Source organism: Podarcis bocagei (assembly GCF_964188305.1).
Source record: "Podarcis bocagei genome assembly, chromosome: 1".
Lineage (NCBI taxonomy): Eukaryota > Metazoa > Chordata > Lepidosauria > Squamata > Lacertidae > Podarcis > Podarcis bocagei.
The window spans coordinates 76,574,167-76,862,524 of record NC_138125.1 but is presented as its reverse complement, the minus strand read 5'-3'; the positions used below and the strand labels follow the sequence as shown (position 1 = coordinate 76,862,524).

The 288,358-nt window shown below is 44.0% G+C and overlaps 5 protein-coding genes across 13 annotated transcripts; 3 read left to right on the top strand and 2 right to left on the bottom strand.

Annotated features, from left to right (window-relative positions):
• Positions 1 to 102,026: 102,026 nt before the first annotated feature.
• ASCL2 (achaete-scute family bHLH transcription factor 2) lies at positions 102,027 to 107,469 on the bottom strand. The gene is made up of 2 exons (XM_081201992.1): positions 104,580 to 107,469; positions 102,027 to 102,949 (listed from the first exon to the last, which is right to left on the bottom strand). Exon 1 carries the CDS (start codon positions 105,354 to 105,356, stop codon positions 104,625 to 104,627), a length of 732 nt encoding a protein of 243 aa, XP_081058118.1. The 5' UTR covers positions 105,357 to 107,469; the 3' UTR covers positions 102,027 to 102,949; positions 104,580 to 104,624.
• Positions 107,470 to 108,954: 1,485 nt separating this feature from the next.
• Positions 108,955 to 145,853, top strand: TSPAN32 (tetraspanin 32). 2 transcript variants are annotated; one of them, XM_081205718.1, is made up of 9 exons: positions 108,955 to 109,211; positions 115,864 to 115,963; positions 117,861 to 117,981; positions 119,284 to 119,381; positions 124,350 to 124,424; positions 137,587 to 137,688; positions 141,274 to 141,363; positions 142,209 to 142,292; positions 144,665 to 145,853. In XM_081205718.1, exons 2-9 carry the CDS (start codon positions 115,898 to 115,900, stop codon positions 144,758 to 144,760), a joined length of 732 nt encoding a protein of 243 aa, XP_081061844.1. In that variant the 5' UTR covers positions 108,955 to 109,211; positions 115,864 to 115,897; the 3' UTR covers positions 144,761 to 145,853. The 2 variants fall into 2 exon arrangements, with proteins under 2 accessions (XP_081061844.1, XP_081061843.1); XM_081205717.1 differs by lacking the exon at positions 108,955 to 109,211 and adding an exon at positions 112,942 to 113,104.
• A 20,241-nt stretch (positions 145,854 to 166,094) lies between these two features.
• On the top strand, positions 166,095 to 224,642 carry CD81 (CD81 molecule). Its single transcript, XM_081205749.1, has 8 exons — positions 166,095 to 166,347; positions 191,683 to 191,797; positions 205,404 to 205,501; positions 208,094 to 208,168; positions 215,729 to 215,839; positions 216,499 to 216,591; positions 219,048 to 219,137; positions 220,104 to 224,642. Exons 1-8 carry the CDS (start codon positions 166,282 to 166,284, stop codon positions 220,164 to 220,166), a joined length of 711 nt encoding a protein of 236 aa, XP_081061875.1. The 5' UTR covers positions 166,095 to 166,281; the 3' UTR covers positions 220,167 to 224,642.
• A 5,131-nt stretch (positions 224,643 to 229,773) lies between these two features.
• On the top strand, positions 229,774 to 235,773 carry TSSC4 (tumor suppressing subtransferable candidate 4). Of its 8 annotated transcripts, none has more exons than XM_081205373.1 (4): positions 229,775 to 229,872; positions 231,807 to 231,917; positions 232,425 to 232,495; positions 233,716 to 235,773. In XM_081205373.1, the coding sequence occupies exon 4, from the start codon at positions 233,802 to 233,804 to the stop codon at positions 234,834 to 234,836; it is 1,035 nt and encodes a 344-aa protein (XP_081061499.1). In that variant the 5' UTR covers positions 229,775 to 229,872; positions 231,807 to 231,917; positions 232,425 to 232,495; positions 233,716 to 233,801; the 3' UTR covers positions 234,837 to 235,773. The 8 variants fall into 8 exon arrangements, with proteins under 8 accessions (XP_081061502.1, XP_081061499.1, XP_081061495.1 ...); XM_081205369.1 differs by having other exon boundaries at positions 229,779 to 229,937; XM_081205372.1 differs by having other exon boundaries at positions 229,786 to 229,888.
• A 609-nt stretch (positions 235,774 to 236,382) lies between these two features.
• Positions 236,383 to 288,157, bottom strand: TRPM5 (transient receptor potential cation channel subfamily M member 5). The gene is made up of 26 exons (XM_081205090.1): positions 288,073 to 288,157; positions 272,561 to 272,631; positions 272,107 to 272,260; positions 271,029 to 271,209; positions 270,222 to 270,388; positions 269,072 to 269,252; positions 268,298 to 268,362; positions 266,307 to 266,498; positions 264,897 to 264,999; positions 264,115 to 264,233; positions 261,951 to 262,301; positions 260,042 to 260,173; positions 256,864 to 256,987; positions 252,836 to 252,981; positions 252,370 to 252,482; positions 249,742 to 249,837; positions 247,938 to 248,196; positions 247,431 to 247,549; positions 247,176 to 247,308; positions 246,436 to 246,610; positions 245,198 to 245,366; positions 243,527 to 243,705; positions 242,718 to 242,850; positions 241,283 to 241,355; positions 240,422 to 240,512; positions 236,383 to 238,826 (listed from the first exon to the last, which is right to left on the bottom strand). Exons 1-26 carry the CDS (start codon positions 288,097 to 288,099, stop codon positions 238,723 to 238,725), a joined length of 3,657 nt encoding a protein of 1,218 aa, XP_081061216.1. The 5' UTR covers positions 288,100 to 288,157; the 3' UTR covers positions 236,383 to 238,722.
• Positions 288,158 to 288,358: the final 201 nt, after the last annotated feature.

Sequence of the window (288,358 nt, the reverse complement as noted above, 5' to 3'; positions counted from 1 at the left end):
TAGGGGAGGAAATTGTCCAACATTTTCAAGGTTATATCACACCTTCAGTGTAGAGCAGCCTTCCCCAACCTAGAAAGTTAAAATGTTTTGGACTGCATGAAAGAAGTCCAAACCCCACTAGAAGCAGCCAGCCCATCCATGAAGCAGTATGAAGGGAGCTGATTCAGGGTGGCATCCCTTGAAGAGTGGCAACTTGAGAGAAGCCACCACCCAAAGTGGTGAGATGAGCAAGAGGCTGAATAGGGGGTTGTACTTCCCACCACCATCACCACCACTCTCCGTACCATCATGCCTCCCCCTCCCACAAGAGGCAAAACCAGCACCCCTTCTATTGCCTCCTTTTCCTCACTGCCACCAGGTGGGTGCCTGGCAGTGGGTGCCCAGCACTCAGCACTCGCCACTGGCAGGCTCTCACTGCTGCCAGGTGCTTGCTGCCTCCTGCTCCAGGACTTCAGCGGTCACATGGGTGACTGCATGCTCCTCTTCTTGCCCCTGGGCTACTGCCTTCCTCCTGCTCGCTGTCTTCAAGGCAGCCTAGGAGCAAGTACAGGTGTGTGCTACTGTTGTCAGGATCAAGGAACAGGAGGTGGCAAACATCAGCAGCAGTGAGCACCTGGCAGTGGTGGGCACCAGGTGGCAGCAAGGGGCAGAAGATGGGGGGACTGTGCTGGTTGTTTTGTCCCTAGTTGTGAAGCATTTGGGGCCAGCCCTGCTTCTGGATCAGAACAAAAATCCATCTAGTTCTGTATCCTATTCTCCCAGTGGCCACCACCTACTGTTCATATCAGCTCCAGCCAGCATGCCCAGTTTTCAAGGATGATGGGAGTTGTAGTCCAAAACCACACCAGTTTGGAGAAGGCGGGTGAAGGATCCATGTTGCTATTTGACTTCTATTCTCAGCAAGGCCGTCTTTAGCATTGCGCTGCTGGGGTGCAAAGATCCGCCCAGCACCCCCAAATTTAGTGCTGCCCATGTCTACACCCAAGGCGAGGCCATGGCGGCAGTGGCGGTGGCGTCCTGCTCTTCTGAGTCTCGCTGCCGTCCCCTCAAGAACCGGACACCGCCGCTCTGCAAAGGCGTGTGGCTTCACATCCAGGCGCTCCCCAGGAGGAAGAAGGAGAAGAAGAGGGATGCAGCAGCCTTGCCGACAGTGGTCGAGAGAGCAATTCCTCTTCATGCAGTGCAGGACTCCAGGGAGGAGAAAGCGGCCAGGGTGCGGGGGGCAGCGGCAGCCAGCTTTGAATGTCAGCTTGATCAAAATTATTTATTATTTCATAACAGGTAGATAGTTAAGAGCTTAGGCAGCTTCAGCACCCCCCAAAATTCGGCCCCCAGGTGCCCCGCACCCCTTGAACCCCCGGATAAAGACGGCCCTGATTCTCAGTGTTGTGGCCTTGCTGACAATTTGCATAATTGTACTGGGGGGGATGTAAAGTTATGCCCCAGAGTTGTGGCTACGAATAGCACCAATAGCTGGGCATGTATCATAAACATATGTTTACAGCCTACTGTTGAACATATTAGTAACCTTTCCACAAGCAACATGACCTCTCTCTAGCTGCAGCTGCAAATGAAAAATGGCAGGGTCAGAAGAGGACATGTTTGCCCTGCCTCTAATCTCTTGCATATAGTCTCTTTGTCAGTGTTTGCTGCATGATGTCCTTCCTCAATAACGTATCATTATGTTCTTGATACCGGTACACCCCCAACCTCTTGGCTCCTTTTCTCTTCCTTTGGGCAGTGGTTTCAAGGCAGGCAAGTAAACAACAGATACAGCAACACTATCGCCCAAGGCGTTTTGCTGCCTGAGACAGCAAAGTGAAAAGGAAGAAGGAATGGACGGTAAAGCGATCTTTCTGAATGTGTCCCCTCCCATGCCACTGGAAGAGCTGCCCCAGGAAGCTTTTTTAAGGAGCAATGGGATGCCATCCTCCGTTGCACCTTAGACAGCAAGCCATGTGGCGGGGAGTGAGGGGTGGGCAGAGTAGGACACGCAGGGCACACAGCAATCTCTTGCCAACAGAGGGACTTAGGAGGAACAGCCTTCAAGCTTTTGTACCTATCCCCAACATCTGCCGCCTGATGCAGTTGTCTCCTAATGGAGCAGCCAGCCATGTTTGTCACAACCCTTCTGGAGAGTTTAAGGTTGAAAGTAGCCTACCTGTTACAATGCAAGAACAATGGAATTTTAATCTCAAGTGTCTGAAGGGCTGATTCCTGACATATTAGGGTTTATCTCCCTACCCAGATCCAAACAGGACCCTTGTAATTCTGATCCTGCCACAGCTCTGTATGCCTTCAGGAGACTCCATTGTTGGGGTCATATCTGACTCATTTCCTTGCCGCTTGTTAGGGCCCTTGTGTTTTGTTTTCCCCATCTTTGTCTTTCCCCACTCCCTCCTGGGGATGTGAAGTTTGGGGGCCAGGAAGGTCAAGAGGGTCCACACAAGTGACTTATGATAATTGCAGACTCTCAACTGCTCAGCGACTCTAAATTCCTCCCTGACATTTCCAGTCTAAGGCTCCCACTGACTCAGCTGCTGGTGGTGATATTTAAACAGGGATTATCTCGTTTGTGATTCTTTTTCTTTGATAATAGGGCAAGGGAAAGTAATTTTAACACTTTCGTGCTGCCTTCCTACGGTGCTGGAAGACATACCTGCCAAACCTCCAGCTCCTTCGGCGCTAAATGGAAGAAGGCATCCCATCAGAAAAGATGGCTCACAGCACCATGACAAACTTCCCAGTGCTTTGTTTCTAATGGAGCTTTTGCTGTTAGTTCTGTAAATACTTAATGCATTTCCATATTAGAACTTGGCTCAGTCTGTTTTCAAGCATGTCCAGAACATGGGGAGATGATTCTTGGCACAAATCAGTGCATTCACCAAAACTGAAAATCGTGTCCTAGCCAATCCTAGCAAGGTTTTGAAAGGTCTGGGATATTATGATTATTACCCCACCCAAAGTACAATCAACTAGAAATCCAGTTCAAGCACAATTGAATGGCTGCTTGGTTCCCTTATATCCTATACTGAATCCTTACCATTCTGAAGACAAAATACCTTTAAAATACAAATGCTTATTTTTACAATGGAGTAATCAATACTGTGGGACACAGGTGGCACTGTGGTCTAAACCACAGAGCCGAGGGTTGCCAATCAGAATGTCAGCGGTTCGAGGACTTCCGGGTTGGCGCCATCGCCGAATGGCGGACTCCCTCCGAGCTCCGGAGGGAGTCTGCTCGGCAGGGGCTGGGTCCTACCGCGCCGGCGACGCGGGGACCCTCAAAAACCACGGGCACGGAGCCCGTGGACATGGGGACTCGGCTGGTACCGTCAGCGCCCTCCCGACTCGTGAAGGAGCCTTTTTAAAGGCTACGGATCGGGTGCCGGGGAGCGGCGTGGTACTGTGAGTCTATCGCTTCCCCTGCCGAGCGCAGCCGCATGCCATTCGTCGGAGAGCGCTGGCTTCTTCCATTGGAAATTTGGACATTTAACAACAACCCGTGAGTAATTGGGTAACTGGGTACAAAAGGAGAAAAAAAGGAATTTTTTTCGGATTCGGCACGAGCGGGGGGGATCTAAAAAGGAAGTCAGTCCCCTCCCTGATTGTAAACATGCTAAAACAAGGACTGAGAAACCAAGATCGATTCAGAAGTTTATTGCTGACAAAAAATATCAATTCCACGATGGGATACTACAAGAATTGTGCTGGAGGAGAAAAGTCGAGGGTGAGAGGGAAAAGGCAACCCCCCCCCCCGGGAACCGGGGCGATTCGGAGAACCTGGCGGAGAGAGATGGAGAGTTTGACAGCTGTCAAAGTAGCTGTCAAATCTTGAGAATACAAAGAGGACTTTGTTACAAGCATTTTGCTGGTTAATTTTGATACAATTGGATATAAATATGGATATAAAATGTCGGGGGGGGGAAGAAACAACAACTTGACTTTTGGATTAGAGGACATAAAGTTACTGCAACCCCCCTAGAGGGGCTTTGAGACATTACAAGTGGCGTATGTGGAAAACTACTCTGGGATGTGTACTGGTCTTAGCTCCTGGGAAAGTAGCAAAACTGAAATATTGTTTTGTCTACAGAGGTGACAACACAATAGAATCTTTCTATTGAAGTAAGGTAGGAACTGGACGTAAGTTTTTGTTCCTGAATAACAAACCTCTGTAGAGATACTAGATTTCAGAATAAGAATGGTTTTGCAGCTGAACAAGACAGAAACCTGAGAAAGTAAGAAACAAAAGAGCAAAGGACCAACTACGCCACGGAAAGAACAATGGGAGGAACAACAATGACCAAGGGAAATTAAAGGCCTCTATTAGACTGGATTTTTGAAATTAAACATTATCAAAACAAGCAAATTCAAAGAATACCGGCAAGATGGATTGAGGAAAATTTGGCTGTGGACTTGAGACCTCCAGGCCGACAACATACAGACTGATGGACATGGGGAATCCAAACCGGGGAAGGGAGGGGGAATTCTAGAATCCAAAGGCTATGTAACCAACTTTTGGAATCTTCTTCTATCTTCTATCTTTCTATATAACTTTGGTATTTTGATTTAACATGTTTTGGAAAAAAAAGGGGGAATTCGTGGAAGGAAACGGGGCTGATCTTGGGGGGAAAATCTTTGTTCTATTTTGTTAAAGATGAGGAGTGTTGTTAAGATTGTAATTTAAATTGGCTAATAGGTACAACATATTAGGTTTAAATTGGGAATGAGAACTTGTGGAATCAACTTAGGGAAAGGGGAATACAGTCGGGAGGGGAAGGAGGGAGTCCCAGAAAGAAGGTTATGAAAATAAGGGTTTAAAATTGGTCTTTCTTTTTCTTTCTTTTCTTTATCTTCTCTATTTTTTCTATTCTGTTTTTATTGGAAATTTTAATAAATATGATTATAAAAAAAACAGAATGTCAGCGGTTCGAATCCCCGCAACGGGGTGAGCTCCCGTTGCTCGGTCCCTGCTCTTGCCAACCTAGCAGTTCGAAAGCACGTCAAAGTGCAAGTAGATAAATAGGTACCGCTCCGGCGGGAAGGTAAACGGCATTTCCGTGCACTGCTCTGGTTCGCCAGAAGTGGCTTAGTCATGCTGGCCACATGACCTGGAAGCTCCCTCAGCCAGTAAAGCAAGATGAGCGCCGCAACCCCCAAGTCGTCCGCAACTGAACCTAATGGTCAGGGGTCCCTTTACCTTTTAATCAATACTGTATCTCACATTTAGATCCATCTTTCAAAGTGAGCATGTCAGGCATGATTCCTCACAAGGACTTCTGCTCTTTTCTCTTTCTTTCTCTGTTTTTTGTTTTTATTTAGATTAGCTTCTTGTATTGTATTGTATTGTATTGTATTGTATTGTATTGTATTATGAAAAAGCTTTATTCAAATCTTTTAAAAAAGGAGGGAAAGTGAAATTTATTTTTGCTTGTGTTTTAATGAGAAACTACCAAATTTGAACTTCCCTAACCAATATGTGAACCAAAACACAGCTGTCCTTTGAAATTCGCACTTCACCAAATTTTGCCATAAAATTCTGCAACCGAACAATATGTGCAACGGTGTAAATATATCACCAAAAAATGCATTACATTTGGGAAATTTCCTTGCAAAAATGCATGCACCTGTCAAATCTTCATGCAAATGTGCTTACTGGAGAAATCCACACTAAAATGATGGTGAATTTTCATGAGGATTTTAAAATTAAAAAGCACACAAAAAATTGCTGTAGAAATATCGAGAACTGAATGTAAGAACAATGAAAAGTTGGAGAACAGACACTGACCTATTCATATTTGAACAAAAGTTGATATATTTTAGCTGATCCTCGTTTATCCATTTTTATAATGGTAATTCTGTAAGATCCTTAAACTTCTAAAGTATTCTTGTACCAGAGACCTTATTTAAAAGTATTCAACCCAACTAGGATTTCTACCTTTGAACTTTATTTTTACTTCCAGATAATCAAGTATAGAACCCTCTTTTATATGATCAGTATAACTAAATAAATTATTTTTTCCACATTACCAATCCCTTCTCACGGTCGCTTTTTAATTTATTCACTAGAGACTTGGGTGGGGATAGATATGGATGCAATAATATGTCATGCTGATTGCAAATCTTTAGAAGATCTCGAATCAAAAACCATATTTTTAATGAATTCTGATATATTATCTATTAATAGTTTTTATTGTCCCTGAGTAATTCCTGAAATCCTTATGATAGTCTATTCAAACACTGAGATATTCGAATATGGCTCTGTGACCCAGTTTGTTAACCAGTTTGTAACATATAATAATTTCAAGTTCAGAAATTGAAGTCCTCTTTCCTTCTTATCATACAAGGTTTTTGTTTTCAACCCTGATCTTTTATTATTCCATATAAATTTCGCTATGCTTTGTTGCCATATCTTCAGTTGGTTTGTTCATATTTTAATTGGTACACATTGGGAATGTTTGCCATCATTATCATTTTAACCACAGCTATCCAGAGAAAGATAATGATAATTTCTAACCCTGTCATAAGTAATTAGCAATCCTTAAATAATGGCTCATACAGATCTTGTCTGAAAATATCACAGCGCTAGGATCAAGTCCTTCAACCTTGCTATGAAACTTGTCCCAATTCTGAAGCTGCATTGTCTAGGGCTTCAATATATCCAGAATTTCTGAAAGACGGCGCTTTGTCCTGAATCTTAGGCAAGTCAATCGAAAAATTGCTTTTTTGTGTTTTTTGGCGTGTGGTTTTTACTTTTTGAAATATGGCAACCCTAGCATTGTCTCCTCCCTCACTACTGAAACCTGAAATGGCATTGTGTTTAAGCTTTTGGGCATCTCCCTTAGAAACATACTATAATGGGAAGCTTAGATGACACAACAGCCAGGATGCTAGTCAATATTATATTGTCTTTCTCCATTAAGTACAGAACGGTAATAGGAAACTTCTGACCTCACCCAGATGCAACTAAGTCCAGCACCACCTAGTGACAGAACTGTATAATGACACATTCCACATTCATGTCAACTTCATTTGACATTGTTCTTGCAGCTTGGGCATATTTATTCCTTTACCCTCATGGTGCTTTTCAGCATCCATTTTTAGGGTCAGCTACAAACATTGCAAATAAAAAGAGAACACTACATTAAATGAAATCATCACCATAAAACCAAGCAACAAACCTCCAATTAAACACAGCATTAAAAAAAAAAACCCCGCTCTGGCCATTTTAAACACCTGTGGGAATAAAATGGTGTGGTGGTGCCATGCAAGCAGCAGGTTTCCAATTCCATAGAGGGAACTCACCCTCAGCTGGTGTAATGAGATGTGTAACTTCTCCAGATAGGTTGGTCTGCTCCAGGTGAGGCCCTAGACCACTGACGGTGTGTGTTTTGGCTGTTATTGCTTTTATGAAAAGAACAATGGTATTACCGTAAAAAGAAAATGGGTATTTTTTTTAATCCTTAAGAGAGCTAGCAGGGCACGAGGATTACGTGAGGCTAGCAAAAGGTTTAGTAGAATATTATTGTTTCTAAGTTGCTCTAAAAACATGGCAAATGTCACTTTCAGCCAGATCCTAAATATCACTAAAAACTAATATAAATCTGAAGAAGTGGAGAAAGGGGCTGTATTGGTAAGAAGGCAAAGAAAAAGCTATATGAAATCATGTAGACCAGCTGCACTTTTGGGAACGAGAGACTGAGAGTTGTATTTTGGGGCTCTGTCTGTTGTGTTTCGGAGCAGTGACTGCCTTTCTCTGGAGATCTGATGTGGGGCAGTTGATTTGTTAACTGTTGGAGTATTTATGCTGCACTTGCACCTATACTTGACCCACGTGTTTGTAAATAATCTTGAATATTACTACAGTATCTCAAAAGCTTCTAGGGACCTCCCTCAAAAGAAACCAAATCTAGGTGAGCACTGCTTCGAGATGTGGGGTGAGCATAACAATATAATAAAAAATAGAGTATTTTGAGGACATTCATTGAACAACCACATTTGCTGGAGAAGTAAGATTTGCACAGATTTTTTATTAAAAAAAACTATTACCCATATACTGGCACCCTTTTGTCCAGGCTTCTATAACCTCCTCATCAGCTTCTGCCAATATTATTTTTTCTCTTCTCACTATGAGCAAAACATCTCACTCCTGATATCCCAACTCTAGCTTTCTGTCCTGTTGTACCCACCTCTGGTTTCTAGTCCTCTTCACTCTGCCTCCCCTATTACACTCTATTCCAATCCTGACTGCCTCCCAGTCTGAAAACGCTGATTTACCATTGCTGCTGTTTTCTATTCCCATCTCTGTGACTTCTCTTTATGATTGAAACCAAGGCTGGACCTAGACATGTCAAAGAAGCGATTCAGTTAAATGCATTGCAAACTCATACAGGGAAATCCGGTAGGGAAAGACGGGACTCCACAGCGCCATCCAGTGTCACAGTGTTATATTGCATATACAACGCATATAAAACGCTTTTTCTTTACCAATCTAGCTGAGTCACAACTTCCCCTCAGAGGAAAAAGGACTGCACAGGGTGACTAGATTCATGTGCCATGCTGGGAGTCTGGCCAGTCAGGGTGCAAAACAGTGAGTTGCTTTGGATTCCCACCGCACAGTAAAAGTTTTCAAGTCAGTGTTTAGTAAGTAGCTATTTGTGCTGCATAACATGCAGCTACAACACGCTCCACATTGCTTCTTCCTTGGTGTAGTAAATTATCATTAGAAGTAGCAACTGAGAACCATATATTTCTGAAATTGGCCAAGAAATAGATGTGCAGCATCTGGGGAGGAATGAAATCATGGCAAGAGCTCAGTTTAATTTGTTGTGACAGCAATATACTGGTAACTTGTGCATCCGGTACCTAGTTTTGTTTTTGTTTTGCTGATTACCAAATGCAATCCAACCATTCCCATTTTATATTTCCAAAGGAAATCAAAGGATTGAGATGCACGAAGGGGGTCCTTCAATTTCTTTGACGGAGGCAAACAGTCAGGAATGGCTAAGCAGGTAGCTCTCAAACTGGGTGAGAATTGAATTTCAAAGTGAATTTCAGGGGGGTGAGTTTTGGCCCATAAGTTAGATTTCTAAAGGAAAAATAATAGCATATTTCATACTGATACCTTCCCCTTAACCATGTTTTCTCTGAAATAAGTCCTATTGATTGTGATGGCATTTTCAAGGCTGCTGCTCTATTTGAATTTCAAGTTTATGATTCTAATTTTCAGGTACTGGCAGAAGTGCATTTTTATGATTGGAGAATACCAATGAAACTATTTAATTTCGCATGGGGGTTGATCAGCAGGGGATGGCAGGGTGAGCTGCTTTTCTCGGGGGTATTTGCCTCCTCTGGCACTCCCTATGGGATAGAACTAAAACACAAGCAGCAGGAGGGGTAGCAGCAGCACCCCCACCCCATAGTTACACCCTTCTGTTGGAAGACAGAGCCCTGTGTGTAAGCCCTGTGGGCCCAGCCTGCTGTGATAGAGAACACTATCCCTTTGGCAGAACTGAAATAAGACTCAACTACCAGCCTCGTCAGTTTCTGTGCATGGAATTGGGACCACCATCTTGTCCTTTGCTTCAGGCAGCAAAATGACATGGGCCAAGTCCAATCAGGATGGGAGCCAAGCAGTTCCTGGGCGGGAATTTGATAAGTGTAACAGTGGGGTTGTGGTTACAGGGACACTTTGCTTTCCACAGGCCGTCCTCGTGAAAAGATCAGCATTCATTAGGCCAAGCACTCTGAGAGAAGACTCACACGATCACTAATAAAAGCTGCGCAGCTGGGGTCCTTAGCAAAAGGAGATGTTTGCTACTAAATCCACAGGAATGGGGGTAAAGAGAGAATTTTGCAGCCCACTCCTAATTTGCAAGATAAAAAAATGCCCTGCTTCGGCTGACTGGCTTGTTTTCCCGGAACCTCAAGGAGTGCTCAAATAAGTAACCTGAAGACTGCAGCCTTAACGTAATGTGTTTAAAGCTGGAAAATAAATAAAAGCCATCATAGAAATCCAGGCTAGATCCTGTGTATGGCAAGGGCATCAGCAGCAACGCACGTCACCGCATGTATAAAAGGAAGCGGAAGAAGGTACCAGGCATCTCACAGCAGCTCCTATCGCATTGCCACATTCAGGCTAAGCAAACACAGCCCTCAATGAAGAAGCTAGAGCTGGCATGTTGATAACAAGCTTAGGGCAAAGGCAGGGAGGGCTGGCAGTTGCTTCCTGCCACCCTTGACGCAGCTCCTGTTTTCAGCAAAGGGCATCAAGTGGTGAAGGTGTCTATTAAGCCCCTGTTTGATCAGAATCACTGCGAATTTCAACTACAATAGGGGCAAAACGGAAGGGTCCAGGAGAGGTCACCAGAGATTTATAAGTGTCATGTCGCCATTCTGGTTTGGTCCTCTCCCACTTTCTATTTACCTCTTCTCCCTTTGCTCTAGTCACACATGCACTCTATGTGGGGTCACACAGGCAGGAGGAGATGACAGATCTACCAGGATGTGTAGAGGTTCGAAGAATGACCAGTGAGAAGTCCATGGAGAATTTACACATCTCCATTCACGGTTTAGCAAATTTGATCACAGTTCGAATTCTGGTGCAAGAGGCAGTACTAAAGTTTCCCCCAAAAAACCTTAGGGTTGTTTGTTTTAGAAGAATCAGTTACAGTATTGCACTAAGGCCACTGATTGATCAATTGATTTTGTACATTTGTGTATCACCTTTCAGGATTGTTGGCAGCAAAATACAATTTTTTATAAAAAAAAATCAGTCCAATAATTTCAGCTCACCCCTCCCAAGAGGTGGGCGGGGTTTGTGACACCACGCAGGCTTACCTGGCCAGGTGCCACCCACCTTGCTACAGGGGGGGTCGTCGCCCCACCCCCATCTCAGCAGGACAATGGGCTGCCAACTGGGGGTAGGGCGAGGGCCAGGAAAAAGGCTGATGCCCTTTGGCCCAGACTCACTTGGTTTCCTTCCAGATTCACCCACCCAACCCTCCCTAAAATATAACATGGTATTCTTTTGCAGGCTAACCTCCTGCTTTCTAGGTCAGAGGGCGCTGCTATGGTCATAAGATGGTTGCTGTATTCAGAACCGGGAAGGAATTTCCCTGCATTGGCAGGTTTTGCCTTCCCCGTAGCAATTCATCATGACTCTGGTGGTTTTTAGGCCTTGGTTGGTATCCTATAGTCTATCTTCAAGATGGGGGGTGACATCATCATGCACCCCCACACGGCGGCATTGCAGGGCCCGTTAAAGGGTGGATTGGAGGAGTCACTGGCCCTAGAGTGGCAGCATATTGGTCAAACTCCCAACTTTGGAGAAGTGGGAGGGCATGTTGTGTAGGTTCACACTTTACAGTCCCCTCCCACTGCATCCTCAGCCCCTGTTGGGTTGAGAGGGATACCTTCCAAGGCCTAAGCCAAGGTTCCTACACCTGAAATTCCGTAAAGTTGTGGCCTAATTTAAACCCATACATTGTTGTCATGTCTCATTTCTGGGGAGGGGGTAGGCTCCAGGGACAGGGCTTAGTGCGTGGGCTCACAAAGCAAACAAAGCAAAGCACAATTACTGTTAGTATTAATCATCATAAATGAGTTCCATAAATGGGTCTGAAAAGGCTCTTCGGTCCTCACTTGCTTCACCTCATCTGGGAGGGAACAACCAACACAGGGGCAATTTGACATGGGAACAAATGTTTTCACATGGAGTCCAAACACATGATGGACCATCACAGGAATGAACTGGGGGTTATTAAATAGAGGTAAACAAAGAACTCAAAAATCACTTGAAATAGTTTACCAATATAATACTGTATAACAAAGCGTTAAATCCTCCTCTGCCTACTCTTCTCAGTCCAACACAACAGATACTTGCTTCCCTTCTGTTAGGTGCAAGTGGGGAAAGGGAAAGGGAATTTTCAGGCATGAATAAGGATGTGAGGGTCTGCCAGTTTGGGTTATCTCAGTTTCCCTATCTTAAATTCAGTTCTCCACATTTTGCAGTAATCTGAATTTAAAATAAAAATCTCTTCCTGAAAATTCTTCAGTATTAGTGCAATTTCTTTCTTAATAAACACATAGGTGTATGCAGTTCTGACTAATGTGCACATTTTTGCATGCGATTTCCCCTAATATAATGTATTTTGTATGTTGTTTTTGCTAGGATCTTAATTTTTATGCCCTACTTCATCCACTCCCGCTCTGTCATGGTCCTGGTTTTGATGAGGAAGTGTCTCCAGTTGATTGGCTGTTGTTGTTGTTTAAATCGCATTATAGATTTAAACAGGAGTTGGAGAGACCACAAAGGGCATCTAGTCCAATCTCCTGCAATGCAGGAATCTTCTGCCGAACGTGGGACTCAGAGTCATGACCTTGACTGGTTAGTTGTTGTTGTTTTTTTATTTTATTAAAATCACATTAAATGAACTAACTCATCTCATGTACCATTTCATTAGTCCTCCACTTCACAGAAAGCTGCAACCATTCTTGGTTCTCTGATCAGAGGACCCGATAGATGAGTTTGTTTTATTCACACTTTTAACAGTGCACTTAACTCGTTGGTGTACCCCTGTAAAATGCAATATGTATGTGAAGTGGTTCTGGACTAGATTGGCTAAAAACAAAATGACTGGTCAACCACACTGTTCTTTTTTGTGGGGGGGGGGTTAACCCAACAACAATACCATCACAATTTTAAAAGCCTCTTTCTCTATAATAATGCCTTTTGCATTTGTGTTTCTGAATGACAATAATATTGATGCCAATAATTTTTAAAAGATTGCCTTGAAAATGTCAACAGAGGAAAACATGCCCATAATTTGCAGCCGGTCAATAGATTCACCCCCCCCCCCACCGCCGCCAAGTTTTCTGTCACTTTTTGATCAAAGGAAACATTGGAGCTGTTGCTGATGACACAACACCTGTCTTTCTCCTCTCTTCTTCTGTTTTTTTGTTTTGATTTGTGTTTTTTTTAATTGGCATTAGTCACTAGGCTTGTAATGGATCAACATCATCATGCCAATTATGGCTCTCCACAAATGTGTTCTCGCTGAGCGGACCTCTGCAATTTCCAGCCCTCTCACACATCTATTATTTCCGTGGCATAAAATGCTTGATGATCATCTATACAAAATGTCTGCACTGACAGGTGGCCAGAAAAGAGCAAGTGAAAAAATGGGATGTGTGGTAAATCCCCTTGACTTCAAATCATGGCATCTACGATTCTGGAGCCACCTTCCCCAACCTAGTGCCCTCTGACTGTTTTGGACTATAACTCCCACTATCCCTGGTCATTGACTATGCTAGCAGGGACTGATGGGAGTTGTAGTCCAAAACCACTGAAGGACACCAGATTTGGGGGAAATAGTCAAATAGATGGCAAAGGACCTGATCTGGCACCACAACAGCTTCCCATCTGGGCCCCACGACTGCTCCTGATCTTAAGCATCTCCCACGTTTTCCAGCACATCTCATTATTTTACCAAGAGCTGAGCTACAGTCAAAGGACTCTATAACCATTTGTGCCATGAAGAACAACAGAGGCTTTGTCAGAAGCTTTTGCAAACTTGGCCAAAAAAAACCCCTTTCACACATCTTGGAATGCCAGTTGTAAGGAAAGTGATTCAAAGATTCATAGAATTGTAGCACTGGAAGGGACCAGGAAGGTAACCAGTCCAACCCCCTGAAATACAGGAATCTTTTTGCCCAATGTAGGCTTGAACCCACAAGGCTGAGATTAAGACTCTCATGAATGTTAGCGAGGTTGTGGGCAAGGAAAGAGTTAAGTAACAAAGATACGAAGTGCTTCTCCTCTTGGAATTACACACAGACGCACATCAGCAGTCTTGTGTTTGTGGCCAAAAGTGTAGCTCCAGCATCAAATATATGCACCTGTTCCTGCTGCATTCCAAATTTGTATCTAATAATATCTTGTAAATGAGCCAACTTTGTCAGAAGAATGTCGACTTTCTTGCTTTAGTATTGGATCCAAAAGCTGAAATTCTGAAAGTCATTCTAACAGCTTTTGTGTAAAACACACTGAAAATATACTGGTGACTTAAATGTAAACACATACATCTTCTAAAGTGTGTGCGAGGAGGGGCTAAGCTGTCACCCCGACTAGGCTGGCTGGCTGTAGCTGTTGGATGCTGAAGTCCAACAACATCTAGAATGCCACAGGTTCCTCACCCCTCTTCTGAAGGAAAGAGGAATGAAGAAGAAGAAGAAGAAGAAGAAGAAGAAGAAGAAGAAGAAGAAGAAGAAGAAGAAGAAGAGGAGGAGGAGGAGGAGGAGGAGGACAAAAGTTTTCTAGATCGTACTGATGTTACATGCCAGTCACTGAGTATATCTGAAGAGTCATAGCCACTCTCCAAGGCTTGAGCGAACGGCCACTCTCAAATAACGTGCAAAAAATGTGCCAATCTTATCATCCGAAAAATGTCAGAGGCGATGTGATTCTCAGAACACGGCTTCCCGGAGGAATAAGGGACTGGAGCAGGTTCTTTCAGTAAATGCTAATTTGCTTAATGGGTTGGGAAAGTGTGTAGCCTTTTCTAAGCCTGCATCATTTGCCCAATACAATTACGTGGAACCGAGTGTGTGAAGTATAACCGGGAGGCGAGAGAAACCAAGCCTAGGGAGGCCCCCGATGCCCCTTTTCTGCTAATGACGATATCGTCTCTCTTTCCATTTAATCTAGATCCTGTTTGGGCCTGAGGCTGTTTCATATAAACCCAACCGACGCGAGGACCTGCCTCTCTGTATCCACTTCTGCCTCGTCCACCTGCAGCCCTGGAATATGTCACAGGGAGCGACGTGGACGTGGAGCTCCGACGTGCTCAGTCTCCCTGCTGCACCTCTTTGGGGAGCAGCAGGGGCATCGCAGGGCCTGGCTGCAGGCACTCCCCACTCCATTCACTCCCCCCCCCTCCAATCACCCCTTATCAGGTTTTCCAGCGCAGCTGACACAGCCCCTGGTGGAGCGGCAAGGGCTGTTTTGTCAGCAGCGCTGCCCATTCTTCATAAGCTGTCCCCTCAGGGCCTGGTATTTTCTGCACTTCTGGCCTTTGCAACCCAAGTGTGTGCGTAGGGATAATGTGCACCAGCTCTGCTTCCAGCCCCCCTTCTGCTCTTTGGCAAACCACAGCTTGTTTGCAGGTCAGGGAGTGTGGGTGGAAAATGAACCCCATCTTTTTCACTGTGGACTTGCAAATTTGGGGTGGGTGTGTAGACCTCTGCTTAGACTTAGAAGGAGTAAGCAAGCTGAAGACAAACAGGGCAGAAAACGGCTCCCCCACCCCCTTCATGTCATTGCTTGTGAAGAGTTTGCATTCCTCAAATATGGGGATGTGGAGGATGAGAAAGTCATTAGTGTTTCATTTCTGAACAGAATCACAGAATCATAGAAATGTATAGCTAGAAGGGAGTACGAGGGACATGTAGTCCAACCCTCTGTAATGTAATGCAGGAATCCTTTTGCCCAACATGGGGCTTAAATCCACAGCCTTGAGTTTAAGAGTCTCATGCTCTATCAACTGAGCTATAGTCAACATGAGAAATATTCCCCCTTATTATAACTTTGCTTTCCTTCAGTTTTACCATGAATTATCAGGACTGTACTAACATGAGTTTGACCAAACTGCAGGAGGCAGTGGAAGACAGGAGTGCCTGGCATGCTCTGGTCCATGGGGTCACGAATAGCCAGACACAACTAAACGACTAAAGAACAACAACAACAACAACCTTTTTGTATTGCAATATATAGACTGGAAAGTAGATATGCATTTGAATAATTGAACTCTGAAGGCCACAAAAACTCATGCCATAAAGGGATCAAAAGACTCTGAATTGCCGGAATTGACCCTTCAGGTGTGGCTGGACTCTGAATTCCATCAACACCAGCCAGCACAGCCAATGGTCAGGGATGGGGGGAACGGGAATCCCACAACTGCTATAGGGCTGCAGGTTCCCCATTCTGGCTCTATTATATGAACCTACTGTAGCCTAGAGCCCCTGAGGGCCTCCACAAACACAACCTGTGCATAGGTGCCCATATCCAGGATAAAACACACATCATAAGACCGTGGTGGCCATATCTCATTTCTCTTCTTCTGTAACCTGTACAACCTCATGCTGGGATGTCACAATGTGATACATTTCGTGTGGAGCTTGCACAGGTAAACACAAAGTGTTGGGAGAACCTGAGTAAATGGTACTACCCATTACAGAGGGAAAATGATGTTATTTCTTACAACTTGTCATTCCAACCAAATATATTTATATGAAGTGTGACTGTGATGAAGGCATGCCCTGCACACATTTATTCACCAGGAAGCCATGACTGGCTACAGGACTATGTTGAGCATAAGTTTATTGCCAGATGTAGGCTTGTTGCATGTAGGCTTGTTGCATGGGAAATGAACCTGTCTCTGACATTGATTCCACATGTATAAATTCAGGTAAAGGTAAAGGGACCCCTGACCATTAGGTCCAGTCATGACCGACTCTGGGGTTGAGGCGCTCATCTTGCTTTACTGGCTGAGGGAGCTGGCGTACAGCTTCCGGGTCATGTGGCCAGCATGACTAAGCCGCTTCTCACAAACCAAAGCAGCACATGGAAACGCCATTTACCTTCCCGCCGGAGCAGTACCTATTTATCTACTTGCACTTTGACGTGCTTTCGAACTGCTAGGTTGGCAGGAGCAGGGACCGAACAACGGGAGCTCACCCCCTCACAGGGATTCGAACCACCGACCTTCTGATCAGCAAGTCCTAGGCTCTGTGGTTTAACCCACACACCACCTGCTTTAGGTATAAATTTATACAGGCAAGCTTTCTCTTTAGGAATCCCTGTTTATGCCATTCTCTGCATATAACTCATGCATGAAACCTTTTTGTACTTTTAAGTACTATTCTTGCTCAGTACAGTGGTACCTCAGGTTACAGACGCTTCAGGTTACAGACGCTTCAGGTTACAGACTCCACTAACCCAGAAATAGTACCTCGGGTTAAGAAATTTGCTTCAGGATGAGAACAGAAATCGTGTGAGGGCAGCACGGTGGCAGCAGGAGGCCCCATTAGCTAAAGTGGTACCTCAGGTTAAGAACAGTTTCAGGTTAAGACCAGACCTCCAGAATGAATTAAGTTCTTAACCCGAGGTACCACTGTAATGCTATTGGAGAATTATCATTCTTATGTGCTGGAGTTTGTAAATTTTATTTTTTATGCATGAAGTGTAAAATGTAAGTCCCTTAAACAAACAAACAAGGAAGAAGTAACATTTTGGTGAATGCACTTTGTAATGAGTGTATTATTCAGAGGGTGTTGAGAGATCATTCCAGAACTTCCCCATGTACTGGATACCATTTTTGGTTGTTGCCTGAGCCTTGCTCTTTCAAAAAAAAACCTATGTTTTGGTGCAGTGTTCCTTTAATGACAGTGCACAGCAATAGCTAGTTAATAGAAGCATTCTGATTCCAAGAGGTCAGTAAAGCAGTCACACTTTTTATATCTATAATCTTGTGTTATTCACCCATCCAATTACAAAAAGTGAAGAGAATTTAACTTAGGAAATTGCCAGCAAGGAAGCAACTGTAATTGAGCCTCCAGACAGTGCTTCAATAGGTTATGCATCTGCTGTGGAAGCCCGGCAAGTGTATTGATTTGTTTTTTCCAAGTGGTCTAGAACTCCTATTACCTGTTTGATGGGCATTTATATCTGCTGCATTGAAGGACTATGGATTCTTGGCTTCTTGTTGGCATTCTAATGATGTAGGGTGCTTCCTGAATCATTCGAGCCTCCAAATAAAGAGGAAGGTGGTGCTGTCTCTGCTCTTCTCAAAAGGAAAGTTTAGAATGGTGTGTGGTGTTTTGCTTACATGTCATAGGTATAGCCTCCCCTGAGTTGTGAAAACCACCTGGAATCCACACACATTCACAATGTTCACTTGAGCATGCCAGTGCAAGCAAAAATTAAAAAGATAGGAAGGAGAATTCCCTGGATGCCATGATCCATGTTTGGGGCAAGTATTTTTTAGTGACAAGTGTATTGAAACTGGGGAGGGCGGGGAACCTGTAGTCCTCTATCAGCGAGTCATTTACCACAAACAAAATATGTGATTCTACATCCTGATATAGATCATTTCAGATTTATTTTCTGTGCCAACATACACACCTTGAGAAAAATGATTCCACAGGCCATCTAATGTAGCCCTGGGATCTATGGGTATAAGGCAGTACAGTGGTACTTTGGTTCTCAAATTTAATCCACTCCGGAAGTCCGTTCCAAAACCACTGTGCGCTTTTCCATAGAAAGTAATGCAAAAATGGATTAATCCGTTCCAGACTTTTAAAAACAACCCCTAAAACAGCAATTTAACATGAATTTTACTATCTAATGAGTCCATTGGTCCATAAAATGAAAGCAATAAAATGTACTGCAGTCACACAATCAATCAGTAGCTGAACTGGGTTCCACACAGTCACAAAAACAAAACAAAAAGAGCCACAAAAACACAGAATAAATAGCAAAAACAGAAAGACCTCAGCATAACACTCAAAATGGAAGTGTGAGACTCAAATCGGAAGTGCAACACTCAAAACAGAGTACATTCAGCTTCCGAAAAAAGTTCGCAAACCAGAACACTTACTTCCGAGTTTGCAGTGTTTGCGTTCCAAGTTGTTTGAGTACCAAGGCGTTTGAGAACCAAGGTACCACTGTATACAAATCTATCTATCTATCTATCTGATAATATCATGTCCCATATTTACCACTTGAGGTGAAACAGTAAAATGCTGCCCCGCCCTGCTGCTGCCCCCCCCTGCTGCCCCTAATGAAGCCTTCCTTACCCACAAAACAGTAGTGATGACAAGATCTCACGGACACAAATGAGAACTTGTGAGCTTTCTGTGAGATCTCACGAGATTTCAGTGAGATTTTGTGAGATCTCACTGGAAACCACTGCCACTGTCAGTGACCGCAGGGTAGTTGGGGCACCTGCAAGGTTGGGGCGCTGCTTCGTGGGCTTCTGCCGCCTGAGGTGGCTACCTGAGTTCACCTCATGGCCAGGCCAGCCCTGAAGATTGTCCAGGTTCTGTCTAGCGCATTTATTTTCTTATGAGCTTCTGAAACATTTCTCACCCCGATTCTACAAGAGATACCCATTCACACATCTGGTTCAAGTGCCCACTGAAATTGATTGATGCATCTGCTACAAATGGAAATGAACGATATTAGTCACATGCAAAAGCTATTTGTAACTGGGGAAGCATTGCTAAAGAGCTGTCTGGAGGAGATGTAGAGGCAGTTGGAAGAGAAATGTTTTTCTCTATCAATGCTTTGTGGAACTGTGGGATTCATTGTGCCCATTACACTGCCATTCCTCCTGTGTATGTGGTAAATCCAGAAGCACGTGTAGAAAGGAACTCAGCATACTTGAGGCTTTTAAGGAAGCCAATAAATGATCACATATTTCCCAGTTCCAAAAAATAGCAATGGGTGGTAACAATATCCTAGGCTCAGTCACACACAAACACATGAGATGGCAGGCACTCCTGCAGTAGTTCATTATGGGCATTTATAGTCTGGTCAACTCACCAGTTTTACTATATCATTACAAAAATGGCACACATTTGTATGCAACAACTGCAGCCCATGTTTTGTAAACCCCAAAGTGGAAAGTGAGCAAAGAAGATTGGCAACTTAAGTTGACAGAATATGCACAACGTGTAGACTTAATATAGAACAAGAGAGCAGAAGAACATATATGGGAAATAACTGTCTACAGCTGAAAATGCAACAGAATAAATAATCTTAGATGGATGCAACAGTGGAATAGTTTGTGTAAAATATGCAGGGATGTAAGGTATGCAAAATGAACCATGGAAAAAGAAGAATGGAAGTCATCAATATTTTAAAGTATGCAAAATGTTTATTTGAAATTGTAAAACAGAAAATTTAATAAAAATTATATATATATATATATAAACAAAATGGCATACCCAGCAACAGCACAAAATACAAAATGTGTCTGGCCTCTGATGGTCACATTGATTTCCTTATTACAAATTGCCAGAAAAGAATGAAACAAATGGATTTAAAATACACTGATTTTTGCCATTTAATTTCGACTATACCTAGGAATGGGCCTTAATTCCTTGCTATGAATCTTCCTCCTCTCATAAACTGAAATCTCTTTGCTTTCCACTCCCCTGGCACTTAGAATCATAGAATCATAGAATCATAGAATCATAGAGTTGGAAGAGACCACAAGGGCCATCGAGTCCAACCCCCTGCCAAGCAGGAAACACCATCAGAGCACTCCTGACATATGGTTGTCAAGCCTCTGCTTAAAGACCTCCAAAGTAGGAGACTCCACCACACTCCTTGGCAGCAAATTCCACTGTCGAACAGCTCTTACTGTCAGGAAGTTCTTCCTAATGTTTAGGTGGAATCTTCTTTCTTGTAGTTTGGATCCATTGCTCCGTGTTCGCTTCTCTGGAGCAGCAGAAAACAACCTTTCTCCCTCCTCTATGTGACATCCTTTTATATATTTGAACATGGCTATCATATCACCCCTTAACCTCCTCTTCTCCAGGCTAAACATGCCCAGCTCCCTTAGCCGTTCCTCATAAGGCATCGTTTCCAGGCCTTTGACCATTTTGGTTGCCCTCCTCTGGACACGTTCCAGTTTGTCAGTGTCCTTCTTGAATTGTGGTGCCCAGAACTGGACACAGTACTCCAGGTGTGGTCTGACCAGAGCAGAATACAGTGGCACTATTACTTCCCTTGATCTAGATGCTATACTCCTATTGATGCAGCCCAGAATTGCATTGGCTTTTTTAGCTGCCGCGTCACACTGTTGGCTCATGTCAAGTTTGTGGTCAACCAAGACTCCTAGATCCTTTTCACATGTACTGCTCTCAAGCCAGGTGTCACCCATCTTGTATTTGTGCCTCTCATTTTTTTTGCCCAAGTGCAATACTTTACATTTCTCCCTGTTAAAATTCATTTTGTTTGTTTTTGCCCAAACAAAAACTTTAGGGCCTAGTCTAGATTGACAGAAGCATAATGAATCCCCACAGGCAATCACAGGGTGCCAACATGCACCTTTATGAGCTGGCACACAAGGGACACCTCCAAAATCTTAGCATCATTGGAGTAAGCACATTCCTCTCTGGTGCCTGTGAAAATTTAACCCTGAGGAGGTACTGAGGAGCATCATACACAAAAGGAGTGAAGTAAGGACAACTGGTATTGTTCCAGTTGCAGAAGTCTTGAAAAGCCTCCTTCCTCTCTGTTGTGTCAGCTCCCCCTTGTGTGTGGATTTAATCACTACACCTACATTGTCTTGAGAAAATTCACACTGAGACCTAGCTATAAATCTCACAGCCGCATAACTATATATGAAGCACAGAATCTCAAGTCAGACTTTTTTTTGAAAAAAGGACCTGCATTGCCATGGCAGACTATTAAAATGTTTATAAGGACTGAGGGCCCACTGGAGGTCACCTGCCTGTAAATAATACTGTTATTGAAATATTATGGAAAGCTTTTGAGATGTGCATTTATTGTTTCAGTCAACAGCATCATCTCATCTCATTTGGACTTCCCAGTCACAGGAATTGGCACAGTGCGGAGTCGGATATTGCAAAGAAGCCCAAACAAGAGCACACTGGAAGCAATACACAAGGCTGACCACAAGATGGGGTCATGAGAACAGCATTTCAAAAAAATAATGCTTAGAAGAGCAGGAGTCAACAAGGAAGATTCTCAAAATATTGAGAGGCTGGAACTGAGGAAAGCAATTCAGCCCTTGAGAAAGCAGCTAGCCAGGACTCTCTGTAAATTCCTTTCAGTTATCTGGCTGAGGTAGGAAAGCTGTCTGAAGTCATTGTTATGAGTTTTGGGGTGGGTAGGTTGTATGCTGAGACCCTTCTAATTCCTGGATCCAGTCAGTGTTAAACTATAAGAAATAACTCAAATTCCTGGAATAGCCAGGCTAGCTTCCTGGTGAGGTGATAGCCTAGCTAATGGAACATTAAAGGAACAAAGGAAGTGGCTCTGTGCCAGGCTGTAAATGGGTGGGGCCTCCTCCCTCAACTTGCTGTTAAAGGTAAAGGGACCCCTGACCATTAGGTCCAGTCGTGACCGACTCTGGGGTTGCAGCCTCATCTTGCTTTATTGGCCGAGGGAGCTGGCGTACAGCTTCCGGGTCATGTGGCCAGCATGACTAAACCGCTTCTGGCGAACCAGAGCAGCGCATGGAAACGCCGTTTACCTTCCCACCGGAGCGGTACCTATTTATCTACTTGCACTTTGACGTGCTTTCGAACTGCTAGGTTGGCAGGAGCAGGGACCGAGCAACGGGAGCTCACTCCGTCATGGGGATCCGAACCACTGACCTTCTGATCAGCAAGTCCTAGGCTCTGTGGTTTAACCCACAGCACCACCCATGTCCCTTGCTGGTAGTTAGTTGGGAAAGACAAGGCCAGAGCTGACTTGTGTGTGTGAAAGATGGAAGAAGAAGCAGGCTGAACCCTGTGAGGAGGAGACATGCCTGATTTCTGCTTGCATCCAAGTCTGTGGCTAGGGGTGAAGCAAGACCCTCTTGTGGTGTGAATACTGTGAACCCCTCCCATCATAGGTTCAGGTGGCATATATTTGTAATTAAACCATATATCGTAAAGACACAGCAATCTCCGCTGTACCTCATTCCAAAGGAAACACCTTGGGTAAGCGCCTGGAACCCCTGGAATCTTGCACTGCTCAGAGATTAGAGTGACATGCGACAATACTATTCCTCATGTTTACAAGTGCCTGATAAATTATTTAGAAGCAGCAATTGGCTTGAGCCTATACGGTGAAGTTTGGGAAAAGAATGGGGATCTGAAAGTCCACATTGTCACTCAACACTCTGTTCATTGCACCACATGTGAGACAAACATAAATGCGTCATTTCACAAATTCTCCTGGATTTATCATGGAGCTTTGCAATTGTGAGAAATTAACACTTGGTGCCTTGCTGTTGCACAGCCTACTATCATACTGAGGGGGCCAGTAAATATTGAGGCTTTGTGGTATTGACTGAGCCATCTTATGTCCATAGCCTTAGTAATCCACCATTTCTCTGGAACTCCCTGCCTATTGATACTCTTACTGTATTATTTTAGATGCCTGCTGAAACTTTCGGCAAGCCTATCCAGACTCACGGTTTAGTTATATTTCTTTGTTTTAAAGGTTTTTATTGATTTTATCTTCATTTCTCACCACACTGATTTTATGTAGATTTAATTTTAGTTTTGTGGATTTCAAAACCACTAGAATGCCTATATTACGCAAATCCACTCGAAAAGACACGTAAACGTAATAGGCTATATAATAACAACTGTAAAGTTATTTACTAGAAACTACTTCTCAAAATTAGCTACAGCTTTTCATAATGTCAAAATCAACATCGTGACATAACATATTAAAATGTAGCTTTTTCAGTTAACCACCAAGTCCAGTATGTACAAAATGTGTTTCCTAAGGAATACATAAGATAGAAAAATACAAGAGAAGATGAAGAAATTAGAAATGAATATACTACGGGACTGACAAAATAGGAATCACATTTTGTACATACTGGACTTGGTGGTAAACTGAATAAGCTACATTTTAATATGTTATGTCACGATGTTGATTTTGACATTATGAGAAGCTGTATCTAATTTTGAGAATTAGTTTCTAGTAAATAACTTTACAATTGTTATTCTACAGCCTATTACTTTTACGTGTCTTTTCAAGTAGTTTGTGGATTTCAGCAAAGTTCTAGTTATAATTATTTTTATTTTTACACTGCTTGGAGAACTTTTTGATGAGGCAATGTGTTTTGTTTTTTTAATAAACAAAGATAATGACAGCCCTGGGCTGTGTGTGTACAGGGCAAGAAAACTGGGGTGAGGGGGAGATTCATTGCAACGTGAGTTGTTAGGAGACCCTTATTCCCCTCACAGAGCTGTGTTTTTCAGAGAGGGTAAACAGTCCGACCTTCTTCCCAGGGAACTTGAGGAATTGCAGCTTTCTGAGAACAGAGATCTACTAAGAACGCCCTCCGACATTTAACAAACTACAGAGCCCAGGATTCTTGAGGGAAGCCATGACTGTTTAAAGTGGCATGATACTGTTTTCAATATTCATCATGCAGATGGGGCTTCGTATGCTCCTTAAGGCTTTGAGTCTCTTGTGATTCAATGATGGTGGCAATGCTGCTGTTGGCTCAATGTACCTTGGAGCAGGTGAGGGAGATCCAGCCCAGCCCAGCAAACTGTGCAACATTTGCCTTGCCTGGTATGGCTCTTCACTGTGTCTCAGTTTTTCACCATGCTGTGGCATTCTGTGTCCTGATGGCCTCCCAGCATGTTCAGAGCTGGGTCTCTGTGGACTCTATAATTCACTCAGGAGTCTTTAATGGTGTCAAATACATTCATTCCACCATCCAAAAACATTTCAGAACTCATGTAGGGTGTGGTGGCAGGACATGTGTAGATGGCTCCATTTTTCACATCTGTGAAATAGAGATAATGGAAATACAGTGGTACCTCGGGTTACATACGCTTCAGATTACACACTCCGCTAACCCAGAAATAGTGCTTCAGGTTAAGAACTTTGCTTCAGGATAAGAACAGAAATCGGGCTCTGGTGGCGCGGCAGCAGCAGGAGGCCCCATTAGCTAAAGTGGTGCTTCAGGTTAAGAACGGACCTCCGGAACGAATTAAGTACTTAACCCGAGGTACCACTATAGTCCACCTTTCTAAGGCACAGTAAGATATATTGATGGCAATGTTCTATAGTTCACTATAGCCACATTTTCCACTCCCACTAGCTATAAGGTTTTTTATAGTTCCGTGCATGTAAATTGACAAACATTAAAAATAAAATAGGTTCTAGAATACTGTGTTTTCGACCTCAATAAAGCTTTATGGAACAGACAAGACATTTAATAGCAATGATGGATTATTTGTTACTGGCTAGGGACAAGTCCTTTCTGGGTTTTGTTTTGTTTTGTTTTTAAGTTTACAGTCTGGGTAATCCAAAGAGTCCTTTGAACTTTGATTACTTGAGGCATTTGCATGAAAATTGATCTTTATTGCCATGGTTGGTGTTAGTGTAGAGACAAAAAGAATGTAAAAGGATACCTTTTGCTGGACCAGTTCTGCTATTGAAAGAAGATGAAAGCTTACATGCCTTGAGAGGTTCTTAGGTGCAAAAAACAACAACCCACAAAAGAACCACCTGAGTTGAGTACAGTCACACAATTAGGCTGAGTACAGTCACACAGTTAAAAATGTATATTGCAAAATATACACTGGTGTATAAACCTAAAGCAAAGTTTAGGTTGCTAGATTGGCAACTGAAAGCCAGGAATTTCAAAGTAGCTTTCTCTGAAATGCTACCTGTTCCAGATGCAGGGCCGGCTAGACAGGTGTCGTTGAATGGTTTCATTGCATGGATGAGACAGTGGAGCTGGAAAAAGGGGCTAGATTTGTTAGGCACTGGAAACACTTTAGGGCAAGCAGTCTGTCTCAGTTTAGGCATACTATGGATACACAAACACAGATAACAACAACAACAACAACACCACACACATATGAATGAATGAAACTACAGTGGTACCACAGGTTACATACGCTTCAGGTTACAGACGCTTCAGGTTACAGACTCTGCTAACCCAGAAACAGTGCTTCAGGTTAAGAACTTTGCTCCAGGATGAGAACAGAAATCGTGCTCCAGCGGCGCGGCGGCAGCAGGAGGCCCCATTAGCTAAAGTGGTGCTTCAGGTTAAGAACAGTTTCAGGTTAAGTACGGACCTCCGGAATGAATTACCATAAGTACTTAACCTGAGGTACCACTGTATTTAATTGGGACAGTTCTTGTTGCTCACAAAGATAGGAATGTATATATGTCTCAGACCTGGCAGAAGTAACTCTGGGTATTGTTAAACTTCCCTGTGACCATTTTTTGTGAAGGCCAATATATAAATCTCTCAATAAATGCAATAAAGAAAATAAATGTTGGTGGCTTGGCTGCTGTTATGATTCTAAACTTATTTAGCAAGCAAGCAAGCAACATTTTGTGCCACTGGATGTTAATCAAACCTCTAAGCAATTTATCAGAAATTTACCAGTTTATCAGAAAATTACCAGGGAAAAACAGTTAAAAACCATTTACGGAGGTGCTGCTCTGCATGGTTACCTGTTTGTATTAATATGTGCTCACATGAAGTGCTAAAAGCACTTGTGGAAAGTGCTTAAAAATTAGGGATTTCCTAACCCAAATGGCATGTTCACTGTTCAAACAAACATGTAACAATGTGTAGAGGTGACCATGAGATTAAGGATCCTAACAGTTGCTACCTCAACGGACGGCAAGACATGCAAACTGGGCCTTAGTCAGGTAGCTGTTGAGCTACACCAGGATTGGAGAACCTTTTCCACCACAAGGACCGCCGTCCCTCAGCGTCTTCCTTCTGGAAGCTGCGTGCTAGTGGCAAGCAAGGACAGAGGCTAACATGGGCCTGGCCAGACATAAAAGTGGGTGGGCCGTTTACCTTCCCACCGCAGCCGTACCTATTTATCTACTTGCACTGATGTGCTTTCAAATTGCTAGGTTGGCAGAAGCTGGGACAGAGCAACAGGTGGGACAGTGAGTTTACAATCTTAACGGGAAAGGGCAAAAGGAAAGGAAACCATTTATAAGCATGCCATTCCAACTCTGCATAAGGGAAGGTGTCCTCTGGTGTTTTCGCAGACTGCGTCTCCGCACAGAGATCACTGCGCAAACTGAAGCACACACCCCAGTCCAAGAAGTAGTATTCCGGAAAAAGCTGTTCCAGGAAACCGGCTGCTGCATTTGTTGACCTCCCATTATGCAAAAGCACCCAGAGACTTGAAAGGGAAGCGGAATGGTGTACAAGTGTCTCTTGAGTCACCGGGAGAGTCTTGGTCCCATTCCTGAAGATTTATCAGACGTACATTGTCAGGGTCTTTAACTTCCCCTCCGCCTCCTCTTCCACCCACCCCTGCCCCCACTCTCTGACCCCTAAATTAGCGTTGAAAAGAAAGATGTTCTTTTCATCGCTCCCACAGAGGCTGCTTCCCTGTCCTCCCTCGTTCCCCAGTGGTCTTTCAGGAGCTACTCAAAGACGGTGGCAGCCTGACAGCCAACAGATGGTCTCCCAGCAGGGGAACAAGCATTAAACAGAGGAGGAGGAGGAGGAGAAAGAGGAAGCATCAGCACGCCCATTCTGTCTCGCCTTGGGATCTGCAGGGCCATTCTTGAGAGCTGGGGCCGGACAGAGTCTACCACTCTTCTGTTGTCCTTTCAGTGCCTTCTAACCACAGTCACCTAATGCTTACAGCAAACCCACCTTGCATTGTTTTTCTTGTAGGGTGGTAGGGCGTATTCTGACATCAGCAGGTTGGGCAAGAAGCACTGGATTTCTGCATGTTAAATATGCAGGAGGCTTAGTTAGGAGGAGAAACAATCATATCCCTTTTGCCTATCAAGAGTGGGAAACTCTTCCTCTTTTTGGTCCAAAACAGTATTCCATTGGCCCACTAATAACTGCACCAGCCCTCAGCAGAAGCACCTGAGATTGCAGGTGACTTAACACTACTCTGAGGTTGGCTGACATTAGATACAGTGGAACCTTGGTTCTCGAACAGCTTGGCTCCCGAACAAATTGGCTCCCGAATGCCGCAAACCCGGAAGTAAGTCTTTCAGTTTGCGAACGTTTTTCAGAAGCCGAACATCTGACACGACTTCCACTTGAGTGCAGGAAGCTCCTGCAGCCAATCAGAAGTCGCGCCTTGGTTTTTGAACAGTTTCAGGAGTCGAACAGACTCCCGGAGCGGATTAAGTTTGAGAACCAAGGTACCGCTGTACAACCTAAAGAGCCTACATGCAATCAACCCCACATTCTCTACATATAGGTGACAGGCGCAAGGTCTTGGTCTCAGCCTAGGCTTAGCCTATCCCCCCCCCCCGCTACGTTACTTTTCTGTGTGTAGGACTCTTTTCTCCACAGAGTAGCATTCCATCACCATGTGAGCTTCTACCTGTGGTCTAAAGTGCTGCAGTCAAGACACCTGTTTTCTGCCTTCTTTACAGTTTGGAAGAACTAGGCCCAGAGAGGACCATTACTCTAGACCTCCCTGTTCATTTCAGGGCTTTTGCTTCAACTTTTTGAAAAGTGCCACTCTGAGGGATCATTCCCACATCACCAACCCCTGGAACCAATGGGTTTGTTTAAGCTGGTATCAAACGGGAGGGGGAGGGAGGGGTCTCTTGTGTGTCTTGCTGAGCCCCATCCTTCTTTTGACGGCAAGACAAAGCTGCAGCTGCTTACACCATGCTGAAGTTCTACTCTTTACAGTCTTTCACTCGCATTCAAACGGAACTCATTATCCCAAGCAGCTTCATCACGGGAAGTGGTCTGACTGGCTGCCTGCCTGCCTGCCTGCCAGGCTCACATGCTGGTGGATGGGCTAAGGATTAAAGCTTTAGGCCAGTGCTTTTCCCGAATGGTGGGTCAGGAGGACTCAGGATCCTTGTGGGTGGGTCATTAAACTGACAATGGTAAGTATCAGGGACAACACCGCACAAAGGTTCTGATGAGGCTCCTAAGTGAGGAGTTGGGGCTGAGAGGTGGGGTCCCGCTGTGAAAGATTAGGAACCACTTTGCCTCCATTCTCCACTGGGGCAGGTAATCTCACAGCATTTTCCCTCAACAACATTGAGATTGTGAGGGGGGGTGTATAATTAAGAAGGTTGTGAATGATTGAACTGCACCAAAAGTGAGAGAGGAGGAGGACATTAGTTACTACCAGGTGTTTTTGGCACCCCAAAAGTCTGACACCATTTTTTTGTTTGGGTTTTTTACTACTTTTAATGTATTTTCATTTTGCAGACAACAATATATACCATTAACAGGTGATTGTGAGTCAAAGGAAGGCAAAACCTTTGTTTAGGAGTATATGCAAGCTGCATGTTGTATGAAAATAATCAGAGTTTCATAAAAAGTTTACAGATGTGTGTCGAGTCCTCCTGTCTCTTAACTGCCATGTCAATTTTTCCATGACAGCAAGCTGCCCTGCTTCTTCATGCCAATCCTTCAACACATCTGCATCCAAGGATCTTCAACATTTCACGATAGTGTACTTGTATTGTAATTATATGTAGTGAGCCAGCCTGAGATCTATGGATGTCCGGCGGTATACAAATTTAATTTTATTTAATTATTTTGCAACTCCTGGTAAAAATGAAATTAAATTCTTGTACTTTAGTGTACTAATTATCATTATTATTATTATTATTATTATTATTATTATTACATAATTTTTACTAAAGATTTTCCACGTATACAAAAACACATGTATTGTCTCTTTCTTCAGATTGTGTTTTCTACAGATCACTTACATTTGTTGTGAGAGATTGGCATTAGAGGCCGTATAGGGTTGGGAAGGAAAGAGGGGGGTTGGGAGACAGTGGATGGGGTGGTAAAGCTTATGTTCTTTTACTAAGTGCATGTGTGGGGCTTTTGTGTCAGCGTTACTTGGGTAGATTCTCTTTCTATTCGCTTGTTATGTTTCCTTGGTGGTGGGAGAGGTTGGGGTGGCCTTGGGTGTGGCTGCAATACATATATCTCAATGCTCATTTCAAGAGTAACCAAGAAGTACCGTATTTTTCGCCCCATAGGACGCACCGGCCCATAGGACACACCTAGATTTTGGGGGGGGGAAATAAAGGAAAAAAATTATTTCCCCCCCCCCCGGCGTTTGTGGGGCCGACAGCGGGGAGAAGCGCTCTTCTCCCCGCCGCCCGCCTGCAGACCAGGTCTGGGGACAGCGGGAAGACGCGCTGCGCCTCCCAGCTGTCCCCAGAGTTTGCAGGGCAGGCAGCGGGGAGAAGCACTCTTCTCCCCGCCGGCCGCCAGCAAACCAGGTCCGGGGACAGCGGGAAGACACGCTGCGCCTCCCAGCTGTCCCCGGAGCTTGCGGGGCTGGCGGCGGGGAGAAGCACGCGTCTCCCCGCCGTCAGCCTCCAAACCACATCGGGAGACAGTGGGATGGCGGCGTTCCACCTCCCCACTCTCCCCCGACCTTGTGGGGCTGGCGCTGCGGCTCTCCTGAAGCCTGGAGAGCGAGAGGGGTCGGTGCACACCGACCCCTCTCGCTTTCCAGGCTTCAGCGAAAGCCTGCATTCGCCCCATAGGACGCACACACATTTCCCCTTCATTTCCGGACGGAAAAAAGTGCGTCCTATAGGGCGAAAAATACGGTATTTAAGATTTCAGCTATGCTTTACAAGTTATTTTAATCAAAATGAGCTGTGATCAAAGATATTAAAAACAAAACAACAAAATACTTGAGTTTGATCATATGACATTGTAAGATAATTTTCTACAACAATGAAATCTGGGGCAAGCAAATAGCAAGCATAAATTCTGCTTTCTGATTCTTCAGATCAGGAAAACCCCTAGCTCCCCATATATTGTTGGACTTTATTTATTTGACTACTTACTTGCCAATTTACATTGTGTAGATTGTGGTGATGATGAGAATGATATTGAGATGTACATTTTCAGGATCCACCCTGGAACCTTAGGCTGAAGGGTGGGTAATTAACAACAACAACAATGTAACAGGATGGGTTACAACAATACAATTCTCAAACAAATGCAACAAGTACAAACATAAAACAAGAAAAGTATAAAAACTGTTCTATGCATAAAACAACTCCTATCAGCTCCAGACAGCATGGCCAATAGCCATTTCAAACTTTTCTCTAAGGAAGCCTTCCTCAGTTTGTTGCCTTCCCAACACCTGTGACCATTGGCCTTGCTGGTTAGGGCTCATAGGCACTAAACCCAAAACTTGTGGAGATTCAAAACATCTCTCGGGAGACAATGGAGGAATGTGCCTTTGGGGGTGAAGTCAAACCATTGGAGAGTTACAGTGCCTGCTGTGGCTGTAGAGACCGATCAAAGGAAAGACATGTTTTGTTGCAGCTGGGGCAGGTGAAGGCATCTGGTTGTGCAGATGCAGATGCACCAGGGCATCCGAATCAAAGTCATGAGAACTGGAAACATTATGTTTCTAAATGAAGTCAAAGGTTGGAATCCTAAATACACTTTTTTTAGCCTCTTGGAAATCGTTGTTGTTGTTGTTTAGTCGTTTAGTCGTGACCCCATGGACCAGAGCACGCCAGGCACTCCTGTCTTCCACTGCCTCCTGCAGTTTGGTCAAACTCATGCTGGTAGCTTCAAAAACACTATCCAACCATCTCGTCCTCTGTCGCCCCCTTCTCCTTGTGCCCTCCATCTTTCCCAACATCAGGGTCTTTTCCAGGGAGTCTTCTCTTCTCATGAGGTGGCCAAAGTATTGGAGCCTCAGCTTCACGATCTGTCCTTCTGGTGAGCGCTCAGGGCTGATTTCCTTTGATCTTCTTGCAGCCTTGAAAATTAGTGGTATTTTTTTGTGTGCATGTTTGCTTAGGATCATATTGCATGTTTCTACTGATTTAAGCAGCTGCAGACTGAAAAATAAAATAAAGATAGTGAAAATCAAAAAGTTCACAAACACCCCTCCCCACCCCACCCCACATCTCTTTCTGTTGGCCTTTGTGTTTCTGCAATGTTGTACACATTTAAAATTAGGTCCTTAGAAGACTTCTCTAGGCCCAAAGGCTGCATATTGTTCTTTTCCTAAAGAGATAAACTTTATAAATGTGAGGCATGAAAAGAAGGCTGAAATTGAATCCAACAATGAATAGGGCACAGGCACCATCACCACCAACAAAGCCACAACCAATGGAACAAAGGGGTGTGAAAGTGAAAGGGGGAGGAGACCAAAGCAGGGGAAAGTACTTAAAGTTCCCTATGAATGCAACAGTGTCATGGTTTTTTTGCAGACCAAAGACCCTTCAAGGGAAGCATGCAGCTCCATTATCCCACACTGAGAAGGAGTGATAAATGGTCACCGCTAACATTGACTCTGGCTGATAAACGTTCTGTTCCTTGGGGAGGCAGAGGCAGGGGTCCACGCTGCACCATAACCATTTGGGTCACCGACAATAAAAGGAAATTAAAATGCATCTGCTCTGACAGTGTCCGGGGAAGGGCTGGGGTAAGGAGGCCTGTAGATGACATCGCCACCGCCACCGCCACCTCCTCCTCCTCCTCCTTTCCTTCCTCTTTCAATTCAGCCAGCCCCTTATCTGTATAGATGATGAAGTTCTTGCTGCGATTTCATGCCTGCCACATCCAGCTGCTCCTGCGCTGAGAATGATGCACACCCATTCCCCCATTCCTCGCCCGCCCTCATGCACATCTCATTCTTTCACGCATCAGGCCACAACTCATGGCAGAACAAAGAATTCAGCTGATACAAACAATCACTGTGGGCTGGGTCTGACGGAGACACGACAGAAGTCTGCATGGAAAGAAAGGATTTCTGCTCAGTGCTGCGGAGCTAAGGGTTTGTCTCTAGAACAAATTGCAATTTCCATAGTTCCACTGCTGTTTTTTTGTCAATCTCCAGAAAGCCTAAATATTCAAAAAGTCACAAGTTCAGGGTCTCCAAATCATTAATGTGACTTTAAAACCATGTGCTTATTTTCAGCTCATCTTCTGAGTTCTGCTTTCCAATGCATTCTTCAAGCTAAGTAATTCACACAATACATTTTTCTGTTGGTGCAAACAGTCCCAGACCGTCCTTGGGTACAAATGCATATTGTCAAATATAGTGTGTGATTCAAGCAAGCAGCAACTCAAGTTTTCAGATGGGGGGTGGGGATGCCACTGCAATCACACGCATTATAAATCATTAATTGTTCTACACATCCTGGCTTTTCTACATAGGTGTGGCTGGAGGAAAGATTGAAAGGGCTTGACACCTCAATGGTTAAGAAATGTGTGAAGTGCCTTTTTATGTTTCATGGATTCTCTTCCTTGAAGGAGCAAAGATCAGACACACCCATGGCCGGTGCTTTCCTGTAACAGTTGAAGCAGGGGGAGGGAACCTGTCACCCTCCAGATGTTACCAAACTACAACTCCCATCATTCCAAACTATTGGCAGTGTTGGCTGGGGGTGATGGGAATATCTGAGAAGTAGCATTAAATATTTGACCTGTTCCATAAATGCTGTGTAAGAAAGAGCATATGCTTCCTTGCAACATCTCAGTAATTAAGGTTAAATCAAGGTTTCTGTGGTTATGATAAGTACAGTATTTTGTGTTTTCGTTTTGTATTTTTATGCTGTGAACTTCCCTGTGGCCTTTAGCTGAAAGGCGGTATATAAATTTAATAACAGTTTAAAAAAGAAAAGAAAAGCCATCCTTTAAAATGAGCATTGGTTACGTGGACCACTCGGCTTTGACATACAACTCTTTGAAAGATTTTCCACCACATGCACCACTCTATTCTTGTTTATGTTGAATCGCCTTTGCCATTCCGCTGCTAATTCACACATTTTGGAGAGGTCCTTTTCGGAGCTCCTCTCAATCTCTTTTCTTTCAACGACCCTGAACAATTAATTTTCATCAGCAAACTTGGCCATCTCACCGCTCAACCCTAACTCTAGATAGCCAATGAACAAGTTTAAAAGCATGGGTCTCCATACTGGTCCAGGGCAGGCCAGCAGGGGGCTTTCCCTTTTCACATCTCTCCATTAGGAGAACATACTCTTGGAACCTTAGTTGAAATTGCCGTCACCATCACTGGGGCCTCTCTGTGGTGTCTAGGACTGCATATCAAACACACCAGTCTATGCAGAAACACCACTCTGTCTAAAGACAGCCTTCTGGTTCCAGAGCTCTTCTGCCTCTCCCCCCCCCCCCCATGCACATTTCAAACTCAACACTCCCATCTGTTCAGCTCAGTGACAGCTCCCCAGTTTAGCCGTATTTTCTGTACTAGACTAGTAATGTTAAACCTGGGGGCGCTGTCACTGAACTGAACAGATGTGAATTTTGAGTCTGACATACTTGCGGGAGGTGGTTTGCATGCGACCACAAGCCAAACTGGAATTAGATCAAGTTGCCTTTCTGAATGAAATGAATCTGGGATCAGTATTCATGCCAATGTTGGTGGGAGCAGGGAAAGTTCTACTGGAATAAATCCCAATGTATAGCAAGGGGACATTGAACTACATGCAAATTTGAATGCTCAGATCAAATCTTTCTACTTATAATAATGAAATAAACCCCAACCCTGAAATGAGCCCAAGATTCATCCTATCTCACACCACACCGCCCATTTTATCCTCACAAGAACCCTCTGAGGTCTGTTACGCTGCAGGGTAACTGGTCTGGGGTCACTCTGAAATCTTCTGAGCTGAACAGCAGTTTTAATCCAGGTCTAACACCAACACTCTTGTCTATTACAGTACAATAGCTTTTACTTTTTGTCGTAACTCTACTCTGGCCTTCCCCCTCCTTGCAAGTCACTCTTCATATTTCTCTTTGTAGGATGAGAAGAAATAGAGAAGGAAAGAGGATTTTAAAAATTGATACAGAATCCTCAAAAAGCCACTCTTCACAGCTTTGAGCCTTGGACGAAGTCAAGGGAAGTCTCTATTGCAGATCCCACTCTTGCCCTTCCCGTCAGCCTCCTCTATAAGGGAGGAGTTGAAAGGTAAACTTAGTGACCTTTAAGGATCAATGGCAAGCTTGCCTTAAATGACAGGCCCTAACAGCCCATACAAAGTCTTGCCCTTGATCTATTGTGCAACTTCCAGACTCTCCATGAGCCTTGGATTTGCTTAGCAACCAACAAATAGGGAACAGAAGGACTGGTCTTGCTCCTACCAGCAGGAGAGCATAATTTGGCCAACCTGCTCCATGTATCACAATACATATTCCAGCACTTTCCGTTGGAAAAGTCTCTGAGTGCTTCCCTCACAACATTAGCTAAGACAAGCTCCTCTGAAGCGACCATATCAAGAAAGGGATGACAACTGACAATATTTGTTAGCTTGTTTACTTACTTATTATAGCTATTTTTCTCAGAACGCTTACCTCACAACATTTGCTGAAGTACAGTATCAAATAAGGAACGGCAATTTTAATTAGTGTATTTCTGACTTATTACAGGCCTTTTTCTGCCACTCCTCGGTCATGTTCCCAGGGTGGCTGACTTTATCTGTATTGTTTCATATATAAATATATAGCTATTATCTTAACATATCATAAAATTTAAGTCTTGTCACGCTGTAGTTCTCTTGGCAACAGACAGGTGGCACTGCTACCAGCAGCATGATGAGAGGCAGCGAATGGGCGGCCAAGGTGACCCATGGAGGAACAGCCAGAATAGGTTGCAGCAGCCCCTCAGAAGGCAGCTTGCTCCGTTGCCAGTCCTGGTCTCCTTCCCTTGGGATCCAGAACCCCATGCTGGCTGGTGCTGCTACTGACCAACTTCCTCTGCCCTGAGCAGCTTGGGGAATCTACTGCCATTGCCAAATACAAGTATGGTTTGGAGCAACTCTGGGTCCAACTCTTCATTCAGCTTGGCTGTAGTGGAAGGGGGAAGATCTTAGTAGTGTGGCTTGCTCAAGGAGAGAATGGAGGTCCCATTGAATAGAAACCTCTTCTCCCTCCAGGTCTGCCCTTGGAAGCCACCCCACACAGCTCCTTTCCAATGCTGACATATGATGTGCCTAGAGCATGGGTAGGCAAACTAAGGCCTGGGGGCCGGATCCGGCCCACTCGCCTTCTCAATCTGGACGGTCCAGGAATCAGCATGTTTTTACATGAGTAGAATGTGTCCTTTTATTTAAAATGCATCTCTGGGTTATTTGTGGGGCATAGGAATTCATTCATATATTTTTTCAAAATATAGTCCGGCCCCCCACAAGGTCTGAGGGACAGTGGACTGGTGCCCTGCTGAAAAAAGTTTGCTGACCCCTGGCCTAGAGGATGCAGAGCTTCCCTGCTCCTCTCCTTTCCACCTCTGACACCAGAGGGACAAAGTAGTACTTGAGAGGACCACACAGCCCTTTCTGCTTCTTCCCCCTTCAACCTCCAAGGTTGGGGGAGCCTCACCCACCTGTCAAAGTTATCCCCACCTCCTGTCTCAGGGGCTGGGGGCTGGCAAGGCTAATAGCAGCTTAGGGGGGAACATTGGGGATGTTGTTGGGGGTGGAGGAAGTTTGGTAAGGGAGATAGGCAGGGTTGTTGAACAATATGAGTGGAAGTGCAGTCGTGTGTGTGGGTGTGTTATAAGTGATGAGATACCAGTTTCAAAATTCAGAGTGGTCCTTAGGGATGAGAAATGTCAAATATTCAAAAAACTAATTTCTAGAGCTGAAACGAATTTGGCGAGTTTTTCCAGTTTTGTCGTTGAAATCCTGGAATGAGAGGGGAATTTTGAAGCAAAATTTGAATTAGCCACAAAAAAGAAATGTTTGCCCCAGGGTTCAGAATCGGAATGCTTTAAAATTGTTGGCATCTCTTGATAACTTTGGCTTGGCAGGATTCAAATTTAAAAATCTTATAAACTTGTCATAATCTAAACACCATGCTAGATTTTTTTTAAAAAAAATTATCTACATCTCACCTAAATACCCTCTCATACACAGGGCTATCCAATGTGTATCTAATGTTAGAGCAATACAATGGCATGGCATCCATCAAACCATCATTCAGTCCACACAAGTGTTCAGTCACAGAATGCTTAAACCCTAAGAGTTCTACCGGTCCATTTTTTCTCCTGCAAATTACAAAATGCACACAACGTAAGATTGAGAAAAATGACAGCTTCAGACTGCAGGGCTTCCTAAAATAAAATAAAAATTGAACCCCAAAACGTAGACTTCAGAGTACTCTCCTCAAATGAAAACCTGCAGCTCTCTCTCTCGCTCTGTGTGTGTGTGTGTGTGTGTGTGTGTGTGTGTGTGTCTGTGTCTGTGTCTGTGTCTGTGTGCCTGTGTGTATGTTTTGCCCATCCTCCACCTTCTTCACCCCCTTCCCCTTCCTCTGAATGTCATCTGTGTTTGAAAGGCTGTTCCTGCAGGGTCCGAAGCTATCTCCTGCGACTGGTGCCCTCTTAAATACCAGAGGGGGAGCTGGAGACTGGGCAGTTTTCTGACTATGCTTTGAAATGACACTTGAAAGAGGAAGAAAGAGCATAAATGTCACTGTGTCACCCCTGATGAGCTTGAGGGCCCTTCACGCTCCCAGAACCTAATCTGAAGGCACAGCTCACTCCTCCAGGGAACAACGCAGAGGCACAGAGACAAACCAAAGGTGTAGCTATCCCTTGCCTTGCTCTTTTTATTTCAGAAGCAACGTTTTTAAAAAAATAAATCCCAAAGGCTTATTAATTCAAATTGCTCTTGGAAGGGATTCTCAGGCACAGCACAGGCTGCACGTTTTTGTTCTTTCCTAGGAGGGGTGTCTGTTCTGACATTTTTAAATCTAGCACCCTGAAACTCTTGTGTAATTTATAGAAGGGGAAAAGCTCTCCCTGGCCCTCACCTCTCCCTTGCCCTGGAGACCTCCTCTGAGTCTGCGCCCCACCTGAATTTAGGCAGGTGGTGAGTAGAGTTGGGGGGTTTCTTATTTGTGGCACTGTATATATGAAGCGGCACCCCCAACCTTGATGTCTTTCCAGCTTCACTTTAGCTGTTGGTGGGAACAGAAGATATCGAGGATGAGAGCATGGAATGGGCAAAGTGATGAGTTTCCCCCCACAAATCTGATTTTTCAAAGCCCTTTTTCAAAGAGGGTCATTTCACATCAATGATCTTCAACTTTTTTATGTGAACTTAAGTCCTGTCGATTGGGATAGAGTGTTAACTTTCAAGTGCGAGGTTAAAGACTGCATTCTGATTCCTATTTCCAGGGTTCTGTGTGATGGGGAGACTTCTAAGCATGTTTTGCTGAACAGACATCCCAGTGGTCAGGGATGATGGGAGTTATAGTCCAACTACAGCTGGAGACCCAAGTAAGAGAAACACTGCTGAAATGAGGCTGTTTCCAGTGTGTAGTTGACAGTGGCGTAGCGTGGGGGGTGCAGGGGGGGCCGGACGCACCGGGCGCAACATCTGGGGTTAGGGTTAGGGGGCGCAAATCCACGGGTTAGGGGGCGCAAATCCACGGGTTAGGGGGCGCAAATCCACGGGTTAGGGGGCGCAAATTATTTGCCTTGCCCCAGGTGCTGACAACCCACGCTACGCCACTGGTAGTTGATGTTGCTACAATCTGTGAAGCAATAGAAGGCTGTTTAGCCCATGTAAAAGGTAAAGGGACCCCTGACCATTAGGTCCAGTCGTGGCCGACTCTGGGGTTGTGGCGCTCATCTCGCTTTATTGGCCGAGGGAGCCGTCGTACAGCTTCCGGGTCATGTGGCCAGCATGACTAAGCTGCTTCTGGCAAACCAGAGCAGCGCATGGAAACACGTTTACCTTCCCGCCGGAGCGGTACCTATTTATCTACTTGCACTTCGTGCTTTCGAACTGCTAGGTTGGCAGGAGCAGGGACCGAGCAACGGGAGCTCACCCTGTTGCAGGGATTCGAACCACTGACCTTCTGATCGGCAAGTCCTAGGCTCAGTGGTTTAACCCACAGCGCCACCCGCATCCCTTAGCCCATGTACATTTCCCCATATCGGGAAAGTAAGGGGTAGATATTCTGTGGCCATGGCTATATATGTGCTCTGCGCCAACCAGAATGGAAATGAAGGAAGTTTGGGACTCTTGCTTTAAGGTATACTGTAGGTTACCCCTGGTGGCTGCAAAAACCCAGTCAGATGGGCAGGGTAAGTAAAAAATGATGATGATGATGATTCTCCTCTACTTACCTGCGTAGAGTCACTTGTCCTTGCATCCCATTTGCACCACTGGAGTTAGGATTCTTGGTGAATGTTTGTATCTTGAATTCTGAAATGGAATGCCTGTAAAGGTTCTATAGAAAACTAACATTTGGTTAACTTGACTATTTGTGCCAAGTGTCCTTTCACCTGTTCCTAGTTGTGTGCCCAAATTCTCATGATGCAAGGACAGTGTGATGTCCTTTAATGCTACATGTTTTGCTAAGTGAGAGCATAGGTCCCTGACCAGTCCTTAGGCATTGCTGATGTGCCAAAACTGGCTGCACAGTTAACCTGTCTGCAATGCTAACTTCTGAGGGTGGATAAGGAGATTAAGTCATCTCTGACTATCTACGGAATTCATTGGGAATGTTTTCACTTATGCCACGTTTTCACAGTTGGGAAAGATGCAAGGCTCATTTCCTTGAGCAGAAATGGCAGGTTTATTTACCCTGTGCAAATTCTCTGAAGACCACCCCTTTCCATTCCTTCTAGGTAGCTTGTTTTGTAATGAGAAAGAAAAAAACTGCTGTAATACTTCAGGCTAGAATAGCTACTGGAAAGACTAAGAAAATTTAAAATAGCAAGCAGCCACCTATGTTTTCATTGAATTCATGCAGCAAAGCTTCACCTCCTAATATCCTTACTGACGGGACAAAAGTGTTTTTATTAATAGTTTAGCTTGTGAGACAGGCAATTTCCATATTGGTCATCATACATGGCATCATGTGCTATGCTGATTCTCCAAACAGAAAACTTTGGTGCATGGTTTTGGCATTGCACAGTACTCTCTACAAATCTATGATTCTGTTATTCTAAGGGTTCTAACAGGCAGCAGTTATTTCTCTGAATAGCTTCCAGTCTATAATTGTGAATGGCGTTTGCAGACCTTCCAAGTGTCCCTAGGGACGTCAATGATTTAGAGAAGTTTCTGATTTGATCCCGGAATGTCCCACTTTTCCTTTGCATGTCCCTATTTTCATTGGAGAAATGTTGGAGGGTATGGGTTTTTCCAACCCCTGAGCTGTCTGAAGGCAATCCTGTTTAGGGAAGTGTTTTTTTAATGTTTAATGTTTTATTATGTTTTTATGTATGTTGGAAGCTGCCCAGATTGCTGGGGCAACCCAATAAGATGTGTATAAATAGTAAAAAATATCATTATGGAATGGGACGTCCCTATTTTCATCGGAAAAGTGTCGGAGGGTATGTGCTTGAATTCTTCACATTGAGCTGTAGGGTCACAATCTGGAGATGGTGCATGTACCTTTTAAACTCCCGCCATGACTTGAGAAATGAGGAAACGGAAGCTTCTCCCACCTGTTGGTCCTCCCTCTCCTTTCACCTGTCCTTCTCCCCAAAACATACAAGGGCAAACACAGAGTCCTCTTTGTAGGGAGAGAGGAGGGCCTTTGGAAACACGAGGAGCAAGGAGGCCTGAGCAGGAAAAGTCACATTTGTCTTGTCTCCTGTGTCATCAGGGTGTTTAAAGGCACATGCTAATTCTCCTGGCTTCTACCTGACAACCACAACTGCACATGTGGCATCACGGTTTATGCATTTTCACATAACATCATGTGTACTCAGCTTAAATCACCTGCGATGAGAGTGCACTGGAGCTAGAGTAAATGGCCATGTGTACACAGCCTCAGAAACTACCGTGAAGGCTTACATGGTTTTCAATGTGCCCCTTAATTTCCTTGTCCTTGACAGGCTACATTTTCCTGCATATCGAAAAATATTGTTATGGGCAGTAGTCAGCTTTCAGGGGAAATGTGGGGGAGAAGCCCAAACTGCCCCAAGCTGAAGGAATGAAGGGTGGGACTTGAAATTAGCATATCTCTGCGGGTGGTTTTGTTTGCTCCAGAAGACTAGGTGTGGACTCAACCTCGTGCCAGCTCAGATGCCCGGAAAGGGGCATATGTCCAAACTTGCTCCTGATTAGCGCAATTAAGAGAGAGGGAGATAGTAAATTGTCAAGCTGCCAACTGGGGAAACAACCCTTCTCTGTCTGGAACATTTCATACAAAGAGACTATAAACTTTACTAGATCACTAAGAACACCAAGCTCAAGGTTTACGCACACAACTGCATGCAACACACATCTCAAGGTGTTTCTACCACAGCCACTTCACCGCACAAGCAGCCAGCAAGACCCTCCTTCCACCAACTCATAAGCATCCCCCCACTGAAAGAGAGGAGGAAAAATGAGAATGAATAGAGAAAGAGAAAGACAGGAAGTAAAAAAAGGCAATGTCAGAACACAGGAAACTAGCTGCCTTATAGCAACTCAGATAATTATTGCCCGCCACCCGACCTCCTCAGCATTCTTTGATCTATGGAATGGGTCGGCAAACTAAGGCCCACGGGCTGAATCCGGCCCAATCGCCTTCTAAATCCGGCCCACGGATGATCTGGGAATCAGCATGTTCTACATGAGTAGAATGTGTCCTTTTATTTAAAATGCATGTCTGGGTTATTTGTGGGGCATAGGAATTCATTCATTCCCCCCCCCAAAAAAAATAGAGTCCGCCCCCCCACACAAGGTCTGAGGGACAGTGGGCTGGCCCCCTGCTGAAAAATTATGCTGACCCCTGATCTATGGATTACAAACAGGGATCTTTTGCAGGCCTACCTGGAGGCACCAAAAGTTGATCCTAGGACCATTTGCACGCAAGGCACGTGCTCCGCCAGAAAGCTACAGCCCTAAGGAAAGGACAAAAGTAGAGGTAGTTTGCAAGGAATAAAAAAGAAAGCTAAAGCGCTAGAAAGAGTAAGAGAAAGCAGTGAAAGAAAGCATTATTTGTCTGTATTATCTGTTTCTTTGCATCTTCTTTCTTCCCTTCAGTTTATTTCTAAGAAACAGCCTGGTTCCTCATTAAATGCACCCAGCTGCACGCACAAAATAGCTCCCACAGCACCATTTTTCTCCACTGCGCAAAATGTGTCTTAACCACATGTTAAAACAAACTCTGACATGCAAGCATGTGTACACAGCAAGCAATTGCTATATGGTAGTCTGGAGGAGTATAAAAGCAGCTCTTACTTCATTATCAGATTATTGTTATTTATGTTTGTATGGAATGTATTAGGTAGGGCACGAGGCTTTTCCTGGTAAACACTGCGCCTCCTGCGTGATGCAAGTCTTTGCAAGAAAGAGCACCTCAACGGCACACCATTTTCCCTCGGCTTCCTATTAATTTCTGAGATAGAATAACAAATGCCCCCCCTTTGCCTTGGAGTGCTGCAGCAGCCAATCCCTTCCCTTCCAGGCCAACCTTATTCCCATCTCTTGATCTAGCTTAACTCTGTGGGAGTCCAGGCTCTTGAGGCACACCTTGGTGAGGCCATTTTGGGAGGCAGGTCTCCAGATCTGCTCCTCGATTACAAGTTGCTACAACTCACACTCTCAACCTGGCCCAGAGAGGTCCTCAGTTCAATCTATAAGCAGTTGAATGTGATCCAGCAAAATCATGGAGCATATCTGTAACTTAACGATTCCCACGCTGAAGGCAATGTGAAATTCCCAGACTTAAAAGTCTTGGTCATTAAACATCTTGTTGTGGAGCAGAGTGCTTAAAACCATTAAAGTCTGACCCCAAAGTACAATGTGGGCAGCTTATACAGTGGCACCTCGGGTTACGAACTTAATTCGCTCCGGAGGTCCATTCTTAACCTGAAATCATTCTTAACCTGAGGTACCACTTTAGCTAATGGGGCCTCCCACTGCCGTCATGCCATCGGCGCATGATTTCTGTTCTCATCCTGGGGCAAAGTTCTTAACCCGAGGTACTATTCCCGTGTTAGCGGAGTCTGTAACCTTAAGTGTTTGTAGCCTGAGGTGTTTGTAACCAGAGGTACCACTGTACTTGATTGTGACTCACACAGCCATCCAGGCAATAACATCCAAATCCATGAAATAAAAAAAATATGTGCTTTTGAGTAGCATCCAACTAAGTCATAGCCAGAACAGACCTACTAAAATCATCTCCTCAGAGTATGACTTAGATCAATACAACCCTTTGAAGTTAACATTTTCAAATTACTTTGTTGTATCATGCTCAGGACCAGCCCACCCATGAGGCAAGGTGAGGCAACTTCCTCAGGCAGCAGGATCCACCAGGGCAGTAGGTCCTGGTGTTGATCTTTTTTTCAACTCTTGTTTGTGATGTAGATCTTCCCTCACTCCTTCTTCCCTGCTGTCAAGTGGAGCTTGGAGATAACTCAGTCAGTAGAGCATGAGTCTCTTAACCTCAGGGTTGTGGGTTTGAGCCCCATGTTGGGCAAACGATTCCTGCATTGCAGGGGGTTGGACTAGATGACCCTGTGGTCCCTTCCAACTCTACTTTGGGGTCCGCCAGGTGCCCAGATGTCTTGGGCCAGCTCTGATCATGCTAGTCACTAGCCTTCACAATATGGGCTTTCAACCCACACTTTCTGTATTTCCAGTTTCAGAAAACATCCCAGGAGCAGAATCTGCAGGGGCAAATATTATGGAATAAGGGAATGCTAGACTTTTGCTTGGCCTTTGCTCTGTTATGGTAGTGTTAGGGATATGACTCTGTCTTTGTAATGACAACCTATTCCCTCACCAGTCCCTGCACTGCAAAAGCCTCAGAGTCTTGTCAGAGTGGCTTAGCCTCTGCTTCTTCCCTAAGCAAATCAAGACTCAAACTGAGTTTTATGCTGCTCTTCTTGCTTGATTACAAAGACGTATATGCAAGTTTATAATACATCAGCAGGATGTGTGTGCATTTGTCCACATGGAAGACAGTGATTGGAGAATAGCTCTTAATGAATTATTATGAAACATTTAGGCTACAAGCCAGAAACTTATTAGGAGGCGAAAACTATCAAACTCAGTTGGGCTTACTCCCCAGTTAACATCTAAGGATTGGACTGTAGGGTCCTTACATTTCAAAAGGACTTAAAGAAACCACATTATCAGGTAGCTGCTAATTCCCACCTACTGTGCATGGTTTTTTTAATTAAAAAATAATAATAATAAACACCTCTTTCACACTCTGAGCAGCATCAGGCCACTAGTTTTGTATGCTGCACCAGAGGCATAGTGGGAAATTAAAATGTTGGCTGGATCCAGCAGCACATACCTTCCAACATTTCTCCAATGAAAACAGAGACATCCTAAGGAAAAGTGGGACATTCCAGGATCAAATCAGAATCCAGGACAGCTTCTCTAAATCAGGGACATCCCTGGAAAATAGGGGCACTTGAAGGCTCTGGGAGCATGGTGATGTTCAGAGTGCTGCCCACCTCTGCCTGGAAGGCCCTCTCAAACGTGGAGCCAGCCCTGATAGTGCTGAGGGCTTCTAAACCATTTTCTAACTAACTTTCCTCTTTCCTTTTCCCTTTTTCTGCCCCAAACCAGCAAATGTAGCCTGCAGCACCAACCATGTGTGCGCTCCCAGACCCCCACTCTCACAACATAGCCTGAGATATTAGCCCAAGCACAGAGAGAAATGGAAGCGAGTTACAGAACTGAGGTTCTCTGTCACCTCCCCCAACTTATTTCTTTCCTTTTCTCCTTCTTCTTTTCACATCTTCAGTGCCGAGGCTTTGAGAGAATAAAGCACAGTCCACAAATGCAGTGTGAGATCAAGTAAATTGATTAGCTGAGGCTATGGACTACAGCCAAAGTATATTTGTTACTCAATTAACACTACTTAATTAATGCTAGGAACATTAATTCATACCCCCCAGCTGTACCTCCTTCACAGATGCAGTAACTGTTTTTCTCACTAGGGCTGCAATCCTTAGACACTTGCATGGGAGTAAGTTCCATTGATTTCAATGAGGCTTACCTCTTGAGTAAACACATATAGGCATGCACTGTAACTGTTCCAGGTACTGATTTGTATTTCCAAACACAGCTGTTTGACTGTGAGAACATCATGTGTATCATCAACAGTGGTGTACTTGTCCATTCATTTCAGGGGGGCTGGAGAAATTTCCCATTAATTATGTCCCATTTTCCCTATTCTTGAGCTGGATCAGATAATTTTACTGGTATATGAAACTTTGTTTGTTTTAGAAATTGCACTGGGGATGGGGCATATCTCAGTGGTAGAGCATCTCCAAGGAAATACCCTTTAACAATAACAGCAATCTCTGAACATTTCAGGTGTGATTCTAATCCTTGTTTCATTTCACTTTTATAATTTTGTGGCTTTTAGCTTACTTTGATTTTATTTGCATTTCCCCCATTGTTTTATTAGTCTTGTAATACCCTGTCATACCTTGTATACCCTGGGGATATGATTGGTATAAAAATAATGCAAAGAAATAAAATACGTGGCCATCTCTTTAACTGCTACCTTATAAAGTGGTTTCTTCTCAGAGTAGGGGGAAACCATTTAACCTCATTTTCCTTGTGTTGGCTTTTGTGCAAATCAGTAGCTGAGCTTGAAAGAACGGCTGAAGCCCCTTAGCAGGGACCAAGCAGGGACCACCAATAGCAGCATCAGGGGACTAGATGTGGAATATATGGCTGAGGATTACCCAGAGAAGCTTCTTCTTTAAAAGTGGCAGACATATGGTTTATTCATCCAAGGAGAAAGCTGAATCTGAGGAACTTGGAGAGTTTGATTGGCAGGGGATGCTGGCATGTGTAGCCTTTGTGTTCTGCCTAATGTCAGCAGCACCAACTGCCCACAGGGCATACCTTTATGTTACTCAAACCACAAACTCTTAGAAGCTTACTCTGTGCTGTTTTACAAGAAAAGGGACTAGCGTAGGTAACCATTTACAGTACTGACTTTCATAACAAGGGATTGCAGGAAATACCTCAAATAGACTTTATTTTATGATGCCTGCCATTAATTTGATACATTGCTGAATGGAGAGATAAAGATAAACATTAAAGGGGGTTCCATGCCACTTGTAGCATGAAGGGTGTGTGTGTGTGTGTGTGTGTGTGTGTGTGTGTGTGTGTTTAGTAACACTTTCCAAACTTCTAAATCCTTCAAAGGTATCAACTTGCTCTCACAACTTCCGCTTGGAGATAGCAAAAGAAGCCGTCAGCTTTCCAAGTTCCTCCTTCCTCCCAGGCACTCAGTTCTCCCACCTGGCCGTGAATGTGGCCCTTCAGTGTCTGCCTTTCTCTCACATAGCTGGGGCCATGGCTGGCACAACAGGACAATGAATGTAGATCAAGTTTACAAGAAGGTTTCTGCCTGACATAAAGGCCAATGATTGAGATAGTCCCACAAAACATGATTGGTAATATTAGCTGCATAGTAACCTGTTTGGGGGGACGCGGGTGATGCTGTGGTCTAAACCACTGAGCCTTGGGCTTGCCGATTGGAAGGTCGGTGGTTTGGAGATTCAAGGAAAAATAGTTCAGAAACCAGAAGAAATAAGAAAGTGCTTCCACAGATATTTCAAAGAGCTTTATGCACAGGGGCCTCAGAAAGAATCGGAAATAGACCAATTTTTGAGGACAAATGGACTATCTAAAATAAGTCAAGACAAAAGATCAATTCTTAACAGCAAAATAACTCAACAGGAAATTGAAGGTGCCATCCAAAATATGCAACTTGGCAAATCTCCAGGCCCGGATGGACTCACCTCCAAATATTATAAGACTTTGAAGGACTTTCTGATACAACCGTTGTTGGAGGTTTGTAACCAGATCATGGAGGGGAGGAAGGCACCGGAAACGTGGAAAGAAGCATTCATCACATTGATACCCAAGTCAGAAAGGGAAAAGACCCAGCTTAAGAACTACCGTCCCATCTCACTCCTGAATGTGGATTACAAAATATTTGCAGACATTTTAGCGAATAGACTTAAAAATGTACTAAATGAAGTAATTCACAAGGACCAAGCAGGCTTTCTCCCTGGTAGACACATGTCTGACAACACCAGGAACATTATTGATATATTGGAGCTGTTGCGAATCAGAAATACAAGGGCGGCTTTAATCTTTATTGATGCGGAGAAAGCATTTGACAACATTTCTTGGATGTTTATGAAGAAAAACTTGAAAGGGATGGGAGTGGGACGGGGGTTTGAAAATGGATTAGAAGCAATCTATTCAGAACAAAAAGCTAAACTGATAGTGAACAATGTGGTATCGGAGGAACTCCAAATTGAAAAAGGGACACGACAGGGGTGCCCTCTATCCCCTCTGTTATTTATTTCTGTTCTGGAGGTATTGCTGAACATGATCAGGGAGGACCAGTTGGTGCAGGGTATAGTGGTCGGAGCGAAACAATACAAACTGAAAGCTTTTGCAGATGACCTAGTCTTGACAGTACAGGAGCCAGAATCTAGCACAAAAAGAGTTCTTGAACTTATCCTGGAGTTTGGTCGGGTGGCGGGATTCAAGCTAAACAAACAAAAAACTAAGGTCTTGGCCAAAAATTTGACGCCTACAGAGATAGAGGGGTACCAGAAAGAGACAGAGCTAAGTGTGGTTAAAAAAGTGAAATACCTGGGGGTATCTTTGTCCACCAAAAACTTAAATCTATTCAAAGATAATTATGAAAAATGTTGGTTGGAAATTAAAAAAGACTTGGATATTTGGTCAAGATTGAAACTTACCTTGTCAGGCCGAATCGCAGCTATAAAGATGTGTGTTTTGCCAAAAATGTTATTTTTATTTCAAACCCTTCAGGTCGTGGACAGAATGGAATGTTTTGGAAAATGGCAGAAGGATATTTCTAAGTTTGTCTGGCAGGGCAAAAAGCCCCGAATAAAATTCAAAATACTAACTGACTCAAAAGAAAGAGGGGGGTTTGCCCTGCCGGATTTAAGGTTATACTACGAAGCTGCAGCCTTCTGCTGGCTGAAGGACTGGTTCCTGTTGGAAAACACCGATGTCCTAGATCTGGAAGGGTTTGACAATGTTTATGGTTGGCATGCATACTTGTGGTATGACAAGGCGAAGGTTCACAAACTGTTTAAAAACCATATTGTCAGAAAATCAATTTTTGCCGTCTGGATGAAGTATAAGGACTTACTAGAAAGTAAGACCCCGAGGTGGTTATCACCAGTGGAAGCCAAGATTTCAAAAAAAAGGCCCAATATGGAGGCCTACTGGCCAAAATATTGGGAATTAATTGAAAGAGTCGGAGATAATTGGAAGCTCCAAAGCCAGGACAAATTAAAAAGTAAGGTGCGAGATTGGTTACATTACGCTCAAATTCAAGAGGTATTTAAAATGGATAAAAAAGTGGGTTTTCAGACGGAGAAATCGAAACTGGAGACGGAGTTACTAGAACCAAGGACTAAGGTACTTTCGAGAATGTATGACTTGCTGCTTAAATGGAATACACAGGATGAGACAGTTAAATCTGCTATGATAAAATGGGCACAGGATGTAGGACACAATATTATGTCTGAGGACTGGGAAAGGTTATGGAACACCGGTATGAAATTCACGGCATGTAGTGCCTTGAAAGAGAACATTATGAAAATGGTATACCGGTGGTACATGACCCCAGTCAAGTTGGCTAAAATATATCATCTGTCTGATAATAAGTGTTGGAAATGCAAGGAGGCAGAAGGGACATTCTTTCACCTCTGGTGGACCTGCCCGAAAGTAAAGGCCTTCTGGGAAATGATATATAATGAGTTGAAAAAGGTATTTAAATATACCTTTTCTAAGAAACCAGAGGCCTTTCTCCTGGGCATGGTGGACCGGAAGGTGCCAAAGAAGGACAGAACCTTGTTTATGTATGCAACCACAGCAGCAAGGATTCTTATTGCAAAGTTCTGGAAGACACCAGATTTACCCACACTGGAGGATTGGCAGACGCAGCTGATGGACTATATGGAGTTGGCAGAAATGACTGGCAGAATTCGAGATCTGAGCGAAGAAACAATGGAGGAGGACTGGAAAAAATTTAAGGACTATTTGCAAAAATACTATAAGTTGTTTGAATGTTAAGATTGTGCACGATTAAGAAACGTTATGCTTCTGCAATTTATCTAAGTAAATGATAAAGTAAGTATTGATGAAAAAACGAGATAAATTAGAAACAAAATATTATGTTTATTAAGAGTGTTAAAACTAAATTACAAATTTCCGAAATTGGTAACATAATAAACTCAAAGGTATATTAAGATGTGAAACAAGATAACAAATTGCTGAACTGGCTAGAATAATGAATGCAATGCTGAGAGGATGTGAGGAGGTCCAAAAAGAAAGCGAATTGTTGAAGGACGTTGTGAAAGTTACTTAACTTTTTCTTCTTTTTTTTATTTTTCTTCATATATAAAAAAAATGTTTCTTGCATGTTGCTTTGTAAACTAATTTGTTAACCTATGGAAAGAAACGCAATAAAAAAATTTTATAAAAAAAAAATAAAGATACCCGGTTCCCTCAAAAAAAAAAAAAAAAAAAAGGAAGGTCGGTGGTTTGAATCCCCATGATGGGGTGAGCTTCCATTGCTCAGTCCCTTCTCCTGCCAACCTAGCAGTTCGAAAGTATGTCAAAGTGCAAGTAGATAAATAGGTACCGCTCTGGCGGGAAGGAAACCGGCGTTTCCGTGCACTGCTCTGGTTTTCCAGAAGCGGCTTAGTCATGCTGGCCACATGACCCGGAAGTTGTCTGTGGACAAACGCCGGCTCCCTTGGCCTTTAGAGCGAGATGAGCTTGCAACCCCAGAGTTGTTCGCAACTGGACTTAACTGTCAGGGTTCCTTTACCTTTACCTTTTTAACTTGTTTGGGACAGAGAAGGATTTGAATCTTTCCACTGCAACATGCTTGTCCAAATATCACTTTTTACTAGGACGGAGGACAAAGCTGGCACCAGAAGATATATTGAGGAAAGGGTGCAGAGAGGACTCTCTCTCTCTCTCTCTCTCTCTCTCTCTCTTTATATATATATATATATATATATCCATGTTGTCTTGAGAGCCAGTTTGGTGTAGTGGTTAAAGTGTTGGGCTAAGACCTGGGTGACTTGGGCCTGTCACTGTCTCTCAGCCTAATCTACCTCACAGGGTTGTTGTGAGGATAAAATGGGGAGAGGGAGAACCATGTATGCCTCCTTGTGCTCCTTGGACAAAAAGGCACAATATAAATAAAATAAGTAAATAGCAAATCCTAAACACAATTATTTGCTTAAGGCCCACTGCTTTTGATGGAGTTAACTTTCAAGTGAACCATGCTTAACATTGCAATCTTATTTTAATTTTCTGCTTATGATTCAGTCATAATTTGTATGTGATGCCTGTCCTTTAAGTAATAATCAGAGATGGAAATCTGGGGGTGATGGTGGTGACTTCCCCCTCCTCTGGCACTGCCAGTACCCAAAGACCTGGTGCCACCTCCAATCTCTTCATCATAAAGACTACAATTTCACTAGCATTTTTCTGGAGGGAAGGCAATTTTAATGACTACACCTGGAAGGCTGTTGGTCACTTGACTGGACGTGGAATGTTGACAGATGAGTCTAAGGGCCTGAGGGGAAAGGTGTAGAATGATAACAGAGGAGGTGGAAGGAAGGAAGGAAGAGAAGGAGCCCTTAACAATGGTTAGGGGAGCTAGAGGGATGAATGAAGCTGGGGAGAATAAGACATGGTCATGGAGAAGGACAAGGCTGGAGGACAGAAAACTGAGTGCACTCCTGTGCATTCTGCCTTGGCCTCTTAGCGGTGAAGGGTGTTTAAAGAAGATCCAGCTGCAGTTCTAGTAAGCTTCTATATGTGGAATAAAAGTGGAGGCAGTACCATCTTGTCTTTTGCCTCAGACAGTCTCCATAATGTATCCGTAATGCTGAATCTATATAGGACTCTATTAAAAAAGCTGGTGAACAGATAAATGTCAGTTCTGGAGTTACTCTCTGATCCTAGCATTAAAAACAAAACAAAACAAAACCACAGTTCTACTGATGGTACACCGGCTGTAGTTACAGCTAACATTTTTGAAAGCTGGCATTTGATGGTAGAAATTGTTAGGTTTGTTTATGTCTTTTTGTTTCCCATCTGTTTTTGTTTTAAAGTAGCAGCCAAAGGATGGTTGGCAATGACATTGGAAAGGGGAAATATACCCCTCCCTCTCCATAATAACCTTCCCCCCAAAAAAATTGTTATTTGCTTTGTAGCAGGAAAGATACAAGAATCTTTATGGTACCGGAATATTTTACCTCAGGGGACAAATAGAAGCTTGAAGGGATTTTCAATCAGAAAATATGGCGCAGAGGAAGAATTAAACCCACTCCTGCAGTTCTCTGATCAGATTTGAAGCCCCCACAACTGCTTGTTAACTGTCCTACAAATGAACAAATAGGTGACCCTGGTCATGGGTCTCTCATGCCACCTCCCACTTGGCCCTGAGTTTCGTAATGCCCTCTGAGACAAAGCGCAGGGCAAATGAAGCTAGTTGGCATCCCATCTCCTCCCATGGCATTTGTAGGCTGATAGTATGAAACCTGGCACCATTGTGAGGATTTCAGTGACCTCAAACCTGAGACCACAAATCCCCTTAAACCTTAGTTTTTCTTTAAAAAAAAAAATCCAGCCAGGATCATTCAAATTGTAGTATGCAAGAAACATAGCCAGGGGCAATGAGATTTCAGAAGGCGATCTGGGTACCGGTGACTGTTAATAAACGAGCCTTCTGGCTGCCAAAATCCAAAAATTGTGCTCCATTTGAAGAGAGCAAAGCTGGTTCATGGAGGCAGCTGTTTACTTTCCCAGATCCTGGGGTGGGGAAAATCTTCCTTTATTAATTTGCAAGGATGCATATTTTTGCTCTGGGTATAGATTGCCCCTGCATTCACCTTTTCTGTGCAAGGATCTCTCTCTCTCTCTCCTCCTTCTCCACCACCACCACTCCTCCCTTTCTTCCCATCCTCCTCCTGGTTTTGAATCTTTAATGTCATCATAACATGTTTGTCCTGTTTGTAAAAGGGCAGGGCAAGGCTGGGGAGTTGACAGACCTAGAGTAAGCTAAGCCTCCAGCTAACCACCTTCTTTATGGCACAGTGGAAGGAGATAAAAGCCTTAAAGCCTAATATTTTTGTCTTTCATTCCCTTTAAAAAGGAGTCTGTGAGTAAAAAAAAATGACTTCATAAATGTACTATGGATTACAGATTTATTATTTTTAGGGGGGAAATAATCTCATGTTAGTATACAAAGATCTAAATTTATCTCATATTGAAAGTCATTTGTGTACAGGGCAAGTGCATTGGATAACTACAGCAATAATTAAGAATAACAACCCAGTTCTTGTTCTCTCATCTTTCACACAGCAGTGTCTGCTGCCTCAAATAAAGGATGTGAAAAAGGGTAGATTGATTTATAGCAAGGTGGTTGAAATAACTGCTTTAAATAATGGCATTACTCAGCATAGCAGGCAGGGAGAGAGACAGTTGCGATCAAATTTCCTATTCTGAAATTAATTTACTTTTTGCACAAACCTGCATATTTCCTTGTGCCTCTAATAATGAAAACTTTTTGCTGTGCAACTAAACAAAGCCTCTCTTCAGAAGTTTATCATTAGGGGAATGAGTTTGTGAGACCCTTCAGTTTACATACTGCCTACCTGCCCAATCCTCTGACATGTTTTTTTGCTTCTGACTTAATTAATTGCAGGCTAGCATTAAATCTGAACATTAAACTGTGGTTAATCTTAACTATGGTTTGTTGAAACAAGCCAGATTCATAACTTACATGTTGAAGTTGACTTGTTTCAAAACAAACCATATTAAAATTTCTTTGTAAGAATCAGATGAAGTGACAAGCATTTAATCAAAAAATAAAAGGAAAAATTCCTCTTCCTTGTGGCCATGCCAGAGGAGGAGAGATTGGCGGGGAGCGGGGGCAGGAAATGCATTAGCCCAAGAAAGGCTCATTTAGACCCATTCCTGTCATGATAAACCATAGTTCACTGTGAAGTCCAAATGCAGCCATTTGGGCAACAGCCAAAAACCTTTCATCTTGCAGTTGGTGCATCTTTTGGAATTGAGAATTATATATGCTAAAAGACAGAATTATGTTTGGCTGTCTCTATAAGCTCACTTTTTGAAGGCCAAGGCTACAATCCTTTGCATAGTTATTGGGAGCCACTGTAAAAAGTGGTATTTGAGTTTGAAATGTTCGGGCGGTAAATAACCAGAACTTTCCAGAAGCAAGAACTGATGGTTACTAAATAAAATTGAATTTCTCAATGAGATGGAAAGTATATAACCATGCTGTTGGGTTGAGAGGGTCACAAATATTCATTCCAGGGCATTATAGAAATGTAAAACAAAGACTCTCGCCTACTGTAGCTGCTGCCACATGAGAGTAGGGTAGAGTGATTCAGGTGGGGGCAGACAGAACTTTGCCAAAGGCCTCTTCAACCCTGGAGTGTTAAGTGCCTGGGATAAGTAAGAGCTAAGAAGCGCCTGGCTGTATCAGGCCAAAAGCACATCTACAGTCCAGCATCCTGCTCTCCTAGTGGTCAACAAGATCCCAATGGGAAGTCCACAAGCAAGACCTGAGTACAGCTGTAACCCCCCATCCCAAAACTTGTGATTCACAGCAAGTGGTACTCTGACAGCAGAAGTAGAAGAGCATAGCTCTCCTGGCCAGGTAGCAGAAAGCAGGGACTGTCCTGGGTAAAAGGGGACAATTGGAGGAAGAGTGAAATGCCTTGAGGAAAGAATGTGCAAAGAAGAAGCAGAGATTGCTGACACGTGCCCAGATCTGGCTTCGCGCCTTCTGTTTACAGTACTGACAGAGTGCCGCCACTTTTCGACAGGAAACGTGTGCAATCATGAAATCATAAAGGAGAGGCGGTCTGTGTTTTATCCCCCCCTTTTATGATAAAAATGATAAATTCACTTTGAAACTCGCTCTCCTCCTTTTCGGGTGGAGGCACTTAAAACAAACTGGTTTATGACCCAACTGATATCTCTGATTGCAGGTGGCAAAGGCAGGCCAAGTCTGATAAGATGACTGATACAGCACAAATGGCTGTTCTGAGTAAATGTGCTTGTTAAGCAGGAATCTTAAGATGTTAGGACATTGGCTTGTGTTCCTCATTGGCCCTCTCTCACTGACCACTCACTCAGGTGTCAGACAAAACCTGATGAGATGCAAACTGTATCTCTCTGACCATACAGGAGAGCACAGAAAATCTACTCAAAATACCACACCATCAGCACAGTCTTGAAGCTTGACGGAAGATGGTAGCAAAATTAAAATGCACAAGGACAGACTTCTTAATAATGTGGAGAAGGCATTAATTTACAATAGACATATAAAAAAATGCAGAGAGACGGGATCTTTGTTTTTGTTTTTTTGTTTTTTATTGTTTTAAGCATCTATCTTAAAAAAAAGTCAGTGTCTTCTAACCACCTTCTAAATTAAGCATTAAGACCTGCTAAAGCATACCTTGACTCTCTGTGTAATGGATGCGTGATAATAAAAAGAGGAGATGTGGAGGGAAATCTTTGAAAACACAGCAAAGGGGGAAGCTAATGTAAAATGGACTTACATGAACAACAGAAACAGAAAGCGGCTCATGGGGAAAGAATTCACAGAATTAGAAATTTTATTTTCTGAGGGAGGGAAGGAGGCAGCCACAAATTGATGAAAAAAGCTAATGGCAACATTCGAGCTTGGGCCCTAACTTATCTGGTATATCAGTTTGGTACTGAAGCTGAGACTCCAATATTTTGGCCAACTCATGAGAAGAGAAGACTCCCTGGAAAAGACCCTGATATTGGGTAAGATTGAGGGCACAAGAAGAAGGGGACGACAGAGGACGAGATGGTTGGACAGTGTTCTCGAAGCTACCAGCATGAGTTTGACCAAACTGCGGAAGTCAGTGGAAGGCAGGAGTGCCTGGCGTGCTCTTGTCCATGGGGTCACGAAGAGTCGGACACAACTAAACAACAACAACTCAGACTTGGAAAGTAATTCATGCTTGTTGAGAAGACACCTCTGAAAGTGGCAGGCCTTGACATTTTCGCAACCTCCAAGTTGTAATATTTCATGTGCTTACTGATTATATGGCCTACAGCAGGTTGAGTCCCATTCTTCACATCTCTGCCCATGGCCACCATGAAAATGGAGCAGTGGTTTGCAGATCCTCCACATGGTGGGAACAATCTGTGGCAGCAACCCATGTGGGAGTGAAGTTCTCACACTGGAGATGCCACTTTTGGTATCATTCCCATAGAATCATAGGGTGGTATTCAACCAATGCATCCTGCCAGCACAAGACTGTCCATTTGTGCAACTGGGCTTTCCCCACTTCCTGCACACCCTTTACCTTCCCTTCCCCAAATCTTCAAATGGGAGAACTCCTAGAACAGTTTTGGGGAGTGTAGGGGAAGGCCATTCTGTTACACAAGCATAAATACTTGCACCGATAAAATGTTCGTGTTGTGTTATGTTGGATTCCACCCTAAAACTTCAGAGTCAGAAAGGACTTTAGATGTCATCAGTGCAACCCCTTGCCCAGTGCAGGAATTTTGCAACTTTAGCATCTCTGACTATCCAGTCCCTGTTTCAACACCTCCAGTGAAGGACAGCCCACCACCTCCCGAGGCAGCCTGATTCAGTGACAATACAGCCCTTACTGTTAGGACACATCTCCTACTGTAGCTAAAATCTGCTTCCCTGCAGTTTCTGCCCTTTGGTTCTAGTCCTGCCTGCCCTCTGGAGGAACAGGGAACAAATTTATGTGACTGATAGCCCCTGATAAGCATCACATCTGGTTTGCAGAGCCCACCTTGTCATTAGGGCAGAGTGAGCTGCCTTCCTCAGGCATCTTGATGTGGGGTGTCATAAAAGGGCAGTAGCAATGACTATTTATAATTTATCATTGTTGCATTTTTACTGCCAGGTAGAAGCATTTGTGGGATTTTCTGCCTTAAGTGACAAAATAACTTGGTTGGTGTTTGATATTATCACCCTGATGAGTGTGTACACGTGTGCAGTGCTATTATCTGCTTCACCTCGGGCGGCAAACTGCCTTGGGTTGACTCTGCTGGGATGGCTCTTGTGGTCACTACACAGATAAGAATCCATACTTCAGCCACATGACTCTATGGAAAACATGAGGAAATTCACCATTTTACAACTAGCCCCTGACTGTCAGTCAACCAGAGGGTTCGGTTTAGGGATTAGCCAAAATGGCATTTTGAGCAACCGATTTACAGGATGCAGTTGGGGGAGTCCAGACCCTCCAAGTGTCCCTATTTTCTAGGGATGTCCCTGATTTAGAGAAGCCATCCCGGTTTCTGATTTGATCCTTGAATCCTTTTCCTATTTTCATTGGAGAAATATTGGAGGGTATGGAGTTATCCAACCCCCGAAGGCATCTGAAGGCATTCCTGTAAAGGGAAGGGTTTTTTAATGTTTAATGTGTTATTATGTTTTTTATATATTTTGGAAGCTGCCCAGAGAGGCCGGGGCAACCCAGTAAGGTGTGTGGGGTATAAATAGTAACATTATTATTATGGAATGGGACATCCCTATTTTTATTGAAGAAATGTTGGAGGTTATAGGAGTCAGTGCAGCTTTTTTCCATGGAGGGAAGTGAGCAAACTTGCCCCTGGTAGTAGCAACACCTCTCCTTCTAGCAGGTAGCAGAAAGTAGCTAGCATCCCTCCCTCCACACCCAAGCCCCTCAGAGCATACGTGCCAACTCTCTGGGGCCCTGGGTGCCTGATTACCCACAAAATTCCCCATTAATGGTCAGGGCACCCACAAATTTCAGTGCCAGGGCCACACACACTGCATGGCACCCACGGCCCTGGGCACCCACAGCCGCAGGGCCAAGTTGACACTCCTGCAAGAATCATTCCCCTCACTTCAACTGGCTACAAAACACCTTTCTGAAGCCAGAGCAAAGGAAACGCTTCCTCCTTGTACTCTTACAGGATTTTGGTGAGGGTGGTGATGAGAAGTGTGGCAGCCACAAACACACACAAACAGCTGGCAGCTACGGTCCTGCAACAGCACAAAAAGAGGCAAGGATCAAGCAAGTCCTTCAAGACAGAATTGTCATATATTGCTACAAAATTCTGAAATAAACCCCATCAAAGCCACTGCAGCAAGCAACTGCAGGAGCTCAAGAGGCCCCCAAAGCACTAACATTTAGATGGCATCATCTAGCATACTGTGCCCTCTCCTCCCAAAAACTTGGGGCTCAAACTTGGGGCTAAACATTTCCCAAGAAGAGCATTTGACTCTGAATTGTCATGTGAAGCAACTAATGAGCATTCAACAATCTTGAGCTGGTCCACCTCTTCAGTTCTGGAGGCTCCTCTGCCCTCAGACAGAGACCTGGGAATAAGAAGTGTGAAATGGCTTTCATGACAAATTTCCCATGACAGGGTTTTCTAGTCATGAAGCATATGCATTCAAACACAGCATATTAATAAACGTGTTAGTCTTTAAGGTGTTAGACGACTCCGTTGTTTTTGCTGTAAGAGGCGAACATGGCTACCCCTCTGGAGAGATGAAAATCCATATGTATATATGACATGCAGGTTACATAGAAAAAGAACAATGTGGCTTTCTTAAAGTGTGAAGAATGCCTGTTTCCAAAAGCCTGGAGAGTTGGTGGGATTCTCTTTTCCTTGATAAGGGAAGTTGAGGAGGGATTTTTAACCAGACCTTGATTAAAATATGAGAGGACCACTCATATTTTATGGAGGGGAGGCACAAATAAAAATGCCTCAAGTGTTGGATCCAGCCCAGAAGCCTTCCCTAGTCTGAATATGCCATGCCCTCAGGAACAAGACTAAAAGAGAGCTTTAAAAAGAAGATTCCCCCATTTCCGCTGCAGAGCAGGGACTGTGCCAAACTGAAAGGGAATGGCTTGTGGTGATGCAAGTCAGACAATCAGCTATATAGACATCACAAATAAAAGAGTAAGGAAGTGCTGGCTGGCTGCAAATCTGGTTAACAATCCTTTTTGTGCCTCGCAAGAGAAACTAACTCATCTGACATTCCAGAAATAGCACAGCTACATCCCAGAGTGAGTAAGTCACTGGGCTGTGTATTCAAGCTGCAACATGCCGGATGCTGGCATCTCCTCTACTACAATTGCATTCAGTGGCTCTGCAGAGAAAGCTCCAGTGCCAGCTCCTCCCAGCATCTAGCCTCCCCCCCCCCCACTCCCTGGCAATAAAGAAAGACGCCCTAAATTACTAAGAGCAAAAGGGGAGCCTCGCTCCAGGCCAAGCATTTGGATGGGTCCGCCGGGTCCGTGAAAAGCAGCCGGCATGAGGGGACATGACACAACCTGCCGTAGGAATTGTACTGAAACTCTGAGCGTGTCAGAGCAGGAGAGCATCAGAGCAGTGACTGATGAAAATTAGTCTAGATAGGGAGGAGGAATGGTATGTCAGAGAGGGAGCGGGGGGGGGGGGCAGCAATCTGGCTCAGGGGAAGGAAGGGTAGGGTGCAGCCAGTGGTTCAGCTTGGTGCCTTGCCAAAGTACATATATGTTAATTGAGCAATCCTGTTTCACTGCTTTCTGAAGCAGGTAACAAAAGGCCAGAGTGCGCATAGCTGGACTGGCGGCAAGGCAGGGGTGGGTGGGTGGGGAAGAGAGAGGGGAATTAGCATGCACCACTGGCCGTGTGGAACTATCTTCAGAAACAGCATTGCCTCATGAAATGCCTGGCTGGTCTGGAATATTCCAGGACTGGACACCAGGCCATCTGAAAAGATAAACAAGCTCACTTTGCAATGTCCTGTTTTAGGCCACTTTTAAAAATGACACTGATGGGAAATAACATGTTAAGTATTCGTTTGACACTTGGTATGTCTCATGTGCTTTCAAATCTTAATTGCATTCAACATCTTCCCATCAGGTACGACGCAATTGTCGTTCTGCAGAAGGGGATGAGCCAGCATTTCAGACAGGAGACAGGAGCATTTCTAAGCCCTGACTGGTAACACCTGGGATTGAAACTGAGACCTTTGGCATACAAACATGGGCTCCGCCACTGACCAGGCACACTAGCCAGGTATGCACGCAAAATGCTCTGCTTAAATCGTCTCGGTAATCCTTCTGACAACTCTGCAAGAGACCACATATCATTGAATTGTTAGTAAGGGAGAGACTGTCTGAATGGTTTTTAAATGGTTCTATGCTGCCCTTCCATAGCTCAAGGTTGCTTATAAAAAAAGGGTTACAATTTAAACAATTAAGGTCACAGCATGAAACCACAAATAAAAATTCAGTACAGCATAACACAGCTTCTGTCTGACACAGCCGCAAACCGTCCTAAATTGAAACAACAAATTGGAGGGACACAAAGGGGAACACATGCATTGCATGCAGAAGGTTCCAGGTTTAATCCCTGTTATCTTCCACTAAAAGGATCAAGCAGCAACAGGGGCAGAGGAAGGGGGTGTGGTGGGTGCGAACCGCCCCAGGTGTCCCCACTGAAGGGGGTGACAAAATGGTGGATGACACTCACCGCAGGGCCTGCAGCGCACCCGAGCCACACGTCTCTCCTGGGAGAGATGCGGTGGCTTGGGCGCGTGCAGGCTCCATGCTGCCCAAATGGTCCACCCACTGCCTCCCCCCCCCCCATTTGTAGGGAGGCTGAGTGGGAGGAGGCAGGCAGACTCCTTGGAAGCCCCACGGTGCACCCCGCCCCTATGGGCGGCTCGCCCACCCCTGGTGCGCAAGCGGCTTTCTCCACCGCTGAGTGGCAAGTGAAGTGAGAGCCCTCTAGCTAAGACCCTCAAGAGCCACTGTCAGTCACAGTAGTATGCAACTCTAGGCTAGATTGAGAACTAGTCTTACCTAGTATAAGATGTTACAGATAGGTAGCCGTGTTGGTCTGCCATAGTCAAAATAAAAAAAATTCCTTCCTGTAGCACCTTAAAGACCAACTAAGTTAGTTCTTGGTATAAGCTTTCGTGTGCATGCACACTTCTTCAGATACACATATATAGTCACTTTCTGCACTACCTGAACCTGCCTAGACATCTTCATGTGCTGCCCCACATACAAGGCTGGATATAAACTAAGTTAGAGCAGAGCATCTAAAACTATTAAAAGAATGTGGAATACAATGAGGGAAACAGGACAGACATTGACTGATGCTGCCTACAAGACAACAGAGTTGGAGTCAGGAGAACGTAGGGAGGGGGAGAGAGAGAGGGAGAGTTGGCGCACCACCAGAGAAAAGGCCTTTTCTCCAGCAGCTGTCCACTTTACCTCAGGAGCCCCAGATATGTGAAGAAGGTTCCTCAGTGAAGCTGTCAGGCAGGTTCATGTAGGAAGAAGGTAGATCTTTAGATACCTCACTAATAATGTTATAATGGTTGTCAGTGTTGATATTTTATTCTTCTTAGCTGCTGAACCCAATCACTGTTTTATTGTTAGGTTGTCCTTTCTTCTACTCAGTGTCATTTTGGCCTAGCTATGCATGTGTTATAAAACTTACAGCCACAGCTACTACAACGGTTCATGGGCGTAGGTGTCAGTTACTAGTACAGGCCAAAGTCTGAACTCTCACAACTGCCATGCACACCGAAGATGTATTTCACAATAAAGGAATTTGTTTTGTCTTCTGAAATGTGTGCGCAAAGGACATTCTAAATCAGTTTTGCCTGGCTCTGATTTTTATTGTTTCTATATAATAAATATACGAGAACATGTGTGCGTCAGTTCATCCAGTAAGGTTTTAGCTGCTGAGCAGAAAGCAGTTCAGGACATGCACAAAAGGGAATAATCCTTCCAACTGAAACTGTAAGGTGAAACTAATTGAAATGCCTGTTTGTCTAGGGCTATGTATGCATATGAAAAATGCCCAGAAGCAGCATCTCTAAAGGCACAAGGATGTTGGTTCAGCACTGACTCAGAGAACAGTGATTTGAACTGAATCACAGGCAGGCAGAGCACCTCCTTCCCGCTTGGTAGAAAGTGATTTTGCAGTGCAGGCCCTGGCTAATGAGAGGCACAAAGCAAGCAAGGCAATGCATTTGTTGATTCTGCCAAATTTGCCAGTTGGGACTGGGACAGCTTTCAACTTCTTCATGCCCCAGACAAGAGCTTTGTGAAACTCAAAAGCTTGTACATTTTCATCAGTTAATGAATGGCATCCAGTTCTAACTGTGCTCCGTCTGCTTTCCTTGGCAAACAAGAAGTTGCCCATTGAAGTTGGACTGCATTGTGGTTTGAACCAAATCAAACATGGTGAGGACCAGATGATGAAGTCATCAAAAGAAACTTATCCAGAGTTCAAAAAGTGGCCAGTTGACTAGTGGGGATGGTGTGGCAATGGATGTACCTACGATTGAGGTTGACTCAGGAAAGCTTTGGCTAAAGAAATGGGACTTCGCCTAGCCCACCAATATATAGATCCATTAAAAGAAATGCTCACCTCAAGAATGATAACTGCAAAGGACCCTTTGTCTTTCTCAACTCTTTTTCTCACCGTGTTGTGGGCTCTGCAGGAGGGGACCAAGCTGATGTGATGGCTGTTAACACCAGAGAGGCTGCCACTGTGACAAAACACAGAACTGCACACTAAGTGTTAGTAAAGGTAAAGGGACCCCTGACCATTAGGTCCAGTCGTGGCAGACTCTCGGGTTGCGGCGCTCATCTCACTTTATTGTCCAAAGGTGCCGGCATACAGCTTCCGGGTCATGTGGCCAGCATGACTAAGCCGCTTCTGGTGAACCAGAACAGCGCACAGAAACACCGTTTACTTTCCTATCTACTTGCACTTTGACGGGCTTTTGAACTGCTAGGTTGGCAGGAGCAGGGACCGAGCAATGGGAGCTCACCCTGTCATGGGGATTCGAACCGCCAACCTTCTGATCGGCAAGTCCTAGGCTCTGTGGTTTAACCCACAGCACCACCTGCACACTAAGTGTTATCTGTTATCTACTATTAAATGTGCAAGGGCCAATTATTGCACCCCTGCTACTGCTCACTGTAGCATCATTGCAGTGCCATGAGGACTATTATTCTTATGATTAGCAGTGGTAATGTGCAAAGTGCTTTCAAGCCTGCATCTTGCTTGCTTGCTTCCCAACAACAGCCTTGTGAATAAACTTTAAGAAGCAGAAATTGAGGTCATCAGGCTAACATGGGATTTGAACCTTGGTCTTCCCAATCAGGGGTAGTCATCATGTCTACTCAGACTACAACTCCCATCACCCCTGACCGTTGGCCATGCTAGCTGGGTCTGAGGAGAGTTGGAGCCCAGTAACATCTGGAGGGGAGCACATTGACTGCTCCTGCCCCAGATGGATGTACTTTATGGTATCCACAGATCACTCTCCCGGGCTTCCCCTGCACTGAGTATTTTGCACATACTACATAAAAAGATTATTTGTGCTGTCAGCCCTGCCCAATGTGTTGATCACCTGCATTTTTCTTTTTGGTGTGTGTAGTATGGTATTGAATGCAGAAGCCATTTAAATTTAAAGGAGCAACCAGCACTGTCAGAACTGATAGCCCCAGAAATCTGTTCAGCAGCAGCAGAGCAAGAGACATCCACAGCCCACTGTGCATGAGAGAATCTTGGATCAGGCCCAGGCAGCTCAAATGCTGTGCAAGTTTGCTCATGTCCCACTGAATTCAATGAGACATTTCCATACAGCAGGGTATTGGAGCAGTGCAGCCTGATCCTATGCATGTCAACTCAGCAAGAAATCCCACTGTGTTCACTGTGGCTTACTTCCAAGTACATCTGCACAGCCCTCATTTCAAAGCAACCTACCAAGTCATGTATTTGTACACATATTGCATGGATTTGGTTCTATTATTTTGCTTTGCATGCAAAGCGAACTACTTCCTGGTTTGGGTTTTTTCAATTCATATGACTGATGATGACGATGACCAATACTTCAAAGTCTTTGAATTAGGCTGCAATCCTGTACTCAACTGGACTTATTTCTGATTAGGCAGCTATAGGATTACTTTGTTGGGCAAGGCACTACACATTAGGATCCATGTCTCTTGCCATCCTCTCCCCCATTTTCAAAACACCTTTCATCACCTCTCATTAATAGAACATACATTTGAGGAGCCAGACCTTTCACTAAGTAGCAACAGATGCCTCATTTCTGCCTGTCTTCCTGGCTTCACTTATTTGCTGAAGTCACTGGAATGCAAGGGTTACTGACCCCCACATGAGCCCACACCTACATTCCAGCACACAGAGTGTGCCCTCCAGCAAGCTGCACAGAAGAAACTCCTTGCAATTGGGCGTATCCATTCTACCAAATGTTTGGATACATAGCCGGAGGCTTCATTTTAAAAAAGGAAAACAGCAAAGAAAGAAAAAAAAGAAAGTACACACACACACTGATGACACCACTTTAGTTCTTCTAAGTCATTGTGAAATATTTAACCCCTCCAAGACACAAGCACACTGGTCAGAAGAACAGAGGTATTAATTTTCTGTGGTATTTTCAATCATCCCACAATGATTGATCCACCCCGACAGAAAATACAGCACTCCAGGCAATCATTTTACCTGGGGGCGGGGCATTATTTCTATTAATGTAATTCAAGTTAAAAAGCAATTATTTGTATTAGTGGCCATATGGTGGATTAGAAATATCTGTGGATTACTGGAATTAAGAAATTAGCCTATATATGTTTACCCAGAAGAAAGTCCCCACTGTGCTCAGTGGGTTTTACTCCCAGGAAATGTGTGTCTGGGACTACAGAATTAAGCACACCCTGTTCACTAAATCCAGCCTTGGTGGCACAGCCTCATTCCTTAAACAGGCACGATATGGTGCCCTTTTATTCTGTGTCTTCACAATCCCCAGCTCCACAGACCCCACATTTATCCAACATTTTTGCATCCTTTGTTTTATATTATGCTATTCTCCTTACACTGCTGATTATTAAAAGGTTTCACAGCTCAATCCTATACATACCTACTCAGACGTAAGACCAATTTTGCTGCATAGGGCTTACTCTCAGGTCAGTAGGTATAGGATTGCAGCCCTAGCCTTCCTTCTATTTCTTCTTTCTTTCTTTTTTTCTTTCTTCTGCATCTGACAACATGTGTAACTGTGGCAGCTCTACTCCAGACAGGAATTAGATGGAAAAGGATCAGTGCAGTTAACTGTACAGTGCTTCTATATTATTAAAGGCAGTATGAAGCAACAAGTATGTATGAGAGAGGCAGGCAGGCAGGCAGTGATTCTGTGGCTTTTGTCCTATAAACAACTACCTGGTAGCAATCCCTTTTGAACTCAATGAGCTTTACTTCTGAGTAGACAAGCCCCATGAAACTATGTTTAGGTTGGGGTGGGCACACATATTCAATTCCTTGTGAATGCTACTTCTACTAGAACCATACTCAGCACCTCCCTTTGGAGACTGTGGATTAAATAGCAGATTAGCCTCGGTCATTTTGCATTTGAAATGGAAAATCAAAATGTTGCATAGTAAGTACACACCTCACTCTGAGATTCCTTTCTTTAAAAAAATTAATAAATGCATAGATATGGAAATTGAAGACATGCTTTTCACAATTTGCCACCCAGACTCCTTTACGCCATTCATAGAAAGGCTAGGCCTAGGAGCAGAATCTCTGATCAAGTCACTGAACCACATGCCATTTTACTACTCATCTAATTTGCTCTGGGTGATTCAAAATAGAGATGTCTTCACATCTGCTCCAACAGCTGTAGCGTGTGGGCAATCTACTCTGTACTGGTTCTCTATGAGCCATAAATGCAGAGCTACTTTTACAGCATTTTAGGCAAACATTTATATAGAACATACACCCCAGCGAAACCATTCCCCATTGCCTATTGTTGACAGTGAAGATTTGCACAGATTTAATTAATTCCCCAACATGCCTAGATAACACTGGCCCGAATGGACAAATAGTCTGACCTAGTATATAAGGCAGCTCCTTACGGTCCTATACAAAAAGGAAGAGCAGAAGGGGAAGTGGATGTGGGCCACTTTCCTCCTTAGCTGCTTGCCAGGAAACGGCAACCATGTAGACTACACAACTCATATGGACTGAGCTGCATGCAACCGTTTTTATCTGTGTGGACTGGCAGAGAAGTAGCACAGGCCAAAGCATCTTTGCATGTACTGAGAGGTGGTTGAATGCATTGGAACAGAGTCTGACCTCCTCAGTGAGTGCTATGTGGAAATTATTCTATGAGTTCAGTGGTGTTTCTGGGCATTCAGTTTCTTATTATTATTATTATTCTTTCCAAAGATGGAGGAATATCTTCCCAACCATCCCACTCCACAGAGAAAAAGACTGCAAAGTTGACTCGTTTCATAAGCTGGTCGATTTGCATGTCAAGACTTTAGTACACACAAGATCACTTTATCTCCTGTCCCAGCACCTTCTGTTAGACCACAATTGTCAGTTAAGGTCAACAATGGCCGCCTGTCGTAAACCTGCATGAAGCACATTGAGGAGGAGTGTGTATGTTTGTTTGAACAGGATTAAGAATGTGAGTACAATTTTTATAGCACCAAAGACAAAGCTACATTTTACTGACAACTTGAATGAACATCCTGAGCTTGCTCATTCTGAACTACACAGCCTTCAGCCGGTGAAACCGATTCTGTCCCAATAATCTGGGCTTTTATCAAACTGATAAAAGATTGTATCCAGGAAGAATGGCATTTATATGGATTAGAGAGGAAGGCCCATTTTTTAAAAAGCTGATGCAGGGAAACAGTTGCTTTGGTTGTGAGCTGAACAGAATTGCAGAAAGGCGACTCTTGATTGCTCAGCTCTTCAATAAATTCTTCCTGATGCCAATCTGTTATCAGATAACATGCAAAGCAAGGAAACTGGGAGATGGTAATGAAAATGAGAGAAGACACAATGGCTATTCTCCAGAAGCCATGTGATGAGAAAATCATACAACAAATACAATGTGATGATGCACCAGTCAAATTAGCAGACACTAGATAGGACATATATTAACTCTTTCATGCTGTTGCTCAGAATGACAACTCTGGAGTTGTCCTGTACTCTTTTTGCTATACCAGCCAACAACTTTTCAAAGAAAACATACCATGTGCATTATGTTGCTTGAACCAAGAACCAATCCATGAAGTCAAGCCCATCAGAGCCAGGAGGATCTTGTTTCTCAGGCAAAGTCCAAACCCAGTGAGGAAGCCTTTAATAGCCTTCCTTCTCCAGGAGGGCCCAATGGCCAGTCCAAAACCTGCGAGCACTTCACTGCAGGGGTGATGTTCCAAGGTATAGTTCTGGTGGCTGGCCACATGCAACAGCTGCACATGAAAGCTGAGCTTCCTGGTTCTAACTCTGGTTCCAGTGCTGCCAAGTTCCTTACACTCAGAAGCTGCTGCTGCTGCTGCTACCATTGTGAGGGAAATGTCTGAGCCTTTGTGGTCATGATAGTGATTTGATATTTATATAGCAAACAAGGGGTTTTATAATGAGAAAATAAGTGCTATAAAAACTATGTAGGACACCCACCTTTGAAATGACAATTGACTTGCGTTATCTATGACTGTTCTCAACTAATTTGTATTCATTTCTTCTGGTGATTCACAGAAGCACTTCTGTTCCCGACATTTCTCAGGGAAATGTGCTAGTTTAGGTGGAGGAATGTTCAATGACACTGATACACACACATGCACCTGCAGTCTGAAGACTTCTGCAATCTGCAGACCTGCAGCCTGAGGCTTGCCACATCATCTTCATTGCAAGAACTAGGAACACAATCCAACCCCACAATCTTCCACAATGGATGGGGAATGGATGGGGCAGAGATCTCCCTCTGTCCAATCCAGATCATCTCTGCTTGCAGAGTGAAGCTAATGTCACTGGCTTCCCCCCCCCCCCCATCACTGGCCCATGGTTACTTTGCAAATTGCCCACCTTCTCTGCAAGTCTCAGAGTGGCCCTCCATGGAGAGACCCACTGTATGCCATCAGTTTGCTGGCCTCGTGAGATACTGGGGGGAGGCTTCTCACAAAGGGAAAGGGGGTTTCAACAGCAACGGGTATGAAGAAAAACCCTTCCCAGTGTGGGGTGGATGGGAGTTCTGGCCTTAGAAATATTGAGGCAGCTGCTCCTTTATGGGGGAAAGGGAGGGATTTGGAGGAAAAGGTTGGTCCAAAGAGCAGCATTCCTTTAAACTGGAGACAGCTGAAAGGGGAAAGGAGGCACAGACTGGCCCAACAATAGGAAGGTCAGAGCTAATGAGTTAAAAATATACATGCACTCTCTCCAGTTTGATTTTGTTTCCTGGAAGAAGTTTTATTTTATTGCCGCTGAAAGGCTGAAAACTCTATGAAGCCTTTGCCAGCTGGAATAGCCTCTTTGCACCTGTCTTTTTGTTTACACAAATCCCTTCTCTAATAGAGCTAATCACTGAGCTTTGATAAATTTGCCAGAGCCCCTGATAGGAGCGCCATTCTAGTTCCTCTGTGCTAAACAAACAGACCATTGTCTCCATCAGGCTGGCCAGCTTGTTAATAGTTAAACTGGGAATAGTGGGAGAGGGAATGGGTGAAGGGGGGGGCACCCCACCCGGAGTTGAAGCATCAGAGAATCAGACTGTGAACAGTCAACTTGTTTATGCAATTTTATTATAATACACCCGAATGTGGATATTTTGTGCATCTGCTTTCCTGGTGCACAGAGCAGAATCTGGTGCAAACTTTGGCTTCCTGTGAATCTGATTGTTCCTTTTAAAAGTGTGTGTGTGAGAGAGAGAGACAAGATTCTTACCCTTCTGTCTGCCAATGGGAAATGTAGAAATGTTTAGGCAATGTCTGCTGAGGTCTCGAGAGCAAAAGACAAAGGTTCCAGTGTGAGGGGGCAGAGCTTTTGCTACCCTACGCAGCTGCCCCTGGCTCAGGGCCCGGTCCGTGCCTCCTCTCCTCATTGCCTTGGAGCACCCCAGCCCCTGAGCAAAAGATTCTGATTCCTCCGAGAATGCAACCCAAACAGTACAGTTTGATAGAACTGGTGTAATTTACACAGTTCCTCCTTTCCGAAAGATGCTGGGGGACAGTTTCAGGATACGGTGGTGGCAAGGATTGTCAGCAAAGCTTAAAGGCAAGCTCTTTCCCTGCCCTCTGTAATTTTAAGGCTTGACCTCAGCACCTTGGCCAGCTACCAGGATCCCAAGACCCTGCCAGAGCCCAACTTCTGATGCCTCTATGCCTGTCTTGGGGTAGGATTTAAATCAGAAAAATGGCATGGGGGTAGTGTTAACCCTTCCCCTGCCCAGTGCAGTGGCTCCTGTTCAACTTCCTCCCCGCAACCCTTTTGAAAAGGAAGGGTGGGGTTTCCAGTCATGGATCACATCTAGGTCTGGATCACATGATTATTATGGAAACAAATCCAATGGAATGCCTCAGATAAATACGTACATATATTAAATAACAAGGAGGTCATTGAACAGGCATTTTTACTCCTTTCTGAGGTGGAAAGGAGGAATTTCTCTTCCAAGGTAATGTCTGTCACGTGAAGATATTATAGTAAAGTACTTGTATTATACTTTTTAAAATAAGAATTGATATGCTGCCCAGTTAATCAAGGAGGAGCCTTTTAAAATTGCTTAAAAGGTACTGAATTGATCAACAAAATCCACTGATGGACTAACTTGCAGTCCCATCCATTGTGTCACAGTTGTATGCAGGTGCTGTATACAGATCATGCACGGGATCAATGTAGGAAGCCACCAAACTGTGGCAAGCAGGGGAGGCCATTCCTATGCTGTCGCTTGCCAGAGATGTTCATTGCTTTGAGCCCTCTGGGGTCTGAATCTTCGTGTGAAGAAATGTGGATGCTCTTGCCCCTCCCAGAGACAAGAGTTTACAGATAATTGGTGCCTAAGGTGATGATTGCAGCAAATGGAGTCTCTTTCCTTCTCCGCCCCTGGCATGTAATAATTTGTACCTTCTCCCATCTCATAAAAAAAACAAAACTTTGGAGATGAAGACAACAGATCAGGTATTTCTTTCTGTTCCTTACACATCCCACCTGGACTTTAAAAAATGTCCAGAACAGTTTACAATAATATTAAAAGAGCAATGAAGCATCGCAGGACAATTAAAATGGTAAAATAGATGTAGTAAGAAAATAACCAAATAAATGATAGCAGAAGCAATAAAACCAGGAAGAAGCAGGAGCAATCAACGCTTCAGATATCTCAACAATGCATCTTTTTAGGGGTGCATCCAGACTGTTCCTGGGAGGGATTCAGGTGGGTATCACCTGTGGGTTTGCACAACTAAAGTGGATTAAAGCACTCTGTTGCCCTGATGCACCAAATCCACACTAAGGGATCACAGCTGAACATTTAAAGAGCCACAGGTTCTCCATGCCTGCAATTTTGCATAGTCTAAGGTGTTGAAGAGTGTGGAATGGGTTGTGTGTACCATCTATCATGTTATGATATAATGTTATTTGACTTTTAGAAATATTTTTACTACAACCAATAAAAAATTTAATAGGAAAAAAAGTTCTGATAGTCCTGGCTAGAATTTCAAGACAAAGTAAGTTGACATTCCTTGTCAATTTCCTTCCCCCAATCTCCTTCCTTCCCTCCCTCCCCGCTCTCTGTCTTTCAGCCAGGACTCCCTATGGCAGACTTCACTAACCTGGTGCCCTCCTGGTGTTTTAGAGTACTTCTTGCTACAGAGCCAGTCAGCACGGCCATTGAAAGCCAAAACACCTCTAGGACACCAGCTTGGCAAAGACTGTCCTACAGTTTCCACTCCAGGAACTCTGTGGCAGAGGGAAGATCTTGTAGGGCAGGCAGTGTTTAAGAGAAGTCATGGAGAGAAGTGGGGTTACATACTGTCAACCAGCACATCACACACACACCCCAAAAAAAGGAAAAGGAAAAGGAAATGCAACAGTTTGGATATTTAGGAAGAAATGAGTAAGAATGATCCAACCACTAGCCAAAAAGTAGACAAAAAAACAGAGTTTCCCTAATTTAACTGAAATGCCAAAAAGAAGGGCTAGACAATGGGATTTTTCATTTTTTGATAGGTTGCACATGGATACCAAATTATCAGCAATGGACTTTCCTTAGTGTGTATTGAGGGTGGGGGGATAATAGCCACAACTGGATCTGATAGTGCACCAAAATTCAGTGATAAAATACTAGTGTGCCAAAATTCAGTGATAAAATACTGCTTACGTGTTATGGAGCATACAACACATACTTTTGCTCTCTGGTTACAGAATCTGAGGTTTTATCATGCCTAGAATATCTTTGTGTAGCATACATCCTTTTCACCAGATGGACTTCTAAGGCAACTTATATTGCAAAGCAAAGCCATACACGCACCTAGATCTATTTCATACACTTGGCAGAGTTGTTTTGTGTGGCGGAAAAGCAATGTGAACAGACAGTTGTGTGGAGATTCCGTTTGCATTTTTCTTCCCCCTCCAAAAAAGATGAGGAAAGATTGCGAGTGATTACAGCTCCCATCCTCCCTGGCTGCTGGCCTTGCCAGCTGGGGCTGATGGGAGTTGGAGTCCAACAACCTCTGGAGGGCCACAGCTTCCCCTTCCCTGGCCTAGAGTGCTCCTACTCAGAAACTCCTGAAGCCAAGGCAGCAGACAAACCAAGTGAAACACACACCAGCCTCCTTCTAAGACTTCTACGATGCTGCAGCCAATATCATTATTCCTTCACTGCTTCTGCCTCCCTGTCAAACCCACCGCCCCTCTCCAGACAATTAATATCAATGCGGAGCGGCAGGTGCTCCTGGCAGGGAGCCATTTTGTTTTGTTTTATTTACAGAGCACTCCTTGAAGATCATTTGTGTCGAAATCTCTTTTGGCTTTCTCTCTCTCTCTTCCCCCGATCTTATTAACATTCTTTGAGCCAGTTTTAGTACCCTGAGGGCTCTTTCTCTGTGACAAGCCCGACTTGCACAGTCTGCAAAGTGAACCGGAGCCTGAGCCGGGGACCTTCCCCTCCCCACAGGAGCCGGGGGGTGAACAAGAGCAGCACACAGCCAACCTTGCCGTGAAGAATGGGGACTCTTCCAGCAAACATCTTCTCTCTCTCACTCCTTTTGTCACTTGCCTCAGAGCAGAGAGCTCAGTGCACCATTGTCCAAAGGCGGTGTCGGCCCTACGCCCCTGACCCCATCATTTCCATTTGAAAAGCAGCATTAATGCAGAAGAAACTCTCAGAGTCATGTTTAACTCTTCATCTTCATAACTCATGTCCTTCTGCAACGTTTCGTGCTATCTTTTCTCTTCCCATTATTTTCTCCCCCGACACTGAAACGGTACCTTTTTTCTCCTCTCTCCCTCGCCAAATTTGACATTTCCCTCTTTCTGCACCTAAATTACCCTCTTTTTCAGGTTACTCCATTCATGCTGGGCTTACTTTGGAGTTCAGCTAGGTCTATTGAGCTCTGCCTTAATGTGGTGCCTTTGTAGCAATTTTGTCCATACAGGGCATATTCTAAACAGCTCCGCCCCTTGTGGGTCAGTAGTTTCTGCCTAGCAACCTGAAACCCATTGTTCTTCTTTCAAAGAGAGTTTAAAGGATACACAGCAAAAGCAGACACAACGAGCTGCTCTAGCTTCATCTCTATGCTCCAGGAGGACTAAAAGTGGAGCTTGGATAGCCAGACTTCTCTGGAAATCATTTGGTATTCCATGCTGGGTTAATGATGTGCTGATTGCTAAAATGTAAATACCTATTAAGTAGCTGCATCAACTATGGGTGTGGGGTGGATCCATTCAGAAACAGAAAGGGTGGAATTCAATGTCACACTAAGGTGACCATTCCGCCAGTGTGGCCATTTCTGTTTGTCAGATAAAATGGCCTCCACTCTCCTCTCCCTGTGCACTTCTGACCCCCCTCCTGAGCTGATTTGGGGGGCATGGGGGCATGTGAGTGAAGGAGAGGAGGGAAGCCTCAGTGCTCCAGCAGGACTCATTGCACTGGTTTCCACTAGTGCAGTGATTTAGTTGAATCCAGCCTGATTTTTTTTATTTTAAAAAACTGTCTAAACCAATGCCAAGTCTGGGAACACATTAGACTAAATCACACGTTCTAGCAGGCCAAGTATTTCCAACCTTTCTGAACCTAGAAGTATATTTGAAAATCTAAGAAACTGTTGTTAGCACCACAAAATACTTTTTTTACCAACACAAAAGTGGCAATGCTCAACCACCACCACTGCCCACCCCTTCCCCCCAAAAAACTCAACAACCCAGCAATCACAATGGTGCTGAATAAGACACTTCCCCTCCTATTTGCATGCCACTATTGCTAGCAGATTAGAGCAGGCATAGGCAAACTCGACCCTCCAGATGTTTTGGAGCTACAACTCCCATCATCCCTGACCACTGGTCCTGTTAGCTAGGGATGATGGGAGTTGTAGTCCCAAAACATCTGGAGAGCCGAGTTTGCCTATGCCTGGATTAGAGTGTTGCTAGAGAACTCCAGCAAAGAGCAAAATGGAAGAGAGAGACACAGTGTTCAACACCATTATCAGCAGAGGAGTAGGACAGGTGATGCTGGACCAGAAGGAGTAGAAGGTATCTTCCCATCATGCCATCAGCCTATGAGGAAAGTTTACTCTCCACCTAGTCCAGCACAACAATGATAGGGAAATCAACTTCTCTGCTCTTCAGAGATGGATCTGAAAAGAAGCAAGAGCAATTTTGCTCCTCATTTGCTCCTCATTTGCCTGAACTCCCAGTCCCCTCTCAATTCATAAATTTCTATAACCTACCCAGTCCTCATTCTCCTTCCTTTTCCTTCCCACATACCTGTCAGTAGTAACTGAGAAGTCCCAGTGGAGGTTCCCTGATAAGTTTTAATTTCTCCTTAGCACCTTAATACTGAAATGTCAGCATCTCAGGTAGCAAGAACCCTGAGAAATGCAGTCTTTCAGGCCAATGGATTCCTTGCTGTGAATGTCAGGTGCCCTGGAAACTGCATGTCTCAGGAACCCTTGCTCCTCGGATGTCCTCATCAGTAAGTTCAGCAATGTCCTGGCTCTAAGGTAGAAGAACCTCTGGGACTTGTAGTTTTTAGGGTGCTTTACATCCATAATAAAGACTCAGAAGCCCTGGAAAATTCCATTTCCTAGGAACCCCAGGCCCTGGGATGCTGTCATTGCAACATTCAACAGGTCAGGGTCAGAGGAACTTGCCTGAGTTAAATTCTAAGCTGGGAAAAGGCTTTCAAGTGACATTCCACTCTCTTTGCAGATATTATGAGCTAGACTAGGTCATATTCTGAGCCAGGTAATTATGAGTTTTGGTAACATTGCTAAGCATTTTTTTTTTTTTTTTATTAAAGACATGGAGCCTTGTCTTCTCCAAGTTCTACTTTCAACTTTTCCTTCTTTCCTTCTTCTTATTCTTCTTTTTTGCACTGCTCCACATTTGTCCTTCAGGAATTAGGTGGGGCTGTCCTTGCAGCATTCCACAGTGGTAGAAAAATTAGAGAAGACTAATAATACTTAATATGTCACTGAATGACATTGTTGATGTTAATCTTCATTATAGACCTGAAAGAAACATAATTGAAAATAATGTTTTATGCCACAGTCTTATGTTCAAGAACTCCTGATTCATCATTTAGAAATGTTTCGGGTTGTCAGGGTGTCACATGTTCACGAAACAATAATCAAAATAATAGAGGTTTCATTTGAAAGCTGTCTGTGTATCTTTTTCCATCTAGTCTGCTTCATGAGCCTAAAGTAAGGAAGAGAGTTTTCATATACGACAGTAACCCAGTTGCAATTATAAGGACACACACATAAAGAGCAGTTCAAACCCCTGAGCCACTATGCTAGATAGAGCTGAATGTGTTGAAGGTCTTCTTCTGCCTGGCTCTAACAAGCTCGTCCAGATGTTGGATTAGGGATATAAGAAGACATCTCTTTCCATTCTGCCCTGTGTTCACCTCATGCAGCACTGTTTCCTGTCTGCTGAAGTTCATCTTTCACCCAAAACGTGATTCGTCTCATCGTCTGCTGTGGTGAAATTACGTAACTTACGTTGTCATTACACTATTCCATCATCAACTCATTTCAATGCAAAGTAAATGTTATTCAAAGGGTGTGGGGAATAATCAGTTACAAATTTGTTGTGGACTGAAAACAAGAACGGCAAAGAATACTGGTTGCATTTGCTGGATTGATTTCTGCTCTGGACATGGGACGAATAAGTGAATTTCAGCCATTTCTGCTCCCATTTTTGTTTTCACCAGAGTTTTCTGACATTCCTGTTCTAGACACACGTTTCTTGTACCCCCAACAGTAGGAACCAGCAGAACTCCTCCGCTACCACTAAAATGGGCAATTCTGAGATGTGGAGGAGTGGATGATACTGGAAAGTAGAGAGGTTTTTGGCATAGCAATGTAAACAAATAGATTAGATCTGTGAGCACAGATGGTTCAATCTCCTTATTTTGTACCATGGTGGGGCTAGCTATTCAAGCAGGTTGCATAAACAAGTACACCTAATTTCACCCAACAAATTCTAAGAGGCACTTGAATGAGAAGAACTGAAAGGAACCCTTGTTTGAGATCCTGGAGAACCTAACTTCTACTCCAAGTCACGGTTGATGGTTCTGGACTTCATGGTCCATTGGTCTTAGTAAGAATGTGTCTCCTTAACTCATTGAGATGGTTTCTTTTGCAGAAAAGAGGCTTAAATAATACCCTCTCCTTTTCCAGCATTGTAAGGTGAGCATGCAGGAGAAATTGTAGATGCGCGCACACACTCACACGCGTGAATAATAAAGACCAAATACCTCTGAGCAAACAATAGAGTTTTCAGGACAATGGAGCCGAGCATTTCTAAGCAGAGAAAGGCAGCTTTCCAAAGCACTTTGTAACTTGCATAGCCCTAATCCTTCTATGGAGCAGGCTGCCAGGCTTGTCACAACCTGTTTCAGGTGTATAAGCGATGCCCTGCCTTATGCCTTTCACAGCTCAAAGCTTGAGGCCTAAGGGCAAGTGAAGAGGAGGGGCGGAGGGAGGGAGAGGATAGCATGCTCGAAATAAATGGAGCAGAAAGAGAAATCTGGAATCCACACTGCCTCCAGGGCCCCAATGCCAAACAGGTTCAGCCTGATACTAGGAGAGCAAATATATGGAGAGAATTCAGACAGATCCCCCCCCCCCAGCCTGTATCTGAGCTGTGGTGTTAAACAAGGCAGCAGCCCTAGCCCAGTTTTGAAGGCAAGTGTTTAAGCTGAGAGGAGATTTGGGGAAAGGGGGAGTCTCCTGAAGCCACACAGTTTCTTCAACCCCTGAGTCATTCGGAATGAGGGGAAAGGAGGTGGCTTTGTCATGTGTCCTCCACTGACCCTTTCGGCTCGCCTTGTGCTTTTTTATTTTACCTGTTGAAAAAGAAGCTCCATAAGCCTCCACGCCCAGCAATACTGTGGCTCATGAAAGTCATGGAACAGAAGGGGTCAAGGCCTGACTAGGTTCATCAGCACTGAAATAATTAGGGCCCTAAACTGAGTGTGACAAAAACAGTGGGGGAGCAGAGTGGGGAATGGATTTCTTTCCAAATCCGACATAGGGAACTCTGTGTTTTTCCATAGAAGCAGCCTCCATTGACAGCTTATGCATCAATCCAAAAAGTGGATTAAAGAGGGTACAGATATGCATAACAAGTGGATATGCTTATTTTATGCATAGGTGATAATTTTGAGGCAATTACTATGGATTAGAAATACAATACTGTACAGCTCAGCGTAATGGAGAAGATTGTGGCCAGGGGATCTGCATGCTTGTTCAGTCTGCTGAGGGACCTTGGGCCTGTCACTGCCTCTCAGCCTAACCCAGGCATAGGCAAACTTGGCCCTCCAGATGTTTTGGGACTACAACTCCCATCATCCCTAACTAACAGGACCAGTGGTCAGGGATGATGGGAGTTGTAGTCCCAAAACATCTGGAGGACCAAGTTTGCCTATGCCTGGCCTAAACTACCTCACAGGCTTTTTGTGGGGATTAAATGAGGAGGTGGAGAACCATATAGGCCATCTTGAGCTCAGGTTGTCTTGTAACAACATCATGGGCCCTGGTCAAAGTAGGAAGGAGAAAGAGAAACCTTTTGGTGGCATAGGAGCTTATCACAGTTACATTCAGAGGAAGGGGAAGGTGTTCTATTTAGGGCCCCTCTGGGCTGTTGGGGTTTTGGGGGCGGGGAGTGGATTCTGACACAATAATAGGACATTCACATTCAATTTAAAACCTGGGCAATTATGGTGTGAAAAGTGGCCGGGATTTTATCAGGAAGTTACAGAACATGCACTGACCCAAAATTGCCCCCAAACTTTTGCAGGCAAAAAATATGGAATGTGGGATCACATATAATCACTTGCTGTAGCATCCTGAACCCAACTCATCATGAACACACACAACGAACTGAATGTCTAGAGAAGCCCTTGCACTACAGTATCCCAGGTGAGCTGTGTGGAAGTGAGGCCAACATTGTGCTTTCAACATGCCAGATTTTTTATGCTTGGCAGAAATGTGATGCCTTCAGAGCCAGTTGTGTGCTGGACCCCCTTTTATATGTGTATTATTGTTGTAAAAATGTGTTGTGTAGTGGGAGGGGGGAGATGGTTGTCTGAGAGAATATTATTCACACCTGAGCAAAATTTGGGAATCTCTATTCCCTCTATTCATCTTCCAAATCAACCTGCATAGGAGATGAAAGAGGATCACATAAAGCCTGTGAGAGCACCTGTTGTGGCTCCCTGCCAAAAGGTGCTACAGTCAGAGAACTGTTAAGTTACTGCAACAGGCCTACATAGGCTTGTAGGATACTTCCTGAAGTGATCCAAGGGGCAGGATGTTGTAAGTTAGTTAGTTTAACCAAGAAACAGGCCCAGGATAGACAAAGTGGGCAATACCAGTAAATACCATTGATTAAGTAGTCGGTTTGGTGACCACAGGAATCTCTTGGTTAAAAAAAACAAAATAGTGACCATCTGGAGGCACCCCTTACTTTTTCATCACTATATCAGTCAGATATTTCAAAGCTTAAACTCTCAACCCCAGACTCTTACTGAAAACTCACCCTTCCATGACATAAGGGACCTAGGAAGCTGCCTTATACTGAGTCAGACCTTTGGTTCACCTAGCTTCATAGTGTCTACACTGACTGTCAGCAGCTCTCCAGGACTTTAGGTAAAAGTCTGAATTCAAAGCAGATGCTCCACTATTGAAGTGTAGCACCTTCTTTTTACCAGCTTGAAAACTTCTGCCAATCTTTCTTTCTTTCTTTCTTTCTTTCTTTCTTTCTTTCTTTCTTTCTTTCTTTCTAGATCATCCCTACTCCATCCACATGACCTGGAAGCTGTACGCCGGCTCCCTCGGCCAATAAAGCGAGATGAGCGCCGCAACCCCAGAGTCGGCCACGACTGGACCTAATGGTCAGGGGTCCCTTTACCTTTACTCCATCCAGAGGACTCTATGTGACTTCTTTTCTAAAGACAAAGAAGGGTGTGGATCTCTAGTTGGCATAAGCCATCAGGGTGGAATCCACAATATGGGGTCATTGACTCTGGGTGTTTCAAGCAACTGTGTTGGCCCAACTAATTTATGTTCCTTACTAAACTCAAAGCTGATCTTTATTGATTTCATGATGTACAGAAGTGTTTGCTCTTTGCTAAACGTAGAGCAGCAACTATTGCAATGCCTTCAACAGTAAAAAGGGGGGGGGGAGTCCTGAGTTCAAATCAATTCAAAGCCCTGAATTTAACTGAGTGACCTTGTGGAAATCATCATCACTCAGCCTTGTCATTTCCAAAATGGGGAGTATTAGTGACCCATACCTGGCAAGGTTCTGTCCCAGGCCAGAGAACCAGCAAAGAGTACCATGCTTTCAGGGGCTTCCCACTCTCCTTTTGACATGAAAGTAAACAAGATAAATTTGGGGCAGCACTTGGGACAATAACTCAATAATATTAATATCCATCTATATAGCTATCTAATAGCCATCTCTTAACAATCTGTTTCTGCCCATCTGTGCAATGTCATGCTCAGAGGATATGATAAATACATTTGGGAGAGATGCGGGGGGGGGGGATAAACTGGGGGTGCTGAGTGGTGAATGGGAGGGTCTGATGCAAAGGAGAGAGTGGAATACAAGAAGGGGAATGGGAGAGAACAGAACCTCTCCCTTCAACACTTCCGCACTTGGCCTGTACGGAAGTGGCTTTTAATTCATGGCCTTTAATTAATGACAAATTATACTCATCCAATCCAGTACCTGCTCTACATGTTAAGAAGTAAGCATATATTACAAAGTCAGCTTAGATGCCTTGGTTGTCCCTCTAATTTTCTGCTGCTTGTTAAACCTATCAGTCTCTGACCTTGAAACACGCAACATTTGACCAATGTGGAAGAGAAACAGTGCGGCCTCAAGACCTTTTGCTGCCAAATGTCCCCCCCTCCAATACCCACTAGGGCCATCACGTTAAAATCTCTTCCCATACCATTCACATGCATTGAGGCAGAGGCTTAATACTATAAACAGGTTATTCAAATATCACAAACTGGTTGCTGGCAACAGGGTTGATTTTAAACGTTTTGGGTTTTATTCCAAATTAAATTGGGGGGGGGGGTCGGGAGATATATGTGCGGGAGATTTTGATGCCAGCAATTTTGTGTGGCTGCTGGGGAAAAATATGCATGAATGAGGATCTCCCATCCTACAATAAGCACCTATCTGGAAGGACCCACCAACACCTGCCTTTATTTATCCCCCTCAGCCCCACTTGAAGCAGGCATGCCTTCTTGCTGTATGGCAGAGATGGCTCAAGAAGCAAAACTGTGTGAACAGTCAAGTATTACAGATCCACACACATTCAGGGGACACAGTTTGGGCACTTAAACAGCCTTCACCAACCTGGTGCCCTCCAGATATTTTGGACTACAACTCCCATCAGCCCCAGCCAGCAGAATAATGGATTTGTGACTTTCTTCTCCATCTAAAGAAATCTAAAGGAATGCAACTGCTCCATGTGGAGACCCATTTATGACACACAAAAGTGATTTTGGCATATGCTTAACACACCCATTGAAATCTGTGTGACTTAAGAATCTTTAACTTTGACTGCATTCTTCACTAGGATTCTCTTAGAATCCATGCTTAAGCTCAGTATCCCATTAGTATTTGTATTTGAATAGCAATAGCATTTTAGAATCATAGTCATGGACTGGGGCTCCATTGTGAAAGACCCTGCATATCAGTAGAAGATGCTCCCTGCTACAAAGAGTTTACAGTTCATATTAATGGGAGAAAACAAGATGGACGCTTGTGAAAACACTGCAACGGTATTTGACCAGCGTGCTTCAATGGGCAACTGTTTGTAATCCATATAGAGTAGAATGTAGAGAATGTAATTGGAAGAAGAGAATGAAATTAAAAGAAGTCAGTGCAGCAGATGTTTGGAGCGTGCTTCAGTTATGAAAGACAACACATGAGAATTCACCAGAGGGGCTTGTGGGAAAATGGTGAGGAGTAGCACCAGTGGCAAAGCTGAGGGAGGAATCAGCATTGCTGTAGATGCCGCAGTGACTGGGAGGGCATTCTAGGCAATGAGCAGTAAGTCAGACATCTCTCCCAATATGATTAAAAGCTCAGACCTGTCACATAGCTCCATGCCCTCTAGTAACTGTGATGCACAGGTTTGGGAACAGCATTCTGAGCCAAAAGCTGAGCAGTTAATCAGTGTGGCTTGTATTTGACTCTCATATAAAAGATTAACACTTATCTATGTGGTTGTCAAGACTTGCAGCCACAAATGTGACACTTAATTAACTTGCATTGTGCTGCCTTTTCTTGGAAACAGAATGCTTGCATTCATTGCTTCCTGCAACCTCCCCATAACATGTCTTGAATCCTGCATTCACTTAGCTGCATGTCAACAACATTGTTCCCTTTCAGAGGAAGTGTACACTGCTCTGCTATGCAGCATTGGCCAGATGAAGAAAGTTCAGCTTTCCCTTAGTTGCTTAAGGATGTGCCAGTCTTGTTAACAACTCCTAGTCTATTTCTCATATACATAAAGGCTCAGGGCTTGAGCTTTGTTGCTTAGGTAGATAGGTCTGAAATGAAAGGTTTCTCCCTAGCCTCTTGCACTGAAGGATGGGCGTTCAGTTTCTGCTCCAGTCTCTATAGCTTTGAAGAAGTGCCTCTGTAATCTTTACAAGGCCTTGGCAAGATGGGTGCTTCAGATACACAAGGCGCAGCTAACCGTCTGATCTGATTGCAATATTCACCCCTGCCAAGTCCCCACCTTTCCTATCTTACCATACCAAGGCAAGTTAATAAATCTACTTCACAGGTTCACAGAGCTGTACACATTTGGAAACTGTAGCATCCCCTCCAACATTTCTCTGATGCAAATAGGGGCATCCTATTCCATAATGATAATTTTACTATTTATACCCCACACATCTTACTGGGTTGCCCCAGCGCCACTCAGGGCAGCTTCAGACATATATAAAAATATAATAAAACATTAAACATTCAAAAAGCTTCTTACAAGATTGCCTTCAGACGGCTCGGGGGTCGGAAAACTCCATACCCTCCAACATTTCTCCAATGAAAAAAGGGACATCCTAAGGAAAAGTGGGACATTCTGGGATCAAATCAGAAACCGGGATGGCTTCTCTAAATCAGGGAGGTTCCTGGAAAACAGGAGCACTTGGAGGGTCTGTTGTAACCAGCCAGATGAACTCTATGCCATCTGGTAGCTCTGTAAATTCTACGTCAACTTTAGGCAAACTCAACATTTGTGGATCTTTCCAAGATAATACAGTCCACTGGTGCTATAGTAGTATTTCTCAGCTCAGAAACAGGGAACTTGTTCTCCAGATGTTGCTGGACTCAAGCTCCCATCAGCCCCAGACAACATGGTCGGGAGTAAGAAATGATGGGAGCTGTAGTCCCTGCCCCCAGGGCCCAGGTCTTGTACCTGAAAACCATCACAGTAGCATGCTGCTTCAAATGGCAAACACTCAAAAGCATCAGTCCTAGCTGTCTATAGGCCCATAATACAAAACAGAGCTCTGAATACCAGGCACTGGGTAACAGCAGCAGGAGAAGTCTGTTGCCATCATTGTAGGTGGGGTTGCTAGAGACAGGAGGCTGGATTTGATGAACCATTGGTTCACAGGTCTGGAGTTGCTCAAGATTGCCAAGGAAGGGTGTGCTTGAGTGCAAAAAATGCACCTCAGTGTGCTTAGTAGCAGAGCAATACCTCTAACCTCTGAACTCGTATCCCATTTCACGAACGCTTTGTCACTTTCTGTATCCCTATGGGGGATTTACTCTCACGCTTTGGTTTCTGCTGGCCCCTGAAAAGGTTTGTGCGTATATTTCGCGAGCAAATAAAGAATGATAACTGAGGTGCAAAAGTCCCATCTGATGATTAATTCTGTTCCTGTACAAAGAAGCTCTGTGGTAGAAGCTGGAGCCAGGATTAATGGCATACCTTGAAGTGGAGTGGTTTATGTAAGGAAATAGAGCTGGCAGCCTGCCCAACCCAAGGCTGTATTTAGCACCTGATGGAGTCCCCCACCTGTTGCACTGCAGTAGCAGCTTATCCTTTAATATTATATAAAGGGTAATTTCAAAACTTGGATTCTCCACTTGCTTTCCACTCTAGCCAAGCGCATGGGGTTTGGGTCACTCCCCCCACCCTAGTTTATATGGAGATTCCTGTACAAGTGTCTGTGTGATGAGTCAGCCTTATGGCCAAATTGCACATTTACCCATGGGCGTGTTTATCTCTTCCCCAATAATTTAACCTGAAAGCAGACTCAGAGACTGCATGTTTCCAGTGCAAAGGGAGGAGGAGGTGCAGGTGCTTAACCCTTTCCCTCCTATTCATTTCCCCACTCTTCACTCCTCCTCCAAGCTCCTATTCAGACAGTGGGAAATATATAGATCCTCATATATTTTCTGCTAATATGTTTCTGTGTCAGGTGGGGGGGATGGCTGGTAGGGAAAGGGTTAAGCAGCGATCCTTCTGCTGTTTATCCATTGAAACGTGTCACCTCAGAAGCTGCTTTTGGGGTGGGTGTTTTTAAATGATGCATCTGGAGTAGTGGGCTGTGTCCTACAATAAATCTGTAAATCTTTTAGGCTCTGAGAAACAGATGCCCATATCAAGATTTGTAAATAGGACTAACTCATTTCCCTTGAACAATCCCAAATTTACACCAAGGGTGGGAAAGTCTGACAAAGACTGCAGTGCCTGAAAGCACTACTTGCCCCCTTATATTTTCCCCCAGAGTGGACCTAGATGGGCGATGTCTTCAACCAGGTCCTCCCTAAAGCCCCATCCCAGTGTGAGGTCTCATTGGTTCCTGAATTCTCATGGGGTCTTCCTGACCCCCAGGATGGCCACAGGAAGTAGGAGACTGTACTGCCCAGAGCACTGGAGCCAGAAACTGCTGGGAGCCACCCACCACCAAGGCACCTGGCCTCAAACACTGCTCCGGGTAAGTGGGGGAACAGGGATTTCCATCCAGAAGCTCCCAGGTCCAATTCCCAGCATCTTCAGGTAAGGCTGGGAATGTTGGAGAACCACTGCCAGTCAGCGAAGACAATACTGAGCTAGTTGGAGCAATGGCCTGCCTCAGCATAAGGCAGCTTCCTTCTGTTCTGAGGAGAAACCATATAATGTGGGAATTCCTATACAGTGGTGCCCCGCAAGACGAATGCCTCGCAAGACGGAAAACTTGCTAGACGAAAGGGTTTTTCGGTTTTGCGTTGCTTCGCTAGACGAATTTCCCTATGGGCTTGCTTCGCAAGACGAAAACGTCTTGCACTTTTTTCTTAAAGCCGCTTGAAGAGGCGCAGTTGCGACGGACCGAGCTTCGCAAGACGAAAAACATCGCAAGACAAAAAGACTCGCGGAACGAATTATTTTCGACTTGCGAGGCACCACTGTACATCCGTGTTCTCCTCAGTAGTGTTTCGGTTGTGCCTCTGCCTGCTGTTCCCTGACAGGACTTCCACACACAATGGATGAATGCAAAACCACACCTTTGAAAACCTCAGGTAAAATTTCCTCGTTTAACTGCACGACTAAGTTCCTGGCCCTTTATCTTTATTGCGCCAGACAGTCCGGGGTGACTTGCGGCAGACTCATTGACCTGACTCCTGAAAGTATTGCGCTCGAAGGGGTGTTGTAGTTGAGAGTAAATATATAATTATAGTCCGCAGGCAGTCTGAGAAAGCAAAATAAGAACTGCTGAGTTTATTAAGAGCCAAAGATGAAAGCTTTCAGAGCTAAATTGAAGCTGTGTGAGCAATACAAAAGCTATCTCGGGTTCCGTGTGGTTCCTCAAGACATCAAACCTCTCAAAGGGGTGATGACAATACCTCACGATCAAACAATGGCAAAGGATAACCTGAGGCATCTGTCTTAGGACAGAAGCAGTTCTTATTTTCTACAAGGACTAGTTCCTCCCCCTCCCCCACCCGGCTGCCATGCAGAATCCTACCACCTTTTCCCTTTGAAATTATGCATGGAAGGAAAATACATTTCTGTCACTTACACAGAATAGAAAACTTGCAGCTATGACTTCAATATGACATCAGCCAGCCAAACCAATTGCAAGGCACAAGTTTGAGGAAGGCTGTTCTACTACGCGAATGGCATCACTGCCTGTTTAAGAGCCTAAAATGTATCCCTGATTGTGTGTGAATCTGGTAATACTTGACAGTTCACACAGATTTACTTCTTGAGACATTTCTCAAGGCAAGAAGTTCAAGAAGGCATACCAGATTCTTTTTCTGGACAGCAGGTGAATGCTCAGTTTGCTATTCCAGAGTCAGATTTTTCCTTGATATCTCCCCCACCCAGTGCACTCTTAAAAAATAGTTTCTTTTATTTGTGAGTCATATTTAAAAGACTCTAATATTATTGTTCTTAGCACTAAAGCAGGGATGGGGAATCTGTAGCCCTCCAGATGTTGTTGGGCACCATGTCCCATCAGCCCCAGTAAACACGGCCAATGCTAAGGGGTGGTGGGAATTGTAGTCTTGAGGACTACAAGGGCTCCATTCCTACATTAGGGGAAAAGGTAAAGGGACCCCTGACCATTAGGTCCAGTCATGACCGACTCTGGGGTTGCGGGACTCATCTCACTTTATTGGCCGAGGGAGCCGGCATACAGCTTCCGGGTCATGTGGCCAGCATGACTAAACTGCTTCTGGTGAACCAGAGCAGTGCACGGAAATCTGTTTACCTTCCCGCCGGAGTGGTACCTATTTATCTATTTACACTTTGACGTGCTTTTGAACTACTAGGTTGGCAGGAGCAGGGACCGAGCAACGGGAGCTCACCCTGTCACGGGGATTTGAACCGCTGACCTTCTGATCGGCAAGTCCTCGCCTCTGTGATTTAACCCACAGTGCCACCCGTGTCCCTTATTCCTACATTAAGCTGTTTCTATTTTTTCCCCTAGAGTTCAGGTATGCAGAGTGCCATCACCTAATCTTGTCACATTGACAGTCAAATGATATTGGGCAAAGCAACTGGAAATTGAAGCAACTAAATGCACAAATTGTCATCTCGTCTGTCCTCCCAGTTGAACGACGTGGCCCAGGGAGAGAGGGGAAAATAGTGGAAGTGAACAGCTGGCTTCGCAAATGGTGTAAACAGGAACGGTTTGGATTCTTAGATCACGGACTGCAGTTTCTTGAAGATGGACTTCTGGCAAGTGATGGGCTGCACCTCACAACGGTTGGGAGGAATGTTTTTGCCAAAAATCTCAGAAACCTCATCAGGAGGGCTTTAAACTGACTAATGTGGGGGAGGGAGACAGTGCTCCTGAAGGTAGGAGTCTATCAATTAATGAAGATGATCATCCAAATGTCATAGACCAAATGGAGCAAACAGCACGCGGACCTAGTGGTGGGAGGAAAAAATCCTTAAATAAGAGACACGGGGGAATGATTAATGGACTTCAATGTCTGTACACTAATGCGCAAAGCATGGGAAATAAACAAGATGAGCTTGAGCTCTTGGTACAGCAAACTAAATATGACATAATAGGCATCACTGAAACCTGGTGGGATAAGTCCCACGATTGGAATGTAATAATGGGGGGATACAATCTATTTCAGAGAAACAGACCAGACAAGAAAGGAGGAGGAGTGGCGTTATATGTCAGGGATGTGTATACCTGTGAAGAGATCCAAGATTTAGAACCTCAAAGCCAATGTGAGAGCATTTGGGTCAAAATTAAGGGAGAGAAGAATAACAGAGACCTCATTGTGGGAGTTTACTATAGATCCCCAAGCCAAACGGAGGACATAGATGATGCCTTCCTGGAACAGATGGCCAAGCATGCAAAAGGAAGGGAGATAGTAGTAATGGGGGACTTCAATTACCCGGATATTTGTTGGACGTCAAACTCAGCCAAGAGCATAAGGTCAAACAGATTCCTCACTGGCCTTGCAGACAACTTCATTGTCCAGAAAGTGGGAGAAGCAACAAGAGGAACAGCCATTTTAGATCTGGTCCTAACCAATGTTGATGACCTGGTTAGTGGGGTAGAAGTGGAAGGATCATTAGGCGCGAGTGATCATGCTCTTCTGAAGTTTACTATACAGCGGAAAGGAGCAGCCAAGCATACTAGGACTCAGTTTCTTGACTTTAAGAAAGCCGACTTCATAAAACTTAGGGAAGTGCTGGGTGAGATCCCATGGACAGTAATACTAAAAGGAAAGGGAGTTCATGATGGCTGGGAGTTTGTTAAGAGGGAGATAGTAAAAGCACAACGTCAGGCAATACCAATGAGACGGAAACATGGAAGGTGCCTAAAGAAGCCAGGGTGGCTATCTAAAGAACTTTTAACTGAATTAAGATTAAAAAAGGATGTGTACAAAAAATGGAAAAGGGGGGAAACCACCAAAGAGGAATTCAAACAAATAGCCAGCACGTGTAGACACAAAGTCAGAAAAGCTAAAGCACAGAATGAACTCAGGCTCGCTAGAGAGGTTAAAAGCAACAAAAAAGGCTTTTATGGGTATGTTCGTAGCAAAAGGAAGAACAAAGAAACAGTGGGGTCACTCAGAGGAGAAGATGGTGAAATGCAAACAGGGGACACAGAAAGGGCTGAACTCCTCAATGCCTTCTTTGCCTCAGTCTTCTCCGATAAAGAAAACAATGCCCGACCTGAAGAATTTGGAGCAAATGATTCAGCAAAGGAAACACAGCCCAGAATAACTAAGGAGACAGTACAAGAATATTTGACTAGTTTAGATGTATTCAAGTCTCCAGGGCCAGATGAACTGCATCCAAGAGTATTAAAAGAACTGGCAGATGTGATCTCAGAACCACTGGCAGTCATCTTCGAGAAATCCTGGAGAACAGGCGAAGTCCCGGCAGACTGGAGGAGGGCAAATGTTGTCCCTATTTTCAAAAAGGGGAAAAGAGAGGACCCAAATAATTACCGCCCAGTCAGTCTGACATCAATAGCAGGGAAGATTCTGGAGCAGATCATTAAGCAAACAGTCTGTGAGCACCTAGAAAGGAATGCTGTGATCACCAATAGTCAGCATGGATTTCTGAAAAATAAGTCATGTCAGACTAACCTGATCTCATTTTTTGACAGAATTACAAGCCTGGTAGATGAAGGGAACTCAGTGGATATAGCCTACCTTGATTTCAGTAAGGCATTTGACAAGGTGCCCCATGATATTCTTGTAAAGAAGCTGGTAAAATGCGGTCTTGACTCTGCTACCACTCAGTGGATTTGTAACTGGCTGACTGACCGAACCCAAAGGGTGCTCATCAATGGTTCCTCTTCATCCTGGAGAAGAGTGACTAGTGGGGTGCCACAGGGTTCTGTCTTGGGCCCGGTCTTATTTAACATCTTTATCAACGACTTGGATGATGGACTCAAGGGCATCCTGATCAAATTTGCAGATGACACCAAACTGGGAGGGGTGGCTAGCACCCCAGAGGACAGGATCACACTTCAAAACGACCTTGACAGATTAGAGAACTGGGCAAAAACAAACAAAATGAATTTTAACAGGGAGAAATGTAAAGTATTGCACTTGGGCAAAAAAAATGAGAGGCACAAATACAAGATGGGTGACACCTGGCTTGAGAGCAGTACATGTGAAAAGGATCTAGGAGTCTTGGTTGACCACAAACTTGACATGAGCCAACAGTGTGACGCGGCAGCTAAAAAAGCCAATGCAATTCTGGGCTGCATCAATAGGAGTATAGCATCTAGATCAAGGGAAGTAATAGTGCCACTGTATTCTGCTCTGGTCAGACCACACCTGGAGTACTGTGTCCAGTTCTGGGCACCACAATTCAAGAAGGACACTGACAAACTGGAACGTGTCCAGAGGAGGGCAACCAAAATGGTCAAAGGCCTGGAAACGATGCCTTATGAGGAACGGCTAAGGGAGCTGGGCATGTTTAGCCTGGAGAAGAGGAGGTTAAGGGGTGATATGATAGCCATGTTCAAATATATAAAAGGATGTCACATAGAGGAGGGAGAAAGGTTGTTTTCTGCTGCTCCAGAGAAGCGGACACGGAGCAATGGATCCAAACTACAAGAAAGAAGATTCCACCTAAACATTAGGAAGAACTTCCTGACAGTAAGAGCTGTTCGACAGTGGAATTTGCTGCCAAGGAGTGTGGTGGAGTCTCCTACTTTGGAGGTCTTTAAGCAGAGGCTTGACAACCATATGTCAGGAGTGCTCTGATGGTGTTTCCTGCTTGGCAGGGGGTTGGACTCGATGGCCCTTGTGGTCTCTTCCAACTCTATGATTCTATGATTCTATGATTCTATGATTCTATCTGTTGGGCCAAAACACACCCTTCTCTTTCTAGGCTGGTGGGAGAACCATCTGAGCATATGAAGTTGATTCTTCAGAGCACTTTTTTGCACATGGGTTAACAGTTTCAAGTCTACCCAACACCCTATGGTCCCTCCTTGGGCACTGGGTGCTATTCCTGGATCTATTGCTGGCCTGGTGTGTGACTGTTATATCATCCCCCTTGCACTTCTGTTTCCCCTTCCACCTATCCTGTCTGGTCTGATTAAAGTAGAATTCTGTGCTTAGCAAGGATTATCCATCTAGTGAGATAAAATGCATCATCCAGTTAAGATCAACTTGCTTCAGAGTAATTCCTTGAGGTACAATAGCAAACACATATTTATCAAGCTTATTGGAACAGTGTCACCAAACTGTCTTCATGCATTTTCTGGGAACCTGTGATATGAGGAGCAGGTACTGTATTAGGAACGCAGGAAGCTGCCTTATGCTGAGTAAGACCAATAGTCCTTGTTGCTCACTATTGTCTCTGCAGAGTTTTCAGATAGGAAGTCTTTCCCAGCCTTACCTGGGTTTGAACTTGGGACCTTCTACTTGCAGAGCAAATTCTCTACCACTGAGCTACGGCCCATGCCATAATATGTGTCCTTCACAATTCATATAGTAGTGGTGTACATCATATGGCCAAACCCATCTGTTCCCTATGTTATCCAAGTGTGACACAACTTCCCTCACCACACACATACAAATATACACACCTTTCAGTAGAAGCTATCAACATTCATGTTAATTTTCTTCTTTTTCTTCCTTCTTAATTTAAATATTTTGTCCCACTGCTATGGACCATCCTGTGGGTGGGCCATCCATTGCTGGTGGAAGGACCTTCACTGGGCTCCTACAAGCCAGCACCAGGTTTTTGTTGTTGTTTTTAGATTTGGGATATTTCATGGGAAATGTTATTCAGTCTTACCCAAAGCAGGGGTGAGGGGGATAAGGAAAAATAGCATTAAAAAGTAGGGGGGAAATAGGCTGACAGTTCCAAAATGGAGAAGATGGGCCAAATCATTCCCTCCCAGGTGTTATATCAATATTCTGGGGTAAAGAAGCAGTGGTTGCTCCCCATTTCTGACAGTCTGAGTTATAACTAGGGGTGGGCAATTGTATCCATTTTAGTTTCTCTCATTTTTCCAGTCCTTTGTTCAGTTCTCCACATCCATTTGCTTTCTATTTATCTTTTAAAATAGTCCTCAGGAAACTTCGTCAACATTTTAGTGTGAATTTCTCCTAGTATGCACATTTTTTGCAAAGCAATTTCCACAAATATATTGCATTTACCTAGTGGTTGGAAGATATGCAACCCTCAACATGCAAAGTCCATTTAAAAGCCTGATCCTCTTGCCTGTTGAAGAGTTCTATAGCAGGGATGTGGGTGGCACTGTGGTCTAAACCACTGAGCCTCTTGGGCTTGCCAATCGGAAGGTCGGTGGTTCGAATCTGCACAATGGGGTAAGCTCCCATTGCTGTGTCCCAGCTTCTGCCAACCTAGAAGTTTGAAAGCACACCAGTGCGAGTAGATAAATAGGTACCGCTGTGGTGGGAAGATAAATGGCCTTTCTGTGCTCTCTGGCTTCCACCACCGTGTTCCGTTGCACCAAAAGTGGTTTAGTCATACTGGCCACATGACCCGGAAAGCTGTCTGCGGACAAATACTGGCTCCCTCAGTCTGAAAGCCAGATAAGTGCCACACCCCATAGTCACCTTTGATTGAACTTAACCGTCCAGAGGTCATTTACCTTTACCTTATAGAACTTTACTACAGTGTTTTGACATTTTCAATGAAGGAATTGACCAGCTGTTGATTTGGGAGTAGTTTTTTTCTCCTTATAGACCATGTTCAATATAACAAGTTATGCAATGATTATTATCAGATGTTATGGTACTGTAAAATTAACCTAAGAGGATGTGTCCCCACCAAAACAGACCTTTATACAGTAAAGAGCACGCATGGTACAGTTAACCCTCCTCTTAAAATCAACGGTGCACAAAAGACATTCAAATGAGATACAAATATTTGAGAGTGATAAAAAGACCACTCACAAAATGAAAGTCTGTTTGCAGGCATTGGGGTGGTGCATTGAGGTGATTTGAATATTAATTGGATTTTGTTTGATCATTTGCATGCTTATCAGTTGAGGTAAAAGACTCTGAAGCACTCAAGCAGCTCACAGGCACGCAACTCAAACCTGTAAAACTTTGTTCTCACTGTGAAATAAAACATTCTAGGACTAGGTGATTACAGGCAAATGAAAGGCAGAGGAGCGGTGTAGGTCTAATGGTTGCTTGAGATACAGTATAAAATGGCCTTTTGCACTCTAAATTTTTATATATAATACCCATCCCCACCATTACCTAGTATTGATTTTATTTCTGAAACAATCCTGACATCAGTGAATACTGTAAACTCTTGCAAACTTTCACAAGCTGCTCTTCTATTCTGATTGGACAGAATGAGCATTCAAGTTCTTCTGTCCTCACTGCATCATGAGTCATGTCAATGTCATTTTCCCCTTCAAATAGGAGGGGGGGGCACAAAATACGCATATAACCTTTTTAAAAAAAATGAAACCTATATTTGAGATCACAGAAGTATGTTAACACTTCTAAGTATAAAATGCTGAGACTTTTTAATTGGATTCACTTGCAATGCATACAGGGCTATCCAGAAAAAATCCAGATGTTTCCTCTTGGTAGGTTCTAAGAAATATTGCTGGGGCCCACTGTGATCTGTGTGCATAGTGTGCACCACTACAATACCCCTTTCCTCCAAGAAAACTGTCCGTACATTTGTACATAGCTGCTTTCTTGCTTAAAGCTACATTCCATGACATTTAAAAGCTGGCGCAGAGTGCCAAGAAGTCCCCAGAACTGAGAATTGGAGGCTACAAAGCAGTTATATGGGATGCACGTGGCGCTGTGGTCTAAACCACAGAGCCTAGGGCTTGCCGATCAGAAGGTGGGCGGTTTGAATTCCCACGACGGGGTGAGCTCCCGTTGCCCGGTCCTAGCTCCTGCCAACCTAGCAGTTCGAAAGCACGTCAAAGTGCAATTAGATAAATAGGTACTGCTCAGGCGGGAAGGTAAACGGCGTTTCCATGCGCTGCTCTGGTTTCGCCAGAAGCAGCTTAGTCATGCTGACCACATGACCCGGAAGCTGTATGCTGGCTCCCTCAGCCAGTAAAGTGAGATGAGCGCCGCAACCCCAGAGTCGTCCGTGACTGGATCCCATCCACAGTAGGCCAGCGCCCCAATTTCTGACCTGCCCTACTGTCACTTGTGTGTGTGTGTGTGTGTGTGTGTGTGTGTGTGTGTGTGTGTTATAGCGCTTCATACTATTCTGGGCAGTACAGACAGACTGCTAGGGAATAGTGTAGTTTTATGCATAGGCAGAAATGCTTCATACACACTCTGAGCACTAGAGCAGAGGCAAAATGGTATTACTCTTTAGCAGGGTGACTGCATTGTAGTGAGTTGGCTGAGTCAATCTAATTAAACCCAAGTTGGCTCAGACATATTGAATCTGCAATGAGAGTACAGCAGGCAGACCCAAATATCACAAAGAGGATCTTGTTGTCTGGGGCCTTCAGCAATATTGCACAGATAATAATTATTGAAATAAAACTCTGAGCCCTTTAATAGTCGTCTGCAGTGATTCAAGAATAAGCAGCCTATTGCAGGCAGAGGGCCTTCCAACAGGTTAACAAGTTCTTCACCAACAGAACAATCCACTTTTGCCCCATTGGCTTAGTGGTTCTTTCTTCCAACAGTATCTCAGCGAGAATATCTCTCTCCCGTGGAACACACTTCAAAGAAGCTTTTGATACAGCTCCATTTCAATATGAAAAGGACAGGAGACCTGTTCTCTGGAGACCCTGAATGGGCCCTGGTTTATTTCATGTGATAATCTCAGCATGGGGCTTAAAAGGGGAAAGGGGGAGGGTTTTTTAAAGGTTAATCACAAACTGACTGTTGCATTCACTGCAGGAATGGCAGATTGATGGTCACCATTAATCACTGACCACAGGGGTAGAGGTAACGTGGAAACGCAGGAGGGGGGCCTGGGTGAGGTTGAAGAATGCAGGGCAAGGGTGCCTAGGCGCGAGCCAGGGTCCAATCAGCAAAGAACCTGAGCTGTAGCTGATGGTGAGACACGTGGCCTCCACACCTGCTCTCTGCTGGAAGCTCTGGGACTTTGGAGCAACATATTTTTCATCGGTGGGGAGGGGGATCTGCGTACGTCAGCAATATGAAGTCGTATCTACACAGCCATGAAAAGAAAGGCAGAAAGAAAGTTTACACGAAGTTCTTTCTGTGTGCACACACATTTATTTGCATTATGACTATACAGGGACAAATCTTAGAGCCATAGGCTTCAGTTTGGGAGGCAGGCTTTACTCAGCAAATGCAGGGCTTTGCTAGAAGAAAAGGCAGAGGGGTGATAAAAGAAAGAACGTCATATATGGAAATCTTAATACATGGAGAATGAAAGCACTTGATTGGGAATAGCAGTTTTATTGTATTTGTTGGCCTTTGGGACATTTCTCATCATTGAATTAAACCCTGTTGGAACTGTGTTTGTGTGGAAACAGTAAAAGCAATAAAAGCCCACCCAAGTTAGGTCGGTGTAGGCCGCTGATTCAACATTTTCCAATCAGCTAATAACAGATTTTCTATGCTTCTGACCCAGATTAATATTTGGTGTAATGGAGAGTGAAATATCCTGCCAACATGACAGATAGAAACACACACACACACACACACACACACACACACACACACATCCTAGTACAACACTAGGTGGTCAGATCCAGACAGGCTTCCCACATTTAGTATGTATGAGGTTGCCAGACTCACTGAAGAACTAGCCTATGGTCTATCATCAATTGCAGACCAAATCATTTCATCTTTTATTTCGTCCCCATGTAAAAGCACATCACTTCATTTACAGCTTATATTTTCCTGAATTTTGACTATTAGATATCCAAGAACTTGCAGAATGATGTATTTAGAGAAAAACTCTTGGTTGCTTTATGAGCCTTTATGTGCATTAAATGCACATACAGTGGTACCTCTGGATGTGAATGGGATCCGTTCCAGAGCCCCATTCGCATCCTGAGTAGAGCGTAACCCATGTCTGCGCGTGCAGCGATTCGCCACTTCTGTGCATGCGCGTGACGTCATTTTGAGCGTCTGTGCATGCGCGAGCGACGAAACCCGGAAGTAACGCACTCTGTTACTTCCGGGTCACCATGGAGCGCAACTCGAAAATACTTAAGCTGAAGCTACTTCAACCCGAGGTATGACTATGTATATATATGCAAATAGGACATGTTACAGTTTTTCCCTTAGAAAGAAACCCAGCTTGCACCCTCTATTCACAAAACGTTTGACAGATATACTTATCACGATTCAAATACTGATTGCAGTCATCTATCTTGCTGTATTGTTAAAGAGCTACATACAGGTTTGCAATGTTCCAGCCAATCAGCTTCAGCTTATTTCTTCTGATCTTGAGCAGGGAATTGTACATCTATAGAAAATATGGCTAATAGTATTCCTGCACAGCATCCTGACTGTTCGAGCTATTTACTTCTGTGTGCACCCTTACATTCCGAAGGTTTTCCTTTACATTATGAAATGAGATGAAAGCCCTATTCAGGCAGTCACGAATATGGTACCCATGGAGAGGTCACGGGTCTGCAAGCACTGTCCCCCACCCCTTTCTTCCCCAATCCTTCCACACTGAGCAGGAACGTCCCAAGAGGGTTTGTAGGCACATTTGGCTGGAAACAGTTACGGTAAATACCTCCCCATGATTACAAAGCCTGCATGATCAGAGCTCCTAATCATGGGGAGGACCATAACAAATTCAGGTGGATGTACTACAACTTCCTTCTCACCTTCCCACTCAATCCAGGTAGGACGCGATGGAGGAGATGCTGAACATGGCCCCACAGATCCAGTTAACAAACATGAATGGGGCTTGTGGTGTTTCCTTAGCAGCAACAATGATAGGTTCTGAGCCAAAGGTAATGGCCAAAGGTGAAACTCTGGAGGTGGGAGATTGCATCTATTTCCTCTTGCTGAAGTAACTGCAGTACTTGTTAAAGCTGTGGATATTTCATAAAGCTGTCAGTTTATATACAGACAAAGCACAATCCCCCCCAAGTGATAACAGCACAAGACGGTTCCTTTTCCCTGTTCCTTAACTCATTTGTATGATTCGTTATAGACTCAAATAATTGCAAGTTGCCTTCAAAATCCTTGTGACTTGCAAAGACCAGCTATAGAGCAGGAGTTTGGATCACTCTCTGTGCCTGACTGTAACTCCCCTCTGAAGAACTGTATGTTCACTATAAAAATTCCAGCATAGTGGATACAGCAAAAGAAATAAATTAAAATTAAAAACACAACCAACCATAATAGAAAACACATTAATGAGCAGCATATTGCTTAAAGCTAGATATTGGAAATCAGCAAATGCTTGATTGAATAAATAACTCTTCAATTAGCACTGAAACATACCTAGGGTTGGCACCCAAGGCACTTTAAGGAGTTCCAAAGGCTGGGTGCTTTAATGGAAAGGACCCTTCCCAGGAAAGCCTGCTCTGTAAATTTCAGTGGCTGAGGAGGTCTCTGTGAAGAAGGTGTTCTTTTTGGTAACTGGTTCCCAAGTTGTTTAGGGCCTTATATGTCAGGATCCTCACCTTGAACGTGTTCTCAGATTGATTTAACCTGTCCTTCTTCCCAGAGAACTCTGGGCAACGTTGCTCTTTAAAAAGTTGTCTCCTAACAACTCTCAGCACCCTTATCAAAACTGCAGTACACGGGATTCTTTGGGGCAAATCATGCTTGTTTAAAGTTGTGGGATACTGCTTTAAAAGTGTAGTGCAGGTGAGCCCTTACTTACATTTACAGCAAGCATGCAGTGCAACCAATGCAACAATATTCCTTCTCTTGAGGGAATTGCTTCATATTTCTGGTTTCCTGCTGAAGGTCTGAACTGGGAGCTCTGGCACAGAGATGCCCCCATCCTTGTTTGCTTTGTTTTGCAGGGTGATAGTCCCACTGATATTTACACAGGGGTTCCAAAGGAGAACTAGTATTTTATCTATTTACAGCATGACATTAAATGTCATGATCATGGGTATTGCTGGTATTGTTTAGAAAACTTTACTACTCTATGCATGCCTCTACTCTATGCATGCCTTGATTGTAACATTAATAATTTTTTGGCATTGGTTGTATACAGAATAGATAAAAATCCACATTCACATGCAAATGGGAGAAATTCAAAAGCCAGCTAAGAATAAAAGCCAGGGTTATTGTGTAACCAGAAGTGTCTGGAGATTGGGAATTTTGTGTGCCTAAATTCAAACTCCTAATTTGTAGGTTCTCGTTGTGTATCCCTTCAGAACCCCAAATGTAAATTGCATGAGTCATGCTTTGTTTTTGTGCCATTCTCAACATGACTAATCCTGTATGCTCAATGAAGAAATCAGGGTGCATTGATATAATTCTTCGGGTGTGCCATACTTTCAAGTCCTTATGTCATTCATTATGACAATAAGGTTATCAGATAGGCAAGGGTTGGATCCATTTTAGTGAGATAAAACACAATCTAGGTAGAATGTGGAAAGTTGCAGCTTTCCCCCAGTCCTACCTGTGGGTCTCTCACTTCTAGGCAGGGGTTGCTGCATCACCTGCTAACTGTTCCTTTTATCTGACGGTACCAGGGATTGAATACAGGACCTTCTGTGTGCAAAGCATGGGCTTTGCCACTGTGTGGTGGTCCTTCCCCTCCCTAATAGTTACATATGAGTCCATGGCTGACTCCAGTCTCCAGGAAACAACAGCCACTTGATCTTCAGTCGCTTATCATAATGCAGTCATGAGTGAAACTTGCAGTGTCTAATGCATGAATAGGCAATGTGACGCTGTCCATATGTTGTTATACTACAGTGTTCAGGAATGATGGGAACTGAAGTCTAGTAACCTCTGGAGTAACCGCCACTTTTGTTACCCCTGGTCAAATGGCTACATGAGTATAGAAAATGAAACTATACTCTTGCTACCAGCTGGAATTGCAAGAACATCAGAGATTCTAATTTTCTTCTTTTAATATGGCTTTTCAATAAACTACTGGCAGACCCACCAGAAATCTGATCAGATACTTGAACATTTAAGCGGCTCTTTATTTGCTTGCTCTGTGTCACTCAGGGTGTCCCCTCCCAGAGCTAGCTTCCTTTTCCCCTTCAAATCAAATAGCTGGGAGGTCAAATGATGACCCAGAGCAAACTGCATGAACTGCCATGCTCCCCGCTGATACTAGAGTTGCCAACAGCACCACAGTTGTTTTCCCAATAATGATCTTGATAACGTGTCCCCCAATTATTTCTGCCTATGTGCCCTTTCATCCTATGCCATGTGCAACTTTCTCTCGCTATTGCAGCTCAGATTGGCCAAATGACAGGTGAACCTCAACACCCTCTGCTCTTCACACACACACAATCTCTCCGCCCATTGCCATTCTCCCAGTCTTCTCACTATAGAGTTTATTTACAAGGAGTGGGACAGGATAATGGGGGCACACAATGAAGATAATGAGGTGCAAAAGGCCTCCGCAGTGGCCTCCACAAAAGGCCGCATTGTGCCATGCTCTGGAGAAGAGGGGGCCGAGAAAGGGGTGGCGGTGGGGGGAGAGTAAGGGTACCACTTTGATCCATTTGGAGAAGGAGAGACCGAGGGGAGGGGGGGAGGAGCAAACAGGGAGGAGGGGCCCGACAACAAAACAACAAAACAACACAAAAACTCTCCCAGCTGGGACACAAGTCAGAACCTTCCCTTTATTTAGATGGATAGAGTCAGCCACAATGCGCACACTGACCTGCTCTCATTGTCCCAGAAGCTGCTCTGAACTCTTTCAAACCTTCCTCCCCTCGGAGCGATCTCCCTCCCACTCGCTTCGCTTCTGCTCCCGTCTTCTTTCTGCGTTCCCAGTTTGTGAAAAGGGAAAGAAAGAAAGAAAGAAAGAAAGAAAGAAAGAAAGAAAGAAAGAAAGAAGTGATATATGATGTATTTTGGCGTATGAAGGAGAGATGGAAAGATCTGGTGATTTCAGGGGAAGTTGAGAACCAATCAAGACAAGGAAAGCCTTCATGAACTAGCCAGAAGCCTTTCTGGAAAAGGAGAGGATTTGACTGTAAGGGTGAAGGCATGACTTTTAAGACATACACCTGATGCCAATTGCGCTAATTTGTTGATGGGGTAGCTGAATCTATCAATCTAAGTTTCTTCCGACTTTTCATTTTGCAATTATTAATTTCAGTTCTCCACATTTCTGCATCAGTTTGCATTTTTATTTTTTTTTAAGGAAGGACTCATGAAAATTTGTCAGTATTTTAACTGATAGCATTTTAACCTTGGGGTCCCTTCCAACTCTACAGTTCTATGATTCTGTAATGTATATTTGACTCTAATATATGTTTAAGCAATTTCCCCTAATATAATGTATTTTTAACATTTTCACTAATATATGCATGTTTATGTACACTTCCCCCTAATATACACATATTTGGACCCGTTTCTTGATTGGTGAACTGCCTTGCAAAATTCAAAGAAATGAGAATCTTCAAGGCTAGCTGTGTTTTGACCTCAGATACTGTACCCGCATCCTGTAACAACACAGTGAGATATGTAGCCGTCTTTTAAAAGTTTATTTGAAAGTATCAAAGGGATATTCATCACAGTACTTGCTTCAACTTTTCCCCCTGAAGGATGGGGTGGCTCAAGAAACTGGCACCATATAAAACATTGCCCAACCTATAATCCTCTTTCTGTTGGCTAAAGGCAGAAGGGAGGCAACAGAGGCATTTTCTCAGCCGATCTCTCTCCTGGCAGTTATAATGAAGAAAGTAACAACAGTGTTTATGAGTTTTGGCTGTTTGCTCTCAGCGAAGGCTGTGATTGCGAGACAACTTCCGGCAATAAGGCATTAGTAACTTTAAAGGCACCCTCTTGGAGGTTCCTTCCTTACTGCCCATGCTTCTGCGTATGACTTGTTGCCTGTTCCCTTCCTTGTGTTGCGTAGAGCTGCAGCAAGGCTGTTAACAGTGGGAGGGAACAGTGGTAGCAAACTGGGGGCTGGCAGGTTCTCAGTTCCACAGCGCAACTAAAATTACCAACAAAAGCAATGTGTTGGTCCTTGCCCATACATCTTTTTCTAACTAAACAACTGTTTTGAGATAGATTGTGGCTGTGAACACACAATGCACTCAAAACACATTTTTCCTCCAAAGAATCCTAATTCACCCCTCACAGAACCACAATTCCCAGCATTCTTAAACTACAATTCCCAGGATTGTATGGGGGGAGCGCTTTAAATGTCTACTGTGTTCCAACCCCTCCAAAAAAATAATAATCACAGATGCTGATGATAAAATCGGAGTTTCCACAGAAATCAGGACATTTTGATTACACAAGTGGAACCAAAAAGGAGAAGAAGCATGGAGTGAAGAAGGACAAGGGAGGGCAAGGAAATGGGTCACCTCCAAATTCCGTATTTTGTGGGAGGGATTCAGTTGCATCCTGAAATTTAAGTTTGTGCAATTTAAGTTGATTAAAGCACTCTGGTACAACCATTCCACCTTTAAAAAAAGACTTTTTGCAGTTAGGAAAGTGATGAGGAAATAAAAAGTGTGAGAAAAATGACTGATTAACTCGTAGGAACAAGCAAATCCAGATGAAATCTGGATGGTTGCTCATTGTCATATAATCTCCTTGCAGACAAATAAGAATGAATGATTAATTCAGACTCGGCATTGCTTGATCTCCTCAAGAGCTTTGTGCAACGAAATCAGGATGAATGCTCATTAAATAGGTCATCTGAAAGAGTCTCAAACGTTGAAAACGTTGAAAACCCCAAACCTTGACCATTGCAACCCTGTTCCAGGGCCCGATAAGCAAAATAGTTTCAAATTTTTGATCTGCAAATCATGAGGGCTAGGAATTTGTCTTTAACATTCCCAGTTTAAAATTGGGACTTTAAAAGTCCCAACAGCCACACGTAGATGATGGAGCAAGCCCCATGGCTTCTTTCCTATTGGAGCCAGCTTGCAGCACTGGGTCATCTGCAAATGACTACTCCAGTTCTGGCATTGGGAATGAGACATGGCAGTAGGAGTTGGGATGGCGGTGCTCACCTGGCCTCTGGCCGGTTGCGTTGCTGCTGCTTATCAGGAGGGGGAGGAGGAAAGGCAAGGCAGCAGGGAGGTTGGTACACTGCAAACGCATCAGCAGATTGGCTCTGCCAGTGTGTTTGCCCTGCACCCACCTCACTGCTGCCCCTCCCCTCCACCTGCCAGGGAGCAGCAGAATGACTGACCAGAGGTCAGGTGAGAGCCACAGACCCACCATGTCTGCTACTAGGGCTGGTTAGTAGCAAAACAGAGGAGATCCATAGTTTCCATTTCACAATCTGCAGGCAAGGATACCGGATGAGGGATTTGAAGAAATTGTTTTCCAGGGGAAAGGACTGATGAGCCTTGTCCAAGGGTCAAGACATAATGGCCTGGTTCTCTAACAAACCTTGGCTACAGCTGGTGGTTGGTGAGGAGAGAACTAAAGCACAGATCCTGGTTCAGAGGTCACACTAAGCCAACTTTGTGGTTCATTCACCATGGCATAGGAGTAGAAAGAACCAGGGAGAACCCATGCAGCTGTGAGCTTCTCTTAAGAAGCATATGTGTTCACACTGTCCCAGTCAGTAAGCCATAGTTTGACTTACCATGCTGTTGCCAACCAGGCCAGAGACTGTGAAACAAGGAAACAAAAAATGTGTATATGTGTATTTACAGTGGTACCTCACGTTAAGTACTTAATTCATTCCAGAGGTCCATTCTTAACCTGAAACTGTTCTTAACCTGAAGCACCACTTTAGCTAATGGGGCCTCCCGCTGCCGCCGCGCCGCTGGAGCACGATTTCTGTTCTCATCCTGAAGCAAAGTTCTTAACCTGAAGCACTATTTCTGGGTTAGCGGAGTCTGTAACCTGAAGCGTATGTAACCTGAAGCGTATGTAACCCGAGGTACCACTGTATTTTAGTTAATATCCTCATCCTTGTTAAAAGTATTAGATTATTAGTTTAATCTCTATTTTCCCCAAGATGGTCCCCAGTTGGGACCACTGTTCTTTCCACCGTCCTAGATCCACCGAGTTCAACTTTGCAACTAACTGGTTAGCTCCAGCAAACCAACAAACCTGCAGACTTCCAAGACGGGACTGACCTGAAGCCTACAGGCCATTTCCAGGACCCCTTTGAAGTCTTCACTTTGCAGATTGCAGCCTGGATTATCAAAATACTGTTGACTTAGAGAGAAAAGGGGAAGCCTGGACTGCAGCTAGCCTCTTATTGAGCTTCTGGCAAGTACTCACTTCCTCCTCTTACTTTAACTGGAACAGTATAGCTAAGGAAGAAGAAAGGAAAAAGCAGAATTTACCAATGGCCAGCCTGAGAATGGTGTTATAGTTTAATGTTGTGAAGTCTGTATTGGTATCGGCTTGGCTTGTGTTTTTGAGTTTCTGCAGAACCATTAAACACAAGAACATTTAGAGAATTGTTTTTTATTGCCAGTGTGTGCCTCACACTTGCGCTCTCCTCTTTCCTCTCAGGATTTTTTGGTTACGGCAATTGTACACACCGAAACATGCCCTCTGATGAAGCCAGAGGCAAGACAAGTCTTACACAAGGTATCCTGACAAAGCTTTGATGCTTATTCACTTGAAAGGCTCCTAAATAACCTCTGGGTGTAAATGAAATTGTCTACTCATCAGCCCTATATGCTTATTTCCAGTTAACTAAGAGCCAGGTTCTGACACCAATTTAAATGGAACTGAACAGGAGTAAAAGCACAACATAGGAAAATAAAGACCTTGTCCCAGGCTCCACTTCACTAACAACTATTATCTTGGTTTTATTTTATATTTCTCTGCCTTATAATCAAGTGCAATGAAATATGTCCAATCATGATCTTGATTCTGAAGGCTGAAAGTTTGCAAAAGAAATTAGACCCAAAGCTACTCTTCAATGGGCCAGTATTCCTATAAAATAGTTCTTGGACTTGCAATTTCTGGCTCAATAGCATAATTAGTAATTAAGGTGACATACAGTGGCTGTTTTTCTTGTGTAGTCTCACAAAAATGTTTCCCTTTTCCATTGAATAAAGGAAATATAGAGTACTGGTAAATGCCATCCATAATAATTGAGGTCTTTGTTGTAAATTTTTCATCAGAAGTGGTATGAGGTGTATACATCTAAGCACTTGAACACAAAAATGCTGTCCCGCTCAACAAAGCTTAAATATATGCTATAATGCTTTGCCATGCAAATATTAAAAGCACTAGTTAATAAAGTAATTGTGCTATGTATCTGGTCTTTATCTCTGATGGGGACCCAAGTGAGAGACTGATGCCAGAAACTGAAAGCAGGAGCAGCAGGTACGTTCTACACCCATTTTCTCAGTGTAAAAGGTGCGCAGTTTTCTATCACACAAGTATTTTACCTTTACAAATACTGCAAACTTCTTTTTTTTTTTTACTCCAAGAAAAGTTGGGTAAAAATGAACACTGAATTACTTACTTTGGTAAATTTGGTGTCTCTGAATAGGAGACGTTAGGAGCCTAAAATCCCTTCTAATGCTGTGTAGGTGCAACAGGGAGAACTTACAAACCACTTACGAGCATTAAGGCTACATATAGCAATGTTAAGTAATCCATGACCAGATTTGAGCATCATACTAAACTAAGAGTGGAGAACCTGAGCCCCTCTATATGCTAATGAACTAAAACTCCCATCCTCTCTGACCATTGGCCATGCTCACTAGGGCCGGTGGGAGTTGGAATCCAACAATATCTGGTGGGCCACAGATTCTCCACCCTCGGTTTAGCATGACATGATTGAGCATAGCCTCCCCCAGGTCTCCAGGTTCAGAATCTTCCACTTCCACATTTAGTTAATCACGGCTTCCTGGGTTGCCTGAACCAGAAACTCTGGCTAACACTAACTATGGGTGATTTCAAGAAGCCAGCACCTAAAACCACAATTTTAAGTTTCCCTCTGGCAATTAACTGTAGTTAAGTGTTGATGAGTTTTGACACACTGGACAACACAACAAACTGTGGTTAAGGGAAAGCTTTCCACACCCTGGTTGCATAGGAAAGGAGGGAAGTATACAAGCAGAGGCTAGGCTCATTAAGTGACACTGAACCATGGTTCAGTGTGACATCTGAACCCAGATTATGAATATGAATCTAAACAAAGGTAAAAACAGTATTAATCTGCTTCTGTAGCTTTCCCTTTCCCACATCCAGGAGAACATAATAAGACAGCTATGATAACAAAGGGTATTTATAAATAGATTTTATTTATAAAGTTGATTTACATAAAATAGGATACTCTTTAAAAACTGCATATATACATCTCAACATATCCTAACAAGTGCATACAAAAATACCTTCAATACATTAAAAATAAAACTTCAGGGTTGTTGTTTTTCTCCAGAGAATTGAACCTTCACACCAGACCCAAAAACAAAATACAAACAAAGTCTTGGGACATCATATTCAACACAAACAGTTTTACACTCCTTTAGTATAAAATGTTAGGAAACTTTATCTAAGTTGTGTAAGGTCTCAAAACGTCCTAGCTGGCAGTGTTAAGAAGTCAAGGGTGCAACAGACTTCTACAAATATTTCCTCTCCAATTGCAATTTCTAGAGATTTTTTGTACAAAAATAAGTCTTCATATCAACAGTGTTCACACAGGCAGTTCAAGTTACACGTATAAAGTTAATTTCTGACATGGCAATAGTCCCCTTCCCATTCAGAAAAAAGGAAGCATCAAGTTTTAATTATTTCACCCCTTCCCATATAAAAAGTATACACGTATTAAGTGTGGAAGCCCAGTAATCTCCATCTGCCACTGGAATCAGAAATAAGCTTTTTCATTGGTAATTCAAGAACTCAAGAGGGGGCACCATATACTACTGTACAACAGTAGGTATAATCTTTGGCCCCTATTACCTATTTACATAATTGCACTTTTTTAAAAAGAAAGAAAGAAAGATCACAAGCCACTAGTCTTTTGTTTCATGAAAGAACAATGTCAGATGTCACAAGGATCTGAGCGTTCGATATCCTTTGCAATGAGGCTCACGGGAAGTAGGAAGCATGTTAAATTAAGGGTCCTTGTTGCTCTTCTGCTGCATCTTAACGGGTGCCTGGGACAATGAGGTACTGAAGTTCTACACAGCGTTCCTTTCAGTCTTGCTACAAAAGAAAACAGAAAGGCCATTAGGAGCACATAACTGACAGATCCAGCGGGGCTGAGGGGAGCCATCCAAGGCTTTCTCCCCTGGTCACATAGCTAGACTAATCTGTGCAGTGTAGACCTCTTCTACAAGTTCCCTTAAAGCAATTCAGGGCGCAGTAAGTCCCATTGAGCTTAGTGTGGCTTACTTTTGAATACACGTATATAGGATTGCACAGTTGCTGTCTCTTCTCCAAGCAAAATGTGGTACACATATATAGCATTTCTCAACACACTCACCTCTATTTTGTCAGGAAAACGGGTGTCTTCTAAATCTAGCCTTTTCCTGCTTTCCTTAAGAAAATATAACTGGGCTTGTAAACGGCAGGATTCTGACCAACAATTTCTTGCATGTCAGCACCAGTATGTTAACGTACCTGTACGCAAATTTCACTGAAATTGATAGGACCTACAAAACTATTTAGAACTGGAGGGATTCGACTGCAATCCTATATCCACACCCAAGAGATTGGAGTAAGCCACACTGAACTCTGTGGGCCTTACTTCGGAGTTGTACAGTGCTGCACTCTTAAGTTATCCTGCAAGGCAAACTCACCCCAAAACATTTTTAACCTATATCTTTCTTCTTTCCAAATGAGAAACACAGGTAAGCGGCAGATACAATGCCCTTGCCAACTCAAACAAAACTCAGGATGAGAAACCACTCAACTGCAAGCGGTATCCATCCTGAAATCTGAATGTTTATAAGTTATGTAAAACTATTGGCACAAACCTTTGAAGTGAAGTTGATTTGGGTGGCCCTCCCCATGAAGAGAACCATCTTCAATAGTGCATTAAGACCACCGAGAACACCAACACTAAGCCCATTTTCATGGTAGCCCCATTCATTTCAGTGGAACTTTAGCACCACTGAATTGCTTCTGCATTACCAGCTTCAGTCAATTTATTTCAGCCTTCACTGGAAAGTTTTGCATGCAAGCAATATTAAAACATCTGAGTCATTCACATGAATGTCTTGACTTGCAGCGGCCGGTTTCAGTTATTTGGTGCTAACTTCCAGCTACACCGGTCAGTGATGGGCCAGTTGTGTGCACGCTGCCCCTGCCACCCTGGCCAGATCAGCTTCAGATCACCTGTCTGATCATGTGCCAAAATCCCAATCCAGGTTGACAGGAGCGTGCTGCTGCAGCATGGGCATAACTGTCTAACCCTGGCTGACACAGCAATGGAGCAGGGGATTGTTTAAAAACACAGGTTATGTGTGCCATGTGAAGAGAGTTTTACCCTGAAATGACTCAATGAAAAGACTACCACTAAGAATCATAGAACTGTAGAGTTGGAAGGGACCCTGGGGATCATCTAGTCCAACCCCCAGCAAACCGGGAATATGGGGATCAAACCTGCAACCTTGGCATTAAGAACTTCCTGACAGTTAGGAGCTGTTCAAACTGAGAAGGTGGTGAGCTCCTTCCTTGGAGGTTTTAAAGCAGAAGTCGGATAGCCTTGGGGATACCTTCCAACCCTACAAGTCTACGAAGAAACAGTGGCGCGCTTACGACCTCCTCCCATGCAGCTATACTGCGAAGCATGTCCCGCTGTGTCCCACGGGGCCCCCTCTCTGCCACTTACCGGAGAGCGAGCTCCCTCGACGGAGTCGGCGGTGGCGGCTGGGGGTCAGTAGCTGCCGAACCAGCTGGTGAAGTCGAGCAGCTCCTGCTCCTCGGGGCTGAGCGCCCCCTCGTAGCCGCTTTCGTCTGAGGAGTACGCCGAGCGCGGCGAGCCGGGAACCGAGCTGCCGTCGCGGCCGTCGAAGGAGGGCGAGGCGGAGGAATACGAGCTGCCGCTGCAGCCTCCTCCGCCCGCGCAGGCGGCGGCGGCGATGCGACCGGGCTGCAGGAGCCTGTCCTGGAAGGCGGCGCTGACGGCGTCGTGCTCGTCGAGGAGCTGCTGCAGAGCCCGGATGTACTCGACGGCCGAGCGCAGCGTCTCCACCTTGCTCATCTTCTTGGCGGCGGCGCCGTTGGGCACGTGCTGGCGCAGCGTCTGGAAGCCCAGGTTGACCAGCTTGACGCGGTTCCTCTCGCGTTCGTTGCGCCGCGCCACCGCCGCGGCCCCGCCGACGCCCGCCTGGCCGGCCAGGCCCGGGAACGCCAAGCGCCGCTTGCAGCGCAGCAGCTCCGGCGAACTGGAGCGCCGCTTGGCGCTCTTGCAGCGCGACGAGGACTGCGCGGCCGGGCCGGGGCCGCCTTTAGCAGCGCCCCACTGCGGAGGCTGCCCCGACGGAGAGGGTCCCGCCTGCAGCCGGAGAGCCAACGAGGAGCCCGGGTGGGCGCCGCTGCAGCCGCCCAAAGGGAAACTCTCGCCAGGCGCCTGGTGCGTGGCCGTCGCGATCGCCCCGCCGTTCATCTTGGGGCATCGATGTTCCCGGCTCTCGGCCTCGGCGCCTTCGCTAAGATCCGGAGTTTGGCGCGCAAAATCGAAGCGGCGGCGGCAGGCTGGAGTTGGCGTTCCCTTGGGATGCAAAGGTGAAGGCCGGCTGCGCTGGGAAGGCGCTGGACCCGGGCGCGCTTCGTCCCCGCTTGCTTTCCTTCCTTTCTCGCTTCGTGCCTCCCTCCCTCCCTCTTGCTCCTCGCGCGCTGCCCAGGCACCTCTGCAGCCAGCGCCTCGTCGCTCTGCCCCTTATCAACACGCGCTGCTGCCGCCGCTCGCGGGCCCCCGGCAGCAGCAGCACGCGACGCGGCGCGCGCCGCACACCCCGCGCGCAACCCCCCGCCGCCCACTTGGCTCCGGAGCCTCCTCCCACCCAATGGGAAGCTCGCTTGGCAACTTCGCGCGCCCGGCGCGTGGCTCCCGGCCCAGGTTCCATAAACAAGCCCTCCTCCTCCTACTCGCCAGGCGCACGCGCTGCGCCTCATTTGCATCCCAAAGCGGCCCGGCCGGGGGCTGCGCGAGCGCTTCGCCCAGCACCTGAGCGAGCAGCGCCTGGTCGGCAAGCTCTGTCCCCACACACGACTTAAGGAACTTGGGAGTTCAGCTGCTAACATAAGTAGCGTCTGTATTGGGAGTCTACATATTGAGCCAGACCCAAGGTGCATGCTCTGCACTGTGTCCACCTGGACAGACAGCTAGGTCCTAGGATTTCAGGGCCTGCTGTGCAGGTGCTACAATGCACTTGGGGCGAAGTGTGCCCCAGTCTTCAGGGTTTCAGTTGCATAGCTGCGTAAAAGCATAAGATGCTGCCTTAAGCTGAATTAGACCTTTGATCCATGTTGGCTCAGTATTGTTTGCACTGACTGGCAGCAGCTCTGCAGGGTTTCAGACAGGTTGCTCTCCTGGCCCTACCTGGAGATGCTACCTGGAGATTGAGCTGGAGACCCTCTGCATGCAAAGTGGATTCTCTGCTACTGACCCCTTCTCCATAGACTGGGCACATACAACTTCAAATGTTTGAGGTTGTTTTCATTACTTTGGGCACCCCAGAAGCCCAGATGGGGTGGGGAAATTTCATAGGTACAGCTGTTTGTCTCGAAAGGGCGTGATCCCATATTTCCATTCCATATGCTGATTACCATTTTGTCTTTTCGGGGGTGGGGAGATGCAGAGCGCCAAAGCATTTACATAACATTGATGTCACCCACACAGCCCTAAGTGTCTTTTCCTCTCTTGTTCAGGTTCAAATGAATGGAAGAATTAACCTGTCCTTTCAGGATCACTTTGTTTAATGTAAATGGAAAAACTTTATCTGGCTGTATGTTCTCTGGCTAAAAGTGATACACAACGATAATAAAAACATTGCCTTCCTGGTCCCCTTTGCAAACTCAGTTCTGTACAGTTGTTTATACAACAACAAGCCCTCTATGCAACACTTATTTAATTGCCACATACAAGTCTTTCATCAGCTGTAGTTTTGAAAGAGGGATTTTTTAAAAGACGATTTGTTGCCAAAATATACTGCATCGCTCTTTTAATCTGGATTGGAACAATCTGGTTCTTTCCCCCTTCTGGCACGAGATAGCAGCGTTAGCAAATCTTGCATTGGATTCAGCACTTGTACTGTGTGGATTGAGAACAATCTAGTGCTTACCCAGAAGTTGGAACCTGTCAGTGTGAAGACCATGAAACATAAGAGGGCGGCAGATTGCAACACTGGGAATGTTTCTCATTCTGGCCATGGTGGTCTTCAAATGCAGCAGCAGTAAGAAGGTTATTCACCCCCGGTCTCTTACCTGGAGAATTTAACAGAAGACTTTCTTCTGAGCATCATCTCTGCCCCAGAACTGGTTTAGCATGGGTTGACGATATCCAGCCTCTTTCTCACAGATGGTTGAAAAGTTTCTTCATGAAAATTTTGTTTGGCTGTGTTTAAACACTAAACAAGGTGTAGAACAGGGGTAGGCAACCTGAGGCGCATGGGCCGGAAGCAGCCCACAGAGGCCGTTTAACCAGCCCATGAGTTGCCTCCGAACCGAGTTGTCCGCTGTGCGAGTCCCCACGCATTGCGCTAAACGGGCATGGCATGGCATGAGGACTATCTTCCGTGGCTCTGGAAATCAGTTCTGTGCATGTGCAGATGCCGGAAATCGCGTCTGCCCATGTCCGTGGTGCTGGAAATCGCTTCTGTGCATGCCCAGATGCCAGAAATCGCTTCTGCGCAGGTGCAATTTTCGGCATCTGGGCATGTGCAGAAGCAATTTCCGGCGCCAAGGACATGCACAGACGCAATTTCTGGCATCACGCTGCGCCTGTCTGGCCCGCAGAGGATCTCCACAGGAGTGATCCGGCCCATGCACGGTAAGCTTTGCCGACCCCTGGTGTAGAAAATTCACTTTACAACAATTAAAGAGTGGGAAATCAACTTCAGCTTGATTGTTTCACCAAAAGCTCTCCAGGAGGCATCATGTTGAAGAATAAAGTAGCCTATTGGATTTCTGCAGGGAACTAAACTGAAGGCTGTAGACAGAAAGACCACTGATGGCTAGTTCAAAATTGTAGGCTTTTAACAGAGGCAGATTTGACCACTGCTGCCTTAGCATATTGGGGAGAGTGGTACCAATTGAATTCCTATAACATGCAGCTTTTATTGTTGTTGTTATTAATTGCATTTGTATCCCACCTTTTTCTCTAAGGACTTCATGTCTCCCGCCTCAATTACCGTATTTTTCGCTCTATAGGATGCACTTTTTCCCCTTCAAAAATGAAGGGGAAATGTGTGTGTGTCCTATGGAGCAAAGACGCCATAGCCCCGCAACCCTCTCCCGGCTGGAGAGGTGACGCGCGGCTATGGCAGGAGCCTCTCCGCTGCGCCTTTCCACTGCTCCCTGACCTGCTCTTTGGGGCTGGTGGTGGGCTTCCCCCCGCCAGCCCCAAAGAGCAGGTCGAAAGGAACCTGAAGCCTGGAGAGCGAGAGGGGTCAGTGCACACCGACCCCTCTCGCTCTCCAGGCTTCCAAGGTAGCCGCCTGAATGCACCTTAAACGGCACCTTGTTTTAGAGCGGGAAAACAAGAGGGGGAAAGTTCTCCCCCTATCTGCGCAGCGCCTCCTGCCACTTCGCTGAAGGGGCGCTGGGCAGAGAGGGGGAGATATTTTTTTTCTTGTTCTCCCCCCTCTAAAACAAAGTGCGTCCTATTGTCTGGTGCGTCCTATGGTGCGAAAAATACGGTAATCCCCACAAAAACCCAGTAAGGTAGGTTAGGCTGAGAGGCAACGACTGGCCCAGTGTCACCCACTGAACCTCATGGCTGTGTGGGTTATTGCTGGAGCTTTCAGATGAATCTTTGGGGCCGGGCAGAAGCAGAGCTACCTTTTTGCCAGGAGTACCTATCCTAGAAATCCCAGCCCCACCCCTTGTGGGGGAATCCACACCCATATGTCAAAAAACACAAGTGAGTGTAATTTATTTTGCTTCTTTGAAGTCAAAATTGAGGTTTGCCGGTGTCTTGGCCTATCTGCGTACCAACTGTTGAAAAGTACACAGTGTTACCGTTTACACAACAAGTTAAGGTATTTTTGCCTTGCCTAGAAACATTTCAATTATACATGTGCTTATTCATTTATTTTCATGCATATTTATTTTTGCATTTATAGCCCTCTTTTCTTCAAATGAGCTCAAGGAGGCCTCCCACCATCATTTTATCGTCACAGTGAAGCAGCTTTGACAGGAATATCCAGACTGGCCCAAGTTCACCAAGTAAGCTTCAGGACTGAGGATATGGAGCTGGGTCTTCCCAGTCCCACTGCAACCCAGGAGTCTGGAATCTCAGGTGGGGAAGAGCACATGGCCCACTTTGGAACCTGCCTTGTACCAGGTCAACCTAATTGGCCCAACTAACTCAGCATAGTCTACACTGACTGGCAGCAGCTCTCCAGGTTTTCAGCCAAGGTCCTCTCCCAGCCTTACCTGGAGATGCCGCCAGGGATTGAACCAGGGACCCTCTGCTTTCAAGGCAGGAGCTCTACTGCTGGGCTGTGGCCCTTGACCTCTAGGCCTCTGTCCAGGTGTCAAGACTATCCCGGGTCACACCCCTCCCTGGCCTTGCTCTGTGCCCTCCTCAAGTGCTTTTGCCTGGCCGGAACATGAAATGTGAGCATGCCTGGATGGAGGTAGGTGTGTGTGACTTACACATGGCTGGAATGTAGCCACCGCTGCTAAGGCAAGAGTTGTTATCTGTTGCCCCACTCACTTTTATCGCTAGCATCTGCCCTCTGGAAGGTCATGAACCAGGGAATGTGGCCCTCAGGCTATCAAAGGTCTCCTATCCCTGGGCTACATCTACCAAGTATCAGACTTCTAGGACTAGGTCATGGGGAGATAACAGTAATCATTTCAGCATGTGTGTGTGTGTGTGTTTTAATTGTACAAGCCTGCCCGTCCATCTGCCTGCTCGTCCATCTACCTTACAAAGTCACTGGGGCAGCTTTACATTTCCTGGCTTTTATGGTGTTTCGCATGACCTTAAATGTTCCTTCACATACTTCAGTTGTCCTCTCTCTGCATGTGCTGAAATTGCATGCACATCCTTTAATGGGCGTGAGAGAAAGAGAATACTTTCTCCCTCTTTGTGCTCTGTTCACATGTACCGTTTTCTAAAGGTGGGCGAGCTTTTCCTCACCATTTCCCTCAGCATCCTATTCATTTAAATTCATTTGAAAATGCCTGGGCCTCTGTTTGGGTTTCTAAGGCACATTTTGAAAACTTTTTTTTTTTTTTTTACAAAAACCTCCCCCACACCCACCCGCCCTGTTACTGAGGGGGTTGTGTTTTTGTGTGTGTGGTAGTGGGGGGTGTTTTGTGGGGGGTTTCTCTTGGTTTGGTTTCTTTTAAGCCAGCTACAGTCAAACTTTGTTTCCATTCACTACCGCCGTCGCGTCATGAATGTTAAGCCTGGCAGACCCAACCGCTCTCCCCGCCTTGCCTCGGCAACCCCTTCCGCTCCTTCCTTTCTTGAAAAGGAGACAGGCCTGGGTTTAAAAGTTTATTTTAGCTTTGATTGTGCATAGCTGCTAATGCATGTTAATCAGCTCTCACAATGCATCCTTGTGAGGCACCAGAGAATGCAGGCTTGGGCTGTGGGGGCTTTTTGTTCCCAGGTAATTGTGATGGTGAAGGGGAGCTTGCTCTAATTAATTTAGTTAGTGTATGTTTTGGTGTGAGGGTAAAGGGGCTCGGTGATTTATAGGGCACCGCTTTTCTTCTCTTTAACAGGCAAACTCCAAAGTGCACATAACCATATTATAGCCAGTAGGTGAAAGACTCTGAATGCACGGAGGCAGCGCCAACACCCCCTGTAATTTTCTGTTCTCTGCGGAGACCGGTTTCTACAGGAAGAGAGGTGCATTTTCAATGCTCGGCTTCTTTGGCCGTCTGCAATCTCACGCGCAAAAGAAGATCTGAATGGCCTTGAGACTATTTTTCTCCTTGCTTGCTTTGAACCCGTTCTCAAAAGAATGCCCCAAAGATTCAAATCCTTGGTGGTGGTGTCACACCAGATCTAAAATACAGAAGGGTGAAAAGGAAAGTTCTTATCAGGGAAAGAGTGGTGGGATTTAGTCTTTGAGCTGCTAGTGAGCCAGAGGGTCAGACTGAATTCAACTGTACCCAAGACTCAAATGAACCACCTATTGCTTCTTAGCTTGATTGTGTACTAAAACTTCATTCTGTAAATAGTTGTTGATGCCCCAGCACAATAGAAGGCATACAGTCTGTGTCAGAGGTTCCCATTTGGTGGTCCGTGGTACTCTTCACATAACAAAATATACCATAGAGAAATCAAAAATTTCAAAAGTAGGGGGTCTATGGCTTGGTTATTGAAAAACAGGGTCTGCTAATTTGCAGCCAAAATATATTAACTCCTCTGTCTTTTCAGGCAATTTCTAATTCAACTGTGAGCCAAAGCATCTTCCAAGAACACTCCAAAGATAGTTTTGGCTGCTTCTAGATGCCCTGCGGATCCAGCAGCCATCTGATTTGCTTGCACAAATTGGAAAACACCTTTCCAAGTTTGAGCTCCTCTAGTGTAAAGGTCCCTCTCATTCCTACCTTTCTGCTGCTGGCTTCACATATCACAAAGGGAGGCAAAGAGGGTAAGGTAACAACAGCACAGCCAGAAGGCAGGGTTACTTGCTGGTAAAGATGTTATCATCCCAAGAAACCTCCCACTTCATTCCCACAAGGCTTTTTCTCAAAGACCTGCTGCTGCTGCTGTAGGTTTCCCATTCTCTCGAAGTCATGTACAAGATTTTACACTAGATCAGTTAATCCAAGCTAACTGATGCAGCAGCTTCCCACCCAACTTGATATTCAGTATGGCTTTAAAGCTATACACTCAGAAGTGTGGTGGAGTAGAAGACAAGAAATAGCCACTTTTCAGCTGGTTACAAAAGAGGCGCTGAAGATGCTGCAGCATTTTGTCAGTGCTCACCTTAAACATGAGACAAGCAATATGGCAGACACGCACACCCCAGTTCTTCTCTTGCTTTGATTCTAAAGCAAGATAGAGGAGAATTTCTCCCACCATCTTACCTGGCTTGTTGACCTGCTTTCCAGGCTGCTATTAGGGCATCAAGTGCTATTATGGCTAAAGGACTGAGCATGTCTCTTTTTCTGCCCTTTTCTTTCTCTTCCCTCCTTTCCCCTTGCTATTACCTGGAGCCCTGAAGAAATGTAATTTCCCCAGTGTATCTGATAGTGGCAGGTGTTCACAGGAAAAATCACATTTCCCAGAGTTCCAACTGTTGGGGACAGAAAGAGGAGGAGAGAGCCTCCTAACATCTCTTCTGCCATCATAGCCACAGCATTTTCCATGGCAGGAGAAAATAAAGCACTTTCCCACTTTGTCACCAGCAGATCAGGAACATTATGAAATGACTGGAGTCTTACAAGGGAGTGAATTTGGAGGCTCATGAGAGTGACAGGTGTGACCAAATTCAGAACATTTCCCAGACCTTGGCTACTTTTGTTTTCAATTGCTAGTCCTAATCCAAAATGAGCCTAGGGGAGCTTCCCCATCTCTATTGAAATGTGTTCAGGAATAACTTGGGTTGCAATCGTAACCCCGAGTACCTGGGAGTATGCTCCACAGAATGGAGTAGGACTTTCTTCTGAGTAGACACAGACCTGCACTGTAAATGGTAAGATTTGGTCATGGTGAGCAATCATATGACTGCTTTGATATGCATCCAATTGCACGTGCTGAGATGGGGGTCTGAGCAAATGTATATGAATGCTGTATCTAGACACACAAATGTGTTCATGTGAATGAGGTTCAGCATACAGAAGAAAGTTTGGAGTGGGGTGCAGTGAGACAGAATTTCAAAAATGGAACAGGAAAGGAGGGAAAGAAGAACATATTGGCACCCTTCTGTCTCAGGAGACAATGGAAGAATGCACCTTCAGGGTAAAGTCAAACAGCTGGAGAGTTACAGTGCCCGCTGTGGCTGTGATGACAGGTGCCATGTGATCCTGACTAAGGATATATTCTCAAATATCTCAAGGGCTGTCACTTGGAAGAGAGAATGCACTTGTTTTCTCCTGTTCTGGAGGGTAGGACCTGAACCAACAGATTCAAGTGACAAGAAAGGAGACTCCAACTTAAACATCAGGAAGAACTTTCTGACAGAAAGAGCTGTCCGACAGTGGAACAGACTTCCAAGAGAGGTGATGGATTCTTCTTCCTTGGACGTTTTTAAGCAATATGCCACCTGTCATGCCTGATTAAGTTGAGATTCCTGCACTGCAGGGGGTTGGACTAGATGACCCTTGGTATCCCTTCCAACTCTATGGTTCTATGATTCTATGAGAATTCCTGAAAAAAATCAGCAGAGGCCCTTTCCAATTCATCACGTGCTGCAAGTGTGGCAGCAAAACTGGAGAGGGGACATGTTTCTTCAGCCAGTTACAGTGCTCCACCCTTTTATATCTCTTTGCCCCCTGTACTTTCTTTGTAATGTCTGTGTAAATGCAACATATGATAGGATGTCATCACACTGTATGCTCCTCCCACCCCGGACCAATACCGGATGTTGTGAGGTGAGGCAGGCAACAAACCATAATGAAGTGACAGTACACATTTAGTTGCCTAGACATGGCAGGAAAGGAGGAGAGAGGCATGGCGTCGTTGCGTGACAAGCTGCATCTGCTGAAAATCCTGCCCTCTTCCGCATCCAGCCACCCTAAAACAGATTTATTCATCTCTGGGTTTTTTAAATCATAATAATACTTGTACATATTTTGGAAGGTGCCGTTGTTTAAATCCCTGAAGCATAATATGATTACAAGCTGCACCTGCTGAATTTCCCCCAGTTGTGAACACCAGTATTGACAATACAGAAGCCCAAATGTTGAAATGTGGCCGTCACCAGCACAAATCATACGAGGACCGCAAACTCGCCATGCATGACATTTCCCTGTTCCATGTAGATAATGCAGCTTAAGGTCCTGTTCGGAGAGCTACCACTGCAGTTGAACAGAGGAAACAAAAATGCTTCTTTTAGTCTCTGAGGTCCTCTAGTGGACAAAGTGAATTGACTCCCACATTTCCTTTATGGTCTAAAACAGGGGTGCCCAAACTTTTTTCAAAGAGGGCCAGATTTGATGAAGTAAACATGTGCTTCAGGATGAGAACAGAAATTGTGTGGCGGCGGCACCTCAGGTTAAGAACAGTTTCAGGTTAAGAACGGACCTCCGGAACGAATTAAGTTCTTAACCAGAGCTACCACTACTACCATGGGGGCCGGATTAAATCGACCGGAGGTCCGGATTAGGCCCCCGAAATGGACTTTGGACATGCCTGGTCTAAAAGTTTAGGTTTTGTTGTTCTTTAGTCGTTTAGTCATGTCCGACTCTTCGTGACCCCATGGACCAGAGCACGCCAGGCACTCCTGACTTCCACTTCCTCCCGCAGTTTGGTCAAACTCATGTTCGTATCTTCAAGAACACTGCCCAACCATCTCGTCCTCTGTCGTCCCCTTCTCCTTGTGCCCCCCATCTTTCCCAACATCAGGGTTTTTTCCAGGAAGTCCCCTCTTCTCATGAGGTGGCCAAAGTATTGGAGCCTCAGCTTCACGATCTGTCCTTCCAGTGAGCACTCAGGGCTGATTTCCTTAAGAATGGATAGGTTTGATCTTCTTGCAGTCCATGGGACTCTCAAGAGTCTCCTCCAGCACCATAATTCAAAAGCATCAATTCTTCAGCGATCAGCCTTCTTTACGGTCCAGCTCTCACTTCCCACTTTAGGTTACGGAGAGGAAATGGAGGGAAGACAAAGGTGATGTTACATATTTAAAGTGAAGGGGTTTGTGTGTAATCTTCTAAGCTTTTGTTGTAACCAAAATCTATTTCGCATATGAGTAATGAGACTCTCCAACAGCACTGTTCCTGTTCACTGTTCCCACCCAGGTCCACCAAGAAAAAGGGCCCCCAGCTTCCAAACTGTGTTGCAGCCGCCAGTGTTTGTGCCATGCATAGTGGGACTCTCTGAAATATCAAAACAACCTCCTCTTGGAAGGTGGTGTAAGATGACACTATAGAGAGAAGGAGGAAAATAAATTTTAAGTCAAGAAAATATATGGTAATCCAAAAACACAAACCACTCTCTTATCTGCCTTTGTGTAGCCCCTGCCTCACCCTTTAAAACCTTGTGCCTCTACTTCTTCCCATGTTCTCTGTGTTACTTCTGACATCATCTTGTTTCTGAGCCTAGCGTGCAGAGTACCCTTCCTGTCCAACTGCCTGTTTCTTTTTTCCTGTGGATGAACTTCCTAGATAAGATTTTGAGTTAGCTCTCAGACTCTGGCAAATGTCCTGCACTGTATCTATCATGACTTCCTTCCTCCAGAATGGTACCATCCTGCCAATTCATATAGTGCTCCCAGACATTGCAGTGCTTGGTATCTGCATAGGCATGGTCCTGTGAGGTTCCATTTTTAAACTAGGCTTGATTCGTGTATTTGTTTATTGTATTTCTATCCCACCTTTTCCTCCAAGGAGCTCAAGGTGGTATATACATGGTTCACCTCTTCTCATTTAATCTGTGAGGTGGGTTAGTCTGAGAGGCAGTCAGTGGCCCAAGATCACCTTGTGATCTTCATGGCCAAGCGGGGATCGGAACCCTGGTCTCCCAGCTCCTAGTCCAGCACTCGAACCACTACACCACAGTGGGTGAAAATGCAGACATACATGGCTCTCTGTATGTATAAATAGCATTGGGGGAAAAGTTCACGGGGAAACTTTTTACATTTTGTGAGTTATTAAAATGAAACTCTTGGAGAAGCACAAAGTCAGTGCAATCATGTGTAACTGTATTAGGGGATAGTTGGTAAGTACTAGCACTACATTTCCCAAGATGCAGTGGGGCAAGCACCTCCTGTAAGTCAAACCTTCTTTCTAAACAGACTCTTTTGCAACTTCTCCAACAGAAAGATTGCCAGTAAGTGGTGAGAAGAGGAAGGCATGGGGCAGAGATACCGGGTCCGAGCTGTGAAGTGTCAGCTGCTGGTGGCCAGCTTCTTTGTGATGGTAAGAGATTGTGCAGGAATAAAACACCAATTTGTTATTAGATGTGGGAATTTAATTTCATAAAGAAAACAATGGAATGTAATTTTTAAAATAGATACTGGGAGAGTGTAGTTAAACTGCAGGACTTAACAATGTGTCTCGAGGGTCTTATCAATCCTTTACAGCACTGCCGGCTCTTATCCGTAGGTTTGTGGTTTCTCCATTTGTCTTTCTAAATGTGGTGAGAAAAGCCCTTGAGAAATGTCACACCAGCAGATGTTGCAGCCTTAACACAGTTGCTAAGAAAGAAAAGCTAATTTAGTATGGTGAATATGCAGTTAAATTATTTATCTTTTTTAATATATATATATATTGTGAAAGGATAGGATATAAACCATTTCAGAAGTAAGCCTCGTTTCAGATATCTTGGGAGATAAAGCTCTGGAAAGGCATTTATTTTGGACAGAGAGTACTTCTTGAAAACCTGGCCTTCTGCCTTCTTCTTTTAGATATTATATTTCATATCATTAGTGGACGTGTTTGAGAATTTGTCACTGGTGCAATAAAAATCACCCTGCAGGGCTGCAGCTTGGACTGGGAGTGAGCACACCTCTCCACAAAGCCTTCTGCTGTGAGTTGTGTTGGGGACTAAGAGTTAAGGAGCTGCAAGGGGTTGAGGTCCTATTTCACCTCAAGGGCTCACCTTCCTTCTGTCGACTGGGGTGGGTCCCATTAGTTGCCTCTGTTGTCCTAGCTTACTTTGGCGTCAGCGTGATGATTCACAGGCCTGCAGCTGCAACTGAAATTGTGCAAGGCAGCCGATCGGAGCTACTTCCCATTCTCTCCTTATTCAACTGGTCAGCGTGCTTCCCTTGTTGCCCTCTACCTTCACTTGCTGTAGTACTGCGATAGCAAGCCAGAAAAGAGCCCCAGCTTTGACTACTGTGAAGTCAGACCCCATCTCTTTACCTGACGCCTCAGGCGACGCAATTGAAGGTTCCATTTCATTTGCTCTGCAATTTTCTTTTTACCTCAAGTCAAGACATTGCTGGCTGTTGAAGTAAATCAATTTTGATCTGGGACGCTGCTGTGTTTTTATATGCTGTTTGATCAATTGTGTTCTGATTGTACGAAGGAAACTATATAATGTGGATGAGGACGATTAAATATTTGTATCCACTCTTCTGCTCACAGGCCACCCAGAGCAGCTTACAATGTAGACAAATTAGCAACAACATCAGGGCAGCAACAACAACAATAACAACAACAACAACACTAATATAATCTAAAAGCAGCAATCACAACACACATAAGTTTCAAACCGAAATCGAGCATTAAAAGCTCATTGAATTAAAAAAAACATCTTTTCAGGTGCTTTTAGATTTCATTATTGGATTCTTTCCCCTTGGAGTTTAGTAATTGGCAGTGGCTAAACTAGGGGCCTCAAGCTTTTGGGGCCTGGGGACACATTTGGAAATCGAATAAACTAGCACAAGCACCACAACTAGCACAAGCACCATTTGACAGAAGAAAAACGAGGTTCTCAGAGCACCATCACCACCACCCACAACCAGACAGAACACCCACACAGACCCAGAAATGAATGAATGAATGAATGACTAAATAAATGTCAACCCATGCCCTGCAAAGCAGGCACTCCTCCCTAAAAAAAATCTCATTTTAATTTTTTTTCTTTTTGAAAGGAGGAACAAGGAACCGTAGCAGGCACCAAAAGTGTGTCTGAGAGCACCACACACCCCAGGGCTAAACTATATACACTAGAGTGGCTTTAGAGCCTATTTTAAAACCTTGTACATAAAGAATAATATAAAATGTGCCAAAAGGTCATAGCTGTTGCCCGATTTGTGTGCTTTCCCTTCTGTTCCGCACCCCCCCTTGACTTCCTCTCTTTTTTCAGGTGCTTGGGGTCTCCCTCACCATACTGACCATTATCACCTACTATGGGAAGCACTTCACCGTCATCAGTGATGTCTCTTTGGAGACGAACCTCTACAAAAGAACTTTGCTTCACCGTGGAGGCAAGTTCTAGGCACTGGATTCAATATTTCTGTTTCTTGTTGTAAGAAACAGTTAAAACTGGCCAGTTTAGCTGCTTAAGTGGGGGTTTGTTTGGGTTCATATTTCCTTGCCCTTCCTCCCCCCCCCCCACGTTATTAAGGTTATTACATAACTTTAATGGAATCGTTGGCATGGAACTCAAGGTAGCACCAAGGCAATGGTTCTGTTAGCACAAGCAGTTCTGTTTGCCTCATGGGAAGACCCCCTTCTCCATACCCTGCAAGTCGTTCTGAGGGTTCCCCTGACCCTCCAGAGCAAATTTGGGGAAGTGAGTAGAGGGGGAGAGCGGGGGAAGCCCCATGGTACTAGTAGGAATTCTTGTGCTAGTTTCCACCAGCAGAATGGCTTTATTTTCCTGATGTGGATGGAATTCTAGATCCTATATTTTTTGCCTCAGCCATTTTTATAGTTGCAAGTTTGTTATTTGTGATATAGGCCATAACATTGAAATGGCTGCATAGGAGAAGGGTTAACCTAAAACAAGCAGTTCAGAATGATTATTAAGAGAAAGAAAAGAATAACTTAAAAGGGGAGTAATGTGGGAAATGCAGTATAAAAAACTGAAATTAAAGAAGCAACCACAAAAGGGGGGGGGGGAGTCAAATGTATAACTGTATTGGATTATTTGTGAGTTCTGTGTTTGGTATTTGTATGCTTATAAACTTTGGAAAAAACAAAAAACCCAACTTTAACAGTCCCGAGGACTCTAAAATGAAAGAAAGCCACGTGTGGTGAGAATTAGACATGGGGTATGAGGTGTCTTGTACACAGAAAATTGGGGATGGTAGCGCCTATAATCTCTGGAGTTTCCACTTTCATATATCATGTCTGAGCATCAGTGTTCCTCTGCTCAAGACCATAGGATGGTGACAACTAAATTTCCATCTCTTCACTGGAAGATTGATAATTGCACTGGCAACCTCTTGGCTTACCTGCCTCACGTAAAGATTATTGTAATCAGCCCTGAGAGTTTGTTTCTTACACACAAAGGCGGGGCAACATTGTTTTCAAGGGAAAAATACCAAATAGTCCCTTCATACAACTGCTAGAATCCAGCTGCTTCAGAAAATACTGCTTCGGAAAACTCCTTGGCTGCAGAACAGCCTTGCTTACAAGACGTTGGTTGAAGGAAAGTCTTGCTGTAATGTAGATTTCAACTTTGGGAAGGTTCCTGCCTACAACTGGATAGTCAGAATTGAGCGGAGAACTTCTTACATTGACGATATTTTGGCCTACTCACTTGTACATCTCCCTTTCCTCAGTTTTTTTTGCTGGGATATGCCTGAGCATCCTTCTGATCGTTGCTGCCCTACTGAGTGTTGTTGCCACGGTGAGAGAACTGGAGAGTGCCATGGCAGCGGTAAGTAGGGGCACAGCATGGGTCTGAACTGGGGACTGGGTCCCCGGATGCTGTTGGAAATAGAGGGGTGGACTAGTCAGGCCTTAGGTCTGTTTCGACAGGCCTCTTCTTGTGCTCTTATGGAGTAAGAGATGCTGCAAGCTGCTTACCCTACAACTCATTGAAAGTGTTGCGTGCACCCCAGACTCTGAACACCAAGAGATTCCAGTGCTTACCCAGGGTTTAGTTTGCTTGGAATGAAAGGTCAGTGGAGACTGTGGTGTCCTTAGGATTTATGGTTTTATTTACACATATATACAACCTGGGTGTAGGATGAAAAGGCACACAATATTAACATCCCAACAGCTCTTCCTTCTCCATTAGTCACGGCTTTGGATGCAAAGACCATAGCATTGACCCAGTCTTTCCCTGGTTGTGGGGTCTATCATTGTTCTCTTAAGTTTGTTTAAAAGAGTAAGAAAGAGAGATACCTCTACGTGATCTGTTCTGGGGTGCCATTCACACCCTGAAAGGTCCGTGCGCATGACGCGTAACGTGATAGAGTGATCTGTGTATGCGCAAAGCACGCAGATTGCTAAGCAGCAAACCCGGAAGTAAACACTTCCAAGTTTGCTGCATTCATAACATGAAAAAACTCAACATGAAGCAAACGCAACTCGAGGTATGATTGTATAAGGATTTAAAATTGTGCACAGGAGACATAGCAAACGATGCAGCCTGTAATTTTTTACATTGTCTTTATCAGCACAAATGTGTTGCACCAGATAGGAGTGTTATCAATGAAACTGGACAATTGGAGATAGGCATACTATCCATTTTCACATACCCTAAGACAATCTGATATCAGGAATGGCCCAGTGCAGCCTCTGACGTACATAACAGAGCAAGATACAGAGGCCATCTCATGCAAAGAGATGCTTCTGGCCTGATACGCTGTGCTGCTGTTTCTCACATCTAGCACCTCCAAAGCATCACACGAGTGGAACTTCCATCTCACAACCCGATAGGCATGTATGTAGCACTTTCAAGCATGTATAGCGCAGCAGGGGGAGGGTACCCAGAGACTGAGATTGGGGTGGAATTAACCTAAGCAGGGCCAGCCTGCCCATGAGGCAGGGTGAGGCAACCGTATCACATGGGAGAAGCCCAAGAAGCGGTGCCCTGCCGCTTCCGGCTTCTGGCAAGATCTCGTGAGATCTTGCCAAACTCTCAAGTGATCTTGCAGAGTGGAACACGCTGACACCACCGCTACATCCCCTTGTGATTCCCGGCAACTGGCATTCAGAGGCATTCCGCCTCTGGCATTAGAGGAAGAACAAAGCCATTGCAGTAGAATTCCTGTCCCCCACCCCTGCATACTGTACCTGCCCGTTCCTGTCCACTTCCTCTGTAAAGGAAAAACATTATATATAGAAATCTGCCCTCAGATGATGGCAAGCAACCAGTAGTAAAGCAGGCCTAATATAATTAGATTTTCAGAAAGTGTTGGTGCCTGCTGTCTGAGTGGAGAAAGCATTTGTCTTTTGCTTTTCTCAGAGCGTGAAGTCAGGGAAAGCCCTGAATGTTATTGATTCCATTGGTTTTTTTTCGCTGCAGTGGAATATCCAAATGCACCTGAAATGTTAGTTAATTGGAGCATGTTCACTTCTTTCATTCAGCATTAGGACTGCGTTAGTAAATATAATTCTGGCTTGCAGAGATAGGAATGACTAAGACTGTTGATGTCTTGGCCTCAGGTTACTTGAGCCGGGGGGGGGGGGGTGGAAATAGAAACCTTATTGCATTGCTTCCAGATTGCCTGTTTGCTGAGCATTCATTCTACTTTGTTTGAAGGAAGGTTATACCATGTCACATCAATCAATTGCTACTGCACCCTCCCCAGTGCATTCCCCAATCACTTTCCTTACTGCCAAAGATTTGAGGTTGCTTTTTTTAAAGCATGCTTGCTGCACAAGGGCACTAAAGCCACCTTGTGTAGCCTAAATGTCCTGGCATGTGTCTGAAGAATATGCTAGTGTCAGGGCTGCCTCAGGTCCCAGCTCACAAAGGACCAACGCCAGGTTCACTTTATATACAAAGTTGTTTATTGCAGTTCATTTTCCGCTCCACAGCCGAGGCGCGCAGCCCCACGTCTGTTATGCTTAGACCGTTGAAGTCCCCACTGAGTCAGTCCCTCCCCTGCACCAGTTTAAGAAGCTTGCGCTGCTCCACCTCTTCCTTTCTCTCCTTTTCCGCAGGGTCTTCCTGCCCGCTGGGGTTTCGCCCCTCCTGGATTCCCCTGACGCTGAATCCCCAGACTGCTCTCCCTCCCTCCTGCGGGCTTTGGGACCTGGCTCCTCCTCCGGGCTCTCTGTTCTTCCGCGCGCCTGCACATTTGAACTTGGCGCGCGCGCCCAACTTCTAACCTTTCTCTTGACAGTTACACTACTCCCTTCACTACTCCCCCCCCCCTTCCGGGAGGATGGCTTGCTCTGACCTCCCCTCCTTTTCTGCTGCCGGAGCTGCTTCCCCTGACACACTGGAACCTTCCCCCCCTTCGCTGCGCTCTGGTGGGGAAGCTGGTCCTGACTCCCAGCTGCCACTTTGGGACCCCCTGCTGGCCCCTTGCCCTTGATGCGTCCCCCCTGGGACTCCCCTTGTCTTGACCACAGGCGCCCCCTCCTGGGAATCCTCTGATTCGCTGGAAAGACTCATGGAATCCCTTGAGTCATTGTCATCCTCCTCCTCACTGTCCTCGGACTCTTGCCCATCGTTGTCCATCTCCTGCCTGCTCTGTGCCTCTCTCCCTGAACCCCTGACAGCTAGCATCCTCTTTGCAGCCACAGGAGAGCTCAGTTAATACCACCCAGATGTTGCCCAGATGTTGTCACTGTAATATATGGGCAGAGTGAGGGGATCAGTGTCATAGAGGGCCCTTCTATTTCCACAGTCATAGTGAGTTGGATGCATCTAACCAGGTAGCTGATTTTTTTTCAAGGTATGCTTCACACTCACTAACCCACCTTGGTTATCACTAGTATAAATACACCACAGACTCTTAATAGCTAGAACATTCTCCTCAAACACCAACATGATGTCACCTTTCTCTGTTCCCAAATCAAAACCTACTTCAGGCATAGGCAAACTCTGCCCTCCAGATGTTTTGGGACTACAACTCCAATGATCCCTAGCTAACAGGACCAGTGGTCAGGGATGGTGGGAATTGTAGTCCCAAAACATCTGGAGAGCTGAGTTTGCCTATGCCTGACCTAAGTCTTCCAGTAAAACGTTCACTTAAACTGGGAATGGGGAACATGTGTCCCTCCAGATGCCATTGGACTACAACTCCCATCATCCTTGACTGTTTTCCTTGCTGTCTGGGACTTATGGGAGTTGGAGCCCAGCAACATCTAGAGAGCCATGGGTTCCCCATTCATTAACTTAAACCCTTAGTCCTCCTCTTCAACAGGCTGCTGTCTCTGTGTGTGCCTGCATATTCATCACCTGTTTTATATTCCTCTCTCCTTCCCTTCTTTCTGTTTATGTTACTCTGCACAGCACGATTTTCACTGATGGTGCTGTATAAACAGATGATCCCAAATAATATATGTGGAAAAAGGGAAATCAGGCCCATATTGCTAGACATGATATTCGCTGTTGTACCACTAGAGGGCACATAGTTCCTTTCAATTAAAACACACTCCTCAGTCTAACTACATTTTCCTGCACTGAATGGTGTTCACCGTTTCGACTTGTAGAGTCAATTAGTTTAAATATGTTGCATTTTGCCGATCTGGTAAACAATGTTCTCTTGAGTCCTGTGCAGTGAAGCCTTCCGGACGCAGCACATGCATGAGGGAAGAGGCAGGGTGCTGGATGGGATTATATGTGAGGGGGAAAGAGGACAGGGGCTGAACAGGGTTGTGCTTGGCAATGATGAGAGAGAGAGAGAGAGAGAGAGAGAGAGAGAGAGAGAGAGAGAGAAGGTGGAGGGACAGAAAGAAGTGGCATGAGAAAGGTGGGAAAGAGGAGGTAGGGGTGTGATGGGGTAGCATAGAAAGTCAGGGAACAAAAACAGGAAAAGGTGGAATGGGTGATACCCTTTGTGGAGCAGATTGCCAAGGTGGTGCCTTCCCATTTGCCCCAGGCAGCATGACTAATAGTCAGGGAAGATGGGGGATGTAGCCCAAAACATCTGGAGCACACCACATTGGCATCTCCTGTTGTAGAGCATGCAGCAGGCATGGGGAAGGCCACCTTCCCCATGGGGAAGGGCAAGGTAGATGAGCAAGATCGCTGCTTCATATGTGTGTTGGGATTTACTAGCTGGCAGGCCTCATATATTTTGATCTTGCTTCATTTGTGCAGCTGTCAGTAGGCATCGCAGCTGCTCTTTATAGCAGTGGTTTGTATTCTGTCGAGCCAGCAGAGATGCTATGAGCACCAAACCTCCGGCTTCATAGATCCTACTGCCTCAGTAGGGATAGCTGTGTGAAACTGCAGTAGTGGAAACCTCAGTCGCAGCACTATAGCTCAGTTGGTTAGGTAAAGGTAAAAGGACCCCTGACCATTAGGTCCAGTCGTGACCGACTCTGGGGTTGCGGCGCTCACCTTTCTTTACTGGCCGAGGGAGCCAGCATACAGCTTCTGGGTCATGTGGCCAACATGACTAAGCCGCTTCTGGTGAACCAGAGCAGCACATGGAAACGCCGTTTACCTTCCCGCCAGAGCGGTACCTATTTATCTACTTGCACTTTGACGTGCTTTTGAACTGCTAGATTGGCAGGAACTGCCAACTGCTAGGTGCTTTCAAACTGCTTTCGAATTGCTAGGTTCTCAGTTGGTTAGAGCTATGTTAATAACACCAAGGTCCCAGGTTCATTCTCCACAACTACATATTCGTGCCTTGCAGGGGTTTGGCCTAGATGATCCTCAGAGTCCCTCTTCCAACTGTATGGTCTATTCTAATTGCCTTCTGTTTCTCTTTAGGTTTTTTTCTGTTTTGGAGTGGTTTTCTGTGCGTCGGTAAAGGCCACGTATTGGTCAATTACTAACGGTATTGTGGTAAGTACAGCTTCGTGATGAAACAGCAGGGAAAGTGCTACATGGTTGAAACACAGCAATATTGGTTGTCTCAAAATGGTGGTGAAAGATGATGGGGGTTGTAATCCTGCAGCACCTGGAGAGCCAACCCAGGATTAGGAGGTGCCTGGAGGAGAGAAGGTATGTCAGCTACAATACCACTTGGGCAGCCTAAAATAGAGGCCCATATCCAGCGGTCCTCATTGTCCACCAACCCCTGAGTATCAGAATCAGTGACCAATTGAAAGGGTGGAGGGGAACTAAAAAATGTTTATCTTCCATTGGTGAATTTTAGCCTGTACATCTCAAGATCAGAGCTATGTTTTTCTTTTCTCAAAGATGCTTGATGCGTGGAAAGCACTGAATCCAAAAAGGTTAAATATGCTTGCTTCAGCTGCTTCAAATCACATATCTATCCATGCTTCTGCTGTAGTGAAATCGCATCCTTAGAGAGAAGTGCTGGGAGCGCTCTGTTGTGTGTTGACAGTCTGATCCCATAGCCAGATAAATGGCAAGTTCTTTCCTTTCAGCAGAGTGAAATCCTAAAGTATATTTGCTTGATAGTGAATCTCACTGAAAACTTCTGGGACTCACTTCCAAGCAAACATGTAGAATGCGAGTGTTACCGGATGTGCCTGAATCTGACAATTCAAATGCATCTTTTGAAAGAGTATCAACACGCCACCTTATGCTAATAAATAGTTCAGAAAGAAATGGTTCACAAATCAGTGGTTCACAATCACCTTTCTGGTTCAGTTCTAAAATAGGATTGGTGGCAATATTAAAATAGATCTCCATCTCTAGATCCATGTTCCTTGCTACAATTGGCAGCCGAAAGCATGACAGATCTAGTATTACTCATGCATTTTATGTGTTGCTAAGTAGCAAGCTGCACTTTAGAGATAAGGCTGTGGCCAGCTGTGTGGTTGACAAGAGTTATCGGGATAAATACAAGGTGTAAAGAAGCTATGTCCATGTGTTCATAGCAAAAGACAGGATCCCACAAAGCTCTGCTTGTATGCTGTCATTGCCTGTAAACGCTTACAAATAAATGAAAACTGGCCTAGAATTATAATGCTGTTGCAGGAATATATAAACACAGGCTCTGCATGCAGGAAAAATATGTTGACACAATGCCAAGCCACTGGGAGAGACCTTCCACAGCTTCAGAAGCATGGCTCTATTAAGATGCTGATGGCATGTACCCATCTCCACTTCTGCATGGTAAAAAGAAGTTGGCTGAGGGGTATTAAAAACAAACAAACATTGAAACTGGATTTTTTAAAAGGCAATTGTTCGATACTAGATGGTATGTGCCTCATTTTTGGAATGTGGGCTGGGGAACTGGAAGTTGCATTCGGTCAATCAACAGTACATGAGACAAAAATCTGGGCAAATGCGGGGACCCCAAACATATGAAAAGCATCTTCCACTAAAAGAGAGAGTCGCTCAAAATGCTTGGATTCTTCACTCAGAACTAGGGCAAGAGGACTTGTAGGGGAAAGCAGCCAGTGGAAGGAGCACTCTCCTAGAAATAGGCTAATCAGGTTAACAAATCATCTAAATCAGTGTTTTTCAACCTTTTTTGGGCAAAGGCACACTTGTTTCATGAAAAAAATCACGAGGCACACCACCACTGTGTGCGGAGAGGGAGATGCCAGAGCCCCGCTGCTCTCTATGGGGAATCGGATGAGAGCAGACCGCCTGTCCGCTCTCATCCGATCCCATCTAATCTGATCCCCACCCAGGACAGATGGGAAATAGGGTGGACACAGTCCGGTGCCCGCCTAGTGGGCAAAAATTTGACTTTTTTTTTAAAAAAATCTTTCGAATTTTTCAATTTTTCCCACGGCACACCAGGCAACATATCGCGGCACACTAGTGTGCCGCGGAACAGTGGTTGAAAAACACTGATCTAAATATCAGGAATCCCCTGCATCTTCCATCAGACAACAATGAGGCCCTCCTCCCTTTCAAATGCTTGAGCAAAAGTATGATCCTTTGACTGCCCCAAAATAGGTGTGGCCACTTCTTACTGCACTGGGATCTCTGATGGACTGTCTGACATTGTGCTGTGATTAATCCCTGGTGAGTCTACAGAAGCTTCTGAAATACTGTAATGAATGAGATATTGCCTTCAGAGCTGTTGTGCTCGATTCTAGTGGCAGTCCAGATGGAAAGCACATGGGATTGCTGAATGTTAAAACAACAAGCAAACAGATGATCTGGCATCCCAGCTAATAACCCATCTCTCGCTGACAGCTGCTAATATGGAGAGCTTTTTGTAAGCCATTGCTTGAGTATCTAATAGCGGCTGTTTTGGTCTATACAAGCAGTGTTCTGCCACAAGGGAATTAATTATCAGAAAGCACTCTAACTTAATAGATTATGAAGCGCTCCATTTATCTAGGGATAAGAAAGTTACGCCTTAAATCCAACTGCATTCAATAATGCTGTTCCTCAGTCGGTGATAGCTAAGGTCAGTGGATTCACCTTATATATTCCACTCCTATATTTACCTGCCCATACAGGTACAGGTGGGTCGAATGGAATAATTACATTTGCAGGAAATCAGTTCAGCGTTGCTGGTGGTTTATGCTTGGCTTTATCTTTAGTTTTTTTGGTAACTTTTGTGTTTCTTTGTCTTTTAAGCCAGTGGTTCTCAAACTTGGGGGTAGATTATAGTTTGCAGAGTGAGAGCAATGTTTTCCAGGAGGCAGCAGACAGAGCTAGATACACTTTCCTCCCAACTAAGGTTGAGCATTGCAGTCATTAAAACTGTTATGTTTACTACTGATGCTTCAGAGAAGGATGGGATACAGTGGTGCCTCGCAAGACGAAAAGAATCCGTTCTGTGATTCTCTTCGTCTAGCGGTTTCTTCGTCTTGCGAAGCAAGCCCATTGACGGATTAGCGCTATTAGCAGCTTTTAGCGGCATTTAGCGGCTTATCAGCTTATCGGATCTGCTGATAAGCGGCTTAGCGGCTTAGAAAAAAGGGGGAAAGGAAAAAAAACGCAGGAACTCGCAAGACATTTTCGTCTAGTGAAGCAAGCCCATAGGAAATTCGTTTTGCGAAGCACCTCCAAAATGGAAAACTCTTTCGTCTAGCGAGTTTTCCGTCTTGCGAGGCATTCGTCTTGCGGGGCACCACTGTATGTGGGAACTTTTGTTCACAGCACCTCCTCCCTCTTCTGCATACTTCCCTGAGAGGCTGGTTTTAGGAGGGTCTCAGATACCCTCTTCTGATGCCCATGTCAAACTACTGCCCCTGCCCCTAAATTGCATACATAAACAGACTGCATGTACACAGTTTCAGCTCACTCACCTGCTGAAGGGATGGTTTTTGGGGTCAGGAAGGTCAGATAGTAGGGCAGGTCTAGCAGCAGCAGTCAGCCACTGGGAGTGAGGCTCACTGGCCTGACTTGGCCATGCCTCCATTCACCACTCTCCCTGCCAGGCCCCCAGATGTATTGTAATGGTGGACCAACAGTGACAACAGAAGGCAAATCCACTTCCCATCTGCAGTGGCTGCTTGCCATTTCAAGTTGCCCAAAATGTAATGCCCCAATTGATAGATCTATGAAATTTATTTGTTCCCTAGCTCTGTACACTGGGTGGGGGGGTTTCTCCACAGGCCATAACACACACTGGCCCTGGAATGTGGTCTTCTCTCTCTTCTCTCTGTCTTTCTGTCTGTCTATCTGACACTCTGGCACTCCATCTCTGTAGACTGCTTGAAATTAGGGATGCATTAAATTAGGCCAAGGGGATGCAGAGGACATGCAGAAGACACACCACAGCTTCCCACATGCTGCAGGTTGGCATGGGCAAGTAGATCTATTTTGGTTTCAGTCTCTCATTCTTCCAGTCTTAAATTTAGTTCTTCGCATTTCCACATCCATTTGCATTTTGAAAATAATAAAAACTCGTGAAAATTCACTAGCATTTTAATGTGAATTTCCCTTAATTCCCCAATATAACGCATTTTTTAATGTTATTTCCACTAACATATGCATTTTATTGCACATTTTTAATATACACTTTACCCTAGTATATGCAATTTTGTGCACTTCATTTGGCTGAAGAGCTGCATTGCAAATTCAGGGAAGTACAGATTTCAAAGAATGGCTAACCACTAAGTTTTACCACATTCCCTGTTTTTCCCCCTAAATTCTTTCTGCCTTTCAAATATGTTTGGCACTTCATTTATTGTGCCTTCCAATCCAAACTACTTCAAATGGCATTGGAAAGCATCCTCCTAACTCTTTACAATTGCATTAGAAAGGAGGTATCCCTGAATGTGTCTCTTAAGATTATTTAATGCTTTTCAGACACATTCCTGAGAGGGAAGACAATAGATCCCTTTCTCTTCCTGACGTTCCACTCTGATAACTGCTGAGCAGCCTGAACTGGGAACATCTTGCTAGCTTTTACAGCCTTTACCCCCATGGGATCAGAAAGACCCATTTTGGTTTGAAATGATAGCCAAATATCTCAAGCCAGTATTGAAGAGAACTAAAAGGGTAGGTGGAATTGACTGCCTATTAATGGAAAATAAAACTCTACCAAGGCTTTCATAAATTTTAAAGAAAGCAATAGGGCCAGCCTGTTACTGTGGAAAAAGAAAGGCAGCTCTTTTAAGAGGAGCACAGAGCCTTTTTTCCAGGAGAAGCATAAACTACCACATCATATCTCTCTTAAATTCAAAAGAATTTGGACAAGGTCCTTAAAGCTTTTTTGCACAGCCTAATCCTTCACCTCATTTTAGGGAACTCAAAGATCTCCAAGTATACACTATCCATAGAATCACCTCATCAACATGCTTATCAAAGAACTCAAAACTTGGTAAGCAGGACTTTGCAGAAGCCATTCTGATTCTTCCAGACAACACTTAGGATTGTCCAGGTCTGCATCCTTCCTAGATGGTTCATTATCTAGAAATGTTGTCTCTCTGCAGTGGTGGCTGGTGCCCATTGGGACTGGTGGAGAGGAAGGCAGAGAGGCCAATGGTTGGTGGAGCCAGAGCCAATGACAAGGCAGAGCCAACTAATTCTGATTTTATCTCCATCCTTCTCCCTACTAATGGTGGCAATGAAACTAAGTCAGGAGGAAGCTGGCAGCGGGGGGTGCGCACGTGCACACTGGTTGATTTCAGACCAAGTTTGATGGGGCAGCTTTAATAGACCATCCTCCACTGTCTCTTTGTAACAAGCCAAGCATGCATGAACTCAGTTAATGTGTGGGTAGTTGGTTGCCTATTATTGTAACACTTTCTCCATTGTCTGCCCCCCTAACCTCTATTTCTGTTTCAAGATCACCCTTGCCATTTTGGCCAGGTGAGTAATATGTCTAAAGTACTAAATTAGTTTTTAGCTCTGGTTATTCCACACAAAAGGTTTTGCAGAGGAGTTTACTCCTCTCAGGATTTCTATTTGATAGGTCTCTATTCGATTGGACTTTTTTTTTTACATACAGAGCTATTCAACCCCCCCAATATGCCATTTCCTGTCGTTTCTATAAGTATCTTGGGAAAGTTATATCCCAGCAATTTTCTTCATTAGACTAGTTTATAGCTTTCTTAATTTGTGATGCACATTTTATCTGCATCACCTCTCATAGTAATGTTAAATATCATCCTCTTATATTAAGAACGATGTTGTGGTCAGAGGATCCACTCAGTCTGGGTCTTTTCCTCTGAATAAGGTCAATACAATGGCTTTTGTTATGATATTATTACCATGGAGCAGCAAAACGCTTCTGCTGCCTCTCTTTATGCCTTTCCCAACAATCGCTTATTGGTGATTAAGAAAACCTTGTGTCTTTTTTTAATGGTTTGCCTTCTCCTAAAGCCAGATGTCATAAACAACATTTTGTCCACTATATGCAATTTATAAACAGGCAATTTTTTACGACAGTTGAACCTTTATAAAGCAATCAGCTGGTAATACCAGCTTTGGCTTGGCTGAATGTTATATTTAATAAATATGTGGAGAAGCGTACGGAGGACAAAATTGGTTTTAGTCCTATTTATTTATATATATACATATATACATACATATATATATATATATATATATATATATATATATATATATATATATATATATAAAATACACTGATTTTTCTTCATTGAATTAGACCAGCTATTAATGTAGAAATAACCATATAAATCAATACAAAAATACAAGACAGACCACAAACCAAGCAACACCACATCGCTATAGCTCTGGTGAATACAATTCATTATTCCAATTCTCATTATGGTCTGTCACATATGACAATAGTCGGTGGTGACCTTACTTAACAATTGGGGTTTAACAGGGTAAAAGAGGATGAGTTCAGTGCACTTCCACTGAACACTTTTATTTTCTCTCTTGGCCTTCCTTCCATGGCTTCTCTTCTGTATATCATCCCAGCAGCCTAATTAGATTGTGAGCTCTGTAGACAAGGGAATTAGTGCGCGCGCATATATCATATGGTCTGTAATATGTCATGAACCCATACACTGTCACTTTTGAAAATAAAAACAAGAGGGGAAAGGGAACAGTCACACGTAAACTGTAACATGAATGTCCTTGCACAACAGATTATTTTATTAGGACTTAGAATAGAAAGTTGGCAATTTATTACAATGCCGTCATAATTTTCACGTAATTTATGTTATGTTTAAAATACTTAAATCATATGCAAGAAGTGGGAAAGCAGTGGTCCAGTGCACTAAGAAAAATCCTCCACAAGCAGGAAGCTGAACTTTCTGCTTTAGGAATTGTTTTGAAAGAAGGAGAAATGTGAGTAGTGCACATTTAATAATAAACGACATAGCCCAAATGGTGTGGTGTAGTGGTTAGCATGTCAGACTAGGACTTGGGAGAACATGATTCGAATCCCCACTCAGCCATGAAGCTCACTGGGTGACCTTGGGCCAGTCGCTCTCTGCCTAACCTCCCTCACGGGGTTGTGAGGATCAAATCAGTGGTGGACTTTGGAATCTCAAACTTCAGTAGCACTCTGTGTGATGCTAAAATTCAGTGCCCGCCACACCTATCACACTCTATTCTGCATCCTTGTTGCAGCGCCCCCTGTGGTTCCAGCACCCAGTGTGGCCAAACGGCACCTCTGATCAAATGAGAAGGGAGAGAACCATGTAGTAATTATTATTATTTATTATTTATACCCTGCCCATCTGGCTGGGCTTCCCCAGCCACTTTGTGCTCCATGGAGGAAAGATGGGATATAAATGTAATGATGAATGCATGGATGAACAAACCACATGTAGTTGAAAGCAACTGAGGTGAAGGGAGGTTTTTTCCATTTCCCCCATATAGTTCTAGCCAGTGTTTGCTTTAATTTATACACAGCTCATTTGGTTAGCTTAGATATTAATCACTTGTGGTATAGAACAGCAGGTTTCATTGGCAAAGCAGGAGCAGAGAATTGTTTATAAAGTACCGTAGCTTCCCCTTCAACTCAAACATACATTTACTTCAAGGTACTTTCTCTTCTTGATTTCAAGGCCACATTAAACATTCCTGCTAAAGACAAGTCAACCTTTTTCTTCTGTAACTTTTGAGGGACATTTACATTATCAATCAGAAAACAGGCGCCTAGTGCAAGCGTACAATCCCCAACCCGTCACAATTCCTGGATGTCTGCTTATTGTGTGTTTTCCAGCCTGAAAATTCCCTTCAAAGGATGCAGGAAAAATATGGCACATCCCTAAGGAAACACAAGGAGAATCCATAGGCTTTTGAGTGATACAGCGATTTCTGCAATGCATAGGCTTCCCCCTTCTTCCTCATTTTTATAAAAATGTGATGAACAGGGCCTATTAAAATGCATCAGGGCTTTGACTCTTTCATATAACATCTGAAGTGGCCCTCAGATGCTGCCACTTTCAAAAGAAAACACTCTAGTTGCATGGAACTCAGAAAATGTACAGCTCTGATCTATGCACAGCTTTGGAGGAAGGAAGAAATACAAGAGCTATGAATCGATAAATTAGTGATACCCCCAGGCAGTGGCGGGCAATCTCCAGCCCATGAACCTAATGAGGCCATTTCCCCCAAGCCACAGGCACCTTCCCTACACCTGACATTGTATCATGTCAGGTGTCAGACAGGTAAAGAAGCTGCTCCCTGCCTACAGTATGATTTGCAGGCACTAACAATCAGCTGGTTGTCAGTGCTTTAAAAGCCCTGTGACTTTCTCTGACGGGCTTGATTTCTAACTGCTTAGTAGGCAAAGGAAAATATTGTGGTGATGCCAGGTGATAGGTTGATGGGTGGCAGCCACCTGTCAAAATGGCGACCTTAAGATCTCCCTGTAAAATACACCCTACCCCTGCCTTAAGGGGGAAAGCTGCATTCCTAGATTCTGGGTGCTTCGGTCTATGCTATGAAAGGGACTCTTGGTTTATTTTGGAGGGAGGAACCTGAGGCTGCATATGACCCATAGCCTAATCTCACGCAGGTGTGGGACCTCAGAGGGACAGAAGGAAGGTGTAAAAAAACAGAGAGGCAACTTATGGAGCGATGGAGGCAGTAGTAGGGGAAAACACTCTGCAAACAATAAGTTTAGACTTTGGCAAAAGTGATCTGTTCCTCCTCCAGCAACCCACCAAGTGGGGAGGGAGAGGGAGAAGGGGATAGCAGAAAGAGAGAGGGAGATGGGAGTGGTTGCTCTCACTTTTGGCTCTGGGCTTCATGCAGGCCTGAACATTTACCCCTGAGTGAATGAACTCTTGACAGAAAAAGAGCTCTCCACACCTAGTTTATTACCCTTGGCCGCCACAGTCAAACAGTAACAATACATGCATTCTTTAATTTTTCTGAGAGTGGCGCCACACACAAAATAATTCTGTGTTCAAACAAGTCAGGAGAATTACTTGCACATATTGTAATGGCCTCTGGACCAGACTCTTTTGGGGCCTCTCTTCACATGTGATGCACTGTTGTTGGAGAGCTTCCCGCCAAGTAGCCAGGCCAATCAAGATGGAAGTCATAATGCATTCCAAACAACCCTTGCTCCAACATGTCTCCCAGCTTTGTCTTAGCAGAATTTCCATGCAGTACAGTTTATGCTGTTATTGTTTTCCTTGCGATTCTATTAAATATTCAAGGTAATAGTCAAAATCAATTGAAAAGCAGAAACATATTAAAAACATAAAACAAGAGAATGTGTATAAAAATAGGCAATAAAAATCAGCAACTCTGCAATCCTCCATTCAACAAAACCTTGCTGTTGTTTAATTGTCTTAGTCGTGTTCAACTCTCTCTAACCCCATGACTCACTGAATGTAATAAACATGGCTAGGTTAGACCCATTGGTTTTGATGGGTCTGCTTTGAGTAAAACTTAGTTGAATAACATCCAAGATATTTGGTTCATAATTGAACCAAAATTGAGCAACAAGGTGCCTTGGGTGGTCTGCCTACAGAGGGAGAGATGTTTGGCTCCTGCCAGGGATATTGTAGGCCCTCTCTTCAGTTTACTGGCTACCCTACAACTGAAAATGACTAAATGTGGAGTAAAATAATAATCTGTTTTAGGTTCATTTGGTTTTTGGTTTCGTGGAATGGTTTTTAATGAGTAGTTGCTCATGTATCAGGAGAAGAATCAATGTTGCTGGAGAAGTACCAGCTTCTTCAAAGAGAAGCCCTACTTCACTCATACACCTTTTCTAGGATTCTTTGAGCATGTCAATAAACATGTGGCTGGGGGTCATCTGGATATACATGAACCTCTAGAAAGCTTCACCAAAGGCTTCTGAGGAACTACCTGTTTATACTAGAGTATCCTGAATATGTCTCCATCGCGTCACTGCAACCTCGATAACAGTCATGGAAGCAGAGGGGAAATCTGGTTAATATTATGGCTGAGGGAGAGGGGAGAGAACCTCCCTCCCAAACGCATACTGTTTTCTTAACTCTGAATGCCCTGAGAAGCAGCTATTATCTGTGAAGGGTAAAATACATGAGCATAATTTTTGTACCCTCCACATTTTCCTATCTCACAATTAACAGTGGCTTCAGGCAGAAGATTTAGGGTGAGGAATCAGTGAAGGTGCAAAGGGTTCGCTCCCAACTCCCTATCTCAAGGCCCCAACTGATCTGCAGACATAGCATTAGATCATGTACTAGGAACAGTTCTAGAGGCAGCCATTTTTATTGCAGCTGGTTTTTACTTTTTGCCTCATTATCCATCTGACTTTTTATGAACACATGGTTAATTTCCCTGTGTTTCTAACAATGCCTGCTGTGCTACTGATTATATTGCCTATAACCTCATGTTTCGCCCTGGGAAGATTATAGGTACACCACATGTCAGGACCGACAGATCAGTCGGTGGGAATGCAGTTGTCAGCTGTTTGCCCACGCAGTTGTGGGAAGCAACACACATGCTGAGGAAATTCTGCGTTACTCCACCATCGCCATTATGAAGCCACTTCTACAAAAAGACAGGCAGGCAACAAAACGGCTCCCCACATCCTATTTTTATTCCCCTTTGGCTCATTTTGAAACCCTTTAATGTGAATAAGCATGGGGGATAAATTCAAGTTCACTTTACATTTAAGGGTGAACTTGCTTAAGCCATACTTTCTGTGAGAATATGAGAACCAAAAGACAGCTACGCTTCAAAATTCGCATTTCTCTGAATTTTGCAGTGCAGTTCTCAAGCCATGTTATGTGTACAAAAATGCATGTACTGAGGTAAAGTGTAAAAGAACATACAAAATGCACTACGTCTGGAGAAATTGCTTTGCAAAAAATGGCGGAATTGCATAGGCATATGGATATATGAGGAAGAATTTGCTGGTGAATGTTCATAAAGACTTCTTTTTTAAAATGCAAACTGATGGGGAAATGTGAAGAGCTGAACTTATGAATGGAAAAAATAGAAACAGAGAGAAACAAAAATTTGCACATTTGCCCATCCCTAAACATGGCACATGAAAACTAATACTAGAATGAATTTTTAGTACATGCCTAACCTTATAATGCTATGTGTTGAATCTATGGAGTGCAATAAATATGTGGTATGCTTTTTCAATCTGATTTTCTAAATCAGAGATCCTTAATGCCTGGATAGGAAATCTAGGGTCAGTGTTGAGGTAAGAAAGCAGCTGAAATTAGAAGAAACTTTTCATGTGGTTTCAGTGGATGTCTCACCTAACACTCTGATTGCTTCCCTCAATTCTGGTCCCTGCATTATTGAGTTTTCTGTTCTGAAAAGCTACAATTTGCCTTGAGGCCTGCGCAAATCAATAGGAAAGAAAAGGGAAGGGTAAAGGAATAAAAGAAATGGAACCTGCCCAACTCCCTGATAAAGCCAAGATCAATTGTCTTTCTCTGATTGCTACACAATGATTCAAATTTTCCAGAAACTCCAGTACTTTACATTCTTCTGAAAACGTTTAGGATTTGATTCACAACTTAATGGGGGTGAAAACAGAGGATCATTGGCCATCATTGACCTGGTTGTATATTACATCCCAACAAGTGGTGAAAATATTAGGTAAAAAGGTAAAGGGACCCCTGACCATTAGGTCCACTCGTGGCTGACTCTGGGGTTGCGGTGCTCATCTCGCTTTATTGGCCGAGGGAGCCGGCGTACAGCTTCCGGGTCATGTGGCCAGCATGACTAAGCCGCTTCTGGCAAACCAGAGCCGCGCACGGAAACGCTTTTTACCTTCCCACCGGAGCGGTACCTATTTACCTACTTGCACTTTGACGTGCTTTCAAACTGCTAGGTTGGCAGGAGCAGAGACCGGGCAATGGGAGCTCACCCCATCGCGGGGATTTGAACCACCAACCTTCTGATCGGCAAGCCCTAGGCTCTGTGGTTTAACCCTCAGTGCCACCCGTGTCCCTGGTGAGAATATTACCACTCCCCTAAATACTATATCTAGTTGAATGTGTGGTGAATTTATTTTTGCCACTTGGCATGACAATACAGAAGATGGGCTTAGCAAACAGGAACATGGGAAGTGTCTTCTCTGGCAAAGGCATAATCCCCATAATCAAACAGTAATCTCCAGGCACTTGGCTTACTTCTTGGAGACATTTAGACTCTAAATTTCAGAAGAACAAGCAATGTCGGTTCTGCATAATGGTGAGAATCCATTTATGCTTCCCACTGAGTTTGTGGTGATAACCGAAGCTTTAACCATTACTGAAATATGTTTGGAAGTTCCTGTGAATTCCCTGTTGCAGCAAAGCCAAATTAATTCCTGCTCTTTTAATTTCTGAATCAGTCTTGTAAATTTATGTACTTGGGCGCATATTTGTTTTGCACTGGTAGATTGTCATTCATGCGCTGAATTCTAAATCAGCAGTGTACCACTGGCAAATTTGCTCGGGGTGGTATCATTAGCCTGTGAAACATTTTAAACAAATAAATAAATCTGTAAATATTCATTGCAGTGTTTTCATCCAGTTTCAAGAGCGGGGCTGCTTGCACTTTGAACTAAATGCATTGCAGTTCTATACCTAGTTAATCCAAACACTATCCAAAGAAAGCTGAATTATGTATTATTATTATTATTCTGAAAATTGAGCAAGTTTGCATAATTGAACAGTTTTCTCTGACTTGGTTGCATAATGTGCTCAGGACTGCTAGTCATGGCATTGGGCAGTGAGCAGCAAAGTCCCACTCCCAGCAACTTGAATCCTTATTCAATGACCTCTCAGGCTGAAGGCAGCCCTATTTAGGGAAGTTTTTAGTGACTGATGTTTTAAATGTATTTTGACTCTTTTGTTGGAAGCTGCCCAGAGTGGCTGAGGAAACCCAGCCAGATGGGCGGGGTATAAATAAATAAATTATTATTATTATTATTATTATTATTATTATTATTATTATCATCATCATCATCATCATCATATTTCTGAGATTTTAGCTGGTATTGTCCACACACTTCTAAACATTTCTTTCATAGCCCACAAGGACTTGAAAGTAGACTTTTTTCAAAGGAAAAACAACTCTGATTCTCCGGAAACTGAATTCTGTACCCTGTGCTATATTGTGCATTTTTTCTGCACTCGGAAACAATTACAGCAAACCTAGCACAACTGTCTGTTTATGAGATCGTTCCTTAAAGGATGGCTGACATGTAGAAATTCTTCTTATGGGCATGTCTTCCCTGTAGGCTGAAGATGCCATGATGGATGTGTATGACATTGTGTATGAAGATGTGAGAAGCAACTCTTCCAACACCAGGAGACAGGAGCTACATACCATCCACAAAACGGTGATCCACTTGTACATTTTGGTCTATACTCTAGGGGCCATTCCACAGAAACCAGTTTCTAGGATTTAGAACCTGGTGTTCTTCACCCTCCACACCCTACCCCCACCAGGCAGCGATGAGGGCTGGGGTGGCATGCTCCATCCTCGCAGGGGGTGGCGGCGCATGCACTCCGGGCCTTTGCAGACAACACTACACCCCTGACTGGAGCACAGGCTATTTGGTTCTTCCCAATGACTTGCCTGGAGAAATGGATTAGCAGTTGGCAAGACCAATGAGTGGGAAACACCCTCCCCCATTGTGGTAAGCATCAAAGGTCCTGGTGAATTGCTGAAATTTTTCCTTGGCTGCCTACACTGATATTGTGTAAGCAATCATGACATAGCACGTTTTAGCTTCATTCTATTATGCCCCATATCTGTTTCCAAGTTTGAATGGAGTTTTGTGTTATCTGTTAAATTCTGACCCCTCTGAGACAGTAGGTTACATAACAAACTCAAAGGCAATTTGCTTTTGCTGGTCCGACCACTAGCAAGAATGAGGCAATAGCTTCAGGTAGCAGGTGTTGGGGGAGCAGTGGCAGTCCCCTGGCGGCTGCTCCTGGAACCGTCCATCATTTCCCTCTTTGTTTGCTAGATGGCCTGTCCTGAAGCCACTAAGCTTGCCTGTTCACCTCTGGCGCAGTTGAAGATACTATCCTATCGCTAGTGTTGAAGCAAAACTCAACTGCCAATCCAGTTGACTTCTGTATATGGAATAGCGGAAGGGATGCCATCTTGTCCTTTGCTTCAAGCAGTAAAATCTCCTCACTTGGGCCTGCTCAGGACCAAACTAGATGCGACATTGCACAGCTGTTTTTCATTTAACAGATAGCCGGCATGGGAGGAAGATGCTGGACTGGGATTGTAGCTTGGGGAGAAGGAGGGCTTGAAGTCTCTGGCCCAGCTGTAGTCCTGTTCGGAATCACACACATAGCCCTTGCAGCTGATATTCACAGTGGGAGGAAATCTCCCATTGGTGGAGCCAAAGGGTTAAAGCCTACCTCTCACCAGGCCACAGTCCCAGTTTTGTGCTTCCTCCACACCATCCTATGCCAGCTATTGGTTAAAACGAAAACCCAGCTATCGTATGCCAAACTACCCCCATCTAGTTTGGCCCTCAGCCACATTTAAAGCACATACCACCAACACCCCATGCAAATAAGAAGAAGGAAGGAAGGAATAAATATGAATGTGGTAACTGCAGTTGGTTGAGAGTGCTGGGAACTGCAGCTCTGTGAGGGGTAATGGGGATGTGCTATAAATGTATGGTGCTACAGCACTTGAATTCCTACTCTTCCTTATACTCCTGCTTATGGATGAGACAATGCTGCGCCCATGAAACTGCCCTGAGAAGAGTAGCAGAGAAGGGCATTCCATGAGCAGGTGGAACTTTGCAGCAGGGAGCAACTCGGAAAGCCCCACCGTTCCTGGAGCAAGGAGCAAGGAACATCAAAAAAACAGCAGCTTTGTGGATGAGTGCAGGAGAGAAAGCAGCGTTGAGGGAATGTTTGTTGGAGAGGGAGAGACGGAGAGGTATGCTTCTCCTCTCCAGATAGCTGACTAAAGGAAATTCCAGATTCTTTGCACTGTGGGAGCTGTTTTTGATAAAGATCTAATTGGAGCCATAGGGGGAAATCAACACGTGCTCTTTTACTATATGGACTCCTCCTTTCTTTTTCCTACACTAACCTTACGTTTTCCAGCATACAGAATTCAAACCCACATCTTGTGTTTCTAATGACAGGGTGGGGGGGGCATTAAAAAAATATATGTTCCCAACAATGCCTACAAATCTACTCTGTGTCTCTGCAACCAATTATTGGGTGAAGACTTGGGGAAGGGAAGAGTCAAGGAAGCACTGTTCTTCCTTGTGCATGCCTAACTCCCAGGGGTGTGTGTGTACAGGACTGCACCCCTGACCTATTCTGTAAAAAAAAAAGAAAGGCAGCAGAAGTCACGCTATGCTTTCTTCCTGAGCCAAAACTGATCAGTCAGACACAATGGCTATGCTATAAAGAAACTATAAAGAACATGTTTTTGTGCCCAAGAGAGAGTCATCAGGCACCTAGCCAGGGCCTTTATGTTTTTGTTTTTCTTCGTTTGTTTTGTTTTTGACCACCACAGTTTTTGCTGTGGCCAAATGCCATGGAAGTCAAGGTTCAGGTACCCTTAGGAGTCTTGTAGAAGAGGGAATTTCAGCACTCTGCCAGTACTATGATATCATAAGATGTGCCTTTGAAATTCCCAGAGGAACCTGAACTGGCTGCACCCTAGCAGCTGCCTAGCTGATGAAACAAGCTGTTTTTAAAACGATGGTCCTTCATGCCCTCAACGCAAAACCACTGCCAGATTAATAAAACATTACCTTAGGTGATTTAAGGAAATTGTTGATATTCTCAGACACATCATCTTTTGTACAGAAAATTAGGTATAAACAGGGGCACCATTTCTGAGGAACCTGGACTGGGGCAATAATAAAAGCCACCTAGATGACCATCTTTTCACTATCCCAGAAGGTTTTGATGGGACCTCTATAGAAATCATGTGTCAACTACCACTTTATGGCTGGACCTTAAGGGAATGTTTGCCTTTATTTGTTTTGAAATTCATACTTGTATAATATGGATATACACAATGCGACCCAGCCAGGGATGCATGGTGTACCTGTACTTCCTAATTTATGCCACGAAGTGGCGGGGAAAGGAGGTTCCGTGAGGCTTACATCATACATTGCTGTGCAGTCCAGTAACATCACCACCCTGTTGCATAAGATTTATACTTCCACAAAATGCTTGAAGTATTTGCCAGGTGCAACGTCACAGAACCTGCATCAGGATTCACCTGTTTGCACAGTGCTGAATTGTGCATCATATGAACCAAGCCCTCTCCCATATTCCCACACCGCTTGCAGCTATGCCTCTAAATAAATGCACAATATTTTTGTTCCATTGTGTCATTGGTTGTATTGCATGGAAAATGCAGGGCGTGCCAAGAAATAAAGGAAAATACTGGTGAGGAGTGAAGGACTGAGTGGTTTGTCAATGGGAACGAAACCAGTGGCAACTTTTGAAATGCAGTATCAAACTTATAAAAGATGCAAGTGAGAAGCAAAGCAGAAGCATTTGACCACATAATATCATGAATGGAGACCATGGGTGGCAAACAGCCAAGTCCCGACATCAACTTAAAGATTTCACTTGTGCAAGAGAACTTACTCTCCCCCCACCCCCGTGGGTCCACTAAATCTCTGGCATAGATTAAGAATGGGTGTGGCGCTTGCTAAGGGAGAAAAGCAGGGGAGGGGAGTTCTGCTGTACCAATGGAACAAGTTAGTCGGATACTCCCCCCTATCTTTAATCCTCAGTCTGATGGCCAGCTGTTATATCAACCACTGCAGTTATAATAATGTAGGGTTTAAGGCTGAGGAGGCAAAGCCTTTGCAGTTTACCAGTAACAAACCAACAGACGACAATCAAAACTCTTCTTTAAGGTTTTTGTTTGGAAAAGAAAAGCAATAATACGAGTGGTGTTTTCCCCTTTCTTTCAGTTTCTCTGTTGTGGGAAAAAGCCACCCTTTGGAGAAGCAAGCAGGATTGAAAAAGAGATGTGCCAATCAGAAGCTGTGGGAACAGAAAAGGTAAATTATATGTGAGGCTGGGAAGCTCTGCAGTACAGTCAGTTCAGGTTCTTACAAAGCAATTCTCACCCAGCTGGGGTATTAGCAAAACTGGCCTTGTCACTCTGGCACCAAGATGTTTCCTGACATCATCTGGGCTAGAAGTTAAACAAGATGATAGTTCAGGACACTTTCAGTTCTATGAAACACTTAATAACAACAACAACAGCTGCTGCTGCTGCTGCTGCTACTGCATCTACATTTATATCGCACCTTCGCTCCAGGGAACAAAACATGCTGTATATGGCTCTCCTCCTTCACATTTTATCCTCACAACAATCCTGTGAGGTAAGGTAGGCTGAGGGTCAGCGACTGGTCCAAAGTCAGTCAAGGAGCTTCATAGCTGAGTAGAAACTTGGAGCCCTGGCTTCCCAGATTCCAATCTAACCATGAAACCACACTGGCTGGTATGAGTATTTTGAGAGGAATTATTGGAAGGCAGAGCACTAATTTTGTGAGAATGTCAGAGCCCTGCTGGATGATACCACTCTCCATCTGAACAGACCAAACAGTCCAGCAGCCTAACTTCCAAGTTAGTTGCCAAGACAATGCCTCTGGGAAGACCACAAGCAAGACATGAAGTCCTTATCCCACTGTTGGTCTCAAGCAGCTTCTGTTTGGTGGCATGCTTCCTCCAAATCTGTGAGGAGTTGGGGAGGGAAACAGAGAACCTGATCCTCTCTGAATTTTTATTCAGAAGTAAATCCCACTGTATTTCAATGGTGCTTACTCCCAAGTAAGTGTGCATAGGAGTACAGCCTTCATTTATTATCTTGTCCTCTAAGCTATTTTCTCTCATATTTCAGGATTGCCTAGAAGAGATCCAAAACTTCCTGAAAAAACACATGACTTTTGTCTCTGTGCTGATGACCATTACAATTTTCTTCATGGTAAATATTTGTGTTCTCTGGTACAGTGGTACCTCGCAAGACGAATGCCTCGCAAGACAAAAAACTCGCTAGATGAAAGGTTTTTTTGTTCGCGATTTGCCTCGCAAGACGAATTTCCCTATGGGCTTGCTTCGCAAGACGAAAACGTCTTGCGACTTTGTTAAACCGTTTAAACCGTGCTTCGCAAGACGAAAAATTCGCTAGACGGCAAAACTTGCGGAACGAATTAATTTCGTCTTGCGAGGCACCACTGTATCCTCCTTTTTCCCTCCTTAATCAACAGAAGCAGAAGTGCAAATCTAGCTTTATGGATGGCAGCGTAATTCTGCAGAAGTGGCAGCATTCTGCCTTGCTAAAAACAACAACCGTTTTCTAATAAGTCACAGGGACCAAAAGAGCTTAGTTATTGGGTGGGAACCTAACCCTTAGTATAAACCTTCCAGTTGCTTCACTGGAAATAAGCTATCTGTGTTTAGATTTCATTATGGACAGTGTTTTCTTGCTTTATGGGCACTATTTCCTGGGAGGAGTGTCTACCTGGAGGGGGAGGAGCAAGGTGGGTGCTGTGTGGGCACACACTGGTGTATCCAATCCAGTGCTCCTGCTGGTGTGCCCGTGCATCTCCATCCTTGCCAGAATCTCTACCCTCCTGGTAAGTGGCAGTGACAGCCCTGCCAGGAGGCTGTTGCTGCAGTTCAGCTATGCCCCTGTCAGGGACTGGGCAGAGGAGGGATGGTGGAGACTGCCTCCCCAGCCAGACCCTTACAGAGAAGAGGAAGACAGTTTAGATTTACAACAGGGGTTTGAGGGAGGTAACAGCTCAGAGGAAGATGAGGGGGAAAGATGGGAAATACAGTGGTACCTCGGGTTACATATGCTTCAGGTTACAGACTCTGCTAACCCAGAAATAGTACCTCGGGTTAAGAACTTTGCTTCAGGATGAGAACAGAAATCGTGCTCCGGCGGCGCAGCGGCAGCAGGAGGCCCCATTAGCTAAAGTGGTGCTTCAAGTTAAGAACAGTTTCAGGTTAAGAACAGACCTCCAGAACGAATTAAGTACTTAACCTGAGGTACCATTGTAATGGGAGAGGAGGAGGAGGAAGCACCAGTGGGGGCAACAGCTGACGGACACAATGTCTTTAGAAAGAATTCCTGACTGCCCCTCCCAGAACCCAGCAAGCCTTGAAAGTAGGAGAGCAAAGAGCACCAAGACAGAGGGCACTTATCAGCATCCGTAGGTGTTTTCTCTAATTTGGCAGTGCACAACTGGCCATGCTAGCTGACACCATCCTGTAATAATTTAAGAATGTAAAGCCCTCTATCCTCTCCCACCAAAGGGGCATACATCTCTCCCTCTGTTTCCCTCCTTTCCTCTCTCAGAAACAGATTTCTAGTGAGTGGCATTGATTTGCAGGTGACTGGTTTTTGCCAGGAGGATGTGGTTTCAACCCCAAGGATCAGAGTTTCTGTGCTCATAAGGACTGAGTCTTCCCATGCAAGTTCACTTGCCAGTTGAGTTGTAGCAAGCAGCTGCTATTGTCTGTGCCAAGTTGGCAGTAAATTTGAACAACAACAAAAGCTGCTTTGATGATTACTCTGAAACTGTGGAACCACTCCCTGGAAGAAATGAAGGAAACTACCTCTCAGCTGACTTTTCTAAAGGGTTTTTTCTTCCTTGTACACCTTTTTACTAAAGACCATCTTGTTTCTTTGACTGTTACATGGTGGCTGTTATATGGTGACTTATATGGTGGCCCCATATTATTTATAGATTTGATTGTATTGCATTGTATTTTTATTGCTTTGATGGAAATCGCTTTGAACCTGTAGAAAAGCAGTAGAGAAATACAGTGGTACCTCGGGTTAATAACTTAATTCGTTCCGGAGGTCCGTTCTTAACCTGAAACTGTTCTTAACCTGAGGTACCACTTTAGCTAACGGGGCCTCCCGCTGCCGCCACACCGCTGCCATGCAATTTCTGTTCTCATCCTGAAGCAAAGTTCTTAACGTGAGGTATTATTCTGGGTTAGCAGAGTCTGTAACCTGAAGCGTCTGTAACCTGAAGTGTCTGTAACCCGAGGTACCACTGTACAAGGTGTCTAGTGAAATTGTTCCCCTCAACTTGTGCAAGGGAACTACTTCTTCTCCTCCTCCCTCCATGCACCCCCACCCCCAAATTTGTCCTGAATTTCCCCCCATACCTCCAGAGGTTTGGGTTGCGTACAGAGAGAAGAGAGGGAGGGGAAGTTCCACTGCCGAAGTGGAAGTCCTTGGACAAATGTAACTATTGGACGGAACCCATTATAATTAATTAATTTCTTTTAAACAACAAAAATGTTTTTAATTGTCTTTCATTTATTTACCTACCCTAGGTGTATGGGATGAGCTTAACTTTGTTCCTCTGGTACGCCATCCACTTTAAGAAGAGTTTGGATCGGAAGGGCAAATACACGCTGCCAAAGCAATAGGAATTTGGCTTTAGACTTCTGCACCACCAGGGGAAAAGAGCAAGACTGTTGGAGACTGTGAGAAACTGGAATTTGTGCCACGACTGTGGGTAGATGCTGGGTGGTCCTATTCAGTCCCCCCCGCCCCAACACACACAGATGTGCCATCTCAGATGTGACTGTGAACTCCCATGACAGCTGCAGCATCTGTCAACAATGACTGGCTAAAGTGATGATCAGGCAGCAGAAACATGAAATGCTGAGTGGAAACATGGAGGCAGGGTATAAACCAGGAACGAAGGACTTGCCCAGCCACAAGTGTGCTTGCCAACTGAAAGCCATCATTTAGAGCCCCCAAAATAGCTAGTCAAAACAGAACAACATACCCCAGTGAAAAGCAAACTCAAGGAAATGGAAATTACTTGGTTCAATAACCAGTAAGAATATTTTAAGGCTCAGGAGAGAGAGAAAACAGCAGCTTGCTTTACATTATTATTTTAAGCAGTTTTATAGCCATTTCTGAACATGAATCAGACCCTATTTGCATATTTTGTAAGCTTCCTTGGTTTGAATACGTGAAGATACTCTAAATAGGGAACAGCCCATTTGTTTAATTCAAACACACACACACACAGTTGTGACAGAAATGGGTGCTGTTAAGTTCTGTTAGGCCTATGCTGCACCCCACCTAAATTTAGTCATGATGAGTAAAGCCGGAATCCTAAACACGCTCACTGAAGAGCAAGCTCCACTGAATGCAGCATGATTTGTTTCCATGATTTACTTTACTTAGTCATGATGAGTAACTTAAGTTCAGTTGTAGCCAATGGAATTTACAGCTCAGCCCAATTCCCATTAATTTCAGTACAACTTGCTCCTGGTTAACTGTGTATAGGATTGCAATGTTGCTCATAACTTACTTTAGCTGGCTACGCAGTTTGGAAATGTAGATCTTAAATGGTAACCATGCAAGTTGTAATACACTGTGCCTCCGGTTAAGATCTAGAATGAAAACAGCACAAACTAGGAATAAGCTTTTATTCTTTTGATTTAATATCAAAGCCTTTCCTTTTATATTACTCTGAATTCCTGTAAATAAAATGTATTTGGTTAAGTAGATGTGTTCTGTTCTCATATATCCTAAAAAAGGTAAAGGTACCCCTGCCCGTACGGGCCAGTCTTGACAGACTCTAGGGTTGTGCGCTCATCTCACTCTATAGGCTGGGAGCCAGCGCTGTCCGCAGACACTTCCGGGTCACGTGGCCAGCGTGACAAGCTGCATCTGGCGAGCCAGCGCAGCACACGGAACGCCGTTTACCTTCCCGCCAGTAAGCGGTCCCTATTTATCTACAGTACTTGCACCCGGGGGTGCTTTCGAACTGCTAGGTTGGCAGGCGCTGGGACCGAACAACAGGAGCACACCCTGCCGCGGGGATTCGAACCGCCGACCATGTGATCGGCAAGGTTTTACCCACAGCACCACCCGCGTCCCTCAGCTCATATATCCTACCCAGCCATAAAACTCTGTTGTTTTGTTCTAGATACTACAATAAGTTAGAGCATTACTAAATTGCCCGAAGTGAACTGAAAATCCAAGGTTGAATGTACTAGCAGGAGATCATACAGAATCATGGTTCTGCCCATTGTCAGATTTTGAAGTAGCTACTGGTATGGATAAAACCAATACTTTGTAGTGCTGTGCGATAAATTGCCATCTCGTTGAAATAACATTGTGGTAAGTGTTTCAACAAGGCAATATTCCAGTGAACAAAAGGAGGAGACTTGACAGCTTCCCAGGAGGTAGTTCAGCTGAACAGATGATTTGCAGATGATTTGCAGACACCTTGTCTCCTTTGTTTGCTGGCTTCCTCTTCCCTCCTAACTAATAAGAAATGAAGATAGGCCCTCCCACAAACCAGCAAACTCTTTCAGCATCACAGGTATCTTTCCACTTGGAACTCAGCTAAGTATGCAGAGCCTGCTAACAATCCAGCAGCAAGCCCCCAGGGCTAGACAATCAAAGATCCAGCTGCAAAGTAAACAAAGAAGGTAAACAGAGAACTGGAAAGCATCTATTTCTTCCCTCATACTCACCCCCACCAGTGGAAAAAAGAGGGGGAAGTGTTTTTGTTTTTATTTTCTGGTGGTGGTTATGTTGCTGGTTCCCCCTAAATAGCTTTCCTCCATATCAAAAAGGAAGGGCTTTTTTATTTAAAGAGGACTACCTTTTTGCTTGCTTCCCCTCCCTTTGATAAAAAGGGAGAGACTAGTAGGATGAGAGCTTTTGGGGGGCTCTTCTGTGGGGAGGGGAGAAGATATAGCTGGCTGCCTTATGCTGAAATGGGAGGTTGGGTACCATGTGAGAATGATGGGATGTTTTTTGGTAAGCAGTGCCAGCAAATGTGTGCCTACGCACAAACAAGCCCTACTGAATTCAATGAGGCTCACTCCCAGGAAAGTAGAAGTTTAGTTGAACTCAATGGGGTTTATGCATGCACAGATTCCACTTAGACCTCTGAGTGGGAAAGCAGATGCAACTTGACTAATAAATCATTTAACTACTCTTAAAATTAGTTGAAAATATATTAAATATATTATATGGAAGTTTATTCACTATTTTTTTATTAAATCTACTACTTCCTTACATTCTAAGGCCCTCCACCACCACAGGGAGCCTCATCAAGGCCCTCAGCTGCTGCGGGAAGTGCGGCACACCCTCCCACACCACAGAGAGGTCTGGTGGGATGTTTTGCTGCCACAGGCAGGCCCAGCAGGGCCCTCCGCTGCCACATATGTCATGGGATACCGTGATATTTAGCTGGTGATATATCATGATATTGATAACCAGATATCGCCCAGCCCTAGTACTCGGTAGGAGCATGTTACCATTTCATTTTGCATTGATGCAAGTGTCATTTGTGCTTTTTTGTTCTGATTTAAAGCGTCACATCCAGTATATGCCGGACAGAAAAGCAATGTTAGTTCCCTAAAACACCCTGATTCTGATATCGTGGGTCTTAAATATGGTCTGAAGGCACACACAATGCAGGGGAGGGTAGTGTCAAGAGTACTGTTCCCTGCTGACCATAGTCCTGACCCTGCACAGGCGTTCACCAGCAACTTTTTACACTTTAACGAATGCATAACTTCATTAAGTCAGGAGCCATCATCTTAAGAACATATAAAGCTGCCTCATACCAATTCAGACCATTGACTCATCAGTATTGTGTATCCCAGAGGTAGGAATCTGTCACCCCCCCAAATGTTGTAGGACTATAACTTCCATCATCTTGGGCCATTGCCCATGCTATCTGAAGCTGATGGGAGCTGGTGTCTAACAACATCCGATGGCTACAGGTTTACCCTAACTGGCCTTCCCAAATCTATCTGGGATCAAAGCTGGGGTGCACTGGGTACAGGTACTCAACCCATGAGCTCATTCCCCACTTTGTTATGTATCAGAACAACTGGACCTCATTTTTGTTTTTGTTTTAACACTCATGCAAAATATAATGGAAAAAATGTGAGATGCTATATTCAAGGACTGCAGCTCATTTACACAAAAAGGACAGTGTATTGTGAGGAAGGAAGAAACTGTTCTATCTCCTCCATGTCTCTTTTCAAGACTTGGTAGGATGGAGTCAGGTGCTGTTCCTATAATTGCTCCCAGTAGCTGCAATCCCTTACAAACAGTACAGAGTTAACCAGCATGGAAAAAAGTTTTAAACATAGACAAGGCTTCTGAAAGGGCCCGTGCTAAGAAAACTAGCTCTTGGCTATCATTGCTAATGTTGTTATCCCAAAGGCCAGATGGGAGGCCACGTGATTGCTGGCTGCTTCAAGGAAAATGAAATTAAAGTGCCCTTCTTTCTCTCCCTTATGTATGCAGGCAGTGCTGTTAGAGTTGCCGAGGTATTAGCATAATGTCTGCTAGGCAGTAAATCTTCCTGCACCGAGAAGACATTTGCACAGCTGGCAATGGCTCTGGCAGAGACACAAAGGGCAAATGATATCCCAGCTGAGCCCTATGCAGAACTCACAGGTAACCTAGTTTGGCTCAAATGCAAGTGACGTTCACCGTTTTCCTAGCCTCTGGCCTTGTCCTTCCCCTTTCCCCACTGGTTTATGGAAGAGCACAAGCACTGAGATTAAATGGGCAAAAGAGGGGAGAGATGAGAAAGGAGCACCATGATCCCAGTTGGTGCCAGTTTCAGAAGAGACTTGTGGGATGGAACATGGTTTCATTGGCAGAGCCTGTGAACTTGGCCAGGACTGTCTTGTAACTAACAAGCACAAATTGTTCAGAGAAAGGAAAGTATTAGCCATTTCAGTCCACATGTTGATGGTGAGTCAGTAAACCAGACGAGAATCCATAATGTCATTATGCCACTTGTTCTGACAGCCAATCATTTACAGTAGGGAGAGGGAAACTTTGGTCCTCCTGCGGCTACTTGACTAAGGTTACCAGACGTCTCCGTTTCCCGGGGACAGTCCCCGGATTTACAAATCAGTGCCCATACAAAATCCATTGAAGTTGAAAAGTGTCCCCAGATTCATTGGAAAAAGATCTGGTAACCTTATGCTTGACTCCATCTCCCATCATCCCTGACCACTGGCCATACTTTTGGGGGCTGATGAGCAATGGAGACTCTCAACATCTGGAGGGCCACAGGCTCTTTATTCCCTGTTGTTTTAATGGGGAGTGGGGTTTAAACTTGGGTAGTGTTTGTTTTATTTGTGGGTGGGGTTGTTTTAAATTGTTTTTAAGAGCTATGTGTAAATGTGGATTTTTGTATTTGGATTTGTTATATATTAATTTGGATTTTTGTATTTGTGGGTTGGGGGATTGTTTAGGGGCTTTTGTTGGGGAGTGCAATTTTTATTAGTTTGTATACATTTGTATTGTTAATTGTTCTGATCATTCTTACTATGCATTTTGTGCTTTTATATTGTAACTTTGTGTTGTGAACTGCCCTGAGACCTAAGGGTATGGGGCAGTATACAAATTTAGTAAGTAAATAAATAGATGTTCCTTATTTACAGTTACATATCTAATGATATACAAATAAGTATCTGATTCACTGCTACTGAATTTGTTGCTTCCTGTCCTTCTTTCAATAAGTCCTGGTATACAGTTGCCCTCTATTTTTATGGCGGCACTTTGGATATTTTGAAAGTCTTTTTATTGCCCCCCTAAAACCTTTTAAACAGATGTTGATGGACTATAGCTCCCAATATCTCTGACAACTGGCCATGCTGACTTGGGATGATGTCCAACAACACCTGGACGTCTACAGCAGGCATAGGCAAACTCGGCCCTCCAGATGTTTTGGGACTACAACTCCCATCATCCCTAGCTAACAGGACCAGTGGTCAGGGACGTTGGGAGTTGTAGTCCCAAAACATCTGAAGGGCTGAGTTTATCTATGCCTGGTCTACAGTTGCTCCATCCCTGAAGAAAAACCATTCCATGTTTCTACTATGGAGGTGGGACAAGATTCACGGCAAAGATCAAAAACCTGCTCTTCAATATATGCAAGATTAAGTTGCAAAGGGCAATGTATTTTAAGAGCTCTGGGGGAGAGGCAATTGCATGTGGTCTGGTCTGAAGTACAAGAGTTGGTCTCACTGCCCTTTCTAAATGGTTTCTCTGCTGTTCTTTATCCTAGGTTAAGGTAAAGGACCCCTGACAGTTAAGTCCAGTCGCGAACAAACCCAATGCTGATTTTCCATTAGTTTAGAAGCAAAGTCAAACATGTTCTGTTGTTGTACTTTGTTTCTTTTCTCCAAACGATTAAGACCTTTTGAAGATTTGGTCCTAACCTGCCTTGAACCCAATGTAACATTTCATTAATATAGTTTTTCTTTAAACAGCCAAAAGGGGCTGATATCTGACAGCTTGACTACTCCACGATGGGTGTTTTCTTCATTTTCTTCTTTCTTCTATCCTGGTTTACCATTCTTATTTTACATCATATGAAGCAAAAACACCATAAGGGAGTTGCAGCTTGACCAAGCATTCATGTTCTGATGTATATTTAGATTATGTATTGCATTCGCGCTCAGCCTCTATTAAGAACTGTGTGCTGGGGGCAGAAGCATTTGCATTTTCAGGTCTCATCTTGTTAATTTGGTTTGTCCTCAAGGGCAGCTATCTCAGTCTCCGTCCCTCACATTTATCTCTCAGAATAGACTATTCCCAATTAAAGTCATTGCTATAGTTTGTATGGATAGTTTCTCAGGTGCCTGGAACATCTTTCGTCTTTCAGTCTTATAAGGCAACTTAGAGCCCCAGGAACTTTAGCTTCAGGAAAGATGAGGACTAAAGCCAGTGCTTAATTTCCCAGCTCGTGTTTTGAAAAGACTTGTGGGGAAATGGCAGGAAATGGCCAGTGACTGGATAGTGTGGGTTTTTTTACCCAGAAGGTGGTACTTGGGGAGTATTGTGCAGTGTGGGGTTCCACGGGGTTCAATTTAATCTCCCATTCTATTTAACATCTACATGAAATAGCTGAAATGGGGTCATTTGGAGTGTAGGAGCGCATTGTTAGCAATATGCTGATGATACATAGTTCTACTTTCCCTTTATATCTGCAGATGTTGCAGTAGATGTTATAGTGAAGTTGGGAAATCTTGGTATGCCAAACACTGGTTCTTGCAGGAGTGAGGCATTGTGGGAGAGATGAAATTGTGGCCTTCTGGGGAATGGGAATTTGGTCTCTTTAAATGGAAAACTCCCTGTCTCTAGAAGTGTGAGTCAGTTACATCTTGACTCTAGGCAGGATGGGCATGTTTAGCCTGGAGAAGAGGAGGTTAAGGGGTGATATGATAGCCATGTTCAAATATATAAAAGGATGTCACATAGAGGAGGGAGAAAGGTTGTTTTCTGCTGCTCCAGAGAAGCGGACACGGAGCAATGGATCCAAACTACAAGAAAGAAGATTCCACCTAAACATTAGGAAGAACTTCCTGACAGTAAGAGCTGTTCGACAGTGGAATTTGCTGCCAAGGATTGTGGTGGAGTCTCCTACTTTGGAGGTCTTTAAGCAGAGGCTTGACAACCATATGTCAGGAGTGCTCTGATGGTGTTTCCTGCTTGGCAGGGGGTTGGACTCAATGGCCCTTGTGGTCTCTTCCAACTCCATGATTCTATGAGATGTTATCTGAGTTGCAGACCCTGGCACAGCTGGGGGCACAGCTGAGTGTGGACTGAGTTGTAAAAAGGCACTGGAGGCTATCAAGTAATTTACAATTTAGGAGCCTGGTACAGTGTGTAAGAGAGGCCTGGGAAAGAAGGAAGAGCCTTTTGATCTTAAGGTCTCTGAGTCTAAACGAAGTTCAGCTGTGCTGGTCTCCGGACAATCAGGAGATATAGTCTAGTCATACAGCCATTGGTAAATTGGTAATTAACCTAAAGAAATGATTGGTCCCTAACCTGTCCTCTAAGTGGGTTTTAAATGATAAAGGATTTGGGAATTCAGATGCAAAGGGCAGAACACCTTGCCCTGGCACTTTGCCTGGGGGCGTTTGACCAGTGAAAGGACTCTTGACTACTCTCTGTGTTTTGAACTATTGTTGCTGTGTGAGTATGGTTTTAGCTAGTTATATTTTACACTGTTTTGGTTTTTTGTTTGTAACCTTCAAAGAAATGTGCAACTTTTTGAGTGGCTTGTTTAATAAACTTGGAAGAGGACTTTTTGTCTTTTGTAAAGGTAAAGGGACCCCTGACCGTTAGGTCCAGTCGTGACCGACTCTGGGGTTGCGGCACTCATCTCGCTTTATTGCCCGAGGGAGCCAGCGTACAGCTTCCGGGTCATGTGGCCAGCATGACTGAGCCACTTCTGGCGAACCAGAGCAGCGCACGGAAACGCCGTTTACCTTCCCGCTGGAGCAGTACCTATTTCTCTACTTGCACTTTGACGTGCTTTCGAACTGCTAGGTTGGCAGGAGCAGGGACCGAGCAACGGGAGCTCACCCTGTTGCGGAGATTCGAACTGCTGACCTTCTGATCGGCAAGTCCTAGGCTCTGTGGTTTAACCCACAGCGTCACCCGCGTCCCCTTTGTCTTTTGTACTCTGTGCCTTTGCTTGGGGAAGCTAAACTGGTGCCTTACTGTTGGGACACCTACCTGTTGAATTTCTGCATCACAGTAAAGTGACTCAGGGCTGGGCAAACCCGGTAAATATCGAAGGGGGGTTCTCCTCCTTGAACCCCATTTGAGGGTGGACCAGGAAAGGAGGTGGTGGCAGCTTTACTGTTTGGCTTGGGATTTGCAACAACTAGCGATCTCTCCCCCTTCCTGGCCAAGTCCTGCTGGTGTCTAGGAGGAATGGTCAGTGTGTGTGTGTGTGTGTGTGTGTGTGTGGATTGTCCCGCTCACTACAGATGTGCTAGACCAAAGTGTTGCCTCCATAATGAACTGGATGAGAGCCAATGACTGAAGCTCTATCCAGACAAGACTGAGACACTGTTAGTGAGTGGTTCCCTAGAACAGATAGATGGCGTTTGTCCTGCTCTGGATGGGGTTACACTCCCTCTGAAGGAGCAGGTACAGTGGTGCCCCGCAAGACGAATGCCTCGCAAGACGAAAAACTCACTAGAAGAAAGGGTTTTGTGTTTTTTGAGTCGCTTCGCAAGACGAATTTCCCTATGGGCTTGCTTCGCAAGACGAAATGTCTTGCGAGTTCTTGCGAGTTTGTTTCCTTTTTCTTAAAGCCGCTAAGCCGTTAATAGCCGCTAAGCCGCTAATAGCCGTGCTTCGCAAGACAAAAAAACCGCAAGACGAAGAGACTCGCGGAACGGATTAATTTCGTCTTGCGAGGCACCACTGTATGTAGTTTGTGGGTTCTTCTGGATCCTTTAATATCAGGCAGAACACGCATGGCACTGTGATCTAAACCACCAAGCCTCTTGGGCTTGCCGATCAGAAGGTCGGCAGTTCGAATCTGTGCGACAGGGTGAGCTCCTGTTACTGTCCCAGCTCCTGCCAACCTAGCAGTTCAAAAGTGTAGGTACCGCTGTGGGAAGGTAAATGGTGTTTCTGTGAGCTCTGGTTTCCGTCAGTGTCCCATTGCACCAGAAGCGGCTTAGTCATGCTGGCCACATGACCTGGAAAGCTCAGGCTCCCTCGGCCTGAGATGATCAGTGCCGCAATCCCATAGTTGCCTTTGACTGGACTTAACCATCCAGGGATCCTTTACCTTTTACCTTTACATTACTGTCACCTGAGACTCAAGTCCTAGAAATGATTGTAGAAATTATTGAAGTGAAGTGGGAATACAGTAGGAGAGAGTGCACAAGGTGGAGTGAACACTCAGAACATCGCTAAGAGGAAGCGCCTTCTCCTAAGTCTGAAGTAAGTGAGGGATTCAGTGTTGCTGAATCTGACTACGCTGTTTTGTTCATAGCTGAGGAGCCAGATCAGGGATGGCTGGTGGTGGCTACTACCCTTTGGGGATGGGACAGTCTCCTCCATGGAGGGAAGGCTGGATAAATGTGGTTCAGTTTGCTTTTTAATGAACTGCCTGAAGTAGTATGCAAACCCAAACACAGCTGGCTTTTGAAATTCGCCCTTCCTTGGATTTTGCAATGTAATTCTCCAGCTCCCCACAAAAAGTATACAGATGCATAATATTAGGGGGAAATAGGCATAAAACTGCATGTATTCATGGAAAGACCATAAAAAAGGCATTCTTTTAGGGGACATGGCTTGCAAACGTGTATTATTAGGCAAAAAATACTCAAATTCTGATGAATTATTCTGAGAGATATTGCAAACTGCTGCAGAAATGTGGTGAAGTGGCTTAAGACTGAAAAACTGTGAAACTGGAACGGACAGATCCATCCATTTGTACCTCCATCCTCTCTGGAACTGGGATGGTTTTCTTTGTTGGCCCTTTTGAGAGACACCTCTGCTGGGTATGACATCATTCATTTGTTGGTCTCTGGTTTTCTTGCTCTCGTTTTCCTATACAGCAAGAAAAATGTTGACGTGCAACCAAGAGCAAGTTTTGGGCCAAAACCTGAAATGTTTAAAAATAACTCACTGAACAAAAACAATCTGGTCAGTCCCATTAAAATTCTGCACTATATTTAGCTAATTAACTTTTTAAATGCTGGCTTTTAAATCTGGGCTGCTTTAACACGATTGCTCTGGGTGAGTTTCACTGCAGCAGCATTTGAACTGTTAAACATAAACAGTTTCTGTCTTCATATGGTAGAAATATAAAACTTCTGCTTAGTCTGTGTTCCTGCCTTGGAGGAATGCTTTAAAAAGTGTCCAGAATTTTCCAGCCAGAAGAACAGATTGGAAGAAGCTGCACCACAACTCTGCCTTATTTTCAATCCTATGAACAGCTCTGGAATGTGTGAATTTGTGAAAGGTGAAACCAAAGCAGAGTCTCTGGGTATGTGCAAAGTACTGGTCCCAGACTATAGGCCCAGTAACTGCTTGTCACCATGCAGTTCCTCTGGTAATTAGAGGGCAGACTTCCAAGGGTGAAGACATAACAAGGAAGGAATCACTATATAGAAGACTTTAACTTAGTTTCTGCAAATACAGTGACAAAGAGGTCCAATTAAAGCAGGGATGTTCCTGGACTCCAACTCCCACCAGCCCTACTTGATATGGCCAATAGTCAAGCATGATGCGAGTTATAGTCCAACAACATCTGAAGGGCTACAGGTTTCTCACACTGGGTTCTCTGGATGAGAGCCCATCTCTGTGTCATTGCAGGGGTGAAGGTCAGGATGACCAATAGAGAGCCAGGCTAAGAACCTCTGAAGCCATATTATAGGGCCATCAAAAAGCTAAAAGCACAAAGCCATTTTAGAAAGCTAAAGACTATTTCTCTTTCTCATGTTTGTCACTTTGCCACCTTTTGCAGAGGCAGCAAGCATGCAAGCTTGTGGGTGCAGCTAGCTTGCCCCTGCAGGAAGTTTGCTAGTTGAGGTTAAGCCATTTCTGAGAAACGACCCCTGACAAAGGCAAGTAGCAGGATGTTTGCTGACCGCCAGGCTCCAGAGATAACGCTTAGGTGTGAAGTTGCTAAACCACAAGGACATTTCTTGGAAGCGGGGGGTTCAGGGGCACTTCCTGGAACTAGTACAGAGGTTAAGTAGATTATAAGCCAGTAGCGCCACCTAGTGGAATAGGCAACTTGGAACCGAAAGGACACACCAAATTTATTCATTGGTTGAGCTTTAATGAATATGTATCAATGACCATAGGAAATTGTCAATCATTGGCTAAAGGGATGCCAAGGGGCTGAACTGTGCTTTGCAGAAAGATATATAAGTTGACTGCCCCAAAGGGGGGGCGGGCATTCTTCATTTTCCTGAATGCACCCTATTTGCTTTTTGTCGGACAAAAATCCAAATAAAAACTTTTTCTTTAAGAAACTTTGCTGCCTGATTTTTACATTCCTGGTCTGAATACCGATGTCCCTTTCATTTCTGGTGCCAAAAGTGACTCGGATCAGAAGGACTTTAAGTGTCCTCAGAGACCAGGAGGCAGCTCCCTTGCCCTCTGGGCAGAGGCAGCGGAGGGCCAACAGACTTCCTGGCTTCCAAGTGCACACCGAACCTTTTTTTCGGAGGGGGACAGAAGGCAACTTGACCCTCTTGCTGTATCCTGGGACAGAGGACAACGGATTTGAAGAGCCGAGGTTGGGAGGACAGGGCAGAGAAAAGCCGGCTGGGGTGAGTACATGGCAACAAGCCCTGAGGGGATAGAAAATCCTCCTTTTAATTAAGGAGAAGGGAGATCCTGATCAAATCTCCAGCGTGGATAGTGGCATTAAGGAGAAGGATTGATTCCTGACAACCACCCACGCTTTGGTATTAGGAAGGAGAAAAGGGGGGGCACAGGGTGGATAGTGTGTCGTGCAAGCGTCCAACGAGAGAGGCATTTTGTGCATGTATGTGTGTTACCCCGGGGCATTCCCCTGGGGTCGTAGCAACAAGTACTCCATTTCCCAGTCGGGCGACCGCACCTGGGTGAGAAAAGTTGCGAAATGAATGTGTGAGTGTTTGGTGTGGGGACGCTGTACAGGGCCATACTGAAAATGGGAGGGGGGAGGCTTGAAAGGCTTGAAAGGTCCAGTAATCCCCCTTCAATGTATGTTAAACAACTTCAAGGAAGGACCAAAATCAGCATAGACCAGGGGGGACATCCTGACCAGATTCCCTATATAGACAACTGGCTGAAGGTGGTAGATGACAATCACCCCCCCCCCCGGTTGAAGAAATGCAGGACTGAACATTGCAAAGTCACTCCCTCATGTCAGGTTTTGGAGAGGGAAGATGTCCAGAAGAAGTACAGTGTTTATGGAGAAGAGTGTACAGAACAGTAAGCAGTTATTACTGCATTAACAGAGGAAAATAAAAGAAAAGGGCATGAAACAGGATGCTGCTATAGAATTAATGTAACAGGATCTTGAACAGACAAATGAAGGACTTAATAGATTAAACACAAGTCATTTAGAAGAGAGGTCTCAACTAATTCAAGACCTCCAGAGGCATGGAAGAGAATTTGACAACCTCAGAGAGGTTTTAGCTGAGAAAGACAAAGAAATTTCTGCTATTATTTCAAATATAAATGTGTATTCTGAGTAGATTAATATTCTGAAATGTCAGATCAAGTGCAAAGAGGATGAAATGCAAGACAGGGAAATAGTGTTGTCTAAGGCTGAAAGGGAAGTCCAGTTACTGAAAGATCTACAAACCAAAGGTGTGAACAGTGGAGGCAGAAAGCTTTCAGAACTTTCTGAACAGTTAAGTGCAATAAAATCAGAACTGGCTGAGGAAAAAAAAATTGAAAACGTTAGTAAAACAAAAGAGAATGAAGAATTTGTTAGGCAAAACAAAGAGACTAGCCAAACAGTTAAAGATCTTCATTCTACAATCAATACTTGTGATGTTACTTAAAACAACAAACTCATGGAGTGTGAGTCACAAATTAAATTGCTTAAAGAACAAATAAGTAAATCAGCTAAAAAATTGCAAGAAACAGAAATAGAATGTAAGGAGGAAACAGACCATCTTAAATCCCAGGTCGATGAACATATCTCTGTAAAGGAGAAATTGAACAAGTTACTAAAATTAAAAGAAAAACAAAGAACAAAGTTTTGTGAATGAGCTGAAATCAGTGAAAGATTCACACAACCAGCTCACTTTACAAAATGCAAAAAAAAAAGGGATGAAGATTTTGGCTAATTTATCCAGACAACTTGCTGAACATACTGACCATCTAGAAATTGTCAAAAGGTCACTGTAAAAAAAGAGGCAGAGATTGTGATATCCCTAAAAGACAAACTTAAAGTTGTGGAGCAGTAGGCTTTTGCAGAATCCTGATCCAAGGCTTCAGTATTTTAGCAAAACCTCTAAATGAAGTTACCAGAGGAAGGGAAAGAGACCCCTTTGAGTGGGGACCGGCCCAACAAGAAGCCTTTGAGACTATCAAGCAATTAGATTCCACAGCGAAAGGCTGGCCACCCTGTCTGCGCGCTGTCACTGCCACCGCCACACTAGTGGAAGAAGCAGGCAAGTTCATGTTTGGCCAGGAGATGCATGTGAATGTGCCCCATTCGGTTCTCACCCTTATGGAATATAAGGGGTACACAGACTGAAACAGGCTTTGCCCAACCCATTGAGGAGTCTACAGGCGCAGTGGAAGTTTGTGAAGCAGACGTGCCTGATGTTCTATAGAGACCAAAGGGTCCTAGTCATTTTAAGGGCCAGCGTTGATTCTTGGCTGTTGGCAATACTCCAAGGGAGGAAGTCCTGGGTAGCGTGGCAGCCACTGAAGACAGCATGTCAGGCCACAGTGGCAGCCAGACCAGAAGGGGCTGTGGGACGCCCAGAAAGCCCAGAGGGGGCTAGAGGATGCCCAGAAAAAGTACCAAGCCCAGAGGGGGCTGAGGCTGTTTTGGGAAGCTGTTTCTACGCTTCAATAAGTTGTTCCTCAGGCAGCAGAGCACCCAGAAGTGGGGGTGCAAGGCAGGCAAGCCGTTCCAAGAGCTCTAAGAAAGCCAAAGTCTCCAAGAGTTGTTTGTGTTTTGAGGCGAAGTCCAACAGCAAAAGGCATTGCCCTGCAATTGGCAGCAGGATGCAAGGCTAATGTCCAGAAGTTGAGACGTTACTGGAAGCAGTATGGGGTCCCGAAGAGATTGCCGTGATGCACTGCAAAGCCCATGGGAGAGGCCGGGACATGGTCACTAGGGGCAACCGGAAGGCAGACAACGCAACTCGTGAAGCAGCTTTGAAACCTCCACCAGCACTCAACGCAGCCCTCATCCCACAACTCACTCCAGACGATGTGGAACCACGCTACACACCGGAGGAGCAACAGTGGGCACGCCAGGAAGGAGCAACACTCCAGGAGGGATGGTTCCGTCTACCAGAAAACCGTGTTTTTGTGCCCCAACATCTGGCTACCGTGATTGTGAAGAATTACCACAAGTCCACTCATCTAGGGGGTCCAGCTGCCAGAGCACACCTTGGGAGACTTTTCTATATCACTAACCTTTCTCAACTAGTTGCTGCTATATCCCAGAGGTGTGTCCTGTGCGCCAAGAACACCCCCAGACAAGGCCACCTCCCCCCACCGGGTGTACAACACGTGGGCTTTACCCCTATGGAAAGCCTGATTGTGGACTTCACTGAACTACCACCAACTAGGGGCATCAAATACCTGCTTGTGTTTGTCTTCACCCTGACGGGCTGGACAGAGGCATACCCCATTAGAACAGAGATACCTCGTGAAGTGTCCAAGAAACTGTTACATGAACTCATACCCCGATTTGGCCTCCCCAGAAGTATTGGCAGTGACAATGGCCCTGCCTTCATTGATAAAGTTGTGCAAGAAGTGTGCAAGGCACTGCAGATAAACTGAAGGCTACACACAGCCTACAGACCCCAGAGTTTGGGAAAACCTGAGCGTATGAATCGCACCTTGAAGACCCACTTGGCCAAGCTGACCCAGGAGACGGGACTACACTGGATAGATGTCCTGCCCATTGCCTTGTTTCGGATTTGGAGCGCTCCAACCAAGAGACTGAGACTATCACCCTTTGAACTTTTGTATGGCAGGCCACCCCTTTCGTCCGAGACATCCCCGCCAGTTTGGGGCGGGTGGGAGATCACATCACTCAGGAACAAGTGCAATTCCTGTCCCCGTGTGTGTTTGCTTCCCTTTCCAGGTACTACCTCGAGCCTACACCGTGCAGTCTCGCTGAGCCGTCCACAAGTTCCAGCCGGGTGACAGTGTGGAAGCGCAACCCCCTCATCCCTAAGTGGCGAGGCCCGTATACCGTCCTCCTCTCCATCCCAACTGCGGTGAGAGTAGCCGACGTGACTCCCTGGGTGCATCACATGCGTCTGATCATCACCTTGTGTCTGACGCTACCGGAAACGCGTTGGGCCACGGGCAACGTGATCCTGCGACTGATCATCACAAGGACTTTCACAAGGACTTTCCCCTTTTCTCTATTATGTTCTGTATTGATTTGCTCTATGTCCTACTGCCCTTTTTGCTCTATGTCCTATTGTCCTGACCCCACTGAGTCATACCAACCCTATTGGCCTGCGGACCTCTGCTACGACTGGTTCGTCTTGCCAGTGGTAAGAAATGGCGTGCTCATTGGTTATTGGGAACAGGGCTTTGATGAGGTTGCCGTATTGAAACATCCCACTACCCCACTGTGGCTTCTCTTCCACACCACTGTCCAGCGCACATGGGTACTGCTCCTACGGGAAGTTGCAGAGACGGTCGAAATCTATCGAGTTCTGGACCGCTCTTGCTGTTGTGGGGGGGTAACCAACTGTCACTCAGGGGGTAGAGCACTGTACCAAGCCCATCTGGTAGACCAGGTCCTAATCTTGATCCAGGTGTTGCATGGGACGGAGCCTATCTTAATGCAAATATTGCAGGGGAGGGAGCCTGAACCAGGTGCGCATTGAAATTGCTGAACAAGTGCCAGTAAATCCTGCAGCCCCACCTGTGGTTGTCGTGGTGGCTCGAGCCTCCCAAAAATCCCAGAATACTGCCTGAACTACTGGGCCTGGTAACTCCACATCTAATGCCCTTGAATGTGGTAGGGTATTCTTGTGGCTGCATAAGGGTTACCACCCCAGGCTTCAGCCTCCATAGGCCCTGGTCAGAGACCACGTAGGTGACCGCTACCCAGTAGGACCAGCCTTTGAACTTTACAGAGTCTATTGCCATCCCTATAGCTCCCGAGGCCTAACAGTGTATCAGTCCCAGACGGCCACTTTTCCCTGTGTAGAGTGGGAATGTTTTGTGTGTAGACGCTGTTCACGCCTCAGTAGGGCCAGGAGTTAGAGGCCCACATGACCTGGCCTTCGTGGGCCCCCACCCCTTTGGCCTGTGGTATTTCTGTGTTGGTGGTACAGTTCTTTGTTCTGGGCCACCGAACATTCCTCGAATCAGGATGTGGATCATACCCTGCCTCCTGATGGTTCTCACCTCTCAAATGGCCACAGGGTGGAAGGAAAACACCTTCCTGAATATGACAACAGCTGTAGCTAAGAGCCTGAACAGGTCTGAGTGTTACAGGCTGATTTGTACCACAAAATTAGTCTAGATGGTGCAGGTCTCCCCAGTGTATGTAGTTGAATTAGTTCTTAACTCCCAGGTTGGTCATGGTTAAAAGAGATTTTGCTTGTGATTTTACTTCTCTTCGTTACCGTATTATTCTTATCATGCTTTTTGCCTTGCCTTATTCAGATTGTACGCCAAATGGTAAGCCGCTCAGTTAATGCAGCAACACGTACCTATATCCTGGCTCTCTATGATGTTGCACCTATAGGTCCATCAAGCGAAAATGGAGAACCGTGACCGGTCAGCATTTTCGTGATGGAAAGGGGGGAATGCAGGGGTGAAGGTCAGGATGACCAATAGAGAGCCAGGCTAAGAACCTCTGAAGCCATATTATAGGGCCATCAAAAAGCTAAAAGCACAAAGCCATTTTAGAAAGCTAAAGACTATTTCTCTTTCTCATGTTTGTCACTTTGCCACCTTTTGCAGAGGCAGCAAGCATGCAAGCTTGTGGGTGCAGCTAGCTTGCCCCTGCAGGAAGTTTGCTAGTTGAGGTTAAGCCATTTCTGAGAAACGACCCCTGACAAAGGCAAGTAGCAGGATGTTTGCTGACCGCCAGGCTCCAGAGATAACGCTTAGGTGTGAAGTTGCTAAACCACAAGGACATTTCTTGGAAGCGGGGGGTTCAGGGGCACTTCCTGGAACTAGTACAGAGGTTAAGTAGATTATAAGCCAGTAGCGCCACCTAGTGGAATAGGCAACTTGGAACCGAAAGGACACACCAAATTTATTCATTGGTTGAGCTTTAATGAATATGTATCAATGACCATAGGAAATTGTCAATCATTGGCTAAAGGGATGCCAAGGGGCTGAACTGTGCTTTGCAGAAAGATATATAAGTTGACTGCCCCAAAGGGGGGGCGGGCATTCTTCATTTTCCTGAATGCACCCTATTTGCTTTTTGTCGGACAAAAATCCAAATAAAAACTTTTTCTTTAAGAAACTTTGCTGCCTGATTTTTACATTCCTGGTCTGAATACCGATGTCCCTTTCATCATCATTCCTCCCAAACCTTTCTGTGAACTTCACCCCCCCCCTGTCAGAGTTACCGTATTTTTTGCACCATAACACTCACTTTTTTCCTCCTAGAAAGTAAGGAGAAATGTCTGTGCGTGTTATGGAGGAAATGCCTACGGGTGGCATGCCTACGGATTTTCCTCCTCTAAAAACTACGTGCGTGTTATGGTCGGGTGCGTGTTATAGAGCGAAAAATACGGTAGGTCTCTTTAAGACGCACAATTTCTCTAGCCTCCATTCCCTCTAAGTGGGGATGTCATATAGGGATGGACAAGGACGTAGGCCTTTCCTGGAGCACATTCAACAGACCATGCTTGGACGGGAACACAGGCATGCTTGCAGCAGTTAGAAAACATAGCACTTGCCAGAACTTGTTCAAAACTTTTTAATTCAAAAGCCCCTGGAAGTGGTGGTGGTGGGTTATGATGTGCCTCCCCTTCCTGGGTCATTGTTCAGAGAAAAAGATGGCTGCCATCTTTCCCCCTCCACCCGCTACAAGCCCCTGTAAGACTACTCCCTGCTGCTGTAAACCAGCAGAGATGTTGATAAGTGCTTTCATTCATCAGATTATAGCCTCAATAGAGAAATTCTGTTTGTTGCTTATCTGGAATACCTGTATGAATCCGATATACGTAACCTCAGCTTTTGAAATAGGCCCACTCCCTTTCTCTACATTCTGTTGTCCAACAAGAATGGCAGTCAAAGGTAGCTCACAAATTATTTTAAAGGTAAAGGTAAAGGTACCCCTGCCCGTACGGGCCAGTCTTGACTGACTCTAGGGTTGTGCGCTCATCTCACTCTAGAAGCCGGGAGCCAGCGCTGTCCGCAGACACTTCCGGGTCACGTGGCCAGCGTGACGAAGCTGCTCTGGCGAACCGGCACCAGCGCAGCACACGGAAACGCCGTTTACCTTCCCGCTATAAAGCGGTACCTATTTATCTACTTGCACTTAGGGGTGCTTTCGAACTGCTAGGTGGGCAGGAGCTGGGACCGAATGACGGGAGCTCACCCCGTCGCGGGGATTCGAACCGCCGACCATGCGATCAGCAAGTCCTAGGTGCTGAGGTTTTACCCACAGCGCCACCCGCGTCCCTACAAATTATTTTAACTTTAGCCAAATCCAAGTATTTCAACAACTACTCAGAGACTCCCTCCCTTGTTTATTTTTCAGCATAGGAAATTATGTCTTCCCCTGGTGTGCACTTCACCCATTCATGTCCTTTCCCAGCTGCTTGAAAATGTTCACATGTTGGTTGTGACAGTAATTATACCTTCAGAAGGAAGACTTGCAGTTGTACTTGCCCTCCCTGTTCTCCATCATTTTCTTACAAAAACTTGGCTGGCGCACCATACATGGATATAAATATTGAAATCTGGCAAGGAAGAGAGGCAGATTGCACACATGGGAAGAATTCGTAGGGTGTTTTTATTTTTTAAAAAAGCAAATTTAGGCAGCAGCACTTTTCCAACATAACAGAGGGTGCCAGCCATCCAAAGTTAAGAACTTTAAAGGCCCATGGATTTCAACAGAAATGGTGAATAAGGCGTGGTACTGCTTTCCAACTTCCAACCTCCTTAGTCTCAGTGTTGCATTTATAGAAGTCAGCAGGGAGGAGAATGGGAGCAAAACTAAATTACTCTGCTGTGCCTGTCACCAACTCTGGCTCCACCTGTTGGGCTCCCTGTCTGCAGTCCTACCATTCCCAATGTGCACCTGCCACCACTGCTGTTAATCTTCTTAGCAAAAGCCAGGGATCTTCCCAGGGATACAATGATTTCTCCACATCCAGGCCTGTTCTGGAATGATGCCCAAACATTTGATACTTTTAACGTTGAAAGGTCAGGAGTTATGATTATAGTGTAGTGGTTAGCATGCCAGGTTAGGATCTGGGAGACCAGGGTTTAAATCTCCACACAGCCATGAAGCCTACTGGGTGTCCTCAGGACCAAGTACTCACTCTCTCTCAGCCTAATCTACATAAAAGGGTTGTTGTGAAGATAAAATGGAAAGTGGGAGAATCACATATGCCACTTTGAACTCCTTGGTGGAAAGGTATGATATATGAGCTGAAACGACCCATTTTCCAGGGTTCCTAAAATCTGAGGATACAAGAGGTTCCCAACAGCAGAAAGTCTCCTTCTATAAGAGTGATGAAAATGGACACAAAGAGGTGCATCACTAGCAAACCTGTTTTAATCCTGCCTGAATAGGTGTCTTGTAACATCATTTTTTGTTGCAGGATTCCTGACTGGGTAGGATAATTAACCCAGGAAGAAGAAAGGAGAAGAACTCGGGAACCCATAGCAGCATACAGTGATACCTCGGGTTAAGAACTTAATTCGTTCTGGAGGTCTTAACCTGAAACTGTTCTTAACCTGAGGTACCACTTTAGCTAATGGGGCCTCCCACTGCTGCTGCACCACCGCCGCATGATTTCTGTTCTCAACCTGAAGCAAAGTTCTTAACCCAAGGTACTATTTCTGGGTTAGCGGAGTCTGTAACCCGAGGTACCACTGTACTAGATCAGATTACAGGTAAATATTCACACTTGTTTTCCTGCGGGAAATTCCCACCCCTCCAAAGTTTCCAGTTTTAACCTGAAAATCTGGTAAACGAGAGAATATCTGGCACAGTTCCAAATAAAGCACACTTGTTGCAGAAAACCCAGGAAAATGTACCTTCTGGTTTTCTGACGGGCAAAAGAGCATGGCTGTGTTGGCTGGGGCTTATAGGTATTGTAGTCCAAAACATCTGGAGGGTATCAGGTTCATGAAGTCTTGACTCCAGGCATTTGCCCAAGAAACTTACCCTAGCACTCTGATCTTTTAACACACCTAGGAGCCATTTGGCATTGATAGCCAAAGAATGTATGTTGGACCACCATCACTGACTCAAGGCAGGCTGTCTCATCTTAAGAGACCCATACATACTTCGAACAAAGTCTGAATTTCCCAGAAGACTTCCTCTCTCTGATGAAACCTCTGAGTGTTTTCCACCACTTTCATTTTCCTAGAAAAAGGTCAGTGTGCAGGGTGTCCTCTGAATATTTTTGCAGTTCCTATCCACCCCCACCCCAATAATGCCCCAGGTCTGCAGAAGTGTGGCTGATGCAAAATGATGGCCAGGTTATCAACACAGTTGCTCCTGCTGCTGGCATGTGAAGTGTCGCAAAAACAAGCAGGAAAAGGAAGAAAGAATCAGTGCTACTGTCTCTGGTGAGACCACCCCCAAGCAGCTGTTGGAGAGCCTCACTGAAATGGTTTCCTCTTTTACTCTGCTCAGAAATAGGGCAGATAATTTGAAGAGACAATCTGCCTCCACCACTAACAAGTGCTAGAAATGTGCTGTAGGGGCCCGTCGATTGCTTACTGCGGGGATTGCTCAGGCCCCCGGGAACCCAATGCCTCGACCTCTGGCCCCCAGGCCTCTCCCCTAAGCCACCCCCCACTCAATAACAGGCCTGCGACGTGGGCTCAGTAGATTGCTGCTTATGTGCACTCGGCTGCCTGGTTTTGCCAATCGCTCTTCCTACCAGAGCTTACAAAACCAGCCTGTTTTGGGTCTGGCCTGATTCCGCCGGGGGGCGGGGAATGGGGGCGTCTCCGTGACCATTTGGCTGAAGCAGCAGTGAATGAAGAAAGGCGGAGGAGCCGCCTGCAGGGGGCGCTGCTTTTCTCTCCTCGGCGCGCCCGCGGCGAAGGAGGAGGGACCTGGCTGCGCGCCCGGGTCAGAGGGAGAGAAGGAGGGAGGAGAGAGGTAACGGGAACCGAGAGAGAAGCATCCTGGCGAGCTGGTGCCCCTGAAAACAACAGCGGAGCCCACCATCTGCAGCAGCAGCTCCTCCTCCTCCTGCTCCTGCGCTGAGAGACCAGGCCACATCCTTGCCGCCTGCAGAAAGCCGCCGCGATGGGAGTGGAAGGCTGCACCAAGTGCATCAAATACCTCCTCTTCGTCTTCAATTTCGTCTTCTGGGTGAGTCGCTTCGGCCGCCTTCGTCCCTCGCGCGTGGCCGCCGGCGGGAGCGAGGGCTGAGCCGGGCGCTTGTGTGTTGTTTTGGGCTTATCTCCCTTCCCGTGGCGGCGCCGCCGCCGCCTCAGCGCTCCCGATTCCCACCAAAAACAAGCGAGCAGCCTCGCCATGGAGCCCGCGCGGATCTCCTTTTTCCCCTGGCGCGCGCGAGAGGCGAGGAGGGAAGGAGCGGCGCTCGCTCTCCCGGCTTCCCACCTGACTGCGTCGGGGTCCGTCCCCCCCTCCTCCGTGAGGCTGGGACCCAGGGGATGTAAACAGCCACGATGTTTGTGTTTGGAGAGGAGGAGGCGGCGGCGGCGGCTCTCCTTTGGGCAAAAGCAAATCAAAGCGTCAAATAACACAGGATCGCGCGCCAGAACCGCGTTAAAGCATCTAGGCTTCCCCTTTACAAACAGTTCTGGTGGGGTGGAAAAGAGGGGCTGGGCATCACGGGCACCTCCTGGCAGAGCCTCCATGCCCCCAAACCGGCCAAATATACAGATACCAAACCTTGCCAGGGTTTTGACTTGGTGTGCGGTTTTGTAACGGCTGTTTTCACTTCTTCTGAAGTTCTGCTCGATCAATCAACTTTAAAGTTAAAGTGGGGGGGGGGAGGAAGAGAGAGGGACCGACAATTCTTTTTGGGTTGTTGTGGAAGCCGAGTATGACACACCGACGCCCGAGTCCAGACAGCAAGAGAATGGTTGGCTAGTCTGAGGCGCTGGAAGTACAGTATTTGAATAAATCTGGGCATTAGAAGTGCATGCAAATTTTGCCCTAGCAAATGTTTATGGGCGATGGGGGAGCATTAGTTTCCTGACTGGTAAACAGCTTTGGGAAACAACGACAACAACTTGCATCCGGTGTGATTTTGGGGGAGGGGGGCTATAAAGTTATGGGGGTTTTTGTGTGCCCAAAAATGGCATTCAAAGACCCCACTAATCTTATATTTTCTCATGCACTTAGCGGATTCTGAAAGCGATACTTCTCAAGTTGAGGCAGTTCTTTTAAAGGGGGTGGGGGGGAAGTGTCATGGGTGTGGGAGAAGGCACTAAAAATATTTGTGGGAAATAAGGATGTTTTAAAATGGATGACTTGCAGTGCCTTTCAGACTGCCTCTCGTGATCTCATCTTTCCTTCTTGGCTGCAGAATTTTGCACCGACCACACCCCAAATCTCAGAAGAATTTAGGCTTCTCTTGGGTTCCTGTGGCTTTGAGCTAAGAAGGGTTTCAAATCTGCTTATACCATATTTGATAGACATTGGAAGTTGAGGTGTACAAATCTGAAGGTTGCTGTTTACTTTACAAAAAGTAAAGTATTAACCCTGAAGGAAAAGGATATCCTTGGGGACAGGGTTGCTAATTTGGGGACTCCTTACAACTCCCAACGTTTTTTGCCAGTGGGAGCCACTAATGAGTTTATTCCAGGCATGCATATGAAACATATTTTTGGTTGAACACTTGTATGACCGATAGCCCCACCATCATAGTTGCCAGCATCAGTGATTAAAAAGCCCCAGGACCCACACATTTTAAAGAATATTTTTCTATAGGGAAAGTATTAGCTTGGAGAAGCATTGCTAAACCTAACTGTCATCCCTGCCACTCTTTAATGCCCTGTAGCATTGCTGCCATGCACCACTGCTCACAACCCAACCATCAAACCGCCAGGTTAACTTCAGCCACCTTTTGGATGATGTCATTGAATTAATCGAATGATAACAGCCTTGAACTGTAGTTGAGCAAGCAGGCTCATATCTCTTGTGTCTGCCGTGTGCTCATATAAGGGCACTGTGCTTGCTCTCTCTTTTAATGGAAAGGCTTGGAAGGTACAGAACAAAATCGTCTCCCTGTTGTTTACACAGATATTTAAGGTATAACCCTATGCCCTGTTACCCGGAGAGGAAGAAACAGAACTTAACGGGACTGTCTTCCGAGTAAACCTGCATAGAATTCTGCTGTTGGCATGCATTTGGTATGGAGGTTCCGTCATTCCCAGTGATTTTCTGGGTCATTTTGTCCTGCAGCTCTTATAGACTTAAAGAGATTAATTATTAAGCAACCCCTTTGTGCTCTTCATGCTAGAATTACCATTATTTCCCAAATGTGCCATGCTCCCTAAACCTATGGCCACTGCTATCCACTGGGCTGTGAAGAGAAAAATGAGTTGGGGAGAGGGAAGAGAAGTCTGGCTAGATCACAGCTGCCCTGGTCTGAGGCTTATAGTAATTCTGGCTCTACAGGTATCTGCCCCGGGGCTGCATCGCTTAAGCAGAAGACTTGAAACCTCATTGAGAAGAAATCTATGGCATACATTTTACAAAGTACCATATATGTATTCTGCAGGCCAACAACACTACCTTCTTTCCCAACCACTGTTTATAGACGGATTAGTTAACTCTCTTGGCACACAATGAGAGATTTGTCTAAGAATCTATTGTTTAGTGATTTGTTGGTGATGTATAACTGTGGTGTACTTCATTTTCCAGTAGTGGATTTATTAGGATTTGCAAATGTTTTGATTGCATTGCTTGCCTGTAAACCTATTACTCTGAGCTGAGCCCTTGCACTTTGAATCCTTCTAGAAATACATAGAAGTTTAATAATACATGTTATCTTATGATTCCAAACATTTTTGAGAATGCTTTTTTATAGCATAGCTGCACATAGCACTAATTTAATATGTGTCCCTTTGACTGGAAAGAATTCAAAGAATGCTTTTATTTTTCTTTGCTCATAGAATTAATTTGGGATGCTTCCTTTACCTATCTGGCTAAGAACAGCTCTCTCCTGCAAGATGCTTCCCTGCCACCATATATAATTCCTACTGACCACCTCTGAAAAATAGAATGTACAAACTTGTTCCTAAATTGATATATTTTGCTGTGGTGGGCTTTTTTGTTAGGTTTTTTTAATAAAAAAATAGTGCTTAAAATGATAAAAAATTTAAGTAGTTTACATAAAAACACAGCAGAATCCATTGCAACCATGATTTCAGAAATTGCAGTGAGAGTGTACACAGATGACGGTAGGTACAAAGGGTCATCCATGCAGCCCTTCATCTGAAGATGGACACAGAAGGACAAGTTGGCCAGCTTCCTTTTGTGAACCTCCCTTAGCTACCCTTATGGAAGCTCAGTTTTGTTATGACTAGGGAAAGCTCATTGTGACAAGGTTTTCAAAGCTTGTCGTCCTGGCTGTGAGAATATGATAAGAACTCAGGGGAGTGAATTAAAATAATAGTCTGCACCTGCATCCAAAGCATGATATGTGCTATAAATTCAGACCATTCCATTGGCAATAACCCTCCCATAGGAATGAAGAAACATAGCATCTCTAACTGTGTTGTGTGTGTCCCCCCCCCCCAACTTACTCCTTATCTTGAGGGCCTTTTCTTACCTTTTGTCTTAAACTTCCTGTTGTTTTAGTCTAACATTGCTCTAAGAATACAGAGCTGTATGGAAGTGTTGAAATTTAGCAGGAAGGATATATAAGCTATTGGGCACCCCATCTGTTCATGTCAGTCTTTTGTCATGTCGAAAACAGTGTTCAAAACTCCCATTGTTCTAGGCTCATTTTGGGACGGGGAATTTAATTAGCACAAGCAGTTTCTGATCTCTGGGCACAGTACTCCGCCTAAGATTTCAGATTAAAACTGCAGAGTGGAAGGAAAGGAAGACCTTTTTCTGCCTGCTCATTTCCAGCTACTCTCTGAAGACTGGAGAAGAGACCCTCTTAAGAATCTTAGGGGGGTGGGCAGAGGAAGGACTAGACCATGTGAAAAATGACATAATATTTTCATTCATTTTCAGCTTTGTATTCTTTGTATGTAAAAAAGTTTGCCTAGAGATTTTGTTGTTGCGCCTATAGCCTAGGTTTAAGGTGCTATTTAGCTCCTAGCTTTCATATCTCGGTTTCTAACACTGGTCGAAAATACTCCTTAATAAGGATTGTGGCTTTGTCATTTTTCCTATGACCACTTGGTTCCATCCACCACTGCTTGGCACATCTTCTCTTAAGCAATTACTCAAGAGAAATGCTTTCTGTCATAAAGGGAGTGTGGTCATCGGTGGTGGAGGCCTCTTTCCATTCTCTCAACTTCTCTAAGCCCACATCTAGATCACCTTAGGAGCATACAAAGGCTTTGTCATTAATGCATATTCATAATTTGACTTGCAGCTGGATTAGGAACAGTGCCCATTTAAAAGCTTTGTCTTTCAGGTGAGACAAAAGCTTTAGTGTAGGGTCTGCAATGACATGCATGATGAACACTCATGTGTGGATCAGATTCAACATGGGATCCTCACTAGCTGTGAGAAAGTAAGAGGCTACACAGAGTTTGTTCATGAAAAAAATGGTTTCTGTTAAGCCATTGCCATCTTCTTCCTCTACTTCTTGGATCTACCTGGAAAAATAAATGCTAAACTATCACTTCTTACAAAGTAACAGAAGTAGGGATTGGATCAAAACAAATGTGATGTTTAAAAAAGTAACCTTTGGGAATAGTGATCACAATACTTATTCTTGTTGTTTCAGTCCCAGGTAATGTCTTATGGGAAAATGAAGTAACCTGTGCAGATGATAGCCCTACTGACTTCCAGGTGTTTCTGGTTCTTAATTTAAGCAATTGCCACACCACAGAGTAGTTCTTCGTGTTGTAGAGCAGAGATGGGGGAACCTGTGACCTTCCAGGTGTTATTGGAAATTCATTGGCCCCGGTTGGCATGGCCAAAGGTCAAGGATGATGGGAATTGTACTTGAACATCTGGCAGGCCGCTGGTTCCCCACCCTGATCACTGAAATGATTGAATTAAAGCACAGCATTCATGGAGGTGGCTGGAATGTAAAAAATACAATCTTAGCAGCAATGTACATAGTACATATAGTGCAGCTTTTGCTGGTCTGTACAGACTATAGGTGGAAGCCAGGGTAACTCATGTCATATGTTTCGCCAAGAGGATGGCAGGGCAGAATCGCTGTACGTAGAAAAGAAGCGAGTAAGAGAGAAAGCTGATTTCCCGTTCCTCATAGAATTTTCATGGGTTGTACAAACATGGAATAAGTATATTGTGATATTGTATGAGAATGGGGGGGAATCGTAAGACAAACACAACTACGGTGAGTGTTAGGAAATAAATGCAGTGTGAAAAAGCTGTGCAAGAGTAAAAAGCCTGCATTGGGCCTTATATTCAGAGAAGGCCGCAAGAACTCCAGAAAAGTTAAAATGCAGATAAGCTTTGCTGTCTTTAAAAAACCCCTCTATTAATCAAAGCAGTCACTCAGCATGTCCCCTTGCTCTTGTTTCCATTTTGAATACAGACTCTGTGTGGATATGACAGGCTGCTTTAAGATTAGCAAACAGCCATTGCCAAGCTGCCTCTGGTGACTAAGAACCATCTTTGGTGGTTATGCAGGTGGGGAGAAGTAAATATCGTTTGTTTCAGGTTGTCCTATAACTGACTTTACATATAGCCTGGTTAGCACGACTTGTCTTCACTTCCATAATTGCTCTCATGCCACTTGGGGTGCATATAGAGGTTTCTACCCACAGGATTCCTCAGATAATGGCTTTTATTATATCAAGCCATGATACTCGGTCACTTGGGAGCTGTGTGGCTTGTGTGGTATATTAAATGTCCACTAGAAGAATGATTTGAGCCGAATCCTTTGCCCAGACCAGGATGGTTCCTCCCACCAGTGTGGGCATGAGGGTTTGGTGGGTTTGTGGGCTGGTAGGATTATTTTGTAGGCTAATGGATTTTGTGCAGTTGCTTTTGTTTTGTTGCAAGGATGATCTAAGCAGTGTTGCAAAATGTTTTTTGTCCTAGAAGTCGAACCATTTGAAGAGTTAACCTTACTCAAAAGTGGCGCCCCCCCCCCCCAAGTTCCATGTTACAAAAGCCAGTGGGAGCCAGAAAGATTCCCAAGACTAACACCAGACTGACTTGTTAGTATGCAAGGTTCCTCTCTCCCCTGCCTTCTGTAGCTCCCCACACTCATTTGCTTATCTGAGGTCTGGCATTGTTGGCAGCAACAAGTGTGAAGGAGAACAAAAACTTGGGCAGCTCTTTACAACACTGCTGGCATGTCAAAGCGAAACTTGTTTGGCGGTTTTAGAAAGAGAAAAGAAGTCCTTTAAGCATTCAGCTATATTCACTGACAAGAGACACACAGAAAAACCTGCTGGCTTCTTTGGTTTTACTTCTCAGATTTAGCTCCAGTGTAACTAAGTTAACAGCCTCCTTCCCTTCTTGTGCATTTTAGAATATAACAGTGCTTGTAAACTGGAAGAGCTTTCTCTGTCCGTGTAGTGGCATTTCTCTGGGCAGTAGCCAATGAAACAGTTCCACTAGCGCGAGTACTTTTGGCAGTGCAATGTACTTCCCCTCCCTCTCCTCAACACCACCCCCGAAATATGCACCACAAAATTGGGGGAAAACCCATGACCATTTAAGAGGGCATGTGGAAGGAGGGGAAGTTCCACTGTACAGTCAAAAGTGCTTGTTCTAGCATAACTGCCCCCTGTGCTAAACCCTTACAGTAGATTTTGCTCCTTTAAACTTGGCCACATGGATGAGGGATTATTATCAAGTGTTTGTGACCACAGCATATACTTGAAGGGGGAAATGAGTGGTGCAAGCTAATGGCCCTGGACATGGAAGTTTGAGTATTAATGTACAACCAAGAGTTAAAACCATGCTACCAAAAGAACATTTAGGCCTGGGTCAAAAGTCATTCTCCAAACCATTCTTAGGAAGTTTAGGTACATTCTGTAGACCACTATGCTTGTCCCACCTTCAGCTCTGAGTTGGCTCTTTCTAATCTTTTTTTGCAAGTCTGAACTGAGTAAACTGTTCAGTGCTAACTTCCAAGCAATGGACTGAGGTGAGTTCGCAAACCATTAGTTGGAAGTTGGTGTTAACCAGTCTGTCAAATTTCAGACTTCACAAGAGACCTGGAAGTAGAGGGATAGAGGGAGGAATGTGGGCCTGTTACACATTTCCCAATCCACAAAGCCATGATTTGGAACCTCATCTGACTTAGCAGGGGTCAGCAAACATTTTCAGCAGGGGGCTGGTCCACTGTCCCTCAGACCTTGTGGGGGGCCGGACTATATTTTTTTATGGGGGGGGATGAGCGAATTCCTATGCCCCACAAATAATCCAGAGATGCATTTTAAATAAAAGGACACATTCTACTCATGTAAAAACACGCTGATTCCCGGACTGTCTGCAGGCCGGATTTAGAAGGCGATTGGGCCGGATCCGGCCCCCGGGCCTTAGTTTGCCTACCCATGGACTCGAGCCTCAGTCTTTTAGTGTCTGTAGATTTCTTCATTTTTTTGGATTTGAAGAATCACTACATTTGTAGCATTGTTGTGAGAAACAAACTGCCTCTTAACTTTCATGAATAATTGTGGAGGGAAGCTTTAGCTGTTTCTCTTTAAACATAATCTGTTTCCTTTTCAAAGTAAAGAATTTAGGGCAGCCTTGTAATCAAAGTACATTCTTTATAGCCCTCCTGAAATTGTCCACTGCTGCCTAACAGAAGGAAGAGGGGAGGCAATTTTCACAAGCTTCTCTCAGCAGTCTTCTGCACCACTTCCTATGCTGTTCCACGGGGTCTTCCAAGCTTCCACAGCAGATTTTTAAGGGACGTGGAGTGTGCATGAGTTCTGGAACCAACCGTAGTTTGTAAACTTGAGAGTCTAGCATTTTCCCATCACTTTCCTTGCCACAAAAAGTGTGATCTTATGGGGAAGCAAGTTCTGCTGTTCAAGACCTACAAATGAACTTTGATAGCACAACCTGAATTTTCCAGGATGTGCATCAGAAAATAGCAACAGTCTCAATGGTCTAATTCTTAGTACTTTGACATACGAGTGCCAAGTCACTCCATTGAAAAGCACAGCAATTAGATTACTTTAGCTTAAATACTCAGAACTGTTGGAATGAAATACTGAAATGGCATTTAGGCATAAAATCACTTTTTGCCATTCCATCAATGGAACAGAATGTTTTAGTAGCTGTAAGGGTGTGGGTTTCCCCCTAAGACTGATTTTTGCTGAGAATCAATATGGTTAAGTACAGTCAGTTTAATCAGGATTATTATAACTCATATATTTTCTGAGCATGCTTCATACTGCCTCTTTTGTAAAAACTACCTTTCACCTTCCCTTCCAGATCCTGCATGTTTTAATACAGTAGAGAATGGATGGGGGACCCTTTTATGTAAAAAAAAACAAACTCCCCTTCAGTTAGGGAGAAACCTTTGACAAATTGCATAAATTAAACAAGAAGGAAATGTTTTAATTGTTGGACAAACCATGAGGCAAATGCTGCAGAATAATTATTTAAGGACTATGGGGAACTGGACAGTACCTGAGCAGGCCTAAGGGTTAGAGTGGTTTCCTTCTATTTCATTACATAGGAGCCTGCCTTGTACTGAGTCACATCTATTGTTCCCTATAGGTCAGTATTGCCTACAATGATTGGCAGTGGCTGTTCAGGGTTTCAGGTAGGAATCTTTTCCAGTCCTACCTGGAGATGCCATGAATTGAATCTGTGACCTTCTGCATGCAAGACGTGTGCTCTGCTGTTGCTAAAACTACAGCCCGTTGCAGGGGTTCATTTGGGCAAACTTCAAAACTAAATGGCTGGGGAATAAAGGAACAGTAAGAAATAATTTGCAGGAATGGAAAGAAGACTTGCAAGGGGACTTCTTACTAGTGAATCTCTTGGCCAAAACTCTTCCATTTGAAATACTCTCTAGTAGCATAAAATATGGGTGACCTTAAAAATCATTTATTGCTTGCACAAAGTTCTCTGGTTCAATCTCTGGCATCTCCAGCTAAAAAGAATCAAGTAGCAGATGATGGGAAAGATGCTTGTCTGAGACCCTAAAGACCCAATGCCAGTCATAGTAGGCAATGCTGGACACAAAGCCTAAGTTAAGGCAGCTTCCTAAAATTGACCAGCTGCCAATTTCTAAAATCAAGGTCATGCCCCGTTGAGCAATTCCGCTCATTGTGGCCAGCACAGTATCTTTAAATGTACGTTGCAATCTTGTTGAAGAAGAATAAAATGCTTTCTGTTTAGGTTCTGAAATGATTAACCGAACCTTTGTTTTTAGAAGAATACAAACTCATTTTCCCCTCCCCACGTGCAAATGTGCCAATGTTTAATAATTGAAATATTGTTTCCTGATAAACAGTATGTACTGTTGAGTCTCTGGTGTATAGATTGCTTCCCTCATGGATGGGGGGGGGGGGCTTGCCCCAGTGTCTTATCTGTTCTTTCCGCTATTAGTTATAAATCTGTCACAGATATCCCAGGGAAGTGTTGAAGACTGCCAGTGCAGTAGTAGCTTTGGCTATGATCCCAACCATTCTGATGTGGAAGGTCAAATTATTGGACTGGAATTATTTCCATGCAATATGTGTTAAGTAGGAATCAGTTTGAACTGCTTCTTTTTCTATTCATGTTACCTCTTTATGATGATTTCTTCTTCGTTTATATTATGGGATACATTTATGGGATTTTTTCTTTTCTTTTACATAGAGTAGTTGGGGATCTAGACCTATAGAATCATAGAATCGTAGAGTTGGAGGAGACTCTGAGGGTCATCTAATACAGCCCCCTGCAATGCAGAAATCCCAACTAATGCATCCATGGCAGATGGCCATCAAACCTCTGCTTAAAAACCTCCGTGGAAGGAGAGTCCACCACTTCCCAAGGGAGCACTGAAAAGGCTTCTCAAAGCCAGTAATCATTTCAAGAAGACTAGAATTTAATCCTAAATAGCCCCAAATACCATAACCAGAAGATCCAAATTCAAGATAGGCGAGACAAATGTTAGGCCTGCCATATGTCAGGATAATTCCTGACATGTCCTGGTTTTTGTGTATAGCGGCGGTGGCGGGGATTTTGCTGAATTGGCAAAATTTCAGGGAAAACCTGAATGTATGGCAACATGATGGAAAAAAACAATTTTGGTGTCTTTCTAAAAAATATGAAATATGGCAACCAAATTTGGAATGTTTTGCTATTGTTAAGAGTATTTTTATTTTTGTGGATAGGGAGAGGATTCCTAAAAGACTTACCCACATCCACTTGTTCAAACCATAATTAGTTAGGTATGGTCTCTCTGGCCAGGTGAAGTCTATTTGTGGATAATAGGCAGCTCAAGGACGGCTTGTTTTGCTATCTAAGCTGTTTGGCTATCATGAATTCCCTTAGTCCCTTTAACAACGTAAAGTAAGTCTGTTGGATGATGAGAAGCATCATGGACACATTATCATTGTTATTAATCACCTTCCATACAGGTCTCAAGGTGATGTACAAAATACAATTAGAAACAACCCAATTTAAAACAGCACAAAAAAATAAAGGCAGATTAAAATAAAATAAAAATACAGAATAGGAGAGAGACCATTCCATCCAGCTGAGAATGCTTGTTGGAACAAAAGCATCTTCTGGAAGGTGCAGACAGTGGACCCTTGTTATATTCCACAGAAAGCCCTGCTTTGAGCCTCACACTTCTAGGAATCAGCTAGTAGTTTCCTACTCTTATTCACTTGAAACTCACCTTAAAGATTAATGTGGTTTATTTTCAAAGTGCTGCCGTTTTCAGTAGAAGTGTTTTTATTTTGTCAGCTTGTGAAAATTAACATCCTAATGATCCTTGGTCCAAGCGGTTAATTGAAGGCCTCCAAGATAAATTACTGAGATTAATAGTCACCTTGTATCGAAGTGTATCTGTTCCCATCCTCAGTTTAATTACTGTTAAGTAACAATTGGGTTGCACCACATTTCCCAGAAAAATTAAACCAGAGATGGCACAAAGGTAGAATAACAATTTCAGTCTAAGGTGTATCAGTACGCTAGCTTTCCAGTGATTGGGAGATTGCTAACTCTCACTGTGAAAAAAGGATCATGACTCAGCAGTTGTTGCAGTCCCAGTTAAAGTGTTCAATGCCTATCTGTACATGCAATTTTATTATGTAAACATAATTTTATTGCCATTTTTTGAGAAATGTTAATTTATGTAAATGGCATGTAGTATAGAAACTCTGTTTTGAAAGAATGCGAACATTTCACAGTATTGTGACTTTTGTATCATTTCTGGCAGATGAAATCAGACCTTGTTATTTGTGTCTTGAGTATGGAAAGGACGGTGTTCTTTCTGTGTTTAAGGGATCTTCCACTTATTCGTATTTGTGGAAACTCAGTGCTGTAACAATGCTGTCACTGCGTCTGTCCATTTGTGTGGCATCACAAATACTTCAAATACAATCCAAATACTTCCTCGTGGGAAGACTCTCTTGTCCTCCTCATCCCAGCGTGAATTTGCCAAAACAACCTCAGCCTGCTAAGGACAACAGTGTCAGATTTCCTGCTTCAGATTTTAAAAGTCCTTGCTAATGTAGACAAAAAACGTTAAGGTTGTTCATGAACTTTCTCAGACGAATGGTTGTCCCAACTTGGCAGCTGTGAAGAACTGGTGAAACTATTTTATACCCGTGCATTCCAGTTTTCTTCCCTCTGCTGTTAGTCAGCTATACAACACTGAGAGTAGTACTTCATATAATTCAGTAGCAAGATGAATATGTGTTACCTCAAGATGTAATCAAAGCACACATGTGCTTGGATGTGAGTGGTTGGCAGCTCGGGTTGTAGATGCCTATTGTGGATGTACCATGAGTCTCAAATCATCTCATGCAGCTGAGGGCTTCTTGCAGATGTTGTCTCATCTGGAGGTTAATATCATATGATGTAAGAATTAGCCCGTTACTCTAGTGGTTGTACCTACCCTTTCAGACTCTTTTTTTCTGTGACATATTAGGCAGGCATCTTCTATCCTTTTGGTGCCTCTTGACCACCTTCCTTTTTCAACAAGCCTTTTAAGCAGAATTTTCTGCCCCTGTCTGTATCTGTATCAGGCATGAAATTATTTATGTATACATTTATATTGTTGATGTTTTTATTATTAATTGCTTTGGAATGTTTTATGGGAAGCAATTCATCAACATCAACAGCAAAACAAACAAATAAAGGAATAAAAGCTCCCACGGGCCTGTTTGTTGCAACACCCAGAAAGGACTTTTGAGTGTGCTTTTTGAGTATCACGGAAGACCTGAGGGCTTTGTTTTTCTTTTCTCTGCTCCCCTGGCATGGCTATAGCTCTGCTCTATAATGCAATTCTTGTGTTTTAATATACAGTGTGCAAGACTTTTAACTGAATAATGTGATGATTAGGGCTGGGAGATACCTGGTTTTCAGCAGCACAATATATCACCAGTTAAACATTTTGATATTTTGATATATCACGATATCTGAAATAAGGCTGGAGCTATGGAGAGGTGAACACGGTAATGTCCTGGCAACTGCTACTACTTATGGGTCTAAGTCTAAAATTGATCATTTTTTACTTACCTTTAACACATTGTTACAACTATTGATGTTATAGTACTGCTGTACCAGTAATGTTTAAATTAGCACATTTTCTCTTAAGTTAAAGCTGTAGAAATGATTAGTAGCATAGATATCAAAGGTTCCCTGAAAATTTAATTACATTATTAAACAAGAAAAAAGCAGATCTAATGTCACACTTTTAGATACTCAAATATTCAACAGCAGAGTAGGGTGGGGGGATTTCTTTGACTCTGAAGCAACTTGAAAGCCACAATCACACACAGAGAGGAGGAGGAGGAGGAGGAGGAGGAGGAGGAGGAGAAGAAGAAGAAGAAGAAGAAGAAGAAGAAGAAGAAGAAGAAGAATCACAGAGCAAGGAAGGAAGCAACTTGGAGGGGAAAGAGTTAACAAACAGAGAGTGCAAGAGAAACACTGCAGGGCTGACAGAGCTAAAAAAACATGGGATAAAGAAAGGGAGCTGAAGAAGCCTTTCTCCACAGACCCCTTCACCTCCAGGAAAGTTCCTTGCCATAGTGTCATGGCTCCAAATGAAACATCAGCTGGGCACACCAACAGAGGGAAGAGGGAGTCAGGGAGACACTCACACACCCACACCCACACAAGCAGTACAGTTTTAACAAGGGGCTGGGCTGCCACTTACAGAAAGCAAAGTGTGAAGTGTGGGTTGGGTTAATAAAAAACCCCGGTGCTTTTTGCAGGCTGCTTCACAAAAACAAATGCACCTCACACCACACCAGTGGGAGGGAGGAGGGAGACACACATACACACTAGCACACCCACAAGCAGTACACACACGCAGAATGACAGAAGAGGGTCAAATGACAAAGGAAGGTGTCTGTTTTTTTACTAACCTGTTTATGTTTCTATGGGGGAAATGAGTTCCAGAAGTCTGAACCTGTAGGCTTCCCCTAAGCCAACTACCAGCCTGGGGCCTTGAAGCAAGAAACTTGAGGGAAGAAGTCCCTGCTTGCTGGCTGGATGGCTGGGGAGACGGAGAGCTAACCATTTCTTAAAGCTCCGCTTGGCGATACATATCTGCTTGGCGATATTTGAGTCAGCTTGCTGTAGTAATTTGTAGAGTTTTGCTGCTGCTGCTGCTGCTACAGAAGATAGGGAAGGTTGAGACTCACAGTGACTGCTAAACCGGCTCTCAAAGCTCCGTTTGGCGATATCTGCTGGGTGATTTTTGAGTCTGCCTGCTGTAGTGATTTGTAGCTATTTCTTGATGCTGCAGAAGGCAGGGATGGAGGTTGACTGAGGTGGAGTTAGCAAGGGCTGCACACGCAGGAAGAAGCATTGGCTTCCTGTTTTTTTCCAATATTGTGAGTTTTGAATACCACACAAGCAATATGCAATAAATTGCAAAGTCATCTTTTAAAAATTGGTTATCACGATTTGATCTAAAACCTGATGCCAGATGCTATATCAATTTATAGCACAGCCCTAGTGGTGATAGGTTTCCTTAGGGAAACTGCAAAATGAAATCTCTGAGCCACTCAGCCCATCAGGCAAGCATGAGTAAGGTTATTGCGTACATTTAAGGTTCTTGTGCACATTTACCTCTACCCCTGTGGGACAGGGATGGTGCTGTGGGTTAAACCACAGAGCCTAGGACTTGCTGATCAGAAGGTTGGTGGTTCGAATCCCCGCGATGGGGTGACCTCCTGTTACTTGGTCCCTGCTCCTGCCAACCTAGCAGTTCAAAAGCACGTCAAAGTGCAAGTAGATAAATAGGTATTGCACCAGCGGGAAGGTCAACTGCGTTTCCGTGCGCTGCTCTGGTTCACCAGAAGTGGCTTAGTCATGCTGGCCACATGACCCGGAAGCTGTACACCGGCTCCCTCGGCCAATAAAGCGAGATGAGCACCGCAACCCCAGAGTCGGCCACAAATGGACCAAATGGTCAGTGGTCCCTTTACCTTTACCTTATCTCAACCCCCAGATCCCCAGTTGAGTTGTGGGTCTCCTGCGATTAATGGCAAAACAATGCTTTCTGTTGCATTCTTCTATTTTAACTCTGCCTTCTGTCTGGTATCTTTCTTGATGTTAATATTAGTGCAAAAACGCAAAGAAACCAGGAGATCATCAAAATATTTTGTACTTAACATTTTTCCACTTCACAGCTTTCTCTTCATTTCAGGCAATACCTTCTGTCTTGTCACTGCCTTGCTAGTTGTTCCCCAAATGTCCACACACACTACAACAGATGCATGAGCCATCTTAAAACCTGCAGAAATTACATGGACCATAGGAACAAAATACTAAGTTGCTGAAGCAGAAAAACATTCTCTCTTGTGTGTGAACCAAGTTGAAATAAAATGGCCAGGATGTCAAAAGCACTCAGATCTGGAAGTCAAGACCCAGTGCTGAACGTGGAGACAAGACAGAACTTTTAGGAATAATGGTAAAAACTCATTCATTCAGAACGGTGGTTCAAAAAGTAAATATGGTCTGCTATGTGACCTCCAGCACATCAAGCCAAACTTTTGAAATTTCTTCATTCCAGGAAGGTTAAGAAAACTTGACTGTTTGAAGGGGGTGGCAGCAACTGTTTAATTAGAAAGACATGAATCTGCTTTTTACTAGCCCTTGGGGATAAAAACAATTGCCCTTATTTGCGCTAACTATATCATGTAGAAAATGCTCGCGTAAACTGGTTCTTTAAAGAGCTTCCCCCAAAGCAACTTACTCTTTATTTACAAAGGAGCAAAGCATCTGGTGTTCAAAAAAGATTAGATCGTGTCTGCTAGATTAGTATTTCTAAATTGAGGCTAGATAAATCATTATGGTGTTTTTTTAGTAGCATTAATTAGCTGCTAGGACAAACTACCATGTGATGTAGCAATTATCTATCACTTGTAGTCTTTAATCAAGTTAGGTTTGGATTGAAGTAGAAGAAATTATCTTGGTTGTATAAACAAAAGACTAGTTTCTGAGAAATTGGGTGTGATGGAACTGAGAATGCTAAAACAGACTTCCTAAGGTTTAAATCTAGTTTGGGCCTGAGGTGAGAAGGGCAAGCATTTGAAGAAGTGAGGAGCATGGCTCCCAAGCAGCTTCCTGAGTTGAGGTAACTTATGCGGACAGAGAAAGATGAGAGGGTAGAGGTGGTTGAGGTAGGAATTCCTCCCTTCTCTTCCCTGCCCCTCTGAGTTTTGAGGAAAGAATGTGATTTAGAGAAGGATTCCAAATTGATAATCTAGCAATGCTGCAATAAGGAGAAGCTTATCACAGGGAGGAGTTCTGGTGTGCTGTGGGGCAGAGGCAGAAACGGAATGGATATTCACCATTTGAAGCACTGGGAGTTTGGTTCCCATGTTCTCGTAACTGTTTTTCCAAGTGTCCTTTAGGTAGACTGATGCAATCTCAAGAGCCAGTCAAATTTTTGGCCCCATGGATCCTAGCTGGCCAATTTCATGTAGCATTATCAAGTTTACTTTTCCTTCTCCCGCCTCTCCCCATCACACCAAACTCAAGAATTTGTTCCATATTTGTGTGTAAAAGAGCTGTTGCAGTTCTTTCCGGGAAGCAATAAATCTTTGGCTGGAGAAAAGGCAATAAAGAAGGCACACAAGAGATGACTTATATGATGTTGCATGCACAGGAACTCACATGCAGTCATGGGTAGCTTTTAAACCCTTCCTTACACAGCCTGCAAAGCTGTGTCATCTGTGCACTGTAAACTGATTTCCTTCCTGGCAATTTCCTGTCTGCCAACACTGTGGCCTTTCTGTAGGATTTCTTTATAGAACCAGCCAGGACCTTACATCACCGTCCTCCTTCCCTGCCCTCACTTCCCTGTAGGACAGTGATAAATATCTGACCAGGGCTACTTTAGTACACAATCTTATTTTTTATTTTATTTTTACATTACTACTATTATTAGTAGTATTTTATTTATGTATTTATATCCCACCTTTTACCTTATGGGGAAACACCCAACAACTATTCAACTAGGTAATAATCATATACCAAAAGACTGCTGAATAAAAACAATCCAAAAGCAGCAGACAAAATAGGATGGCATTCAGCTAAGTTTTGCTCTAAGTAGTCTCACAGAAATTAATGAATATGAGTAAGGTCCATTAATTTCAATTGGTCTACTCTGAGTATAACTTAGTTGCCTTTCACCCATAAGAATCCCCTCATTTCCACTCCATCTTTCTCCTGCAGCATTGCAGATATGTTATCATCTAAGAGAATTATGCCCTTCCCCAACAGCAGCCTCCCACTCTGTGGTGTTAGGGCCTGTTAAGGCACTAGTATTTCATCCCCTGGATTAGAATGAAGTTCTCTTTCTGATAGACCTGTTAAAGAGCAGGTTCTCTCCCTCTTGCAGGTTTCAGAAAATCCCACCAATTTAAATGCAGGTTCTCTCTGTAGTGGAAGGAGCAAGGTATGGTAGAAGGGAAAGCACATGTAAGCCTGAGGTCTGCTTTCTGATCTCACCTTGGGTACCATCTTTTAGAAAACACATTGTCTGAAAAGAACACCAGTGGCTTCTCTTGGAATACTTTACAACTTGTAACTTCCTTGTTGAATGTGTCTATCCAAAACCAGTCTGTTCTCAGACTGAAGTCCTAATGGTGCTGGAGAGGGTTGCACTGTTACTTCTCAAATTTTGGACATGGTGCTATCTGTTGATACCCTGTAAATTGGCATGAGTGAATATAGTTCTTGGGTCAGGGATACTTGGCCTCAAATTTTGCTCGGTCACGGAGCTCCCTGGGTGGTCTTTGCAGATAGGGTGACATAAATCGCATGAAGGATGCCCTGACCTCCTTGAAAGAACAAATGTGATGAGTAATTTTGCCTTGTGTTGTGTGTTCATTTCCTGTCAAAGAACTTTGTGCCACCACCTTTCATGATCTAACACAAGGGTTGGCAAAGCTTACCAGGCATTGGCCAGATCACTTCTGCGGAGATCCGTGTGCCAGACCGGCACAGCACAATGCCGGAAATTACGTCTGCGCATGTGCGTGGCGCCAGAAATTGCTTTGCACATGCCCAGATGCCAAAAATTGCACCTGCACAGAAGTGATTTTCGGTATCTGGGCATGCACAGAAGCGATTTCCGGAGCCATGGAAGAGAGTCCCCGTGCCGCGCCGGTTTAGCGCAGCACGTGGGGACTCGGTTTGGGGGTGGCTTGAGCCGGTTAAACAGCCTCCGTGGGCCTTAGGTTGCCGACCCCTGGTCTAACACCCAGTTTTCCATTTTCTATCATGCCTTTCCATTAAGAAACTTTCACAGTGGCATACATTTTAAAGCAAAAACAGTAAAATGTTGTTAAGAAATAGTAAACTCAAGTGGCAGTCCTGAAAAAAGAGATACAGTTCCATCATAGATTAAAAACCTCCTATAATATAATATAATTTGCCTGGTGCCATAATGGCGTAGATGAAAGCTGCACCTCCCTGGGGAGAGCACTCCGTAAGTGGGCTACTTTCTGGTAAGTCACTCTTACTAGGAAGAAGCATTTAACTTTGTAGACTTGGGCAGAGCTGTCTGGCCACAAACATTCTCTTTTGTAGCTTTCTCCTGAGATGCTGGTCAGAATTACCCCAAGCCCTGGAGAATGAGCATGGCAGTCTGCCATAGTACCCATGGGAAAAGAAGAAAAGGGAAGTGGGGATGTATACCTGACCTTAAGTACCTAGAGAGCTAGTCAGGAATGGAGAACTCTGCCTTTTGCCTCCCGTTCAGTATTCTGTGTCAGTAAGGCAGACCCATTCCTTGGTCCACAGAAGTGTGAAGCTGGTCCTTGAAAGTGTGGGGCAAAAAGAGGGTCTTGTTGGAGCTGTGAGCGGTGCAGCCACTGAAAATCTGGGGTTTAAGCATTACTCTGGCCCAGTGTAACTCTATGGACAGGGGAGGGGTTTCCTGAATGTGTGAGTGTTACAACCTTTCTATGTCTTTGTGCAATTGTTTATTTCCTGCAAGTTCCTGTCTGTCACCACTCTATTTACACCGATAAGGTTGACGTGGAAAGGACATGATTCTGGTTATCTGAATATTCTTTGAATCATGAGTTTACCTTTGGAGTTCTCTAAAGAACTTACTGTCTATGGGGGGTGGGGAATCTTACAGGAGGATTAGCGCCAATACTAATATTAAGTATTAGGAAATCAGGATACTTATGCATACTTTCCAGCTCACATTTAAGATAAGGACTAGTAGCAGGGTCTAGAGAGTTCATAATGGGGTTTCTTTTTATATCAAGTTATGCCTATTATCCTGATGCCATGATCTACAAGAACAAACCATAGAAAAAGTTCACATTGACATCCATCATTACAGTAGCTTCCTACCTAGAAGGACAAAATTTGGGGCTGCCGCCGTAGCAGAGCCCCCACCTCCCATAAATGCTCCTCTCTGCTGGCAGATTTTGGCACAGAGGTGACTATGTACCAATCTAAACCCCCCCCCCAAAGCCATCACAATCAGGAGAGGGGTTCAGATTGCAGCCTTAGCCCAGGAAAACTTATTTCACAATTAAATGTTAAGCCTTACAGGTATCACAATATTTGTTATTCTGTTACTATAAAAACAACACACTCTGCTAATGCTCTAGAAGGGTCATTCCACGTCAGTTCAACGTGGTCATGCCGCCCACCGTCTCGGATTTTAATGAAACTTGGTGTACACCATTCCCTTATGGTTGAAAGAACCCCCCTTAATTTCCCCCTCTATCTCAAACAGTTTTAATTTTATAGAACTTCAAAGTTTCGTGAAATCTGTGTTTCTGTCCCTCTTGAGATCCTCGGCCTTGTGTGCATTTTATCTTTTTTCTCCATAACCAATGATCAGATTTCTTTGAAATTTAACACAAAGATCAATAACCTGATGAAGACTTCAGGAAAAAATAAACCAGCACTCAAAAGATTTTATAAATGCCTTAAAAATGTATAAATGTAGCTTTTTTGGTGGAAAAACTAGGTTTAGAAAACCTAAATTTTCAGCGTTAGGGTACAATGCATTCAAAAGTTTTTGATGGTGGAAATTATTGCAAAGATATGCTCTTTCTCAACAAAGAATAAAATCTTTGGGTCTCTTATGTCTTGGAACAAAATTTTATGTTTTTTGGACATCGTGGGAGAAAAATGGCTACTGGGTACAACTTTCCTACAATCCATAGCTGTAATAGAAAAAAATAATGAAACAAAGTTCATCTTAAAATCTAAAATAATATTGGTTATTACAGGGTTGTTTTTTTCAAAAGTGCAGGCTTCGTTTTCATTTTTGCGGCATTGTTCTCTGTGTCAAATTTCGAAGAGATCAGATCATTGGTTATGGAGAAAAAAACACACAAAGTTCTAAGGCACTTTCATTTTTGAGAACAGTCTCTATGCTGCAACATATAAGGAAGGGTTGCGGATAATTCTGGGTGTAGGGCAGTCATTTGCTTCTCTCTCAGTCCCTGCTACCCTCCCTTTGTCCAAAGCTGCTTTCCCCACAGAACTGCAAATTGCACGCTGGATATAAAATAAATTTTATATGTGATTAATGCTATACAGTGCTTGAGTGCTCTGAGAGGATATAAAGGGGTTTAAAATGCATGTTTTGTAAAAGAAAAGAAAAAAAGGGGGGAGACCCCATGACCTATTGTAGGTTATCTCCTTGTTTATAACCTCACATTCTGATTTACTGGCATTAATTAAAATTGTCCTGGCTTGGGCTTGCCGTGTTAACAATGTCTCCCTAATAACCATGCTCGCATGCGTCACACAATGGACAGATACCTCTTGCATGCATGCGTATCTGCTACCAGTTACCACAAGGTTCCTGTGAGATTTCACAGTTCTGACCAAAACGTTGAGCTGTTCCTTCAGCACAAGTGAAATAAAGGCTGCACTTTGCTCTAAGTGTTCCTTCAGCACAAGTGAAATAAAGGCTGCACTTTGCTCTAAGTGAAGGAAGTTGCTAGGATATTTCATGGCATCTTTCCCATGTTCCGAAACCTTCATTAGTCTTAAAGAGCCAGATGCAGATATGAGATTGGTATCCAGATTTTTCACTCCCCCTAACAGCAACTTCTCTAAAGCTTACAGGAATGTATTGCATTCCCTGCTTGGTTGTCTCTTTTCTTCTTGTTGGAAGAGCCATAAGTGAGGGTGGTTTCAGTAAGCCCACTGAAACTAATGTCTTATTAAATGAGCGTACAAAATCTGGTTCTGATAGTTACCAAAGAGAAGGTTCTATATATAGGTGCTGCTGAATTAATTAACTTGGAATTTGGTGAACTGGACTCTGGTGAATTTTCTCAGGGTAGACTTTCAGAGATCAGATGCAGGGTGGGACAAACCCATCGCATAGAAAACAATGAAATGTAGCAGGTTGTTGTGGTAATCACATTCTATTTCAGTGCCACCTTTTTTCGTGCTAAAACATTGCTGTGTAAACAGGAAGGGCGAATGCAGGGTTTCTCTAAGACACAGTATATCTGGGGCTGCAATCTTAACTTGCACTTACGTCCAAGTAAAACATGGTTAGGCTCAAGTTTTTGGGTTGCAATCCTACACACATTTACTTGAAGAGAAGTTGCATTGCAATAAGTGGGACTTTGCAAATAGATATCTTTGGCATAAGGACAGGAAATTTATCCTCTAAATCCTTTTGAAATTTTGACAGAAGACTCTGTTTGAGAATAAAAGTGAACAGAAAGCAAGGACATATTTACAGGCTGTATCCACATTATGTTTATCTAGAAAGCTGGATTTAAAAGTGTATAGCGGGCTTCTCCAGCTGCCTTTCTGTCTGTCTACAGTTTGTGGTCCCATTTTCCCACCACAACCTGCTGATATTTCCACCCTCCTCTGTCTCCTTTTCATCTAATTATGCTGAGCGTCACTGCTATCTTCCTGATCCATTCTGTAATATGTACAGTGGTACCTCGGGTTACAGACGCTTCAGGTTACAGGCTCTGCTAACCCAGAAATAGTACCTCAGATTAAGAACTTTGCTTCAGGATGAGAACAGAAATCATGCGGCGGCGGTGCAGCGGCACTGGGAGGCCCCATTAGCTAAAGTGGTACCTCAGGTTAAGAACAGTTTCAGGTTAAGAACGGACCTCCAGAACGAATTAAGTTCTTAACCCGAGGTACCACTGTATTCTGCTGGTTTTAAAAGTAGTTGGAGCATGTTTCAGTAGATCATATTGGAAGAGTTTGAATTATGGGGTTGTCCTGTTGAAGCATGGACCGTACTGCTTATGTGCGGACACATGCAAGCAAACACAACCAAAGTCTTTTGCTCATGAAAAGTAAAAGTATGTTGATGTGTGTGGGGGGGTGATCAGGAAGCTCCATCCATCTGCAGAATGGAAGGGGAGGGTAGCTTTGTATAAAGCAGTGGACAATAAGTTAGAATGTATATAACAATACATAAAATCTGCAGTTCAGTCTTTGACATTGCACGCAATGTTATTTATTGGATGTATATCTCATAAAGTACTAAAGGTTTGGTGTGGTTTGTTTGTTTGTTTTTTTACAAAATCTACATGCTTGAATATACCATTTAAAGAAAAAAATCTGAGCAGGAGAGACTGACTTTGGTAACTTTCTTTAAAAGAGAGAAAAAGAATGAGACTCTTTGGTGACTGTGAAGTGTGTACATGGGACAAGTGTTACATTTGTGCTCTTCTGCAGACATTACCCATTTGCCTCCCACCAGTTTTCCCATGAGAAACGGAACATTGCACTGTTTTCTAGCTCTGCAGTGTTGCTCAGGCAGCTGAAGCATTATCTTATTTGGAATATGGAAAACAGAATTGGACACCTGGAACAGCAACTGGAAAAAACAGTATGCCAAAGATCAGACCCATTGCAGTGTGTTTTCAATTTGTCAGAATTCTTGCCGACTCTGAGTGGAAAAAGCAAAATTGCAGTCTGCGCCAGTGTTTAGTTTTCCTCTTGGGTTTTTTCTTTTTTATGAGCAGCTCAGGGCTGTTGTTTTGTTTGTCAGATGGTGAAGTAGAAGCCAGAATTATGGTGGACTTGCCACATGTGTACACACTGTGCCTTTAAATCACATTCAAAGATGGGGAGGGAGGGGAATGCTCCTCACAAACAGCAATGTATAATACTAAACTCTGCTTCCATCTTCTTTAGCGTGATTTCTTTCTTTCTGTACTGCAGAGGGAGATTCAGTGCAGCTGTACCACGTACCCCTTTTAACAAGCTTGGCCCGGGCATTTCCCATACTTTGTCTCATTTTACCTTTCTTCTCTCAGCTGTTCAGTGTCTTTTGGAGTCCAAATTTAAATATCCTTCATACCATGTTTACAGTGGTACCTCAGATTACATACGCTTCAGGTTACAGACTCTGCGAACCCAGAAATAGTACTTCGGGTTAAGAACTTTGCTTCAGGATGAGAACAGAAATCGTACTCCGGCGGCAGCAGGAGGCCCCATTAGCTAAAGTGGTGCTTCAGGTTAAGAACAGTTTCAGGTTAAGTACGGACCTCCGGAACAAATTAAGTACTTAACCTGAGGTACCACTGTATTTTGAAAAACTAGACTCAGTTGCCATGATTTTTGAATTGCCTTGCTTTTGAAAATACCACTCCTTGAATGGAAGAAGCTATAGGAAAAACTGTGAGACTATAATCCTGGTCTGGTATATCAGAGAAAGAACCGGTATTTTAAAACTGGATATATCTTGTAGCCGGTAAAGACGTTGCACTGGAGAAAGCTACAGAGATGTGAGATGTGGGGAAATGATAATGTTTTTGCGGCACAACCCCAAGTTTCCACAGCATCACCTTATGCCAGGTGCATTACAGCACTTCGGTGCACACCTGAATTATGCAGTTAAAATATAAAGGCTGTGTTGTTGCAAGGCTAAAAATGAAAAGGAAGAGGAGAGTGGTGGCAGAAGGATGAAGTAAGTGGTGGCCAGGTTGATTGTATCCACCACTCCATGTTCACCTTACTATGAGTGTACAAATAGGAGTGGATGAGTGTGTGGCTGTTCTTTGTGGCTTTTGGTGTTGTCCATATCCAGACTATGGCTTGCTTGCTTGCTTGCTTCAAACAAACCACATGTGGTAAGCCAGAAATCAACCAAGGTTTTGTTCTTGGCTTATTTCTGGCATACTGCTAGTTGGACACACCTGACAAAATAAATTTGAAAAATAAAAATAATGAGAAGCCACGCTGTGACTTTTTTGAGCCCCAAAGGTGCTCCATGGGGGAGAAGCCCATGGCAGGAAGTAGGTACATTGGTACTTAAAGCAGTATACAGCATAGGGCTCATCTAGACTTGTGCTGGTTCCATGCCTAGAAAGCATGAGTCTGAGTGGTTTCTGCTTGTCATGCACTTTCTAGGCATGGGTTCGAGCAGTTTTGCCCTTCCCCCACCTCTTTTCCTTGGGAAACCTACTTTTTAGCAATAAATTGGAGGAAGCATCGGTCCCAAGAAAATCAGGCTTCCTTGGGGGAAAGCAGTGGGGCAAGGGCAAGTCTGGATGTCCCCAAATTGGTTGTGGCATATTGGGACATGAAAACAAGGCCAGTGTCTAACTTCTCTTTGCAAAATCTATGTCACTTCCCTCAAAAAGCTACCCTGAGGCTTTCAGCCAATGAGCCTCACTAGTGGACATCTCTGCAGAGACTTCTGTTAGTGCAACCGTGTTTTTCGTTTTCTTGCCTTTTCTCCTCCTCACCCCAAATTGCCGGCTCCCTTGGCCTATAGAGTGAGATGAGTCCGCAACTCCAGAGTCATCCGTGACTGGACCTAACGGTCAGGGGTACCTTAACTTTACCCCTACCCCTTTATGTAATGTTTCCTGTTCTGCTTGGAAGAAAGTACAAAAAAGAAAAAAATACAAACATGCATTTCAAAAAGACTGCTTAAGCTGGCTACTTTAATATCCTTAAAGCTAAAAGTAGCCAGTTTAAGTATACTTTTTTAAAAAAGAAAGGTGTATCATAATTTGCCATCATGGGGATGTGCAAGAATGATTCAAGATGCTGAGACTCCACCCCATGATCAGTAGCAATATTATTCAGCGACACCTGTAGCTTCATCAGTCATTGCCTATATATTTTAAAGAATATGACACAATGATCAATACAAGTATCCTAGCATTGGGTCTTCATGAAATGAAATTCTTTGAGCCATACTACACTTCGCACATTTTCTGATGCTTCACAACAAACACACTTTTGGTAGTTAAGGCACTGGAAATGCTCTTCTGCTACTTGAGTGCCATTGTCATTAATTATGTGCTAATGTAGCCCCCAGCTGATACACTAGGACATAGATTCAAACATAACTTTCTAATTGCACTGGGATGAAAAGAACCCTATCGATAAGTGTCTCATTTGGGTTGCTGGAGGGAAATGAATGACTAAGTCAACCTGAGGATTGTGTTTGGATATGTGTTTGGTACTGATGAGGTATTTTAAACAAAACTGTAACCTCATTTAATCTTTTGAGAGCCAGTGTGGTGTAGTGGTTAAGAACGGTAGATTTGTAATCTGGGGAACCGGGTTCGCGTCTCCGCTCCTCCACATGCAGCTGCTGGGTGACCTTGGGCCAGTCACACTTCTTTGAAGTCTCTCAGCCCCACTCACCTCACAGAGTGTTTGTTGTGGGGGAGGAAGGGAAAGGAGAATATTAGCCGCTTTGAGACTCCTTCGGGTAGTGATAAAGCGGGATATCAAATCCAAACTCTTTTTCTTTTTCTTATCCCTCATCCCATCTCACAGACCCTGCCCACATTTGCCTGGGTGTTTGGTGAGTCTTGGGTGTGTGACGAGGTTTGGAACGTTTTGGTGAATCATTTTATGGCATGAGCAATCTCTTTTTCCGCATTTATTTGAAGGGGTCGTGTTAACCTGCCTTCTTAAATTTCTTTTCAGCTGGCAGGAGGAATAATTCTAGGTGTGGCATTGTGGCTTCGTCACGATTCGCAGACCTCAAGTATCTTGGAATCGAGGCTAGATGACCAGCCGGCTCCTAGCACATACTACGTTGGTAAGCAGGAACCATGGGGGCTGGAGGGGGCTGGAATGTTGTAAGAATGAGACGCGGTAGAAAAGCGGTTTGTTCCTCAACGGCTCTCTGGAACATTATCTGCCCTTAATAAAGCAATGCAAAAAAGAAGGAGAGGAAAAAGAAGAGAGAATAGCTATTTTCTGTAACGGCAAACATACATATTATAACTAAACTAAACTTCCTACTGGAAGTGGTGCAGCTGTTGACTCTGTTGACTTTTTGCTTTTGGACACAGTGTATACTCCAGGCTAGTTTGAACTAACCTGCAAACAGAGCTTTGGGTTACAGAGTGCAGACCGGCTCCTAGACTCATTTGGAGCTTCGTATCATGCTCTGTCCTAAAAGTGCATGCACAATAATTATGTAGTGTCCAAAACTCAAACCCCCAGAATCTGACAAAGTGCCTATATCTGTGGCACTTCTCAGTTTAAGAGGTGAATCAGCTACAGCAGAAACTTCTGCATTGTTATCAGTAACCTAACAGAGCACCTGTCCATTGCATTGTACCTTATCCCTGACGTTCCTGTTCTCCTCTCCTCATCTTCTGACCCCACCACCATCACTTTTGAAGTCTATGTCCTGACTCTTTAACATTCCGCCCGCCATAGGTTGCTTTGCTCTGGTGTCCTTGCGTGCATTTACTATTAGTCAGTCTCAAGCACTGAGAGATCATGTTTCAGCCCAACGGCTGCATTCCCTTTTGGGCAACCATCTGTGGGCCACATGGCAGTGCTGGGTGGGAGCAGAGGCCAGAGTGGCCAGAGGAACACATGTAAATTTCACCACCTGTGAAGTTTCTGCACACACACTCACACGCCCTTCTCTGCCCTCCATCCAGACAGACAAGAAGCTTTATTAGAGCTCAGGAACACATTCCTACAAGGTGAAGACCTTAATATGTGACATAGAGCCAGTGAGAGATGTGACCTGGGGAGTGTTCTGAGGGCCAAATGGAGAAAACTGAAGGGCCACATTCAGGTTGGGTGAGGTTTCCCACTCCTGGTTTAGCTGTTTAGCTGCTTTATAGAAGTAAGCTGCTTGGCTGTCTGAGATGAGTGCTTTAATGGCTGGTGGAAAACATGACTGTGACTGGTTGTGATGTCATAATTGTGTTACCTTTGTTTTATTTTCATTTTGTTGTACTTTTCATTTGGGTTTAATCCCTGTAAACTACTCAGAGAACTTCGGTTATAGGGAAGGCTGTTGATTGTATAAATTGAATAAAAATGCTCAGATTTGAATTGCAAGGCTCTTGAGCAACCTTTGACGAATTTAGGATAAATGGCAGCCCTTTTATGTAAGGCACTGTTGGAAGTGACATTATCTTGATTTATACAAACTGAAGAGCTTTTAGAGCCTTTTTTTAGAGCTTTTAGAGCAGGAGGCTTGTTTGATAAATATGCTTCAATATTGTTGAACCAAATGGAAAAGAGAAGGTTGATCCTCTTGTGCAGCGAGTATTTTGCTCAAAGGCAAGCATTTCTTGAATGTGTTGAGTCTGGGATAGGGCGGGGGCAGACATTCAAGCACAGTCATCTTTTTCCACAGCTGAATCTGCATAAAGGTTTATGCATACCACCTGCTGCTGAGTGTGAGGGGAACTTGTGGCCCTCCAGATGTTGTTGGGACTCCCAACTTCCATCATTCCCAGCCAGCATTGCCAGTGGTCAGGGATGATGGAAGTTGTGGTCCAGCAACTTCTGGCATGCCACAAGTTTTCCCTGTTCCTGCTCTACGGACTTTGTTGGGGGTGGGCAGGTTAGTAAATCCTGTGCTGGTTTTAGAAGAGGAACAGAACAGGAACTCTCTCTTTGACTACCTGTCCTAAAGCTAGTAACAGGAAAACATAGCAAAAGTCCCAGCGCTTTCTTACAAAACCACATTGGGACGTTGGGGCAGTAAGGCACAAGGAGACCTATAAATGCAGTGCAGGTCAGTGAGGGTCCACTTGGAGGGGGCACTTGGCCTTTCCAGGACTTGGCTGGTGGGAGAGGAAGGAATCACTTGCTTCAGGATTCTAGACATCTCTGCAACCAGCACTGGATTTAGGGCAATGTGGGCGGTTCCCCTGCACAGGGTGCTGAGCCGAGGTGGCGCAAAATTGAGAAGATACATTTGGGAGTTCCCAATTTTGGCCTTGCTCAGGGCGCACCATATTACCAAAGATTACCAACATTCACCCCTGCTAGACCTTTGCTTGCATGCAGCTCTTGCCCCAAGCCTCTGAATGGTGAGGAGCTATGGCTCTGCTGAGGAGGATGCAGAGCAGCTGTCTTCAATTGCAGTGATCAACGTGACTCATGTTCTCCAGGCTTGCCTGCCTGGATAAGTGTACTTAGGCTTAATATGATCTCTCTCATTTTTGTAAGTAAATCAGCCAGACTGCTGACTTGCTCAGAAGCAGAGCCCTTTTTTGGAATCATCCATCTCTGCAGGAGCAGCAGTCCAAAGCTTACAGCGCATTAAGCTGTGCAGAGCATCTGCTTTTGGTATCCCAGTTTCCTCACACAGCTTGGCAGCGCCACCAGCACTGAAGTGTGCCTCAATGCCTGTTTCCATGATTTATTTCTTTTGCATGCTGCCCACTTGCTTTTTGCACTGACTGGGAGAATATGAAGGCTTTGAGTCCTGTGTCGTGGATGTGGAGCAGCATGGAAACGGAAGGCAGAAAGACCAGGAAGTGGTGTGATGTGGTCAGCAGGTTATTTCTCCAGAATTTCTGCCCTACAGAAGGAAGCAATGTCTTTCTATCTCTCTCTTTTGCCAGTATTTGTTAAACATCCAGCAATCTGCTTCCTAGTAACATTGGAAATATTCCTAATATGCCTGCCGTGTGTGGGTGTGTGAGAGAGAGGCTCAGATACCTTATTAATAGAAGCTGATATGGCAGAGCTGTGAGTGACAAGAGTTTTAAAAGCGCAGCTGAATTAGCTTCTTGTGTCCAAAAACATACGGCCCCACCCTCTTGTTGAGCTGCCAACATGTTGCTGTGTGAGAACCATGCAGAAAAGGCGCTGCTTGGATTCCTCAGGGTTGTTTTTTAATTTCCATTCAGTAATAAATAGCAGACCATTTTGTTCAACTGTTCTCAACCCGAGGCTCCCCAAGTCTGGAGCCTCTGATGGCTTCTAATTGAAAGATTTGTTTCCAGACTTGCCACGCCCTGCTTTGCTCTAGTGACTCCACTCCCCTAGACTATTCCTGGTTCACGAAGAGAGAGGAAAAGAGGAATCTTGTCCAGTGAACTTAAGGATAAGCGCTGCTGTGCTTCCACATCCCTTGTGTCATTTCTCAGACCTCAAACATTGGAGCATTTCTGTGTGTTAGAACTCAACGTAGAGCTGTCCTCTGCATAAAATATCATCCGTACTGTATATTAGGACACATTTGCAAATTCACATGCATGTTGCTTAATTGGTCTGCTTCTGCAATCCGAAAGGAGAGGGGAGGTCACAGCATATGGAACGTGTTGTTTCATTTCTCTTGTGAGGGTGTGGGAACGAAGGAGGGGGAACTTTCAGCTTGTTAGAAGATGCATGAACTGTGAGCTGTGCTGAAAGACTTCCCTCCCTTCCACCCCCCCATCCCAAATCTTTCCCTCTTCTTGTTTTCAACAAACATGCCAGCACGCAAGCAATATTTTCCCTCCCCTCTTCAACTGTGAATTCTAGAAATGTTTAAAAAATAAAAGCTGAGCTTTCAAGGAGTACTGTATGTTCCCTCTGCTGAATCCTGTGGTTTTTAAGTTCCATCGGAGCCTTGGGCTATAAGGGAGAGAAGACAGCATTAACTTTCAGGGTAGAGTGTGCAGCCTGCTACCAGCCCTGTGCTGCTAACAAGCCGTGTTTTGATAGCTGGCTTTGCCTACATGAGATGGCCTCTGAAGCGACCATTTTGAGGGAGTGGGTTTGTAGTGTACTGAGATCAGCACAGTGGCGAGGAAGTAATAACTGGGGAGGAGGAGGAGCAGCAGCTCAGTGCGATCACTTTTGCCAAAGCCCTTACGAGCCAGGGATGGAGGATGCAGTGCGGAGTGAGTGGGAAGCAACAGGCAGCTGTGAGGATTAGGAGCCGACTAGGGGCAGACATTTGTGGTGTGTGTGCTGGGTGTGTCTGTGCGGGGTGGCTGCATCTCCCTTCTCAGAAATGGAGCTCCCTGCCTGGCTGCAGAGAAGCCTCCCACCCCTATGCTGCTTTCTGTGTTTGTTCTTCGGCAGCTCCTCATTCCATCTTGGCAGAGTGAGTGGAGCAGCTGGATGTCTTTTTCAATGCTAGCAGGAGGGGTGTGTGTGTGTGTGTGTGTGTGTGTGTGTGTGTGTGTGTGTGTGGTTTCCCCGCCCCCTCCTTCCACTGCAGCTCTGGCTGTGAAGGCTGGGCCTTCGTGCCACGGTGCCTGTTTACTGTCAGCTAGAGAAAGAAGAGAAGAAGAGTTCCTTCTCCTGGGAGTGGAAGAGGGAAGGGCCGGGCAGCGATGTGAAATGAAGGGTGGCGGATGAGGGCAGAAAAGGAGAAGCTTTACCACTGATGATACAGTCCCAAGGCCTTTCCACAGTGGTATCTGGCTACGAAGCCATTGCTACAATGGGCAGTAGCTGCGGTCTTGGTTAATGTATCCCCCAGCTGATAAAAAAGCTTGAGATCAGGGTGTCTCTCTGCCCCTGCCAGAATATATATAACCTGTCATGAAGATGCATCCTCCTAGTATTTTCTCCCAACAATTTGCTTTGACTGCTTGTTTAAATTGGCATGGTGCCTTGGTTGATTCTGGTTCTTGTTCAGGTCTATACAGCCGGTCAGTTATGGATCCCAGTGGACACATGCCATGTACTCCATAGGTGCTAGACCCCTATAGTAAGTGCAAGAGTATCCTGCAGCAGCTTGTTGCTTTCCCTGTTGTTTTTTCCAGACCCTGCACACCTGGCTCTGTGTCACAGCACCAAATCGTTACTCCATGAGGCATGCTAGCTGCAAAACATTTTTATGCTATGGATATCCCAAATAGTTGGGTGGCTAAAATTATTTCTAACTTTTAGATTTATTTATTTTTTTAAAGGCATTTGGAGTGCAGATGCAGACTTGAAGCAATGGGCCTCTATTTCCTAACACCCATTTCCTTTCATCCTATTTCTACTGGTTCTTTTTTAAATTGCTCTGGTTTCAACGTCAGATGCATCAATGCATAAGCATATTTATCACAGTGAATTCAGTGGGGCTTAGAAGGTAGATGCAAACAACTTTATGAACTCTGGTTATAAGACAGAAATATCCTGGCTTTGAATTGCAAAATGCATTCACAGCTGATAGTGCTGAATTATGGTTTCCATGTGTTTTATATGTCCCCCTGGTGACAAATGTAGAAGCAGCCCTGGAAGAGAAGGACTGGACTCCAATATCTCTGCTCTCATCAGCTCCAGCCAGCACAGGGAAAAATGGCTGTTGTAATCGAACAAGACCTGAACCGCACTTGTTACCCCTGTTACAGAGGAAACTTGGCTTGGGAGTCATTTTTATTTAAGGAATTTCTCCCTTGAATGATCTGGGGGTGAGAGCTGTATGTGTGTCATCAAGGTTTGGGCTGTCCCTGCTTCTCAGCCCTACTCGCCCTGCCCTAAGAGTCCTTGCTTAAGGAGCTGCTACCTTTGGGGGGTTGCCAAAGGGGAAGCTATCCTCTGGAAGGATGCACTACCAAGGTCCAGACACTTGACTTAAGGGAGCTGAGCAGTGCTCTCCACCCAGCCAAGGAAAGCTCCACCCCAGTCGGCCTGTACTATTCTGAGACTGCTTGTACACATAGCATTTTCCTTGGGGGTGGGTTGTTTCCTTCTTAGGCAACTGCAACCCACCAGACAGGAACAGCAAACAGAATCAGCAAGCTTGGTAGGAAAAGGCTAAGAAAAGCTAGGCTACTCACTGCCTGCTTCTCCATCACCAGAAAGCTAGAGATACAGGTGTTCTTGGCTCCCATGTTACAGAAGAAAACAAATTCAATCCATAGTTTTGTAGGGGAGCATGACAGATTTAAAGATCAGTGGTGGGTTGTAAGTTTGCCCCAGAATTGACTAATATCTTCATGGGTTGGTTTGAACAGCTAGAGGGCATGCAAGAAAGTAAAAGAAAATGAGTATGTACCATACATTTAAAGTAGAATTAGACAATTTTAACCAGTCATGGCTACCGCCGCCCCCCCTCCAAAGAATCCTGGGAACTGTGATTTGTTAAGGGTGCTGAGAGTTGTTAAGAGACCCCTCTTCCCCTCACAGAGCCACAGTTCCCAGAGTTCCTTGGGGAGAGGGATTGATGGTTAAACCACTCTGAGACAGATTATATAAGAGGGTCCTGTTTTAGACACATAGATGCAACATAACTGTTGTTGGACTAAATAGCTTCCCAGTATCGATTTACTTCATGCTCCTTTTCCACCTTCCTTTGACCTTCCTACACCCTGTACGTATTATTTCTAAATAGACTTTTCCTTTGATTAGTCAGTTTTGCAACACTCTTCCCCCTTGGCTCCTCTGGGCTGAACATGGAGTTCTGGGCAATGCATCCATTGTAAAACAATGCATCCAGTCTAAAAACCCGTGAAACATTAAGAACAACTTTCTTTTTTCATTTTTCTTTAAAAATGTAGCTCTTCTAATCAGTTGGTTGGTTTCAGGAAGACTTGAATTTCAGGCTTTTCTCCAGAGCTGACTACTTGGACTGTCCAGGGCTGACTCTTAGTAGTCAGAGAACACCAGATCCCTGGGAGGTCTTCCCCATGGCTGGGCTTGACTTTGCCATTGCAGCTGCAGCAATATGCAGAACTTGTTCATGACCACAAAATAACCAAAGTTCTTCTCATAAAGAAGTAGAAGCAGGGACTTTCCACCTCCTCCTTGGCAGGGACTTCCCATCTTCTCTCCCCTTTCACCAAGAAAAGAGACAGCAAATGAATCTGAAAGAGTATGCAAATAGCACAGAGTCCAAAATAAGAGAGCTGCTGACTGCTCCCACTCAGCTGAGCTGCTGAAGGACATGTGCCCTCCCTCAGTATGTCTGCCCATCTTGCAATTTCCGTCACTTTTTTGAACTTAAGGTACACACACACACACACACACACACACACACATGCATGACCTTAGAAGGGATCCTATAAATTCTCCACTGATGCTTTTTTAGTATACACTCCAAATTTATTATTTCCCTTTTTTCCCCTCATGTGTCTTTGTGTACAGAGAGAGACCTCCTAATCAGTTTGTTGGAATTACATTGTGATCCCACAATAGCAAGGGGATTGTATACTTTTACCTAAAGTGCAGAAAGTTTGGCTTCAGAGTTTTGTCTTTTTTCTCATGGAGCTACGGCGGGTAGGGAGAGTTACTGGAGGAGGAGTACTCACGATGTGAGATTCTCCAGAGAACATCTGGAATGATTTCCTGCCAGATAGCATTCTTTTGGTACAAGATAGGCTCCATGTAGTGTAAAAAGTTCTTCTCAGGAAGGCAGGGGAAAGCAAGGAGAGTAGACTTTTCTCCTACTCCTACTTGTATCACTTGAGAAGGCTGGAGTAGTTACCTGTATTCAGGGTGTGGATCACTACAACTATATGGGGAGTTTCTGTGTAAAAGACTTATTACAGTCCCTGGTTCTAGTACTTGGAGGAAATGTCCTGGTTAAGTGAAGGAAAAAACTTAACCTATAATAGTGGTAGTCATAGTATTAATTTCATTTCTTTATCACTTTATATTTTTAAGAAACAAACAGCGCTTTACAACACATTAAAACATCAAATAAAACAATCCAGAATAAAACATTCCTAGAGAATGTCAAATGCAAAGTATATCCATTCAAAGGAACATAGTTAACAGGAAACTAAAATATTATCTTAAGGATTTCAAAACAGAATATTACAAAGCAGGTCAACCACAGAATGCACATTTAACACAGCAAAGTTTTCTAAGAAAAACCTGAAAGGAAACATTACTAAAGGAAATCAAATATAAAATGCATATTTAAAACAGCACAATTAACGAGAATAAAATATTATCATAAGCATGGAACATATCTGCTGCTGTTGCTGCCAATCCTGTCAATGGTGGCTCATGATGAGTGGCAGCTATGGAAGCTCAGGCTACGTAACCTGGGTCTGCACTAAGAGATGGCCAAGATGGTCCTAGCAATCTTGCTGCCACATATTTTCCTATCCCATTCTTCTTAAGTTCCCAGGCTCCACAGTTTAAGAAGAAATCAAACTTGGGCTCTAGCCACACTACCCCTCTCAGAAATCATTGCATGTTCCCTTTTTTTTATTATGTTGCCTGTAAAACATGAAAAGAGTAAGAATGTGGTCAGGAAATAAAAGATAGTGCTCTTCCTAAACTTTGCCTTGTTCCTTCTCTTGTCTGTTTGACAACAACAGGTAGTGAAATTGGCAGGTGTGAGCAGGAAGAGATATAGCCAGATGACTCCAGCATTCCAAGAGTTTCTTTGGATGCATTTATTGCCTGTTTTCTGGGCTGAAGACTGAGGAGATGGATCTGTCTTCACACCCTAGGTTTTGGCTCTGATCCTAAAAACCCAGTTGTGCGAGCTAATCCTGATGGCAGATGCAGTTTCACCTGTCACCAGAAGTGTAGCTCTTCAATAAATGGTTGTACAACACAGTTTGTTTGCGGGGGGGGGGGGGAGGTGCCAAGCAATTTTTGACAAGAGACAAGTATGACTCTAATGAAGGTTTGGTCATAAAGGAAATGTGTCTCAATGGAACAGCATTTGTCTGCATTCAAATGATTGGGTGGCTCCAAGAGAGATTTGGAAGACACCCCAGTTACTGAAGGTTCAAGAAGGGGTCTTTTGTTTTACTCTTCTCTGAAAAAGGAAACGCAGTGCTGACCAACCCAACTCTCCAGAACTGCTTATGGAGTTCCATACACAGAGTGAACTCTCAGCACTTACCCTGCAGAGAAAACAACTTCTTCACTGTAGAGTGTCCAATATAAAGAGGTTAGTCTCGGGGGGAGAGAGAGAGATGCTCCCCACAAGCTCAGATGTTGCAGATGCAAGTGGCTTATCTCATGTCATTAAATCTACACTGCTACATTTTCTTAAAAGGAGTTTCTACTTTGCTGAATTCAGTTTAGTTGGATACAAGGGGCCATTGTCTGTCTGCTTGGGAGGTTTGTTGTTGTTTTCATTTTAAAACTTCATAGAATAGTCCCACTCTTATTTGCCTCCAGTTGTCTATTTGGCTCTGGCTCTCCGGGACAAAGAGAAACTCAATAAAGGCTGTCTGTCTGTGTCTTAGAATGAATCTGGCTTTTCTCCCAAAGGCTTCTCAATCATTTTATTGCTTTCTGACTTCAGTTCCATTATCACACTTCTTTCCCACTCTCCATCCCACTGCTTACGATGGAACAGCTTCCACTCTCTTGGGTGCCTGTCAAGAAAGAGGAGGATGAAGTCACTGAGTATTGGAAAACTCCTCGAGTCTAACTGCCTGAATTATTCTTTTCTGTGAATTATGCCAAAGAAATTTGAGGTGGTCAGGAGGAGCTGCGTGCCGATGCCTTTCCAGTGTGCAAACAAGAGTCTTGTTGAATGTTTAAGACTTGGGGTGCCTCCAGGCTGTCACTATTTTGTGGGATGGATTTAGGTTAACTTTAGGTTTGCACAATTAAAGTTCCCTGTTGCCCTAGCACAACAAATGCACTAAATACACACACACACACACACACACACACACACTGAATATGTGGTGAGGAAAATCACAGAGAAATGCACAAAAGTGTGGGATAAATGAATGATGAACGGGAAGACATGTTAGCAACCGCATATATACACATGGTTTGGGGGGGGGTGTGGATAAAGAGTGTGAACAATGAGGTCGGGAAAATGAAATGCATAAACAGTGATAATTATGTAATTAACAGTGATTCACAAAACAAATGTTAGTAATGCAGACATCCTGGCACTGGAAAGCCACTGGCTTTCAGCTGTTTCCTTGCTGGGGTTGTAATAGCTCATCTTTCTCCACGCTGAAGTCCTAAACATGGCTGCTTGAGGGCAGGTCTTGTTGAAATGGGTGGCACTTGCTTTTCAAGAAAATGAGTTTTGGGACTGGAATGCAGGAGTAACAGTTCTACAAACCGAAAGCATCTCTTTCTAGAAAGTTCTTAATTCACAGGGCCAGGGCACAGCTAGGGGAAAGGGGAGATTTTTCTGTAGGTCTCCTCCTCCCAGTAAGGCAGGAGTAGGAAACCACAGCTCCGTATTAGGAGTGTAGGCTTTGCATCCTTAAGGTTGCAGGTTCAGGCCCTGGTGTTTTCAAGAAGGGCTAGGGAAGGCTTTTACTAGAAACACCTGGATAGTGTTTTTTACAGAACGCCATAAAGAGCTACCTTACATAGTGCAGCTTGGTAATGATAGCACCAGTGCCTGGTTCTGTGCTCATTGCAGATATTTGCATTATCTAGAAAGGTGTTTTTCTGCCTGGAGGTGATAATTTTATTGGGGGAAAGCGGCTACTTAATCTACTTGTTTCTTCATGATCTGATACAGGAGAGATTAAACCTTAGTACTAACAGATGACCTTCTGTCTTTGTTTTGGCATTCCTCTCCCCTTTTTTTAACAAAAAATAAAATAAATCTTCAGCTGCACACCCCCAAAATACAGTGGTGCCTCGCAAGATGAAAAGAATCTGTTCCGCGACTCTCTTCGTCTTGCGGTTTTTCCGTCTTGCGAAGCAAGCCCATTAGCGGCTTAGCGGATTAGCGCTATTAGCGGGCTTAGCGGATCAGCTGATAAGTGGCTTAGCGGATCAGCGGTTTAGCGGCTTAGCAGATCAGCTGATAAGCGGCTTAGCGGATCAGCTGTTAAGCAGCTTAGCGGCTTAGGATCAGCTGATAAGCGGCTTAGCGGCTTGGGAAAAAGGGGGGGAGGGGAAAAAACCCGCAGGAACTCGCAAGACATTTTCGTCTTGCGAAGCAAGCCCATAGGAAATTCGTTTTGCGAAGCACCTCCAAAACGGAAAACCCTTTCGTCTAGTAGGTTTTCCGTCTTGCCAGGCATTCGTCTTGCGGGGCACCACTAGTAATTGTGCAGCTTGCGAAAGCTTTTGTGTAAGGTCTTTGTGTGGGGTTCCTTGTCTCTCCTCTGGCCTCCTGCCGATCTACCTGACAGTGAGTTTATGCCATTCCTATTAGATCGATGCCTCCTGGCCCACATAAGACCTCTCTAGTATTGGCTGGCTGCCATTTCTCATCTTGAACCCAATCTAGATTAAAAGCAGAGCTCCTTTCCCTCTGAAGAATGTTACTTCACAACAAATGGGATGGAAAGACATCTTCTGTTTTATAACAAGCCTTCAGGTTTATATGACTGTAAAGTTCTGCCCTCCCACCCCCACCCCCCCACTCTGTGTTTTACAGTAGCAAGCAGTTTGCCTCCCACCTCTCCACCATCTGTGTCAAGCGCTTGGCAGGTTGTCAGTTTAGGACAGTTTCTGTAACAAGCTGGCTTTCTTCATGGCTGGCATTCTGTAGGCACAGTCAGATTTAGGGTGTTTCATTGTCAGCAGTTAACAAGGTGCTGGGAGTTCTTGACATATCCTTTTAGAACTTCCGCTGTGGGTTAAACCACAGAGCCTAGGGCTTGTCAATCAGAAGGTCGGTGGTTCGAATCCCTGTGACGGGGTGAGCTCCCATTGCTCGGTCCCTGTTCCTGCCAAGATAGCAGTTCGAAAGCACGTCAAAGTGCAAGTAGATAAATAGGTACCGCTCCGGTGGGAAGATAAACGGCGTTTCCATGCGCTGCTCTGGTTCACCACAAGCGGCTTAGTCATGCTGGCCACATGACCCGGAAGCTGTATGCCAGCTCCCTTGGCCAATAAAGCGAGATGAGCACCGTAACCCCAGAGTCGGCCACGACTGGACATAATGGTCAGGGGTCCCTTTAACTTTACCTTATATATTGCTATAGGACTCTTTGATGCTGCACTGTTGCTTTCAGGGATAAGTATAACCCCCACCCCATTCTTTCCCTAGCAAACCAGCCATGACTTTTGATTAAGTTACCAGTTAGTAGCATGGAAATTTATAAAGAGGAACGTTATTGTTGATCATACAGTTTCATTTTTATCTCTCATAACATGCTGGCTTCATCCTGATTCTCTTGAATGGTGGTGTTCAAAACTTTCGGCCACTGCAGAACCCTTTTTATGGTGACTCAACTGCCAACGAGCCTATTTGAAGCTGCTATGTCAAAGAGGATTCTGGGGCATGTTCTGTGGTGCACCCTGAATTATTGTGGGCTGGTGCTGGCCCAGCTAGTTCATCCCTCTTTCTGCTGCTTATATTGAACTGAGAAGCTAGATTTAGGCATTCATTGCAAAGGTATGAAAGGGGTCTTTCAGGTAAGTTCTGGTGAGAATGATTAGAATCCTCCCCATGGTTGGGTCCCCGATTGTTCAGGATTCCTGATCACATCTAAGCACAATGAACTTAGAAGCACCCTTCATATGGGTACAGAAAAGAAAAACAGAAAAAGGGAGAGAAAATGGCAGCAGTGAAATGAGAAGGTGAACATTATAGAAAGTGATGAAAGGCTCTTTTGGTAACAAAACACAGGAATAAATAATGATGCATTGCCCTCTTGTTCAGTATCAACCACAAGCTTCATTGAAGAGGAAACCACCAGAAATCAAGAAAGAGGATGCAACTGTTATGTTGTGGGTGAACATATCAGACGACACAGCGATTCTTCAAACAGCTCTTGTTTATTCACAGGCCAGAAGAGAACTGAACTGAAGGGTTCAGCCAGCCTGCTTATATAGAGCTCCAGTACAACGCAACTGTAACAACTTTCTGTAACTATCCAATCACTGAACGTCACTTTCCATCCCTTATTTGCATATGTGGACCTGAGTGAAAACTATCTGCAGTATCCCCCTGCTGACCCAGGGTGGGCTCTTTTGGTAACAAAACACAGGCATAAATAACGATGACTTGCCCTCTTGTTCAGTATCAACCACAAGCTTCATTGAAGAGGAAACCACCAGAAATCAAGAAAGAGGATGCAACTACTAAAAGGATTCAGAAATTTGACCAATCATGCCTGAAATATTGGTTCACTTGTGTTGAAAAAATAGCATGCCAATACTTTTTAATCTGCATGCACAGATCCAAAAGTGGCGTGTTAACAAAAATAAAGGTACCCATGCCACCATCTTTCTTGGCCCCATCCAAACCATCTGTTCTGGCCTCTGCCCACAGACACTATCTTCACTCTGCTATTGCAAAGCTTCCTGTTTCACCCACTGACAGGCTTCTTGCTGGCAGTAGCCCATGGGAAGCCACAAAACGGGATGTTCTGGGGCCAGGGAAAAACTGACCCAATGGATCCTGAGCTAGCCCCACTTGATGGGTGTGGGTTCAATTGCTACTACAGCTCCAGGCTGGCTTTGCCTGCCCCCCCCCTTTCTCCCCTGCTGGTGTGAGCAGAGTGGTGGTGTTCTGGATTAAACAAATGCACATCCCTGATCGCAAGCTGTTTCTGATCAGACTTCCTTCGTTGATGCCTGTGCCTTCCTTTTGTCTTCCCTGGCAGGAATCTACATCCTGATTGCTGTTGGAGCAGTGATGATGTTTGTCGGTTTCCTGGGCTGCTATGGTGCCATTCAGGAGTCACAGTGCCTTCTTGGAACAGTAAGATACCATTTTTACTTCCTTACCTTTTCCCTTAATACCAACCCAACAGTAGAAAGGGTTGGTGTCCATTGAGGGGACAAGCATATCTGTGGTTTAAGTGCACTTTTGGTCCTGTTTAGCTGGCAGCTTTTGTCCAGAAGAAATGGGGAAACTGTAGAATCCTCCTGCAATTTATTTGATCCCAATTTATGTCTGTGAAAGACTTCCGTGGTACCATCTAAATCCCAAGGGTGCTCAGCATAGTGCCACTATGTTCCTCAGTGTCAAAGGGAAAGCCAAGCATGCCTGGTTTAGTTATTGTATCTCTAGGTATCTAAATTACCCAAATATTAAATTATTATTTGTGTAAGATTGCCTTGTCCTCCTAGAGAACAGCAGTATGTCCTAGTACAAAATGAGACAGTAGTATTTGCCTGGTTCATGAAGCGCTCTGAGATTCATGTTCTCTCTCTGTCTGCCTCCTTCCCTCTCATCCTCTCTACCCAGCAGGCTGCCAAGGGTGGGACAGATCACTCTTGCCAGAGCCCTGGGTGGATTGCTCACACGGGCCTTTTGAAACAAGGCCTGAGAGCTGCTGGTTGCCTGGCCCTGCTTTAAAATTATGTCAGTGCTGTGTGAAAGTAAATGTCTGCCAAGGGAAGACCAAAATCAAAACAAAGGCTGAACTCTTGCAAATAGCAAAGAGAACAAGCCCCAGGAAAATAGATCCACAATCAATAATTTAAAAAAGAAAAGCTGCCTGAAATGTGCAGAATGCAGTTTTAGGGGAAATAACCCCTAAACTTGGAACTTAATTGGCTGCGTCACCTTGTCTGGCATTAAAAACACATGGCATTAAAAACACAAAGTCGCAAGGCTGCCACCCTCCCTGTTTTATAGTGGTGCTCTTTTGGAAAAAAAAATGTAAGAAGAGCCTTCTGGTTCAAGTCAGTGGCCTGTCTATTCCAGTGGTCAGTCAGCTGCCTGTGGGAAGCCTACAAGTAGGACCTGAGCACAACTGCCCTTCCCCTCCTGTGGTTTCCAGTGACTGGTATTCAGGAGCATAAAGTCTCCCACAGTGGGAGCAGAACGTAGCCATCATAGCTAGTAGCCATGGATAGTTTTATCCTGCATGTATTTGTCTAATCCTCTTGAAAAGCCATCCAAGTTGGTGACCACCATTGCCTCTTGGGAGCCTCTTGCCTTTTTTAAGGTTGCATTTTCTTTCTTGCCCATGATGGAGTGCATACGTACCCTCCTTTTTGTGTTGCTATAATTCATTGCATAAACACCCCTATCTTGCCCTGGGAATGCTCAAGCTCACCCCTTTACATGTGGTCTACATTTGTAAATTGATTGGAGACTTGTGAGAGTACCACAATTTGGAGACTTCAGTGGACAGTCCCATGTACTCTCCTGCCCCGTTGTTGCTTATGAAGCTGTCACTCCCTGGCTTCTCTGTTACTTGTGCTCTGCCAGGCTATTGCAAGTCCTCTGGGAAGCACTGTAATTTCTCCTGTTCTGTATATAAAACGTCCACTGGCACTTGAAGTGCTCAGTAGCAATTGCTCGTAACTGTCCCTTGAGCATTGTAGACAAATGTCTGAGGACTTTCTGCAAAGTAGTGGGATTTTGCTGCAACTTTCCAAAATACACTACTGTATAACATTGTTCCAGTGGTTTTTAGAGGATGAGCATGAATGGCTGAGGTATTGCTACAGGATGCCTTTTCTCAAGGCTTCTCAGCTACACCAGAGTGTTTGCAATTGTCTTCTGGCATTGTGATGCTAGTGCACAATGTTTTGTGCTGGTGCTACTTATCCTGGTCTTTCTAGTCACTGGCTGTGTTAGCACATTGTGCTCCCTCACTGCTTTCTTCCTCTTTGCATGGCCAAGAAGAGAACTTCTGCCAAGTTCTGTTCTGTGTTTAAAGACTCTCTGCTTCATGTGACATATGAACCAAATACCTTGCTGCAAAACAGACTCTAGTCAGTGTCATAATTCAGTTTCAAACCATGAGTTATAAAGCTGCCTTATTAAGCTAGCCAGAGCTTTATGAAAACAAAACAAAAAACAGGATTTCTGGTTTGTACATAGCAGTAAGCTGAGATCCTTTAAAAACAGAACTAAACTCTGCAGGTGGAGGAGTTGGGAGTGCATAAATCTGATGCTTCACTCCAAATGCTGTGGACTACAGCTCCCATCATCCCTGACTATTGGCCATGCTGGTTTGGGCTGATGGGAGTTGTAGTCTATAACATCTGCAGAGCCTACCCCTACACAAAAGCATGATTTAGCATTGCTTGCCAACTGAGCCACTGTTTACACTGAGACAGCAGCCTTAAATGGAAGACTCAGAAGCAGAATGCATTCCCTTTGAATTGAACTGTATGGGGATGTGGAATACATATTGATTTGTGGTTTCTCAAAGAGGCCACTATTGTCCTGGTGAGATAGTGATGGCTCTCCATTCATGAAGTTCACTATTGACCCTTTTTAATCTCATACCCTTGATACCCCCTTAAACGTATTTGCACACTCCTACCAAAGTCATTCTCTGTTACTGGAGAGCACTACTTCCTTTTCTTATCTGATCTGTTTTCTTCACAGTTTTTCACATGCCTCGTAATCTTGTTTGCTTGTGAAGTGGCTGCTGGAATCTGGGGCTTCGTTCATAAGGATCAGGTAAGGGGATTCATTAGGAGGATTCATAATGTATATTTATGCAGAACCGGTAAGTTTCCAGCACGACAAAGAATCTCATGGTACCTTAAAGGCCAACATTTTTTATGTGGCATGAGTGTCCTAGGCCAAAACCTATTAAGTTTGCAAAGTGACGTAGTTTCCCCTCACAAAACCCCTTGTTGAGGGTAGGTTAGGCTGGATGCCCAAAAATATATTTATAAATGACCAGGCTGTTTTGTATTCCTTTACAGTGGTGCCTCGCAAGACGAAATTAATTCGTTCCGCAAGTTTTGTCGTCTTGCGATTTTTCCGTCTTGCGAAGCACGGTTTCCCATAGGAATGCATTGAAAATCAATTAATGCGTTCCTATGGAAACCGACTTCAGACCAGGTCCGGGGACAGTCTGTCCTCCGACCTCTTCTGAAGGCTGGGGGGGGGGACCAAGGGCTTTTCTTCCCACCCCCAGCATTTTAAAAAACCCCGGGACAGCGGGGGACTTCTCCGCTGTCCAGGGCGATCTTAAAATGCTGGCAGGCGGGAGCGAAGCCTCCGCTGCTGCCCGCCAGCATTTTAAAAAGCCCCGGGACAGCGGGGGACTTCTCCGCTGTCCGGGGTGATCTTAAAATGCTGGCGGGCGGGAGCGATGCCTCCGCTGTCGCCCGCCAGCATTTTAAAAAGCCCCGGGACAGCGGGGGACTTCTCCGCTGTCCGGGGCGATCTTAAAATGCTGGCGGGCGGGAGCGATGCCTCCGCTGTCGCCCGCCAGCATTTTAAAAAGCCCCGGGACAGCGGGGGACTTCTCCGCTGTCCGGGGCGATCTTAAAATGCTGGCGGGTGGGAGCGAAGCCTCCGCTGTCGCCCGCCAGCATTTTAAAAAGCCCCGGGACAGCGAGGGACTTCTCCGCTGTCTGGGGCGATCTTAAAATGCTGGCGGGCGGGAGCGAAGCCTCCGCTGCCACCCGCCAGCATTTTAAAAAGCCCCGGGACAGCGGGGGACTTCTCCGCTGTCCCGGGGCGATTTAAAAGCCCCCGGGAAGGCAGGCAGGGGGGACAAAGACTTTTGCCCCCCGCTGGCCTTCAGAAGAGGTCCTGGACCTCTTCTGAAGGCGGGCGGGGGGCGAAAGTCTATGCTCCCCCCCGCCTGCCTTCAAAAGCCCTCCGGGACAGCGGAGAAAGGCGCTGCGTTTCTCCGCTCTCCCGGGAAGGCAGGCAGGGGGGAGCAAAGACTTTTGCCCCCGCCGGCCTTCAGAAGAGGTCCTGGACCTCTTCTGAAGGCGGGCGGGGGGCGAAAGTCTATGCTCCCCCCCGCCTGCCTTCAAAAGCCCTCCGGGACAGCGGAGAAAGGCGCTGCGTTTCTCCGCTCTCCCGGGAAGGCAGGCAGGGGGGAGCAAAGACCTTGGCCCCGCCGGCCTTCAGAAGAGGTCCTGGACCTCTTCTGAAGGCGGGCGGGGGGTGAAAGTCTTTGCTCCCCCCCCCCCGCCTGCCTTCAAAAGCCGTCTGGGATAGCAGAGAAACGAAGGCTGGCGGCGGGAGGAGGTCTCTCCGCCCGCCGCCAGCCTTCGGAGGAGGTCCGAGGACAGTGGGGAAGACGCGCTGCGCTTCCCCGCTGTCCCGGAGATTTCCCTATGGGCTTTCGTCTTGCGAAGGAAGCCCATAGGCAAATTCGTTTTGCGAAGCGCCTCCAAAACGGAAAAACCTTTCGTCTAGCGGGTTTTCCGTCTTGCGAGGCGTTCGTCTTGCGAGGTACCACTGTACTTGTTTTTCTTCACGTACCAGCACCTAGGTGTGACAGCATGCTAGACCTCTCCCTTCCTCCCCTCAGACAGTGATGTGAGGAAATGCCTGGCGTGTTGACCTCCACGTAGTTTACATTTGATGCATTGCAAGGAAAATAAGACCAGCCCCTCTTTTTAACATCTAATTTGGCACAGGGAGCTGGTGATTACTCCCAAAACTTTAAAGTGAAGCTAGGTTAGGAATTTGGGGTGGTATCCAACAAATTAGTTAGCTTAGTGCAATGATTTTGGGCTGCACAGCAGAACTTTCCCTCCTCCTCTCCCTGTGTGTCGCCCATGCACCCCTTGAATTGGTTCTGGGGATTCCCCCGACTGCAGAGCAGATTTGAAGAGGGTGCAGGAAGAGGAAAGAGGGGGGAACTACTTTGTTGGATATCACCCTTGGTCCTGGGTTTTCCACCTCTGAAACAAAATACTGCAACTACATCAGCACACGGCACATTCACATGAGGCAGAGCATGGTTCCGTCTTCTGTGTAGCAGCTTTCCCCAGTGTGGTGCCTTCCACATATTTTGGACAGCTGTGATGGCTGTGGCTGATGTGGTTTATAGTCCTAAACACTTTGAGGGCACTAGGTTGGGGAAGGGTTTTGCAGCTCCTCTTTTGCAGATGTTTTAACAGGTCCAGGATAGTCAGGAACTATGCAGCAACACAATATCCCAACAAACGTTTTGCCCCACCCTTCTTTCCTACCTGCTGAGAGCAGCCCTCTAGCTATGGAGGCCAGATGAACCAACTGCATCTGTTTAAGAGCCAGAGATCATGCTAATGTTTTAGTCCATAGCTGCTGCAGAACTTCTGTTGTATGTATACAGTTGTTCCCTATGCGCTTCCGCAGACTGTCGTGACATACAAAATAGAACTCCCTGCCCTGAGAGTTTCCAATCCAAGTTTCAGTATAGGGGGAGACAGGGAAACAAGAGGCCCAGGCAAGAAGGGCTGGATAATACAAGAGAGTTTCTAAATATAGACTTTGTTTCAGTTGTACATTCCTATGATTCGGTAAAGACAAGTGTTGCCTCGGGATCAAGTGTTGGCAACGTTCCCTCTGACAGCTGAGTGCTCTAACCTGAATAACATAGGGGGTACTATGTTCAGAGTTTTGAGAGTGTTGGTGATCTGTCCTCTTTCCCAGTTGGTTACAGCTGAGAATGCCAAGGTTGCAGGTTCAGTCCCTGTATGGGGCAGCTGCATATTCCTTCATTGCAGGGGGTTTGGACTAGATGATCCTCAGGGTCCCTTCCAACTCTTCTATGATTCCTGCAGCATGTTTGGCAGCTACTGAATAGCTGTGAAATAGATTGTGGATAAGTGCAACAAAATGTCGCTGTGCAGAGTGCTTTTGTTCAGCCCCTTTCCCAGCGCACTCCATTTTTGTACAAAATTTATTTCTACAGACCTTAAGGTATCCGCAAACCTACTGATACTGCCTTCCAGATAAGGCTGAGAAAAACTCCTGTCTAAAACACTGGCAAGGGTTGCCTGTCAGTGTAGACTATACTGTACAGGCTAGGCCATAGTGGTCTGACTGTGCAACCCAGTTTCCTGTGTTTCATCCTTGCACATGACTCTATGGGGGTTATCACTCAGATAGCAAGTTTGCTATTATCATTCATCAGTAGAAGAAGAAGAAGAGGAGTTTGGATTTGATATCCCGCCTTTCACTCCCTTTAAGGAGTCTCAAAGCGGCTAACATTCTCCTTTCCCTTCCTCCCCCACAACAAACACTCTGTGAGGTGAGTGGGGCTGAGAGACTTCAGAGAAGTGTGACTGGCCCAAGGTCACCCAGCAGCTGCAGGTGGAGGAGCGGAGACGCGAACCCGGTTCCCCAAATTACGAGACTACCGCTCTCAACCACTTCACCACACTGGCTCTGTACTAGTAGTAGTACAGTCATACCTCGGGTTACAGATGCTTCAGGTTGCGCACTGCACTGAACCCAGAAGTACCGGAACAGGTTACTTCTGGGTTTCGGTGCATGTGCTGCGGGCTGCGGATCCTGCAGGTTATGAATGTGCTTCCCGCACGGATCATGTTCGCAAACCGAGCGTCCACTGTAGTAGTAGTATATCCCACCTTTGTCCCTGATAGGACTGAGGGTGACTGACATAAAAACAAGAACCGCTAAAAATACAGAAAAAAAATATCCTATAGTATCATGCAGTCTATATTGTGGTTATATCCTTGAATAGCCGTTAGTACTGCAACAAAGAACACATGTCAAACCTAGTCCTTTGAGGTGTTTCCCCAAAGTCCAGAAGGTGGTAAGGATTATCATTGTTGCTTGTGGGTTGGGTATACACATTCATTTTTCTGCAAGACCATTTGGGATAGAAAAACCTAAAATTGTGCATTTGGGGCCACGACAGTTCATCTCATAGTTTCTTTGATTTTCTGTGCATAGCCTTATATAAGACAAATACCTATGTAATGGAAGATAAAAATTTCAGACTTGAAGTTTTCTCTCCCCATATTAGTCTTTGTGGCTAACCACAACATTGTGGTTACACAAATAATACAGTGTTTTTAGGAACGTTATTATGGAGTTTGAGGCTATGGAAAACTATGCATCTGCAAGTTGTTCTGATGTCTAGACTTAAAAGGGATAATGAAAACACAGGGCGAGGGAGAGCCAGGAAGAAGTTATGTAATAAAAGATGCTGATTTGGTTACCTTATCATAAAGTAGATTAATGGCTGTGGGGGCAATAAATAAATGCTTTCACAGGGAGAAAAAAGAATAGGCAATGCAGGGGGTTATTAAATCAAGCCAAGGTAAGCATTATAATGATTATAGCAATGAATAGCTTGAAATAAAGGACACTGGGATTTTTTAAAAAACTTGCAAGAGCAATTATCTTTTGGAAGAGACTGCCAAGGAGATGGTGGATTCTCCCCACCCCCTCTCAACCTTTGCGTAATCAAGAGCTTTGTGATGATTGCGGAAACCTGTTTATATACAAGCTCATTACATCCTGTTGAATAACAGTTGGGAAACTTTAGACCTCTTGAGTAGCCTACTTTTTTACAATATTACTTTAAGTTGTATTTATATCACTCTTACTACATTTGGGTCACTGTAGCCTCAGATGTTATCTATCCCAAAACTCCAGAATTTCATTCTCTCACGAGATAGTTCGCAATATTCATCCAGGGCATCACATGCACATAGATTTTGAGACCATGTGTTTAGAGCTGTGGTAAAGATTTTATTTCTGAGAGTAACTAGTAGTTTTTGCTCCTCATCTGCTCATCCTTTTCTGCTCATCCTTATTTTTCTTCTTCTGCCAGTCTGCACTTGTTGTCTTCATCTCTCTCTCTCTCTCTCTCTCTCTCTCTCTCTCTCTCTCTCTCTCTCTCACACACACACACACACACACACACACACACACACACACAACTCTTGAACCTCACTATAGCATGGTGTGGAGGCAAACTTGATTATGTTGTTTCACTGAGATGATACTGATTTCTCTCATCCCACCACGAGGAGTGTGGGGTTCCTGTGATTGCACGAGAAAGAGCTTAACACCAGCACCACACAGCCACGCTATGTGGGAATAATTTGAATGACAAACACTCATTCCTCTGTATCAAATGACCACTCACTTTTATTAGCATTGGTGTCATCTGAGCCCTTCTGCAGGCTGTGCACAGTGGGAGGAAATTCTATTATCAGTGTTTTTATCCACTAGCCAGTTCCAGATGGCACTGAAGAAATGAAATAGGAGGATTTTGTAGTCCTTAATGGTCTTCCCCTAGGGCAAATTATCCCTTAATAAAAACAGCCTCCCATTCTTCCTTTTTAAAATGAAATCTGGCATGCTGTTTCTCAACTTCCTACTTCCCCAAGGGGTAGCTTAGATTGGGATGTGGAGAGGACATGTTCCCCTTAGCACAGCTGCAAACAGCTGGCCCACGCATGTGTTTCCCTAAAAGAGTTTAAATCCACAACGCATTGGCCCTGCTGCAACTCTGTTGACTCTGGAGCACGACAATCTTGATGCTTTATTTAGCACTCGGCTTTGTTTTTTAAGCACACAAGGGGAGAACTGGAGGGCACAGGTTTCCACTGCAGGCTTAAAAGTCTATTGAAAAAGAAGCTTTCATAGTCTTCCTCAACAAACCAATTTGGCATGTTTGTGATGGGAGGGAGTTTTTTTTCCAATTGCAGGGACCCAACAAATAGCCCCTATTGCCATTATGGACCAACCTTGCCCTTTGATGATGAGGGCACCCTCAGAAACAATAGGGAGGTGCACATGGAAGAAAGCATCCCCTCAAATATCCAAGACCCAGCCCTTGTAGGGTTTAAAAGATTAAAACTAGCACCTTGAAGTTAGCCGGGAAACTACCCTGGGGGAGAGGGAAGTAATGGCATAATGGAATCCTCATGGTTAGCCTTTTGGGAGACAAAACCAGTGACATGTTCCAGCTCCGCTATGTTGATGAGAGAAGCCTCTGGACAGCTCTTTCCATGTATCAACAACTAGTCCTTGGTTTGGAGCACCAATATTGCCAGTACAGTGGTACCTTGGTTCTCAAATCCTTTCCGGAAGTCCGTTCCAAAACCAAAGTGTTCCAAAACCAAGCCACACTTTCCCATAGAAAGTAATGCAAAATGGATTAATCCGTTCCAGGCTTTTAAAAACAACCCCTAAAACAGCAATTTAACATGAATTTTACTATTTAACGAGACCATTGATCCACAAAATGAAAGCAATGTTCTGTACTATAAAATAAATAAGACAGTATTGTAGATGATAAAAATTAAAATTAATTTTTTTCTTACCTGTACTGATTATAGTCATTGTTTGGATTTTTGGCTTTTATCCATTTCCGCAGTCACACAATCAATCATAAAATGAAAAACAAGCCACAGACAAAAAAATGAAAAAGCCACACAAACAAAAATGCAAAAAAATAGCAAAAACAAAGGCACCAAATATCACCTCAGAACACTGCAATCAGAAACAGAAGGCTTTAATTACGATGGAGGGGGTGCTTAAATTTGCTGCTTAAGGGTAAAACGGAAGCAAATAAGCCTTAATTACTATGCGGGGCACTCAAATTTGCTGTGCAACAGGAGAAACTGAAGCTCAGGCTTCTGGGGCAAAGTTCGAAAACCGGAACACCTACTTCTGGGTTTGAAGCGTTCGGGTTCTGAGTTGTTCGGGAATTTCGCTGTTCGAAAACCGAGGTACCACTGTAATATTGTTCACCTGCTTTAGGACCCGTGAGGCTTGCATGAGACTGTTGGTTCAAACTCATGTACTCTTAACTGAAAATTATCCTGACTCAGTTAAGGACTGGGCACGGAGTTCCTCTAGCATTTATTGAGGGCAGAGAGCCTCTCCAGCTTGCAGCACTCCTCTTACTGTTTAACTCCATCTTGCTGGATTGCCTTCTCTTTTCAAGAGTGTGACAGGCCTTTCTGCAAGCCCAGCTCCCTGCTCTGAACTTCGCCTCTGTTCTGGATGACAATGTTAATCTACAAGCTATTTTCAGGTTTTCCTGAGCTCTGTTGGTTGTCTGTCATCTTTTTCCTTTCCTTTTTTCTTTTCTGAGACGGTTTGAATTACTGGGAAGAAGCCGAGGTAATTTGCACTGCCCCTAGCCTGTGGCACCATGTGGTTGAGCTTCTGCCATCACCATACAACTTCAATGTACCTATCTGCCTTAAACAACTGGAAACTTTAGAAAACACATGGTTGGCATTTTTCATTGTGGCTGTATCTTCTTCCCTCTCCCCGTCCCCGTTGCAGATTGCCAAAGACATCACACAGTTCTACGACCAAGCGGTACTCCAAGCAAAGTCAAGTGACGCTGAGAAAGCAAACAAGGCCAAGGCAGTTGTGAAAACCTTCCACGAAACAGTAAGCTGGATGCACAATTTGCTGGAAATCAAACTTGACCTTCCATCCACAGGCATGTAGTTGGCATCGTTGCTGTTCAAAGAAGTGCCCAGAGAGTATATAATTCGGAACACTGCTATTGTCCCTGTAAAGCAAGCCCTCGTTGAATTTAAGAGGCTCTTCCCTCTTGGCCATTCAAGCACATCGGGTGTCCCCAAGAGGGATTGTTGAGACCAGTGAGCAGGATGCAAGAAAGATAGCAGACATTTTAAGTGGCTAAATAAAACCAAAAGGGGTTGACATGGGAACATTATGTGTTCAGGTTTGCCATCTCCCCCCAAATAGGGGAGGGGGGAGGACCAGGAATGGCAAGAACTGAAATTTCGTATGGCAGATCCCATTGTGCTTTTCATTGGAAAGCACCAGTGATATGGTGTGTGGTCTGCTTATAAAGAGAAAAGATAAACCAACACCTGCATGTCTCCATATTATATAATAATAGCTCTTAAATGAGAGGTGGCTACCCCTGCCAAGGTTCAAAGAAGATCGTTGTCTGTTATAAGGTGCCACCTTCCAGCCCATTTTTCAGATTCTTTCCAGACTTCCAGCTCAGACCTTTTCCCTCCTCCTCAGAGATTCCCTGTTAGAATGCTCACTCCAATCCATTTCTCTGCTTACAGCTAAAATGCTGTGGTGGAAGCGCCCTGGAAAGTGCATTGAACATTCTTCAACCTGATCTCTGTAGTCAAAGTGTGACTTCAGCATTTACGCAGGTAAGGAAGTGTTTGTGTGATACACCCATTGTCTTCAGTGAATGGGTCTTTCATGTCTGGCAAGACTTCAGTTGATTGGGAGTGGGGGAGGCGAATAATGCACCATGTTGAGCTTGCAATATGAAGTATAGCTTTAGGGTTGTTTCTGCACTCCTTTCACCCCAGAGCCAGGACTTTCATTTAGCCTAAGGTATACAAATGGATCTGTGTCATGTTTGTTTAAGCGCGTAAGGTAGCTTTCTGTAGTAGAAAGGTTTGAACTGTTTTAAATATCTACAAGAGAGCGGTGCTCACCTTGTTTTGAGGGCCGGGGGGGGGGGTGCTTCGAAAGCAGCCCATGTTCTATACAAATGCTAAAGCTGTCTTTCCCCAAATAAACCTTTATTGCAGCAGAAAGGTCAGAAATGATTTCTCACATTAAGCACTGAACAAGTGACGACCTATGCTGTTTTTTCATAAATGTGATGGGAATCCTCTTCCAACCACTGGAGAGCCGCACTGGTGATTTGCTGGGAACATGCTTCAAGAGTAGTCAAGTTTTGGCTGCATTCCTTTATCTGTCAGAGAGCCATGGTAGTCTTTGACCCTGCTCCTTTGACCAGGTGCCAGTGTAAATCCAGCAATGGTACTGGTTCACTAATACCTAGCTAGGCACCTTCAGGATCTAGGCACCAAGGCACAGTGCCCCATTTTAGTATTTTTAAAATATTGTTCTAATTACAGGTAGGTAGCCGTGTTGGTCTGCCGTAGTCAAAACAAAACAAAATAAAATAATTCCTTCCAGTAGCACCTTAGAGACCAACTAAGTTAGTTATTGGTATGGGCTTTCGTGTGCATGCACACTTCTTCAGATACCATATTGTTATGCAGTGAATTCGTGAATAGTAAGAGTAATTCCTTTAATCTTCCACCAACATACATAGCAGAATATTCCAGAGTGAGGATAAATAAATGTGTACCATAATATTGACAATTCTACCTTTGCAAGGGTAAAAGCTCACTCACCTGATCTTTTGTGAGTGGGCCCTGCTGCATAATACTAATATATATATATATATATAATTTGTCTATAGCGATGTACAGCAATTCCCTTCTTGAACAAAGCCAGAACAGAGAGAGAACTGCAGGAGTCACAAAACTCCTATCCTTGCATGCCCCCACTGATCACCCCTTCTCCAAAGTCCATGCCTTCAGCAAGATGCTTGAAAAGGAAGCCTAAGCACGCAGACCCTCAAAACAACCAGGAAACCTGCACTTTTGGGGTTCCCTTTTTAAACATCTCACCAAATGCATGGGCTTCAAGGAGGCACAGCATGCAGTGTTAGGGGTGCAGCTGGGAAGCATGGCCCCATGTGTTGAAAGTGTGCATAGAATGGGTTGAACATCCCTAATAATATGTGTTTGTTTTGATTAGATGTACATCAGTTAGTGGCTTACTACAGTATTATAGCTACAGGGCAGGTTTTTTGTGTTTTGTTTTTTGACTGCAACAGGTAGGTCGAAAGCTGTTTTGGGAGGCTATTAAATTATTATAGACAGCAGTTTGGGCTTTTGTACAAAGAGCATCAGGAGGTGCCATATTATGCTTAGGCCACACTCATCCTTCTGCTAACCTTGGATTGAGATAGATGAATTGATTGAATGGCCTTAGCTCTGTGTTTAGTGTTCCTGATGGTCACACATAATGGCACAATACTATGCTCACATAACAGGATGTTTACTTGTTACAGCCATTATTGGTATTGAGGCCTGTGCTTTATAGTATGTCCATAAACGATTAGGGGTGATCAGTGAAGTAGCCAAGTTTGGTGATACTGAATTGTTCAGGGTCATTAAAACAAAAAGTGATTGCCAAGAGCTCCAAGCAGATCTCGCCAGACTCAGCAAATGGGCAGCAAAATGGCAAATGCAATTCAATGTAAACAAGTGTAATGCATGTCAGGGCAAAAATAAATAAATCTTAATTTCACATGCAGTCGTACCTTGGTTGTCGAACGGAATCTGTTCCAGAAGTTCGTTCAACTTCGGAAAATGTTCAGCAACCAAGGCGCGACTTCCGACTGGCTGCAGGAGCTTCCTGCACTCAATCGGAAGCCGCAGAAGCCATGTCAGATGTTCGGCTTCCAAAAAAGTTCGCAAACCGGTACACTCACTTCTGGGTTTGCAGAATTCAGGAGCCAAAACGGACGAGTACCAAGGTGTTCAACAACCAAGGTACGACTGTATATGCTCTGAACTGACGGTGACTGACAGTGTGTGGCAGCTGGGGGGAAAGCAAATCCCATGCTAGGGATCGTTAAGAAAGGAATTGAGAATAAAACTGTGGATATCATCATGTCATTATACAAGTCTGTGCTGTGACTGCATCTGATTGACCATTGTGAGGATGCTGGATTAGATGAGCCATTGGCCTCATCCAGAAGACTCATTATGTTACTCTGTTCATTTTACCACAGGATCTAAGCTGTCACAGTAAAATTGATGAGCTGTTCTCTGGAAAACTGTACTTGATTGGCATTGCCGCCATTGTGGTGGCTGTGATCATGGTAAGTGCTGGAGTTGTTGTGGTGGCAGTGGCTGTGGGTTTGTGGAATATGGGATACTCCCAGAAGGCCTGTTGAGGTGCCATCCATGCAACAGCTGTGGGCAGTATGTTTATGGACCTCTAGGTCAGTTTGTCAGTTTAGAATGATTGACAGTTTCTCCTCATTCTCTCCTTGCAGAGCAGGGGCAAGATGCAGCTTTCCCAGAAATGGACTGTGTCTTCCTTAACCTGCAATGCTTTTCTGGATAGCAAGGGAGGAAGAGAAGTTTCTAAGCTACTCTGTTCCCTAAATCAGAGCTGGAGAATGTCCCTTAGCCCTCTACCCTCCCAAAGAAGATGAAGGATCATTTTAAGATTCAAGTCTTCCTATTTTTCTCTCTCTCTCTTCTTTAAAGGCTGTTTCGATTTTGCCCAGTGGAAGCTTAGCTCAGCAGAATATCCTTTCCAATTAGAATTACATTTCAATCACTTTATCAAGAAAATTATCTGATGATGATATAATATGATATGATGACATTATATTATTATTTTAAAGTGCATATAAAATATTTATAAAAACCCACCTTTTCCCATGACGGGACTCAAGAATAAAAATAAGACTGGCTAAAAACCTACCAACTTTTTATCATTCAATGTGAGGGAAAACAGAAGCTCAGAGAAATATGGAGGAGCAGCAGAATTCCACCTAGAACTAAAAAGTTCATTTTGTACTCTTTGCTCATGAAAGCCTCAAAAAAATGCAGACTGGGTTTTAATGTTAACTCTCTCTTTTTTTCCAACTTCAACAGCAACAAAGCAAACTGTCTTAAATTAAAACCCATCTCTGCCTGCATTAGCAGAACTAGTTTTCTCTTCGGCTTCTTGCCAGTCTGAATAGAAGTGGAGGTCTTGCCTACGGTTAACTTAGCCTAGGGACATAGCTTATGTTTGAGTTGGATTCTCTCTAATGTTCTCTCTTGGCCTGCAGATCTTTGAGATGATCCTGAGCATGGTGTTGTGCTGCGGCATCCGAAACAGCTCGGTCTATTGAGAAGCGGGAGGGCAGAGGCGAAGCAATGGTGCCGAAGGGACCCCAAAGTGCCGCTGTCTGACCAGGAGATACTTCCAACAAAAGACAAAGAAAATTATGTATATAAATATTTCAGATATTACCATACAGTACTTATCATTCTTACTTGGAAAGTCTTCTTTTTCTTTAAGGGTGGTGGGAGGGGGAGTTTCTGTATATTTGTGGCGGAGTTAGTTACACATCAGTTTGCGTGGTAAATCATTCCAGTGGTTCCAGGCCTTTATCAAGGAGAGCCTTTCTTTTTCTTCTCTTTCCTCGTCATTCTTCTTGTGCTGCCAACATGGAAAAAGAGGGTATCATGCACAGGTGCCACCCCTTTTATGAGGAATATAGACACTTGGTGCATCCTTATTCTCTGAAAGTGATTTAAAAAAAACCAAAACATACTGAAACCCTTGTTGACACCTAATCCCGGCATGTCCCCCTTAACAATCTCTTATCTTAGTTCATAAGTAATCTTGGACACATTCTCTAAATCTTTTGAGTGTGTAGGGATGCAAGAGTCCCTTGGCATGAAGATGCACTCAGTCCTGCTGTTTTGTTATTAGACAGGTGAGTGTGTCTGTATTTCAGATTGCCACCTTTCCACTGAAGAGTGGAGAGACCTTTTTTTCATAAATTGTCGTAAGTCAAAAGTCCGTTGTGTCTCCCAGAATTCACAAAGTGGCTATGATTGAAGGCCAAATCTCCAAAAGTCCTCATAAAATTTAGAATCGGGAGCATTTTTTAAAAAAAAAACCATTAAAAATATATTAGGTGGATTTTAGATGAAAGAGAGAATTGAATAGGTCTGGTAATGGAATGTTAAAGCTTTCTATATCTCACTGCGAAAACTGAACTTGCACATGTGCTTACATGGTTAATTCTGAATGCAAATGTTGAATGAGGTCTTTTATTTCATAAATGTGCAGTTTTCTAATTATGCCAAAAAGTATCTGTGGAAGGCGATCTCTTAAACAATGGCTAGAAACCTGTTCATTTAAATATATTAGGGGTTTTTTGTTTTTTGTTTTAAGAAGGCACCTATTCTTGTGCCTTTTTAAAACTTGGTAATAGAGTAATAGAGCTGGATAACCAACAAGGTGTGTGTGACCCTGTGAGGAGAAATTGGAAGATGTTTTCCTCTTCAAACACCAGAAGTAAAACCTGAGTGATGGGGCCTAAATACTTTTCAAGCAGAGCTGGTTTCCAGGACTTCACCCTTTCTGACAACACCTGAGCTGCAAACATGAAGCCACGCGTGTTTCTTTTCAGTTGACAACTCAGATAGCTGAGTTTAGGCACCCCCTTCCCTCCCCTCCCCTCCCCCCCATGCTTTTTTTCAAGTTGCAACTTGAAATTTGTTACAGTTGGGGCAAGAAGTCCCACCGACCTCTTCCTTACGACAGAGTGGCCATGTTCACAGGGCTTATTTGTTATTTCGGTAGTTAGTTAATCCTGTGTTATAGAAAACAGTCACAAACAAGCCCTGTGCTATCACCCCACTTAATAGTTTGACTTCTGTTCTGTTTGTTCTTGAAGGAGTAATTTAATCCCGGTTTCCCCCTGCTGATCTTCCCAACTTGCAGTGAATGCCAGGATGCCCTTTAGAACAGCAGGGGACAGCATGAACGAAAGAGAGAGAGGCGCGCACACAATGCTGCAGATATAATCTTCCAACACTAGTTGGAATGCTTTTAGTGCACAGCTAGAAGCACTGCTGGGCTTGAATGGTCCACTCAGCACTAGGTGCAGATCCTTTTTCTGAATTCAGCAATTAGAGCAACCCAGAGGTTCAGTGCAAATCCAGCCTTGCGTTAAGCAAGGCAGGTCAGAAAACAGGATGAAAGGGAATGTTTGGTCAAGGTTCTCACCCAGCCGCCACCCTTTTCCCCCTATGGCGCCCTAAGGAAGCAATGCCTCTGAGTCTTGAAAGATGCAGTTGAGGGGAATGGTTGAGATCTTTTAGCCTTAGAAATAGCCTTAAAGCAACACTGCCCTGAATGTCAAACTTTGCATGCACTGGAAACAGAAATTGAACCTTACCACCCATCCCACCCATCCTTCACAGGTTTTGGGGTCACGTGTTCCAGTATAATAGGCTCTGTCTGCAACTTCTAGGTATCAATTGTGCATGTACATTTATTTACATATAATATATATGCGCGCATTGGGGTTACCAGCGTACAGAATGGATGTTTGTAACTCACTGCCTTTTGTTGAGTGTCCTTGAGAAATGTATATAAATACACCTCTAAGCAGTTTGCTTTTTCTATACCATAAGTTTGATACTGTTCAGCATTCAGTTTACAATGTGCGAGCAGCCATAACTCTGTGTTGGAAGATTCGCTGACCTGTCCTCCAAGAACTGAACATGGATCAAGCCCATTTGGGGGAGGAAATGTTTGCTTTAGGCACAGGTCATGTTGCAATACCGTGTCTGTGGAAGGTGGGTGCAGGAGATTATTGAGGATCATGCTGCCATTGAAGTGCGACAGCAGGACAAGAGGGAGGAATAAGTTTTCCAGAGCATGCTTTGTGGGTAAGGCACAAACTACATGTTACATGCAAGTGCATTCAACAATGCTTTGACACTGTAATATAAAGCAGCTTCAGGAGGGTGTGATCTTAAGTGGAGTGGTAGAAAGGACAGAAGTGCTTTACAAGGATAAGTACACATCTGGAATCCCATGAACACCTGAAAGCCAAAAAGGGGGTGGGCAGTGGACAATGTACCATAGTCTGAAGATTGTGTTTTACAACTGTTTCTGGATTGTATTTCTACAGACCACAGGTAGGGAATCTTACAACAGAGTGTTCTCCCAAATTTTAAAACAATAATGAAAATTGTTTTTTGCATACAAAAAGCCTGATGTTGGGAAGAGGGTTCTATATTAGGCTTCTCCCCAGCATGGTGGTAGTTCTGTATGTAGAGCTTATTTCTTTCTACGACAGAGTGCTGTCTGAAATGGTACAGTCCTCAATAAGTTTGTATCACATAATTTGCTGTTTCTGCAAAACGATAGACGTATGGCCACTTTTCAGTGCCAGGCAAAGCAGGATATGTTCTTGTTTCCCTTTTCCTGTCTGCAATGCACTGAGGGACTAGCAAGAGAGGGACGAGGGTAGCTGCAGCATTCCAAGGTAGGCTTAAAATAACCCCCGTGGCGTTGATTGGGGTTTGCTTTAAGTAGAGACTGGTGGTGTGGAGAACCTCGCCTCCAATATGGCTCTAGTATTTAAAAGGTGGAGACCCAGGCAAGAGAAGCCCATTCCTAATGTGAGGTGAAAGAGAGCTGACATGTAGATGCTCCTGTGCAAAGCATTGTACTGTTACATCTGACAACATATTCGGACAATGCTATGTGAAGAGTTGTTCTCCCAACGATTTTTGTGGCTGGATCTGAGAAGCCTCTTGATTGGTTGTAGTTCCCCAGAGAACATCAATTGACTGGGTTAGGTTTGGGAGTATGGATGTGTCCAAAACATTAATTTTTGATGGTTGCTGTTTCTTGGAAGATCATATGGCAAATAACACTCTCTTCTAAGCCAAAAGAGGAGGATAACATTCCCCCTTTCTCTTTGCTGGATTTGTTTGAATTAAACAGGGCCATGATGGAGACCATAGGGAAAGGCCAAACAGAACTGCTGGCCACATTGTGCTGAATGCTTGGGTTTCTTTTTTTATACTGTGGAGCATGCCACAAGCTATACGTGTGTTAACTACTATTTTTTTCCTCTCTGCCTTCTTTGTCACTTTTGAAATTTTTTAATAAACATTTTCTCCTGGTGTGTACTGTGTGATGAAGCCCTATGTTCCTTACAGCCAGTAAGTAAATTGTGACATCAGAATGTTTCGCCCATCTTGTCTCCATAGCATTGGCAAAACCAGCCATGGGAATGGGGAACAAATGGGGGCTGGCGAAGAAGCCAAGGGAAGAGTGACCTTGCCCTTACCAACTGCAGGGCTTATTGGCCAGTTGAATCTTACTCTGTTTAGAAGAAAGCCATGAGGAAACTCGCAGTTCCAAAATGGGGCTTAATTGAGGGGGATAAAATCAGCTTCTGATATGCAGCATCAACTATCCCAAAACTATCTGTTTCCCATTTAGGCCAACAGAACAGGCAGTGGTCAGTCCAAAGGGCTTGCTGCCATTGTCCAGCCCTGCTACAGGTTGCAGCAAACCCAAGAACAAGAGAATGCATGCAAGCTTTGCCTCTTGTTGGTTACAACCAACAGCCTGGCCTTTGCACTTAGTTGCCTCTAGAAATGTGGAACAAGGGATACATGGGGGAGAATGACAGCCCCTCCCCAGCTCAACCCCTTGGCTGTGCTTCTGCCCAGAAATCATGTCCACTTGCTGTTGTCTTGCTTGTTTATCTGAATGTTAAAATAATCTGTCGAAATAACTTTTTAAAAAAATGATATATGAAAACAATTAAACAGCAGAAACGCCAGCGGTGTACTGTCAGATTTATTCCTTCCCTAACACCATGGAACGATTGTGCTAACTCTGGATTTGTGGATAGCATCCAGCTTGGGTGAATTCCGTTTCCTTAATACTTCCTTTCATGGGTTTTTTTCTTTTCTTTTCCTGTTTAAAAGCAATAGTCACTTCCTGTACCCAAAAATATATATAGGAGACGCTGTTGCTGTTTAAAAAGCTGGTGTGCTTCATCCTGCCATTGTGCAAGGTGACTTGTCTTATCTCTTGTATCAGAAAGCTCAGTAGGGGTATATGTCATTCAAGCGGCCTTCTCTTCTCGTAAGAGCAAAAATTATCGACTTTGCATAAAAGAGAGCAAGTGTTAAAGATTGGGGTGCAACGGAATAGTTGTTAGTAGCTACACTTGTGGGTGGTGAATGCTCATTTGGTGGCCAGCTTCAGAAGTCTTGAGTAATCTTCTTCCAGCACTTTGCAAAGCTAGTCCCTCAAAAAAAATCTTAACACTGGTTCAGCTATTTATATATATATATATATATATATATATATATATATATATATATATATATAGTATAACTGCCTAGCACTACCCAATACACACTTAAAAAACAAAAGATACATTTCGAGTATTCAAACATATTCTCCTTCACTCCCACCTTTACTCAGTGGTCAGTGCTGGGTATGCAGAGTCCTTTCAAAAAGACTGGCAAGTTATCGGCTGTTTGGGGAGAACAAATTCAGACACCCGCCCCCTTTCCTGCCATGCAAACTGATCAGAGATTTTAAGCTTTTTAGAAAAGGCTCCGCTCACTGCTTTTCAATCTGCTTCACAGAAAGGCAGGGAATTTGTGTGGGTGGTTCACAGGCTATGTGTGTGCACATGTGTTGCACACGAAGATACTGGTTCTAGTTCAAAAGAAAAGCTGTCAATGTGCTGCGAAGTGAAATTCAGAAGAATAAAGCTTTGTGACTTGGGTATGCAGGGGGCAGACAGGTGAAACTTAAAAGTGGTGTCACACACTGTAACCAGTCATATGGTTTTTGACATCTCTACAGCAGATGAGACATCATACAGTGCTTTTTTCAATTCATATCAGAAAGGAGTGGGCTACCATTGAAATAGGTGTGTGTGTGTGTGTGTGTTAGGTCATGAATCAGCACTCGAGAAAGGAAAAGAGTGGAACATTAACAGTAAGGGGGGAGCCTTGGTTTAGGATAAGCATCATCTGGATTCTCTGAAAGAATGTTGCAAACTCCTGTGCAAATTTAGTTCTGAGAAAATATGCACAGCGGTAGCCTGCAACAAGCCTAAGGGCACTTCTACACTAACCTTTTCCTCTTGAAACCATTGGTTTGCAGCACAGAGTTCCATTAACAATCAGGGATGGTTTGAACAGGGGTTGTGCCCTGAAGGCCGGTGTATAGCCGGCAACACAGAGGTACAGATTGTAACACTGTACAATCTGTAACACTGATTGTAGCCTTGTAACACTGGTTCAAATGGATGGAATTAATGAGTGAAAAGCAAACCCATTGCAAATCGCTTAGGTGCCCCATTCCAGGAATCTCCATCGCAAATCTGTGTAAGCCGTACTTTCTTATCTGGCACAATAGCAAACCTAAAAGTGGGCTCAGTCTAATGAGTCCATGTGTACTGATAAAAAATACTGCTGTTCCCATCCTATTTTGCCCTCCAGGCCTCTGTGGTATATTATTCAGTGCTTCGTGCTGCTCAGCCGAGCTACTTTTCTGCACCTGGGAACTTGAATACTGTGCTCCTGTGTCCCAATAAAGAAAGAGATTCCATGTCCTAAGTTACAGGAAATTGTCCGAGAAGAGGCAGGCTCATTTCCCCACCCCCTCATCCAGCTACTCAAACTAGAGCAGAGGGCTGCATTTGGCTCTGGCCATATGCTGCAGAATGCTAATGGTTAAGCCAGCCCATCTTGGCTGGGAGGGCTTTGGGCTAACACATCTGGGGGTTTTGTGGTCTGGCAAAAAAAGAAGGGTGATTGGTCCCAAGGGATATAGTTCCTCTTGTTTTGACCATTCTTCCTCAGCAGCATTCAGTGTGTTGCATTTTGCTTTGCCTCAGCTGCTTCAACACACTGTTTGGAGGAAATAGCTTAACCATCTGCTCATCTCCCAACGTCTCCAACTTGCTCTTTTTTGGGGGGTAAACTAGAAAACTAGAAATTTTGCTCATCTTATCAGCAAAGTCACCAAAAAAACACACTGCAGATCTCGAAATCCGTTGCTACCGCCTCGGTCTCTCAGGACAAGGTGTTTTGACTAGTTCCTCAGGCCCTGATAAGGAAGGAGCATTGGCAAAGAGGGAGTAAATGTAAAATGCGAAGAAGAACAAGACGCTTAAGCCGTTCAGACTGCCCTTCTTGCCTGCAGATCTCAGCACCTGCCATTGAAGTGCATTTCTCTGCCTTTAACAGCTACATAGTAGGAAGACAGTTAGTCTGTTCTACATCCTGTAGAAGGATGTCATTATCATCACTGCCAGACTTTCTGTTCCTCTGTGGGTGGGTGCTTTTAAGGTTAATGGCATGCAAAACTCACAGAGGTTCCTACCGAACCCCCACCTCCACCTCTCCATCCAGGCAAGTGGGAGACATTATCATATTCCAACCACACAAAAGCACTTGAGGAGGGCAGACATGGGGAAGGGCATGGCCTGGAGGGAATCCTGGGGGCCAGAAAGAAAGGTCTGGGGGGCCACATGTGCCCCATCCTAAAGGGTCTCCATAGCATTGTGATGCCATAACCAAGACCTGTGCACCTTCGCTGAAACCTAGTGCCATCTCCCACCAGCACTTTTCTTCCTGTCCCATGGCCATAATTTGTTGGGGTCAAATAAGGCTGTGCTTTTCCCAGTCCAGACAGATGCGTGTTAGGAGTTTGTGTCTTCATTGCTTCTGTATGCAGGGGGGGGGGCACTATATCTTGAAAGAATGGGAGAAATGATTCACATCCACCAAGCTCAAAAGTGTTTTATTCAAGAAACTGCACCTTATGTCCCCAAACTGCTGCTCTATGAACGTCTATTATATCACCATACATAAACTTTTGATTTTCAGTATGTTGTGCATGGAAGTATTAAATGGACCTTAGTCTGGGCAAATCCTACAGTACTGCTTTAAAAACAACAACCAACCCTCCCTTTTAAAGGAAGATGAGAAAATTTTAATTCTCATCATGTCTGTTGTTACTGCTGGCTGTATCTGGGACAAAAATGGCTCACTCTACATAAATTACTGTAATTAGCAATCCTCCATAAATTGAAACTGATGTTACAAATGAAAGGCAGCAGTTTGTATTACAGATGGCTTCTCTGTTTTTTCAAGACTGTCCTTGGGACCACAATTATAACTTAAACTTGAAGGCATGTAATCTTACAGGGGCCTTGTTGGTTTCCTTTGATCTTCTACAACCCATCTAAAACGGGTAGGCAACCTAAGGCCTGTAGGCCAATCGCCTTCTCAATCCGGCCCACAGACAGTCCGGGAATCAGCGTGTTTTCACATGAGTAGAATGTGTGCTTTTATTTAAAATGCATCTCTGAGTTATTTGTGGGGCATAGGAATTCGTCCACACACCCTCCAAAAAAATATAGTCCAGCCCACCACATGGTTTGAGGGACGGTGGACCGGCCCATGGCTGAAAAAGGTTGCTGACCCCTGATCTAAAATACGTCCAGGACAAATGTGTGCATTTGCCAAGTCCACACCATACATTTAAAGCACATTCCAAAGAATTCTGGAACGCCAACGCCCCCGCAAAAAATAATAATCCTGGGAGCTGTAGTTTGTTGAGGTGCTGGCAACTGTAGCTCTGTGAGGGGAAATCTACAGTTGGCAGGATGTGTTAAATGTGCCCTAAATGCATGATGTGGGTGTGATTCCCCTCCCCCTGTTTAAAACAGTGTAGAGTACAAACCCTCCCATTTTTAACACTTGAATATTTGCATCAGAACATAGGAAATATGGTGGCCATGTGTTTTACTTTACAGAAGACATTCTTCTATTGGGAGGGCCATCAGAGGGCAGGCCTCTGTTTGAAGATGTCATCTATTTGAAAGGCTATCCAATCCAAGTCTTGTATAAAGATAATCATAAGAAAGGAGAGCAGCTAATTAAACAGGTGCACAGGTCAGGTTATGCGATCAAAGTCTTTCCCATCTCTGTGAGTTGCTTTCTATATCTAGTTTAATTATAGTAATTAGTACACTTAATTTATTGCCTTCAAGGGCTCAGCATACACATGGCACAAGTTTCCTGTGAAATCATTTCCATGCTACACAGCTTTGCCGATACAGTACAACCTTCTGCAAAGATTTCTGCACCCGGGGAAGTGTGAGGGAGGAGTGTCGAATACCTGCATGGGCGTAGCCAATGGGGGGGCTCCCCCTCCCAAATCAATAAAACTGCATAGGTAACTGAGGTTCTGCGCCCCGCCCCCCACAAAAGGCTTGCCCCCTTAACAAAAATCCTGGCTACGCCCATGAAAACCAGGTATATACACCTCGGCAATCGTTACCTGGCCTGGAAGAAATCTTAACGGCTTTTAAGTCGTATTGTTAGTTATTGGGCAGGTGTGCAAATCGTGTGCATAAGCAAACAAAGAAAACGTGATTGAGATGCAAGCAGACACGAGAGTTGCGACGTGGGATGCGCAGGCAGATATTGCAAAATCGCTCGTGTTGAGTCCTGGATTTCTAATTGCAAATGATAACAAATATATCCCTCAGGTAGCAATGAGAGGCACGTCCAGCTCAGTCGTCCAGCCCCCACCTCCTCAAAAAGTGCCTGCCCCCTCCGCTCAACTTGCTAGCTTGCAACTGTCAGAGACGCCAACTCAGAAGCAAGCGGGATTACGACCGCAGCCTTAGAACTCTTCTAATGTTTTCCTAACTCTACGGACCATGGAGGCGCCCACTTCACGCCAGAAATACCCCTCTCCCCGCCGCCGCCAGTCGACGACGATAATAATAAAGAAAGCACTACAGTTCCCAGAATGCATCGGGAAGGGAGGCTACGAGGAGGACGAGGCTAGTCACTGGGCCGCGTTTTAGGCGAGATGCCTTCTGGGATATGTAGTTCACCCGAGGGCGGCTAGCGTAGGGTTCTACAGCGACCCGCCAGGCGATAAAGACTCCATGTCCCGGCGTGCGCAGGGAGGACGGCGCGGAATACGGCAGGCCGTGGCTGGAATTAGGCACAGCGGCGCCGCGGGTGAGGAGAAACGGAGGTGGGCTCTGCTCCCGGGGGAAGAAGTTGATGCGTTTGGCGGGACGGAGGTAGGAAGGTCGACGGCGGGGAGGAGTTTTGAGGGCGGGAGAGACGCGCTGCTGTTTCTTTCCCCATCGCAAGTGCTGCTCATTCCACGCGGGAGGGAGAGGACTGGCGTGGGGGTGTCTAACGGCCCCGAAGACCCATCATATTGTTTCCCAAACTGACCACGGGGAGCCCCACTCGCTAATGGGCCTGTATCTGTTCCCTGGTTGCATTTATACCCTTCCCCACACGCGCCTTTTCATTTCACCCCCCACAACAACCCTGTGGGTTAGGCCGGAGAGGAAGTGGGCGGCCCAAGGTCACCCGGGGAGCCCCGTGACCGAGTGGGGGGGAATTCGAACCCAGTTCCCTCGTCTGTGACCATTACACACCACCCAACCAACCTGGTCGTCAGAGGTACGAGGCCTCTGGAGAACAGGGCCGTTTATGGTTAATTGTCATTTTCCTCGATGAACTGCTTTGCTCTGCGCCGAAAGCCATGTAAACTAGCAGTCTTCGGCCTTTTCTTTCTTTGGATAATTTTTTATTAGAATTTAAAAAGAGAGGTGCAAACATTATTATATCTTTTTTTAATCCAAACTACAACGTTAATCTAGATAAAATCACAGATCCAGAGGAAAAGGAAGAGAGAGAAAGAAAGAAGTAGAGAGATAGAAGAAGGATTCTAAGATTTTTTAAAAGTTAAAGAAACTAAAGAACTCCCAATTCTTCATCTGTCAGCCATATACGGGGTGAGTCCTTTAAAAGAGGCCCTGTGGATACAGAGTGCACATGTTCCACAGGGCCTCTTTTCTCTGATTAGACATGTCCATTTTGCCATCCCAGCTAAGTTCAATAATTTTAAACCATACTTGCCAAATAATGAATTTGGAGACTCGGTTCTATTCTCTTTTTAAACATGTGGGTGGTGGTAATAATTCTATTGTGAGCCACCTTAGATGCGGCTTCGACATGGGTTCTGACTGCTCCTGCTTGAAGACCCAAGATATAAATCAGTGATGATTGCTATACAGAGCTTTGGCTCAGTGGAATAGCACCTGCATTTTCATACAGAAGGGCCCAGGTTCAACACTTGACACCTCCTGGTAGTGCTGGGAGAGAACCCTGTCTGAAATCCTGAACAGTTACTGCCAGTCAGTGTAGACAGTACTGAGCTTATATGGACCAATGGACTCAGTATGACAACTTCCTTTTTCTGTTTTTTATGGCAGCACATTTCGTAAGTTAACTATTCTCTGTACAAAGATGTGCATTTCTCTTTTTGGCCTTCTTTGAATCTACTACCCATCAATTTCACTGGGTCACTAAGTGGGAGAGATTTCTTTCAGTTTAGCCTCCCCTGGGTTTCTACCCTCACCCTAAGACTGAGCTGCACACATGAGTCTGCGCTTGCCTTGGTTTTATAGCCTCTCCTACCCAAGTATTGGGGCGAGACATAGCAACTCTAGATGAAAGCACCTGAAAACATCAATAGCCCTGATATTTTGCATTTATATTGCACTTTGGAGTGTTCAAAGCAGTTACAGATTTCTCATAACAGCCTTATAACATCTTTGGTCCTGTTCACAATAACTCAGTTAATATAGTTTTAACTTGCTCTTGTTTTGCATCCCTTGAAATTTATAAGTCGTTTGCTAATGCTCAGGGCAGGCTGACTGATATGTTTGGATTGAGAAAAAGTAATTTCTCCATAGCTCATGTTGATTAGAGATGAGAGACTTGGGGAGGCGGGAATTGCCTCCTTTGTAACAAGTTACTTTCTTGACTTTATTTTCTGAAGCTTTTTCTTCTATCATATAACTCTCTGTAGGCTAGAGTGCGGGGGAGCTGTTTATTTATTTATTTATTTATTTATTTTGGCTTTCCCACAGTTCAAATAACAGGGATCAAGATAGTATGGAAGATTCTGAAGGGGACTTGTCTATTCTGAGAGAAGCCATCCTGTTTGAATTGCATCCTAATCAGATCATTGCAAAGAACCTGTGAGTCTTTTCTTTCTGGAAATTATTTTTTCATTTTTCTATTTACTGCCAGTAAGAAACAGCCAAAACCTCCCTTTAGGGGGCAAAACAAACCAACCAGAATCCACATAATGTAGATATGTTTGGGGACATTTAAATTTGGCCCATTGGCTGTTAAATTAATGTAAGTTAGATTTGGTTCTGTTCTTCTGATACACCACACATGACTTTTGGATAACAGGGTTGCTTATTTTAGTTGATGTGACAATTTAAATGTTCTTGCACATCTTACACATCTATGTAAGTTGCACATTGAAGTCCACTACCTGAATAGCTGTCTTTATGACCATATAAAATATGCAAAGATTCTGCTTTCCAGCCTTAAGAGAGGATTATTTGCAGATATTATTGTTAGTACAAGGCTAGAGGCCACACCTACCCAAACAGCAAGTACTATTAATGTACTATGAAATTTCAGCTCCACTTTATTTATTTGCGCTGATGATATGTCCAACCTCTTACTGCCAGGGTACAACATCTGAGAACCTTGGTGGCTTTAACTGACCCAGAGGATGGAATACTGTTTCAGACTCCAGATGGTGAGTGGCTAGTAGATTTATCCATGCCTGTTTACCGTCACCATAAAAGAACTTTCTTCCTGTACAATTCTTCCCTTTTAGGGAATTGGTCACTGGAGACTAAGGAAAATGCTATTAAGGGCCACTGAATGAGCCTAGCACATGAATGGGTTGATGGGGGTGGGGATGTCAGACTCGAGAGATAGAGCATGATAAATATATGATAAAACTCTGGTGTTTGACATGCACACAAAGGTACCATAGAAAATTCAATGAATCTGGAGCATCTAGTCCCTTTGTCATTTTTGTAAGGCATTTTAGGAACATGTAAGAACAAAATATTGTTCTTGCTATATTCCAGAGTTGGATAGAAGTTTGACAGTACCACATCAATGCAGATAGCAATAAAAAGAAACTACTGAGTTACAAACCCAGTAGAAGGAATTCACTTTTTACAAAAGGAGAAAATGCCACTGTCCTACTAAATAAGGTTTTAGTTTTCAAATGAGAAGCAAAATCTTGCGCAACTATTCAGGGGCAGCGAAAATTTAGTACTACCAGACTCAAAATTGTATGTCACAGATTTTGTTAATTTGTAAGTATTAGCCTAGAAGAGATCACATTTCTCTGTCTTATGCAAGTGTTTCTTCCTTGCCTCATTTAAGACAGCTGATCTTTAGTGCCAGAAGACACTTTTGGCAGGAAGCTACTGATGGATCATCTAATTTTTGCAAAATTATCAGTTAAAACTAGCGTTATATTCTGTAAATCTATGTTCTGGCCTACTATATGGAAAATTGCTCAACTGGCAATTTCTGAAAGTATATTATTACCTGTGCTATGTGGATGAGGATACGCTGGTAGATTTAGTTAAACAATGAGTGAATGACAGAAATGGTTGTTTGTCTGTAGCGTCCCATAAACGTAAAAGTGTTTTGACCTATTCAGGACTACAGGACTACAGAATTTATTTTAGAGAATTTACTAATTGGCAGTGCTTAACACATTACAGTGTGGCTGGTTTATAAAAAACCAAAAGCAACTCCAGAACTGTTTATCTGAGGCAGTAGCTGAGATGGGCTTCTCCTGCTAATCCTTTTCTCCCTCCACCCCTTCTTTTGTATTGGATTTTTGTTTTTAGAGTTCTTGAAGTACATGAAGGGCAGGTGTCATGGTATGGTTTCCTTTTCACAGTTGAACTTCACTGGGTTTTTTCTGTTTTTGTTTCATTTTTGTTCCAGGCTTTAAACTCCCCGGGCAGCTGGAAAACTTAATTGGCTGCAGCAAGGTCTAAGCCAAATTAGTATAAGCAAGCAACTGCCCAAATATGGGTGATGAAGGTGCAGGTGAACCCTTCATGGGTATAGTGGCTGGCGGGGCCGCCGATTACGAGGGTGTCCTTCCTTCAGACACAATTTCTCTGAGTGATTCAGATTCAGATGACTTTGGGTTTCCTGGCGATGCTGAAGTTGATACTGTATCTCCTGAGGAATCCCTTCCTTCAGATGATGTGGGTAGTAGATCAGATGAAAGCGGTGACCCTTTACACAGCAACCAAAAATCACCTGTGCAGCCGTTTCACCTGAAAGGCATGAGTTCAAGCTTTTCCCAGCGCAGCCAGAGCATTTTTGACTGTCTGGAAGGGGCAGCCAAACGAGCAGTGCCCTCAATGGCTGAAGATAATGTGATTGATGGAAGATTTAAGCGGCCTCTGCCTCCACCCAACATTTCAAGCAAGATTGCTGCAGAAAGCATTGGAAGACACAGCAAGCCACCACCAGCTCCTAAAAGTTCTCCAGCAGTTCCTGATTATGTTGCGCACCCAGAACGCTGGACCAAGTACAGCTTGGATGATGTTTCAGAGTCCAGTGATAAGACCAACAGATCAATTGCCATGGAGTTTCTGGAGGGCATGAAGAAGACTAGAGGGGAAGAGAGGTCAGCCTCTCCTGAAAGCTACACCCCATCCTTCAATCAGGATCCCTCCAGTTCTGGTGCTGGAAGGATTGTCTTTACCAAACCCACAAAAGCAGGCTCAGATAGGAAAAGAGCTGCCGCCAAGGAGGATGAAGAAGACAAGCTTAGTGATGCAAACAAAGAACCCAAAGAGAACCCTCCAAAGAAGCCTAAGACCCAGAACAAGGAGGAGGGTGTACTAGACCCTTTAGATATAAAGGAAGCAGAGGATTGGAAACAACCAAAACTGGAGGAGTTAAGTGTTCAAAGAGGATCTGGTGTAGATTCTTCTCAGGCAGATGAAGAGACAGTGGTGGGAACCATGGGATTCCATGGTAGCAAGAAAAGGAATAGAAAGCATTTCCGACCCAAAGCCAGCAATGATGAAGAGGAGGAAGAGTCCTAAAGCTGGATAAATTATAGTGTTTTTAAAGAAGTGTTTCCCTAAAATTATTTTCTTCATTGTTTGCATGAGTTTTGGCTACTTGCTTGCTTTGTTTAGCATACTTGGAGCTGTGACTTAGATATATTTTAGCGTTCCATTTACCGATTCCATGATGTCCCTCTGTATTGTAGTATCAAAACTAGGCAAAATTTTAGTTTGCAGTGGTGCAGAAATGTCTACAAATACTTTGCCTGTAAAGGAACATCTGGTTGTTGTTGTTTTTCACTTTTGGAACAAATCTTACAACTGCATACCTGCATACTCCTCCAGATTTTGTTGAGCTACTGTTTTGCTTAGCACTTTGTGTAAAATCTTTTGACTAGTATCCCATCTCTGAGTACTGGCAAAACATGCCATGTGAATGAAGCCCAAGATGCATCCAAATATACTTGCTTGATCAAACAAAGGTTTAGTACAAGCCCATACCTCTCCACACTGCCAATGAAAATAAAAGCACAGTAAGTAACAAGCCATATGCTGTAGAAGGACTGAAAATGGGAAGTGTCTACATGCTGTAAAATGCAGCATGGATGTTCCCTTGTTTCTATATAGCATGGTGCTTGATAGCAACAAATTAGGATCATGGAAGCAAAGCTTGCAGGGAACATGCACACATTTTTTAAAAGCTAGAAAAGACAGAGCCAACGACCAGAATAAGACTTCATTGGATTATGAAATATGAAGAACGATCTCAGCACTGAATATCCACTACTTCCGTCCTTTGCAACTGTGATGCTTCCATCTGCATATCCAAGAGCTGCTCCCTAAAGTAAAGTGATTTCATAACAAATTAACTGGATTTGTTTGGGAATTAAAGGACTTAAAACGGACTCTTTAACAGACCTACTATGTGATCCTTTTCATATTATCCTTGGTGTCAATAAAAATTTTAATTGCTGCTTTTTTTGTCCAAAGGTATGTGTGTTAGCGACTGGTGATGCTTGTCAAGACTTGACAGGTATATTTTCCCCACCCAACCCTACCTTCTCCCTCCAGCAACAGCTCTCTTCCACCCTGTTATCTCTGTCCATTCATCCACAAGCTGCTTCAACCTATTACGATCTGTAGCAGCAGTTATTAATCTGTTCTTTGGTGGTTGTAGTGGAATCAAATTGGTTAGGCTCACCTTGGGATGCTGTGACGGAAAAAGAGCTTTTCCTATCTCTCATTGTTTTGCGCCCCTGACAAATTTTCCCCACTCTTGACTGCTGGTTCAGACACAGGAGTATCTGATAAGGAGGAGAAAGGTAGCCATTTAAATTGCACAAAACCACATTAAGGCCATCACGCAATCACTTAATGAAAATATGTTTGTTTTTAAAAATCACATATATACCGTATTTTTTGCACCATAACACTCACTTTTTTCCTCCTAGAAAGTAAGGGGAAATGTCTGTGCGTGTTATGGAGGGAATGCCTATGGGTGGCATGCCTACGGATTTTCCTCCTCTAAAAACTACGTGCGTGTTATGGTCGGGTGCATGTTATAGAGCGAAAAATACGGTAATGGTTTGCACCCGAACTCCAGCTACTCAGAGAGCCAGTGTCTGGAATGGGGCTTAGAATGTTGGGAGAGCTGGGCTCAAATGCGCACCAAACCCAAACAGTCCTATTGGGTGACCTTTAACCGAGCATGCAGCCTAACCTACTTCCCAGGGTTATGAGGATAAAAAGGAGACTCATATGCTCTGGTAAGGGCAGGATCACAGGTATGCAGCTGCCTCACTGTGCAAAGCTGCATCTACCCCAGCTGGCTAATTAGGTCCACAGACTTTAGGCTCCTCACTACTGGTCTAGGGAGCATTTTCTTCCAGCATATTTCATTTATTTTTATTTCATCAAATTTATACACCACTTGATTGTTTAAAAAAGCACAAAAAACCCTCAAAGCAGTTTACAAAATAAAGCAATAAAATTATCACTATGAAAAATTAACAGTAATTTAAAACATTTGAAGAGTTAAAATAACAATAAACCAAAAAAATAAGACTCACATCAACTTTCTTAGCATCTGGGTAAGATGATAAATTAAAAGTAGTTGACAAATTAATAGTATTTATAAGCCGAATCTTCCCAACTTTAAAAATGTAATGTGGCAACCATAAGCCAGCCAAGTAATATCTTGCAGCGCAACGATGCTGAGATTTCAATATGTCTCTAAGGAAAGGAGCTTCAGAACTTATTATTTCAGTCTGCAAGATAGGAGCGATCTGCATAAATGTTTCTTGCCTGCATTTTACTTTTCTCCCTTATGAGCTACTGAAGTGGCTTTGCAGAGCAAGCTAACTGTAATCATGAAGCATTGTCATTTCCAGCATCACCTTACACTTTGGTGCTTAATTTATGACACATCTGCATGCTTCAACGTTTTACACATCTGTGTTTTTGAAAAAGCACCAGATCTCATTTTGCTGGATCTCTTGGTCAGCACTTCAGGGGGGTAACAGCTAGCTTCCACCTAGCGCCACCCTGCCCAACACACACACACTGCGGTGTGTCCACACCCACCCATCTTATTCTAGTGGCAACTTCCAATGACCTCAGACATGTTTGGGAAATGTAGAATTCTGAAAAAAGTTGGTCTGCTTCAATGCTGACTAGGTGCTTGTGCCCTACTTACGTCAATCAACTTGCAGCTGCAACTCAAAACAAGTAGCTGTATTCCATGGAGGGAGACATTTTGTCATCTAACAATATGGCATTGAGCATATGTATGTGACATTATATCCTGGACATGTTTTTGGAATAGTCCTTCACATGGAAAGATGTACCCTTTTAGCTGAACATTAATTTTTCTAAACTGTCACAATGGCTAAACTCTTGATTTCTTTATCTGATGGCCCAGTGAGCAGTAGTTTCTGAGGTCCTATTTATTTACTATTAAGAAGTCCATGCTCTTTCAGAACCATCAGATGTAGGTCCCTTGTGGCCAGACAAGTGCTTTCACCCCCAAAAGGTGAGTTAAGGTGCATTTTCTGCATTGTTCACCGGGCGTGGGAATGAGATATGGTCATTTCCCCCCCTTTAGCAGGCATAATAGCTGCATCACTATCAGAAATAACAGCAAATGAAGCACTTTCTGATTATTGCATCTCTGTGCTGGGAAGACTTACCTGCTTGCAAGCAAATGCTAAAGGTAAAATAACAATGCCAGATTATTGTGGCAACCTCGCCTGCCCTTGTGAGTGCAGTAGAGTTTAAGAGAGCTTGTTCAGTAATAGTGTTTTACTACTGCCAGTAGTAAAGACTTTTTGCAGGTGGCAGAACCTTGCTGGGAAAAATCTTCTAAGCAGCTCTTTGTTTTACAGACAAACCTGGTAATCCATTTTTTTAACGGCAGTTGTGATATGTGGAAGCTTAAAGCTGCGGCTTTACAAACATAGTGCTATTTTCCTCAATAGTACAGAGATCTGTCAAAGTAGCATGTTGGTTTATTTGCAAATTAATACTCTGCATCGTAATTGGATTTTTTAACTAGTTTCCTTTAAAAAGGAAAAAGTATGTGCAGAATGTATTTTGTACATATGCTGATTACTGTTGCTAAGAAGGTTTGGAATGGTCTAGCATGAGTGGTTTATTTGCATGGCATAAATTAGAACAGCAGCACAAGTTTAAACTTCGGACTGCTGAGAAGGTGATAGATTATTGGAAGCAATCAGTCAGCATTTATAAGGCTAATAAATTGGATGCAACGCTTCACCATAGGCTTTTTATATGTTTGGTACGGAAGACAGGGCAGTACTCGGCCATCAAAAGAAAAAACCCTTTAGGTAATTGAAGACCGTGATGAATATGTCAAAAAGTCAATCAAAAACACAGCAAAATGTTTGATCTTCTGCAAGTAGCGTTAGTTATCGATGTACATCATGTCATCTTCAAACTGATGGGTGCCTTCTCCAGCTTCATTGCCTTCTGGTGCAGGCGTTTGATTTGTGCCTGTGGTTATGAAACCTGTGGAGGTTTTTGGAGTAAAAACACTGGTTAATATGAGCAGGTATGAGAGTTGTTTTAGGCCAGACAGTTTTACTGAATATCTGCAGAGCTATTTCCTTATAATCCCTTTCATCCATGATATCTGGGTTTTCTTTTAAAAGAAGGGGGAAAAGGATTGTTATAGTTTTGCACACAGACCAAGATGGGGGAAGGTTTGGAGAGAAACAATAATGAAATGCAGAGATGGAGTAAGGTCTGACATTTTTCTTGTAGTTACAGGTAGGTAGCCGTATTGGTCTGTTGTAGTAGAAACAAAATAAAAAACAAAAAATTCATTCCAGTAGCACCTTAAGAATCCAATGTCTCTATTCAGACCAGGTCTCTCCATGGTTTTAAGTTTGGTAATAAGTTGCAATTCAGCCACTTCTCTTTCCAATCTATGCTAAGTTAACACCTGTAGTTATTTTATGAAGCAAAGGTTTGTTTCCAGTTGATGGTGTTAAAATAAGCATAACTAGGAAGATAGCATCTTTGGTTACTGCTGCTGTGACTGGGCCACTTGCATAAATGCAAGCTTTGCATAGAAATGTCACAGACTTTCCTGGACTCTTGCGTTTCCTGGCCTTTGGATTCACTGTCTAGAATTATTCTTCCTCTGCAGTGTCTGGTGTGCCAAGTAATGATAAGACCAACAAAGTATTTTCTTTTCAGCAGCCTAACATGGCTTCCTCTCTGGAATTTGTCACTATGGAAGGCACTGGATTTAGCCAGATGAAATAGAAATCCATTAATCTCACAAAGATGCACATTAATCTCATGAAGAGACAGAACAGACATTTTTCTATCCAAGGGCAAACAGTTAGATACAATGACCTAATGCATAAGCAAGGACTTCCCTGTTAGCTTTGGAACCAGCGTATGCTTGCATCCCTCAATGCATGTGAAGAGCAGCTGTCAACTTAATGGAGTCCACAAAGCTGAGGGAGCTGAAAAGCAGACTGTATGCTTTGAGTGCTTATCTTCACAACTGAGCATTTTGATCTGTACTGCTCAAACTGATTCCAGGGTGTAAAGTTCCAGTGGAAATATTAAGCATCATGACAGGTTCAAGCATGAATCACTCTCTCTCTCTCTCTCTCTCTCTCTCTCTCTCACACACACACACACACACACATATCCCAGGTCTGGAACTTGGAAAGCGCATGATGCAGCAACCTTGCTGAAAGTCTGGGTTTGATTAGTGCTTGGGCAGGAGACTGCCAAGGAACCCCATGTTCACCACCTTGAGTTCAGTGGAAGAAAAAGTACCTTAAGTAATCTCTGTAATTTTTAACAACAAACACTTTTTGATAAACTGTGTGGGCTGTTTGGGGAAGCTTTTAATGTTTAATAGATTATTGTATTTTAATATTCTGTTGGAAGCCGCCCAGAGTGGCTGAGGAAACCCAGCCAGGTGGATGGGGTATAAATAATAAATTGTTGTTCTTGGGTATAAATAAATTGTTGTTGTTGCTGTTGTTTTCTACTTAGCCTTTTACTGCTGATTTTTCTCTTTAAAAAATGTTTTACTTTTGTTTATTTACTTTCAGAATCATTCTCTGCACCTTACTCACGTGTGTAGTTCATAGGTTGTCTGTTCAAAAAGAAGCTGTTGTTGCTTAAGGTGTCTGCCATTGAGGAAAGGGTAACTGTGCAGTAGGAGATCTACAAAAGAAATGGTTTTGGTATCACCAAATCTTCCATTACCATTCAAAATGACACACTGGCGTTGCAATCCTAAAGAGATCTGGTAGATTTGCTTGCGATTTGAATACATTTTTAAAGCACAAATTAATCAGCTAAAGCATAGCTTCACAGTTGCATTTTTAGCTCTGTTGCTGCTGGTGAGGACCTTGTCTCTAATCTACATTCAGCCAATGACTTATGGACCTAGGTCTTAGGTGCCATTTGAATGAATAATATTGAAGGCAACTTGCTGTATCTGCACTTCTAGCTTAGTAGGGATGTGAAGGGCAAGGGAAATCCTTGCTAAGGTTCAGAGTCCAAACTTTAGACCATAGATTGAAAATGAAGACAGAGATAAAACTGGACTGGAAAGTTTCCTCACTAAAGTGGGAAAATGAAGAACTCTTGACTGTCTGATGGACAAAAATACCAGTGTGAATGGCAGGTTGCCTGATCTCTGCATTATCTGTCAAGATCATTAAATGTAATCACTATAATTTATGTCATTTAAAGATAGGTTAACAAATTCATATTAGCATATATGAGGAATTTCTTGACCAGATATTAGTTAATCAACGCATCAATTCTATTTTGTCCAAATAAGCTGAGACATATTATCCTGTCTATACAATGCTTTGTAAGCAGATATTGGAAAGAATTGTGTAATTAAATCCACGCTAAAAAAAAATCTATAGCTATACCCTGCATGAACAAAAGCATAGCTGAAACACAAGAAAAAGCATTCTTACTTGTGATTCCAAAGATCTAAGCCGTTTCTCTTGGTCTTTCAGACCATTAAAGTACTTTGAAAGATTGTTCACCCTGTTTTGAGGGGGGATGAAAATCAAAGCGGTGAGCAAAGAGGTAGGCACTAGAGGAGTTTAGCTAGACATTTTATTGGATCCAACATGGATTAGACTCCAGAACATGACTGGGACAGTGGCCATTGGGTCTGTTGCAAAGGATTCAGTCCAGTGAAAGTAAGTTGAGAGTAAAGTCCTTCTTTAATGTAACAGTTAAATTGTGTAAATAGAAAGGGCAGTGGGATTGAATCTACCTTCCCTCCCCCTGGCCCCGAACTGGCTCACACCTGCCTATACTGACTCTGTTTTTCTACCTGCAATTCTTGCTCCCCATTTTTTGAGCAAGTGTGCAAATTGTGGTCATTGGTGTAGGTCCCGCACATATACAGGAGTTCATACAGCTGAGATTTCAATGCAACCCTTGCTAAGTTGCAACTCTGGGGGCTTTCATCTGCTCCCATCAGTGATTCTGTGGCAGAATACATCCTCTCTGCTTTACAGAAGGGTCATGAGATTTGGACAGCAAATGGCTTGAATGCATGCTGTGTTCCTCTAGTTCCCATGCAAAATCTGTTTTCTAAGTAATTGTGCCCTGAGTAATTTGGAATGCTTTGGTTACCCACTTAACATAGGGAAGGAACTGCTTATCTTCTGTCTCAGAACCAAACTAGGCACTCACATGGTGACTAAATATGCATGGACTGGCTTATAAAGCAGGAATGGTTTTGTTTGTTTGTTTTTAATTTAAATGGAGTGGGGTGGACTTCTAGGGCTGGAGTCAATCTCGGGAGAACATTTTCAGACAGTGTAGCTCAGGGAGACAAGAGTGAGTGGCTTTCACTTCCTCTAGAGATGGATGAATTTGTCAATTTTGAGTTCTCAGTTTCTCATCATTCAGTTCTAAATTTAAGCCCTTGTAAAAATTAATCAGCATTTTAATGCAGATTTCTCTTAATATACACTTTTTTCTGCAATGCAATTTCTCCTAATATAATGCTTTTTTGTATGTTCATTTGCACGAATATCTGCATTTTAGGCACTTTGCCCTAGTATGTGCATCTTTCTACACATTACTTGGCTGGAGAATTTCATTGCAAAATTTGGAGAAGTGCTGGTGTTGAAGCGTGATTCTGTTTCAGTTCATGCATTGTTGTGGAAAATGAGTATTGGATAGTTTTGCCTTTAACCTGAACTGAATCATTTTTTCTCTCCCTTCCCTAAGTTCCTCTTTCCATGCATTGATAGAAAATAAACTCCACCCATCCAGCTTTATAACCAAATCAGTGTTCACATGTTTAATAAACACAGACACAAAAGTCTGGTTTGGCCCTCAGTTAGCATCAAAACAGAGATTTGGAAGTCTCCATCCATAGATACGCACTTGTCTGACATTTTCTTTAGCCTTTCTTCACTGCTTTCTTTCTTCTTTGTTTCCAGATTTGCCAGGTAGTTTTCTTTTTGTAGCATCTCCCACATTATGATTTTTTGATCCAGACCTCCTGGCAGATCTCTTTCTATAGTAAAAGAAACAAAACATCACAATGCAATTAAGTATGAGGGTTGGGGAATGCCAACCTGTGGAATAGAAGAAAGGAAGATCAGAGCCTAGTGAATCAGATTTTCCATGCAAAAAAATTATTGCTGTTCATTTATACTTAGTTCAAGGCGATGAGCTAGAAAATCTTGAATATGTCATAAAGGTTTGTATTCACTCCTAGAGCTCCTTCACATGCACACTTGATATAACTGGAGCTGTGAGAGGTAATAGCTCCAATCATCTACAGTATTAGAATGGATCCATGAGACCACTGCAAATAAAAGTATGCCCATTCCCCTTTCTTTAATACTCAAAATCAAACTTCTGGAATGCTAAAAATATTAAATTATTAAAGACAGAGCTGTAGTTTCTAATGCTGAGTGCTATCTTCTTCAGTAATCTGTATCCTTTAAAAAATATTAGTAACTTGACATTAATTATTTAGAAAGAACATTTAATTGCTATTGCACAAAATTGATTTTTTTTGAAAGCAGCTTCAGTCAGAAGTGAGCAGAACTATTGTATCAGTTCACATTGCTTAAAAGGTAATGTTTTTTAATGGAGGCAGTGCACATACTCGTTTGAGAATCATCCTGCATGTGTGGACCCTCAGATTGTGCTGAACATCTTACCATTACCTCTCTACAGCTTACCCAGATGCTCTTTTTTGTGCTCTGTCTTTTTAAAGATCCGTCTAAGAAACAGCTTAATGTGGTCAATAATGATGAAGGGAGGGGCAAACGCAGGTCGGCCGTGGTATTCCACAATCAAGTTGTAACGCTGAAATTTCCAGAAGATGTCTGCATTTCCCTGAACCACCTGAAAAGTGTAACTTGAACAGGGAGGGGGGAGAATCACATCAATAAAATCTCATATTTATTTCTTTAAGCCATTTACATACTGCTTAATCACCAAAGTTTCTAACGATGCACATCGTGACAAAAATATATGGTAGGATAAAATCAAGCAAAATGAGTCCAAGACAGAAAACTTTCCCTGTGATACCCTGCTGATGCTGGAATAGAAAGGTTTTTGGCAAGAATGTGAAGCTCAGCAAGGAGGTGCCTGGTCTAATCTCAGCCAGGAAGGAGTTCCACAGAATTGCTTCCAAAATACAGAATGCACAGCTTCTGGTGTCTATAAGCAGTCCATCTGAGCCATGATGGAACATTAACAGAGACTCTTCCAAAGATCCCTGTAACTGGGCAGGGATATAAGGAGGAGTCTGAAGCAACAAAGAACTATCTCCCAATGCTGCATGAACCAGCTCTTAAAAATAATAATAATTCCACAACCATTATTTAGGGGCTTTTAAAGTAGCGTCTTTCCAAATGTGTTGCGTACCTACATTTACAGTTGGAAACAACTCATTTAAAGCACCTGTAGATTACTTTAGCCTGTATTTAATGCTTTTGTTTTTGGTTGGCTGTCACTCAGCTTTACAGTAGGCAAGACTTTGACTTTTATTCCACCATGTACACACATGGGGAGGTACAAAATGTGTGCAGTCTTATTAAGATTATAAAATGTGCCAATTGGATCCAGACTTGCCTTTTCATATATGGAAGGTTTTCTTCCCTTTGTGGCAGGGGCCAAGAAGCTGTGGGGCCGCCCTGCTGGGTTCCCCCATTCCAGCCCTCAGAGCCACCTGCCAGAGCAGGTTTTCAGGGAGGGGAAATGATGGACCATAGAAGAAATGTGGAATTGGTGAAAATGTCCTCCTTCAGCAGGAAAGTCCCCTTCAGGAAAGTTCCATAGGTGTTCTACCCATAGGTTGCCTGAACCCATTGTCTTCAGATGTATTAAAATCTTTACAGAGTAATAGTGTTGATGTTTATCCATACTGGGCCCTGACTTATTAGACCCTTTATATGCACGTAGCGAAAGAGAAAGCTGCCCCTCTCCCACCTGTTCTAAATAATTTGTATATATTTAATTGAATTCTGCACTAGAAATGAAGATATTGCTTTCTTTGTCATGTTCTGGCTATAGTTGGAAAAAGCAATTACGTTTTCCAGCCCATTCTGAAGTAAATCAGCTGAAACCCATTTTAAATGGCTTGTGAATCACACTGACTGTATTAACAACTCTCCTGCTGAGAAAGTTGGGCGCCTCTAAGTTCCAATGAAATCAATGGCAATTAAGCACATCATTTAATATGCCAATGGGGCTCTGGTGTTTTTCTGGATTGCACTCGTTATGTGCAAAATGAAGACAGTCATCAATGACTGTCCATGTCTATGCTGTTATTGTTCGTACATTTAACCAGCGATTGTTGTATGCGCTTCCCTCTTTTTATAACAGGCAGGAAAAAAAGTACTTGCCTGAACATGGCAATCAAGAGATTCATAAGCAGTACATTTGTAACCAGCAGGAAAATGACTAAGAGGACTATGACAAGCCAGTTGGCATAGGCATTTGGGCACGACGATGCATTATCTGTCAGGTTTGCCATTGGGCTCGGTGTGCAATTTTCAAAGTTCATGCGAGATGCTGTAATGGATTGAAAACAAAGCAATTGTCACTTTGGGAAGCTACTGATTGTTAGACCTGTTAATTGCTGAGGCTGTTCTCTTTCTGCTGTGCAGATAAGCAAAAAAAAATTTTGTTTTGTTTTTTGCAATTTCACAGCTTCAGTACCATGAGGTGTGCTTGATTTTGCATTGTTGCATAATTAGAATAACGGATTACCTTAACAATTAGCAGAACAAGCATTACAAATATAGTTGACACATACACACATATTCAGTGACAGAAATGACATATCTATATAATGCAAATCTCTTATTATTTTTACTATTATTAATTATTTGTCCTTCACCCTAAAGTCCCAGGGTGGGTTACAACATTAAAATACAATATTAAAACAGTTTAAAGCAAAAGGAGAGGGGAGTTCACGACATGTGGCAGCATTAGGTTTGAGAACAAAATTTGTTTAAAATAGCCTGGCCTCCTTGGCCTTGAACACCAGTGTAATGTGCAGAAATCAGAAGGCGGAACTTTTCCGACTAGAGGTAAACATTTCCACCCGCCGCTGTGCACTCATAAAGGCAAATCTACAGTACTGCTCAGCTTTAGTGGGAACACTATTATCATTAATATTTATTAAATCTTGCCCATGGGAACCCAAAGCATCTTACAAGCAAACAAACAAAAACCCACATTAAAACCAAGGAAGAAAAGAAATATATTAAAAACATCCCACCCACTACTAAAAGGCCACAGGTAGTTAAAGGCCAAAGGTCTGGTTATAGAGAAAAGTTTTTGCCCGGTACCTAAAGATACATAATGATGGCACTAGGTGAGCCTTCCTGGGGAGAACATTCCACAAATGAGCCAGTACAGAAAAGGCCCATTCTTGTGTTGCCACCCTCCAGATGTATTGTGGAGGGGAGCACACAAAGAAGGGCCTCAGATGGTGATCTCGGGAACATTTGTGGAACAAGAGCACAGCAGTGCTTGGGGGCCATGCTAATTGTAGAAACGATGCCATGGTTGCTTTCTCTTGTCATCCAAGTCTAAAACAACAGCAACAATAGGTCTTTTAATTCCTTAACCTTACAATCTATTTCATCCAGCGGAATCTGTCCAAATATGTGAAGATAGGGGCGGTAGAGCACCCTTCTGAAGATCCATTCTGCTCGACTGTCGTCAGGATGGAGCAAGGCTTGTGTGGTCACGCCATAGGCAATGAGCCATACACTCAGGAAAAAAAGGAAGAAGAAAACATCCTTCATCTGTAAAAGGAATACATAGTCTGAAACCAAGACATAGATTAGGAATGTACAAAGGAGATAATTAAGGGACTGAGATTTACTTCTTGACAGGACTTCTCATTTCTTTATGGAACCAAGGCCCGGGCCTCTAGGGAGGGTAATTTTGTGGTACATGTCTGCCATAATGATACAGTGAACTGTCAATTAAATGATACCAAACTGCTCCCAAGCAGTTGAGCAAGGTTTCTTTCTTGCTGTTTAATTCAGTCCATGTCATTAGAGTACTTTATTACTATTACAGGCATGGGGAACCTCCCCCAGCAGGATTTCAGTGTGTCTTTGAGAATGTGCAGAGTGCCTTCCACGTTTCACTGTGTAATCACAAGTCCATGCACACACTCATGGTTGCTTGACCACTTACATTCCACTCAGGTAAAAACTACATGCCCTACATGCAGACTTCACTATACCCTCCAACATTTCTCCGATGAAAATAGTGCTACCCAGAAGGCCTGTGTTTGTTCCTTTGGTTTAGGAAATACTGTAAATCATTGGTTTTCATGTCCATGTGAAATCTTGTACTTACCATTCTCTCCACAATGATGATCTTTGGGCCCAGTTGCTTATGGATGGCAAAAATATGAATCAGTCTGAGAGTAAACACCATAAAATCAATAGCAAGTACTGTGCGGCCATCTTGAAAGGTTGAATTAAACATTCTGGGGTTAAAAGAGAAAATATGAGTCGACTCCCTTAGATCTATTTCATTAACTTTGCTTATGGAACACTATATATCATACATACATGGTACCACACACATGAAGCTCTCAAAACCACAAACCTGCAGGTAACTCCAACAATGAAGAAAAAGATGGCCACCATATCACACTTGTTCCAATTATCTTCTACGTACAACTTGATTTTTTTCATTAAATTCATATCTTCATCAGTGAAAAAGCTCTGTAAGTTAACAGCATTTATCATTTAGTATGTTACACACTTCCATGTCCCATCATTAACTTAGCATTCCAAAAGTAATTTGAATTAGAAATGTCAACAAGAATGTTGTTGTGTTGAGTGAAATTACCTTTACTTCATGGCTCTATAGATCTTAATAGCTAACAATACATCTTTAATGGGCACCGATGGCTGGTGGGGACTTAGCTGTAGCTCAAGCTGCTTGCTTGAGCAAATGGTAGAGGGAAACAATTTGACTGATAGAACGTGGCCAGTAAAGGTGGAAGAAGATTTTGGTCGTGCACAAATGTGTCTATTGCACACGTGAATTCCCAGCCTCAACCTGTAAGATCTAGCTGGGTAGCTGAGAGCCATAATGTAGGTTACCCACCTGTCGGATTTCTTCCAAGACCAACGTAAAAACCCAAAAGTAAAGTACAATCTCCTGGATGGATGGGCCCTTTGGTGGGGGTGGTTTAAAATCCACTAAGAGGACATAGGCAAACAGAAGGAGGAAGGCAAAGTACATGATAACATTCCCCATAAATACTGTGACAGGAGCAGTCCAGAATTTTTTCCATTGTGTAAACACAAATGTTGCACATGCTATATTTTCAGAAGCAATTTGGGTTTCTAACTGGGCGTCTCCCCTGAAAAAAAGAGAAAGAAAATACTGTTTTGTTTGCATTTCTGAGCAGTGGTCTGTAAAGCAATTTTATAGCTTGATTGTCAGATTCACAGGCTAAGGCAGCAGTCCTATGCTCAACTGCCTGGGAGTAAGCCCCATAGAATTCAATTGAACTTACTTCTGAATTGAACTGTGATTGTCATCAGTTTCCAGTTTCCTGTCCAAGGAGATCCTGAAAATTCTCTTTCCCCAGACTGTTCAATAAACATTAAGGGTGGTAGTCAACTGAGTTTTACTTAGAGTAGACCCTTTGAAATTAATGAGCATGCCCAAGGGCCATTAATTTCAATGGGCCTACTTTCAGTAAAACTTAGCTGACTACCACCCTTAGTTACTAGAGTGTAGCTATTGAGACAACGTGCTGCTATTGTATTTTGTTATTTAAACTTCTACAGCTCCAAACTCCCAATAGAGGAAATTAATATGTAATGTTTATTTATTCTCTGTCTCATCAAAGCAAGAATAATATTCAATACAACTTTGGAAAGACAAGTTAATGAAATCCTGGCTTTGTTGAAATTAACTCTGCATCTCCCATTGACTCCAGTGATAGACTAAACTATCCCCCCCCCGAGAGACTCATACAGAAACAACTTTATATTATTTCGTGTGATCCATCTATCAAGTACACTACACAATGGCTCCACTTGCGTGGGAATAATCTGTCAACTAAATGATTACAAGTTGATTTTGCATATCTGTGGAAAGTGGTTTTCTATTATCTGCACTAAACTGCCCGTCAGTTATCATACTGCAGAGCATAACTATTCTTTATCTCTAGCATTTTTAACCCCGCTCCAGCTGATGATGATATCTGTAGCGTGGTTTGTAGTTCAGTAAAAAAGGAGACTCTGCACTCAGGCTTACAGGCTTGCAATCTGAGGCACCAGATCTTAAAGTTAGCCCAGCTAGGATGGATTTTTTAATTTTAAGATCCTCAAGGCAATTTCTCAATCTTGGTTGAGGGCTGCAAGTGCACAGCTGCTGCTAGAGTATTGATAAATATCCTTATAATGTTCAAGATATTATAATGTTCTTATAGGGCCAAGTACTGTGCATGGTCATCCCACCCCTGTCTGCTCTCGCCCCCCCTCCCATTTTTAAAGTCATGTTCTCTGTACACACCAGAAAGGAGACAAGGATTTCTTCACTTGATGCACATTACCAGATTTGTTTCCTCATACCAGCACCCACTGCCCCGCTTCAACTCCTATTCAATTAAGCTTTCATCTTAACATGGATGTCTCAAATGTACACACCTCAGCTTAACAGCGGCTTACATTTTCAAATCAGATGGAAAGGCTTGTGGCTACATGTGGTACAGGATACATGTCTTGTGTACATGGCTTCAGACACTAGCAGCAGGAATCAAAGGTAAGATGTGCACAGCCTTAACTTGTGGTTTTGCCTACCCACCTCTGGTTTAACCTCAGTTTAATCTCCAAGAAATGTTCTCTTTCGTTACTCTGTTTTGAAGCTTCCAAATAACATTACATTGCAATCTTACCTATCTACTTCCTTGGGGAAAAGCAATGTCCTTTCAGAATCCGGGCTGTCAAGGTCTTTGCATGATTCTGGCTCCTGGGCTGATTGTGTTTCCTCACTGCAAAGGAATTGATTTACTGAAAGATATTGGAAAGCAGTTTTCCACTCCTGAGGTGAGGGGAGACTTTCAGTGCTGAGCTAAGCTTGATACATCAAGGTAAGGTAGCATAAACCACTTGCAATTGTCCTTTGGTCATTGGGGAGGGGGCGGGGGAGAGCAGGGTCATGTGACCATACCTGCTCCTGATCTCCACATGTTCAACTGAAGATCACTACAGAGGCTATATTAGGATCTCTCTCTAGGTGTTCCTTTGGTTCCCCTCCACATAAACTCGAAGGATTTCTGTGATTTTCTGGCTCTCACTTATCATAGAGATGATTCTCCACCACCCCGTAAGATGGAGTTTAAAGTGCTAAAAAGGGGCAGGGATTCTGTGGCTCTCCATATGTTGTTGGACTACAACTCCCATCATCCCTGCCCATTGGCCATGTTGCCTGGCACTAATCCGAGTCATGATCCATCAACATCTGGAGGGCTACAGTTTCCTCATCCCTGGGAGAAATGAATAAAATGCAATGTATTTCTCTAACATTTAGAAGTGACACTTGACTACTTTGTATGAATTTCTGATTTGAATGCTGTAATATTTAGGAAGGTTGGCTTTCCAGTAAGACACAAAATTATCCTACTGGAAAGCCTGTCGCCTTAGTTTCATTTAAATACTTCTGATATAGTTAATAGATACTAACTAAACTGAATCTACTCAGAGGCAGAGACATGGGAGACCTTACACATAATCCAGTTAAAACTCCAGCCTAGTGTCATAAATGTGTCTTTCCTTCATTCGTTTTGGTTTAAGTGAGTTTGTGGATCAGACTGAAATACGTTCTAGAATCTAGATATTTACAAAAGAGAAGGAGATGAGGCCAGGAGCTGATAGACATTGATAGATGAGAATGTACAAGCAATTGAGATACAGTGGTGCCTCGCAAGACGAAATTAATTCGTTCCGCAAGTTTTTTCTTCTTGAGAGTTTTTCGTCTTGCGATGCACGGTTTCCCATAGGAATGCATTGAAAATCAATTAATGCGTTCCTATGGAAACCGCCTTCAGACCAGGTCCGGGGACAGTCTGTCCCCCGACCTCTTCTGAAGGCTGGGGAGGGGGCAAGGGCTTTTCTTCCCACCCCCAGCATTTTAAAAAACCCCGGGACAGCGGAGGACTTCTCCGCTGTCCGGGGCGATCTTAAAATGCTGGCGGGCGGCATTTTAAAATCGCCTGGGACAGCGGAGGACTTCTCCGCTGTCCGGGGCGATGTAAAAGCCCCTGGGAAGGCAGGCAGGGGGGACAAAGACTTTTGCCCCCCGCCCGCCTTCAGAAGAGGTCCTGGACCTCTTCTGAAGGCGGGCGGGGGGCGAAAGTCTTTGCTCCCCACCGCCTGCCTTCCAAAGCCGTCCGGGACAGCGGAGAAATGTGCTGCCTTTCTCCGCTCTCCCGGGAAGGCAGGCAGGGGGGAGCAAAGACTTTTGCCCCCGCCCGCCTTCAAAAGCCGTCCGGGACAGCGGAGAAACGCGCTGCCTTTCTCCGCTCTCCCGGGAAGGCAGGCAGGGGGGGAGCAAAGACTTTCGCCCCCCGCCCGCCTTCAGAAGAGGTCCTGGACCTCTTCTGAAGGCGGGCGGGGGGCGAAAGTCTTTGCTCCCCCCCGCCTGCCTTCAAAAGCAGTCCGCGATAGCGGGAAGCGCTTCCCTGCTATCCCGGACTGCTTTTAAAATGCTGGCGGTGGGGAGCAAAGCCTTTCGTCCCCCGCCGGCCTTCCTGGACCTCTTCTGAAGGCCGGAGGGGGGGAAAGGCTTTGCTCCCCACCACCAGCATTTAAAAGAGGTCCCCGGAGATTTCCCTATGGGCTTTCTTCTTGCGAAGCAAGCCCATAGGGAAATTCGTCTTGCGAACCGCCTCCAAAACAGAAAACCCTTTCGTCTTGTGGGTTTTCCGTCTTGCGAGGCATTCGTCTTGCGAGGTACCACTGTAATGTCTGGTCTGGCACCTAGTATGCTGTTAAGAGTGAAAAACAGACACTGATAGCCTAAGAATCTGCACAAAGTATCCATCATTCTTCCATTTGGGCAGAATAATCATACTTCTGAGATATGGGATTTGAAAACAGTTGCCACCTTTTTTCTCTATGGTAGAGACTGAAAAAGTAGCATGACATGCAGATATTAAACTGGTGCAACTTCCTACATGATCACATCTGCATTCAAGGAAGAGATTTAAAGGGTGCTTACAGTGTTTTCCACAGTGTCTACACTATGCCAGTCTACTTCTGCTCCCAATTTAATCCGGGTTTACTCTTTCTGTGGAAAACCCAATACTTCTTTTTAAAACTGCTGCCAGTGAGCAGCTTGTGATACCTGAATAACCTGTTTGCAGTATTCAGGCCCTGTCTGGGAGAACCCTCACTAGCTGAACTTCTGCCTCTCATTCTGCTTTCAGATTAAAGAAGGAAATTTTTTTGTCACCACTATTTGTTGTCAAATACTACCTGTTTCCCACTCTTCTTCCCATGCAAAAGGTCCCTATGGTTCTTACCTGAATGATATCAAATTTGTATAGATCAGGAAAGGGCACCCAAATCCACAGATCAGCTTCAGGATTGGGGTGGATGTTGACATATCTCCCCACCAAATCTTTGTTAGAAAAGCCTGGAATTTAGGACAAAGGATGCAGCGTTGACACAATACAATGAGTATACAAGTAAATACACTAACCAGATATCGTTGGACTAAAACTCCAATCAACCCCTGCCAGCAAGGCAAGTGGCCAGGGGTCCAACAACATCTGAAGAGCTACAGGTTCCCCGCCCCTTACTGAACATAATACCAGAAGAAAAACCAGAATTCCAATGACCCCCTTAAATTAGAAAATTTTCTTGGGCCACGCTTAACTTCTGGTTTCATTGACTCAGAGGAGGATATTCATCTCACTCTCTTGTTCCCAACTTTGAATCAGCATTGGTAACAACTTTCGAAGAGGACCACCCTTGGGTTTTACTCACCTGCACCCCATCGTGAGCAAAGAAAGACTTGGTATCTGCTTCTGTAGCCAAGTGGAGACAAGTTGTTTTGCTCCAGTACCGGTTCCTCCTCACCAACAAAGCAAAAGCTCGGTCTTCACTATTGTGGTAGCATTCGCTGAACAATTCTACCAAGGGTGAGGGGGTGGGGGGGAATAGGGGTGCAGGTGCAAGAAAAGAGAATGATACATAGAGAAAGCTAGACATATTCATATGTATGTGTTTTAAGTACTAGAGGTGTTTATACAGAAAAAAACGAGAGAATCCTTATATGCGTTTGTCTTGTTTATACAACTTTCAGTTCCGCTTTAACTGCAGAGATGCATTTGGAACGTGATGGTTTTGATACTTTGTGACCCCCACCCTCCACAGACCCTCCCTCTAAGATTGGCCATTTCCATATTGGCAATTACTGGCAAAAATGAAACGCGAAAAACAGCATGATATCCAAACAGCATGGGTTACAGTTACAGTTATTAGCCTATGTGACACAGTCAGAGCAGAGGAATGCACCCAGCTGAAGAAAAGAAAGGCAGCTGGCGGCATTTCCTGGAAGAGTCCCAGACTGAGAGAGTGAGAGAAAGCAGATAGAGGGGATAGCTTCGAGGACAAGGAAGAGTGGAGAGGCTGCAAAAGGAAGAGGCTGGGAGGAAGGAAATAAGGGCATGGAGGATGGAGGGGAAAGCGAGTGGGAAGCTATAATGCAGAAGGGGAGGAAGAGAAGTAGTAGGTGTTGGTCAAGAAAGTCTGGGGGCCAAGTAGCCTCCAGTGGTCGCCTTCAGGGAGTTGAGATAGGATTCCATAAGGCAGGGAACCTATACTAAAGGAATCCCTGGAGTGGAGGGGGAGAAAGAGAAAGAGTTTATGCTTTGCTTTTTGAAGTTTCCTAGCTTGTATTAACACAAAGGGAAGTGATGGATGGAAAACGAAGGGCCCTGCGTGAGAGGCAAGGGGAGAGAGGATCTCCCAGGGTGGGAGGCTGGGTGGAACAGGGTGGGGAGATGGAGATGATATTTTTATTTCAATGAATGTGAATCCCAAATGCTAAACTGAAAGAAGCATTCACAGCAAAACCCTAAATGTTAAAGACACTGCTCTTTTGTACCGCATTCAATGCAGTGACTAACATTGGGAGGTACAACAACATCTTAAACCTGGCTAGTTGTTTGAGGTCTGAAATTTGTCTGGATGCCTCCCCCCCCCCAAAAAAAATTCACTTTTGCACACTTCTGTGTTTCTTGCTTTATTTTAAGAAGGAAGTTCTCAAAGTATCTACATTCCACTCTGAACAATAGCAGGAAATAATGCACATCTTGTGAGAGGGGTTTCGTTTTTTGTGAGGGGCTGAAAGAATGCAGAGGAAACAGCAGTGACTAGGCCAGAGATTGGAGAGAACAGATGGGCAGCTACCCTGGCTCCTACTCAAAAAGCTGGAAAGGTCTAAAATGTCAGCCAATGTCTGTAGCACACACGTGGTGCATGCACGTAATGGGGGGGGCATAACTCAGTATTAGAGCCCATGCCTGGCATGCAGATGATATATTCAATCCTTGGCATATCCTATTAAAAATATCACATAGGAGAAGATGGGAAAGATCCCGGAGAGCCATGGCAAGAGAGTAAATAGCTCTGGACTGTATCAGGGAAGGGAAACCTGTGGTTCTGTAGGTGTTCATAGAATTATCAGATCATGGAATTGTACAGTTGGAAAGAACCACAAGGATCATCTAGTCCAATCCCCTGCAATGCAGGGTTTTTTTTGCCCAACGTAGGGCTTGAACTCACAACTTTGAAATTAAGCCTCATGCTTACCGACTGAGCTATCCAGAAGGAACATGTTGTTGGACTACAACTCCCATCATTCCTGACCACTGGCCAAGCTGGCTGGGGCTGATGGGATCTGGAGCCCAAGAATAACATCTAGAGGGCCAGAGGACTAGATGCACAAATAGTTTGTTCTGGTATAAGGCAGTTTCCATCCCAAGTGGGACAACTGATATAGCTCATCATCTCCAGTCACCAGCTGTCTAATCTCAGGCAGGGGCACTTGGAGGAGTAACACCTTGGATAATATTACAGTCCAGACAGGTTCAGCTGGAAGGAGGTGGTCCTTTAGACACCCTGGCGCCAACCAGCACTTTGGATTATATCTGGAAATTTACAGATAGCAATTAATGCCATAGGTCAGGAGCCAGCTTTGCCTGCTGAACAGCAGCTTGAAGGGGGAGAAGGCAGAGTGGTTCCACCTGCAACTGATCAGCCTTCAAGGACTCAGAGGAGAAGGCAATGATGAGAGCCAGCTGGCTTCAGCCTCCTTAAGCAGAACTTCCAGCAGCACTCAGTTGCTGGTAAGGATTGTAGTCCTGGCCCTACCTTGCTGCTTCCTGCTTGTCTTGACCCTTGACCCCAATGATCATTGGATTCCATGATCCCTGGACCGTCTGACCACATGGATTGCTGTTCACCTGACCCTAGGACTTTGGACACTGACTCTGCCTACAGGCAAGTACACCTCTGAGACTCTTCTGGTTGGCTGGCCTCCCAATCCACTAAGCTCTGCCCATTGTTGCTCAGCAATGAGACTACGATAATTAAGGTCTTTTAGAAGTGGCAAGAGATGTTCCCAGTGGTGCCTGTCTGTCAGTAGTCTGTCACTAGCTAAAGTTTTTGAGAAGAACCCCATGCACAGTCCACAGCCCATGCACAGTCCATCGCTATAATCAATCCCAGGTGTTACTAGGGCTAGCAGTAATTTTGCAACCCCTATCCAGAAGGGGCTATCAACTAGCCCATGAAAGGCAAAAACTTGTGCCCTGATATTAATGTTGAGTGGTTTGTTTGACTGGTAGAGCTATGATCCAGTCAATTCTCATCAATGCATGCCACCTTTGTATCTTGCTCAGAGTTTTAATTACTTTGAGAGAAGACATTTGTCCTGCTCCATTGCAGAGATACTTTGCAGTCCCCGTCCCCCCTGTTCAGATACCCATTACAGGAAGGCAAAACTCAAATTGCCATTTGATGCTGTTAGGTCATCTCCAGACTGTAGGTACTTTGCAGAGGTTCAAGCAGTTTGGACAGTTAAAAGTGGGTGGAATCATTCTGGCCTCATCTGCACTAAACCTTTAAAGCTGCCACAATAAACGCGTGTGTCAGAGCTGCTTGAAGATCCTAGCTCACAGAGGATCACGCTAGCCAGCGATCATTAAGTAAAAGTCTTTATTGAATTGCAGTTTCCATTCTCACGCTGCTGCGCGCAACTCTACGTCTAGTAGCTAGATCGGCGAAGCTCCGTCTGAGTCTCCGCCCCTTGTGCACCAACTTAATATCCTAGCCCTGCTCCACCTTTTCCGCCTGACTGTCCTCCTCTGGGTCCCTCTACCCCCCGGGGTTTCTTCCTTCCTGGATTCTTCTGACGCTGACCCGGACCCTCCTGCCTCCTTGCGCCGGGCTTTAGGACCTGGTTCCCTTTCCGGGCTGCTTACTGCGCCGCCTTCCTCTGCATTTGAACTTGGCGCGCGCGCCCAACCTTCCACTTTCCTCTTAACCGTTTCTTCGCTCCCCGATGGAGGTGTGGCCACTCCTGACTCATGCCCTCCCTCCTGTGGTGAGCTGCCAGCGCTTGCCCCCTGGCTCCCTTCTTCTTCCCTGCTCCCTGGCGGTGACGCTGGTCCCGATTTCCAACTGCTCTCCCCTGAGTCCCCTCTGGCTCTATCTTCCTGGGGTGCCCCCCTAGACTCCCCCCTTGCCCTGGCCACTGGTGCTCCTTTCTGTGAATCCTCTGATTCACTGGAAAGACTAGGAGATCTCGGGTCGTCGTCATCACTCATCTTTTCTTCTGCCTCCTCCCCTTCGCTCTCTGTTTCCTCCCTTGGCCTTGCCTCTGCTCCTAAATCCCTGACAGCGTGATTCCTTGCAAGCGTGGAACAAGGGTAATACGGGACTTGTAAAAGTACATTTGGTCTGTTTGCTCAGACAAGTTTTAAATGGTTGACACTGTATACGCTTACCCACAGCAAGCTGCTCATATTTTGCCTCTTTCATTTTACGGACTACTTCAGCTTCTTTCTCCAGGTGGGACATCTCTCGGAGGATTTTGCAAGCTGCCAGGGCTGCAGCTACACCTTCCTGACCCTGGGGTGGGGAAACCATGTAAAATCACATCCGAATCTTAAGAGACGATTAAAAACAATAGCATCTCCTTGAAATGCCACCTGCCCTGTTTATTTCATATTTCCCAATGACTGAGCAGTAAGCACTATTACAAGAGTGGCTAGGGAAACCCGGAGTATAAATAATAAAATAATGATGATGAAGATATTACAACCACATTGTGAATACTTCTGGAAGGGCAATCCCTTTAATCTGTTGCAGCAAAAAAAACCAAAGCATCTTAAAAACCCAGACACTTATTATCGCATAAACTCCCCTGCCCCCAATTAGATCCCACTGCATTAAATAATGAAAAAGGTGCTTGCTGAAAAGGCAAAAAGCTTGTCCAAGGTAGCATAATAAGCAGCTCAAAAATGCTTTCCTCTTGAAATGAACACTTTTAACAATTAGTGCTATTTTGGTCTAGCAGATTGGGCCTAAATTTCTGGCTAGCCTTGAAGTCCCAGGGAGGCTGTGGGCCAAGGCACATCCTTTCAACATGGGAACAAACAGGATAAGGGATTTTTGCATTGTAAACAGTGTGATATGAATGAATATGAGAATGCAGAAAAGGTCAATGGGAGAAGAGTTCGTGAGAGACAATGAGAAAAACAGCAGGTGAAGGAGGAAGGTTGCAAGTAAGGAATGTGCTCACAAGTGAGGCTTAAAAAGCATTTTTTGAGGGGAGTGGCTTTGTTGTATTTGTTTCTGCCTTAAATTTGCTCATAGTGTAAATGTGCATTCTTCTGGCCAATTCAGATTTTACATTAGAATTGCAAATGCACCCCCCCAACACACACACACACACACACACACACACACACACACACACACACAGACATACACACACACTGATTGACAACTTTCAGGCGTTTATAGAAGTGGTTTAAATCACTTAAAGATTATTTAAGTCTAACATGGGAAACACCCCAACAATCAGTGGCGTAGCGTGGGGGGTGCAGGGGGGGCGGCCGCACCGGGCGCAATATCTGGGGGTTAGGGTTAGGGTGCGCAAATCCACTGGTTAGGGGGCGCAAATTACTTGACTTGCTCTGGGTGCTGAAAACCCATGCTACGCCACTGCCAACAATTTAGGTGATTCAGCTACATTTTCCTTCTAAGTGATGTGAAAAGCAAATTTGTATTGGGGGCTTCTCACAATAAATGCTTTCCTGCCCAAAAGAAACTCGTGAAGGTGAATTCTTCAAAGGACTGTATTACTCCCATCTAGTGCTATGTGGGGTGTCGGTTTGGTTTTTTTTGCCATGCCTGAGGACCCTGCTTTAGGCAGCTTTTTAGAATGCCTGGGGGGAGTGGGGGTGGTTTTTGTTTTTAAAGAGACAGTTGCTGCCCAGAATGGACTCTCAAAGGTAGGCTCTCTGGATTCTTGGTGGGCTGGATTATTGCCCCATGCTTTCTAAGTACTATACAGGCTGTATAGCTGTTGGTTAGAGTGTGGCTATCTGCCATTTTGGAAAGGGAGGTATGGAAAGGAATAGTTGCTTTGGGTTTCCCTGGGCATGATAAAATGGCTAACAAATTTAATAAATAACAGTTCAGTGGAGACCCACCCCCTGAAAAACAGGTTGTATTCATGGTGTTAAATAGTTTTTTGTATGAGTGGAATGACTTCCGCTCGCGCAACTGAACTTCCCCCTCTCTTCTTCCCCCAATCTGCTCTGGCAGTTCCCCCAACCCTCCAGAACAGATCTGGAGACGGTGAGGGGGCAGTAAAGGAAAGTCCCATTGCACAAGCAGAAGTTTATCTGCCTACACTGAGTTGAATATCACCCTTGGACTTTAGGTTTCCCAGAATTGTAAATAGAGAATTGGCATCAATGAACATTTTGACAATGTGATGAAACAGAGGGTTTCTGTTCCTTCTGCCTCAGTAAATTTAGGCTCTCTTTGCCTGTGGTTCACGTAATGCAGGCATGTCCAAGCTCTGCGGTGGGCAACCCCTTTCAGGAGTCAATAATCCAAAAGCTATAGCACACTCTGCATACAGGCTTCCCTTTTATGAGAGGAAACAATGTGTTTATTCCTTTATGCCTTAGTTGTGGGGAAGCAGAAATGTCAGGTTTCCTGCTTGGTCCACCACAGGTTGACCCCTCCCTTTCCAGGAAGGTTTCTGATTCTTTCATCCAACCTGGTATCCAGGGATTGTGCCTGGTCCCAGATACAATGGCTTAATAGCAAATTACCCCTTTTACCCCGAAAAGGTCCGGGCATTAATTCCTAGCATCTCAATTTAAAAGGAGCTTGCTGAAAGGCCTTTGCCCGAGACCCTGGAAGGAAATAAGTCTGGTTTATTGTAAGGCAGCTCCATAGGATCAGACATCAGAAGCAAGGAAGGAGCCTCTCCAGGCAACAGTCTGCATCTGCTGTCTTGCAGTTTGTGGGCTATGGCATTAGGCAGGCAAGGTGCTTGCCAGGCCACACCTGGTACTGGTGGTCCTGCGGTTTGCATGAAGGCTGGGGTGGCACTATGGGGCATTTCCCCACTTCCCTCTCCAATGTTGATATATATTTTGTAATTGCTCCTGCTGGATGTTGTTTTATTATTGCTTTTGGATGTCGCAGCCTGCTCACAAAAATGTACAGTGGTACCTCTGGTTACGTACTTAATTCGTTCTGGAGGTCCGTACTTAACCTGAAACTGTTCTTAACCTGAAGCGCCACTTTAGCTAATGGGGCCTCCTGCTGCCACCATGCCGCCGGAGCACGATTTCTGTTCTCATCTTGAAGCAAAGTTCTTAACCTGAGGTAATATTTCTGGGTTAGCGGAGTCTGTAACCTGAAGAGTATGTAACCTGAAGCGAATGTAACCCGAGGTACCACTGTATCATAAAAGGCAGGAAATAAACAAAGCAATAATGATAGCCTCCATAGTAAAGAGTCCATTTTGGATTGCTGAAGGGGAGGTATCTAAGTTCCCTCTCCCCACCAGTATCTTCTATTTGCCCCTCCAATAAAATACAGGTAAGTAGCTAAAATAAGCATTTGAAATCTGTAGCACTGCACTATGAAGCTTACCATCGCCCAGAAGTAGTACGCCATCTTGTGCCGGTTTTGAAGTACTGCCCATAAGAATAAATCTCTCCAAGGATTTTCGCTTTTCTGATTCATATCCAAAGGGCTCGGTACCCTTTTTGCACTTATCTTATCCTAAAGGAGCAAATAACTTGTTATAATGCTGTTTATCTGGAACTTCCCTAAGTGGATCTTTCTATTTGCAGGCAAGCGTTATGATCCCAGCCATATCAAAACAATTTTCCAAAGTAGGAGAGACCTCCTGCTCTTGAGCAAACCCTTCACAAGGATCTTCTCCATGCCACAGCAATTAGCTACAGAGGGCATCAAAGCATGCTTAGAAGGATGTACAGCACACTGAACAGCCGCCATCTATTGTGATGTACCAGATCATAGTCCGAATAAGTGGAACGGCATCCCCTGTTCCATGCACTGTAATGTAGGAGAGGGGACATACCCTTTAAAATTAATTATGCTCTTCGAGTTAAGGAACATCTGGAAACATGTAGGCAACCTCTATCAATATGTTTTGAATCCTTTTAGAAAGATAATGCGTCTCTGAGTTTTCAGGCAAATTTTATGTTCCCCAATTGTCCGGATGAAACCACGGCATAGCACTTATGTCTGTACCAGTTGCAAGCCCCCAAATGGCACCTCTGTCTGTGCTGAACGCAAAACCAGAGAGCTCCCAGCTCCCTTATATAAGCCTCTTGGATTTTTTATTATTATTATTATTTTGGCAGTACCCTGAGATAATTTATTCACTGTCACTACTGAATTAAAGGCGCACTGTGTCCTGGAAACAAATGAATAGGTATGAGAACATCCTGTCTGAAAGACATTGGGCAAAGAAGCTGCAATTAGCCATATGACCCAGCTTTCTGTTATATCAGATTTTTATTTGGTTTTGGCAACAAGAGCACACTTTTCAGCAGACACTAATTAATGGTGGCTCATTAAAATTCAAGCAAGTCATCTCAAGGTCTAGCATTCAAAAGCTCGTACATAAATCAAGGCTCAACTGTTCAATCCCTTTACTGCTTCCTTTATGCTGAGAGAGAGAGAAAAGTAAGCATTTTGATGCTTACATTTCCCAGTGAAAGCACCACATCAGTATCTGATTCCTGATTTTGGATTTTATACCCTCACTACCCCATGATGTATCTTTCAATACGGTCAAACAGGAGCATTCTGATTGCATTTTTGTCCTTTGGACAATACTCTAAGCCCTGGTCCAGAAGTCACGGTGTGATATTTTATCAATACATTGAAGAGGTAGTTTGCAGTTTGCTACACCATTTTATTAAAAAATAGTTTCGGTATATGCCCTAACATAGGAAAGGAGAAATGCATAGAAATCAACAAACAATACATGTGTGTAATGTGGAATTTTCATATTTACTAAGAGCATCACATAAAAATATCCAATAGTTATCCATTACAGCCAGGCAACCGCAATCTAGGCAAAAACAATAACATTGGAGTTGCTATCTGGTGGGGAATACTGCAAACTCTAGACCAGGGATCGGGAACCTGTGCCCTTCCAGGTGGACTTTAACTCCCATCAGCCCTGGACAGCATGGCCAGGGGTCAGGGATGAAGTGAACCACCGTTTTTGAGAGCCATAGGTTGTCCTTCCCAGCCCTAGAAGGAAGAAAATTGTGAAAGTGGACAATGTCCAAGTTTCTGATGCCTCCCGCATTTTACAGGTGAAAGGCATATTGCCTTAAGGATTTCAATGACACATTCAGGCCATTTCAACAGTGATTTGACTTGTGAGCACAGCAGCTTATCATCTGTGACTTCTTGGACCTGAAAATAATGGAATTGGGTGGTATGCCAGTGGTTATATACTGGGTCCCAAAGGGCCATGCCTTGTGTTCAACACTTCCTATGTTTTTGAGAAACTTACGGCTTTCTTCTTGCTTCCAGATTTAGGGTCTTGGTAGAAACCTCTGCATGCATCGTGAAGGAAGTCCTTCAGCACCCTGGAAACCTCATGAAGAGTGAAGAGAGGGCAAGTGTCCATTGCTTCCTTGTGCTGTTGACCACTCATCCCTGCCAAGGTGAGTCTGCTTTCCTCATGTTTTTTAAGCAGAAGCGAATAGAGGAGGCACTTTGGCGAGATGCTACAGTAGAGTCTCTGAAGACGGCTGTAGGTCAGGAAGTCATACATGTTGGCCCCATTATCAATGAACAACTTGACAAATTCAGGCTTGTCATTCACCAGGGCATCCATCATCACTTCCTCTAGGTCACATGACTGAGTTTACAAGAAATGCAAAAGCAAAAAGAAATTCCATTGCAGTAGTTATTAGTGTTAGGAATTGTGACATTCTTGCCACATGCAAACCAGAGCAAGGCGGTCCATTGGACCAGACAGACAAAAACAAGGCAAAGAGAACTTTACATCCTGGCACATTTCAATCTGCCACAGCAAGCATACAACCCCTGTTAAATAGCTTCTGGACTGGACCAGTTTACTGTACAACAATTTTGCACCAAAGGAGCAATATGCAGATAATGTACTGTACTACCTTATGCCTGGTGTGCTCTGGTCCATGGGGTCATGAAGAGACGGACACAACTAAATGACTAAACAACAAAACCTTATGACTGTTCATTCATCAGGTTAAGTAGCTGACTTGCATTGCACCCTGAGAGAGCCATTACATGCTAAGAATAGAAACAATCAATATGCTTAGGATATGAGCATTTTGTCCTTCGCTGCTCAATTAGGTACTGGTCTAGACATTGCATGCACTGTGTGGACTGGTCTGCATCCCTTTGGCAAATTCCCCTGGCAGTGTTCTCTGGTAGAACCAATGGTATGAGCAGTAGCTCTCATTCATTGAGCCCACACCCTGATCCACATCCCAGGTATTAAGTGGTAAGACCAGGGCCAGATTTAGGTTTGATGAGGCCCTAAGCTACTGAAAGAAGGTTTTATTTTATTTGTTTTTATCTTATATTTTGGAAATGTTCATCCATGGTTTTTTCCTTCACATTTTTTGGGGGGCCCCAGGAGAGTGGGGCCCTAAGCTATACCTTGTTTAGCTTATACATAAATCCGGCACTGGGTGGGACACTCACTATGTGCTTTGCTCAAGGAGACTCGTCAAGGAGAGCCAGTGTGGGGTAATGGTTAAGAGTGGTGGACTTGTAATCTGGTGAACCGAGTTCACATCTCCGCTCCTCCACATGCAGCTGCTGGGTGACCTTGGGCTAGTCACACTTCTCTGAAGTCTCTCAGCCCCACTCACCTCACGGAGTGTTTGTTGTGGGGTTGGAAGGGAAAGGAGAATGTTAGCCGCTTTGAGACTCCTTCGGGTAGTGATAAAGTGGGATATCAAATCCAAACTCTTCTTCGTCGTCGTCTGGTGGCTACACAAATATCCTCTTCAGCACTAAGCAAGGACCGTTCTATTCTCCTGGAAATTTTAAAACTATGTTTCTTTGCCCTTGAAACAAATGATTTCTGCTTGGTTTCAATCCTGTTATCTCAGTTTGTCCCAGTTTTTAGGCAAGACATTGAACATTTGGTTTAATGTTCTAAATGCTTCTAAATGTTCTAAATGCTTCTAAATGGACTCTGTTGATTGGGCAGTCAAACATATATTATAAATAAATAAATAAATAAATAAATTGTGATGAAACTGAAAGAGGTCCAGGTCATAGTCTGATGACTTGCTAAAGTTTAAACAGGTCTGATCAGAGTCTGAATTAGAGACTTAAAGGAGAGCCCTACATATCCTTCATTGAGTTGCATTTTGGAAGAAAGCTGATTTCTATCACTTCTTCTGGAATAAACATTTGGGGAATTTTTATCACAGAAATGCCGGTCGAGGATGTAGTCCAGCCCTGGGATTCCCGACAGTGGAGTGCTTTGAGGATGCAATGGCATCAGATATGAACTTAGGCCCTTTTCAACTGTTCAACTTTTAGATTACTTCTTCAGGATTGGTGAAGAAGATTACTCATGGGCATAACTCAAAAACTTCATTCACCAGCAGATGCTAAAGTTACCAACTTTAGTATAAGCAACTCAAGCATGAAAAAAACAAAACAAGCCCTACCTTCCACTCAACATCTCCATTGAATATTTCACTCTTGGCTATATCCACTCTGTTCCAGGCCACAGCCAGCTTCAGCTCATCCAGGTATTCTTGGGCTTCCTGACTATGACTTTTACAGGCTACCCATAAACATAAAATAAGAATACATTAATCATGTGCCTTTAGAATGGATTAACAGGTCAGTCCTATGCATATTTACTCAGAAATAAGTCTCACAAGTTCAGTGGGGTTTGCTCTGAAGTATGTGTGCCTAGGACTGCAACCCCAAACTCTCAGTAGTTAATAAAATAAAATAAAGCTTTCCTTTGAATCCTATTTTCTGAAAGTTTCAAGGTTGGTTTGTTTGTTTAAAAAAAATGTTTTCACTACATTTAAAGCATTACAATTCAATTAACCCAACTTAACTTGGGAAATGGCACTAAACAAAGTAAATATGAAAAGTTAACCATCAATAGTCTGTCATTCATAAGCTTCTACCAGAGTGTGATTGTTTTTCATTGTCTTTCTTATTTCATATGACTCCTTTTAAAGTTTAGGGAGAGAGTAAATATTTTCCAATTTCAGTGAGCCTTTAGTCTGCAGTGGTCTTATGACTTTACTATTGTTTTATTATTTTTGAATTGTTTGAAATAGAATTGTTTTGTATATTGGTGGTTTTATCCATATTTTCCACCATTTGAGTGTCTACAGGGAAAGAAATTTATAAAGAAATTAAATGAGGTAGTACTGGATTAGGGAGCCTTCTTTTTTTAAATAGACAACATATATTAAAAACATGTTACCTTTAACCAGTGCTTTCAAAATGACTGTATCCAGTTCTTCTGAACCTTCTTGTTCAAAGTTATGCACTGTTAAAAGCTGCTGCTGGACAAGAATGCTTTGGATCTAAAGAGATAAAGCAGTTTGGTGTTTCCCACTTCCATTATAGTAAAAATGGTGAAATCCAACAAAATCATTCTCAGAGTTAGCTCACTGACATCAATGGATGTAAATTACTTAAAACCTCTGCTTTCAATGCATCTGCTCTATGACTAACACTTGATATCACCCAAAATATACAGAATACTCAGGCCTTAGTTACAAATCATTTCATTCCTTACCAAGGGATAAGAGAGTCTGAACCAAAACAAAGACCTTTGGGGGCCAGTTTTGCGCTCTCTCTCTCTCTCTCTCTCTCTCTCTCACACACACACACACACACACACACACATACACATACACACATACACACACACACACACACACACACACACACACACACACTACAAAGAAGAAGGAGAATCTATATATGAATGGTTGAGGGAGAGGAGACTGAGAAGAGATGTAATAGCCATATTCAAATATCTAAAGGGCTGTCACATGGAAGATGGAGCAAGCTTGTTTCCTCCTGCTCTGGAGGCTGGGACCTCAACCAGTGGATTCTAGTTATAAGAAAGGAGATTCCAACCAGGGCCATCTTACCCATAGGCGCTAAGGGTACAAGGCACCCGGGCGCCGGGCTCTCAGGTGTGCCAGACTGAGAGTCTGGGGCCCGAGAATTGAGTCCAGGGAAGAGCTCGCCAGTCGGTCAGAGTTCTGTGGCGGGCTCTCTATTGTGGGCTCTGCACTGCGAGTTGGGGGGTGACTGAGCCAGCGAGATGCTGAGGCGGCCGGCTGGCTCCGCCCTCCTGCGTGCCTGGGACTGGGCAACCTGGGAGTGGGCGCCAGGAAGATCTTTGCACCCCGGCGCCACATATGCTTAAGACAGCCCTGATTCCAACTAAACAACAGGAAGAATGTTCTGACTGTAAGAGCTGTTTGATAATGAAACAGACTTCCACGAAAGGTGATGGACTTCCTTGAAGGTTTTCAAGTTGAGTGTGGATGGCCATCTGTCATGTTTAGGTTACAGTAGTTGAGACTGCTGCATTGCATGGAGTTGGATTAGATCACCCTCAAGGTCCCTTCCAACTCTACAGTTTTATGATCAAGCACTTGTATACAAAATCCTTAGTATTACAAAATGAAAAGGGAAAGAGAAGTACGGGGGTGGGGGGTTGGTCTCATTTAAGAAAGATTAAGGAGGTGAAAGAATGGTTGAAGTTTAGAAATGCCCAGGATGGTTGACAATAGAGTGGATAGGTGTTTACTGCAAACTGCTCATAGTCTGTAAATGCATTTGATGACTACAAAATACCAAGAAGTCAATTTACCACCGCAGTCCACTGAAGAATGTCTGTCCCCAAGAAATCCTCTGTGGGGAATTTCTCTTTTAACTGTTTTTCTACCACCTGTGGCACAATTAAGTGTGGCTCATTCATAAGTGCAGCTAAGATGTCAGCGATGCCACCAGATCCAGCCAAGATGAGCCAGGGGGCAGAATTTTCCAGTCCCCTGCAAATTCGCTGTTAAAAAAACAATAAAAATGATGAGACCATACATGTTCAAATAACATGAAAATGCAATGTTATGCAAAGTTACTTTGCACAAACAAGCCCAGTTAGTTGTATGTATAGGACTGCTGCCTAAAGTGACATTCTCAGAAATAACTGAACCCCTATGTTGCATTTTGTTATCTAGATTGCTATCTTTGCAAAAGGTTTGTTGAATTAGCCTGATAGTGACCCCAGTAAGGTTACGATTCTTAGACTAGACTGTGGCCCATTTCTCAAAGAAAATGTAAGAGATGGATCTTATTTTAATGAATTGTTCAATAGTGAAATCCCAGGACTCTTCAATCGAAAAGCTTTTTTTCTTTTTCAGTAGCTGGACAAGCACATGTGCTGAAGTGGTTTTGCATTCATAAAAAAATGTTGTCTTTAGCCATTGTTGAATAACATTTTCCAAGAACTACCTTCATGTGAAATGACACTCCAGGGTCATGGGCATTGCTCTGGCACTGGGAGAAAATGAAAATGGTGTCAGCACTGATGAGTCTAGTAATGCAGACCCAGTTCTCCAGGGTCAGCAGTGCCACCAGGTTGCTCTTTCTGAACGACTGGCATAGCAGCAATGCCACTGACAAGGATGCCAGGCCCATGACACTGTTTTTGCCAGTGTCATTTGAATTTCCCCTTTCTGTATCACTGGCGCCACATTGTGGGGGAGAATGTAAATGGTGACAGTACATAGGAAGCTCATCTTATATCGAGTCAGATGATTGGTACGTCTAGCTGAGTACTGTCTGCCATGATTGGCAGCAGCTCCCCGGGGCTCTGGGCAGGAGTCTTTCTCAGCATTTCTTGGAGATGCCATGAACTGAATCCAGCTGGTAAGTCCAGCTGCCAGGGCCCCACATTCCTTTCAGAGTTGGGCCCAAAACAAAATTCAAAACAAATTAAAGGGCTTCCCACAGCTGTCAAGAGCAGGGGGCCATGCTGGAACTGTAAGATGAACAATAGCTGGTTTTATTTCTTGGTTTCTGTAGCACAGTTTCCAGTCTGGCATCCATCTTTGAACAACTCCCAAGAAGATGGGCCTCGAGCATGTTCTGTTCCCGCTTTTTCTCAAAAACCCCTTTGCCTTTTGGTCACTAGCTGGCAACCACATAAACATACCTTACAAGGAACTCTGGCTCATACTCAGCTATAGCCTCGTCCAGACTTCCACTTGCCCTGCTACTTCTCACCTGGGAAACCCGATCTTTACCGCTGAACTGGAGAAAACATCAGTCGGGTTTTCGGTGGATTGACATTTGCTCCGATCCAGCGCTAAAGAGCGGGTTTTCTTGGGGAAAGAGATGGCGCAAACATAAAACTTCTTGGACCTATGCTTTCTAGGCATGGAACAAGCAGAAGTGTGGGCAATCCCTGTGCTGTGTGCTGGTGGTGCCTTTGTCTGCACCAAACAGAGGTGAATCTACCTGTTGAGCCGCCTTTAGCTTTTTGGACTTCAACATTGTGTCCAACTCCTTCTCTCCTTCCTCTCTTGTTTTATTAACTATCCAGCCTACAGATAAGTTCTAGAGAACTCAAAGGCTTGCTCACTATTTTGGAACATTTGAGTTACTCCCAATAAAAGTGCGGTCCCTCTGTGACTTTTGAATCTTTTTCTGTCACTTATCAGCAAAAAAAGCAGGCTTGGAGCCATTATTTTTCTTGGTCTACATTTCGTGTCTTGCACACTGTTCGGCTAAGTGTAAGGCACCTGAATATTTGCTTAAATAGCTTCCTCTCTTATTTAAACAAGATGATTGGCTCTTTACCTCGAGTATGTTCGGTCTTCCATTCACAAGCAAGCAGAGCACAGGGATTTCAATGCTGCCTGTTCCTAGATCAATAGAGGATTAAATATTTAAGTTAATAAAATCTATGCAGTTCTATTATCTCAGCTGTTCATTTGTTTCCCCCATCTGCAAGCATATCAACCCTGCTTCTCCCCGGCAAGGACAACAACAGGCTATGGTATATTTTTTATACATAGTTAAAAGATAATGACATAGTATGGGGATATCCATTGTAAGGTTATCCTATCCTACATTCAGCCACCAGAAATTGCATTGAATGCTATTAGCCTTCTGTGCTCTTCAGACTCCTTGCTGGATATTGTTTGGATATCTTAAGGGTGTTATACTAGAGGAGGATTTTGAACTGCCAGCTCACTTGTTAAAAGCAACCAAAATAGTGATTTGTCAAAAACAGAAAAGCCCTCTGTCACCCTCTACTGACTTTTGATTATCTAAAGCCTGGGAGACGGCAATGGGAGGGGTGAAATCTCCTCAGGCTTATGTGGTCAGACTGACAAATTTGATAAGAGTAAGGGAAGGCAAATGAAAAGACAACTAATTTATTGGGAAATGGGGTCCATTTAATCTTTGCTGGGATAATAAAAGGCAAGATAATATATATATGATATCAGTAGTAGACTATTATAAATAATAATCCTATCATCTGTATTTAAGCAAATGTCCTTGTAATTGCAAGGAACCCAAGTAATAAAATAATCTAGGTCTCATCTTTCCTTTTACACATCTGCCCACCTCCGTAGCCAGTGCGCTGTTCTGAAATGTGTTTCTCGAAGGTGAGACGTAGCCTTGTAGTCCCATCCAGCTCATTCGGGTCTTTTTCATCCACCAAGATAAAATGAGAGTGGTGGTTGTCAAGAAAATATAGAGGACCTTGGGCACTGTGGTCAGATTTGTAGCTTATAAGGCTGTCATCCTAGGGAAAAGGAGAGATTGTTTTTTGTATGAAAACATTGGTCTGGTTCAAGCCTAGTGGGAAACCATGGCTTCCCACAATGTGGATGAGCTGCAGCATGCATCAGGGTCACATGCTCACCCCTCTTCTCTATTGAGTGCCAGAGTAAAAGATTAGAAGCATCTCCTACAGTTTTCAACAAACCACAGTTCCCTATGACAACTGAACACAGAGACCTGCGGCTTGTTTAAATTGTAGCTTGTGCAGAAACCAGAACCACGGTTAGCTCCTCGCTTGTTCTCACTAACTAGAGTTTAAACAAACCACAGTTCCCTGAGTTGTCTGGTCTGAGGAAGGAGGTCTAACGGGCACTTCTGCATGTGTTCAGCTGCATGTGTTTAGGAGCTCCTGTGCGCAGAGGCGGAGCAGCCTGCTCCAGTACACATCGGAGGGGGAGTGGCGTGTGTCCTGGGGGGTGCGCCGCCTACGGGGTGTGTGGCGCGAGTCCCAGGGGGTGCATAGCGAGTGGTGCGCAACCTGGGAGGTGCCAATTGGGGGTCGGCATTTTGTGTGCCCCCCCTTTGGAATAGCACCCGGGGCAGATTGCCCTCCGCCTCGGAACACCCCTGCCTGTGCAATCAGGAACGTGCATTACCAGGGTTGTGGCTCATGCAGGCTTCAAAGCACATTCACCAGATAGTACAGTATAGGAAGGACAGGAGTTTGCATTCTCTGTTCAGGTATAAAGCTGTAAAGTCTTACTATTAACGCTCAAAAACCCATGATGTTTGTGTGCGCACGCTATATAAATATATGTGCATGCATGGCAGTAAAATGAAAATCTATCCAACAAACCCTGAGAACTGATTTGTGACTTAGGGAGTCTGCACAGCACTATTCTGCCACCTGGTCAATGGGACCCAAGGGTTACAATTGTTTTCAGGCAAAACTTCTACATCCTTTCTCTGTTTTCCTCGGCGGAAAATATACCTTGGCATTATCCAGAAGTTCTCTGTGGCGAATTTTCCCCAGTGAAGTTATTCCTATCGCAACCACTTTTACTGTGGAGGAAGTACTTGCCAGCATGTGATCCCGAACCGCTTGCCCTATATGTTTTGTTATTCCAACACGCAAGGCACTGGTAAAGATCCATGCACCTGAAACAAAATTTTACAAGCGTAAGATGTTAAGGGCTTCCCAAACTTGGGTATTCAGGTTTTTGGATGACAATTCCCATCATGGTCCTGCTAGCTAGGGTTGAATTTTGGCAAAGTTCAAATCTCAGCTCAAATGCTCCGATGCCAGCACCATCCTACATTCCCTCTAAACTGACCTTAAACAATCTGTTAAGAATGGCTTGTGTTGGTGACATGCATGCTGCCAGGCTCACAAATCTGGGATGACAAATAAGTATATTCCAGGTTAACCTGCAGTTCAAACACCCCCCCCCCCTTACACCAGGATGTACCCTCTCTTTCAATGGTTATTTCTCTATAGCTCAGGAGCAAAACATTGGATTAAATATATGCTTAAAAACAAGGGGAGCTGTGACTCAAACAAATGATACTACTTATGCTTGAATCATGCCATGTTGATAATCTGATGTTGACTCATTCACATGGCCTAGTTTTCAGAAAGATTTATCATATTGAATAAACAGGGGTAGAACTCTTTTGATAAAAAGCTGAGCCACTATTAACATGCAGAACTTTTAGGAAATTTCCCCCTTATTAAGTAGGAATCATATTTGACAGGGATGTAAACAACTACTTTCCCATTTCACGGTGTGGAACCGACCAGTGCTTTGCGCAGCCTTCACCAGTCCTTTTCTGAAGGTGTCACGCAGCCAAGGTTTCATCTGAAAGTTCTCTTCTTCTCCTACTAAAGAGACAACCAGGTTGGGAGCAGGAAGGTTCCACTTGTTAATCATGACGTCAAATATAACTCCAGGGTGGATGGCACATGGCACCTTAATAAACTGTAACCAAGAAAGGGGCATTCAGAAAAGAGGTGAGCGCCACAGGGAACTCTAGAAGTCAAGTCAAAAGCCGCTCTGCCTTTCACATGCTTTGGGCTAGCTCAAGATAGTTTACTGCCAAAAGCAGAACAGAAAATGACCCAGAAAATGGCTGGGAGATCCTTCAGTGGAGGAACAGCTGTGTCCTGTTGCTTGCTCCTACCAGAGCAGAAGGTGGAGGGCAACTTTTCCCATCCCTCCCCAAGTGTTTTCCCTTTGGTGTCTCTCCCATTGACATGAATGAGGGGGAGTGGATGACTGTGCCAGCTCCAGGTCTGGAGTAGTTTTTTGCCTTTGCGGGGGGCATGTTGGGACATCCAAGGCCTCCCCTAATCTGCCCTTAGCATACCCCATTTTTGAACCAATTTCCTATGGTGTTTCACCAGCAGAATAGCACCAGTAGCTTTCTGTTATCATGTGATGGGTGGGCTTTGCCCATAGACTATGCCTGCAGAACTCCCTCTCTACCCATGGAGAAGGCAGTCCCCTGAGTAGATTCATTAGGCAGTAAAAACCCATCAGATGTAGCAGGGGTGACTACTAAGCAACTATGTATAAGATCAAGATCAAGGTGCACACCTGCTGAAAGGTAAATGTCCTGACTTAAATGTTTTGTGAATCACAGGCTCATTGTATCTGAGATCACTGGTTTTTGTTTTGTTTTGTTTTTAGGTATGTGAATTGTTTCAAATGTGTTTTTAGAGCTTCTTCGCAGAGTTGATCCCATATCTTGAATGTTAGCACAAAGTACAAAAATATACAAAGGATGAAAGAAATAAGATTTTTAGAGTAAAAATAGTAGAATTCCCATCTTAAAAGACCTTCATGTCCCCCCCCCAGTGAGAGGTTTTGTGCTACCTTTCCACGTTTCTTTCCAGAAGCCATGAAGTCGATTTCTCCTGTGCAATATGGCAATTCCCTTTGAAAAGCTCCTTCTTTCTCATTATTGTGCAGTTTTGCTTGTGAGTGCTCCTTTGGGACCACTGAGGGATCATCAGCCTGACTGGCTTCCCTGAAGTAAGATAATTAAAAGATGAGTGACTTCAATGATGGGGCTTTATAACAAAAGTGTAATGGAATTTCATCCAAAGTCATATTTTTAAAAATGTGAATGTAATCGTGATGGCTCAAGTTCACTATTTTAGGAGCATTTACATGGCTATATATAAAGTGCATACATGATCTAATGCATTTTATGTTATATATGTGCATCTGAATTCGTATGTATGCATGGCTGAAGAACAAAAGACACTTTTAAACCATACTTGCTGCCTTTTTCTTAATTCTTTAAGATCGTCACAAATGAACTTACACTTTACCACTTAAGTCCATGTTATCATTTGAGATGCTTTCTCTTCTTCTAAAGGCTTGGAGAACAATATTCTGGGCAGGGGAGAGAAAAGAAGTCAAGCTATATTTAGTTTACAGCATTCTAGTTACTAATATTTCACAGTAACATTATTGAAAAAAGAAACCAGTTAAGAGGTCTCCTACGACAATCGGCTTATTGAGCAGTCATCCTGATTTGCTTACACAAAGCTTATCTGGAGGTTGTAGCCAATCTTTATTGAGTATCCATTCTAATTTGTTTGTGGGGAGATTATCCAGCAATGAGCATTCATCCTGATTTGTTTGTGAGTGTTTTTTCTTCATTTTCCCATTAGTCATGTTTATCCCACACTTTTCAGTGGATTCTCCTGTCGTTTTCCGCACTGATTCTTTTTCCGAAGTAGGTGTTTTGCAATTAGGGTGACAGAGCACTTCAATTTGAATTGTTCAAACCTTAATTTAAAGTATGTGCTTTAATCCCTCCTGCAAAAGAGTGATAGTCTGGAGGTACCCAGAAGAGGAGACTGCATGTTTAAAGGCAATCCTTTGCAGCTGTTGCTCAAGACAGCACTACCTCCAGCCAGAGGGAGGTGGCAAGCGAGTCACAAACAAAGCGTAATAGAAACACTTTTAAAGTGGGAGTCAGAGAAAGGGAGAGAGATGACAGAATATGAAATATTGTAAATAGGACTTTTTTCAGCTGGAACTCACTGGAACTCAGTTCTGGCACCCTTCATGTGGGCACCATTATAAGAGAACAAGGGAGGTGTTCATAGTGAATTTCGGCACCTCTTTTTTCTGGAAAAATAGCACTGATTGTAAGTGGTGTGTGTATGTGTGTGCATGCTGCCAGTCCCTCGCTCAAGATCTGATGAGAGGTAATGGATTTAGTTCTCTGTTGGAGTGCTTAAGCTGTGCCCTCACTTGAGCTCCACATGCATATTTATAAATAAGCTCAAACATTACAAAATTTCCAGAAGCCACTAGTGGCCTCCTTCCAAAGAAAACCAAACCTGGGTAAGTGCTGTGCCCCTGGAACTTCTCACAGCCCAGGGAATGAAGGGAAAGAATCATAACGATATCCTGTTTTAGACCAGAGGAACATGCATAATCTTCCAGGTTTATTTTTGTTTTATTGTGTAAGATTTTAGGAACTAGGTGTTAGAATTCCTGCTCCGTGATTGCAGTCATAGGATTGTTGTCTTTCACATGATGGGTGTATGTTTTGACTCCACAGAGTGGGAAGTCACGGAGACAGGATGTTTGTGTTACTGTGTTCCATGAAGTGGGACTATTGTCCTTTGTTCTTTCACTCTTTGCTTTCTGATGCTAGAGAGAGAGGGAGCCATGTTGCAGTGCTCCATGTGTGTTTATGTGTAAATAAAGTAGATTAGCCAAAATGCTGAGTTGCTGAGGTCTGTTACACAAGCTGCAAAGACTCTGCAGATCCCTAAGTGTGCCAATGTCTGTTGGCATTGGTCGCTGTGATGTTCAGGCTGAAGAAAGCATATGGAGCTCCTGAACCATCAACCAGGAGGGAGGGAACATGCCAGTCGGGCATGTGTCTCTGCCAGGGTCCTACTCAAGAGTAGGACGAGCTCCTGACACTAGGGCGTGGATAAGATGGTAGGGATAGAACTGCAATAATTTGACAGCTCTATACAGATGAGAGATACGGCACAAATTAATGGTGAATTTCATTCACAAGGGTTATTTATGATGTGGGCTGAATGACACATACAAAATAGTTTACAGAAGAAGATTGAACACATACAATACTTTGTCCAGGGAGAAGATAAATCAGCAGTACTACTTATTTATTGCAACTGGAGCCTGTAAAGTTATCTATGGCCAAAATACTAGACTGATATTTCCTAGTGCACATACATGGTTCTGCAACGAATTTTCACAGTATTTGGTTTTGGATCGCAAATTGGCCTTGGAAGGAGCTGGCTTTTGTTGCTGACAGTACTGTTGCTCTTTTTTCTTTTTTTAATGTCTCTTTGGGGGCCTGCCATTTCTTCAGCCTGTATTTACACAATGATGTGACTAAGCTTCAGTGAAGGCCATCTGATTCAAATCAAAACAAATGAACACGGTGAGGGAAGAGCCAGAAAAGGAAGGAAACCTTCCCAGAAGACAAGAACGAAAGTGATCCACAGCAAATGGCCCTGTGTCAGCTATAGAAATTAGCTTGTTTATCCTGTTGAGTAAACATATTCATGCTGACTAAGCATGGCAAGGGGGGTTCAAAATGGTTTCTGTTGGCCCTGTTCTTCTGTGCATATCCATAATAGCTTCTGAACATAGCACTCACACATTCAAAGTACACACAAGGTACAGATTGGAAGTACAATATGTTGTATATGTGTAAATTCCAGCCAGAGATTACCATGAATGTACATAAGAACATGGATCATGCCAATGCCCCATCTAGTCTAGCATTCTGTTCTCACAGTGGCCAATCAGATGCTTGTGGAAAGCCAGCAAGCAGGATTTGAACACAAGAGCACTCTTCTCTCCTGTGGCAAATTGGTATTCAGAATCATTACTGCCTCCAGCCCTCATGCCTGGTAGCTATCAATAGCCTTCTCCTCCTATATAGAAGGGTGTACTTTCAGATACAATCCCAACACTACCCTCATGTCTCCATGCGTAACCAGCATATCTATGTTGCCTGAACAGGGCTGCTTTTGTCATTATTGTATCCCTCTTCTTTAACAAAATAAGCTAAAAGTAGAAATGGTTGGAATACTATCATCTTTCTTTTTCTTTCCTCATGAACAGCTTAATAATAGTATCTATATGTTTGCCCCCAAAATTTCCTGTCCTCTTAAAAAAAAAGTAGAAAATGCTCAGGCATATTTTCTTTTACTTGAGCACGGAATGCAGTGAACTTAATTTAGCAGCTTTTGGTTAATTTTCAGGGATTCAGGTAGGCCTGTGTTAATCCAAAAGACATATTAAGCACCACCCTGAAACATGATTCTGTTCCAGAGCAAGAGATTAACCATTACAAGTTGTGTGATAATATTGTGAAATGAAAATAATTGGTATTGTTGAGGAGGAAGATTGGTGGAGAAAGATGACTGCTGCTGAGCTGTAATAAACCCCTGAAATAAAAAACAACAGGAGCAAGTGCTCCTGTCAAACTAACAGTGATGTCCATAGATCCTTGGGAGAGGCCATTTTGTCTGCCCCACAAACATCTGATGCTCATGTGGTGGTAACTCAAGATGGCGCCTTCTCTGTGGTAGCTCTAAATGTCTAGGGTCTCTTACCAAGAGGGGTCCAGCTAGCTCCATCTCTGATGACTTTCTGCCAGCAGTTAAAGACCTCTTTATTTAGACAGGACTTTGAACCATAAACTGATTTGTAAGTATGTTGTAATTTGTTTTTAATTTTTTTAGTGATGCTCTACCTGATTTGTGTTGTTACATTTATTGCTGTGTCATTGTACGTGTATTGTTGCTGTTAGCCACCCTGAACATCATTTGGTGGGAAAGATAAGATACAAATTTAACATGTTTGATAAATAACAAGCAAACAGTCATTGCAAATGACTCACGGATGCAAATGGCAGGGTAGGTTATTGTGGCTCCCTTTGAAGGAACCAGACTTATTTTTGGTAATGATGCAAAACACATTGACATCCCATTTATTTCCATTTTCTAATTGTTGCTGTTTTGCAAGAGGGATCTAAGAGCATTCCGAAACCTGGCTTCTCCAATTAAATTGGATTAAAGGGCTCTGCCACCCTAGTGCAACAAATCCCCATCGAAAAAGAAACAGGACTTTTCACAGTTTGGAAACTGATGGGAAAATGTACTGGAAAGTGTGGGATGAATGAATGAGTAATGACAACTCACCAGGAGCAGATCAGGGCGAATGCACCATCAGTGTTATATAACTGCCTCACAAACAAATCAGAATGCCAGAGAGAGACAGAGATGTCATCAAGAAAGGCCTGAATGCATAATAATAATAATAATAATAATAATAATAATTACAGCTGTTCTCAGTACAACCCTTGTCAGGAAGCACAGTGGCGCTGCTCGCTTTCCACACTCTTATGGGCAACCAATTTTGGCAGCCTAATGATACAGTGGTACCTCGGGTTAAGTACTTAATTCGTTCTAGAGGTCCATTCTTAACCTGAAACTGTTCTTAACCTGAAGCACCACTTAGCTAATGGGGCCTCCTGCTGCTGCCGCACCGCCGGAGCACGATTTCTGTTCTCATCCTGAAGCAAAGTTCTTAACCTGAAGCACTATTTCTGGGTTACCGGAGTCTGTAACCTGAAGTATGTAACCTGAAGCGTATGTAACCCGAGGTACCACTGTAGTCCCATTCCGCCTTTCATGGCTTCTAATTTCTGCTGCTCTGAACCCCACAATCACTCCATATTTCTGTGTTTTGAACCTCATAATCCCCCCATCTTTCTGTGTTCTGTACCACTAGGACTGAGCCTAGCTCACAATATCCAGTTCCTTTGCTTTTCCACGTATGAGTTTATCCACTACTGCCATAGTCAGTTCCCCCTGTTCCTGTGCCTTGCAGTCCGTTCCCCTCCTCCTCCCTCCCCTTCCTACTTCAGTGTACAGCAGCATTCAGAAACAACCACCAGGTGGCATCTTAGAGCAGCACTTGGGAAGGTGTAGGCAGCACTTTAGTTACAGGTGTACTACGTTACACCTGTACCACATTATCTCCCCCCCCCCCAGATTTATTCTGCCCAGGAACTAAAATGCTTCATTGGCTCAAAATGTAGGAGCACTGGGGCTGTGAACTGATTACAGAATTTTAATTGGTTAATTACCTGCTTTTCATTTTTAGTTAATTGACTGCTGGCTGTCAAAACCTCAATATAGATGCCTTTTTTAGATACTGAAGGAAGTGCGAGATAAATTACAATTTAATACACGAGAGCTGCCTCCGCTTGCTAGAAGAAAGATCGTCTTTAAGCAAGAGCATCTCCTGGGTTGTAGAACTCCCTTACAAATGAATTACAAATGGCCCTGACAGTACAAGCCTTCAAAGAGGCCTTTAAAAGGTATATATTTGGGTTGCCTTTTCCTTGGTGCCTCTATTTTATCAAGCTGCTGAACTATTTTTAACTGGATTGCACTCAGTTTTATGGAGTCCTTTTGCCTCTGTTTTTTAAACTGCCGTTATATACGTTGGGGGGGGGGCATTGAGGGGCTACAAAAATCATTTGGGCATCACATTGGGGTACCACAGCACAGGGATGGGGGCATCTGTGTCTTGTGCAGAAGGCCCTGGGTTTATTTCAGGTAGCACTGGGAGTGTTGGCTGCCTGACATCCTTGAGAGTCGCTACCAGTCAGTATAAGAAATTCTAAACTAAATGGATCAATAGTCAATATAAGGGAGCTTTCCGTTTTCCTATGTACATATGGGAACATTTTTTTTTGGGGGGGGTGATATTAAAACGTTCATTTTTATTTAAAATGGGCAGATCTTGGGTCTTGGATGGTCACACAATATTTTGGCGTCCCTGTGTCACAACAGGAAGCAGTCAGCAAAGTAATAGTAATAATAACAGTATCACAGCAGACAACCTAAGGGATCAGTCTATTAAAAAATCTACATTATTATTATTTTTTAAAAGCACTAAAAATAATAATTTGACAACACAGCTGGAGACCTATAGCAGCAGTCCAAAAAATATTTTTTTTTTAAAAGTGACACATTTCGGGGAGTGACTGGGGAGCACAACAAACCAATTTGAGGGCCATACACAGGCATAAGTTGTTGTTAGCTACCCCAGTTCAAAGAGATGCTACCTTCCTTTACTAGCCTTTCTGCTCTCCAAAATGCACAGCATGCCTTACAATGAGCATCTCAAAGATGCCTGTGGCTGAAGGGGCTGGAAATCAATATGGGAAGAAGAGGCCTGTGTTGTGAGACTGTTCTGCACGCTGGAAAATCAAGAATATTTACCCCCCTCCCAAAAAACCCCCAACACCTTCATGTATTTTTCGTTTAAGTATCCTATATGCAACCGCAGTAATCTCCTGATTCAAGGAACAGCTTCAGTCACGTTACCTTTTTAAAAGAGCAGTGTATTTATAGTGATCACACTGCCCTAGATACCTAAAGGTTCATCCATTTCCTTTTATAGGAAGTGTGTGCTAATTAATGGGAAGGAAAACTCGAATATCCCTGGGAAGAATGAGGCCACCCAAGTATGCTATGGTACTAAAACGCAGTAGGCTACCAACTATCGCAAACTAGTCTGACGAGTTAACCTCCGTCGGAAAAACAAAGTAGCCAGTGCCGCCTACACATCAGGGCATGACTCAACATAACCTAGACCCACTGGTAACCTCAGTATGTGAATCAGTTTTCATGTGATCTGCTTATTATAATCTCTGAAGAGATACTTAGGAGTAACTGCGTTCGTGGCCTCCCCAAGCTCTTTCAATGCCTTTTGCATTTACCACAGGCAGTTCAGAGGCAACTCTGCTATTAAGGCTTTCTAATCTAGGTTGCCACTTAGCTAGTTTCTGACTACTGAAGTAAGCGGCTTCCTTCACTTCTATACTTTTTAATGTATCACTTCAGGCAGTGCTATTTTTCTAGAAAAAGAGGTGCCATGAATGCCTCCCTTGTTCTCTTAGAATGGCAATGGTGCCCACCTAAGATGTTCCGGAACTGAGTTCCTGGTGAAAAAAAGCCCTGACTACAGGGAATATTTTAAACAGTGGTCAAGAAGGTGAAATATTTGGGGATTAATATGACAGCTAAAAACGGGAACTTATTTAAGGACAATTACGAACGATGTTGGTCGGACGTCGAAAAGGACTTAGAAATATGGTCAAACTTGAAGCTTTCCTTGTTGGGCCGAATTGCTGTTATTAAGATGAATGTATTGCCAAGAATGTTGTTTTTGTTTCAATCGTTACAAATTTTGGATAAAATGGACTGTTTCAAGAAGTGGCAGAGAGACATTTCCAAGTTTGTCTAGCAGGGCAAGAAACCCAGAATAAAATTTAAAATACTAACTGATGCAAAAGAAAGAGGGGGGTTTGCCCTGCCAGACCTTAAACTCTATTACGAATCAGCAGCCTTCTGCTGGTTGAAGGACTGGCTGCTTCTTGAGAACACAGACATTTTGGATTTAGAAGGTTTCAACAATGTTTTTGGGTGGCATGCATATTTGTGGTACGACAAGGTTAAAGCACATAAGGCATTTAAAAACCATATTGTCAGGAAAGCACTGTTCAATGTCTGGATACGATATAAAGACTTACTTGAAAATAAAACCCCAAGGTGGTTGTCACCAATGGAGGCAAAAGCTCAAAAAAGGCTCAATATGGAGGCTAGGTGGCCAAAATATTGGGAGATTCTAGAGCAAGAAGGAGACAAATTGAAATTGCAGAGTTTTGAGAAATTAAAAGATAGAGTGCGAGATTGGCTTCATTATTACCAAATAAGAGAGGTATACAATTTAGATAAAAAAATTGGCTTCCAGGTGGAAAAATCAAAGTTGGAAACAGAATTGCTAGATCCCAATACTAAGATACTTTCAAGAATGTATAACTTGCTGTTAAAATGGAATACTCAGGATGAAACGGTAAAATCTGCTATGATTAAATGGGCACAGGATGTTGGACATAACATTATGTTTGCTGACTGGGAACAGTTGTGGACCACAGGTATGAAATTTACGGCATGTAATGCCCTAAGAGAGAATATTATGAAAATGATTTACAGGTGGTACATGACACCAGTCAAGCTTGCAAAAATCTATCATTTGTCCGATAATAAATGTTGGAAATGTAAAGAAACTGAAGGTACATTCTTTCACCTTTGGTGGACGTGCCCAAGGATTAAGGCTTTCTGAGAGATGATCTATAATGAAATGAAAAAGGTATTTAAATATACCTTCCTGAAGAAACCAGAGGCCTTTCTCCTGGGCATAGTCGGCCAATTGGTGCTAAAGAAGGATAGAACTTTCTTTATGTATGCAACAGCAGCAGCAAGACTACTCATTGCGAAGTATTGGAAGACACAGGAGCTACCCACATTGGAAGAATGGCAGATGAAAGTGATGGACTACATGGAATTGGCAGAAATGACTGGTAGAATTCGTGACCAGGGAGAAGAGTTGGTGGAGGAAGACTGGAATAAATTTAAAGACTACTTGCAGAAGCACTGTAAAATTAAGGAATGTTAAAACGATGTCTGATGGAAAATAAGTAGTATTGGTAAAAAGATTGTTAAGAAAATGTAAATAAGGATTAATAACTGGAAAATTGATATTTATAATAGGTTAATATCTTGAGTGAGGATAAATGCTAGAGGGTAAGGACTTGCTGAATTTAATATTTGAACTGGAATACAAAATGGGAGGTGTGAGGAGGTCAAGAAACTAGTGAAGGAAGTATAAGATTTGAAAATACTAATCTATTTTCTGCTTTGTTTTTTTTCTTTCCTTTCCTTTTTTCCTTACCTTCTTTTGTTAACTGTTTTTATTGTGTATTTTTTATGTGTTTTGTTTTTGTATTTTTTCATTTTTGTAGTCTTTCTTATGTTTAAATTTTGAAACTCTTCATTGTTTGTGAAACTTTAATAAATATTATTTAAAAAAGAAGAAAAAAATACAGGGAATATTTTAATTTAAACATTTCAATGTTCTCTGACTGGAATTTATCCTCCTTTCGAGTCACATCAAGATTTTCAAGGTTCTGGGCAAACAGTGCCCTCCTCCTTTATTTGTCTGCAGGTCCTCACCTCCATTGGTATCCCTATTTTAATTTCCCACAAATCCCCTGAGGTAGCAACACTCCAGGGCATTCTGGGAAATCAAAATGGCTGCGAGATCGAGCTGTTGGACATTGCTTGAAGCACCAGGCACCAGTGATGAGCCCTGCCAGAGTTCTAGGGCCCCACCAGGATGCCAGCCCAGACCCTTTGAGTAAAGGTGACAATCCTGTGCCTGGCCACACTGTGTCTTTTCTGGCTATGATTCACCCAGGCAAACAGTAATTGGACCTCGTGAAGCACTGCTCCCCTGTATAGCCATTTGTTTTCCACTGAAAGAAATAAAATATTCCATACCTGCCAAGTGCCCTGGAAAAAATGGGGCACCCCATTTTTTCATGCAAGATCTCAGTGGCCATTTTGGGGGCCGTAATCTCACATGCTTTTGTGCTGTGCTCTAGCCCCCCAAAAGCACTTTTTGGGGGCTGGAGTGCAGCATGGGTCACGTGAATTGCCCATGAATGCATCCCGGAAGGCGTGCATTCTGGATTCAGATTAAAAAAAAATGCATGTTATGATATTCTCCCATTCCATTTCTGATGACAGCCATCTTGGATGGAAATTTTATGTTTTGTTAAATATCCGAACGTGATGGCCTTATCTTGGCCTGGCCATTACCTTGCACCTCATTCCTTCTGAGCTGCTTTCATACTAATTTTGAATACATTTACCACAGATTCCTTGCTTTTTAATATTCATTTTCAGCTTTGGCCAATGAGAGGGGAAGAACCTGACTCTTCACATCCTGGCTTAAGTCAGTGTCACATAAATGTTTCAAGGTTTCCTCCAGGTCTTTAAAGTCACATAAATGCAACAGATGTGTACAGGTGCACACAAGCCCATAGCAATGACCATGTGAGGGGCAGCACACTTGTAAGTAGCATGCACAAACCCTGGCCCTGAGCCTGACTCAGAGACTTAAGGCCTCTGTTTTGAATGGTCTGGCAGGCTAAAGGCTGGTGTGGCTTCGTTGAACCACTTTTCAAAACCTCTTTCTAAGAAATACTTCACAACGAATGCAGAAGGGATCCAGTTGAGTCATGGTGGCTGCCTGAATGATCCTGTGCTTTGTTAGCTGCCCATGGAGGAAATAAATTGTCTGCGATTGTTTTGAGGCATCAGGCATAAGCCTGCATTTTATTAATGTTTGATCAGGACTTGTATATTAAAGAGGGCTTAGATTTTCAAAAGTAGATTTTCAAATGTTTCATGCCAGGCAAGAAGGCTAGCTGCTTAAGAAAACAGTGTTTTCCTCCTCTTAGACAAGGGGCCCCTTTTGATTGATAGCAGAAAGCAATTCTCAAAGTCATAAAAGCTGAAATTACAGACTGAGTAATGACACTGACCCTACATGTTACAGAAGATAACAAAGGCAGAGATAAATATAATTAGGAATGGGCAAATAGTAAAATGATACCATGGGCCTCTCTTAAACCTTGAGCTGTATTTTCTAAGGCCAGAGGCAAATGGGGAGAAGCATCTAGCTGACAGAGAAAGAGAGGTTTTTTTGGGAAGTCTTTTTAAAACTGTTTCTTTCTTAAACTGAGAGAAAAGGCAACTGGCTTGGCTGGGGAAAAAGAAGCTTCTTCCTATTTTATTTTGAGGCTGGAAAGGAGGGTGAAAGGGGGAGGTGTAAACTAAAGAGCCTTCTTTAAAAACTGTTTTTTTTACTGAGTTCCTTCCTTTCTACTTTGAGAAGCTTTATTCTTTTAAAAGGTTACCTATGATAATGTATGAAATATATTAGCTTAAATATATTGGCTTAAATGTAATTATGCAAAGGATTTAACAAATGCTAGAAGAGTTGTATTTATCCTGGAATTAAGTCAGCCAGCAGTTTAGCCCCCCTGCCAGACAGGAAGACGCCATCAAATGCTGTCCTGATATATTAGCTGTCAGACATTTGTTTAGAAACCTTCAAATGAAGGATATCTTTCAATGTTGATGTGAAACTCAAGATCCTTGACATATGTTTAAGATAAAAATTTAAGATTAACCATTTGTTTTAGAAGGCAATAGGGCAGGGAGGGCAAGAGGTGAGCTGGTAATTAAGATTCCTTGTTGAGACACATGTAAGATATATTACTACTTATTTGTCATTTATAGATGTAACAATATATAGCTGTTTGTGTTCCATATAAGGACAGGAGGATGTGGGTGTATCTTTTAGGATTGGATATAGCAATCAGCCAATAGGAAATCCAACCAGGCTGATTGGACAGAGGCAGCCACAGGAGGAGCAAAGGGGGCTGGATTAAGGGAATATAAGGGCTGGCCATAATGGCAGGAGCCAGGCCAGAGCTTGGTAACCATATACCACTGTGCCTCTCATTTATTTGTCTGACAAATAAATAATTATTTTAATTTCTCTATTGCTGCGTTGAATATTTCATTCCAGCTAAGCGTTAACCACAAGCAGGGTGCTACAGTTTGGCTTTGGCTGCTGGAATGGGAGTGTGCTGCCAATTAGTTCATAAGCTCTAATTGGGGTAGGAATTTCTCTTGCATGCCAACACAGGCACAAAGCCTTTTCTCACCTCCATCCCCCGCCCCAACCCGCAGCACCACGACAAAGGAAGCTGCCTTCCCCAATTGTTTTTAGGCAGCTAAGCCTACCAGCTGCTCTGTCATTTTCAAGGGGTCTCAGGAACCAATATGGCTGCTCATTCTTGCTCTCCCATAGTGCCTCAGGCACCAAGCCTAGGCCCACTTGACAGCTTCACTGAACTCTCTCACTGCTGACTTCCTTGGACCTATTTTGGGCAAGGGTTTTGCATGCAGATTCCCAGCATTTCCAGGGAAAACCCCTGGTCTGAAATTCTTATCAGCTGCTGTCAGTCAACGCAAACAATACTGAGCAGGATGAAGAACTTTCCTAGTAGACAAAGGAATGCTGGGCCAGACAGGCCAATGATCTGAATTGGCATAAGGCAGTTCCTTACGTTCCTATCTCTGCTAAGATATTCCCTTCCCTATTCCTGAATAGGGATGGTGATAAATAGGCACAGCCTGGCAAGGACTCAATGACTTTTCTGTTTATAGAATTGGCTGTTGGGCAAATGCACAGACATTATCCCTTCTAAGGTTTTCTTTTCATTTAGCTCACGTTGGCATGCAGTATAAACATTTAGATGCAAATAAAAGCCCACTTGGCCTCTTCATTTCTCAAAGTGTCACACGGCAAAGAATAGCTGGAGATATTTGACTATTGTTATTTCTGTGAGTTGGCCCAAATTTGCTTACATGCTCTCATGAAGCTGACACACGGGGATGAAAGAGGCATATGGAAATGGGAGTGGTTGGAATCAAGGAAAAGTGGGAATGAAACGGGGGAGGAGGGGTTCAGGGCTAGCCAACCCATTAGGCCCACTGAGACAGTTGCCTCAGGTGACAGGGTGGGGACAGCTGTGAGGAGCAGCAGATCTGGAAAAAGAGGAGTGTTCTTACATGCATTGGCTGCCTTTGCCATTCTCCTTTCATCTGTGGATAGGAGCTGCCGTCACCATCCCAGTCACCCCCTGAGAAGGAAAGCCCTCTGCCACTCAGAAACAGCTGCCCACCCACTGAGACTCAACTCCTCCTCCTCCTCGGCTCTGAAGGCTCCTGAGGAGCATGCCTTTCTGCCCCAACCTGCTCCTTTCTGGCCATTTTTCTCCTCCTCTGCCTTCAGCACACCGGGGCCTCCCTGAGCCATCTCCAGTCACCTCAGGTGGTGGTGGTGGAGGAGAAGGACGAGGCGCCATTTTGTCTCATACAACAAAATGTCTTGGGCCAGGTTTGAGGGTGTGTGTACCCATCTGAAGCTGGGAACAGGTGACCTATGAAGCCTACAGCCAAGATCTGTATAGTTAAATCAGAAACACCAACACAGTGGTCTTTGGACGTCCAGTGTTTTCATTCCTGTCCTTTCTTTCTGATATCCTCTCTCTCTCTCCGCCCCCCCCCCCGGTTTACTTCACCCATCACACTTCAGCTTAGGGTCCTGCCTCTTTCATACACCTTTTTCTTTTCAGCCAGAGTGGGGGCTGACTTCCCTGCCATTTTCCTGAGGAGAATTACTCTTCTCACACCTGTTATTTGCCCCACAAGGAAAGAGATTGGCAAATGTGCAGAGATTTTCCAGAGAATACTTATCGGTTTTATATTGTTCCTCTTATTACTTATGGAATGGTAGCTCAATCACCCATTATTTCAGCAAAGTTCAGCCAATGAAAAGCCCTTTACATTATTTCATGAAACTTACATCTCATCTTTCCTCCACCAAGGTAGCATACACATAGAATTATCCCACCAGTCCTATGAGGTAGGCTAGCTTAAGGGACAGAACACCAGGTTTACTTTAGGCCTGTGCAAGCATTTGAGCCCAAAACTTTCCAGTCCTACGTTCTATGCAACATTGTTCATGTTGAATTCTTACCACTGATGCAATAAGTGTAAGCACGATAATTCTGCTCTGACTTTCTTTACTTCTGTATAGTTTCTCTTGAAGGTCTGTGTTTGCACAGTTGATGAAAAACTAGTTGGGCTTTTTTTTCTTTTGTAAAACAGCAACAATATTCTGCTTATTTATGGATGTGTATTCACATGCAGGTTTAAGGAGGAAGTGTATACAAATGTGTAGACCTCTTTTGCATGAAGCAGAAAGGCTTCGTGCTTTAAAATGACAGCCCTTGCTGAGTTAGCTTCATCTGCTTTGTTTTTAAAATGGAGCAAAACAGCTGAAATCTGAGTCCCTTTGCACACCACTCCTTGCAACCAAGATTGGTTTAGCTGCCATTTGCTTCCTTCTGTTTTGTACAACTGCTTATGAAAGTATTGTTGTAACCCAGGGGATCACAAATTACCGTATTTTTTGCACCATAACACTCACTTTTTTCCTCCTAAAAGGTAAGGGGAAATATCTGTGCGTGTTATGGAGGGAATGCCTACGGGTGGCATGCCTACGGATTTTCCTCCTCTAAAAACTACGTGCGTGTTATGGTCGGGTGCGTGTTATAGAGCGAAAAATACGGTATTTGTGCCCAGGGGCACATTCAGAAAGTTAGGAAATCATCATGGGCACACAAAATACCCATTTCACAGAATGGGGGGGGGGCTGACAGCTTTCAGACCCCAACAGGCAAAAAAACTACCCTGCACCCTCCAAAAACTCATAAAACACAAACCAAAAAGCAGGCACCCCTTCAAAGCCAAATAACAAAAAGTTTTTAAAACCTCATTTAAAATACAATAATTGGAAGGGGAGTGGGCTTTGGTGTGTATCCAAGAGGTATGTCTGTTTATGATTATCCCAGCTGTAACCCAACCATTTCATTTTACTTTATGAAAAAGAAGCATTGTGAAGTGTTGCTTAGGTCTGATTTCCAGAGATGCTACCATGTCTTACTATAAGATACCTTACGGTCTAGTATAGCTGAAACATGGTCTTAGAATTTTTGAAATTGTGGTTTTTGTGTGTATTAACAGCACAACTGAGTGTGACAGCTGTGCTTTTCAGCATGAAGACAAATATGGTGTTAAAATGAAGCTCACAGGTAATCTTCAGCTGCAGAAGGAGCCCAGCTCTCCTTCTTATAAGCACCTCACACTTTTCCTGTGGTGATGTCAAGAAATTAACTGCATAGAAAATTGACCCTCCAATTGCTTATACCAAAATTTAACAAGTACAGCTTTTGCTAGGGTTCATCTCCATGGGGTGGGGTGTAAATGATCCAAGTCACAGACTTGGAGGAGCTTTCCTGATCTGAGATTACCATACTACAATTAAAGTATCCCAAATAGATCTTATTTCAACTTAATAGGAGCCCCTCAAGGAAGCCTCTCTAAGCTACCAATTCCATTTGCAGACTGCTCTTATCGTAGGAAACCCTTCTTTATGTTCATTCTAATGTACACCCCTGCAGTTCAAAATCATTCCCTCTCCCTATCCTCGGGTAATGAGGTTTATTATTTCTTCATTCTCATCTCATTTAATGTGTTCAGTTCTGGGCACCATACTTTAGCATGTAGACAAACAGGAAGGTGTTCAGAGGAAGGGGGGAAAGGCAGTCAGTGAAATGGAAAACAAGATTGGAAGGAAGTGGGAAAGTGGGCAAATTCAACCTGGAAAAGAGAAGGCAGAGCAATTGAGGAGGCAACTGTCACAGAGAATGGGGGTAAATTCATTCCCCAACCAACCAACCAACCAACCAAGAAGTTGTTAAAATTAAAACAAATCTGGCTGTTGAGAACTATTACTGGCACACACGCACACATATTTGTTGTTGAATATATTTTGCTATGGTGACCTGCGTCAAGTATTTTATCTATTATGCAGCTGGCTGTAGTATGTTCGTAGCGTGTAAATGTAGAGTATGCTACTGTGAAACTCTGAAATGGTAGAGATGGTCAACAAACATGAGCGAATGTTGTCAGTTCCTTTCCCATATGTATCTGTTCAATGTCCAAAGTGATATTAAGTAAATACTGACAATAATGACCATTAAGTGACAGGCCACATTCACTGGTTTATCTCTGCATTTCTAGGAATTCATCAGATGTCTGCTGCTTTGTAGCATTCTGTGCTGATGTTTGACAACCTCCATCATTTTGGACATTCACTGAAATATGTGCACAAGATGACCAAATATCTAATCACCTTCAGTGCCGGCAGAAATGCGCTTAAATCTATAGTAGCCTGTACATTGAAAACATTCAGTTGTCTTACCTGCTGACAATCTTTTGGGGTGGACATGATTCAGTACTTGCAATGCTGAAGCTGCTTCAGGTAGTTAAGGCATTATTCCTTTCCCCCTTCTCTTGTGGAGGCAGCTGTTTCTGTTTTAACCAAAGCAGCCTTCCAAGTGACCCTACCCATTAAAAAAAAAAAAATTTATTTTTTTTAAACAACAGCCACCTAACACCAACATAAGCACCTGCTGGAAAAGGAAACCAAGCACTGCTTCCAGGGTATGGGTAGGAGGAACCCAGTCAAATAAATGTATATCCAAATA

Coding starts and splice junctions, on each gene's coding strand:
- ASCL2 (XM_081201992.1), bottom strand. CDS start 105,356: ATGAACGGCGGGGCGATCGCGACGGCCACGCACCAGGCGCCTGGCGAG.
- TSPAN32 (XM_081205718.1), top strand. CDS start 115,898: ATGGGGCAGAGATACCGGGTCCGAGCTGTGAAGTGTCAGCTGCTGGTG. Junction 117,982..119,283: donor AACTTTGCTTCACCGTGGAG/GCAAGTTCTAGG, acceptor CCCTTTCCTCAG/TTTTTTTTGCTGGGATATGC. Junction 137,689..141,273: donor TACATACCATCCACAAAACG/GTGATCCACTTG, acceptor CCTTTCTTTCAG/TTTCTCTGTTGTGGGAAAAA.
- CD81 (XM_081205749.1), top strand. CDS start 166,282: ATGGGAGTGGAAGGCTGCACCAAGTGCATCAAATACCTCCTCTTCGTC. Junction 205,502..208,093: donor CACAGTGCCTTCTTGGAACA/GTAAGATACCAT, acceptor TTTTCTTCACAG/TTTTTCACATGCCTCGTAAT. Junction 219,138..220,103: donor TTGTGGTGGCTGTGATCATG/GTAAGTGCTGGA, acceptor CTTGGCCTGCAG/ATCTTTGAGATGATCCTGAG.
- TSSC4 (XM_081205376.1), top strand. CDS start 233,802: ATGGGTGATGAAGGTGCAGGTGAACCCTTCATGGGTATAGTGGCTGGC.
- TRPM5 (XM_081205090.1), bottom strand. CDS start 288,099: ATGTCCACCCCAAAAGATTGTCAGCAG. Junction 272,261..272,560: donor ATGGACTTAAGTGGTAAAGT/GTAAGTTCATTT, acceptor ATCTTACTTCAG/GGAAGCCAGTCAGGCTGATG. Junction 247,550..247,937: donor TCTTGGAAGAAATCCGACAG/GTGGGTAACCTA, acceptor GTTAACTTACAG/AGCTTTTTCACTGATGAAGA.